The sequence below is a fragment of the Erpetoichthys calabaricus genome, chromosome 8, assembly GCF_900747795.2.
Source record: "Erpetoichthys calabaricus chromosome 8, fErpCal1.3, whole genome shotgun sequence".
In the NCBI taxonomy this organism is placed as follows: domain Eukaryota; kingdom Metazoa; phylum Chordata; class Cladistia; order Polypteriformes; family Polypteridae; genus Erpetoichthys; species Erpetoichthys calabaricus.
Window position 1 is genome coordinate 117513976 of NC_041401.2, and position 288358 is coordinate 117802333.

A 288358-nucleotide genomic window follows, 5' to 3' on the forward strand; every position below is an offset into this window, starting at 1 on the left:
ATCTATCTATCTATCTATCTATCTATCTATCTATCTATCTATCTATCTATCTATCTATCTATCTATCTATCATTCTATCTATCTATCTATCTATCTAATTTGGGTTCCTGAGGGGGTTCATCGTGTGGTGGGTGTGGCAACATGCTGTGTCAGTGCTCCTGACCTCTAAATCAGGAACCTGTATGCAATCCCAGGTAAGGTTCTTTGGCTTTAGGCTCTTTTTCAAACTGCATCTATTCCCTATATTTGTCCTAGACTCTCAATAATAACTTGCTTTTACATATAATGTAGCTTTACTAACTTCCCACATACAGCACAGTGTCCCGCTTAACCACCAGATGCAGTACTTTAATCACCAGCACAAGCGGCAAAGTTGAAAATGCACAGAGAGTATAAAGCTGTTATTATATTACAGAATGTTGAAGAATCACAGTTGTTTCTCCTGTGGGCACTCAATTTCTCTTCCTTTCAAGTGTTTCCATTCTTTTGAACTGTCTGCAATTAGTTGTTTCTGGTCTCATTTGTTTTATAATCCTGTCACATTGATGACAGTATTTCTGAAAATGTTTGCTCTCATTACAAACTGTCATAAGAAATCTGCAAATATTCACTACAAGAATCTTTAACATGCATAGACTGGGCTATGTAACTATAAGCTACTTTTTATATCTTTATTTAAACTTCTTCTTACCTTGGGGAAATTGAAACAAACTGGCACGCATACAGTGAAAATTAACAGTTTACTTAATGCAACATACATTCATGTCAAATGAAAGGGAATTATATAAACAATTTAAATAGATATTGATTATCATGTGACATTCAAAAAAGTGAAAAGATCAAACCAATATTAATTAACCAACCAGTGGTAAAAAGTGAAAAAAAGTGAAAAAGTGAAAGGACTTTGCAGATCTTTAAAATGTTGACACTAGAACATGTATAACACTACGACACTTCTGCACAATGATAAATTATATTACAGTGATCTACTTTGTGCCTAAGATTTGCATATTTAGAACCTTGTATATTTTCAAAGCCAAAGCCTTTAAATGTTAGATGTTGTGATAATGGTCGAGTGTCTCTAAACTCTATTATTGACTTCATAGTGATGCCACTTCAAAATGCATTTTCTTATGGACGCCTTGATTTTTGAATTGATCTTCACAGCTACGGTCATGCTTTTGCTTACAACAGAGTACATTATTGGCCATGTGCTCATCATGTCACTGCTACACAGTATAAGATGGTGGCACACTATCCAGCATAAACAAGCATTAGGTAATTTTAATAAAACCAGCAGTGTTTCTTAACATAAATAGAATTATTAGTTTTGTTAGGTCACCTTAGCTAGAATATTTGACCTTGATTATTGTGTTTTTATTTCAGAACTGACACTCGATTTTTTTATGATTTCTAAGCTTTCAACCCCAGTCACAATTACACTAGCCTTCATTGCCACTAAAAAGGAATTTCTTTTGACTTGGTCCACCAGGATAGACCACTTTTCACCTTGGCAACAACAATAGCAATGTTAAGGGTGGCACTTCCCCTACTCATATAGTCTTTGAAGATACCTTTAAACCTAGGTCTTTTATTGTCCACTTTGAGACGTTACTATGTAAGCTAGATGTGATGGCACTCCTCAGACACAAGCAAGAGATTATATTTGAAAATAACCACATTCATATTTTCCCTGATTTCTCTCCCGCAACAGCTGCTAAATGTGCAGCCTTCTACAACATTAAACAGCAGTTACGGCAAGCTGATATCAAATACAGCCTCTTGTATCCTGCCAAACTGATAATGGATGTGCAAGGCCAATACTACGTCTTCTCCAGCAAGGAGGAAGCAGAAAAGGAATTAAGAAAGCTGATCCCGACACTATTCTGAAACACAATAGTGAGTCACATCCTGTCATGGCATGGCAAGGAGTATATCACCTGCGGTCTGATCCACTTGTAATGATACGGGTATTTATACATCCTTTTCATTACTTGGATGCTTTCTGTTTATGTTTTATTTACAGTTATAGATGTGTGAGTGGAAGAAATTCATTTCCTTTTTTTTTACTTCCCTAAAGGAGACTGTTTAACATCATACCCTTGGTTTATTGTTATTGTTATTAGATAGATAGATAGATAGATAGATAGATAGATAGATAGATAGATAGATAGATAGATAGATAGATAGATAGATAGATAGATAGATAGATAGATACTTTATTAATCCCAAGGGGAAATTCACATACTCCAGCAGCAGCAGCATACTAATAAAAGCAATATTAAATTAAAGAGTGATAACAATGCAGGTATACAGACAGATAAATAACTTTGAATAATGTTAACGTTTACCCCTCCGGGTGGAATTGAAGAGTCGCATAGTATGGGAAAGGAACGATCTCCTCAGCCTGTTAGTGGAGCAGGAAAGTGACAGCAGTCTGTCGCTGAAGCTGCTCCTCTGTCTGGAGATGATACTGTTCAGTGGATGCAGTGGATTCTCCATTATTGACAGGAGCCTGCTCAGTGCCCGTCGCTCTGCCACGGATGTCAAACTGTCCAGCTCCATGCCTACAACAGAGCCTGCCTTCCTCACCAGTTTGTCCAGTCGTGAGGCGTCCTTCTTCTTTATGATGCCTCCCCAGCACATCATCGCGTAGAAGAGGGCACTCGCCACAACCGTCTGATAGAACATCTGCATCATCTTATTGCAGATGTTCAAGGATGCCAGCCTTCTAAGGAAGTATAGTTGGCTCTGTCGTTTCTTACACAGAGCATCAGTATTGGCAGTCCAGTCCAATTTATCATTAGGGACTTGAGCCTCCTAAAATCCACCACCAGCTCCTTGGTTTTGCTGGTGTTCAGGTGTAGGTAGTTTGAGTTGCACCATTTAACAAAGTCCTTGATTAGGTCCCTATACTCCTCCTCCTGCCCACTCCTTATGCAGCCCATGATAGCAGTGTCGTCAGCGAACTTTTGCACATGGCAGGACTCCGAGTTGTATTGGAAGTCCGATGTATATAGGCTGAACAGGACCGGAGACCTAATTATTGTATTAGGATTTACTATGCTTATCCAAGATCACTTTTTAACACCATTCCCTGGGTTTATTATCTTAACACTTTAAGATTGCTGAATATTATACTATATGCTTATAGTTTGTTAATGATTATATTTTAGGCATATAATATTTAGACTTTATTGGTAATAGATATCTCTATTTTTTAATCCTCAAACGCCGCTACGTGGGGGCTTGTTTTGTTTTGGATGTGCTCTATCTTTAGGTATGTTAGAGGACCGGGACTTTGTGAAGTGGGGTTCAGCCTCACATGGGGAGGAAAAAGGGTGGGTGGGGTTTTTAAGGGGGGGAGAGAAAGAGAGCAAGCTATATCTAATCTATACTTTTAATTCTTATAATTATAAGTACCAACATAACAATAGGCTGCATGGTAATAACTCTTGGGGAAATTGGAAATTAAGGTTAAAGCTGTCTCACTTCCAGTTAAGACTATAAAATGGCGTCAAAAATTCAGAATCAATGTCTCCATGATGGGAGAGTTAACTTTGTGAGCTGGAATGTTAAAGGCCTGAATCATGAATTAAAGGGAAAGAAAATATTCTCTCACCTAACAGGTTTAAGCGCTAAAATAGTATTTTTACAGGAGACCCACTTACTAAGCAAGGATCAGTTCTGGCTGCAAAAAGGCTGAACTGGCCAAATGTTCCATTCTAGTTTTACAAAGAATACTAGAGTTGTGGGAATTCTTATACATAGAACAGTCTCATTTCTAGTATCAGATGTAGTATCTGATCCTGAAGGGAGATATGTGATTGTCATGGGCAACTTATTTAACTGTAAGATGATTTTGATAAATGTTTATGCACCTAATGTCGATGATAAGGAATTCATGCAAAATGTATTTGCATCCATTCCCAATGTGAATACTCATAAAATTATAATGGCTGGGGTCTTTAATTGTGTTTTAAATCCACTCTTAGATAGGACTCCTGTCACAGTGGGGATGACATCTAAAGGTATGTTTACAAGCTTTAAGGTTTACCCAATTGGCCATGCTCTCTTTCACAGGGGTGGGGGTCGATCTGTTTTCAATCCTATTTTTTGTTAAAACTGATCCATTTGTATAGAATGATTAAAATTAATAAAATAAAAAAAAATGAATAAATAAATAAATAACATTAAATTGATTGTTTGGCCTTGTTTTTATTTCAGCCTTGTTCATATTGTGAATATTTGTGGTAGATGTATCAATTTGATTACATTTTTTATATTTATTTTAGTGTATTTATATATAGTTATTCTGACAATGCCATTTTGTTTTATAGTTTTTAAATGGTCATAGCCATTTTGTATCTATCTTTGCATTCCCAGAGTCATGTTTTTTATCATTGCTATGCCCTTTGCTTGTCATTTCATGCAGAAATCACGTCACATGCCATATCATCATGCTTTAGTGGTGTCCAGCAGCATGCATCCAAGTATTGGATGAAACATATACAAACAAACTTAAGGTGTAAAAGGCATTGAAGAAACTGAACTAGTGTTAAGATGTCTGCAATAATTAGTTTGACTATGATTACCGGTTTTTTTGTTTTAGTATGCGATTCTAATGGCATTTCTTGATTATTTGTTTGATACTGGTCTACTACCTGACTAAGATTTTATTTGCTCCAAAAACATTTTTTAATATGCTGGTTTTTCTGAGTTTGACCATGAGGACTTATTTCTACCTAAGTGCTCATTACATAATATTTACATAATTCTGCTGCTCCTATATTGAAGTAGAACATTCTAATTATGGAGGATTTTAGTTATTCAATCTATCATTCAAAAACAAGTTCAACATAAAATATATACCAGTAACGGTGCACTGCACAATAAAATGCAGTGAATACAGTTGACTTAAGCATTCATAGTTTTCATACTCTTTCTCTGTACGTTTAGCATTCATTTGCTCAGAGGTTGATGTGCTTGCTGCTTCCTGAGCTTCTCTTCTTTTCTCCACTGAAGTCAGTGTTTGTGTTGCAATTACTTAGTACATTTTCCTTAATTTTTCACTTAAGCTGGCACTTAAGTCTTCAATCTGCCTCAAGAATGATTTAAGATATGAAGAGGTAGGGGAAGTGACGGTGAAGGTGGTAGGAATGAGAACGGCGTCCGTACGCATGCGCCACATGGCTGCCCTGCTTTCTGCTGCTGAGAGATTGATTCTACATTAAAATAAAATAAAAATAAAAAGAGGAATAACCTTGGAGGTCAATCATCGCCCCGAAAGCGGATAGTAGACGTCACTTAGTATGTGTACGAAATTTCAGGTCAATAGGTCAAACGGTTTGTGAGCTGCAGGTGATTTAATATCCTGGACAGACAAACGAACAGCCACGGTATTGTAATATACAGTATATAAAGATATACTGTATAACATTATATGTTTTTAGAATGTGGTTATTATTTACATATATACATTTTGCCAGAGAATTGCAAAAATTAACAGGGGTTTGTATAATGTAAAACTGTAGTGTAAAAGAACACAAAAGATGCTTTTTAGTGGGGTTATGCTATTTTTGTGTTCTTCCTGGCCCTACAATTGCTGAATGACCCAAAATTTCAACTTAAAACAAATGCTTCATATAAAGATGTAGGAGACATCCAATTTCCAAAATAAACCATCCAAACCATCTCAAAAATACAAAATCAGGAAGCAGTAGTCAAAGTAACTATTGTAAAGTTTCAAATATTTTGTTTTAATAATAATACACAATTCAAATTATTGTTAATTTTACACTGCATTTTTTAATTTAACAGTCTGCTCAGTGGATTTTTATTCACTGAATAGATATTATACAAGTTGTGAAACAAAGGAAAGTTACAATCAAAAAATTCTGTCAATATTTATATTGGGATTAGCAATTCTAATGTAAAAATCACAGGCAGAAATGAAAGGTAGATATTTTATTTAAAGTACACAGGAAGTATATATATCAACAGTCATTAAATTTTAAAGTGCTTATTAAGATAAATACACACTCATAATCTGCACTAGATACTAGAAACTTCCCTACAATATGCATACACTTTGCATAATTAATTAACTGTTTACTTTGGCAAGAAAATGTCACCACATCCAGGAAACCTGAAATAAATTTACTTTTGATTTTTTTTTCAACAAATGCAAAATAAAGGCTTTGAAGTAATTGACTGTAACAGTATTTTAAGAAAATATCCATATTTTTATGACTTCATCATACCTGAAAGAGAAGTAACAATTAACTTTTACTGTATAGTCAGAAGCAAACCACTACTGGACTTTCTACTTTTGAAACTGGTTGGCCTAGAGAGAACACAGAACAATTCAAATAGTTATCTAGTGTGCTATTATTTTGCTGAAAGCTGAAATTCAGAAAATTACATTTTTGGGATTACTTGATATCCAGCAATTTTGAGTGGGTTTATAATAGCATTTAGAAGTGGAGTGATTAACTGTGTTTATATGATTGTTTGTGTTTGTAATAAAACTGGCAATTATTCTCCACCAGTGTTGTTTAATCAGCTCTTTAATATGTCTTTGAAATCACCAGAACTTAATTAACCAATAATGACCAAAAACACATGGAGTATTCCCCACTAACATTAAAATATTAGCAGCACTCTTGATAATGAAAATGCAATAATAATGTGAGGAAAAAGAGCAATTACTTCATTTAGTTCATGTAAGTTGCCTACACAGTATGGCACAAGCTGTCCCTTTTACCAAAGCCTGGCAGTCACCACCTCAAACAAGACATAAGTAGCTAGACAGAAAAAAAAATAAAAATAGATAAAAAAACTAGTTTACTTTAAACTGCAATTATTCCAGCTATACCCAAGAAGACAATTTGAAAATAAAAATCCCATTTTTAGAGCTGCAAAATAAACTGACTATTTTGGGTTTTGCTGTATTGCTGTGTTACATTTATTCTGCTGGAAATAAGCCATGGCTATGGGAGCCACATAAGATTTCTGTTTTTTGTTTTTTTTTTTTCTAAGTACCTTTTTAAAATATAGTTAGAGTTAAAACAAAGCTCAGTCTTAAACAACACCAAATTATACAAACTTATTATATTAAAAAAGATTTATATAAATAAATACACAAACATACTTTAAATAATTAACATTTCAATATATCATAAACAAACCACAAAAAAAAACAACCTTTATTTTTTTATGAAACCTTTTTATAGGAAACAAAGCACAAAACCCCCATGTCTGCGTGGGTTTCCTCTGGGTGCTCCGGTTTCCTCCCACAGTCCAAAGACATGCAGGTTAGGTGCGGTGGTGATCCTAAATTGTCCCTAGTGTGTGCTTGGTGTGTGTAAGTGTGCCCTGCGGTGGGCTGGCACCCTGCCTGGGATTTGTTCCTGCCTTGCGCCCTTGTGCTGGCTGGGACTGGCTCCAGCAGACCCCCGTGACCCTGTATTAGGATATAGCGGGTTGGACAATGACTGACTGACTGACTGACTGACAAAGCAAAAAACACCTGTTGAATAGGCAGTATGTGTGTTGTTAGGATTTTGCAAATTTGCACACAAACGAGTTAAGACATTTAAATCATGCTAACCTACACACCTTTTTCACACTAGAGATCTGTGTGATTCAGTTTCTATGAAGGGATTATTCTTAATTTCTTTTTTGTATGAAATTAATGGAAGAAGAAAACACACCCTGCAACCAATATGATTTCTGTTCATGAACCACATGAAAAGTTTTCTCTGTTAAGAGATAAACAAAATCTATTAAAGTAATTAAAGTTATGAGCTAATCAGGTGTTTTACAATAAGTCTGAAAAGTACAGTATACATTATGTATTTTTGTACTTCAAGCTACAGAGAAAGAAAATTTGAAATATATGCAGATGAACAAGAGCCACAGATGAGCAGTGCCTTTGGTGGAAATAATATGAGTGTGAAGGATAAGCGGTTCTGCACTTTCTGTTTTAAATGGTAGTCTCATTGTAGTAAACAGTCACTCTTAATTACAGTGCTTGAAATTTTATGAGAATGAATGCTTTTTAAAACATTTTCCAAATAGTATTTTCTTTTTGAATTTGTGATTAATTTGATATGCTTGCATAAGGATTGATTAAAAAGAATTGAAGACTGTTTTTGCAAATTATTGAGAACTGTTTGGTGTAGAAACAAAGGAACTTGGTTCTTGGTGTATTAGCTAGCCACTTAAGCTAAACTCAGTTAATTTTAGTTTATCTTTATAAAATACATTTCTACTTTAAGAAATTTGTCATAACATAAAAAAGTATATTTTTGGTGGAGGCAGAGCATATACTTCTGGTTCACTAGCCACTTGAAGACAAGGAATAAAGTATGACTTTATGTGTACTTTTAAGCACCACTTGACTGCTTCTATAAAGAAACAATATGAACAAGAGAGAAGATCTTTTTGAATTTCATTAGCCATAGCTCCAACATATGTTGGAAAATAAACAATAAGGTTATCTCAATTAAAGAATTTATTACTAAAATGTCTTTATAACAACTCTCAGCTTTGTCTTCATAAGCATTTTATTTTCCAATATTCTATCATATACTCTGTGTGATTACCTATATATAGTATGTTATGGCTAAGTGCTTCAAGACTGTTTCTGAATGAAGTGCTGGATCAATTGGCCCTGCATCGTTCTCCATACTAATGGGTGTATATGTACATATGCAACCTGAACATCCCAATTTAACAATGGGTCTTGAAGTTCATCACCCATATTAAATGTGTTGTTTATTTTAATTATGCATTTGCACTTCTAGTTGAGTTTGACACAGTTGAGACCGTGCAGCACACAGCAGAGAAAAGGTAAGAAAAGTCTAATACCATTTGAAACCCTTTGCAGGTAGTCACAGTAACTGGAAAAAAATAAAAGAGGAATCAGCAATGCAATGCAGCAATGTATTGTTTGCAAGACATTATGCCTTCAACTTGATTTTCATCCATCACTGAGGATCCACCCAGGAAGCTTACATGCTACTTCCACTTTGTGGAAAAGAAGCCAACAGTATGATCCTCCTATTTCAAAGAAGCACAGGTATATATGTAGAAAATTGCTTTTTTGATTCTTTGCTGGCTTATCTTTTACTGGGAAACACCTGGGCACACAGTAGTTAGTGCAGTTGCTAGACGTGCATTGTGCAGTTTAAATTGTGCAGTGTGTATAGTCTCCATACTCTTTCCATGTTTTTATGACTTTCCCATTTTGATCTGTAAGCCATTTGATTTTACATTTGAGGTGTTGCTGTTTCAATTTAGGCAGCTCATAGCATATATATTTTCCTGAGCACTGGGTGGTTGTGTGGCTCTCACTTTATTTAGTGTTGAACTCTATATTGCTGTGTATTGTCAGATAATGGTGATGTCTGGGGGTACTGCCGCAATCTAATGACAATTGAGACAGACCAGGCACCAGCATCCCATTCTCTGATTTATTTTTTTATGATACAGAAAGTGTGTGAACTTGCATTAACATATGCCTATCAAAGAAAGAAAGAAAGAAAGAGGCTATACTGACTGCACAGAGCATCAGTCACTTTCAATAGAGGTGGATCCAGAACATGGATGGGATAGTAAAAAAGGACAAAACTTGTTAGAAAAGTTTTAATAAAACAGTCTATGACATGAGACAAAAATGTCAGAACCCTAAAATAAGCCAAAATGTTAGAAGTAAATCTTTATCAAGAGGCAAAAAATAGTTCAAAACCAGATTTTTTTTAAATGCCCACAAAAAAACCTGTAGATATTAAGTTTAACCCACATGACTTCTGCATGACTTCTGGGAGATGTCACCTGGCAACCCATGAATGTGCCTCTAACTATGGTAGCTCAAAGTCCCAGTGACACTCTTCCAATTATTCAAAAAGAAAAAAAAAATGTTTACAAAACACAAATCCCTTTCTTCTTCCTTTCCTTCAAGTTTAAATCAAGAAAAAGAAAAGGCATTTAAACTATTTACAAAACATTATTGAATTACCACCCTTTTAATATTCTAGGGTTTTTCCGCACTCAAGTACAGCACATTTTCGCCTTGGGTGTTTCCAGGTAGCAGACCTAGGCAGAAAGACAACCCTAACACTAACCTTCATCAGCTCTAATTTATGTGGCTGTGAGACTGCTGTGGCCAATTCACCATCCCTCCAGTAAGGGTCCTTGAAGTGATGCTGGGCATTCATCATCTCACTTTCTCCCGGAACCCCTCTTCTATGAGTTTCATCTTATGTGTGTGTACACACACACTCATGTCCCAGATAGACATGAGGCTCTCTCTCTCTCATACAGATGTGTGGGGTGAAGTCTCATGAAGCAACAAAACATTTGAAGCAGCTGTGCTGGAAATCGTTTCAAGACTTCAAAGCATTTGATACTCCACTCTCTTGTGACATCTCCTAGTCATTTGTATTAATGTTATACACAAACTGAGATTAAAGTCAGTCAGTCAGTCAGTCATTTTCCAACCCTCTATATCCTAACACAGGGTCACGGGGGTCAGCTGGAGCCAATCCCAGCCAGCACAGGGCGCAAGGCAGGAACAAATCCCAGGCAGGGTGCCAGCCCACCACAGGAGATTAAAGTTCAATCATCTTATAAACTTTTACTTTTTGCTGCTAATGATTGGCAATGACTAGAAAGGTTCATCAGCAGCTTTCAATGTTTGATATCTAAAAAAATATAACTAATGCTGATAGGCGAAGTGACATGTGCATTGGGAATACACCTTGAAACAACTTTTCAAATTTCTAACTGGGGGATTGTGACATGCCTTTTAAATCATTCTGGTGTATATTTACAAAACGTTTGTCATAATTGAATGTTGTTTATTTCATTTATTTATTTATTGTTTATTTAAGAAAAGTTTGTCAAAATGTAATGTTATTTATTTCATTTATTTATTTATTTAATGAGCTTCTGTAAAAGAATAAATGTTCCCCTTGGGATCAAATAAAGTGCTGAATATCTATAAAATGAAAACAAGATAGGGATTCATAAGATCTGCCCTTCAAAAGGCCAACTGAGTATTAAACGAACCTTTGTGAAGCATCAATACATTCAAAGCCATTGTGCAGTAAATGTGCTGCCATGATAGTTAGTATATGCATATATGCATATATATACAGTATGCATATACATGCCATGGCTGCCAGACATTTGACACCTATCCCTCTAGTGATATTTTTGTAATTTGTATAACCATTACACACTCAGTTGATATACTTTAGTGACAAACTGAAAGAACATTCCATCTAGTTACTGATGACTTGTGATTGTTATTGTTGCTGTGATATGATTTCCTGGCACCCTGCCCGGGATTGGTTCCCTGCCTTGTGCCCTGTGTTGGCTGGGATTGGCTCCAGCAGACCCCCGTGACCCTGTGTTCGGATTCAGCGGGTTGGAAAATGGGTGGATGGATGGATGGATATGATTTCCTTTGTTTGATACATAGTGTTAAAAATAAAAGTAGAAAACACTATAATAAGAGTTTCACTGAAAAACATATCAAACTTTACATTCAATTTTTTTTGAGACACTGGCATAGAAAGATCTCAAATCTAAAGTCCAATATCATACTGAATATTTATTTTAGAAAAACATAACATAAACTGGTGTCCAGCATGGATAAATGTGTGTGTTCATAAATGCTGGTTGCTAAATTGTCATTTTCATAAAATAATTTGATTTCTATGACATAGACAAATATATACAAGTTTCAAAATCAAGGAAAATACGAATTTGTGTGGACTGTGCTGTAATTTTTTTTATCATGACCTCATCTCAGTACAGAGAGTGTGTACCATAAACAATGCATACTGTCCTAAATATCAGCGCATGAATTTTTGCAACATTTCCTAAAGGCAAGTGCTTCACAAATTATTTATTAATATATTTTGGCACTGTTTTAATTATCCATCCATCCATTTTCCAACCCGCTGAATCCGAACACAGGGTCACGGGGGTCTGCTGGAGCCAATCCCAGCCAACACAGGGCACAAGGCGGGGAACCAATCCCGGGCAGGGTGCCAACCCACCGCAGGACACACACAAACACACCCACACACCAAGCACACACTAGGGCCAATTTAGAATCACCAATCCACCTAACCTGCATGTCTTTGGACTGTGGGAGGAAACCGGAGCGCCCGGAGGAAACCCACGCAGACACAGGGAGAACATGCAAACTCCACGCAGGGTGGACCCGGGAAGCGAACCCGGGTCTCCTAACTGCGAGGCAACAGCGCTACCACTGCGCCACCGTGCCGCCCCTGTTTTAATTATATTTAATCTTAATTAATTTTAAACATATTAAACATGTTCATTGCTTGTGTAGATATGTAATGTTTGGTGAGAATAAACAAAAATGTACCAAAATGTGTAGTAGTTATGGTGCAATTTGTTGATGATCAACAAAAAATACTGTTTGTCTAAAATGTCATGCTTTGTAGAATTACGTTTAGCAATTGAATGTTTCAGTACACAGTAGATTCAATACATGTCTAAAGCTGTATATTGGCAGTATTCCGCATTGCATTTGGTCACGGTGTAGTGTATGTCAGTGTGGGTACAGTACACTGAGCGGTGTAAAACAAGATTTCAAGTAATGAGAGACAAGACAACTCCTCACCCTGATGTCCAGGCTCTTCAAATAAATATTCCCATCTTGTGTTTTTTTGTCATTATTGCCACTTTACTAACATTATTGATGAACATATATGTATAGAAATTTAAAATCTTGTTTTTTGTATATGACTAAAAGGACAATGAAATATTGAATAAAAATCACCAGCATTGACGATTGGTAACATTAGTGTCTCACATGAATCTTTTATTAAGTCTCTCAAAATATTTGTTAACTTATAAGTAAGTTTTACATAACTATTTTTTAATAACTATTTTTGCTTAGACAGCAATCCATGCACAAATCCCAGCTACAGGACCCACAGGGTTCGAACTCATTTAGGTGCTCCGCACAGACTTGCAGCTGAACAAATCAGCTTCTGAGTGTAGGAATGTCAGTGACATCATGGCGGAACTGTGACTGAAGATCATGTGCTGGACACATTTAAAACACATCTCGAAGCAGCACTTCGACCATCTGCGCTTTGAAAGCTTGACACCTTGTGATATTGCCTTCTATAGCTATTAACATAAAACCATAACAGGCTATAAATAGTTATGTGTATAATTTTGCTTGTGGCGTGACTCGTTACAGCAATTATTTCAAAACACCATTTCAAATGCATCAGATTGAAAAAGCAGCGTGATGACCAGATTCCGTGACCTCTAAAACCTCTGAAACAAAGTTTAAATTATTTTTAGAGGACAAGGGAAAGCTGTAAAAAATTAAAAATAAATTCCAGATAATGAGAGGGGATGGTGGGGTGGAGACAAGATGGAGCAGGTGAAGAAGGTCCTTGACAGTAGTTTGGTTTACGTGAGTAAACTAGGCATCTTAACTACTGGACAATGACGTGAACCCTTACAGATAGACCCAAAAAGTTATGGTTTTTATTTTCTGCACTTTGTCCCTGTGATGATTCCTCCCATATTGTTATTTGTTTAACAAATCCCTTACTTTTCGATATAATAATACAGTATTTATGATTCCTGGCAGGAGAATGAACATCCTCTTTTCATCATACTATTAAAGACTTAATATCTCCTTGGAAAAATAAAGTACTATCTATGAATCAATTTGTCTATATTATTTATACTGTATGTTTGTTTTTTAAAGTACTTTTAACTTTCTTAAGCATAAAAAATTCCTGCCCTAAATTACAAAAGGCTCTTGTTTGTCATATAAAAAATATGCCACCATGTAACATCTCACAGATCAGACAAGATTTACAGCCAGGAACTTTTTTAATCTCTGCCATCAATTCAGTATGATACATACTCCAGTATTGTCTGAACACCCAAAGATACTATTATCTCTCATTACTGAAAAGGCTGTTGATATAATTGAATGGGACTACTGTTCAACACACTACAGTATGTAGGTTTGGATTTGTTCCTAAAGGTACAGCAGGGATTAAACTATTGTATTCCAGTCCTGAACCCTGCATTCATACAAACAGGATGAACTCAAATATTTTTTAATCTTGGCAGTGACAGAATACATGATTGCTTTCTTTTTCTTCTATTTTGGCCATAGTTACTGATCCTCTCTCTGTTTCTTGGTGTAACAGCATAAGGGTTAGAGCAACAAATAATAATATTTTTACAGTTCAGTATTTCCCTCAGTAAATAACAACTCTGTTTTTCTAGTATTCAAAGACAAGTAGCTGTCATCCATCTAATGTTTTTACTGACACAATTAATTAATGACACAATAGGAGAAATATCAAACATCTGAAAGAAAGTATAGTTGAGCATCATTTGCATATAAGTGAAAGTGAATGGAATGTTTTCTTATAATAATTTCCAGCAGTACCTTGAAAAGTGACAACAGTAAAGGGCCGAGCACTGATCCATTCAGAGTACCATATTTAATTTCTGAAGATAATAATGGAGAACAGTCAACACATTTCTGTACATAATTAAACTGTTTTGTTATGAAGTAAATCATGAAAAGGCAGTGCATGTGTAACAGAAAAAAGTGGTCAAAACAAATGTATGTTTCTATTATATTGTAGAGATAATAATAATAATAATAGCAGCTCACTACTCAAAACGCAGAGCACCCAGTCTCAAACCCGGGACCTTTGGGTCATAAGGCAGCAGTTCATACCTCTGCACCATTCAAGAATACATGTAAACTCCCTGTCGATTGACATTTGAGCTTGAGTTTTTAACTTATTAACAGCCACATGTCAATCAAATGGAGAGGTGCGAAGGGATTTAAGGTGGGCCAGGATTACAAGTTTTTTCGTAGGCTTCAGGAATTCTGGTGTTAAATGATTCTGAAGATCAGTAAAACTAAGGAGCTGGTTATTGACTTTTGCCGCACCAAAGAGCCTCTATATCTGGTTCATTATCCAGGGAGTGGATGTAAATGTGATGTACTCCTACAAGTACTTAGGGTTCCATGTGTGATGTCAAATTAGACTGGTTTTGGGACACAGGAATTAGAAGACTGTGTTCCATTAATGTGGGAAGTAACAGTTATGGGATGTACTCTGGACCTCCTGGGAGTAGTAGCAAAGGAGAGAATTAAACAAAACTGAATGCCATTATGAATAATGCTGCACACCCTCTCTCTTTCACAATATCACTGAGTACTTTCAACAAAAAAATGTTCACCAGAATACTGGTGCTTCCTTATATCAACGGTAGTATGCCTGAATAATGTGTATTGAGAGTTTTCTTTATTTTTAATTTCTTCCCTTTAGGTCATTCTGGTGTGTGTTCAGATCACATCTATCTATCTATCTATCTATCTATCTATCTATCTATCTATCTATCTATCTATCTATCTATCTATCTATCTATCTATCTATCTATCTATCTGTGGTATCAAAGGCTGTGCTTAAAACTAAAGACAAAATTATCCTAATATTTCCTTCATGAGAAAATATTAAAATGTCATTCACAGCACAAGTTAGTGTAATTTATATAAACATTGTGAAAGCTAGAATGGATATATTTTCAAGTGCTGTGGGGTATTTGTTTTCAAGTAGTTTTGAAATAAATGGAAAATTTGAAGTAGGTCTATAGTTATTAAACATATTTGGGTCTAGCTCTGGTTTTTTTCAAAAATGGTCTTATAACTGATACTTAAGTCTATTAGAAGCTATGTGGGTGCTGCCAGAAGAGCCATTGAGCTTTTCACTAGCTTTGCTCGGACTGGGTCTAAGGAACAGTTATTAGGTTTTATTTTAGAAGTTAAAGTTATGATTTTGAATTTAAAATTACTAAGTTGGTGTGTGGAAGGAGAGATGGGATTTGACACGCCAATATTTAGCTAGCAAAATAACATTTATATTTGGGATCTAGTGTTATGAATTTTGTCCTGAAACACTTTCATCCCTGCCCTACTGCTGCATGTTTGTGGATTACTATTTCCACCACTGTTCTTTAATTTTGGATATCTTTGTTCCTTGTTCTTCACAGCTTTTTCATTCTCTAATAAGAAATTGATTTCAGTGAGTGCTTTAGCTGCTAAGATCCTCCTGGAGAAAGCAAGACCAATGTATAGCAGATTCCTGGAGGAACATATTTTATAACTTCTTTTAAAACTATCAGCAGCTCATATTAATTTGTTTTCACTATCCACTATATCATCTTTAGAAAAAGGAGTGGCACTTAATAAAACTTGCTTATTTTGTTGCAATCGGGATGGGATGTATAGGGCATCTTTTTTTAGCCATCTTTGAAAGGGTGGGTGGCACTGGTAGAATGGGGACTTTATTCTCTTTTTTAATATTGAACCTTTTCGTATTGGGTTGTCAAAATTCTCTCTTTTGACTTTAAAAATAATAAAATATTTTTAAAAGATTAAATAAGTTTGAAAAATCTATACTGATAATTTTTGTATTTGTAAGGCTATTTAGAATTCACATTTGTCGAATTTCAAGTCTTTGAAATTGTACAAGGATTATTTCTATTTTCTTCTATCAATCTGGAATAAGAGTCAAGATGGCAGCTTACACAAAGCTTACTTTTTAACACTGTCTGCCCATTTATGTTTGTGATGAGGCATCTCTGCATTTTTTTTTTATATAGTTTGGCAATAGTTAACTGTTTATAGCCTATACGCTTTGGTAAATATTTACAGGGTGCACATAACTTTTTCCTTGTAGCACAGAGTTGGTGCATGGGATGCATTGAATGTTTCATTTCGCATCCTTAACAGCATATGAAAGCTTCTGTGGTGGTCTGTTCCAGAGAGTGCTTATTGCCGGAAGCCTACACCAGGGACATCAGACACCCAGCTGTCACTCTGGTGAGCAAGCCTTTATGGAGTGGGAGCGCATGTAAAGGTTGCTAGTATACATGCCAAGGTAGAGATGGGCCCACAATAGGGAGCCATGGCAGCAGTGATAGGCCAGTGCAGTAGAGGACCTTACATGTGTGTGTGCACGTGTAGCTTAAAACTAATATAGTAAGTTTTCATTGGGTCAACTGAACATAGCGTGACTAGTGTAACTACATGCACAAGGACTGGCAAAACAAATGAAGCATCCTTTGGGACTGATCAGACAAAATCCTGTGGACAATATAAAATGGCTGCATGGATGCTAGACTCATCTTTGGGCCTATCTGATCTATAGAACATTTGAGGTATAGTGATAATGTTTGAGATGGTGCATTGGAGAGAACCTCTGATTTATTTATAGAGTGTAGGCAATTGCTGTATTAGGAGATGGGATGAGCTTAAGGAGTTTGGTGCTTATTTTTTCTTTTTTGCTGAAAATGCTTGATTGATTCTGTGAGTCCTTGAACTGTGCATAGTGACTTGCATTATAATTATTTTTGATTATTATTTTTACACATTATTTTTGTAATAAAGGATAGCTGTTTGCTACTTTTCAATTGTCTGTCTGTGACTCACTTACTTTTGCTTTTTTGTTCAGTTTACAAATATTAGATGTCCAGGGTCCCAGGGCATGCTAAGATTCCAGAAGCACTGGGCATCACAATGTAGTTTTGAAGACCTGTAACCATGTTTCTCTCCGTCTATGCTTTAGTTTTCAGTATTTTGATATAAGTGTATAAGTGTTTTCTTTAAACCAGAGTGAATTTCCAGAGTTTCTCAGAAATTTTGATGTAGAGCTGGAAATTTAGATAATTAACATTTTGTTTTCGTTTAATCTGTGATTGTATTCGTAGCCAATTTTATGGTCGGCTAGCAACCCAACTGCAACAAATGACAAGTTGATGGGAAAATGAGTAAAGCCAAGAGTAGAGGGACAAGTCTCTAATGTGGAAAGCTGATGAACTCAAAATTGCCAACCATGGGGTGCCATCACTCCAGGTGGAATCAAGAGATATGGTTACATTAATGTGGCTTTCCAAGAATGTGGAGATTTGGCCGGTAGACATTTTAGTCTGTGCCAACACAGAATATGTCTCAATATCTTATGGACATCTGCAGTTTCAATAAGGTGTGTTGGCCTAGGTGTGGAACAAACAGGTATCCTGCGCAAGTGACCGTAAATAAGAACCAGACAACAATAGAATAATGTGGATGTGATTCAATGCCAAAAATACACTGATGACAATTTTACAGTGCTGTGCCCCAAAAGATACATCCAAAGAACCCATTAAAGATGATTTCCACTGAAACCTTGAAGAGGTTCTCCAGAATGATCCTGCTAGGGGATTCCTAGTCATCATGGGTGGTAAAGAGGCTGATTCGAAACAGTTTAAGAAAAATGTTTGCATAAGCTTATTTTATACTTGCAAAATAGTAGAACTGGAAAATGTGGGGTAATAATACAGGTTTTAATTTGTGAAAGGAAGAAGTTGAACTGCGATGTGAAAGGAATAAACAGAAAGAGCAGTTAAAGAATACTAAAAAAAGGATGAACAGAACAATGTAGATGATTGTCGCAAAATTGCTTCAAACCACTTCCGGCCTGAATGCAGCTGAAGTGGCATATGTATCCCGCCAATGCCGGTTGATGCGTATTCGATACGTACCAAGAATCATATTGGAAGCACTGGTCGTGCCATCTAGCAGTCGTAGTGGAAACTACATCTGCCTGATGGAAGCGAAATGTTGGCGTGGCCGTGCACATGTATTTTGGCTGCTAATTTTGAGAAATTGTCCAAATTTTTGGTAAGTTGTGCTAAGATAAAAATATGTACCAGCTTATTGTTTGCTTCTACTGCTGACATATCAGAATAGACTACATGTGATGAAAATTTTGGAAGTCATTCGCAGATTTTGCTTTGTCACTTTTTTACTACATTAGGCAGTAATGGCTGCATATGAATAATATTGTATTTAGGTGCAATATCGTAGAAATTTGAATTCCTGTGCATAGATTTCAAATGTTTTGAAAAAAATATTTGCTCCTAATTAGTTTCTATAATTATTGTAATTATGCTGGGATATAAATGCAATTTCTGCCCTTTATTTTTAGGCAGAACTAAATGAACTTTCTATGGGAACTGGACTTCAAATCAGGGTTCCACCAGTCGAAAGTCATGACAGCTGTCTCAGTGACAGTGAGGATAGCGATGAAGATTACAGACTTACAGCATTATCACCAGGGGCCTCATGCATAACGCCGTGCGTAGAATTCACACTAAAACATGGTGTAAGGACAAAAGCGGAAATGTGCAACACACAAAAAAATCCAGATGCATAAATCTGTGCTTTCGCCAACTTCCACGTTCTTCCGTTTCATGAATCCCAGTCAGCGTGAAAAGTAATGCATGCGCCTGCTGTCCCGCCCCGTCTCCTCCCAGAATTACACCTTTTTGAATATGCAAATCAATATAAATAGCCCTTAACTCAGCGTTCTGTGAAAAGACAATGGAAAAAGCACGGGGGGAAAATAGAAGAATTTCAGCGAATACCAAGTGGAGGCAAGGAAAAACGTACTATTTGTTGGTTTAAATCAGTGTTTCCCAAACTCTGTCCTGAGGACCCCCTGTGGCTGCAGGTTTTTGTTCCAACCAGCTTGTTTTTAATTGGACTCCTGGGCTAATTAAGTGATGTGTTATTTCCCAAGTTCTGTGTTTTGGAAACAATATAGAAATTAGAAAACTCAGTTTGCTAAAAAATATATATTAAAATGTACCAAGCAGTTATATAGGAATAATGTATTTTTTTTTCTTTTTAACAGTATTTTCATCTTGATTTTCATTCTACTTTTCAAGGTGTTCTAATTGTTTAACTAATCCATTATTTACTAATTAGTGGGTCTGACGCTAAAGTAGTTGCAGCCTTTGATAATTCAGTGTTGTTTGCCTGGGTGTCTGCTCTGCTCATTTTATATTGTCATTAATAAGATAAAACGAAGCAGGAAAAACTGCACAGAGAAAAGGCAAAATATAATGAAATCAACAAAAGAGAGTTAAGCATTTAAATCTATAGCAAAAACAGAAATATTTATAAATGTCTTATAAATGTAAAAATCATGCTGCTATGTTTTACTGAATGTTGAATAAAGAAAAAAATAAGCAGCTAATTAAATGAGCTCAGTGTTATCAGGTGTTGTCACTGATTAGGAATCTGGTTGGAACAAAAACCTGCAGCCACAGGGGGTCCCCAGGACTGAGTTTGGGAAACACTGGTCTAAACAGTGATATAAACAACAAAAGGAAGTTGATCGAGTGACATAGCATGTCGGAGAAACTTGAAAGCTCAAGTTCGTAAAGTCGCACAGTGCCTGAAATAAAAAAGAAGTTGTCAGATATCAAAGTCGCCTTGTAAAGGCAAGTCATAGCCCAGTCTGAATGTCATATGAAAGCTTATTAAGGTACAGAGGAAAGAAAACAAATAGGCACACAGTGAGAATAAAACTTAAAATGTCAACTTTAATCTCGAATTTCCACTTTAATCATGTAGTTTATTTTGTCATTAAAGTAGAACATCATAAACTTCATCTTTAATTTAATAGATTCTCAAATACCATTGTAACTAATGTAGCACATTAAATGCTTTGTTTTGTATGTGTTCTTCTATGTGCTGTATGTGTGTGAATCGCTACATGCTTCTTAAACGGGCTTTCTCTTCCTCTGACAGGACACAGAATCCATCACAGTTGTGATATTACAGCTCTCTGAATAATTAAAATACTGAGATGTATACTTGATATCATTTTCGTGATGATAGGAGTTAAAGCATGTTATTAAACATGGGAACACAGTGACGCAGTGATAGTGACGAGCTGGCGCCCTGTCCAGAGACTGCCTCACGCAAGATACTTGCTGCGCTGTGCGCAACCTTCGATGAAATAATTTATTGCAGCAGTACTGTCTCTTTCAAACGTACTAACCCCCAATTCCTGTCCTTCCTTTTCTTTCCCTAAGTAACCAATTGCCACACAATCAGCTCTGTAATAGATGTTAAGCCATCTGTAAGCTTAGAACACAGATTCTTCAGAACTTTTAAGGAACATTGAAATATCTTCATAGTACATGTTTAATTGTTCCATCCTTCTGTCCATCCAGGGTCACGCCAGTCCTAGCAAGCATACAGCGCGAGGCAGGAATAATCTCTGAACAGGGCACCAGATCGTCGCTAGTGCCACTGTGTCCTCACATGTTTAATTATTAACAATATAGATTATTTAAATGATGTTAACATTTTATCTGTTGTGAAAAGGCACTATATAAGTGCCCAACACAGACTGGACACAGAGGCACACGTAAAATAAATAAACTATTTATTTTTTCTTTGCCTGTGGGCACACGTCTTCCCTGTGTCCCACAGGCAGTACACAGTCCCAAGCACAAAGCATCAAATAAAACACACAACAAAGCACTCTTTTCTTCCTCCACCACTCCTCCCAGGCAACCTCGTCCTCCTCCTCCTGATTCTGGCTCCTCGAGGGGTGGCTGCTGGCCCTTTTTATAGTTCACCCGGCAGTGCTCCAGATTCTTGATTGCCCAGTTCCAACTGCACTTCTGGGTGTGGTGAAAACACTGCCCACAAGGGCTCAGGAGTTCCAGCTGCAGCCCCCACCCCCAGTGGCGCCTGCGGGACCCAACAAAGCTGCCCCCAACTCCAATTCCCCATGGAGCCCTGCGGGAAACCATGGCTCTACTCCAACCCAGGGTTGGCGGCAGTCTAGCGTCCAGAGGGAGGTATTGTACCGTCCATGGCTGCTCCCCCAGAGCATATAACGAAGGGGCGTCCTGGCCGGTCATGGACCCTGGCCATCCACCACACTGTATAATGTAATAAACATATTTTGCTGCATTTCATCTTAAAAATGATATCATCATCATATGTAAATACACACTTTACAAAGTGGCTCAGGTTGTACAATATTATAGCTGTATCACAAGTTTACAGTGAGGTAATTGTACTAATAAGTACAAACAGTTCTACAAGGAGCACTTGATGGACTGATTGAGTGCGTTAATAGTTCTTGGGATGAAACTATTTCTGAACCGTGATGTCCCTACAGGAAAGGCTCTGAAGAATTTGCTATTTGAGAGTAGTTCAATAGACTGTGTGTATGGCTGAGGCAGCGTGTGCTAGATGCTGTATACCGATAATTCTCTTTCCGATCAGCTGCTGTAGAGCTGTGATTCCACACTCGGATACAGAGGGATAAATAGTCTGAGTATTACATTGAGAGGAACAACGCTAAAGCAGCTGTGATATTTGGAATAGTTTGGCCATTCTGTGGACCATTATATTGTTACAGGGTAATTACAATCAGATGCCTTAAACTAATAAACAATATGCGGTTAATTTCAGTGTATTTATAAAGCCGCATCGGGGATATGCATCTAAAAAAGAAAGGGAAACCACACTTGAACAAAAGCACTGCTTTGACGCTGGGTGCCACCAGTTTGCAAAACCGAACAGATAACTTGCGTACGCCAAGCATGTAGCTGGCGTGAAAATGTGCATGGCTTTATGCCAAGTTTAGGTTTTATACATTGCGATTTGAGCGTGGAAACAGGAGTACGCAACATTTTTGTGCGTATGCACCGCTTATACATGAGGTCCCAGGTGATTTTTCTGGAGATGAAAGCATCAGTAATGAGAATACTGACAACGAAAGCAGCAGTGATGAAGACACCGACAGCAATCGTGATACACATTCTAGCACCAGTACAAAAAAAAAGGGTGCAAGAAGGCGACCAACTGCTACAGCAAGGAGAACACGGCAAAACATAGTGTGGAAGACAGTTAAACAGCAGAACTCTGCAAAAGACATTCCAATTTGGCAGGCTGCTCTTCCTGATGCTGATGAAATCAGACTGCCCATTCAGTACTTCCGAGACTTTTTTGACGCTGATCTTTTGGATACTATTGTAGAACAAAGTAATCTGTATTGCACGCAAAAAAAATCCAAATGCTGCCCTCAAATTGGATTGAAATAAATTGGAGCAGTTTATTGGCACTGTAGTGTGATTTGGAGCAGTTTATTGGCACTGTAGTGTACATGAGTGTTGTACATTTACCAAGGTGAAGAATGTACTGGTCAATTGAATGTCTAGTAGCGAACGTGGCTGATGTGATGTCCCGAGACAGATGAAAACAAATTAAAAAATTCATTCATTTCAATGACAACAGCAACATGGAAGCCAACAACAATGGAAATTATGATAAGCTTTTCCATTATTGATTCACTTCTCCCTACATTTCAGGGTCTCCCTCAAGATCAAATGTTGTCTATTGATGAGCAAATGGTGCCATTCAAAGGTAGATCTAGTCTAAAGCAATTTATTCCCAAGAAGCTACACAAATGGGGATAAAAAATCTTTGTGCTTTGTGATACAAAAGGCCTGGTGCATTCATTCAACATATTTGCAGGGGAAATTGATCCTGTACCTGGTGAACCTGACATTGGTGGAATTGGAAACATTGTGGTAAAGCTTGCACAAGTTATTCATAGTGCTGTCAATCACTTACTGTATTTTGACAACTGTTTTTCTTCCTTGGATTTGTTTGTTGCCCTTGGGACTGTGCAGCAAAGTCGCCCGCAAGGGTGCAATTTCAGCGTAGACACCGATATGAAGAAAATGGGAAGAGGGACATTTGAAAAGAAAAAGGTTATTGTAGTCAATGTAGAAATAAGAGCAATCAAATGGTTTGACAATAGAGAGGTGATCATTGCCAGTGCTTTTGCCAGTGCCCAGCCTGTTTCCAACGTAGAAAGATGGAATAGAAAGTTGAAAAAGAAAGTGTCTGTAGAACGCCCAAGCATCATCAGCCTGTACAACAAGTTCACGGATGGCGAGGTCCAGCTAAGGCTATTCCAAAACTGGATGTCCGTTCAGATGCTGTGAGTCACTGGCCCGTGGTTGAAAGTGTACAGCAACACTGCAAATGCCCAAATTGTAAGGGTCAGACTGTAATCAAATGTGCAAAGTGCAATATCCACCTGTGCCTCAACAAGAACAAGAACTGCTTTCAAGAACTGCTTTCCACGAGTAAGACTGCTTCTCCTCATGTGACTTTTCGTTAATTTATTGACATTCTACTGATTTTTGGATCATTTTTGTAATTTGGATTGTTGACTGTAGGAACTGATTAATAGCAGCATCAATAAAATAATCTACATACCTGAGACTGGAAAATTTGTTTAATTACTATTATGCCCAATTATGCCTAATGTTGCTAATTTGCATCATAGCTAAATGTATATTTATTGTATGTGCTATATTCAAATTAACAATCTCCACTTAATTTAGCATCTGCTTGGCAGCAAAACAAAAATAATTTCTTTTTTTATATAATTGTAAATAAATTTAGGCAACAAGGGGTAGCAGGTAGCAGCCTTTGCCCAGTGTTCTATCATTGATGTAATTGCAGGAAGGGTCTGTAACCTTCTTTGTGTACTGTTTTTGATAGCAACAGTAAGTGTTCAAATCATGAGAGGGCTAACAGTGAAGTAGGAAGTATGGCGAGATACAAGAAACAATCAACACACTGTTATTGGGGATTGACTAGCTATACACTTAAAATAAGCAGATCTGAACACGCACCAAATTTGCTCAAGCAAGAAAAGAGTGCAGTGAGGGAGTGAGAGAGACTGAGACAATGAAAGAAAGTTTGAAAATAATGAAGGGTGAAAGTACTCCTGAAAGGTGTAAAAATTCTGCTTTAGTTGTTTTATAAGGTGACATGTTTGAGAAAAAATGTTGCAAGTGATTAAATGTGTTAAAGAATGTTAAGTGTGTCTGAAAATGTCATATTATGCCTAGGAAACAATGTGTAAATACGCTAGTGTGATAGTGAAAGAATTTGCTAAAAATATATTGTGCACACAAAACAAGAAATATCTAATATAAATTAAGAGAGCAATGAATTAATTTGGGTTAAAATATGAGTTTTAAAAATATATAATATTTGGTATAATGAACATGTCTCCACTTTTGCTAACAAAATTATTTATGAATGTGAAAAACATCTTTCCTTCAAACCCTAACCAAGTTTTAAGGAAAAACATTTTTTTGATAATTACTAAATACAAAGGAGATACTTTCTTTCAAGAATGAAAATGCTAAAGGTTGAGGTGTTTGTCAGAATTTTTTTTTAATTATAGATGTTCTTGTTTTATTTATGTACATATTACATGTAACAGATGTATAAGGATGATGTTTAATTGGCTAATATTTAGATAAAATATTTAGGATTATGGTATTAATATTACAGAATTTATCAAGGATGATGTCACTTCCGGTCCAGATGATGTCTCTTCCGGTTCTGGCACCACGTCATTTCTGGTCTCGGCCTTTAAAGCTGCTATCTTTGCACCTCTTAATCAATTCTGTTTTGGACTTGAACTTGAATACAACTCATAATATATGGGTGGCTGCCCCAAACTTTTTTGATGTCTTCTATCTATTCTTGTGACTATATATACTTCGCAGTGGAGAAGTTATGAAAAAGAAAAGGAAACATTTAAAAATAACGTAACATGACTGTCAATGTAATTGTCGCATTCTTATTTTAGTATTGTGAGTGAATTTGATGATTGTAAAGAGTTTAATTTATGATTATAAATGCTGTGTATGAGAAATGCACATTTTTAGGATGTAAGGATCTCATTGTAAATGATGTTTGCACTTCTGCCCTCGGGCTGTAACTTGATCAAGCTGTCTGCTGAGCTTACTCTTGAGCATGCAACGTACAGTTGGCGATGTGAGAAGCAATCATGTGTCAAGTCAATGCCGACCTTTTTTAGAGTCTGGCCCTGTGACTTATTTATTGTCATAGCGAAGCAGAACCTTACTGGAAATTGGAGGGGTTTGAATTGGAATGGGAAGTCAGAGGGTATGAGAGGGATGCAAGGAATAAATACAGTGTCCCCTGACCAAGTTCTAGTGAAGACAGTTGCCTCAATGAGGTTCTTGTGCAGAGATTTGATCTGAAGCCTTTTGGTGGTTGTAAGTTTCGTAGTTACATAATTGGTGCGCCGACCTTCAAAAGTAGAGTATGTGGAGGCGTGCCTGGAGGATTAAGAGTGTGAAGAAACTCTACTGGATAGTGCACCGCGTCCTCTAGTTCTACAACAGAGTCGACAGACTTATATGTTTTTGTTTTGGAAGTTAGTTGGTGAAGTAAAATGGTGTTTATATGTGAAGTCATGTCATTTTTTGGTGTTAAAATAGCTCTCTCCCTCAACCATGAGACGTCCTTTTCATGCAGATTTTGTAGGTTGGAATAAACATTTTCAATAAGGGTTTGTAAGGTATTCTCCAGGAGACAGAGATTGTTAGGGAACATTGATTTTACAGTTCTGTTCAATTAAATTGCCATTGCCTATTTTGATGAGGAGAGCAGCTAACTTTCCGGCTTTTCTGTCACAGTTCAAGTAAACCCTCATGGTTATTCTTTAGGTAAGAACATTGCTCCTAGGCCATAGGTATGAAGACTTCAGACATGCTGGCAGGCACAATCTTGGGGCATGGAAACCACTGGATACAGGTCGGTGAAATTGTGATCGACGGTGATCACTGGAATAAACATGTTATTCGGGGTAAACTTGCACCCCTTGAGAAAGAAAGCGGCGAGAAGCGGTGAAGCAGGGAATGAAAAGCAGAAGTCAGCACCAGGAAGACGTATGTGAGCAAGTAAGGAAGCCCAACAATGACAGCCTTGAAGTGGTGGAGTAAAAGAAAAGGCAACAGTCACAAGGAGGGAGACCTGAGATAGTAAGGAAACCCAACAATGTCAGCCTTGAAGCGGTGGAGTAAACGAAAAGGCAGGAGTCACCAGCAGGAAGATGTGAAGCAAGGCGAGCAATAACAGGCTTGAAGTGGTGGAGTAAAGAAGAATCTGGAACGACCACAACATAGCTGTCCATCACAAAATATGGCTCTATAATACACTTGTAATCTCAGTACTGACCTATGGCTGTGAATCAAGGGCACTGTGAATAATTTAAAGCCAGGAAAAACAAAGATTTGGGGATTTACCCCGTGTATTGTTTGGAGTAATCACTTCAGACTGATACTGGTCTTTTATCTGCAAAATAACAAAGACAAATGAAAATAGTACATGGGTTGCTTTTATATTAAGGTGGCAGGAAATGGGATGAGGTCATTGGCACAGGACAGAAGTGAAGTCATCTGTAAAGGAATGGAAGTGGCAAGGCTTTGGTTATTCTTCCGTGAATCTGTAAGAAGAAAGAGAAAAGGCATTACTGCTGATCACCAACTCTTCTTCTGATATTTTCATGCCCCGTGTTGGACCTTTTGGCTGTCCCCTAAGCGAACGTGTGTGACAGCACCAACAAAAGTCAAGGAATAACAAATAGCTGCATTTGATCAGCAATGTCTATGGCGCTTCCTCAGACTTAATTGAACAATGAAAATTACAAATACTAAGGAGTGCACAAGATCAGCTCAACCAGCAGCAAGCAACATAATAAGATAGAAGCGGTTACAGTGGCTGGACCACTTAATTCAGATGGATAACAACAGAATACCACAGCAACTATTGCAGCAGAAGCTGACACAAGGGAGGAAGAAACCAGGTAGACCACGAACTCACTGGGATGAAGACATACAAGCAGATTTGGCATTACTCTACTTTGGTGTTTTATCATGTAGGTAGTCAGTGCAGTAATACTTACAGCTCGATGATGATGATGATGAATAACAGCTTAAAGAAACATAAGTGGGATATGTATAAAGTAACTGTTTAAATAGGCGTCTTGAGCATGGGAAAGGTGCTTTATAAATAAATTATATTATTTGTAAATTATATTTATTACAGTAAATTGATGTTATGCTTAATTGATGTATTTCAATATAATTTCTGTTGATATAAATAACATTTTAAATAATTTAATGGTCTTTATTTATTAAAAGATATATTTTGTATACATTACATTTTACCCTTATACAGTAGACATAGTGAAATATCTATCACTCTAGTAAATGATTTTAAAACCCAAGACTGAAAAATAAAGAACAATGTGCACATACCTGAACGATATTCTGAAATTTGAAAAAATGGAAAAAGGTAATGTGAAGCCTAACTGTTTTAGCTTATTTTGATCTAGTTTCTAAAACTAATTATTAATCTACCAGTCTAGACTCAGGATTTCTTCCTTGACTTCTGCTTACTATGTTGATTGAGTGGTGTTCTCTGTAGGACACTGGTGCTACATTGCCATTCATTAACTCCTAGCTTCCTTGCTTGCATGTACTGACCATTCCTCATCTTCAAAGGTATAATGACAATGGACATAGAGACAAACAAATGTGTATTTTAGAATAATGGATTGGAAGTTTCTTAATTTCTACAGGAACCTCCATAGAACATTACTTTTTAACTATTAACCTCCACATCAATCCTTCCTTTTCTTTTTGTTTTATTTTTGCTATATTTATTTGTTATCTCCAGGAGAGTTATACTGTAACATTTGTCTCTTATCAATTGTTACATTAATGGGACTGGTTTCAGGGTCCTCCCTGCTCGATATCTTCTGGCTTCCCATTTCCTCTTAAAAGATATAGCAAAATTGACACAGGTGTTAAAAAGGGTGGAATGGTTAGCATTGCGTTATAGTAAATGAACTTTAGGTTACAAGGTTACATTCATAGCAGCAAATGTTTTGTGTCAGTAGTTTGAATATTGTGAGACCAACTGAGTACCCCTGAGTATTTGTTTAAATTGGCTTTACTTTATTTTATGTTTATTTATTGTTGTGATGGATATGATTTTCATTTGAGTGAAGGCCACAGCAACAGCCAAAACAGATACAACTATAGTGGTAAAGCTTTTATTAGAGGGTCTATACTGAAGATTATAAAAAGGAGACAAAATTAAGTGGTTTATATATTGTGCTTATTACCTGTAGAATTCACTTTGACCATTCACCAAGATACCATCAGAAATGGGATTAAAATAGCCATCTGTTTTACCACTAATCCTATTGTTAATAAGGGGTAAAAGCCTAAAAAAACAGGCCTAAAACTTCTTGAGATATTGATAGGATAACTAATACAACTGTCATCATATTCTCCTCCTTTATTGCATCTAGAAGTAATTTTCAGCAATTACAGATGAAGTATTGCAATACTGACTAATAATGAGCAAAACCATCAGGTCAGGCTCCCCAAATGAAGAGGTCATGAGCACGAGAGAGGGCATCAGTGTTGGCCTGAAGAGAACCCCCAAAGGTCAGTGAAGTGATATATGGCTGTAGATCCAAAAATCACCTTGTGACTTGTGGGTTCGATTCCTTATGTAGAGCCATCCACTGAAGAGCAGCTTGGTCAGTGACAAGGGTAAACTCACGTCCCAGAAGATAGTATCTCAACTGTGTCCCTGCTCACTTGATCACCAGATCTTCACTCTCGACCTCAGCATATCTGGTCTCCCGGTCCAACGCTTTGGCTCAGCATGGCTCCTAGTCCTGTTTCCAAATTGTCCATCTGGAGAATAAAAGGCAAAGAGAAATCTGGCACTTTTAGTATGGGTGTTGACATAAGGGCCTGCTTGAGGTCACTGAATGCAGCGTCTGTCTTATCATCCCATACCATTAGATTAGGAGCATGCGTCTTTGTGAGATTCATTAACGGCGTGGCCCTCTCTGAGAAACAAGGCAAGAACCGGTGGTAGTACCCCACTAAGCCTAGGAAGGCTTGAACCTGCCGTTTAGACTTTGGGACAGGGCCAGTTTAGTATGGTATGGACTTTGGAGCACTGTGCTTTGACAGTACCACTGCCGACTAGATAGCCCAAATATTTGGCTTCGGTCAACCCAAAGAAGCTTCTGCTAGTGTTCGGAGTACTGCTTTGACCTGCTGTACGTGTTCTTCCCATGTGCCAGAATACATGACTACGTCATCTAGGTTGGTGGCACTGTAGGCGTTGTGTGGCCAAAGCACTTTATCCACCAGACGCTGAAAGATCAAACCAAAAGGAAGGACACGGTACTTCCAGTGCCCACTAGGGATGCTAAACGCGGTTTTTACTTTCGTTGACTCTGTTAAAGGAATTTGCTAGTACTGCTTGTCATGTTAAGAGTGGTCAAGTACTGTGACTCTCCTAACCGCTTAAGGAGTTTGTCTACTATGGGGCATCAGATAAGCATCAAATTGTGAGACTTGATTATACAATTTAAAAAAATAAACAGGGTTAAAATAGAAAGTTACATTAAATTTGAGCCATAGTTAGGGAGATTAATGTCAACTTATGTTATTTTAACTGCATGGACAAACCACTGTTAAATTTTTATAAGCCCTCTCAAAACTACCCAAGCTTTAATGAGGACTATTTTCGCACTGGGCATAACCCTAGTTGCTCTTTAATGGTACTTAAATTGTATGTAGATTTGCACGAAGGGTGGTGTGGCACTTGCTATTTCAGCCTTACCTACCTGTTCACTTCAAACTGCAAAAGCTAGCCCATTACAGAAGGAAACGGACAAAAAGGATCCAAGCTCCAAATAAAGCCAATTCCAGACTAGGGTACAACCTTTGATATCAAACCACTGTTCTTTAACAATGATTACAATTTTATTTCTAGATGGTAACAGGACTTGCTGATAAAAACAATTTTTGATTCTTATTATGGTTGCCTTTATGTTAATAAGATTGAACTATATTTAATGAAATTTCTTTTTGCCCTAAGACTAACTTTTATGATGATGTTAAAAACGTGTTAAAAACTTTGAGTAGTTTGAACAAAAGGGAGGAATTGTAAGGGAAAAGAAAAAAAGTCCTTGAAACTGCCTTCCTGTTAAACTAGAACATCCAGATTTAAATTGTACAAGGAAACTTTGCATTAAAAAATTAGATCATGAATCACGAATTAAAGAGAAAGAAAGTATGCTCTCACCTAACAGGCTTAAACGCTAAAATAGTATTCTTACAGGAGACCCACTTACTAACCAAGGATCAGTTCAGACTACAAAAAGACTGGACTGGCCAAATGTTCCATTCTAGCTTTATAAAGAAAACTAGAGGGGTGGGAATTCTCATACATAGAACAGTTCCATTTGTAGCATCAGATGTAGTGTTGGACCCTGAAGGGAGATATGTGATGGTCATGGGCAACTTATATAACAGTAAAATGATTTTGATAAATGTTTATGCACCCAATGTTGATGATAAGGAATTCATGCAAAATCTATTTGCATCCATTTCCAATGTGAACACTCATAAAATTATAATGGCTGGGGGCTTTAATTGTGTTTTAAATCCACTCTTAGATAGGACTTCTGTGACAGGGGGGACGACATCTAATACTGCAAAGATAATTACACAGTTTTTATATGATCACAACTTATCAGACCCCTGGAGGTTTCTTAACCCAAACTCAAGAACATATTCGTTATACTCACCAGTGCATTATAGCTACTCAAGAATTGATTATTTTTTTATAGATAATAATTTCCTGCCTACAATTAAATCATGCAAATACGACACAATTGTTATCTCTGACCATGCCCCTCTAGTCTTGGAGCTAAAATCATTAAGCCCCTCACACTCACCTCACAGATGGCGCCTTAACCCTCTTTTATTGGCAGACGAGAACTGCACAGAATTTATATCCAAACAAATCAGCTTCTTCCTAGAGACAAACACGTCCACAGAGGTTTCTGCAGGAACACTCTGGGAAACTCTAAAGGCCTTCTTAAGAGGACAGATTATTTCATATCTTTCCCATAGAAATAAATTAGAAACCAAGAAAGTGTCAGAGCTAAGAAATGAAATTACTAGAATAGATGAAGAACAAGCCAGGCGTCCAAATGAAGTTCTCCACAGGAAAAGGCAGGCCCTGCATACAGAACTTAACATCTTAACAACTAAAGAAACTGAACAACTTATTTATAAGTCTAGACAGCATTACTATGAACACGGAGAAAAAGCGAATAAGCTTTTAGCTCAACAAATTCATAAACAAGAAGTTCACAATGCAATACCAGTAATCACCAACAAGAATGGAGAAGAAATCATCGACCATAATAAAATAATGCACACATTTAGAGATTACTATAAGTCTTTATATTCTACTGAGCCCAAAGAAGACAACACACAATCTAATGCATTCCTGGAAACATCACAGATACCACAAATAGATGCTTTAAGTGCTGAGGAACTGGATAAACCTCTAACGCTAACAGAATTACTAGACGCTATAAAGTCACTGCAAAGCGGGAACTCATCAGGCCCTGATGGTTACCCCGTAGAATTTTATAAGAAATTCTCCACTCAGCTAGCTCCCCTCTTATTGGCAACATTTACAGAAGCTAGAGACAACCAAATACTACCTCAAACATTTCGACAAGCATTAATCACCGTCTTTCCTAAACAAAATACGGACTTGTTACAATGTGCATCATACAGACCAATTTCACTCCTGAATAATGATGTTAAGATACTCTCAAAAATCCTAGCTAGAAGGATGGAGAAAGTGCTGCCCTCTGTAATATCACAAGATCAAACTGGATTTATTAAAGGCCGACACCTATCTTCAAATCTCCGACGCTTGTTTAATGTTATATATTCACCAGCAAAATCAAACACCCCAGAGATATTACTATCATTAGACGCAGAAAAAGCATTTGATATGATTGAATGGAATTACGTTTTCACTGCATTGGAGAAATTTGCGTTTGGCCCGAATATTTGTGCATGGATCAAACTACTGTATACCAATCCAGAAGCTTCAGTTTGTATTAATAACATTTGCTCAGACTATTTTAAACTAGAACGTGGTACCAGACAAGGATGTCCCTTGTCGCCACTGTTGTTTGCAATCGCTATTGAACCACTGGCGGTTCACTGCCGAAATTCTTATCAGATAAAGGGGATTGTCAGAGAAGGACTGGAACAGAAAATTTCTCTATATGCAGATGATATGGTCTTATATATATCAGACCCAGAAAACACTGTCCCTGCTGTTTTAACAGCACTAACAGAATTTCAAAAGATATCTGGTCTTAGAATTATTCTGAATAAAAGTATACTCTTTCCAGTGAATTCACACGCATATAATATTAGATTAGACACCCTACCTTTTACCATAGCAGATCAGTTTAAATACCTAGGGGTAAATATCACAAGTAAACATAAAGCTCTTTATCAACAAAATTTTGGCGTCTGTATGGAAAAAATTAAGCAAGACTTGCATAGATGGTCAACACTTCATCTCACTCTAGCCGGAAGAATTAACATTGTTAAGATGAATATCCTTCCTAAGCTTCTCTTTTTATTTCAAAACATTCCAATATATATCAATAAATCGTTTTTTAAACAGTTAGATTCAACAATAACCTCATCCATTTGGAACTCAAAACACCCACGTATCCGAAGAGCGACCCTACAAAGACCTCAGGCAGAAGGTGGCATGGCTTTACCTAATTTTCAGTTTTATTACTGGGCAGCAAACATACAAGCCATAATAACCTGGACACAAATAAATGAACATACACAGGCTTGGTCCGCAATAGAAGTAAAATCCTGTAGTACTTCTATATATTCCCTGCTCTGCTCTCCAATAAATGAAAGTTATCGCAAATATACTAATAACCCAATTGTGCTTTACTCACTCAGAATATGGAACCAAATTAGAAAGCATTTTAAGATGGAAAATCTTTTATCTGTGGCACCTCTGCAAGAGAACCACCTCTTTCAACCTTCGCAAGTATATCCAGTTTTTAATACCTGGAAAAATTTGGGGATTAAAATGCTCAGAGATCTTTATATAGACAACATATTTACATCTTTTGAACAATTACGTTCAAAATTCAACCTCCTAGCTACACATTTCTTTTACTATCTTCAAATTAGAAATTTTGTTAAACAGAAATTGCCCGATTTACCCCACCTTGCACCCTCCACAATGCTGGAAAAAATACTGCTCAATTTCAAGGAAATAAACACTATTTCCGCAATATATAAAATCCTATTAGAGTCTCTACCTTTCAAAGATCCAAGAGGACATTGGGAAGAAGATCTCTTAATCAATATATCAGAAAAGGAGTGGAAGGCATAGAATTATTCAACTAAAAATTATATATCGAGCCCATCTGTCTCACTTAAAACTGTCCAAAATGTTTCCAGGGCAGGATCCAACCTGCGAATGCTGCAACCAAGCTCCTGCCTCACTGGGTCACATGTTCTGGGCCTGCACCAAACTAACATCATTTTGGACAAAAATTTTTAAGTGCCTCTCAGACAGCCTTGGTATCACAATCCCTCCTAACCCATTAACAGCTGTGTTCGGTGTTCTTCCAGATGGACTTGAATTGGAGAAGGACAAGCAAACGGTGATTGCATGCACTACACTTTTGGCACGCAGACTTATTTTGTTAAATTGGAAGAATCCTAATTCTGCTCTTATAAGTCAGTGGGAAACCGATGTTTTATATTGTTTGAAATTGGAAAAAATCAAATTCTCAGTTAGAGGATCTGTACAAAATTTTTTCAAAACCTGGCAGGATTTAATTAATATTATTTTAGAATAAGAGAAATAACTATTACCACATTTAACTCCCTTCTCCATCTCTTATTTACATAGATATTTACTTCTCCCTTTCTTTTGTTTAATGTTGCCTTATTAAAAAGCCTTAAGCAATTTTCCTTTAGCTAAGCTCTCCTTCTCAGGGGTGGGGTTTGATTTGTCTTCAAATTTGTTGGGTTATAAATTGATCTGTTTGTATGGAATGATTACAATGAAAATTAATAAAATAAAAATATAAAAAAAAAAAAAATTTAGATCATATATAACATTTAACTTTGTGCTTTGTGATAATGGTTTACATATACAGTAAGAAGTCTTATTTCGTATACCTGGGACTTATAATATGTTTACCTAGTTTGGGACTTTGCATAATACTTAATTCAGAGCTGTGTTTCTGGAGTATCCCATTTATCAAAAGCTGATTGGTGAAAATTAAAATATATTCAAATATATTATGTAAACAAACCTAGCTGATTAAAGGAAGCTTTTCTGTTAGCATCTTCAGTCTGCCATGATACTCTGAAGAAGGTAGTGGGGTCTCATACCTATACATGCAAATAAAGGACTGCCATGTTTGAATCTCACATCACTTTACTGCATGAGCTGTTTGTCCACAGTTGGAGATGGCAACATCCTGGTGTGAGAGTAAAAGCAAGGCGAAAAGGTTTTAGAACTGGTCTACCATCCATTGTAATGGCCAGTTTCAATCACTATCAAATAAGATGGATGAACTGTTTGCAGGGTTATCTTATTTAAGCACACAGAGACCACTGTGGTGTGGATAAAAGACAGGAGGGGGACTTATCATCTATGTGAATGTGGGATGGTATAAAAGAGAGCATAATTACAATTAAAACTACAGTTTGTAAATCAGACATGGAAATTCTGGCTTTCTGAATTTGTCCAAATTATTTGCCCAGGGAGATAAATTACATCATGCTTATTAATATTTATATTCCTCCCTCTGCAAATGGGGACTTAGTGTTAGAGGGGTGGCAAGGCGAATTAAACCCCAAGGCTAGGAAGTATCCAATTATCAAAACCCAGACACTGCCACCTTGCCCCCTTCAGATATGGGGAACCCAAGTGGTATTCCACACTAATTCACTCCCACTGTTCAGGTACTTTTTATTCCAGAGTTGTGGGTGCACAATAGTTTCAGGATAACAATATAACATTTTTTTTTACTTGTTAAATAATCCTAAAGTATAAAGATAAAACTCAGAACTAAAATATTTAGAATTCCTAGTGTATCCCAATCAGCATCATAAAACATAAATGCTAACGTCAATTAATTTCATTGGATGTCATGTAAGTTTCTTCCTCAAAAAAGAGAACAGAAAAAAAAATTCCTCTGAGTGTTGTCTTAAGCGATCCCTAACCCAACACAATGCACGCACTCTCCATCCATGAGCCTGCAACATGGTGTCTTTACATACGCTCTCCGCCAGCACTTGATCTATAAAAAACACACTGAGCAGTGCTCCTTGTGTAGCATCCCACCATTATGCATCGATCCAATACACCACAAACAGACTTATTCACACTCTGTTTGGGCCGTGGACACCCGTCTCACACCCAGACCCCGTTGATGGTGTTAAGCTGAATGAGACACTATTTCTCCATCACCTTGGCCAGCTGTGATTACTCCTCCACCCTCAACAGACACCACCTCTTTCTCTCCTGTGTTCCTCCACAGTGTACCTCTGAAAATAGAAAGGGGATTCTGTTTCCACCGGCCAGGACGATAATCATCCATGCTCCAGTCACTCTTTAAAATGCCCTTATTTTGTTTCCGTGCTGTGTGTCGTTTCCTATATGCCTCTTTGGTTTTGACTCTTCCCACACCTTGGGGGCACAGTTGCACCACTTAAAAACTTACAGCCCCTCCCCCAGTCCACACAGCATTGGCCCAAGGTCCACATTATTCAGCCTCCATAGGTGTATCAAACAATCAATCAATAAAAGTTTTGATGCAAGTATCCACATGTAGAAGATTGGTGTGAAAAAAGGAAAAAACTAAAGCTCTCAAACAAAATAATGTTGCCACACAAATCCAATAAGCAAAATATTTATAAGATAGTACTCTACTCCCAATAAAATATACATATTAAAAAAGTGCTCAATTCACAAGTGCAAACAAAACAAAAAATGGTGCTTCAATCCAACAATGCCAATTCTACCCTGTAACATTAGCAATGGAACTGATTAATTTTGTCACCACCACTTTAATGATGACTCACTCTGACACTGCAGTTATTAAATATGGTGACTTTGGGAGGAATAATGACAAATTTATTTCAGTTTCACTCGCGGAAGTAACAGGTTAGACCAGAGATCTCCAACCCTTTTTCCACTGAGAGCTACTTTTACAAAATGAAAATGGCCGAGAGCTACTCATGTTTTCTAACGTTTATTCTCATAGATTACTTCAACCCTAACAAACTGAATACGCTTGTTATGCCTGAATATTTACAAAATGTTGGTGTCCACAACTCACATTTTGCATTAAAACATCACAAAAAATATTGAGTTCACCTGCAAGTGCATTTTGTATGTCTGTATGTACTTTCCGGTGTATCTCACACTATTGAATGCTGTCAAAACAAAACAATGCAATTACAAATACACAGATATTACTTACTCATTTGTTAATTTGTTCCATGTCACTGTTTCACTTCACAAGAGTATTCACATGTCCAGATGCATGTGTGATGTGTTTTTTAGTTAGTGAGATGACTGGCACTGCATGGAGTCAACAAGAGAGGTGTATGGTGGAGTGGAGCCACTTAGGTTCACTCTTATGGAGTCATTTAAATGTTCATCTGTCAGTCTTGTTCTGAACTTTGATTTCATGACATTCATGTCAGACGACGCAGACTCACAGAGGTATGTAGACCTAAACAAAGCAGACATTTTCAGAGCTTCTTGGTGAAGATTCTTATAGTTATCTGGCTCTATTAAGCTCCAGAAGTGCTGAGAATGCTCTTGAGACTTTAACTGCACATTATTTTGAAGGTTTACTAATAAATAATATATAAAATCCAATGTCTCTCTGTCTGTCCACTTTTCACGAGAGAACTACTTAGCGGATTTAGATTGGGTTTTTTATCTATAATTTGCTTGAACACTCCGGTTGATTTGCGGCTTCTCTCATTTTACTATGTTTCATAGTTTGCTTGCGGTACCGATTTATTTGCGCGAATCCGAGATCCATGCAATGGGCTGGGGGGAGGGGCCTTCCTTACTCACTTGCCAGCTTTGGGGCGTGTTCCTTAACTCCACTTAGCTAGTGAACGAGAGAACAATTGAAATCAACTTTGTTTGATATTTAAAATAAAGTGATACTTAGGTCTTGATTAGTTTGAATCCGGATATTCTTTTAAGTGTATGCCACATTGTAAAGATAGATTGCAATTCAGATTGTGGATTATGATTTTGTGTTAAAAAAGAAAGATTGCCCACCCCTAATTTGACTAATCAAGTTTTTAAATTTATGTAGGATTCATTAACCCTTTGGCGAGCTACTTGGAAAGGGGTTGCGAGCGAATAGCTCGCGAGCGAAGTGTTGGCAGAGCCGGCTCTAGACAATTTCGGGCCCGAAGCAAACTGATACCAAACCCTGTAGCTAGGGGGTCCGGGGCAGAGCTCCGGCCGCCAAGTGATTTCCTCCATTCTGAGCTGCAGAAATGCGTTTTCCCGGCATCTACAACCATCACTTTTGATGATTTCCATTTGACACTGACAACCGTAACTGTAACACACTGACAGGAGCCAAATTTGCAGGCTGTCAGCGCAGACTGTCGTACAAGGCCCTGAGTGAAGGGTATGAGTGATGGAGGTCGGAGTGGGCCCGCATAAATGTCTTTAGTGACGATACATTAACAGATAAAGCTACATTTAAGCCAGCTTTTGCTGTTTCCACCAGGCAGCACGTGGAGGTAAATAGCTAGGCCAAGCACTTTTTTTTTTTGCTTTTTATATTTTTTATATATTTTTTTTTATTTTATGAAGATAAGATCCACATTTTTTGTTTTTACATTTTTTTTCAGTTTTAAAGCTTGTTTTCATACTTTCGAGATATTCAGATTTCCGTATAAAATAACTTACCAGCAGATATTTCAAACTATAATAATATATAATAATATATAATTTCAATCTGTGGAAATTCGGCAAGGCCTAACTACTATCTACAAGACGTTCTTTCTAACAAAATGGAAATATATTGATATGAAGGAAAGTGATGGCTTTACGAAGAGAAGGGCCCCTATTATGCTCTGTCGAGAATGCAGTGCGGCGGAGCGGCCCTGATTGAAGCGTAAGTGGCCGCCTACTGTGGACAGAGGCACAGATGAGCCGTGGAGGTGGCAACAAGCGTGCGGGCCTGAGTGAAGCGTAATAAAGATTGGAGTGCCGAATGGAGATGTCCACGTGGAGTAATTAAGTGATGGAATATGTTGCCGTGAATTATATATATAAAAAATTAGTAATAGAGGTTGGAGTGAAGGATTCTTTTGCTCCATTGGGCCCTCCGCATCACAGGAAAAAAAAACCTTGGGTGCAGTGGGCCCCCTCCAGCTGTGGGCCCGAAGCAGTCGCTTCATTCGCTTCGCCCTAAGGCCGGCTCTGGTGTTGGAGACCCCTGGGTTAGACCTACTCTGTTCAAATGTTAAAGATGCCTTTAAGTGTAGACTACTGGCTCCTTTAGGCAGATTTGACCAAAACGTGATTCATCTTATTTCCAGCTATAACTCTGTTATTAGATAGAAATCTGTTACCACAAGGATAGTGAGGAAGTGGAGCCTGGAGTTTGAAATGGTTCTGAATGACTCCAAATGAAAAACTGGGAAATGATGTGCAAGCCACATGGGAATGATATTAAAGGACTAAATCAGTGCATCACAGTCTATATTAACTTGTATGTCGTCACTCTAGTACTTTGAAAGACAGTACATTGCTTTCCAGGATTTCCTGGATTACTAAGAAGCTAAAATGTCTACTGAAAGACAAAAAGAGAGCATTCAAATCTCTCAAAAAAGAGGCTCTGAAGGACATACAGCAAGAGCATAAGAAAAAGCTGAGTGAAGTAAAGGAAGCTTATGAAACTAAAATAGAAAACAAGCTTACTCAAAATGATGTAAAAGATGTCTGCAATGGACTTGGCATAATTACTAGATAAGCAATCCAGAGCTAAGGGGCTAGAAGGGCATGCGGACAAAGCCAACTCCCTGATCCAATTTTTTAATAGATTTCCCTCCCACTGCAATTTTCTTCTAATGACCAGTCTTCCCACAGCATCTCTACTACATCATCAACTATACCATATGAACTGGAATGGCCAGTGATGAGTCCACTGGGGACAATCAGTATGGGAGACAGCTGAGGATGCTACACACAGGAAAAGCTGCCAGACCAGATGGAGTCAGTCCTCAAGTTGTTAAGGCCTGTGCTGATCACATTTGTGGTGTCCTCTGTCACCTGTTCAATCTGTCTCTAAGGCTCCAGAAAGTGCCTCTGCTGTCAAAAATACCCTACATTCTTTGTGTTCCAAAGAAGGCTGACACCTCTTCACCTAATAACTACAGACCAGTGCCACTTAAAAAGACTGGTCCTGGACTATATGAGTCCTCAAAGACTGGAATGGAGGATGCAATTATCTGTTTAGTCCAAATAGCTTATTTTCACCTGGACACATCTGGCAGCACTATGAGGATTATGTTTTTGATTTCTCCAGTGCTTTCAATACCATCCAGCTATAGTTAAGGGGTAAGCTCAGAGATATGCAGGTGGATGAGCCTATGCTGTCCTGGATTATAGATTCTCAGGCAGATCATATAACTCAACGAGACTTGATGACTGTGTTTCTGAGACAAATGTGAGCAAAACTGCAGCACCACAAGGAACAGTCCTTTCTCCTTTTCACTTTGCGCTGTACAAGTCCGACTATAAATATAACACCAGGTCATGTCACTTGCAGAAATTCTTAGATGATTCTGCACGTATGGGGTGTATTGATAAGGGGGATGACACAGAGTATAAGTAAGGTGGAGAACTTTGTCAGCAAAACCAAGGAAAAGGTTATAGACTTTCACTGCACCAAAGAGCCTCTATGCCTGGTCACTGCTCAGGGAGTGGATGTAGAGGTGGTGTACTCCTAAAAATATTTTGGGGGGTTCACATTAATGACAGGTATTACTGGTCTCAGAACACAGAGGAACTATATTAGAAAGGGCAGAGCAGGCTCTTCTTCCATAGGAGATGGTGCTCCTTTAATGTGGGAAGTGACATCCTTCACATCTCAATGATGGCCAATGCAATTTTCTATGCTGTGGTGTGCTGCACTGGTAACATCACTTCAAGGCCCACCAAATCAACAAAGAAATTTAAAGGACAAGTTCAGTTATGGGTGACCACACTCTGGACCCCCTGGAGTTAGTAGGGGGAGAATTTAAACAAAACTGAATGCTATTATAAACAATGTTTTTCATCCTCTCTCTGACACACAAACACTGACTACTTTCAAGCCACGAATTATTCAGTAAAAGAGTGCCAAGAAATGCTACTGGGTCTCCTTTATACCAACGGCAAAATGCCTGAATAGTGCTTCTGTAACTGTAACTTTCAAGTCAGAAGGTTTTTGTTCTTACTTTTTAATTTTTTTCTTTCTTTTTAGTTGTTCTGGTGTGTATTCAGAACATAGTGAGTGTGTGTGCATATATACAGCATTCATACATCTATTTATGTATTTGTTTTTTAAATAGCGTCTGTGAAAAGTCAAATTTCCCCCCTGGGGACAGATAAAGTTCTGTTTAATGATGGCTCGAGATTCTTCTTTATTTAGTATTTTCTGTACTTGTTACCTAGTACCAAATGGCATAAACTTTAGGTGTCAGATCAACCATATCATAGTAAGGTACAGATGGCTCCTGGCAATCTATCACAAACACATCATGTAAGCAGGCACTTAATGTACTATGTACTAACTGTACAATTAATTAATTATAACATGTAAACACCTGTCATAAACATACATACAAAATGTATATTTTTTTAATACTTATACAAGGAAAAACAATATATATCCATGAAAGAATTACTTGAGGCAAAAATTAATTCTTCCTCAAAAGCTGACATATAAATTAGCTATGCTGAGGCTGAAGCCTGCACCCGTTGCAACTCCATTATGTTGATGGTAAAATTTGTTATTCAATGCAAAAAAATTCCAACCTAACGTTATTTTGGAAAGTTATCCAATATAATCAATCAAATTCTGATAAACTGAAAACCATAATAAAGTAGTCTGAATTGTATGCAGAGCAGCATCCTGCAGAATATTAGTATACAATGAAGTGATATTCATTGTAGCCATAATACAGCCATTCTCACATATATGGTCCTGTAAAAGAGGAATAAAATGAGCCAAATCTTTAATGTAAGAGTGTAACAATGACATGACAATGAAATGTAAAAGTCATTGAATTGAGTGAGTAGTCTATAACATTAGAGTCTGTCATGGGGTGGAATTTAATAATACTGACCATCGCATGCTCATATCTAAACCAAAAATCCATTAGTTAGTAATGAAGAAACCCAGAAAGATGATGATTAATGTCTCTCTACTGAACAATGTTGCAAGGACGATAGAGTATAAACGTGTTAAGAAATCGGTTTGAAGTTATAGAGAGTGTGGTGTGTAATATCAAAAATAAGTTGAATAAAGTTAAAAAAAATAAAATAAAATAATAAGTTGACGAAACTTGACTCAGGCACCGCCGAGAGTGGAAGCCTTTTCAGCAGCTCCGTGTACGACTTTATTTTTTTTTTCTCTTTTTTAATGATCACTCCTATCACTTTATTTTATGTGGATTCGTTCCCCGGACACACTTATTTTTAAAACGTGGGCATGGATTTTTACACGCCAAGACTCGTCTATTCAAGTACTCAACTTTGAGCTCTGAGAACAAATGCCAGTGCCGGTGTTGTTCCCTATTTACCCGACGAGGTAAGAAGGCGGTATCGTGGCAGCAGAGCCGGCACTAAGCTAAAAATGAAGCGGCTTGCAAGAAATTGTGAATTTCCCGTTGGGATTAATAAAGTATCTATCTATGTATCTAAACTAAAATTTTCAGTTTATGAAACAGTGCTTAAGGTATGTGATACCAGAAAAAGAGAAAGAGCCCGTGTGGGTAACACAGAACATCATGGACTTAACTGAAGGAAAGAAAAAGTTCTTCTCAGATTGGCAAGTGGCTCCAGAACACTCTAAAGTAATAAGCTGTGTCTCAGACCAGTGAAAGCTGCTAAAAAGGCACTGTGGGCTTAGAACCTGAGCTAGAAGCCAGGAAAGATAATGTGTTATTATACCAAAAACTGAAAAAGCCAAAATGCTCCAGTGTTTGTGCAATGTGTATGGTTAGGAAGGTAAATTGGAATCTCATTAAAATCAAGAAAGATAAAAAATATGGTGGAAAGAGCACTTTAATTAGCTTCTACAGGCAAAAAAAAAAAAAAAAACATCTGATGCTGATGATGTGGGAGGTTTCTGTCCTAAAGATAATGAGGATGACAAACCAGAACCCAGGGAAACAGAAGTGACTGAAGCTCTAAAGAGACTGAAGAACAACAAGACAACTGGAGTTGACAATATTCAGGCAGAAGCACTTCTTGAACGAATTGAGGGAGTCAGAGTTTCAAATGAAGGTGAGCAGCTCATTCTACCAGACAGGAGCTACACATTAAACCAGTCTGGATTGAGATTTGATACCCCACAGAGGTTGCATCACCAAACGCCATTCATCAACAGATCTGGGTGGTCAAGAAGGAGCTTAGGACCTGACAAGTGTCTCCATATACTGTATATGGGTGCTGACCCACTGTCTACTCTTTAGGCAAGCATTTGAACTTAATATACGCCACTGTGGGAGGTCAGCGTAGTGATCTGAAGAGAGGAGTAACATGTGTCCACCTAAGCTGGTTGAACACTGGACATGCCCCTGCATTTTGAATCATCTGCAGTGGCGGCCTGGTGACAAAGGCTGGTGTTCCTACAAGCAGAGAGTTCCAGTAGTCCAACCATGACAAGACAAGAGTCTGGACCAGGAGTTGTACTACACACTCTGTCAGATACGGTTGGATGTGGTGCATATTGAACACAGAGAATATATAAAACTGATAGAGCATAGCAACACAGCCCCTGAAAGACAGCTGGTCAGCAGTCACCACCCCAAGGTTTTACTGACTTAGGAGATGTTAGTGATAATGAATCTATAGATATGGGGACCTTAAAAGATGGATGAGCTGGGATAACAAGAAAGTCTATCTTTGTCAGGTTGAGCTGGGGATGGTGTTCTTTCATTGAGGTTGCAATATCACTGAGACATCCAGAAATTCTAAGTAATATCATGTGGCCCTATGGAGGAAATGACAAGTATTGCTGTGTATCATCAGCATAGCACAGCTAAGGAAAACCAAGGGACTGGCCGATAGGACCTAGTGAACAGGTATATTGTGAGATGAGGAGAGGGTCCAGCACCGTTACTTAGGGTACACCTGTGCTCACCTGATATACTCTTGACAACCCTCCACAACAGGATACATGGTAGGATCTACCCAAGAAGTAGGGCAGACGCTGTGATGCCAGGGTTAAAGAGGGTGGCAAGGAGGATCTGGTAGTTGATTGTGTTAGAGGCTGATCAGATCGGGTGTAAATTTATGGTACTTGTAATAGTTAGCTTTTTTTCAGTTTTATTCTATCAGTCGCGTTCACGCTCTCCCTCTCCCCTTTCTGATCTGACCTTAACTTACAGTGCCAGCATAAATTTACACCCAATCTCATGCTGTTCGTTTTCAAATAATATTGCATTAGTGCAATGATGCTTTCTGATTGGTACTATTCAGGCCATACAATGATTTCTTCAAAATGTCACATGTATTTGAAATGTATGCATTCCAAATCACGATCTATTGTTTCCCCTCTAAACCTCCAGAACTTCAAGATAATCATGGCTTGAACTGCGAGAACTTGTTGCAGGCTACTTGCTGCTTGTGTTGATCGACACATTTACAAGACAAAAGACGCTGACAAAGAGATGTGAAGGGATTTAAGGTGGGTCAGGTTTACGAGTTTTTTTGTAGCCTTTGGTAATTCTAGTGTTAGATAGCTTCACCAGTTGCTGCAAGTACTAAAGCAATTAAGAAGACAATGCACTTATAAAATTTTTGTCTATTGTATTTGTTGGCAAAGAATGCAGAGTGCAAGATGAATCTTGAGTCTTTCAGGTTTAACCAACTGAGAAAAAACACTGTGGAATCAAAATGGTGTGAGGCTTGAAACTAAACTAACAGGGTACATTGTAACAGAAATCTCAACAGTTACATACAGAATTGACCCTTGGACTTTCACTGTCCACAACTGATAAAGTTAGCTGCTTCTAAATGAAGAAACTGAGAAGAATACTTGGCAGGAAAACAACTGAAATAAAAAATACTACACTATACAAGAAAAACCTCTGGCCCCTTGATAATATGGTATGAAATTTATGGTCAATGCGGGTTAGACATATAAAGCAAATGGGCACTGATATAATACCAAAATTTACCTTTTGGAGCCTTTGTAGAATGCAAGTTGACCAGGGGATGACCCAAGATGAACTGAATAGACAATTTGAGAAGCAATTGTGTCACAGTCAATGTTGCCAGAGATCAATGGAAACAGAAGACCAAAAATCAAACCTAATGGCTTTGCACAATTTTTTCTCTAACTTCCAAAAGGATTATTATTATTATTATTATTATTATTATTATTACTACTACTACTACTAGTACTACTACTACTACTACTAGTAGTAGATGTAGTAGTAGTAGTAATAGTAGTAGAAGTAGTAGTAGTAAAGGCAAACAGTTTATTACTAGTGAGTGATAATTACATTTAGTGCAACAATACATTTTGAATTTCAGCTCTGTAAGTAATAATTAGAACCAATGTATGATTAGGACAATGATTTTGACCTATCATAATCTGGCAAAAACATGAGTTTAGCAGGCAAGTAAAACCTTTGCTATAAGTGTAAGTTTCAAAATCTATTTGAAGATTAAAATCACCTATTAACACTATATGATCATATAATATATAAGTAAATAAAATAAAAATGCCAAATTCAGTCATGAACATAAACCACAGAGTGCATCTGCAATGGATGAGAAAAGTACAAAGACATCAGTAAATTGATGAATCCCTGGGTCAAAAGAACATCTTGCTGAATTCACTGAGCTTGAAGAGAGAAACAGGCAAGCAATTTGTGTGCATCATTGAGATTAAGGAAGACTTTGAAGGTAGCACTGCAATTTCAGTTTTTGAAAAGGAAAAAGAAAAGAGTAAGAAAAGCAGCTGTGCAGGATGACTGACCTGAGGTATTTAATTATAAAGTTTGCTTTTCTAGAGTAGGAAGTGTTGTAGATGTTCTGAATAGAAGGCAGATGGGTGCCAGTGTTCTGTGTCACCTTTATCACCCTTTACAGTGCATTACATTTTTAACTCAAGCAAATATTGTACCAGAATGTGATGATGCCAGTGAGGACAGACTCTACTGTGTACCTGTAGAAGTTCATAAGAACAGATACAGACATTTAGGCTGCCTTTAAATATCTGGTAAAGTTGAAGCGCTGGTGAGCCTTCTTGAAAAGAGATGAAAGGTGTTGTTCCCACTTTAGTTTATCAGTTAAGGTCATTCCAAGAAATATAAAGCTGTGTATTATTTCAATAGCATCTCCTCCAATGTAGATTGCAATGTTTTCTGTTTTCTTAAGTCTACAACCAGCACTTTGGTTTTGCTAACCAGATGCCTTGTGGACATTAGCTTGTTTAAAAGTTCTGCTGATGTCATCTTTCATCTGGAGTTTTTCCTCTATTACATTATTTTTTATGTGTCCTGTTTTATTTATGCTTTCTGATTATCTCTCCATTTCATCTCTATGGCTAATACAATTTGTGGCCTTGGGTCCAATATTAAAACATCATACCTTATAGAAGTACTGTATATGGTGTGTGTTGATATTGTCATTCTTTAGGAAATTTATGGCATTGTTTACTTGCAGCCATGTCTTCTGCCCAGACAAAAAAGTGGAAGAGTCTATTCTTATAAATACCAACCATACAGTCAAAATTCCTGACTCTATCTCAGATGATAGGTTCCGCTTTTTATTGCGCAAACTCTGTGGCAGGAAATCTGTGATATGTGTTAATCATATTCCTACTCCATATCACATTTTCTTTTTTTATTCAATAACTAATCATTTCTTAAATTTGGATGGTGTGATGGACGGCTGAGGCCCATGCCTGGCCGGGGCACTCCTTTTGTGTATGTGCCAGGGGAGCAAGCATGGGCTGCACAGTACCTCCCCCAGACCACTAGGTGGCAGCCCCCCTGGGTGACTGTGGTGCATTAGATACCCGCAGGGCTCCATGAGAGATGGAGTGCTCCACAGCTCTGTTAGGATCCGGGGTAGCCACCAGGAGGCGCTGCAGGGGTTCCTGGGCCTGTCTGGGTCGTAGTTCAGCCACATCCAGAGGTGCAATTGGAGGCAGGTGGTCAAGCACTTGAAGCACTTCTGGGTGAACTATAAAAGGGGCCAGCAGGCACCACTCCAGGGGCCTCATGTATAAACGGTGCGTACGCACAGAAATGTTGCGTAAGAATGTTTCCACGTTCAAATCACGATGTATTAAACCTATACTTGGAGTAAAGCCACGCACTTTTCCACGGTACCTCATACCCTGTCGTACGCAAGTTCTCCGCTCGGTGTTGCAGACTGGCGGCACCCAGTGTCAAAGCAGTGCTACTGTTCCTGTGTGGTTAGATCCTTTCTTAGATCCACATCCACGACGGTGGCTTTATCAAATACACTGAAATTAACCGCATATCGTTCATAAATTTAATGCATCTGATTATAATTAACCTGTAACAATATAATGGTCCACAGAATGGTCAAACTATTCTAAATACCATAACTGCTTTAGCGTTGTTACTCTCATTGCACCTTCTTCTTCTTCTGTCAGCTGCTCCCGTTAGGGGTTGCCACAGCGGATCATCTTTTTCCATATTACTCGCACTGCACCACTCGGAGTATTTATATCACTGTATCTGAGTGTGAATCATAGATCTACAGCGATTGGAAAGAGAATTATCGGTATACAGCATCAAGCACTCTCTGCCTCAGCCATTCACTATTTGAACTGCTCTCATCCGACCAACGCTTCACAGCCTTTTCTGTTTGGACCTCGCAGTTCACAAACAGTTTCATCCCAAGAACTATAAACACACTCAATCAGTCCATCAAGTGCTCCTTGTAGAACTGTTTGTACTTGCAAGTTACCGTGAGGTAATTGTACTTAGGATACAGTTATAATATTGCACAACCTGAGCCACTTTATAAAGCGTGTACAGTATTTACCTATGATGACGATATAATTTTTAAGATGAATTGCAGCAAAATATGTTGATTATATTATACAGATAAAACTTTAACTACATGGTGCCGCAGTACTAGCAAGGAGCTGGCTCTCCGTTCACGGATTGTTCCTGCCTCGCGCTGTTTTCATGCTGTGGCTGGCGCGACACTGGAAGGATAGATGGATAGAATAATTAAACATTATGAAGATATTTTGATGTTCCTTAAAAGTTTTGAAAAATCGGCGTTCTAAGCTTACAGATGGCTTCACGTCTATTACAGAGCTGATTGTGTGGCGATTGGGTATTTGGAGAAAGAAAAGTAAGGACAGGAATTGGGGGTTAGTACGTTTGAAAAAGACAGTACTTCTGTAATAAAGCATTTCATTGAAGGTCGCGCATGGCGCAGCAAGCATCTTGTTGCTGTAAGACATGAACAATCACTGCGCCACCGTTTTCCATGTTTAATAACATGCTTTAACGCATATCATCATGAAAATGATATCACGTATACTTCTCAGTATTTGAATTACTCAGAGAGCTGTAATATTACGAACGTAATGGATTCTGTGTCCTGTCGGAGGAAGAGCATGTAGTGATTCAGGCACATAGAGCACATATAAGATCAAATACAGTACACAACAAAGCATTTAACATGCTACTTTAGTTACGATGGGATTTGAGAAACTAGTAAATTAAACGATTTTAAGCTGAAGTTTATGATGTTCTATTTTAATGACAAAATAAACAACGTGATTAAAGTGGAAATTTCGAGATTAAAGTTGACATTTCGTGCTTTTTCACACTGTGTGCCTTTTTTTCACTCTACCCTAATAAGCTTTCATATGACACTCAGACGGTGGGCTACGAGTCGCCTTTTCACGCCGACTTTGATATCTGACAACTTTTTTACTTCGGGCACTGTGTGACTTTGTGAACTTGAGCTTTCGAGTTTCTCCGACACACTATGTCACTCGATCACCTTCCTTTTGTTGCTTCTATAACTGTTTAAACCAACAAATAGTACGTTTTTCTTTGCCTCCATTTGGTATTCGCTGAATTTCTTCTATTTTTCCTCGTACTTTTGCCATTGCCTTTTCACAGAATGCTGGGCTTAAGGGCTATTTATATTGATTTGCATATTCAAAGAGGTGTAATTCTGGTAGGAGTTGGGGCAGGACAGCAAGCGCGTGCACGTGCATTTATTTCCACGCTGAGCGGGATTTATGTAGTTGAAGAATGCGGAAGTTGGCGAACGCACAGATTTCTGCATCTGGATTTTTCTGTGTGTAAGCACATTTCGGCTTTTGTGCTTACGTCATGTTATAGTGCAAATTCTATGCACAGAATTATGCATGAGGCCCCAGGAGCCTGAGTTGGGAGGAGGAGGACAACGCTTGCCAGGAGGAGTGGTGGTGCGAAAAGTAGTGTGTGTTTTGCTTTGGTTGGTGCTTTTGGGACTGTGTACTGCCTGTGGGACACGGAGAAGACGTGCCCCACAGGTGAAGAAAAATAAAAGTTTATTTACTTTTATATGTGCCTCCGGTGTCAGTCTGTGTCGGGTCAGTGCCTATATAGCGCCTTTGTTACAATGGTTATGAAAAAATTCTTAGCATTGATACAAATGCATATACTGTATGTAGCAGACACCATTCCCTTTCCATATTAGACTACATATTTGTGTCACTCTTCCTTGTTTCATCCCTTTCATTTTTCTGGCTTGCCTCAGCATCTTTTTTTTCTCATTCTCTTTCTCTAACCATACATGTTCTCCCTCTCCTAGTTTTTGTTTTTCTTATCAGCAACATCTTGTGCATGCCAAAAATGGTTTAAATGGTTTAAAACATTTTTCCAGAATCCAACACACTGTCAGAAATTATTAACCAAATTTAAAATTCAGCAATAAAAGGTGGAATTTGTGACTTCTCCATTAGTCATGCTTCTGGACCAGCATAGTCACAAAGAGGAGAGATATCTGATCTTGAACCAAAGGTCACTTGCTCTGAAGGCCACTTGCCTCAGTGTTTTTGATCCTGATAATGAGTCTGATTTCTACAATGGAACAGCTGTTTTTGATTGACACAGACACGCTGACAAAGTACATGTGCAATGCTACTTCAGTACACAAATGACTTTAGCTGCAGGTGGAAGCCCCAGTCGCACTTTACGCAACTGTTGTTATGGTTCTGCCTTTCTCCAGAAACGGTTTCTTAAGCTTTATGACTTTAGTCTCGTAAAGTCTTTCTCCCGTGGGACGACTGGGTTCTTTTCCTGAATAAGGAGTGGCATTGCACATGTACTTTGTGAGCATGCCTGTGTTGATCAAACACAGGAAGCTCTGCAGTCTATTTGTGACTTTACACTGTAGGAAGATAAGTAAATAAATATAGGTAAATATCATTCGATGTGGCCTTTATATAAGTAACATGTAAATGTTTTTCATATAAAGACCATCACAAAACATAATTACAAACAGAACACAAACAGAACTTTGCACGATACTTTGGTGAGCTCGGCATGCCCTGCTGTTTTGTTGAAGGACATGCGTGTGTCAGATTCACCGGCAGAATGATATCGGACCTCTTGCTGCATCCAAACGGTGCCATCTTTCGCCTTTATGCCTGGTGCAGCTGTGTTGTTCTTATGTGTGACTGAACGTTTCTTGCGGGGTGGGCTTCTGTTCTCTTTCTCCGATGTAGAACCCTCATCCTCATCTGAGTTCACCTCTGTTATAGCACGTCTTTATCTGAAAACAGCAGTGTCAGATTGGGGGGAGCTTGAACGTGACTGAGAGAATAAAACTGAATTAAAAAAATACTAACCTTTACAAGTACTATAAATTGATACTGGCTGTTACAGACTCAAATGAAATGTACGTTTTTATTCTATAATAGTAACAATAAGAGCAGCTCACTATTCAAAATGGTAATTCTAGGAAGTCCTCAGAATCAAACTGGCAACCTCTTTTTTATGAGTCAGCCGTTCTTACCACAGCGCCGCCCAAGCAGTCTTGTCAGCTTCATTCTCTAACCCAGCGTTTCTCAACCTTTAAGTATTTGCGACCCAAGTTTTCATAACAGTTTTAATTGTGCCCCCCTAATGTTTTTTTGAAACCCTAATAAAATTTATTCCTATATTTTTTGCTGCAGATACACCGCTACAAGTTTAAAATTTTCCTACGAATAGCGAAATTACTCCGCATATGGCAACATTCACGCCCCTTTTTTGTTACTTGTTAATAGGGGGCGCGCCCCACAGTTTGAGAACTGCTGCTCTAACCTAATTTCTTTTTCTTCGGTTATATTCTTGAATAAAAGCACACTTGTCTTGTTATACATGAACCTTTTGTGAAAGTGTTTATTTGATATTTGAACTTCAGTCTTCACACATTATACACTTCCAAGTCAAAATTTTGTCATAAGTACTATAACATGAAAAAAGTTTCTGTTTTAAGTATGTGTTCAACATTTCTTGCATTTTCTGTCATCCTACATTTACATAGATCATTGTAGACGCAGAACACACATGAAATGCATGTGTTCCAAATAATGATATATTATCTACCCTATACAATTCCAGGCACCTCACACCCAGATAACACGCATTGAGCTGGGAGAACTTTTGCTCAAGTTGAGCTACGGTGGTGGGGGATGGGATAGCAGGCTGCTCGCTGCTTGTGCTGATGGACACATTTACAAAACAAAAGATGCAAATGGAGAGGTGCAAAAGAATTTAAGGCGGAAATACTGCCATGGTAACACTAGATGGGATGCAACAATATAAGCATTAGATAGATAGATAGATAGATAGATAGATAGATAGATAGATAGATAGATAGATAGATAGATAGATAGATAGATAGATAGATACTTTATTAATCCCAATGGGAAATTCACAATTACTTCCTACGTTTAGCAGATCCATGATGTTGAGCCCATTAGCATCAGTGACATGATCAACTAGTGTTCTGTTTCTCTTGTATCCTGGTGCCCTTCATATTTCCTCCCAGCTTTGGACAGATGGTGATGGTATGGCATGTTTTATCACACCAGGAGCACTACAATAGCACTACAAATCATGGACTGCTTTTATAAAAGGCTTGTGCGACCATGGCTAACAATGCATTTTTAACACTCCTTGCTGTGTAATAGGCCTAGTTTCTAAAAGGGCTGTAGCCTCTGGGTGAAGAAGCCATGGCAACTAGGAATAATTCATTCATTACTTTTGGTTTATTGCTCTTTGCCAAGGGGACAATCTCTGATTTTTCAAAGGTCAGAGACAGCTTCAATATCTACTAATTACAGAAATACCACATGAAAAAACAGTGACTGAAGTGTAATTGTCCAAGAATTTCCTCTTCTTCAACCTCCTAGACTCTCTTAACACAACTTTAAACTGTACATAGATTTTATCTGTAAATGCCCAGCCCAAAATATATCTGATGCTAGACACAATCAGTGAGATGTATAGCCAGACTCTGTCCTGTCTTTGCTATATGTTTTGGCTTTGCCCCATCTTATATCTTATAATATTCTGGACCTGTATTTTATTGTAGTTTCACATACACTTACAATCTCAATAGATTGTTGTTCATTCAAAGACTTCTTGAGTTATCTGATGAAACAATTTCCTCATATATTTATTGTAATTTAGTGGCCTTTCCTATGTTGCTAGTTCACTGACTTTTTTGATTTAGTGGGATGAATCTTATATCATCATTCTAGGTTTAGTAAGAAATGCTCTCTAAAGTTGGACAATAGACATTATACTTAGTAAGAGTCTAAAGAAAAGAGCAGGACATGTTCAAACAGCTTGGGTTTCAAGGTTTATTTTATTGTTTATTCGGCTAACATGGTGCCTACTACTGTAGGTTGAAGAATGATAGGGACTGGAAATAGCACAGTTAGGCTTTTCCTTCTGGACTGAGGTCTTACTGCCTGAGGACAAAAACATATGCAGCTCTTAAATTCTTCCAGTGCACTCTGAAGACCCTTTCCCATAAAAGACAAATGTAATACATGCATATGATAGAGGTAAGCATTGCTGTTGTGCAGAACATAATAGCCTTTCTTTGAAAAAGCTTTTCACTTGTAGGTGGATGAAAAGTCTTAGACATTTTTCTTTCCGGCATTTCTTTTAAAATTTTTTTTTTATTGTTGTGGAGAGGTATTACTAAGTAAGACAGATAATTATAAATAAACACTGCATAAGTTGTATAATGTGAGTATATTTTATTTCACATGGTCTGCCAAAAATTTTGTCTGATAGATTATTTATAATAATAGTATTTTATTTGCTATGCAATAGTTGACAAATTGAAGACTACATGACATATCTATTCATAAACTACTGCAGGACAATCGTTGGCAGCATACTTTTATTGGTGTTGATGGATATATTCAATATGTAGCATTTCTCAAAATTTAATTTTTCATTCAATTTCAGTATTAAAGTGAATAATTCAATGTATGGATAGATATATTATAGCACTTTTTCCACAAGATGTTTTAGTCTCAATGATTGTTTTTTTTTCAGAAAAAGTGTTTGCTCTTATCAGTCACTTTTTGTCGTTCTGGCTTTATTTCCTAGAAAGCATTGAACATACTACAAAAGGAAATATATGCTTTTCCCATACCAGTAATGAGATACTAGCAGTTGTAAGAGGTCAAGGAAAGCAAAATATAACAAAATATGAGAATACAAAAAAAGTTAATGAAAAATGGGGAATTGTTATAGATGATTTTCCTCGAAGATAGCCTTGAAATGAGTATTCTCCAGCACAAAGAGATATACATGAATACATGCTGAAACAAAAAAGTACAATATGCTGACATAAAATAGGAAATAAAGCAAAGTAATGCAACTTTCAATCTAAATATGAAGCAATATTTACAAGTGACTTACTTACTAACATAGTTAACCAATTCAGCTTCCTGTGGACAGAAGCTGTACAAAAAAAAATTGTCTCTTCTACCAAAGTAACAGCTGCCTAGATTCTGTTTCATGTGTGCAGCTGCATGTCTGTCTTTTTTCAGGCAGCCAGCCAATCAACAATCTAGTTGTCTGTTTTCTTGTTTCAGTCCTTCGTCTGCACATCTGGCCCTTCTACCAAAGCAATGGCTATTTTGATTCTGTTTGACTGTACACCTGGCTGATTCTTCAACTTAGACAGCATCTGCCTCATGTCAGTTCTCTACTGGCTGCACACAAGTAAGCTAGTGGTAGCCCTCTGATTCTGTTTTGCAGTTAAACTACTCTCACAACAATATACTGATAAGCATAAAACGCCTGAATACAAAAGGAAGACAAAGAAGTAATTGAACACCATATGATTCAAGCCCATAACAGACCCTAAAATAAGCCTAGAAAAGGAAGCTGAAACAGCAGCTCTAAGATGAGTTCTAAAATGCTTGCTCCACTTTGTGCAGAGAGCACAGGCACTGGCCTTGAATACATAACCACTTGTGCATAAAAATACACATAATAAACTTAACATAAAACATTAAACTAACAAGTAAAATCACAAAAACAAAACTAAAGAAAGTAATTTGCAAAGTACAGTGATTATGATGAGAAAGGTTCATCAGCATTTCATAAAACTGAAAAAAGGATTCCGGGAACACCAATAGATCAGAAGTGCTGACCATGCTTTTATATTTATTTCAAGACCATTCCAAGACCTCATGACCACACCCTGTGATGTCTCAAGTCTCCCACATGACTGCATCACATTACAATTGGACGTTCATCTTGAACACCTAGACATTTTGAGAGAATTAGTGTAACAGTAAAGAAAATGAAAGATAAAAATGTAAAAAAAACCAAAATAAAATAGCTAAACTGACTGGTAAACCTAACATTAACCATTATAGCTTCAGACATTGCTTTGTGAAGCACTCAGCTCTGTTTAGATGCCTTCATATAAATACTTTGGATTTTTTGTTTTAATATTTGCTTTTTATGATACTGAACTGAAGCTGAACCTCTATTATAGATTATTTTATAAATAAAATGTTCGTGTGGGATTCCCAGTATATTACTTTGTTTTTTAACAAGAATGTTTGTGCCATGTAGGTCAAAACCTCATCCTTCCCTCTTCTTATCTGTCGGTCAACTCCTGAAATCTTTTCAAGATTCAATGCTCTCTGAAGTTTATATTGAGGACTTTTCTGGAACAACATCTGGAATTGCTTCCAGTGTCAAGAGTGTCCTATAAAACTCAAGAGGCTCAGGCAGGCCTGGAGTGGCTAATCGGGAGAAATGGGAAAATTCCCGGTGGGCCGGCTGGGTTTATGGGCCGGTGTTAAATCAGAATCAACATACATGTCACATACTATGCGGCACCTACTGCTTCTGCACTCACAGGTACAGCCAGCCAGCGCTCACTGTGTAACACTGCTTTAACATGTGCCATGTGACCACAACCAGCCAATCACACAGAGGCTGGTGTGTAGGGCTGATTGCCTGTTACTCAGAGACTTATAGTACAGAGGATCTGTTACCGAACCACGTTCCTCTGAGAGACGCCCGAGAGTAGATGGATGGTAAAAAAAAAAGCAAAGGTGGTACTGAAAAGGCAAGAATAAAAAAACGGAAGGCATTTGAAAATGACGTGGCCAAATGCGCCAAACTGAGTGGCTTTTTAATTAAAAACCCTCGGTTTGTGAGCAAAAGTCTAAGTGGAAACGGTGAAAATAGTAAGTAAGCTATGAATTTGCAAAGTATTTGTTCGTATCACACAGACTATGTTATATGCCATAACGCCACATGATTCATAAACTTGAATAGTAATTTGCAGGCAGTGCTATATTTTGTTTAGAGCACTGCTTATTATGCCACCTAAATGAGAGACACTTATGTGGTCCTTTAGCCCCTCAGCAGCAGCCACCATCCCAATTTGCTGCTGGTGATACTGAAGAGCCAGAACCAAGCAGGAGCCATAAAGCCTTCAATTCAAAGGGAGCAGGTAGGATTACTCTCTGAGTGAACATCGTGATAAAGTTTATTATGCATTATAGGCTGTAATATTTGCCTATATAAAAAGTGCCCAGAGATCATGAATGATTTGGCATCACAAATAAATCTGCTTTGACCTGATCAGAAAACTTTATAATTAGGGTCAATTTAGGCTACAAATGTACACCTAGTGTGTCCATAGAAAGTGCTGCTGTCACTGTGAAGGGTTTAGGTGAGGAGCTCATTCTAGGATGGATTAGTTCAGTTTCACTATAACCACCTTTTATGCCTCATATTACTACAGACTGATTATACGTTTTCTACATGTTAAGTTTGTAAATACATAAAATCCACTACTGAAAGTGAATAGAAGGAAAATAAGACTGTATTTTTCAGTGAGAAAAATCTTAATTGTTTTGTTAAATTCATGTCATTTCCATGTCAGTCTTGCTAAAGTCTTACAGAATGTTGTTTTTTATTGTAATGCAGGTGCAGATGAGTCTCATAGGGATAGGGATACTGAGGGTAGTGTGAATAAAAGAGAAGAGTCTACTCAGGAGCAGATTAAACAGGCCACAGCAACTCAGCAGCAGATCTTTGAAGATGAGACCTGTTGATCATAACTTTGATTACTTTGCTCGTCCTTAGTTACAGGACATAAATGCATTTTTTCATTTCATCCACAACAATCTCCAAGTTGTCCTATACCAAAAGTTTACAACAGAAAAGATGGAGCCAACCGTAAATGGTTGACTTTCTGTGAAAAAAATCAGTCTCTCTACTGTACTGTATGTCTGGCATTTGTTCCATTTTCTACAGATAGCCCTTTCATAAAGGGAGGCATGAAAACATGGAAACATGTCCACCAAAAAATACAGGAGCATGAAAAAAGTAAGATGTACAAAGATTTCAGATGCCTACTTTCTGAAAGCACAAATGGCAGATGTCAGAAGCCTATTGATCAGCAACCAAATGTCATTACATGTTGAACAAGTTAACAAGAAACGTCAGGTGATGGAGCGTGTAGTTGATGTTATAAAAGTTATTGGCAAATGTGGCCTTAGCTTCAGAGGTGATAAAGAAGAGGCTGCTTATAGCTTAGAAAACATTGCTGTTAACCATGGAAATGTCCTCAAACTGATTTTGCTATTAAGCAAATATGACATTTGCCTTCAGCAGCATGTAAATGCTTGCATAGAAAGTAGCAAAAAGCAGCACGAAACTGGCGCAAAGGGCAGAGGCTCTTTAGTTACCCTGCTGTCTAAGGACATGTTCAGCAAAGTTGTGGATGTAATCAGTGAACTCATAAAGAGAACAATAGCAGAGGATGTTAGACAGGTTGGCATGTTTTCTGTTCAGATAGACACAATGCAGCTCTAAAGACCAGTGCTCTATCATATTTAGATATGTAACGGATGTCATCCATGAAAGACTGATTGCCATAGTGGACTGTGAGTCATCTACAGGGCAGCATTTTGCAGAGATCCTGAAAAAAGTGCTAGAGAAGCTCAATATTGACATCAGCACATGTGTGGGCAACTCAACAGATGGTGTAGCTAATGTGCAGGGTCAGTATCAGGGGTTTTTTGCACTTATCTCTGAGTAGTCTCCCCCACAGATTCATGTATGGTGTTATGCACATCTTTGAAATCTTGTCCTTGCAGACACAACAGGCAGTGTTGTGGAAAGTGCCTCCCTATTCTCACTGCTTAATTAAATAGCAATTTTCTTGAGAGAGTCGTACAAGCGCATGCAGAAGTGGGAACAGAGGAGTCAGGACACACACAACAGAAGACTTTGCCCAATAGGGCACACAAGGTGGTGGGCTAAGGATCAGGCGCTAAGCAAAGTATTTGGGTGTTTTGGGAATCCTCAGGGAGCCTTGTTTTTTGAAAAGCTTTTGACTTAGAAGGCTTTCTGCTAATGCAAAACTTTGTTCAGATTTTACCCATCTGGATCCTAGAAACTTTGCTCATGTGAGAGAAAATGAGCTTCTGAGTTCAGCTCTGGAAGAATTAAGCAAATGTCTGCTTAAGTTTGACAGTAGAGCTACAGTTGGCACATTATGTGGTGAACTGTGCAGCCTTGCATTCCAGTGGGAATGCTCAGGAGAGACAGTGAAATGTCACAAGGAAGTCAGGAGGATCTTTCCACAGAACAGCAAGATGCTGAATTAGAGAAAAAATATGTTCCTCCTGTAAAAACTGTGCCATTTGTGTGTATCTCATTCTCTCCCAGTACAATCTTCTAACTGATGCATACCATGTGATTGGACTGGCCTACAAGGTGTTATTAACACTGTCCATCACACAAGTAGCCTGTGAGAGAAGCTTCTCAACAGTAAAAAACAGGCTCAGAAGCACTTTAGCCCAAAAGAACCTGGAAGCATACATGCTCATGTGCACTGAGAAAGAAATCCTCAAGTCTTTGGACAATGATGTGATTATAAACAAGGTTGCAGAAACCAGTTCGCTGCTCAGGCATTCATTAATCCTTTAAAGTTAGCCATGTGTTCATGAAGATACAGAGGAAAAACATTTTACAAGAAAGTTACACTGTATAACACACAAGCACAGAACAGTGGAAATATTTTTGTTTTATTTGATCTATTTGTAGTTAAGGGTTAGATATTTAGAAATGTAAAGGACAGAAGGAAGAAATTTATGTTGTCATAAAAGACATTGTTTTTAACAATGTGTCATGGCGTCATTGTGTGACTCATTTGCTTACTTGTGAAAATAAATCAGAATTTGTAAAGTATTATTTCCTTTAATCGGTAAGTGATATTTAAGAAAAAACATTGCTGGAGAGGATAATGTAGTGTTTTTATATATATTATATATAATATATATAGGAACAACATCAGACATCTCAGTCCAGAAATGTGCAGTCCTAGGCACAGCTAAGATACTGCGCAGAACCCTCAAGCTCCCAGGCCTCTGGTAGAGGACTGGAGCTTGAAGTGAATATGCAACCACCCATGTGAAAGAAAGGGTGAGCTGAGAGTATTAAAAATAATATGTGGGTATATACTGTATATAGTGGGACGGTCTTAGGCATGAACTCCCAGGCTGAAAATGAGTCCCACTCCGGCCCTGGGCTCAGGGTCATCAAAAAGTCTCTGGGAGAACTTAATTCCTGAGTAGCATTGTCAAAGGCCAGATGTGTAAAGCTGCCATTGGGCTACCTTCACATTCTATTCAATCCCACGCTCTATCTTATATATAAACATCTACATGTGGAAGTGTGTGTCTGTCTGGCCCAGAAGTGAGAGGTGGGGTCGAGGTAAAGGCTCTGCCTCTGAGGAAACAGAAAACTCTAGAGGTGAGGCCAGCACATCTGCAAAACAAAACCTCTGAAGAAAGACAAAGTCGCTTAGCCGCTAACATTGCCAAAATGGTATCCCGTTTACTTTTCCTCCCACCGCTAATGCACAAGCAATGCGAGCACGTCAGCAAAATGAATCCTTCTAGGAGAGTAATGCCCAGAGTAGTTCCTTTCAATTACCTGACATCTCTACATTTCAATTGTTTTTCTGACGATTTCAATAGTTTGTAGGACCCTGTGAGCTAGTTTATATATAATAGATTAGAACTTATGGGAGTTTCATTGCCTCAGATATTTTTATACTCTTCAGTTACTGATACTTTTCAATAATCATAAGAAGGACCTGCTTTTTAAGTTTAATGTATTCATCATGTTCTTTTCTTTAGTAACTATACTAATTAATTATGATGCTTCCTAATGATTTCTTGATTTGCCTAATGTGAACTGTTTGGAAAAACTTTCATTGCATACACGTGACTTCCATTCAATTATGAGATTCTATTAACAACTGTTTGAAAAAGAGAAAATTTATGTGTACCACTGAAAAGGCATTAATACTCTTTAAATCAGGCATTTTATATCTTAATTTTAATAATTAACTTTAAAAGGGAGATGGAGAATTTTCTTTTCACTCTGATATTATAGACAATGCACATTATATATGAAATTCATGTTTAAGATCAGATTGAATGGCTTTAGGCCCAGCTTGACCTTTCCTGCTATATTATTTCCAGTCTCATTCCTCTTTATTCATTCTCTTTAATGCCATTCTCTTTTAAAAGGTTTTATCTTCTGTTTTTATTTAAAAGTCGAGCATCAGCTGTATGGAAAGAATAGTGTACACTGCATGTTAGAGGCAGTAATGCATATGAATTAATTAGAATTTTGTTTGATATTGAATTATTGTTTTTTCATTAATTATTGAGAAAAATCATCAGATAAAGATTGTGTTTAAAATTAATTTTTCATAACAGACCATGTTCATAAGTCTTCACTTTGGCTGATAGAACCCATTAAGTCCAGATGCTTTTATATGGTTGGGTTCAGTGTTAATTAGCCCTTTAATCGTATAGCTGTGGAGATTTGGCTGGCATGCTGGGACCACTGACAAGATGCCAAATTCACAAATAGCCTCTGTCAAATACTCTGAATTGAAGTAGATTGTTTTTTCAGGGCACTGTCTAATTGATTCATCATTCTCTCATCTTTGGAGCTATCAAAAACAAATTATGACATTTCCTTCAATGCCTTGCATTCCACATTTAATACACCAATATTAGATGGAAATACAACAATTAGGAACAGAGGTGTATCCAAAAATAAGAGGCTTTATAGGTTCTGGTGCTGCAAGGCAAAAATAATTAAAAAATTAGCTTCCCAATGACACAAAGATGAAAAATTAAAATAATTTGAACAGCTGAAAAAAGAATTGTTTCAGTTCAGAAAATTAACAGATAAATTGCTCTGTAAATCTTATGCAGGTACCTGAACAGCAGCAGGGGCAAATCCTGTAAGGTCCCTTGGCAGGACATATCAGATACATGATGTAAGTCATTTCTTCTATATATTACAATTTATTCCATGAACTTTCAACATGGAGGTATTCTGCTTATGAGATGCTTAATACTATGATTACACCACTGTTATAGCAATTGCAGGTTCAAGGAGTTAAGTCCACATACTACACATCTATACATCCACATCTATACATCTATACCACAGTCTCATTTTTGTTTAGTGTTCATTCTTCCATTTTCTAATTTACTTATCCAACAGAGAGCAGTGGGTAGCTGGTATATCTACCTCCACACTCTTGGATTAAAAGCAGGTATCATCTATGGTCAGGGTGCCTCTCTATAACTGGACATACCTACACTTATTAGTATTTGCACAGTTTAGAGTTACCAATAAACCAAGATTGCATGTTTTTAGGATATGAGAAAAAACCCAAGGAGATGTGTGGATAGCATGCAGATTGAGCTAGAACTTAGTATGTTGATGTGATTGGTGAACCTAATTGTTATATTTGTGAAATTTATGTGTAATATTTACTTAGCTTTAGCTTTTAATATACTTTAATGTAAGAATATTAGTTAAAGGCTGAACACTATGTTAAAAAAAAGCATATAGGAATATACTTACAGTATATAAAACTGTGTGATAGTCACATGGCCAGGTGCATAATAGACATTTCAAGCAATATGGGTGGAATTCTAACAGGCTGGAGTGGCTTTTAATTACATGAGAAAATGAAATAGATAATATTATCATTAGGAAAAATACATGAGTATGTTAATTAATTTTTTTTATCTAATTGATTGATTCTGAAGGAAAGGCTTCCAAAAATTACAAAGCAGGCGGTACACAGATGAAGAGAATGACCTCTAACTCTAATCCAACTAAAGGGAAAAGGTGACTACAATCACTACCATTATTCATTCTTCTCCTTTCTGATGTTTAATAAGTATTTGCTATCTGCACTAAAAACAAGCTCCAATGGGGGAGAGGTGGGTATTTTGATTTGTATTTTTTCCATGACTACTATGCTTAAAAAACTGAATTACCAAGGATTAAGTGCCTTCTGCTAAACTCTTTCCAGTGATGAGCATTGAAGCCTTTTCTCAATAATGAAATAAATGTGTAATCTCTTTCTCCTTTTTGTCACTGAGCCAGAGCTCAAATTGAAGCGATGAATAATTGTGTCACCAGCAAACAATTCACTGCATTGAAAAATAAATACATTTAACAACTTAATTATATAATGCTGAAAAATAAAATCTGTGCTGAAAAGAATGGCCAAAACATACCCCTAATAAAGGTTACTTCTATGTTATATGGTCCAAAGTATATTACATATGGTAATCTCTCTGAAAAAATTGTGATGTATTCACAATGGCTGCTCTTTAGTTCTTCCCGAAAACAGGTTCAAATCCACACAGCATCACTCATTAAAAATATTAAGTGTATTCATTAGTTTTATTTGTTTGTTTGTGTATATTACTGGTTAAACAGATATAAAACTTGCAATCTTCAATTATATACTCTCCTTCAAAAGTTGAAAGAAATACATGAAAGACAGGTCCAAATCGAATGATATTTAGAAATGTATGTAAAAATTAGATGACAGCATTTTTCAGATTATTCACTGTTTATCAGTTTTAAAATGAAATCGGTAAAAGGAGTTTTACATATGTTTGAAAAATTAGGACTTTGGTGTGTAACAAGTTATAATGTTGCTGCTGAATATTTATGAAAAGTAGTAGAGAAGAAATTACTAGAGGAAAGTAGTCTGCTTATAAAACATGAAGTAAGTAATTTCTTATTGTATACAAAGATTAATTGACTGATTGAAAAATGCACAAAGGAAACACAGTCAGGCAAACAGATAAAATATAAAAACAAATATAAAGTGAAATAGATGTATAATCTAATGTACAAGTTAAAAGGGTTTGAAGATAGCAAGCAGGAAAAGTTATAGAGGGGATGGGAAAGAAGTGCAGATGAGATTGGGCCCTGTTTGTTTTAAAAACCTGACCTGATTTGAAGATATAAAAAGAAGGAAAAAGGAAGAACACAAAAACCTGGAACATTACAAGTTCACAGTCATTACATATGAGACTAAATGTCTTAATGCCTCAACAAGCACATGTCTGAAAAGATATTGACTTTCCACTAGTGCAAATGGTAAAATTCTGGAAGATGTAAGTATGTTTGTGCCAAACTGGAAACATGCCAAGGTGTTTCTCAACTTCTTGCCAAATCTGGAGAGCATATAACATTAACTGACTTAAAATTAGGTTTGTGATTTTAATTTCAATGAGAGTTTCAAAGTGTAGGAAAAAAAGGCATAGTTCAAAATTGACATATATAGAGGTGCTAGTTAAACTCCTTTTTAACATTAATGATGTTAAAAAGGAGCTTGGGAAGCAAACCTTTAGCTCTGGTCCTTTTCCAGGACTCAAGGAGTCTAAAGTCACCTTAAGCTCTGATGGTGTAGTTATGGAATCTAACAAAGGGCATCATCCACTGAAAGCCAGGGAAGGGACAAATGATCTAAAATGGAATTAATTTCTGAGGTAGAAGACTTAGAGCATTTCATAAATAGTTCTGAATAAAATTTCAGAATATCCAGAGAGTTACGAGTGAGTTGTCCAGATGACATTGATGCTTCAGATTTCTGTAATCCCAAAACCAGTAACTTACTAGGTTTAGCTCCAGACATCATAAGCTTTCTGCTACAGCAAAGAGTTTAATTTAAATAGTGTGTTTGAGATCAGTAGCTCATGCTTCATACTCACCACAACAGGGCCAGCTTCTTTCAAAGATGACAGGCAAAATTCAAGTTCAAAGATTTTTTGCCTGCATGTGTGAGGAAGACTAGCCTGCTTGAAACGTTGAGAAACTTTAACATTAATGGCCACAGATGGGGTAAATTGTGATTAGGTGAATAGATTGTGTGAGACTTTTCCACAACAGTTACATAATTTCAGAAGGCTGGAAACAAAGTTGGCCAGTGTTTATTCAAAAACTCAATGACATTTCCATTTTCAGTATTCTCTTTAATTTTCATGAGGCATTGCCTGTCTTTCGGTTCAATGAGCTTAGACACTTAATGACACCATCCAACTTTCCAGCACTGTATTCTACATCTCATTGTGGTATTTGCTTGAAGTGATAGTAAAGGGTCTCTATGAAGTATTGAATAGTTGCTAAGGACCACTTTCGAGGAAGCACTACAATTCAAGTCTCAAAGACCAGTGAAATACCAATCTTTGTCTGAGGTTAAAGATTAGCACTCTAAACAAGTATTAACTTAGTGCTTTATGTTTGATGCCCTGGTAAGGACTTACCACTTCCCTGTTTGATTCTCAATCTTAGAATTTAGGCTACAATTGAACTATCATGCTCTTGTTAATAGCACCCAACTACAATAACATTTAAGCCGTCTGGTTTTTAACCGCAATCCACAGCCTATTTAGAATCCTTTTTTTTTCTAGTTTGTGTCTTAAAAGCCACATACATCTTCTTGTCTTTTACTAATAATATCTAGCATTTGCTCTCTTTAATTTTGTCAACAACCTATTCAGAGAGGCAGGCTCTAAATTAATGGGCAGGTGGACAATGTCTGTGCTGTGGTCTAGCCAAACCACTTTGCATTCTCATGATTTCCATAACAACATCCTCAAGACAAGTCTCTGGATTCTCTCTTAAATGCTTTGTGGCTTTTTGAAGATTTAAGGATTTCAAAGGTTGACTTTCTTTAACGTTGATTTCCTTGATTAATGTACTTTGACCATAGCTTCTTCTCTTGGTCCATTTTCAGCTGTCCTGTTTAGGACACATCCTCTCTGAAATCAATTGTTTCAAAATGATTCACAGAACCATCCTCTTACAAAGCAATAATCATCTGTCATTTTTTACTTCAAACTGGCTCACAGTAACTGTCTTTCTCCAGCTTGACTATAGTTTTTGATTGTGATTCACAGTTTCTGCTAAATTCCACCTTAAGAACAATCTGTGAATTACCTCAAAACAATGCATTACAGTTACAAGTTCAGGAAAGCATTTAAAGTTGGGGGGGGGGGGGGGGGGGGGGGGGTGGAGGGGAGAGACAAGCTATTTCTAATCTATCCTTTTAATCCTTACAATTGTAAGTGCCAACGTAACAATAAACTACAAGGCAATAAACTCCTGGAAAAATTGGAAATTAAGGTTAAAGCCATCTTATGTAATAATATACTATCTTAAGACTACAAAATGTCAACAAAAGTTCAGAAGCACTGTCTCTATGACCAAACAGTTATCGTTGTGAGCCGGAATGTTAAAGGTCTCAATCAAGAATTAAAGAGAAAGAAAGTATTATCTCACCTAACAGGTCTAAATCCTAAAATAGTATTTTTACAGGAGATCCACTTATTAAGCAAGGATCAGTTTCAGTTCCATAGAGATTGGACTGACTAAATATTCTTACATAGAACAATTTCTTTTGTAGTATCAGATGTAGTATCCGATTCTGAAGGGTAATATGTGATCGTCATGGGTAATTTATTAAATTGGACTTTAAATTGGAACTTTCCGGTTCCGGATGAGAGTACATTGTGCGCGATCTGGCTGCCGCTTCTCACCGGTGTCTTTTTGCTTTGTTGCTGGTACTACTTCCTTTGCCTTGCTCATGCTTATATGTTTTATGGAAGGATTCTCACTAGATTCATACTGGAGCTTTTGTAAAGTTTTATTCTGTTCGCTGCTTATATTGAGCCCTCTCCCCTGTACCCTCCCTGAGCCAGCATGGTTGGTGAGTAAGTCTTTACTTTCTTAATTGACTAGGATTAAGACTTTGTTTTCTGCTCTTGTAGAAATGTGGCAAAATCCAGGAGCTTCATGCATAACGCCGTGCGTAGAATTTGCACTATAACATGACGTAAGCACAAAAGCCGAAATGTGCTTACGCACAGAAAAATCCAGATGCAGGAATCTGTGCGTTCGCCAACTTCCGCTTTCTTCCGCTACATAAATCCCGCTCAGCGTGGAAATAAACGCACGTGCACGCTCCTGCTGTCCCGCCTCAGCTCCTCCCAGAATTACGCCTCTTTGAATATGCAAATCAATATAAATAGCCCTTAAGCCCAGCGTTCTGTGAAAAGGCAAATGGCAAAAGAACAAGGAAAAATAGAAGAATTTCAGTGAATACCAAATGGAGGCAAAGAAAAACGTACTATTTGTTGGTTTAAACAGTTATATAAGCAACAAAAGGAAGCTGATCGAGTGACATAGCGTGTCAGAGAAACTCGAAAGCTCAAGTTCACAAAGTCGCACAGTGCCCGAAATAAAAAAGAAGTTATCACATATCAAAGTCAGCATGAAAAGGCGACTCGTAGCCCACCGTCTGAGTGTCATATGAAAGCTTATTAGGATACAGTGAAAAAAAAAGGCACACAGTGTGAAAAAAGCAAGAAATGTCAACTTTAATCTCGAAATTTCCACTTTAATCACGTAGTTTATTTTGTCATTAAAGTAGAACATCATAAACTTCATCTTAAAATCGTTTAATTCACTAGTTTCTCAAATCCCATCGTAACTAAAGTAGCACGTTAAATGCTTTGTTGTGTATTTGATCTTATATGTGCTCTATGTGCCTGAATCACTACGTGCTCTTCCTCCGACAGGACACAGAATCCATTACGTTCATAATATTACAGCTCTCTGAATAATTAAAATACTGAGAAGTATACGTGATATTATTTTCATGGTGATATGACTTAAAGCATGTTATTAAACATGGGAACACGGTGGTGCAGTGATTGTTCATGTCTTACAGCAAGATGTTTGCTGCGCCATGCGCGACCTTCTTTCAAACGTACTAACCCCCAATTCCTGTCTTTACTTTTCTTTCTCCAAATACCCAATCGCCACACAATCAGCTCTGTAATAGACGTGAAGCCATCTGTAAGCTTAGAACGCCGATTTTTCAAAACTTTTAAGGAACATCGAAATATCTTCGTAATGTTTAATTATTCTATCCATCTATCCATCCAGTGTCATGCCAGCCACAGCATGAATACAGCGCGAGGCAGGAAGAATCGGTGAACGAAGCTCAAGTTTTTCGCTAGTGCTGCGGCACCATGTAATTAAAGTTAAAGTTTTATCTGTATAATATAATCAACATATTTTGCTGCATTTCATCTTAAAAATGATATCGTCATCATATGTAAATACGTGCTTTATAAAGTGGCTCAGGTTGTGCAATATTATAACTGTATCATAAGTACAATTACCTCACAGTAACTTGCAAGGGTGCAGTGAGAGAAACAACGCTAAAGCAGTTATGGTATTTAGAATAGTTTGACCATTCTGTGGACCATTATATTGTTACAGGTTAATTACAATCAGATGCATTAAATTTATGAACGATATGCGGTTAATTTCAGTGTGTTTGATAAAGCCGCCATCGTGGATGTGGATCTAAGAAAGGGTAACCACACAGGAACAGTAGCACTGCTTTGACGCTGGGTGCCGCCAGTCTGCAAAACCGAGCAGAGAACTTGCATACAACAGGGTAGAGGTACCGTGGAAAAGTGCGTGGCTTTATGCCAAGTGTAGGTTTTATACATCGCGATTTGAACGCGGAAACGTTCTTATGCAACATTTCTGTGCGTACGCACCGTTTATACATGAGGCCCCTGGTGATTACTTACAACTAAATCTGCTTACCCCCACTGGTTACAGTTACCTGTCTAAACCCCGTCCGACGGGCCGAGGAGGTGGATTGGTGGTGGTTCAGCGTGATTGTCTTAAAACAACCACTGTTACTTTTCACAACATTAGGTCTTTTGAATACCTTGTTGTTAAAATCACTGGAAAGGCTTCGCTGCACATTATATTAATCTACAGACCTCCTAAACTTCACCTGGATTTTTTCTCTTAATTTTATGAAATACTCAGTCTTGTCTGTGGCATGTCTACTGCTGTTATTTTACTTGGTGACTTGCTGTAACCCCTGTTTTAAAAAAAACCTGGCTCAGATCCCTTACAGCTAAAATTTTATCGCCCAATTTCTAATCTTCCATTTATGACTAAGATCTTAGAAAAGGTTGTTGCTGCTCAACTCAATGATTATTTAAATTTGCATAACATGCTTGAGCCTTTTCAATTGGGATTCAGAGCCCTACATAGCACTAAAACTGCTTTACTTAAGGTAGCCAATGACTTACTTCTGGGATGGCCGCTATTCTAGTTCTTCTTGACTTAAGCACAGTGCTTGATACAGTTAACCATAACATTTTACTGTCCCAACTTTCAGCTATTAGTATCTCTGGTGCTGCTCTTTCTTGGTTCACATCATACCTCAGTGATCTCCAGTACTATGTCTTCATTAGGGAATACAAATCTGCCACTACTTCACTCACACAAGGTATCCCTCAAGGGTCAGTTCTTGGTCCAATCCTCTTTATCATCTATATGCTCCCATTAGGTGAGATTATTCATCGGTATGGTATAAGCATCCACTGCTATGCTGATGACACACAATTTTATGTAAGTATTGATGCAACTGCAACATCTTCACTTGTTGCACTGACTGACTGCATTCAGGAAATCAATCATTGGATGACAGATATTTTTTTAGAACTCAATCCTGATAAAACAGAAATCTTATTAGTTGGTACCAAATCTGTCCTCTCTACCCTTTGTGGGCTAAAAATTGACATTGATGGGATCCTGGTTGAATCCTCAGCATCAGTCTGTAATTTGGGTGTCATCTTTGATCAGCTTCTTACTTTTCAATCACACATTAGCTCAATAGTACAGACAGCCTTTTTTCATCTTCGCAACATTGCTCATCTGCATTCTTTACTTAGTGTGAAAGATACTGAAACACTCATTCATGTTTTCATCACTACCCATCTGAACTATTGCAATGCTTTGTTTTATGGCTCCTGACTAAATATATCAATAGATTACAGTATGTTCAGAATTCTGCTGGTTGTTTACTTACACACACTAAAAAATCTGCTCACATCACTCCTGTCCTTTATGATTTACATTGGTTACCAGTTTCTTCAAGAATCAAACATAAAATTATTCTTCTCACCTTTAAAGCCCTTCATGGGTTAGCCCCTCATTATGTGTCTGAGCTGTTGCTTCCTTACACTCCTGCCCGTGTATTACGATCATCGGACGCTAACTTACTGCACTGTACCTAAACACAGGTTAGTAACTATGGGGGGCAGAGCTTTCAGTGTGATAGCCCCTAAAATTTGGAATTTTCTTTGCAAGGAAAAATCTATTATTGATTTCATACTTCTGTTAAAAACACATCTTTTCAATGAGTATTATTCTTCTTCTTATGTGTAATTTCTACTGTCTTGTTAATGTGTTTATTGAATTGTAAAGTGTCCTTGAGTGTATGAATGGCGCTACATAAATAAAACTTACTTACTTAATTGTAAACTGATTTTGATAAATATCTATGCACCCAATGTGGATGATAGGGACTTCATCTAAAATGTATTTGAATGCATTCCTAATGTGAACCCTCATAAAATTATATGGCTGGAGACTTTGTGTTTTAAAACCAAACCCGGATACGTCTCCTGCCACAGGGGCGATGACATCTAACACTGGAGATTCCTAAACCCAAACTGTGGTAGTCTTGTTATATTATATTCTAGTTCTTCTTATACCTTTGAGTTCTGCCACCACCCTTGAAACTTACTGTATGTGCATTTAACAATTGTTCATTCTCATTTATAGGACATCTGCTGATTTCTTAGTCATCTTTTAGTCATCCTTCAGTACATTTTGTATATTACATCAACCCTTCTTCTGGTACATTATTTACTTGACAATCTCAGTATTTTTCCTAAACCAATTCTTATATTTCAGTGTACATTTTGTTGTGCACTTGACCTTTATCTGGTTTCCTGGTGTGCCTGAACAGGTTTCTGACATTTATTAACCCTTTATGCTATTTACTTAAGATGAATGCTATGTTACCCTAAAATTATTCTTCCACAAAACTCAAGAGCATATTTTTTTTTCTCACTAGTACATCACTGATACTGAAGAATTTATTATTTCTTTATAGATAACAATTTCTTGCCCATGATTAAATATTGCAAGTACAATGCTATTGTTATCTCCGACCACGCCCCTTTGATCAAGGAGCTCATGCCTCACATACTCATCTTGCAGCTGGCGTTTTAACCCACTTTTATTAGCAGACAAAAACTGTACAGAGTTTATATCCAAGCAAATTGAGACAAATACACCCTCAGAGGTCTCTGCAGGAATACTTTGGGAAACTCTGGAGGCTTTCTTAAGAGGGCAGATTATTTCATATCTCTAACAGAAAAATAAATTGGAAACCAAGAAGGTATCAGTATTAATCATTGAAATTACCAGAATATATCAAGAACACGCCAGGTTTCCAAATGAGGGATTTTGTAGGAAAAGACAGGCTTTGCATTCAGAACTCAACCTCTTGACAACAAAAGAGATGGAACAATTCATTTTTAAATCACATCATTACTATGAACACAGAGAGAAGGCTAATAAGATCATAGCTCAACAAATCCACAAGCAGGAAGTTCGCAATGCTATACCAGTAATTACCAACACAGATGGAGACAAAATCATTGACCATAAAAATATAATGCACACATTTAGAAACCTTATATTCTACTCAGTTTAAAGAAGCCAAGACACAACCTAATGCGTTTCTGGATGCATTACAGATACCACAACTAGATTCTTTCAGTGCAGAGGAATTGGATAAACCTCTGGCACTCTCAAAATTACTTTAAACTCACTTCTGAGTGGGAAAGCAGCAGGTCCTGATGGCTACCCTGCCAAATAAAAAAATTTCAATTAAGTTAGCTCCATTTTTTATTAGCAACATTTACAGAAGCCAGAGACAATAAAATTCTCCATGAAACTTGCTGCTAAGCATTAATTACCGTCTTTCCTAAGAACAATAAGGACTTATTACAGACCAGTCTCACTTCTCAATAATGATGTTAAGCTCTCCAAAGTTCTAGCTAGGAGGACCAAAAAAGTACTTCCTTTGGTAATATCACAAGACCAAACTGGATTTATTAAAGGTAGACATTTAGCTTCCAATCTTCAATGCCTGTTTAATGTAATATATTCACCAACAAAGTTCAACACCCTGGAGATATTATTATTGTTGGATGCAGAAAAACCATTTGATATGGTTGAATGGGACTACCTTTTCATTGCATTGGAGAAATTTAGGTTTGGTCCAAACATACAGTATGTGCATGGATCAAACTACTGTATACCAGACCAGAAACCTCAGTTTGTATTAACATTATTTCATACTACTTCAAACTAGAATGTGGTACTAGACAAGGATGCCCCCTGTCACCACTGCTATTTGCAATCGCCATTGAGCCACTGGCAGTCCACTTTCGAAATGCTTATGAGATAAAGTGGATTATCAGAGAAGAACAGAAAACATCACTATATGCAGATGATATGGTCATCAGTGGGCAACTGATGTGATATACTATTTGAAATTGGAAAAAAATTAATTCTCACTTAGAGGATCTGTTGAAAACTTTTTTAAAACCTGGCAGGATCTGATCAATAACATATTAGAATAAGCACTTAAATTAAACTGCAGAGCTTCCTCTGTTTGATCAACACGGGCATGTTCACAAAGTGCATGTGTACTGAAGTGTGTTCCACCTGCAGCTAAAGTCACTTCCGTACACATGCACTTTGTCAGCATGCCTGTGTCGATCAAACAGAGGAAGCTCTACATCTACTTGTGACTTTACGCTTTAGGAACATAAGTAAATTAATCAAGGTAAATACCATTCGATCTAGCTTTGATATAAGTAACATATAAATGTTTTTTTTATATAAAGACCATCACAAAAACATAATCACAAACAGGACTTTGCATGAGCCATGTTTTTATTCTATAATAGTAAGAATAACAGCAGCTCACTACTCAAAACGGAGGCGTCCTGGAATCGAACCCCAAATATCTTGATTATGAGTCAGCAGTTCTAATCTCTGCACCACCAAAGCGGTCGTATTAAGTGTGTGTCAATGTCGCATCCTAACGCGAGTTCTTTTTCTGCAGTTATATTCTTGAATAAAAGTGCACTTATTTTGTTATACTTGTTCCTTTTGTGAAAGTGTTTATTTGATATTTGGACTTCAGGCTTCACACATTATACACTTTGTGTCTACATTTGGTCAGTTATTACTAAAACATGGAAAACATTTCTTTTCTAACGATGTGTTTACATAGATTGTTGTAGACACGGAACACATATGAAATGCATGTATTCAAAATAACAATATGTTATTTACCCTACAGAACTCCCGGCAACTCACATGCAGGTAAACAGACTTGAGCTGACAGAACTTTCTGCGTTGGTGGGGGGAAGAGATAGCAGGCTGCTTGCTGCTTGTGTTGATTGACACATTTACAACACAAAAGACGCTGATGGAGAGGTGCGAATGGATTTAGGTGGGCCGGGATTACGAGTTTTTTTGTAGGCTTTGGTAATTCTAGTGTTAATTGCATAAATAAACTTTTTTCATGATATTGCCAGCACTATGACCTGACTCATCCTTATGTGTTTCTGATGTAAGGGGGATTTTTAAATGAGCGAATGTCCATCAAGAATCTGGTCCAGATGGAACTTTAGGTTGCACTTTATAACTCTGTAGAAATCCCTTTAATATCTCACTGGGAAAATCTGTGGTCCCCAACCCAAATAGGCAATAATTATTCACAGCAAAATCACCAGTTTTGAATTTCCAATGTTACTAACTCTAGATTTATCTAGAGTTGATTCCAGTGTTGATTATAGTTAAAACTTCTCCAGGGGATACGTTGTTTTATAGTGTTTGAGTCTGAGTGTTCATTAGGAGTTTTTTTTTTTTTGGTTCCTCTCCACTTCTACTTCCTGCTGGATAACAGACGCCATGACAGAAGTCAAGAGATTTTTAGAAGGTAAGGTAACGAATGAACCCATATGTACTCATTGAATTGTTGGTATCTGTAATGTTTTGTAAAATATATTATAAATAAACTTGTACTCTAACATATTCACCCAGTAAAATTTTATGAAAGGTGTCCTAAATTAATTTATGTAAACAGCATTAACTAACTTAGTCAGCTTGCTAGTTTATTTGTCTTAGGCTCCATTTTTTCTTTTTTAACAAAAGCTGTCTGAAGTTAAATGCATTTATACGCCATGATAAATGAACAAACAAATTACCTAAATTGATCAATGTTAACTTTCAAAACAGTGTCGTTATTGATATTATGCATAATTATTTTCATTTGTCCCTTTCTGGTGCTCGAATAGTTTGTTTTAGGAGCCATTTTGCCATAACTTAAATGTAGCTGGTAAACTAACATAAATTAAACAGCTTTGAAGCCAAATAAAAATTTTAATTCAACTACTCGTTTTTGTGTTTAGCACCTCTTTTTCAGGTCTCTCTTCAATACATGCAACGGATTAAAATTAGGAAGCTTTTTACCCTGAGCATGGTAGGGCTCATTGAGATTACTGGCCAAATGGACTATCCTATTCACAAGGTCTATAGGCTTTGAACACAGGCAGGTTTGTTAACATACTTCAACATAACAATGGTGTATTCAGTTAAGAGGCATTACTGCGCTGAACAAGAAGAGGAAATAATTAATGGGCAAAATGTATCACCTCTTCAACTGTTAAGGCTGATTTATACTTGTGCTTTGAACCTACAGTGTAGCTTGATGTGCACCACTCCGAAAATGTAACTGCACCGCAACAGTTCAGGCCACAACAACCATCAATGGTCCACTTTGTGTTGTTGCCAGTAGACTCCGAAGAAAACATAGAGAAAATTGATGAGAAAGTTTCTAACAAAATTTGTGAGCATGTGCATTTATTTATATGATATGTCTTCACCACATTACAACAGTCAAATTTGTGTTAAAGGTTAGGCTCTTATGCCACGAATACCTTAATTTGAAAAACGTGAGGAGCAAATATATTTGACTATAAAGAAACTTGACATCAACTGAAGTGGCACAAACTGTCAGCATTTTATGTTTTTCTCTAAATATACAAATATCTACACTAAAACGTAACTCCACCAATGGTATACCCATGATGCAAGTATAAATCAATCTTTAACATAATGCCAAAGCAGTAAGCATGAGCAGCAAACAAATAGTTAAGAAAGAAAAGAAAAAGGATAAGGCAGCTAATCTTTTATCAAAGTCAAGACCGGCCTCAAGGTCACAGTACGGCCTACCAGAAACAGTCCATTGCTTAGTGTATCATGGCCACTTTACTGAAGGAAGTCATCTTCAGCATCCTCCAACATAACCTTTTCAGAGGCAGTTCATTCCCATAATCCCCCAGGCCACTCACCAGACATGTGACACTGACAGGTAATTTGTTCCGCAAGGGTTTTGTGTTATTTCTTTTCCCATTCTTGGATTTGAAAGTCACAGTTTTGGATAGCATTTGTAATTGTGTCTGGGCTTGTCTGCTTCAACAAAATGGAAGGCCGGGAAAATCCTGATGACTCTGCCATTTGTGACCTGTAGGAGCATCTCAAAACACCAAAATCTTGACACAACTACCAATACACAGTCCCAGGTTTAAATGAATATGTTTATATTAAAGAAAACATTTAGATAGGTTTATTTTTCCAGATTTCACAATATAATACAATACACCTCTTTCTCTTATCTATTTCCCCCTTTCCACCCCACAGCTCCCAGGTAAGGTTTGTCCTTCCTCCACAATCAATTCCAACTCACCTGGGGAAGGCAGGGCAGCTTCTCTTATGTTGCACCTGGGAGTACTTACAGTGTGAGAACGTTGCTCTTAGGAAGCACTTTTGGTTCTTCCTGGGTGCAATGGTGATGAGGTGGACTGCAATCTAATATGGGAATCCTTTCCCTACATGCAGCGCTCCTAGTGGCCCTCAAGGAACACAACAGGACTAGCCTCCCAAACCACAAGTCCCATATAGCCTTGTAGGTGTACAAGCTGGAGCCAGACCAGAGGTGCATTGCCATCTATTTATACTGAGGGAATAACTGTTTCTAATAGGCAGCCTCCCCAGTCCTTCCACTTCTCTGTTTCCCTGACTTGGAAAAGGAACAGGACCCATCTTGGCTGGGTTGCATATCCGCTTGCATCTTCCTTCCTTAAAAGCCTACTAGCCAGATAAGGGACCCCCCCCCCTCCCCTCCCATCACATATCACAATATGTATCTGTTGCATTCAATATGTGATTTTGTATTCATTGTCTTTTTTTTTGTTGGTTTGTGGTATAGTATTACTGCCTTTAGAACAAGACATGCAGGCAAGAATTGCTCTGTTCTATGCAGTCATGGCAATATACTTGAAGCAGAAGCCTAAATCAACTTAGACTGGATAAGGTAATAAAACCAGTCTAAGTCATAACCCCTTTTTAACTTTAAAGGCAATTTCAAACCACACCCATGATCATGGCTGATGACCATTGAAAAATAATAGGTAGCCTTTAGAACTAATAACATAAGTGAAAAAGATTATACATTTTGAAATGTATTTTAACCTTTAAATTGCACTTGACTAAAAAATAATTTTGACAAGCTTCCTTGACTTAATTATGTGGAAATTCAATTTACTATTCACTTGATGGAATCTGATCCAAAAGAAAGAGTGCCAGGAAATTCAGGACAATTACAAGAGAAACAAGCTGCATTGTTTAAGTATCTGTGCATAACAGTACCAAATAATCACTTCACCAACTAGTTTAAAGAATCAAAGAAAGCTGCAGATGCAAAGCTTTGCATATCAGCAATATATCATTATGGGCTAGATTTTATTCTTCAGAGGCCTATGCAGACAAAAGAACAAATAGACATTTTAAGGATTTTTATCTCACTAAAGAGTTGAAATGATGTACACAGTGGCACTAGACACAAAATTCAGAACAGAGAATTAAGTATAATTTAGCAAGGAGGGATAATTCCTTTTCCTTAGTGTTGAAATAATTTTCCTCCACTCCCTAGTTACCTTCTTTATAGCAAGTGAAATAAGCTGCTGCTGCCTTCTCCTCCTCCTCCTCCTCTGTTATTGTTGTATGTGTTTCAAGGTTAGGATTGTGTATTGAACATCCATATTTTATACATTCCAAAAGCTTTCAATTCTCTTTTTGTATAGTACAAGAATTCTCATCCACCCACGAGTAGGTACATAATTACAGACGAATCCAAACAGATAAGCTGTCAGTAAAAACAAAAAATTAAATAAATAAATTCACAATGCTAATAACATACAAAACAAACAAGAAAATTACTCATGTTTTCCTAGATTGATTGATACCTTTAAATTGTCACAAGGATGCATACTGTATGTGTCTGCAAGTAGTTTATAAATGCTAATACTAAGAGTTTACACTTGCCAGAAGAAAGCACACTAAAACACTAGCAAGAAATGATTATAGGGAGATCGAAAAATATCAAATAAACAAAACAAAACCCAATATTGCTACTGGATTTTACTAAATAGGTCTGTTTGGCACCTCGATTGCTCTCCTGTATTTCCCCTTCTATGTCTTTCTCAAACTATGGCTGTCCTTCCTTACTTCTATTTGGGACCTTGACCTTTGCTCACTTTCTAACTCTATGTTTAGAAACTCTGCAGTGAGGGTACTTCAGGACCAAGTCCTGTGATCACTTCAGGGGTCTGTAACTTCAATGAAGCCTTCCTCAGATTACAACAATGTGTATTTCTTATTTTTTTCTGAACCAATTATGAACATTGACTTTAGAAATAAGGATAATCTAATAGAAAGAACAATTACTGTTTTTTTTTACTCCAGGTGACTATTTCTGGCCAGTGTCCACTTACTGTATGAAATGTGTTATACGAGAAGGGAGAAAATATAGAGGAGCCACAGTTTCCTCCCTTTTTAATTTGCCAAAACATTTCTTTTCTACACCATTAGACACCTCTTCCATGCCTCTGATCTAAACAAACAAAACATTTAATGATGAATTTACTTTCCTATTGCTTTTTAAAAATGACTAAAACTTAAGTAAAATTCCATTAACACTAGAATTACCAGAGCCTACGAAAAAACTCGTAAATCCGTCCCACCTTAAATCGCGTCTTAAATCCGTTTGCACCTCTCCGCCAGAATCCTTTGTCATCTAAATGTGCTGATAAAGCTACTAGCAGCCAGCTATTCCATCCCCCCACCGACTTAGAATGAACTTCTCTCCTAGCTCAAGCCTTGCCTTGATTTGATTATCTGGGATTGAAGTGGAGTTTTACAGTGGAAATAATTCTAGCGTTATTTGGAATGCACGCATTTCATGTGTGTTCCATTTCTATAGTTGGCTGTGCAAACACATTTTTAAAACAGAAACGTTTTTCATATTCTAATAGTAAATGACAAAATGTAGGCATAAACTATATAACGTATGAAGCCTGAAGTCCATATATCAAAGAAACACTTTCACAAAAGGTACAAATAAAAGAACACGTGCGCCTTCATGCAAAAAAAAAAAAAAAAAAAAGCCGCGTTAGCATGCCACATTGACTTCCTTACTACAACCGCCGTGGTGGCGTAATGGTATCAGCCCCTGACTGGGAATCAGAGGGTGGCGAGTTCGATTCCGCACGGCTCCACTTCGAAAAATTAACTGCTCTTATTCTTACAATTTTAGAATAACAATATAAATTTGATTTCAGTCTGTAACAGGCGGTGTAACTTATGATACTGGTAAAGGTTAGCTTTTTTTTTTTTTTTTTTAATTCACTTTTCATTCTCGCAGTCACATTCAGAATCAATCCATACAACCCCATCTGACACAGCTGGTTTCACATAAATAAAAGTGCACTTTTATTCAAGACTATAACCGAAGAATAAAGAAAGCAAGTTACAGTTGGTGGTTGATACAACAGCTTGCGTGGTGCAATGTTAAGAACTGCTGATTTCCGATCCGTGCTATATAAAATCATCACATTCAAATATTAACAGTTCCCACACACCCAAGGTCCGCCATTCCTACATTTACAACATGTGTACTTGTTGCAGTGTACACACCTCTCTGTGCTATGGTTCCTATTACAGTGAATGAGCACCTGACACTGTACTTTCTTCCCTGGGGGAAGCTGAGGTCTTAGAACGGAAGTTTGTTGACGCTGTATCATCTTTTCTTTTTCCATCGCCTTTTCCTGTAAGAAGCGACGACGAAGTTCCTCTGCAAGGTGAGCCATGAACACTCTTCTTTTCTCAGCGGACCCCGTGCATGCCTTATACAATACGTGTGCGTTCATCGCTGCTAGGTCAAGGATGTTGTACAACACAGCAACCAGCCACCTGCGTGTTCCTGTGCGCACTGAACAAGCACGCGCCTTCTGGTCCATGATGTCAACGCCACGCTGGGGAAAAAAGAAAGACAAATATATGTGACATTTTGAAGAAATCATTTTATCACCATTAGAGCACCAGAGTACTTCGTCACACTAATATTTTTTTCATTAGCATACCTTCATGTGGTTGTAGTCTGTGACCGTGTTTGTTTTTTTTTTTTTTTTATCTTGCCCAATCTCCACATCATGGTGCATTGTGCTGAGAATGCAGACAGACTTCATCTTTTTGGGCACATACACTGTCAGCATGGCACTGGGAGATCTAAACACCAGCATGGAGAATTGTTTGTGTACTGAACTGACTTTAGCTGCAGGTGGAAGTTCCCGTCGCACTTTATTCATGGTGCCAAGCAGAGCTGTATTGCGGTGCAGCAGTCTATTAGCCAGCGAAAGTGACGTGAAGAAGTTGTCTGTTGTTACGGTTCTGCCTTTGTCCAGAAATGGCTCCATAAGCTTTATGACCACAGACTCGGAAAGTCTTTCTCCCGTGGGACGACTGGGATCTTTTCCTAAATAAGGAGTGGCATTGCACATGTACTTTGTCTCCAAATCTGCCGCAATCCAAAAAGGCAGAACCGTAACAACAGACAACTTCTTCACGTCACTTTCGCTGGCTAATAGACTGCTGCACCGCAATACAGCTCTGCTTGGCACCATGAATAAAGTGCGACGGGAACTTCCACCTGCAGCTAAAGTCAGTTCAGTACACGAACAATTCTCCACGCTGGTGTTTAGATCTCCCAGTGCCATGCTGACAGTGTATGTGCCCAAAAAGATGAAGTCTGTCTGCATTCTCAGCACAATGCACCATGATGTGGAGATTGGGCAAGATTAAAAAAAAAAAAAACAAACACGGTCACAGACTACAACCACATGAAGGTATGCTAATGAAAAAAATATTAGTGTGACGAAGTACTCTGGTGCTCTAATGGTGATAAAATGATTTCTTCAAAATGTCACATATATTTGTCTTTCTTTTTTCCCCAGCGTGGCGTTGACATCATGGACCAGAAGGCGCGTGCTTGTTCAGTGCGCACAGGAACACGCAGGTGGCCGGTTGCTGTGTTGTACAACATCCTTGACCTAGCAGCGATGAACGCACACGTATTGTATAAGGCATGCACGGGGTCCGCTGAGAAAAGAAGAGTGTTCATGGCTCACCTTGCAGAGGAACTTCGTCGTCGCTTCTTACAGGAAAAGGCGATGGAAAAAGAAAAGATGATACAGCGTCAACAAACTTCCGTTCTAAGACCTCAGCTTCCCCCAGGGAAGAAAGTACAGTGTCAGGTGCTCATTCACTGTAATAGGAACCATAGCACAGAGAGGTGTGTACACTGCAACAAGTACACATGTTGTAAATGTAGGAATGGCGGACCTTGGGTGTGTGGGAACTGTTAATATTTGAATGTGATGATTTTATATAGCACGGATCGGAAATCAGCAGTTCTTAACATTGCACCACGCAAGCTGTTGTATCAACCACCAACTGTAACTTGCTTTCTTTATTCTTCGGTTATAGTCTTGAATAAAAGTGCACTTTTATTTATGTGAAACCACCTGTGTCAGATGGGGTTGTATGGATTGATTCTGAATGTGACTGCGAGAATGAAAAGTGAATTAAAAAAAAAAAAAAAAAAAGCTAACCTTTACCAGTATCATAAGTTACACCGCCTGTTACAGACTGAAATCAAATTTATATTGTTATTCTAAAATTGTAAGAATAAGAGCAGTTAATTTTTCGAAGTGGAGCCGTGCGGAATCGAACTCGCCACCCTCTGATTCCCAGTCAGGGGCTGATACCATTACGCCACCACGGCGGTTGTAGTAAGAAAGTCAATGTGGCATGCTAACGCGGCTTTTTTTTTTTTTTTTTTTTGCATGAAGGCGCACGTGTTCTTTTATTTGTACCTTTTGTGAAAGTGTTTCTTTGATATATGGACTTCAGGCTTCATACGTTATATAGTTTATGCCTACATTTTGTCATTTACTATTAGAATATGAAAAACGTTTCTGTTTTAAAAATGTGTTTGCACAGCCAACTATAGAAATGGAACACACATGAAATGCGTGTATTCCAAATAACGCTAGAATTATTTCCACTGTAAAACTCCACTTCAATCCCAGGTAATCAAATCAAGGCAAGGCTTGAGCTAGGAGAGAAGTTCATTCTAAGTCGGTGGGGGGATGGAATAGCTGGCTGCTAGTAGCTTTATCAGCACATTTAGATGACAAAGGATTCTGGCGGAGAGGTGCAAACGGATTTAAGACGCGATTTAAGGTGGGACGGATTTACGAGTTTTTTCGTAGGCTCTGGTAATTCTAGTGTTAAGTAATAACATTTTTCAGTTTCTTCTCCTTGCTTAGTTCCTATAACTTTCCTATTGGATCTCTTCAGGGCACATCTGTTTTGTTGCAGTACATGAGAAGGGTGCTTCTCTTCCTTGTCTTGAGCTAGTTAAATTCTTTGGGAGAGGCAGTAATCTATATAATGAAAATATACAGCCACAGCTGCTACAAATCACTAGCATCTTCAGCTCCATCCATCACCGGATGTTTCGAGCCATTGTGATCAAGACATCATAAAGGGGTACATAGTTGTGATCATCCATATGCTGGTGATTTGACATCCAGGCTGGCTCCTCACACTGGTTCCATAATCAGTTTGATGCTTTTGCAGTTGCCTTAAAAAAGATTCACATCACATTCGTTTTCCTTCACCGGTAAAACTGAAAATCTTTCCAACAAACATAGATACAAAGTCCTTGCTGTAATGAACAGGACATAATATCTTTTTGTAACATTGATAAACATTTATTAGACTGTATATACCAGCATTCTCTTGAAGCTTTTTTTAGCTATGGTTAGTTAGCAAGCTTCAGTTAGAGGATTATTCCGTATGTAGTTTGTGTGGCGGACATGTCTTCCTTACATTCATCTTCTATGCTATATTATAACCCCCCCTCTAACCCATTCCCCATAAATTATGTGATGGACGGCCAGCAGCTCAACCCGGCCAGGACACCCAAGAAGTAAAGGATGGGAGAAGGCGGCTACTGTTGGACACTGCCTCCCCCAAGACGCCAGATGGCAAGTTCCCTGCAGCATAGCGGTGCCCCGGATTCCCGCAGGGGATCGTGGAATCTGTAGTTTGGCATCACAGCCCTGCTGCGTACTGTGGGTGCCGCCAGGAGATGTTGCAGGAAGATCTTGGTATTTGTATTTCCCATATAGCCCGGAAGTACTCCCAAGTCACAGGGTCAGAAGCCCCTAAGTACTTCCAGGCTGAAGAAAACCTCAAGTCCTCAATCTGACCCGGAAGTGCTGGCAAGTCATGGGGACGGAAGCACTTCCGGGTCAAGGACTGTATACAGGACTACTGAAGACCCGGCAAGCGAGCCGGAGTGGGGAGGAGTGTGACCGAGCTTGCTGGGAGGTGTGGAGGAGAATATTGTATTGTTGGTTTATTTGTGTATGGTGGCTATAGTGCTTATAGGGCACTTTGAAGAGGAAAAAATAAGTAAAAGATCTTTGTGCTTTTACCCTGTGTCTGCGTATCTGTCTGTTGGGTTTAACGGGGCAACAGCGACCCCTAGTGTTCTTACACTTGTTTAAAAGAGACTACCACAGTTTTAACCATTAATGGAAATCATCATAAATACTGGCCTTCAGACTAATAAGATAGCTTCTTTTAATTAATTCATTATTTTGTTTGTTTATTTATGAAATTAATAAAGGATTTTTCAAAATCCTAAGTGGAACTGAAGCCAAAGAAAAAACAAATGGCAGTAGCTCAATCCAGCAGAGGATATGAAGAAGGTTTCTGCACATGGGAACTTAAAGGAGCTTTTGTCAAGTGGAATATTATTACTTGTTTTGAGTTAATGTTTACCTGGTAGAACCAGCTTCAGATGAGAACTGGTGGGCCATACAATGTTCTAACTTTGGGGATTCTGGCATTTAATCTAAGTTGACAAATTAATTTCTATTAAGATTGCAGAATAAGTTTTGTTGACTACTTTCCATTCCCATAAAGACAGTAACAGACTAAGATCAATTTATTGTTCTGTTTATAAACATCTTATATTTGCAATGTATTTGTGTATGTAAGTGTTTATTAGTGTAATGTCTATACTAATTTGTTATCCTGTATGCTCACTGTTACTGTTTTCATATTATCGTGACACTAGAGGGCGCTGTTGCTCCTCTAACCTGACAGACAAATGTCACCAGGAAGGACACCAGGAAAAGTACAAAAAGGTGTTTTAATTCTGTCCTTTTCTGTAATAGTGCCTCTAAGCACCCCAATCACCATAAACAGGCAATTATTAATAATAATCATAATCATAATAATAAATACAGTGGACCCTTGACTTACGAACTCAATTCGTTCGCGAGGGCTGGTTGTAACTCAAGTTGGTTGTAAGTCAAGACTATTTTTCCCATAAGAAATAATGGAAATACCCATAATGCGTTCCGAACCTCCCACTGCAACACTTACTTAACCTTTTCATAATAAAAAAAAGGGTTGTATAATGTGCATAATTTACCAAAACACCAATAATTTTTCTAATGTACTAACCAAAAAGTAATAAAAAGTGCCTAGCCTACCAGAAACAACAATTTCATACTGTACTCACCATTTAATTTGACATCTTTGGGCTACAGGAAGGGAGGAGGATGATAATGAAACTGAAGGCTTTTTAAAGGCTTTCTTTAACTTGCGCTCAGGCATTTGCAATCATTTCAATAGCTTCTTTTGCGTTAATTTTAATCTCCTCCTGCCTACAAGTTATTCTGACGAGAATTTTTTCTCAGCATTTCCTTGCGATGATACAAGGAACTGTTTCTGAACTCTTCTGAGACCCCCCCCACTCCCCACTCAATGGGAACGACATGTTGAAGCGCGATTGCCGCGACTGTGGAAGCTTGCTTGTCCATTGCAGGGCAGGGATATCGCATGCATATCACCCATCGATATCTTTTCTGTTTGCTTTGGCTGAGAGACTCAGCACAGCTTTAAGCCGGCTTTTGCCCCAGCAACAGATAAACAGTCTTCCATACGGAGTTTGGACTTTGGCATGTCTTCTAGTTGGGGGAGGTCCCAAGAGAGTTTACAAACCTGACATTTTATTGAATGAGTGCCGCATTAATAGGAATGTTTCTGTTTGTTTACAATCGCGCAAGCGGATACACGTGACCGCATTCAGGTCGTAACGCAAGATGTTGGTCGTAAATCAAAATAAAAATTTTGGTCGTAAATCAAGTTGTTCGCATGTCAAGCCGGTCGTATGTCAAGGGTCGACTGTATAATAATTATTCACAATTCTCTCTTCACACCTCCCAGCAAGCTCTATCATCTACCTCCCAACTCCGGCTGGCTTGTTGGGATCCCAACAGTCCTTTATATAGTCTTTGACCCGGAAGTGCTTCCGTTCTTCCTCCCACATGACTTGCCAGCACTTCCAGGTCAGATGGAGGGCTTGAGATTTATTTCTTCGGCCCGGAAGTACTTCAGGGTTTCCATCCCCATGACTTCTGGGCTATACGGAAAATAAAAATCCCCAGGTCTTCCTTCAGTGTCTCCTGGCACCCACAATACTCAGCAGGGCTATGAAGCCAAACTCCAGATCTCATGGTACCCTGTGGGAATACGGGGCACCACTATGCTGCAGGGAACTCATCATCTGGTGTCTTAGAGGAGGCAGTGTCCCAAAGTAGCTTCCTTCCACCATCCTGCCACCCTTTGGGCATTCCGGCCAGATTGAGCTGCCAGCCGTCTATCACATCATTTATGGGGAATGTAGTAGAGTAGGTTATAATATAGCATAGAAGATGAACGTAAGGAAGACATTTCTAGAGCAACAGAGATATTAATAATTTTAAAGAAACTGTTGTACTGCATCTGACTTATACTAGAAAGACCCAGGTTGTCCAGTCTTTCGTCCTTCATTCCTACTGAATTTCCCAGAACTTGGGCCTTATCCTCTTGTAAGTGTCTTCACACTATGTCTACAAAGTCATGGTTAGCTCAACAATGACTATTTTCTTTATTCTGCCCAAACCACTGGAGTATATTGGGCATGAGTTGTGACAAATATATCCAGGAACATAAGGATCCCAAGCCACCTGTACAGATATCTGTTTATAGTGTATTACATGATCTCTATCACTGAAAACAGAATCTTATATATCATCAACAACCACAATATTCTTAATAGAATTGTGAGATGGTGAATCCAAATCTTACATTTGGTTACCCCAATAAATCAGTAAATTTCAGTTCTATCAGAATTTGACTCTCAAGGCTTGCTTTATCATTCAGACCTGCATCTAAATTTTCCCACGTATTTAATAGATTTGTCAACTATAAATGGGATATTTTCCCCTTTTAATCTTTAGGTGGAACTTTTGAATCACCATTTGTCTGAATCTCCTAGGCTTGAATTTCATGTGGAAAAACATTGCCAACTCCTCTAGGGTTGCCAATATCCTCTGTGCTTGAACATGTATTTTGGCAGTGACTGTAATGATATCAATGAATAATCTTAATGCTAGAAAATGGATATTTAGGTTTAACCAAAGTCCTTGTTTAATTTGCTGTAGCACTGTTCACAAGATTGATAGTCATTAGAAAGAAGACTACTGAGATCATGGATTATGTTACAATATACTTTTCCTACTTCTTCCATGGTATCCTACTGGGAACTGGAAACTTTGTAGGTTCAAGGTAATTTTTTATGATCCTTCAAGTTGAATTTGGGAGTGATAAACCTCAGGTGCATTTTTCAGTAGGTTAGGAGGTATTGAACAATATAAATTTTTAAAGCTTAAACAAATTTCTATTATTTCTTTGACCATTCAGATAATTCAGACTATCCCCTAAGGCAGTGCACTCAATTCTATATAAACTAAGTTTCCTGTCCCAAAAGGTGGCTGTAGTACATGTGCTCACTGTCACTAGGCTGCTTTCTTCTTCTGTGCTACCAGCTTAACTTGTTTTTCAAAGACACTGCGTATAAATGATTATCACAAATATTGAATACTACAACTATACAATGACAGTTCAAAGCAGCCTTGAAGAATATTAATAACGTCCATTATGTCTTTGATAAACATCAGCCAACAAAATTAAATTCTGTTGTTTTCATTCCTTGGTTTAGTTAGCTTTAGCTTAATTCTTCAGTTTATGAAGACCACATATAGGGTCATATTTCTTTTTCTTTTACTCCATAGTTTGTGTTAGATAGTAATGAAACATTTCAGTCTCTCAATGTGCTCTTTGCGACAGTATTCAGAATATTTACTACACATTAAGTAGCATTCCAACACCAGTCACTACACACCTGTTTTCTTCCACTGAATTCAAGATTTAGCTACATTCAATTAATTCATATAAAGCACATTTTGATATATAACTTCAAAACACAATACAACATTAAACATATTATATGGTTGAAATAAACCTAAATGATATGAAATTACAGTTGTTTACTGTAATGTTATTCACAAAAGATACACTGGTTTGTATTTTGAGATAACTTAACACCTTAATTGTAATAGAAACAGCTGTTTTTTTCTTTTTTTATAACAAATCAGTTTATATTAGGAACCAGTTACCTAGCATTCTGTTTCCAGTTATAGTAACACCATAGGAATCTTTAAGTGAAATTCTGATACCTTCTGACATTTGCAAGTAAAGTGGCAAACTGTCTCATCAGACTTGGCTAAATAAACTTAGATTTTACAGAACGTCACTTAATCCTAGTACAAATCCAGTATTTCCAAAATAAATGTATTCAGACTTTGAGAAAAGATATTCCATGCAAGCCATGCCAGTTACACAAAACAACACAAGGAATCTTGATTTAACTTTAAACAATCGTGTGCATTATTTACATTCAAGACTCACAATATACTAATTAGGAACTGGAAGAAAGGAAATGTCAAAGAAGGGTAGTTTTATTTAGTAAAAGTTCAGCTGACATTGATTTTGTTTGTTTTAATGTATCAAACGGTTTATATATTTAATTCTATCAGACATAAGATGGATAAGAACATATTTAATTAAAGACATCTCAGAAAGTGATCCATGACTTTTATTGAAGTAAATAAATCAATCTCTTGAAATGGAGCATGCTTTCCAAATATTAATCAGCACCTGATAGTCTTTCAAGGATACAAAATGATACATATGCCTTCATTCTCTGCTCAGGCTCTGTATGCCTATGTATTTTACAAAACTGTAATAGCAGCAAAACAGAACAAGAAGATTAAAACTCTAGATATAAATATTCTTCTAGTTTCCAAGTTCACAAAATAAATTTAGAATTAGTATTCCGCAATCAATATTCTTATTTAAATTCCATCTTTAAGAGCCAGAAGGTGCATTACAAAGAGAAAATAATTAGAGTGCATCATTGTAACAATTAGCTTAAATTAGTAAATTTCTCCCTTTACCCTGAAACATGATTTTGAAAAGTAATGGGTAGGTGAGGTAGTTAAAGAACAATTTAATAAAACCTGAATAGTGCCCTAAGGGGTCCTCTGCTGTAAACTGCTCTACTGAAAAAAATCTCTCTGATTAATGTTGGGGTGGTTATGGGGAGGTTAGTGGTATAGCCTTTGCAATGTTTACTTTTCATATAGGTAGATTGAGTAGTTAAAACTGAAGCTTTATAGCTCTAGGAGACATGGTTTTAGATGCTGGTATAATTATTGTGTTTACATGATATTACTGCATCTTCACAGTTTCCCTGGTATTCTAGATTTTCACCAACATCCTTAAATGTGCACATTAGGTTTTAGTTGTTCATTGACACTAAACTGGTTGCGCCCTGTGATGGATGGATAGTCAACCACCTATCACTGCACTGTAAAGACAATTACTCAATTACTTTGCTGATGCTGCTTCCTCAGCCTCTGCTGGGCTTGGTAATCTTAAGAAGCTGATTAATAATTATTCAAAGGCGATATACATCTAGTGCAAACTGATGTGGGGGGTGAATCTTGTTTTTTTTTTTGGTTTTCTATTTTTTCTTTCATTTACATGGAACTCAGTTTAAGAAATTGTAACATCTGCTATGCTATTTTTATATTTTTGATTAGTGAAATACAACTATAATGTTCTGGTTTTAAGAAATAAAACATTAAAAGCAAAACAAAAGCATTAACACTCAAATCTGATTGATGAAAACTCAAGCATAGATGGAGAGCTACACAACTACAGGTCATCCAAACTGCATGGACACTAATAAAAAGCTGAAAAAATTCTCATTTTGGCCAACTCTGACTATTATTCTGGATTAAAGAGATGGTAGCAGAAATAATTCTTGTGCAATCTTTAGAACAATCTGTAATCTAATAAATGTAATTTTGAACTGCAACATGCCTACAAACATTAGCAGTGCAGAATTTATGAACGTTTTTAACCCCTTATGTCCTAGTGGAATTTTGGCACTACTGCACTCAAATTACATTCCCAAAAATAAGAGGCTATTATTCTGCTTATGTAATAAAATAGCTTAAAATTACTGAAGATTAGTGAGTATAACACTTCAGATTTTAAAAGAAAGTCTTTATACTATATAAATAAAAACTTTCGTTTCATACCATAATCAACTCAATAAAACACAGACAAATTAGGCATTTTAGGAATTTCTCTCCAAAAAACTGGATTTTACAGTACATAACTAAGACACTTTATGATGCACAACCCTGGAATCAATTTTCTGCTGTGTCCCAATCTGCCAGCTAACATTGTGCCAAGTTTAAATTTCATACCCCACAGTATTACAAAGTTATTCTATTTGGCATAAGGTGTTCCCGTTTTTGGAAACACTTGGTATCCCTTTTTTGGAAACATTTAGTGCCTTGCATGTAAGCAGTGTCTCAAAATAACTGCTGCAGTTATATTTTTATTGACTGACTGACAAAGAAGATATATATATAGACACATTTTACATACACTGCGGTGGGTTGGCACCCTGCCCAGGATTGTTTCCTGCCTTGTGCCCTGTGTTGGCTGGGATTGGCTCCAGCAGACCCCCGTGACCCTGTGTTCGGATTCAGCGGGTTGGAAAATGGATGGATGGATTTTACATACAGTATCACTTGGAAGAAACAAGTAAACAATTTGTAACTGTATACATATAATTATGTACTTATCCAAACATTTACTTTCAAAATTATATTTCATGCCAGTCCTTGAAATAATTTCTGTTTCTGGACACAAAGAAACCTTACATTTTGTACAATTGATTGGGGTTTTTGTGCTGCGGTTCACACATCTTCTCCTGCCCTCTGTTGCAGTTGCCACAGAAAGTTTTACTGTATTTTTATACATTTACCTATTTTAATTTTGTTGTTCTTTTTTCTTGCATTTCACATCCAGAATAAACTAAGTACATACATAAAATTTCATACCAGCTTCTTCCAGTGTTGAGAGCAATCGCCTTTAATGGCAGCCCTGGGCACAGACCAGGAAACAAATGCTCTGGACAGAGCAAACACACACACCTAAATGACTGACACAGAGGCCAGTCAACATAAACAGCACATTTTTGGCATGCAAGTGTCAAACAGGAATGTTCAGGGTGGAGCAGAACAATGGTGTGGGGGGGGGTTTGGGTGTACATCCATGAAATAATAAGGTGTGGCGTGGCGTAATATAAGTACATTTGATTGAAGAGCAATCCCTTAAAAAAGTTTGTACGATGTGATTCAATGACATTTGATCGAGGTAGAGGGGTCTTCACATGAAACTACGAGTGTCAGCATGGTACGGCACAATACAAATATATTCAATCGAAGAATGGTACTCCGTGAAAGTTTGCACTCCATAATTTAGTGACTTTGATCAAAAGGGCAGTCCTCATGTCAAACCTAGAGTGGAGACAATATAATGGTACTTCAACGCTGAAACTAGAAGGGCACTGCCTCACCACTGAACCTGGAAGAGCATTGTCCAGAAAACAAATTTAGGGGGTGTGAAATGAATAGCCTTGACACATGAAAAAGGTTTGGGGGAGCCACCCATATACTTGAATCCAGGCTGCAAAAAGGCAAATTTTAAATACAGATGTGTACAGAGTTGAGTCCAGAACAGAACTGAGTAAAAACAGGATGTGGTCTGGTTTTTATGGCTGGTTGGCAGGAGCGTGACACGGCTCCCCCTCAGCCCAGACCCACTGGGTTGGGTGTACCTGGCCAAGAGGTCATGACTCTGAAATGACATTGGCCTGCAGAACACCCCGGCAATAAAAGTTTATAAGTTTTTAGGTCTAAGAACCACCTTGTGACTTGCGGATTTGAATCCCTGTGTAAGGCCACCCACTGTAAAGGTGCATAGTCTATTACGAGGGTGAACTTGCAACCCAAGAGGTATTACCTCAGCTAAGTAATCACCCACTTAATCACTAAGGCCTCCTGCTATACGGCTGCATACCTGGTCTCCTGGTCCAACAGTTTCCGAATCAGGAACATAATGGGGTGTTCAATGCCATCGACACTTTGGACACAGGTCTTGGAGCCATGCTGAGCCAAAGCTTTCATCTGGAGAATGATAGGCAAAGAAAAATTTAGGAGCCTTCAAAACTGGAGCTCATGTAAGGGCCTGCTTTAAGTCATGGTTTTTATAGCTGGTTGGTGGAAGTGATGTCAATGTGGCTAGAACCGGAAGTGGTGTCTTTGGCCCCGGAACCGGAAGTGACATCTTGTTATATTTCGGATTGGAAATTATGTGTTCTTTTTGGGGTTGGGGGGGAGCTGTTTGGTGGTTGGCATAACTGGAAGTGACTTCTTCTTTGGCGGGAGCCTGTAGGGATAGCAGAGAAAAGTTTCACACACCCCACCACCCCCTGGCCTCGTGTGGAATTACCTTCTTATGGTGCTTTTAGCTGCCTCCCATGCGCATGTGACAGGAGAATGTGCAACAGACAGCGTCTGGATATGGTAACTAAACCCATGACACTTGAATTATAAAACTGCATGCCATGATGGGTAACGTTTTACTATAAGCAGCACTTTTAAATCAAGCATAGTTCTTCAGCAAATGCTTCATTCTCAATCGAGTCAAAACTTTTACTCAAAGTCTTCATATTTAATTTCACTACAATTCAGTAACTTTTCAAGGACTTCCTCAACCTTATGTTTTCCTTTTTTGAAGAAGACATTTCTCTAGTATAAACCTAAAGTCTTAATCAACCAAACTATCTGCATGCACTCTCACAGAAACTTTCTTTGTAAAAGTGCAGAAAGATGAGCTATTTGCAGATGTAATTTATTTCCTATACACAGCTGTAAGATATAGCATGAATTGCCAATCACAGACAGCTATATATCATTGGAATGAATGTTCTGAAATTCAGCTATCCAATGGTAATGAGCCTTATGATCCATGTGGAACTCATGACCATTGCATTGACTATAATCTTCACTGTGACTTTGTTTATTTATTTCTCTATTTATGCTTACATGTTTACCTTTAGTTTTACTACATATTTACTACATATCTACCTTTACTTTTACTCTGTATATTTTTAAATTGTTAATAGTAGTTGTTCTTCTCATAGTTTAATGTTTACTTAGTTCATTATCGGGTGGCATGGTGGCACAGTGGGTAGTGCAGGTGCCTCGCAGTTAGGAGACCCGGGTTTGCTTCCCGGGTCCTCCCTGTGTGGAGTTTGCATGTTCTCCCCGTTTCTGCGTGGGTTTCCTCTGGGTACTCCGGTTTCCTCCCACAGTCCAAAGACATGCAGGTTAGGTGCATTGGCAATTCTAAATTGTCCCTGGTCTGTGCTTGATGTGTGTGTGTGGTGGGCTGGCACCCTGCCTGGGCTTGTTTCCTGCCTTGTGCCCTGTGTTGGCTGGGATTGGCTCCAGCAGACCCACGTGACCCTACAGTTCAGATATAGCGGGTTGGATGATGGATGGATAGTTCATTATCTACTCTTAAATACTTTTATATAAGGCATATATAGGCTTGCTTCAAACCATATTTCATTGTACTGTACAGTGACAATAAAGTTATCTTGCTTTTGCTTGCTTGTACGTGGCTTGACATAGTTGGGATCTTACAGAAGAGCAGATTCACTCAGTTGTGATGCACTGTACATGTCTAAATCAAATATTTTACTAATGAAAGAGAGCAGACAACATGGAAACTTATGATTTATTTGAAAGAAGCCACCCTTGGATATCTAAAATACCATTACTGCTTTTGATTGACTTGTGGGTTTACATACATAAACAACTTTAAAATATGGCAGTGTTTCTATATTAGTGACTACTAATAAAATTGACGATATAAGATCCAAAATTTCAGCATTAAGTCACAAACTAATTACTACAGTGTATACCCCCCTGCACACACTAATTTACAAATTTTTACTTGAAAACAGAAAAGGAAGTCATAACCTTGTTTTTTCTAAAATAAATCCAACTATCTGCCCTAGTTCCAACCAAAATACTAAAAAGTTCCATGGTTGTTCATGCAGCACTTATTGTTAACATTATCAAAAGTTAATTACTGACTGGCACAGTTCCTAATGCACTAATAGTGTCAGGACTTGACCCAGTCAGGACTTGACCCACATGCTCTTAACAATTATAGATCTGTTTGAAATTGACCCTTACTTTCTGACATACTTGAAAAAGTCATTGCCACACATCTTCTGTCTCACCTTATATATCACAATTTATTTCACAAATTCCAGTTTGGTGTTCACACCAGTCACAGTACAGAAACAACACTAACTAATGTTGAAATGGGTAAATGTTATTCTAATATTCCCAAAAGAAAGAAATTCAACTTTAATTATTTAATTAGATTTAAGTGCAGCCTTTGGCACCTTTGACCACTTAGCAGCCATACCACCTGCATTTCAGAACAAGCAATACACCTGAACCTAAGTACGTTCGGGCCTGGCTAGTACTTGGATGGGAGACCATCTAGTAAAACCTTGGGTTGCTTCTGGAAGAGGTGTTGGTGAGTCCAGCAGGGAGCACTTACCCTGTGATCTGTTTGTGGATCCCAATGCTTAGTACAGTGATGGGAACACCGTTCTGTAAAATATGGAGTTGTCCTTCCATTGAGACGTAAAACTGAGGTCGTCACTCACTGTTGCACATTGGTGGAGACTGAAGTGGTTCCCCTCTGTCTAAGTGCTTTGAGTATTGAGAAAAGTGCCATATAAATGTAATTAATTATTATTATTCTAGATGAGAAAATTACGTCGGACTCTCAGGTCTCATCTTTGTGTGGTTTTAGTTCAGCTTCCTTCTATAATATCACAAGACCAAAAATGGATTTATTAAAGACACTTCGCTCCAAGCCTTCAGAGTCTGTTTAATGTAATATATTCATACATAAAAACTAACATACCTGAGAGGCTATTTTTTATCTTTGGCTGCAGAAAAATCCTTTGACAGAGTCGCATTGCACAAATTTGAGTTTGGCCAAAATATACGTGCATGGATAAAATAATTTTATATTAATCCAGAAGCCTCAGTCTGTATTAACAACATGAACTCAAAACTACTTCAAACTAGAACATGGTACCTGACAAGGGTGCCTTCTATCACCATTGCTTTTTGCAATCGCCATTGAGCCTATGGCCAATCGAAAATACATTAGCGATAAATGGTATTATCAGGACTCAAATAGGAAATATCACTACACAAATGACAGGGTAATGTACATATCAGACCCACAAACATCTTTACTATATGTCCTTAATGCACTAGCAGAATTTCAAAAGACATTTCTACTCAGAATCAATTTGAATAAAAGTGCGCTTTTTCCAGTCCTTTCTCTAACACCCTAAGCTGGACATTCATTATATAAGAGAAACAATACTGTCAAGATTAACATTCTTCCTAAACTTCTATTTCTATTTCAGAATATCCTTATATACATTAACACATCGTTCTTTAAGAAACTATACTTAATTATAACCTGATTTATTTGGAATTCTACAGTAGATATCCACACATTCAAAATGCAACTCTACAAACACCTAATGGAGATGGTCGCATGGCCCTACCTAACTTTCAGTCTTATTACTGGGCACCAAATATACAAGATATAAAGATCTGGATATTGACACAAACTGATAAATTTACACTAACCTGATCAGTAATGGCAATAAACTCTTGCTATACTTCTTTATATGCCTTACTTTGTGCACTAGTAAATATTAATTTTCTTCAATATATCAATAATACAATTGTCCACTGTCACACACATGCGCATGGGAAGCAGCCAAAGGGCTCAATTAAGGGTAATTCCGCACCAGACCAGGAGGTGGCGGAGTGCACTAATCCTTTCTCTCTTTTCACTGCAGACCAGTTTCAGGATATTCTGCCTGGCCCTGATGACATCTCTTCCGGTCACGACCCTGATGACGTCACTTCTGATCCTGAAAACGTCACTTCCAGTTCTGGTCCCGACCCGATGACATCACTTCCTTTACCTTACTTTAAAACCACCATCTTTACCTCACCCAGTCAGTTCTGTTTTAGATTCCAATCTATACATTACAGTTCAATTTATTTACCAATATTGCAGCTGGGTTCAAGTACACGGGAGGCTACCCCAAACCTTTTTGTGGCTCTTTTGTCATTCTTTTGACACTATCAGTGACTCAGAATACGGAACTAATGCAGGATGCAGTTCAAGGCAGAGACCAATTTTTATCTGTTCCTCCTCTACACAATAGTCATCTTTTTCAACAGTCTCAAACTTACATAGTGTAAAATCTTCAAATTTAACTTCCCAGCAATGCAATTTTTCCATTAAGTTCAACGGGAAGAATACCAACCCACCTTTTATAAGTCCATGGATAATTGATGTTTTACAGTATACTATTTAAAATTGGAAAAAATGCAGAATCAAACTAGGCGTACTGGTGTAGACGATCCTTTGATCCAAACCTTCTGAAGTAAATCCTTCTGTTCAGTGGGCTTGGTCGGACCTTTTAGACGCAACTTTCTCTTCAAGGTTTTACACAAATTGTCCTCTTCTGCTAGCATAAAGTTTACATCAGCCAACATGTCGCATTTACATAGGTCTCTGTCTAACTTGTGCAACTTGCTTTACTTTATCAAGTTTTGAAGAAGTTTTCTACTCTTCTAATCCAGCAGTTCAGAGTAAAAGGGATCAGCTTTTGTTACAGCCAAACCCTAAGAAATGGGCTACCTGCTATAGAATAGAAATGACAGCCAGGTTGAGAGCATGTAGCATGTACATAGAGCATAGATCGGGCGCTTGTAATGATTTTGAAAGGAAGGAGCAGACATTTTGCCATTGGTTTCTTGTGGTACATAAGCCCTGCCTTTTTCGTTGACAATTGATGCAAAGTTTTGTCCATCAAGGTTGCTAATATCTTGTGGAGTTATGGCTTTTGTCTCCTCTGTACTTCACAACTTTAAACTTATTATTAATCCACCCTTTTAAATTTAATTCTAGTAAAAGCAATTTTTTCAGCAGTTAAATTAATATTTAAACAAACACTCTATTATTAATAAGTTTCAGTCAGGTTTTAGAACAAATCATAGTACAGAATCTGCACTGGTTAAACAAGTAAATGTCTTCTGGGTTAATGCTCACAGATGCCAGGAAAATATTAGGGAAAGAGGTCTTATTTTAGGAGTGTGTTATAGACCACCCAATTCAGACAGTAATTTCAACACACATCTTTTTAGTAATATCAAAAAGGCAAGTTTACAGGGAGATAATATAGTCATGGGGGACTTTAATTATCCAAATATTAATTGGGATAACCTTACAGATGGCGGAGTACAAGAGCAGGAGTTTTTAGAAGTAATCAATGACTGTTTTTTAATATAGCATGTTAAAGCACCAACACGGGGTGAAGCCTGTCTGGATTTAGTATTTTGTAATAATCAGGATAGAATTGAGGGTGTAGAGGTGATTGAACCACTAGGGTCAAGTTACCATAATGTAATACAATTCTCAGTATTTTGTAAGAGTGCAGATGCAAAGACTAAAATTGTTAAGTTGAACTTTGGTAGGGCTAATTTTGAGCAGATGCGACAAAGTCTAAGTAGGATACACTGGGATAAGCTTTTAAGTGTGGAGACAGTCGAGGAGCAGTGGAACAGTTTTAAAAATGTTTTACATGTAATGCACGACATGATACATACCTAAATTCGGAATTAATAGGAAACTAAAAAAAACTGCTTTATAAGGCATATAAGACTAATGACTGCAAAGTGAATTGTAGAGCATATGAGAACATGAGGGCAACCATTAAGAAGGATATCAGGAAGGCTAAAAGACAGTTGGAGAGGAATATAGCAGATAAGGTGAAAGAAGACCCTAAGAGATTCTTTCAGTATTTTAGTAGTAAAAGAACAGTCAAGGAGGAGGTCAAGTGCATCAGGAATAGTAAAGGGGAATTAAAAGATACAGACAGTAAAATAGCGGATGCCTTAAACTTACATTTTTCTGAGGTGTTTACAAGTGAGCAAGTGGATAACCTCCCAGAGGTAAACGCGACTACTAAGGAGGTACTGAGGGATTTGGAAATTGCAGAGGGAGAAGTACTGCTCAGATTAAATAAGCTGAAATTGAACAAATCACCAGGACCAGATAATATTTATCCTCGTGTTCTTAAGGAGGCTAGTGAGTACATATATAAACCCTTGACGCATATTTTTAGGAAGTCGCTGCGCACTGGAGAGATTCCCGAAGGACTGGAAAATGGCAAATATCAACCCATTATATAAAAAGGGTGACAGGGCAGATCCAAGCAACTATAGGCCAGTAAGCTTAACATGCATCACAGGAAAATTAATGGAAGGAATTATTAAGGATAAGATCGAGCAACACCTGGCAAGGACAGGAGTTATTCTAAGCAGTCAGCATGGGTTCAGAAGGAGGGAGGTTGTGTTTTACTAACATGCTGGAATTCTCTGAGGAGGCAACAAAAGGATATGATCAAAGTGGAGCTTATGATATTATTTATCTGGACTTTCAGAAAGCATTTGATAAGGTGCCACATGAGAGGTTGGGCATCAAATTAAAAGAGGTGGGAGTTCAGGGTGATGTTTGTAGATGGGTGCAGAATTGGCTCAGACAAAGGAAACAGAGGGTGATGGTGCGAGGAACCTCATCAGAACTGGCCGATGTTAAGAGAGGTGTTCCACAGGGGTCAGTGCTAGGGCCGCTGCTATTTTTAATATATATAAATGATTTAGATAGGAATATAAGTAACAAGCTGGTTAAGTTTGCAGATGATACCAAGATAGGTGGATTAGCAGATAATTTGGAATCCGTTATATCATTACAGAAGGACTTGGATAGCATACAGGCTTGGGCAGATTTGTGGCAGATGAAATTTAATGTCAGTAAATGTAAAGTATTACACATTGGAAGTAAAAATGTTAGGTTTGAATACACAATGGGCGGTCGGAAAATCGAGAGTACACCTTATGAGAAAGCTTAGAGTCCACTATGACTCCTAAATCCATCGACTTCCCGACAGTGTTCAGAAGCCATTAAGAAGGCGAATGTTAGGATATATAGCACAATGTGTGGAGTACAAGTCCAAGAATGTTATGCTCAACCTTTATAATGCACTGGTGAGGCCTCATCTTGAGTACTGTGTGCAGTTTTGGTCTCCAGGCTACAAAAAGGACATAGCAGCACTAGAAAAGGTCCAGAGAAGAGCGACTAGGCTGATTCCAGGGCTACAGGGGTTGAATTATGAGGAAAGATTAAAAGAGCTGAGCCTTTACAGTTTAAGCAAAAGAAGATTAAGAGGTGACATGATTGAAGTGTTTAAAATTATGAAGGGAATTAGTGCAGTGGATTGAGACTGTTATTTTAAAATGAGTTCATCAAGAACACGGGGACACAGTTGGAAACTTGTTAAGGGTAAATTTCGCACAAACATTAGGAAGTTTTTCTTTACACAAAGAACGATAGAAACTTGGAATAAGCTACCAAGTAGTGTGGTAGACAGTAAGACGTTAGGGTCTTTCAAAACTCGACTTGATGTTTTCTTGGAAGAAATAAGTGGATAGTACTGGCGAGCTTTGTTGGGCTGAATGGCCTGTTCTCATCTAGAGAGAGTGTTCTAATATCTCTTCTTGTTCTGTTAGACCTAATTTCAACATTTGACACCATAGATTACAGTATTTATATAAATCATCTTAACCAATAGGTACGCCACTTTATGAAAACTACTTTCAGTTTTATTTAACAGGTAGAGAATTCTTTATTAGTTGTGGTGATTGTAGTCTGGAGGTCCCTGAAATTGTATATGACTTACCACAAGGATTTATAATGGGGGTCCCATTAGACAAGATTATCTCAAAATACAAAGAGACTTACCACATCTGTGCAGACGACACATAACTTTATTTATCTATACCACCAGATGACCCTCACACTTTGGACTCTGATCCAATGCCTGTCTTGTATCTCGGAATGGATTAGTAGTAATTTCCTGAACATTAGAGCATTAGAACAATCTAGACGAGAACAGGCCATTCAGCCCAACAAAGCTCGCCAGTCCTATCCACATATTTCTTCCAAAAAACAGTTGAGTTTTGAAAGTCCCTAAAGTCTTACTGTCTACCGCACTATTTGATAGCTTATTCCAAGTGTCCATCGTTCTTTGTGTAAAGAAAAACTACCTGATGTTTGTGCGAAATTAACCCTTAAAAAGTTTCCAACTGTGTCCACGTGTTCTTGATGAACTCATTTTAAAATAACAGTCTTGATCCACTGTACTAATTCCCTTCATAATAATAAAAACTTCATAATTCCTTATGAAGTCAGTAGACAGATATTGAGAGCATTGGGGATCATGAGGTTGCTGGAAAGGGGTGTGTGGCACTCCCGATATCTATGCAAAAGGACAAAGGTCCAAGTCTTTAGAGTCCTGGTGCTTCCTGTCTTGCTATATGCTTGCAAGACATGGACGCTATCCAGTGACCTGAGACGGAGACTGGACATCTTTTGGTAATGTGTCTTTCCGGAAAATCCTTGGGTACCGTTGGTTTGACTTTGTGTCAATTGAGCTGTTGCTCATGGATTCCTGAATGAGGTACATTACCTGCATTGTGAGGGAGCGTCAGTTACGGCACTATGGCCATGTGCCGCGTTTCCCTGAGAGTGATCCAGCTCGTAAGATCCTCATTGTTGGGGACCCAAGTGGCTGGACCAGGCCACGTAACACCTGGCTGCGGCAGATAGTGGGTCATTTCCGGAGGGTGGGAATGGACCACGTGTCTGCCTGGGGGGTTGCCAACCTGGATCCCGAGTTGTTTCGTCGTGTAGTGGGTGCGGCAATGCACTGTACCAGTGCATGCTCCCCAACTTAACTTGACTTGAATCATGTCACCTCTTAATCTTCTTTTGCTTAAACTGTATAGACTCAGCTGTTTTAATCTTTCCTCATAATTCAACCCATGTAGCCCTGGAATCAGCCTAGTTACTCTTCCATGGAACTTTTCTAGTGCTGCTATGTGCTTTTTGTACCCTGGAGACCAAAACTGCGCATAGTACTCCAGATAAGGTCTCACTAGTGCATTATAAAAGTTGAGCATAACCTCCTTGGACTTGTACTCCACACATTATGCTGTATAACCCAACATTCTGTTTGCCTTTTTAACACTAGAATTACCAGAGCCTACGAAAAAACTCGTAGATCCGGCCCACCTTAAATCCCATCGCACCTCTCTGTCAGCGTCTTTTGTCCTGTAAATGTGCTGATAAAGACAAGCAGCAAGCAGCCTACTATTCCATCCCTCCACCGCCGCAGAACGTGCACAAAGTTCTCCCAGCTCATGCCTTGATTATCTGGGAGTGAAGTGCTGGAGTTTTAGAGTGGAAATAATAGATCGTTATTTGGAACACATGGATTTCATGTCTGTTCCGTTTCTACAATAATCTGTGTAAACACATTGTTAAAACAGAAACGTTTTTCATATTTTAGTAATAAATGACAAAATTTTGGCATAAACTATATAATGTGTGAGGCCTGAAGTCCAAAGATCAAATAAACACTTTCACAATAGGTTCAAGGATAAGACAACAGTTTCCGTGGCGTAGTGGTAAGATTTGCTGACTTGTAATCAAGAGTCCCTGGTTCGATCCCGACTTCCTCCTATGTTTGCCATTTTCAGTAGTGAGCAGCTCTTATTGTTAATATTATACAGTACACACATACATTTGGTTTGCGACTGTAACAGATGGTGTACATTTATAGTACTTGTAAATGTTACCTTTTTTCAACTTTTATTCTCTCAGTCATACTACCGCCCTAGAGATCTGATGCTGTTAGTTTTTATTTGAAACTGGGAATAACTGTAGATGTGAGTGGTGTTTTGAGGCAATGGAACTGGACATTCTCTGATCTGGAGGGATAAAAGCTGAAACACAAACGCTGGTGAATCTGCCTTATTCCTTTATCACATTTGATTTTTTTTTATTCAGTTTTATTGAGTGTTCCTGCTCACACTGAATTAGTATGCACCTTATGGTGTTTGATGTCATAAAAAAAAAAACCAGAGACATAGGTATATATAATATTTGGAATTATTCATTTTATGACCTGTATAGTACGTTTCGGACAACACTGTGGCACGGATGCAACATTATTCATATTATTCATATTCATTCGCATAACATCTTGTGGATGTAATCAGTGACTGCATGTTTTTTTTTCCCCCGACCTTGCCAGTCTCCATGTTGCTGTATGGTGTTGTTTCTTTTGTACTCCAGGACATGCAGAGGAAAGAATAGTACAGAGAGGTCAGTTCAGCGCTATATGCAATCATCAAATTCAAATGTTAACAGTTCACACACATGCAAGGACCGTCCTTCCTACATTTACGACATGTGTACCTGTTGTAATGCGCACACTTCTTTCTATGCTTTGGTTCCTATTACACTGAAAGGGCCCCTGACTCTGACTCAGTTTACTTTCCTGGTGAAAGCGGCTGTCTGGACCTCCCTCTTCTGAAACCATGCTGACTGTTCAGAATAACTCCTGTCCTTGCCAGGTGTTGCTCAATCTTATCCTTAAAAATTTCTTCCATTAATTTTCCCGTGATGCATGTTAAGCTTACTGGCCTATAATTTCTGGGATCTGCCCTGTCACCCTTTTTATATAATGGGATGATATTTGCCATTTTCCAGCCCTTTGGAATCTTTCCAGTGTGCAGTGACTTCCTACAAATATGCGTCAAGGGTTTATATATGTACTCACAAGCCTCCTTAAAAACTTGAGGGTACATTCAGTATTACCTGATCCTAGTGATTTGTTTGATTTCAGCCTATTTAGTCTGAGCAGTACTTCTCCCTCTACAATTTCCATATCCCTCAGTACCTCCTTAGTAGTCCCGTTTATCTCTGGCAGGTTATCCACTTCCTCACTTGTGAACAGCTCAGAAAATTCTAAGTTTAGGGCAATTGCTATTTCATTGTCTGTATCTTTTAATTCCCCTTTACTATTTCTGATGCGCTTGACCTCCTCCTAGACTGTTCTTTTACTACTAAAATGCTGAAAGAATCTCTTAGGGTCTTCTTTTGCCTTATCTGCTATATTCCTCTCCAACTGTCTTTTAGCCTCCCTGATATTCTTCTTAATGGTTCCCTCATGTTCTCATATGCTCTATGATTCACTTTGCAGTCATTAGTCTTATATGCCTTATAAAGCAGTTTTTTCCTGTTCTGCTTCTTTTTTAAATCTTTATTAAACCACGGTGGAGTTGTTTTTTTTTTATTTCCTATTCCAATTTTCGGTATGTATCTGTCCTGCATTACATGTAAAACATTTTTAAACTTCTTCCACTGCTCCTTGACTGTCTCCACACTTAAAAGCTTATCCCAGTCTATCATACTTAAACTTTGTCGCATCTGGTCAAAATTTGCCATACCAAAGTTCAACTTAACAATTTTAATCTTTGCATCTGCATTCTTACAAAATACTGAGAAATGTGTTGGTGCTTTAACATACTGTGTTAAAAAACAGTCACTGATTACTTCCAAAAACACCTGCACTTGTGCTCCTCCATCTGCAAGGTTATCCCTGTTAATATTTGGATAATTAAAGTCCCCCATGACTATAATATCTCCCTGTAAACTTGTCTTTTTGATATTACTAAAAAGATGTGTGTTGAAATTACTGTCTGAATTGGGAAGTCTATAACACACTCCTAAAGTAAGACCTCTTTCCCTAATATTTTCCAGGGCGAAGCCACATGTCCTCACTAAGATGGAGCTCATCGTCCAACTGAAGAGGAATTACATTTAAATTCAGCTTAACTGAATTTTTTATTTTTTCTGTCCACCCTGACCTAATCATTGGTCTGTCATTTAGAAACTTAAAAAACAATTCTATAGAAAGGACCCTTGTAGTTGCATTTTCCCCAAATTACCAAACTTCTGCAGCTTTAGTTTGCTTCATGGGATTTTGGCAATAGCTTGACATGTTGAAATGATTCCACAAATACAATATCTTTGTTTTTTCAAACTATAAATGGGTCTTTCAGCCCATGCTAGCTATGAGCCTATTCCAAAGACACACTGACGTAATTAGCGCACTGTATTACAGATATAGCTAAGAAAGTTCAAATTAAGCAAACACTAATATGAACTTAAAGCATTAACTTTCTAAGATTGGCTCTTACAACTCTGCTTCTCTTAATTATCCTCTTAATTATATATCTTTCTTATGTAAGTGTGTATTATTTATTTATCTTTTTTATACTATTTATTCATTATTATACTTATCTAAATGTTTTTTTGTTTTTTTTTCATGTTACTACTTGTTGTAAAGCACTTTGAGATACATCCTTTATGTGAAATGTGTTATAGAAATAAATGTAGTTGTATAAAGTATCTATCTATCTATCTATCTATCTATCTATCTATCTATCTATCTATCTGGGTGTCACACTGTCTGTGACTGAATAGCCTGATCAGATAAGTCCAGAAACTGCACTTCTAAAATGCTCAGTGGAGAAGAAACTGACACTTGCGCTGAAATGAAGTGTGTCTGGCAGCTGATTTTTAAGCAAAGGTCTTGTGTGCCAAAGAAGAGCAATACGGGAATGCCAGTCCTAATGGAACCACTCTAGCTGGACCACATTAACTAATGAATTGCTCCATCCCATGCAACTTTGAACGTTTTTTAAATGTGTAGCAGCACCACAGCAAAAAGCACAAGTTTTCATTTGCCCTTGTCCCACACCACTCTATCCCATATCCGTCCTTATCCAGATAGGTGCAAGCAAAACTAATCTAGTCTATTCTGCCAAGTCTAGTCTGCCTAGTCCTATGCAAGTTTGCCAGGCTTACCTCACCTGGGCACAAATTCACATTGTAAGATCCACAGACCCCCATATTTTAAAACATAACTCACCCTCCAACCTGTCTCGTACTACACCCACAGGACAAGTCCAACCTATCTTAATCTGCCTTTACGATCAGGATACTTATATTTCCGTGAACAAAAATTTTGCCCTCCTTTCCTTCAGGCCTGAAAATTCCTCAATTACTTTCTGATTAAATTGAGTAATTTTACTAAGCATGGCAAAAAATTTGCCTCGTACTATTATCTAGATAAGTGTCTCCAACCTTTTTTCTGTAGTGGCACACTTATTGTAACCAAAATCCTCCCAAGGCATGCTGCTATCTTACTAACCACAAACACATATATATCGCATACACTTGCTCAACTGCACTAAGGGGCAAGACTGCCAGAGAAGCCAATAAAAAACAGCTCAAAGATCAGCATTCACAGACACAGCACTTAGAGAGCACTTTGGTGGCATCTCTAAGCTGCTCGCCCTTTTGCCTGGCCCTCGCTGCCTCAGAGGCAACTCATATGCCCACTATCCAGCACTGTGAGGCTTTATGTCTGCAACATACCAATAAAGAAGCTGGTTTCATGCCAGCTTCCCCAGGTAGACCTATCCTCCTCAGACAGGTCTTAACCACTTGCGGGGCTTGTCTTTCTCATGTTCAGACACAAGTGCATTAGACTATTCTTTCCACTGCACACCTGGGTAGCTCTTATGGCACAGCACTGTGCCATGACACACTGGTTGAAAAACACTGCTCTAGATGACTGAGGCTACTTTCATTCCACTAGTTTTTTCAGAAAGATGTTTTAGGTCGTGTACACCTATTGTTATTCATAACTCTTTGACACTTTGAAACAGCAAACAGGGAAAGCAAAAAAGGCATTACTTACACCACATCCAGTTAGCCAACTCGATTTGTCATAATAAGAGTATAAAATGTCCAAGTGTAAGCTCATCCTCAATCACTTGCCCACTGCTGAATTTTTAACTCAGGTAGGTCTGTTCCAAGCCCCTTTATCTTCTTTTTTTCTTCAAGTGAACAATTTATGCAGGGGTATTTCATTGAAGAAATTAACACATTTTCTTTGACTTCTGAAGTTCCACTTGAAGTTGCCATCTCCGTAAAGTCGCGCTTGCTCATCTGTAGTTACGTTAATGGCGGGCGTGAACTGTGAATCATCCATACATCCATCCATTGTCCAACCCGCTGAATCCGAACACAGGGTCACAGGGGTCTGCTGGAGCCAATCCTAGCCAACACAGGGCACAAGGCAGGAATCAATCCCGGGCAGGGTGCCAACCCACCGCAGGACACACACAAACACACCCACACACCAAGCACACACTAGGGCCAATTTAGTATCGCCAATCCACCCAACCTGCATGTCTTTGGACTGTGGGAGAAAACTGGAGCGCCTGGAGGAAACCATGCAGACATGGGGAGAACTAGCAAACTCCACGCAGGGAAGTCCCGGGAAGCGAACCCAGGTCCCCAGGTCTCCCAACTGCGAGGCAGCAGCGCTACCCATTGCGCCACCGTGCCGCCCAACTGTGAATCGTTGATGTGAAAATGAAATAGTCTGTTGGTAATTGTCCAACCACATTAGATTAAAAAACCCAGAGAGGGGAGAATAAGTGCATGTGTATGTGTGTGTGTGGAGGTGGCGGGGGGTGGTGGTGGTGGTGGTTTGGGATTGATGTGGGGGGGGGGGTTCAGAGGGTGTCAGTTAATAAGGTCTTATTTATTATGTGCATTATGTTCTTCTTTTCAAAACTGCATATGCTGGGTTCATTTCCAAATGTCTCTTAATATCATTTTCAGTTCTCTGGCACATTTAGTTTTAGCCTTGAATTTGCACTGAGTCCCATTTAAATGTATGTCTGGTTGAACTTGTTGTATTTGTGTAAATCAGAGAAGTGGGCCCTTTCTTATGACCACATTGTGATGATCCTGTATACATGTGGCGAGTGTTGGTGATGTTTGCCACACGTATACAGCCGGGCATGAATGACATGGTATGCTGTAAACCGCTTTCTGTGTCTCTATTGCCAATTTCTTGCTTTTAGCATTAAAAAGGACTGTGTGCAGAGTGTTTGGAGGCTTGTGCGCTATTTTGATACCTGATCTGGACAGGATATGTTCTGTACTTTCTGATACTCCGTGATGGTTGGGTTGTGGTCTATAGCCTGCTTAGGGTATGGCTCATTTATCCGGAAATTCATATATTCCATATTAGTTCAGAGAAAGATAAAAATTCTGATTGGTGGTTCTACACTGTATATGCAGAAAGATTGACCACTAAAAAAGTTGTTTGCAGAACTGGCATATGAATCTCTCACAAATGCACATTCCGTAGTATCAAAAGACCAGAGTAGTGCTGTCAACGTTGGTTCCAACTGAAACCAGACAACTGAAAAAAATAAAGCCAGCTGATGGTAGCTAAGCAAAAGGTCAGCTAATAGGTTAAATGAGTTGATAACAGGTGCAGTTTTGTATTGCTTACTATTACAGGAAATTGTTTTAAACATAAACACTTTATTACAGTGATTGATCAATTCAGGTGAAACAATAAACAGTTTCCTTGTTTTATTAGAACAGATGCTGATTCAATGTGAACACTGCAAATTGAAATATTTAAAGCTTTAATCCTTTGGGTTCACAGAATATTCTCAGGCAATGACAGTAGAGCTGGCATTGCAGTTTTCTTTCTCCCTCCTGGCCAATAACCTAAAGCAATTAACATTATTTTTCTTCCTCCAAAGAGTTTTGAAGCATTTTTTTAATTTGAAAAGAACAACTGGTAATATACAGCATTAGAATTGTTCCAATTTACTTTAGACACTATGTGCAGAAATTTTGCCATGTACTAGAGGTGCCAAAAAATGTGAATGTGCAGTATGATATTATCCAAGTACATCTTCTATTATCATTTAACATGGCAAAAATATTTAACAGGTTTCTCAATATAAGATAAATATTTGTTAAAAGTCATGGATATAATTGACTTTATTTATGCAACATGGAGAAAAGGAAAGAAAAAATTAATCATTTTACAATTTGCCACAGTGATGTATTCAAGGTTTACAAACAGCACTATATTCAAACTGTTTTCTTGGAAAGAAAGCATAAAAAATGGTTAAGGTAACTGCATAGCAGATACCCCAGTGGGTGATATAGTAATTTTTGAAGTACATTCTCCTTAGCCAGACAGGACACAAGAAGCATTTTCACATGGAAGTCTCTAAATATACATCAGTGTCACTTTCAGTGAGACGCCAAGAATACATACAGTGCACAGGTATCTCTCAATATCTAACCTTTATGTCTTCTAGGAGGCTTACATTTACTATACTTTAGCTTGGGTGGAAGTGCACAAGTAAGGAAAACTGATGCCAGCCCTAAGACATAAGACATTCTTTAGCTAAAAATTCAAGGTCAAAACAAATAAGAAATACATTTTGAGAAAGAATATATGCAAAATATTACAAAAGGCAAAAACATTTTAGAGTAGTAAGCATAATTAATGACTCCCATATCACTTAAAAGAATCTGCTTACAGAAACTATTAATTATACTCAAAAGGATTCAGCTGACAGAAAAGGATTATTGTGATTGAAAACAGGAAGCAAGGGATGATTACAGAGTAACACAATCTGTTTAGTTACATAAATATCACATTTACAAACCTGTCATAAACTGTTTGGACAGCCCTAGAGTATGGTGGATAAAAAGCCAGATTCCCACAAAAAGTAGTGGAGCCAGTGACTAAGTTTAAAAAATGGGAGTTTGATTTGACTTTTAGCATGGCACTGAATCATGTGATAATGTTTTAAGGAGGATTTCTGTGCAACATAAGCACATTTGTGACTAAATTCCATTCTTTAATAAAATTATATTTTGAAAAAATAAGCTAAATTAGCTAAATTAACTAAATGAATTTTGTACCACACAGCATACACAAAAATTGTGAACATATGAAGGGTTTACAGTATAATATTTTACAAAACTTATCTGAAAGAACATTCATTGAAAGCTACAACTATACTAAGTATATTGTCCTTTGTTTTTATGTTAGTTCAACATGAACTCTGTGATATTCTTCCCAAAAAGAATATTGGAACAAATGTATAGTGGTTGCTTTGAAGGTATAAATATTGGATACAATTTGTATCATCATCATTAATGGTTTAATGACCATTTTCTGGGGTTACTGAGGTTTGTTGAATGCAACCCAAATTTTTTTTCTCCACTCACTGCAGTCCTGAACATCCTTTGGAATGACGCACAATCTTTTCATATAATCAAACACCACTTACAACCATATCTTTCCTGACTTCCCCCTTTGCCTCAACATCATGGATCACTTTTTCACTCAAACATCCACTGCCTTTAGCTCCACATGCTCAAACAACCTTGTCATCATAAACAGTGTTTTGATTAACACTAGAATCTCTGAAGCCTATGAAAAAACTTGTAATCCTGGACCACCTTAAATTCCTTTGCGGCTTTCCATTAGCCTGCTATCCCATCTCCTCCAGCACTGCAGTCAACTCGGACAAAAAGTCTCACAGCTCAAGTCTTGTTCATCTGGGTGTGAGGTGCCTGGAGTTGTATAGGGTAAATACTATATCGTTATTTGGAACACATGCATTTCATGTGTGTTCCGTGTCTACAACTATCTATGTAAATGTAGGATGACAGGAAATATGAGAAATGCAAGAAATGTTGAACACATACCTAAAACAAACTTTTTTTCATGTTACAGTACTAACAACAAAATTTTGACATGAAGTGTATATAATGTGTGAAGACTGAAGTCCAAATATCAAATAAACACTTTCACAAAAGGTACACACATAACAAAACAAGTGCGCTTTTATTCAAAAATACAACCAAAGAAAACGAACACTTTATTGTTTACCCTATACAACTCCAGGCACCTCACACCGAGATAAACAAGACTTGTTTGGACCGATGCCTCTGACAGGGCCTTCTTTGACCTGAAAGCCTCTTTAACCTCATTCCCGGCTCTGAGCAATCCATACTTTTCAAAAGACTTTCTGTTTGGGGGTGGTGCTCTCGTGGTGTTTTGAGGGGGAAGAGCACCCCATCACTTTTCTCTGCAGGAAACTGCTACCCAGGGAACGTAATTACTTGACCATTTAGAAGGAGTATTTGGTAATTAAATGGGCAGTGGAGGCCCTCCGTTACTACCTCTGGGGAAGGCGTTTTTCCCTGGTGACTGATCACGCCCCACTTCAGTGACAGTATAAACAAATGGATATGAATGCGTAGCTCACCCGGTGGTCTATTTGCTTGCAGGATTTCGCTTTTGATGTTCGCCACCATCCCGGGGCTGCACACACCAATGCTGAAATTCTCTCCCGCCTTGCCAAGCCTGGCTTGGATGGTTGCTTTCCCCACACTGGTGTAGACGAAACTAAGGGGGGATGTGAGGTTTCTGAACTCTTTTAGTACCCCCCCTCCCAGCCCACCAAAGGGACAACATGCTGAAGCATGCCTGCCGAGTCTGTGGAGGACTGTTTGTCTGTTACAGTGGCAACCACAGGTTCGCAGCACAGCAACAGAGCTCCGCGGAGTCAACTACGAGCCAATTGAGATCGTTCTATAAGCGCCTTTAGCCGATGTGTGATGCATGGGACATCATGAATGTAGGGAACAGTATAACTTGGCCACTGACCTGGCCCCAAGTATGCTCGTTTGCTGTGTCTGTGTACAGGTGAGTGGCAGCTCCCGTTGCAATAAATAACCCTGCTATTCCCATTTCAAGTTGAATAAAGCTGGTTTTGCGAAAGTACTGACACTCAGTCTTGTGTTTTGGGGTGCAAGATGGTGACTCATGCATTACAATATATTAAATATAGCAGCAGCCCTAGCACTGACCCCTGTGGAACACCATGCTTAATGTCAGTCAATTCTGATAAGGTTCCTTTCACCATTACCCTCTGCTTCCTAAGTCTGAGCCAATTCTGCATCCATCTAAAAACATCACCCTGAACTCCAACTTCTTTTAGTTTGATACCCAACCTCTCATGTGGCACCTTATCAAATGTTTTCTGAAAGTCAAGATAAATAATATCATATGCTCCACTTTGATCATATGCTTTTGTTGCTTCCTCACAGAATTCCAGCATGTTAGTAAAAAACACCTGTACTTGCCATGTGCTGCTCAATCTTATCCTTAATAATTCCTTCCATTAATTTTCCTGTGATGCATGTTAAGCTTACTAGCCTGTACTGTAGTTGCTTGGATTTGCCCAGTCACCCTTTTTATATAATGGGATTATATTTGCCATTTCAGTAACAGTGACTTCCTAAAAATATGTGTCAAGGATTTATATACAGTATGTACTCACTAGTCTCTTTAAGAACACAAGGGTAAATACTGTATAATCTGGTCCTGGTGATTTATTTAATGTCAGCCTTTTTAATCTGAGCAGTACTTCTCCCTCTGCAATTTCCAAATCCCTCAGTACCTCCTTAGTAGTCCCATTTACCTCTGGGAGGTTATCCATTTCCTCACTTATGAAGACCTCAGAAAAATGCAAGTTTAGAGCGTATGCTATTTCATTGTCTGTATCTTTTAATTCCCCTTTACTATTTCTGATGCACTTCACCTCCTCCTTGACTGTTCTTTTAATACTAAAATACTGAAAGAATCTTTTAGGATCATCTTTCGCCTTATCTGCTATATTCCTCTCCAACTGTCTTTTAGCCTTCATGTTCTCATACACCATATGATTCATTTTGATGTTATTAGTCTTATATGCCTTATAAAGATGTTTCTTTTCCTTTGCAGCTTCTTTTTAACTCTTAATTAACCCACTGTGAACTTTTTCAAATTTCCTACTAATTCCAAATTTAGGTATGTACCTGTCTTGCATTACATGTAAAACATTTTTAAACCTGTTCCACTGCTCCTTAACTTTCTCCACACTTAACAGCTTATCCCAGTGTAAACTCCTTAGACTATTTGAACTACTCTCATACGACAAACGCTTCAGAGCCTTTCCTGTACGGACCTTGCGGTTCAGAAACAGTTTCATCCCAAGAAGTATGAACGCACTCAATCAGTCCATCAAGTGCTCCTTGTAAAAATGTTTGTATTTGTAAGTACAATTACCTCACTGTAAACTTGTGATACAGTTATAATATTGCACAACCTGAGCCACTTTATAAAGCGCGTTATTTACATATGATGACGATATCATTTTTAAGATGAAATGCAGAAAAATGTTTATTACATTATACAGATAAAATGTCAACATCATTTAAATAATCTATATTGTTAATAATTAAACATATGAGGACACGGTGTCACAGCGCTAGCTAGTTCAGGAATTGTTCCTGCCTTGCGCTGTATTCTTGCTGGGGCTGGCGCGACACTGGAAGGATAGATGGACAGGATAATTAAACATGTACTACCAAGATATTTCAGTGTTCCTTAAAAGTTTTGAAGAATCAACGTTCTAAGGTTACAGATGGCTTAACATCTATTACAGAGCTGATTCTGTGGCGATTGGTTACTTGGAGAATGAAAAGGAAGGACGGGAATTGGGGGGTTAGTACATTTGAAAGAGACAGTACTGCTGCAATAAATTATTTCATCGAAGGTCATGAACAGCACAGCAAGCATCTTGCAGGAGGCAGGAACAATCTCTGGACAGGGTGCCAGCTCATCACTATCACTGTGCCACCGTGTTCCCATGTTTAATAACATGCTTTAACTCCTATTATCATGAAAATGATATCAAGTATACATCTCAGTATTTTAATTATTCAGAGAGCTGTAATATCACGAATGTAATGTATTCTGTGTCCTGTCTGAGGAAGAGAAAGCCCTTTTAAGAAGCATGTAGTGATTCATACGCATAGAGCACATAGAAGAACACATACAAAACAAAGCATTTAATGTGCTACTTTAGTTACACTGGTATTTGAGAAACTAGTAAATTAAATGATTTAAAGATGAAGTTTATGATGTTCTACTTTAAAGATTAAAGTGTAAATTTCGAGATTAAAGTTGAAATTTTGAGCTTTTTTCTCACTGTGTCCCTATTTTTTTTTTACTTTTCTCTGTACCCTAATAAGCTTTCATATGACATTCAAACGGTGGGCTACGACTCACCTTTTCACGGCGACTTTGATATCTGACAACTTTTTTATTTCAGGCACTGTGCGACTTTGTGAACTTGAGCTTTCGAGTTTCTCCCACATTCTTTGTCACTCGATCAACTTCCTTTTGTTGTTTATACCACTGTTTAAACCAACAAATAGTACGCTTTCCCTTGCCTCCACTTGGTATTTGCTGAAATTCTTCTATTTTCCCCCGTGCTTTTGCCATTATCTTTTCACAGAACGCTGAGCTTAAGGGCTATTTGTATTGATTTGCATATTCAATGAGGCATAATTCTGGGAGGAGTTGAGTGGCAGCAGGCGCGTGCACGTGCATTACTTTTCACGCTGACCAGGATTTATGGAGTGGAAGAACGTGGAAGTTGGTGAATGCACAGATTTATGCATCTGGATTTTTTTGTGCGTAGTCACATTTTCGCTGTTGTCCATACGCAATGTTTTAGTGTGAATTCTACGCACGGCCCCTGCTCTTGTGCTCCGCCACTTGCAAAGTTATCCCAGTTAATATTCAGATAATTTCAGTCCCCCATGACTATAATATCCCTCTGTAAACTTGCCTTTTTAATATTACTATAAAGATGTGTTGAAATTACTGTCTGTGTTGGGTGGTCTATAACACACTCCTAAAGTAAGACTTTTTTCTTTAATGGTTTCCAAGCGAAGCCACATGCCCTCACTAAGGTGGGGCTCATCATTCAACTGAAAAGGACTTGCATTTAAATTCTGTTTGACATAAACAGCAACTACACCTCTTTTTTTTTGTTTTGCCTCTCCTTCCTAAAAATTGTGTATCCCACTGTATTATACTCATCCCCATCATTGTTATTTAGCCAGGCTTCTGTTATTGCTATAATATCACAATTATGTTCTGCTACATATAGCTTCAACTCACTTGCCTTATTTTTGATACTTCTAGCATTAAGGCAAGCTACTTTTAATGTGCTACTACTTCTACATGTAAATGTTGGGTTAGAATTGACAACACTATACATTTTTATTTCTATACTGTTGTTTGTTCCTCCATGTATAGTTCTAAACCTGGCCTGTCCTAAACTCCCTGCCTCCCCATCCCCTAGTTTAAACAATCCTCGACTAGCCTACTCATATGTCTCCCCAATACATTGGTGCCCCTCCGGTTCAGATGTAACCCGTCGTATCGGAAAAGATACTCCAAAAGGAGTCCCAATGCCCAATAAACTTATACCCTTCTACCCTGCACCAAGATTTGAGCCATGTGTTAAGCCTTCTACTCTCTCCAGTCTTACTTATACTGGCGTGTGGCACAGGCATTACAACAAGGCAAGTTCGTTTTACCATGTGAATGTCACTGAGAGAATAAAACTGAATAATAAAAAAGCACTAACTTTTACAAGTAGCCAAAATTAACACCGGGTGTTACAGATTCAAATGAAATGTATGCTTTCTATTATATTATAGTAATAATAATAATAGCAGCTCACTACTCAAAACACAGTGCACCGGGACTCGAACCTGCAACCTTTCAATTATAAGGCAGCAACTTATACCTTTGCACTATCCAGGAACACATATTAGCTTTCTATTGATTGACATTTGTGCTTGGGTTTGTAACTCGCTGACAACAACATGTAAATTGAACAATTTTTTTTTTTTACTTTAGTTATATTCTTGAATAAAAGCGCACGTTTATTTGATATTTGGACTAAAGTCTTCACACATTATACACTTAACATCATTATTAGTATAACATGGAAAAAGTTTCTACTTTAGGTATGTATTCAGCGTTTCTTGCCTCGCATTTCCTTTCATCCTACACTTACCCAGATCTTTGTAGACATGGAACACACATGAAATGCATGTATTCCAAATAACAACATACTGTATTATTTTCCCTATACAACTCCAGGCACCTTACATGCAGATAAGGAGCCTTGGCTTGAGCTGGGAGAATTTTTTGCCTGAGTTGAGCTCCATCATGTGGGGGGATGGGACAGCAGGCTGCTTGCTGCTTGTGCTGATTGACACATTTACAAAACAAAAGACACTGATGGAGAGGTGCGAAGGAATTTAGGGTGGGCCAGAATTACAAGTTTTTTCATAGACTTTAAGGATTCTAGTGTTAATGAACCCTTACGCTGTGGCCCACTTAACTGTTTTACCTCCAGACCGCTAAGAAGTGTTCAATCTAAAATAAATAAATAAATAAATAAATAAAACTTGCTTAGTCAATATCTGCTGCTAATTAATTTCTTACTGTCTTATCTATTCCTACAGCCCCTTGTGCCTGTCTGGGCGTTTTAACACTGGCCACTTACCTACACACTGCTGAACCTTCCTTTGAAGTCAGCCACAGCCTTTTTTTTAAACTAAAGAACTGCTGTTTCATTTACTTATTAACTATTTATCACTATGACACAGTTTCTTATTTACAGATGCTGATATCTGTTACTGCTGCTTTCTACCCTGCCTCCCCAATGCTAGTTCAAATACAGATAACCAGAACAAGTATACATACAAGTTATTTTTTCCAAGCACATATCCAAACACCCAGCTGCTTTTGCTCCTGTGTGGGCAAAAAAACCTTCTAAAGGGAAAAAAGAGGCAAACAAATTTATAGGAGCAAAATGCATTTTTAATTAACCCACAGAAAACACCAAAAACTCTCAGCAGCCTCTCTCATTTGTAAAGCTGAGGTCAGCACATCCTCTCAGCCTCAACACAAGAGACATTGTGCAGCAGGGAATCCAGTGAATATGCAGAATTGAGATTCTGAGTTGATATGACAGTGAGCAGAGGAGGACGGGAGGAATGCCATGGCCTAATTGTTTACAGTTTGTTTCTTTCATCAATGGATTATTCCAGCAAAAGATTAGTACGTGTCTATGAGAAGCCATAATAGTCAAAAGACACAATAACCAAATCCCTTAATTTGCCTTTTTCTTCTGGAACCAGTAGGAAGTTCTCTTTATTTCTGGAGGCTATCCATTCCATAACAGTGTTTGATCAAATAAAACTGTGCATTTGGTTGGCATCCATTCAAAAGCAATCAATACCCATCATAGAATAGCATTTACTCTCATAGGCATTTGATTCAGACTTATTGTATATTTTGTAACTGTGTTATTGGGTATTGGGGTATGGGGTATTGTTGTCATTGTATGCAATCTTTGCATTTTAATGCTTTAGTTTAAATGTATATTTCTCATTGCTGTTGTTGCTTGTTTTTGTGGCTTAATGATGTCTTTTCTGTTCCCGTATACCTCAGTATAGTATTTAATAATAAAATTTCACCAATTGTGGTATGCTTGGAAAAAAAAACCCTAAAGTACCCCGGTAACAAGTGATTTAACAAAAAATGTGCTTAGGCATATTTATCAGGCTGTACTGCTATAGAAGACTCTTTAGAATAACATGGTAAATGCATACATTTTGCAGGGTGGATAAATTCTGTCATGAAATCTAGTCCTGCTTTTCTCTGACATAAGCTTTTTAACATACAGATAAAAAGTAAACAGAAGATGCACAGTGTCCCCATATGTCCAATAAAATCTTAATGGTTTTATGTTTCATTTTCCAAAAATAGAGTGAATCCACATTGGGTAAAGGCAAGCTGATTTTATAACCAATGTGCACCACTCTTTCTAGCTGCTTGCTTCCCTTGGTTAGGAGATTGGTAAAACAAAGTGTGATACAGGGGTTCAATCATTTTCAATAAAAGACATGTAGGAAATTGTTTCCTGTGAAACTTAGAATGTCTTTAACTGTCTCAGAAAGATCAATGTCTACTGAGATATCTTGACCACAACAGATATATTGATCTGCCATGCTAGATTACTAGAAATAGTGGTGCCCAAATTCTCCATCATTTCCACGGATATGTAAAAGTGAGTATAATCTTTTTTTCCCTTGTTTTAAATCCACAACCAACTCTTTTGATCACTTAATATTTAATTCCACATTATTTAGGGTACATCATTTGACCAATTCTGTTACCTCATTACTTTTGACATTTTTGTTCTGTATTGTTCAAAAAAGTTACTTTTATTTTCAACATATTCAAAATATATAATATCTCAATTAGCTGACATCTTGGGAACAACTGAAGTGGCCATGTTGCCATTCCCTGACTGATTTGCCACTGTGTAAGGTCATAACGGTGCCATCTGGCATTAACAGATATCCAATTATAAATAATAGACTTTCTTTAGATAGTCAAAAAGAGAATATAAAATCAGTGTTCATTAAAGCTTTAACTCTTTCTTTACCTTTAGACTTAAATTTTAGACTTTGCCTTTAGACTTAAATTTAATATAGTCATTAATCAGCACCTGACTGCAGAGCTTAGCCTCCTGGGCCTGAACACCCCTCTCTGCAATTGGATCCTAGATTTCCTGACTAAGAGATCTCAGTCAGTCAGGATTGGAAACAGCATCTCCATCACCACCACATTGAGCACTGAAGTTCCATAGGGTTATGTGCTTAGTCCAATGCTGTTCACTTTACTGATTCATGACTGTGCAACAATGCACAGCTCAAACCACATCACCAAGCTCACTGATGACTCAACTGTGTTGGGTCTCTTAAGCAAGAATAATGATTCAGCATACTGAGACGCGGTACATCGGTTAACAACCTGTCTCTGAACATAAATAAAACAAAGCAGATGGTTGTTTACATGAGAAGAACTAGAAGTGACCATTCTCTGCTGTATATCGATGGCTCAAGCATGGGGATCATTTAGAGCACAAAATTCCATGGTGTTCACCTGGCGGAGAACCTTACTTGATCCCTCAACACTCCCTCCATAGCTAAGAAAGTCCAGTGGCATCTTGACTTCCTCAGAAGGCTGAGGAAGGTTCATCTCCCACCACCCATCCTTATCACCTTCTATAGAGGGACTACTGAGAGTATTCTGAGCAGCTGCATCACTGTCTGGTTTGGGAAATGTACTGTCATAGACCACAAGACCCTGCAGTGGATAGTGAGGACAGCTAAAAAGATCATCGAAGTCTCTTCCCTTCTTCATGGATATAGTTTAAAAAAGAGAAATATTTTTTACCTATCTAATACATATACATTCCTACCTCAGTAAAAATATAACATAACCAGTTTTTAACTTCAAATTGGTTGTAAAAAAACTTAGAAACTGGGAATTAATGGCTTGCTTAATTATGGTAGAATCCATGGGGACCCACAGTGCTAGACTAAAGAAATTAAACTTTAGCCTGGATTTAAAAAAGTGATTCTGAAGGGTAATCTCTTTGAGCAAGCAGGTCATTTCATAGCCTTGGGGCCCTGTAACTAAAAGCTCTACCTTCTACTGTTATTTTATTAATCCTTGGGATGTTTAGTAGGTTAGCTTCTTTAGATCTTATTGCACAATCTGTTTTTTAAGTAACATAAACGGGGCTTTAGGCATTAAAGGCTTTATATGTAAGAAGATGGATTTTCAAATCAATCCTAATATTAAACAGAAGTCAATGTGAAGACTTATTAACAGGACTTATGTAGTCAAACTCTCTGGTTCTTGTAATAATTTTTGCAACAGTATTTTGAAATAACTGAAAGCTGCATGGAGAATGGTTTGAAAAGACTGTGAATAATGCATTGCAATACTCAATCCTACTAAAGATAAAGGCATGAGTTAATTTCCCAGTATCCTCAATATGTAGTAACTGCCTCAATTTTCCAATATTTTTAAGATGAAAAAAACAGATTTGTGAAAGTTTTATAATGTGTGCTTTAAAAGACATACTGTCATGGAAATTGCCTGAGTGGCATGGTGTTTCAGTAAAACTAATGGTTAGTCCAGCCAAGTTAAAAAGTGACACAATATTGTTGTGGATGGAATAATTTTCCCCAACAAATAAATATAACTGGGTCCGTATATCAGTTAAAATGAATGTTACACTTTTTAATGTTAGTGAAACTAGAAAAACAGGTGTTGTAAAACTTTTGACTGATTATTCTATTAAATACACTAAGTTCAATATAGTAACTGAAAAAGTGACCAAAAAAGAAAATAGAACGTATAGTTGCTGTAAAAGTGTTATATTAAAGATAGACCAAGTTGCAAGCAGATTCTTTTTTGCATTGCTTTTTTTTTTTTTTTTTAATATTTTTATTTTATTAATTTTCATTGTAATCATTCCATACAAACAGATCAATTTATAACCCAACAAATTTGAAGACTAATCAAACCCCACCCCTGAGAAGGAGAGCTTAGCTAAAGGAAAATTGCTTTAGGCTTTTTAATAAGGCAACATTAAACAAAAGAAAGGGAGAAGTAAATATCTATGTAAATAAGAGATGGAGAAGGGAGTTAAATGCAATAATAGTTATTTCTCTTATTCTAAAATAATATTGATTAAATCCTGCCATGTTTTGAAAAAATGCTGTACAGATCCTCTAACTGAAAATTTGATTTTTTCCAATTTCAAATAATATAAAACATCGGTTTCCCACTGACTTATAAGAGGAGAATTAGGATTCTTCCAATTTAACAAAATAAGTCTGCGTGCTAAAAGTGTAGTGAATGCAATCACCGTTTGCTTGTCCTTCTCCAATTCAAGTCCATCTGGAAGAACACCGAACACAGCTGTTAATGGGTTAGGAGGGATTGTGATACCAAGGCTGTCTGAGAGGCACTTAAAAATTTTTGTCCAAAATGATGTTAGTTTGGTGCAGGCCCAAAATATGTGACCCAGTGAGGCAGGAGCTTGGTTGCAGCGCTCGCAGGTTGGATCCTGGCCTGGAAACATTTTGGACAGTTTTAAGCGAGACACATGAGCTCGATATATAATTTTTAGTTGAATAATTCTATGCTTTGCGCATATAGAACTCGAGTGAATTCTCTGCTTTGCTACCTTCCACTCCTTTTCTGATATATTGATTAAGAGATCTTCTTCCCAATGTCCTCTTGGATCTTTGAAAGGTAGGGACTCTAATAAGATTTTATATATTGCGGAAATAGTGTTTGTTTCCTCGGAATTGAGCAGTATTTTTTCCAGCATTGTGGAGGGTGCAAGGTGGGGGAAATCGGGCAATTTCTGTTTAACAAAATTTCTAATTTGATGATAGTAAAAGAAATGTGTAGCTGGGAGGTTAAATTTTGAACGTAATTGTTTAAAAGATGTAAATATGTTGTCTATATAAAGATCTCTGAGCATTTTAATCCCAAAACTTTTCCAGGTATTAAAAACTGGATATACTTGCGAAGGTTGAAAGAGGTGGTTCTCTTACAGAGGTGCCACTGATAAAAGATTTTCCATCTTAAAATGCTTCCTAATTTGGTTCCATATTCTGAGTGAGTAAAGCACAATTGGGTTATTAGTATATTTGCAATAACTTTCATTTATTGGAGAGCAGAGCAGGGAGTATAAAGAAGTACTACAGGATTTTACTTCTATTGCGGACCAAGCCTGTGTATGTTCATTTATTTGTGTCCAGGTTTTTATGGCTTGTATGTTTGCTGCCCAGTAATAAAACTGAAAATTAGGTAAAGCCATGCCACCTTCTGCCTGAGGTCTTTGTAGGGTCGCTCTTCGGATACGTGGGTGTTTTGAGTTCCAAATGAATGAGGTTATTATTGAATCTAACTGTTTAAAAAACGATTTATTGATATATATTGAAATGTTTTGAAATAAAAAGAGAAGTTTAGGAAGGATATTCATCTTAATAATGTTAATTCTTCCGGCTAGAGTGAGATGAAGGGTTGACCATCTATGCAAGTCTTGCTTAATTTTTTCCATACAGACACCAAAGTTTTGTTGATAAAGAGCTTTATGTTTACTTGTGATATTTACCCCTAGGTATTTAAACTGATCTGCTGCGGTAAAAGGTAGGGTGTCTAATCTAATATTATATGCTTGTGAATTCACTGGAAAGAGTATACTTTTATTCAGATTAATTCTAAGACCAGATATCTTTTGAAATTCTGTTAGTGCTGTTAAAACAGCAGGGACAGTGTTTTCTGGGTCTGATATATATAAGACCATATCATCTGCATATAGAGAAATTTTCTGTTCCAGTCCTTCTCTGACAATCCCCTTTATCTGATAAGAATTTCGGCAGTGAACCGCCAGTGGTTCAATAGCGATTGCAAACAACAGTGGCGACAAGGGACATCCTTGTCTGGTACCACGTTCTAGTTTAAAGTAGTCTGAGCAAATGTTATTAATACAAACTGAAGCTTCTGGATTGGTATACAGTAGTTTGATCTAAGCACAAATATTCGGGCCAAACCCAAATTTCTCCAATGCAGTGAAAAGGTAATTCCATTCGATCATGTCAAATGCCTTTTCTGCGTCTAATGATAGTAATATCTCTGGGGTGTTTGATTTTGCTGGTGAATATATAATATTAAACAAGCGTCAGAGATTTGAAGATAGGTGTCGGCCTTTAATAAATCCAGTTTGATCTTGTGATATTACCGAGGGCAGCACTTTCTCCATCCTTCTAGCTAGGATTTTTGAGAGTATCTTAACATCATTATTCAGGAGTGAAATTGGTCTATATGATGCACATTGTAACAAGTCCTTATTTTGTTTAGGAAAGACGGTGATTAATGCTTGTCGAAATGTTTGAGGTAGTATTCGGTTGTCTCTAGCGTCTGTAAATGTTGCCAATAAGAGTGGAGCTAGCTGAGTGGAGAATTTCTTATAAAACTCTACGGGGTAACCATCAGGGCCTGATGATTTCCCGCTTTGTAGTGACTTTACAGCGTCTAGTAATTCTGTTAGCGTTAGAGGTTTATCCAGTTCCTCAGCACTTAAAGCATCTATTTGTGGTATTTGTGAATTATCCAGAAGTGCATTAGATTGTGTGTTGTCTTCTTTGGGCTCAGTGGAATATAAAGACTTATAGTAATCTCTATATGTGTGCATTATTTTATTATGGTCGATGATTTCTTCTCCATTCTTGTTGGTGATTACTGGTATTGCATTGTGAACTTCTTGTTTATGAATTTGTTGAGCTAAAAGCTTATTAGCTTTTTCTCCGTGTTCATAGTAATGCTGTCTAGACTTATAAATAAGTTGTTCAGTTTCTTTAGTTGTTAAGATGTTAAGTTCTGTATGTAGGGCCTGCCTTTTCCTGTGAAGAGCTTCACTTGGACGCCTGGCTTGTTCTTCATCTATTCTAGTAATTTCATTTCTTAGCTCTGACACTTTCTTGGTTTCTAATTTATTTCTGTGGGAAAGATATGAAATAATCTGTCCTCTTAAGAAGGCCTTTAGAGTTTCCCAGAGTGTTCCTGCAGAAACCTCTGTGGACGTGTTTGTCTCTAGGAAGAAGCTGATTTGTTTGGATATAAATTCTGTGCAGTTCTCGTCTGCCAATAAAAGAGGGTTAAGACGCCATCTACGAGGTGAGTGTGAGGGGCTTAATGATTTTAGCTCCAAGACTAGAGGGGCATGGTCAGAGATAACAATTGTGTCATATTTACATGATTTAATTGTAGGCAGGAAATTATTATCTATAAAAAAATAATCAATTCTTGAGTAGCTATAATGCACTGGTGAGTAGAACGAATATGTTCTTGAGTTTGGGTTAAGAAACCTCCAGGGGTCTGACAAGTTGTGATCATTCAAAAACTGTGCAATTATCTTTGCAGTATTAGATGTCGTCCCCCCTGTCACAGGAGTCCTATCTAAGAGTGGATTTAAAACACAATTAAAATCCCCAGCCATTATAATTTTATGAGTGTTCACATTGGGAATGGATGCAAGTAGATTTTGCATGAATTCCTTATCATCAGCATTGGGTGCATAAACATTTATCAAAATCATTTTACTGTTATATAAGTTGCCCATGACCATCACATATCTCCCTTCAGGGTCCGACACTACATCTGATGCTACAAATGGAACTGTTCTATGTATGAGAATTCCCACCCCTCTCGTTTTCTTTATAAAGCTAGAATGGAACATTTGGCCAGTCCAGTCTTTTTGTAATCTGAACTGATCCTTGGTTAGTAAGTGGGTCTCCTGTAGAAATACTATTTTAGCGTTTAAGCCTGTTAGGTGAGAGCATACTTTCTTTCTCTTTAATTCGTGATTCAGGCCTTTAACATTCCAGCTCACAAAGTTAACTGTCCCATCATGGAGACATTGATTCTGAGTTTTTAATGTCATTATAGTTTTAATTGGTAATATGGCAGTTTTAATCTTAGTTTCAAGATTCCCCATGAGTTGTTGCATTTTAGCCTGTTGTTGCATTGATATTTATAATTATAAGGATTACAAGAATAGATTAGATATAACCTGCTCTCCTTCTCTGCCCCCTTTATCCCCCCACCCCCCCATTTTGCCTCCCCACATGAGGCTAGATCCCACTTCGCGATGTTCCAGTCCTCTGACATAAGAAGAGACAGAGCACGTCCAAAACAAAACAAACCCCATCCTGCAGCGGCGTTACAGAATTAAAACAGAGATATCTTTTGCAGTTAAATTCTTAATACTATCTGCCGAAAATGTTCTCATTAACAATATTTAAGCTTGAAATAATCTTCAGCGCTTTTAAGTTAAAATATTAAGATTAAAAAAAAAAAAAAGAAAGAAAAGAAACAACCCTGGGAATGATTTTAAAAACTAGTCTAGAATAAACCTGGTAATTCCTACTGTAATAGTATAATCGTAATAGTATAAATAGTAGAAAAAGCAGTAAACCAAGGGTATGAAGTTAAACAGTCTACTTTAAGGTATAGTAAAATAAAAAAAAAAATTTAAAAAAAAGGAAGAAGAAAAAAAAAAAAAAACGAATCCTACTTTAATTACTTCCACATTTTCACACTCATGTCTATAACTCTATAACTCTGATTAAAACATAAACTTATAAAGTCCAGATAGAAAAAAAAAAAAAAAAAAAGGATGTATAATTATAATACCAGTCTCTTTAAACATGGATCCAGAGAGCAGATCATAGGTCCTTCCTGTGCCTTGATAGAATATGGCTCCTTATTAACTTTCAAAAAAGTGTCGGAAACAGCTTCTTTAGTTCTTTTTCAGCTTCTTCTTTGCTGAAGAAAATATAATGTCGATCTTGAACTTCCACTTTCAGTTTGGCGGGATACAAGAGGCTGTATTTGATATCGGCTTTCCGTAGCAACTTTTTAATGTCGATGTAGGATCTGCGTTTTGCAGCTGTTGATGGTGAGAAGTCGGGAAAAATACGAATAAGATTATTTTCGAATATAATCTCTTGCTTGTGTCTGAGAAGTGCCATCACATCAAGCTTACATCGTAGTCGCTCGAAGCGGACAATAAAAGACCTAGGTTTGAAGGCGCTTGGTATCTTTGTGCGATAAGCCGTGGCTATCTCAATGTCGAGTTTAAAGTCATCTCCAATTATTTTAGACAGTAATTCTACTGCAAATTTCACTGGGCTTGAGCTTTCTCGTTTCTCAGGTATACCCTCAATTCTTATATTATTTCTTCTGCACCCATCCTCCAGGGCTGCAAGTCTGTCTCCAAGTTTTTTGCATTCCGAGTTCGCAGCTGTGGCTTTATCATCGTCGTTAGATGCCAGTTGTTCCGCTGTTTCCACTCGAGCCGTGAGGCCCTGCTTAACGTCTTCCAGCTGATCTGAAACGTCATTAATATGGTCATCAAGCATTTTCAGTTTTGAATTAGTTTGTTCAATGTGTTCCACTAATTTCTCCAACATGCCTTTAAAGTTCACATCAAAACGTTTAAATAGACGCGTTTCCTTATCTTTGTTATCCTTCTTGAGCTCAATGGTCACCTTCTTAAGATCATTCGTGTTATCTTTCTTAAGCTCATTCTTAAGCTCATTCATGGCCGTAACCATGGTAGTGGCCAGTGTAGCGATCATCTCTTTCAGTTCGGACAGTTCGCTTCGACTTTCGTGCTCCGCGAGTGGAAATGCAGCCCCTGTTACAGTAGGCACTGCGGGCTCGCGATGAGTAGATGAGAGCACGTCCTGCAGAGCCCTTTCTAGTCTCGAATGATCCTCAGAAATCGGCGATCCATCAGGACCTGTATCTTTTTTGCATTGCTAATATACAATTTGACTCATGTTCATGTTTTAAAGGATGCTGGAATCATTCTTATTAACTTTTTCTGCTTCTTTGGGAGAACTAAACATATAGAATTAGCCATTGACTATTACTTTCAGTTTAGCTGGTAACAAGAGGCTATATCTGATTTCAGCTTCACATAAGCACTCTTTGATGCAGTATAAGTGTTGCTTGTTTTGCAGCTGTTGAAGGAGAGAAATCTGGGTAAATATGAATAAGGATGTTTTCAAATGTAATCTCCTCTTTGTACCTGAAAATCAACATCACATTTTCTTTATCCTGTACTTTGTCAAATGTAACAATTAGGCTTCTAGGCTTTGAGGCAATCGATCCACATATGTGATGCACAGCTGAAATCTGAGCATCAAATTTAAGATCTTCTATTATTTTGGAACATAATTCAGTTAAGATTTTCACTGGGTTTGAACTTTCACGGTTTTTGGGAATTCCTTCGGTATTGATGTTGTTCTTTCTATATCTATTTTCAAACACTGATAATTTATCACAAAGCACATTTGCATTCTACAGCAGTTACTTTTTTTGTTGGCAGAAGATGTCTATTGTTCTACCTCTTCAATACAAATTTCTTAACTTTTTCCAGGCAAGCCTGAAGTACTCTGACTTTATCTTCAATTTTGCTCATATTTACTGTACATGTATTTTTCCACCTGTTTTTGCTAGATTTTCTTTTAGCTTTACATCAAAGTTATAGCTTATGTGTACCTCCTGATTTTTTATGTCCTGGTTCAGCTTATCTATTCTCCTGTATGTTACCACTATATCCTTCTTTATGTCCTTTTTATCATTCTTTACATTATGTTTACCCCAAATGTGGTAATCAGTATCTTCAACTTATACAGCACAACACTATTTCAGTCTTATCTGTGCATAAAAGTAGGAATTTCGTATCAAGCTCACAGGGGGTGTTGGTAGTAGTTGACAGCAGGGATAAAAAGCCCTGCTCAATTCAGATATGCCACTCGAAATCTGCAAATTGTCATTGCCCGTCTCACTCCCCATTTCCTTCCCACATTTGCTGTTGACCAGAGCAGTTGCTGCATCGTGGGTTCTAACTAATCCATTCCTTCTTCTGTCTCTTCCAGCTCAGCCTGTGGCACACCATATTTGATGAAACTTTAGCTACTTTTTCCTTCTCTTTCTGACCCCTTCGTTTTCCTCTCAACTAGATAAAAAAAGAGTTAAATAACACTTCTGCCGATAGAGCACCATTTCAGATGTCGATCCATCACAAAGGACAAGACCAACCAACTTTAAACCAGGGCAAGACTTACTTAATAAAATTTTGAATAAGCATTCATATTGGAAGAAAATGACATTTTCCTTTTTTTCTTTTCTTACTATTTTGCACATGCCCTTGGCTCTTCTCTCTTTCTCTTGGTTGAATTCCATTTTTTTAGGTTTTGTCTTATTTTTTCCTGATTTCTTTTTTTAACTGTTTTTTATTCTGCTTTGATGATGAAGTAGTATAACCACTGTGGACTAGTTGTGAGCAAATGAACACCATGTTGTAGATACTACTTAATAACTAACTAAAGAATTTATCCATCTTTACTACATGAATTGAAACATCAGAATTTTTAAGTTATGTGTTTTTTTTCATAGGAGAGAAAAGGTTCAATTAAACTAGTGTAACTTTATGTTTTCCATTGTTTGTTATTGTCCTTTCTCCATATATCTATATACATATCTCTTTAAATACTTGCATATACCCATCTTGTATTATCCTTATGCTATGAATACATTGTATTATATGGTTTATTAGAGCAAGCATGTCTAGATTATTTGTTGAAAAACAGTCTATCACCATTTCCAAACCATAAGAGAGAAAGTGAAAGTTATTTAATGTTGACATTCGCCAACTATTGTTCATAGATTATATAGGCCTCTTCACAGTTCTGGAGTCCCAGCTGCAATGTGAAACAGAGATCACACACAATACACTATTAAGAGTGGAAATGTATTGTAATGCATGCAATAGTTGTGGTTGCTCTACTTGTCAAACAAAATTATTTCCTTATGCTACTCACCTTCAGTTTCATGTTAGCCATTTACTTGAAGTACATCAGAGACTGACAAACAACAGTTTGCTTGGCGAAGTACAAAAATCTGAGCTTCACAATTACTCTACGCTATTCACTTACTAAAAACTTTGTAGCAGAATATTTATGATGCACTAAGCCAATGGTTATTCTGTAGCAACCTGGTCTGATGTATTGCTTTTGCTAACTACTACAGTGCTATCATTTGATGCTTTAGCTTACTCATACCTGAATTTACCAAAAAGGCAAATGAGATGTTTCCTTTTACCACAGAGACTTAACGAGGGCTTTGATCAAATTTAAAGGGTGATCATCTCCTGCATATGCAGTAAAGGAAATGCACAGCTTGTTGACACATGCCAACTTCTTTCTTAGAGTTGAAGAAGACACATTGCTTCCCGGAAGTAATTCCTCGAAGGTTTGAATTTTGCTGCTAGAAGGTGTCTATAATAAAATACTGTAAAAGAATACACAAAACAATGTGAAAGGTTTGGGGATCCACCCCATATATTTGAAATAATGTTGGTTAAAGTTGGCCTTTACAGGCATAAGCCCAAAACAAAACTGAGGAAAAAACAAAAATGGCTACCATATATATTCGGTAGGTGGGAAGTTTTGTAATGGGAGAATGGTATCAGAAGGAAGTTGGATCTTAAGGACCAGAGGAGGACGTGATGTTGGCTGTTTTCTGAGGACCGGAAGTGGCTTTAGGCTGAGGGTTCGTCGAATGGTCTTCAGGGAAAGCGGAGAAACAGTCAGAGTACAGTGCTAACCTCTGGTCTGGTGGGAACACACACTTATTTGAGCCCATAAACTTTCTCCCAAGCACACATGTGTGACAATATGTTTCTGGGCCCATGATTCTCTAAAATCTCCTTTCTGGATATTTCTTGGCCTACAATAAACCAGGACATTCAGAAGTACATAGAAGCATCTGTAATGTTCAGTAGTGCTAAAGCAGTTCATTGTTGCCCGTTGAGCTTTCTCTGTCTTCTGCCAGTGCATCATTGTACATGGATGCATTTATACATGGAAACTGTTAAAGACTATAGCTGAGTTTACCCAAAATTACCAAAGTTTTGTAGGTTTAGTTTGCTTCATGGGATTCTGGCAATAGCTTGATGCGTTGAAATGATTCCACAGACAAAATATCTTCCTTTTTAAAAAACTTTAGTAAACATTCAAAGTAAAACATTTCACACAAAAATAGAGAAAAAATTCACATAACAAAGAAAAGTTCTTGTTTAAGAAAAGTTCTGTTTAAAGTTACATTTTCTAATTCAGTTGAACCATTTCCAGTCACTGTACGCCTATCCCATTTACAAACTCTGTTGTACACAGAGTGGTGCAGTGGTTAGCGTTGTCTCCTCTTTGCTCCAAGAATCTGAGTTGTACTCTCAGTCCTGCCTCTATCTGTGTGTATGGCGTCCATTTTAGGACATCCTCCTCCCTCCAACAAAACTCCATCCTTCCTACTATTTCCAACCCCCAAACCAAGGAAATGACGTAATATTCCAGGTCCACCTTGTTTAAGGTGAAGGTGATGGCAATGGAGTGGAGACATAGAAGAAAAAAAACCCCAGGAAAATACCATAATACTGAAAGAAGGGCCTCCTAAATTTTTAATGAAACCATCGGATGGTTATGATGATGTAATAGAGAAAGCCAAAGAAATGTTTTGGAAAGATGACAAAAAAATTAAGCTTAGTGCACACTGATGGATCAGGATGACCCAAATCAGATTTTGAGAAGAAGCATTTCTCAATAAATGACATTCCAGATATATTGAAGAAAACGTTATATGTTGGTCATAGAGATTTAGGTACTTCTATTAATAGTTTGAACTGTGTTACATACTGAACATATTACAATTTAACAGAAAAAGTAGTAAATTAACACTTTAAACATCTATATTGGTGGATGGTTTCTATATATACACATTTTTAAGTGTTGCTTTAACACTATAAGAGTTATTGTAACACTGGTGATTTTGCTGTGTAAATAAATATTGCTTTATGATGAGTGGTGTATGTTGCTGTGAATAAAATAACCACAGAGAAGAAAATGTCTTATTTTGCAATTAACAAGTTGTTTCTATTGTTTTTTTTGTGATCAGGATTCTTGACAAGTGAAACATACTGTGAAATAATATTAAGATAGAAATTGAATATGGCATTTTTAATGTTTTTGTTTTCTCCTCAGATGATGTGATATGTGTTGAACAGCTTTCTTTGGCATCCAGAAGTGAAAACTTGACACAAACAAAATCCATATTGGTGTACAATGCAGCAACAGTACAGACAAATTCTTACAGAAGTATTATTATAAAATAGTTCTAGAAATTGTTTTTCAATAGAGAGGTATGAAATCAACACGTTGATAAAAATAAAAACATTACTTTTTAACAGGATAATCCAATTTTGTAGGAAACCTCAGGTTTGTGTAATTTAAAAAAGTATACGTGTATTTTCTTAGACTTATTCATCAGTGTGACAAGTTCTTAATACTTTACAGGCTGTTTGAAGAAAAAATCCACCAGTTGTAAGGTTAGTGTTTAAAAAAGATTATTGAATATTCTTTAAGAACATAAAAATTGGCAAACAAGAAGAGTTCTTCTAGTCCATCATGCTTGTTTGTTTCGCTAAAGGCTAAGCTGTTGTATTTCAAGATTTTTAATTCGTTAACTATTGATTTCTGCTTCTACTACATGAGTTGGTATATTCCAGATTACAAAGATTATTTTTTTTATTCTAAGGAAACACGGTGTTAGTGATTTTAACATTTACTACAGTTACATTGCTGCTAAAGTACACATACCCTCTTTTTCACTTCTTTAAACCTTAATTATAACAGAGCAGTGCTTGAACCTTACCAAAACTGAGAAATCAGAATCTGCAGAACATTATACACATTTAAGTGATGATTGTGTTTTGCTTTTCTATAGACAGAACCCACAACGGACAACTTATAAGGTATTAAAATATTGTTACAATTAATTTAATTTAAACCTATATTATTATTAATTTGTTTTTCTTTGTCTAGAGTTCTATGTGATTTTTTTAAAATTTTGCTTAATAGTCACAACTTTCAGGAAGCTTTTCCTTTAAGGTAAGACTGAAATACAATTTTAATCAAATAAAAATAATGTGTTTTTTATTTTTTATGCCATTGTGTTACTGCATTAGACAAATCATTGTTAACTGAAAGTAAATTTATGTTGTTCATAACTTTCTTCAGCAAAGGGTGTCATCTAGTAAAAAAAAAATGTTCACTGCCAATTTCTGAAAATATGAAAGATGGTTCATTAAAGTGTGGTGTTCACACACCTCCTCATTATGCAATTCCTCCAGGTATGTTCTAATGCAGACATAGTGAAAAGCAATACTTTTGTATTTTGAAAAAAAAGATGATCTATTCTTCTAAATTCACAAGTGCGACATTAAAGTGTTTGGTGTTTTCTGCTGCATCATTTAACTCGATTAACTGTTTCAGTTGTCTGTATGTTTGTTATTTTTTACCTCAACCACATTATTTTTGTTTTGTTTCACTTCCTTCATAAGTGTATATGCCACAAGTTCCATATGTTGATGATGGACAAATCTAATTTAATCCTGATTTAGCTGTGGGGTCAGGGTCGTTTGGAACTGTGTACTATGGTTCATATCAGGGAACACCAGCAGCAGTAAAAAAGATTCCTGTTGGTGACAGTAATCTCTTTTTGCATGAGACCTTTCTTTGTTTGTAAGTTCTGTTTTCCCTTTATATTTTTGTACTGAAACTTGATTGTTTAATTTGTTTAGTTTATTGTTGACTTCTGAAAACTCTGAACATCAGACAATTGAACGTAAAAGAAAAAACGAACATGTTATGTATAGTTATGTTTAATGTTGGTATTTGTTTATCTGTAGAAGACTTTCTCATCCAAACTTTGTTAGATTCTTGGCTGCTACCAAAAAACATCAGTATATACTCATAGCAAACGAGTATATTCATGGAGCAAGTTTACACATTGTACTTCATAGTGAAGACAGTCCAATGAAGGTATGGAATGTTCTGTTGTCTTTAACGATATAACACAGTTTTTGTCATTTGAACCTTTTAAATTAAGACTTCAAAAATTAGCAATGTTTCTACATGAAAATGTGAATTGTAAAAAAAGGATAGTGTTAGTTAAATATTTTTTTCTGAGCCATTCTAATTTTTTTTTATGTTACCACTGTGTGTAGTGAAAAAATTGCTTTCTGTTGATGAAAGTTAATATTAATGCAGTAGTACTCAATTAAAAAGGAAAAACAAAACATTGATTATTAAAGGATAAATATGTTTATTATTTCTAACAAATTCTTCCTATAGACTATTCAAGATACCTTTATAAACAGTTCCATTTTGCATCCTCAGTAAAAAGCTTGGCATTTAAGATTTAATAAACATTCCACTTTCTCAGGTAGTTTTAAATTGCTTCATTTTCCTATTTGTGTAGTTTTCACATTATGTGCTTATAACGTAGCTCCATGATAACCTAACAAATTAAAGAATTGTTTAATGCTAAAGCTGGAAAGTTCTATCTGTAGTTTTTGTTAAATGTTACTAAAGGCACGGTAAAAGGGTATAGTGTTAAGGTAACATTTTGAATGGTACATGTGGAAAGTGTGGACCATCTATGCAGTGTCACACACGTGCGACTAGGAGGACGTTGTATGGACCAAGCAAAGGTAATTCCACACCAAGCCAGGGGGTGGCAGGGTGCACTAAACCTTCTTCTGTTATATCTACAGACCAGCTGTAGGAAAACCTATCTGATTCAGTGCAGATGACGTCACTTCCACTTCCGGCGCCCAGAAGAATATCACTTCCAGCACCCAATCTGACATCTGAAGAACATCACTTCCGGTTCCCTTACTTCACTTCCTGTCTGTTCCCTTAAAGCCGCCATCTTTACAAACCCTCGACAGTTCTGTTTTGGACTCCGTACTGATAACGTCTCTGTACCATTTAAAAACCTTTTGCAGCCAGGAATAATATACGGGTGGCTGCCCCAAACCTTTTTAAGTGTGTTGAGTCTATTCATTTTTACAGCAGTTATAGTGTTAATTTAACAGTGGTGATTAGTACTATTTATAATAATATAGATATCAGAGTTATAAATAAAAATATACCTGGAAATTAGAAGTTCACATCAACTTTTTTAGGATAACTTCCTGACCTTGATGCATTGAATATTACTTGGGATATTTCAGTTCATTTTTATAAATTATTTCTCATTTTGTAGTTAGAAGCAGAAGAAAAAATTATGCTGCACTTGATGTGGCAATGGCTGTGGAATACATCCATTCTAAGAATATAATACACCAGGACCTGAAGCCTGCAAACATCCTGGTAGATTAACATTATTTAAACAGATATTGAAAATTCAAGGGAAACAAAAGAGTTACCGTGTTAGTATGGTTTCACTTTGATATCTCTTTTGTAAATTAAACATGGCCTATTAAAACCTATTTAGATATTTTTTATGTGATTCAGGGCCATATAAAAATAAATTGTTGCTTTGGAATGTTTTTCTGTATCAATCACAAGGGGCAATTCTAACATTTTGAAGACTAAGCTTGTTTACTTTTGTGCAAAACACAGGGTAAACATGTATTCTGTTTTGGTAACAAACATATTCTTTTTTGATCATTTGTGTTTCATTAAGTAAATTCATTTTCATTTCTGTAATTTTTGTCTTCTAGATTGAAGGCAGCAGCAAAAAGGCCTATTTTACCGACTGGGATTTAGCCAATGTTCGTGACTCAGTTTCGGTATGGCAAGGGAGCAAATATTCTAGCCTTTTAAGTGGACCTCTTTGTGGTACTGCTATTTCTACCACTCCTGAATGTCTGCTAATCTATCAACCTTGCTCAGTACATTCAAACATATGGTTAAACGGAATGACATTTTTAGAGCCGTACACAAGCACTGTACTGTGATCTGTAAAGACCTATAAAGAGCTGGGTCAGTTAATGTTAAAACAGGCAGCTCCAAATGCTTTAACCCAATTGGTTTCATTGTATACACAATTAATATGCACATGTTTAAAATATACACCATCTGGAAGAATTTCAGCATCAAACCTAGTTCTTCTGTTAAAGTCATTAGACAACACTGATTTAAAAAAACATTACGGATACCATTGGTAATTGCAATATGAAAGATTTTAGTTGATGGCCTTTGTTTTATTCATTCCCAACAGTAAATTAAAATGTTCAGTTTTTCCTGTCATTAAAATGTTATGTTAAATTATACTGTATAATGTATACAGGAAAAAGTCCATACAATTATTTTGATTATGGTGTTCTTCTTGATGTTATGACTATAAAATTCTGATGCAAATACATAATCTCTCCCAGAAAAGCAAAAGCAGTCATCTAAGTTGCACTCAACAAATTCATAAATGGTGCTTGCTTCTTGCCACAAGGAACTCTAATATCAGTGAAAGTTCATAAAATCACTGGATTGATAATGGTTAAACCTAGGTTATGGAATGATACCAAAGGCTCTATATAAATATCCTCTGGGTTGTTTTAAATTGTTATAATGGACCTTTCTATATGTAAAGGCTCAAAAAAGTATGATTAAACCAAATTATTTTCACAACAACAAAATTTATTTATTATGAGAAAGAATTGATTATTTTTCATATATTTCAAAGGCCTGTACAAAGTTATCTGGCTCAATCAGATTCATTCTGGCCATAAGGGTTTTTATGTGATTTACAGTCGTTAGAAAGGAAGCCACAGCATCATCAACCGAATAACCATCCATTGATCTAGGCAGAGTAAACACAGTGGAGCACAACTGCCTGAAAGCAGCATTGGCCACAGTCAGGGTTGCTCCCTTTTCTGCATGCTGCTGAAGATCATTATCAAATTTTGCACAGCATATTTGGAATACCTCTTAATGACAAAAGATAAATGAGTGGAATGAGTAAACAGTAAATGAGCATTCTCCATAATACCATATATACAAACTGTTATACCAGTCCATAGTAGCCAGTGTGTTGTTCTGTGCTGCAGTCTCCTGGGGAAGCAACCTGAGCACAAAAGAAGCACAATGCCTGAACAAACTTTTTAGGACAGCCTGCTCCATCATGGGGCAAACCCTGGACACACTGGAAGCTTATGTAAAAAAAGAGGATTGTGGAAAAATTGGATGCCATCATGAAAATTCCCCTCCAGTGGGCACTGTCTTAGAGTACTTTTAGCTACAGGCTCATTCCACCATGGTGTGATAAGAAGAGCTTCTGGGGGTCTTTTTTGCCCACTGCTATCAGGCAATTCAATGCTTCCACCAGGAGCACTCGTTAAGTTCTTTTTGAAATATCTGCACAATATGCATTTATTTTATTTATATTTTTGTATCGACTGATTGATAGATAGACTACATTATTTATCTTGTGAGTCTGCTGCTGTATGTGTTTGAATTTTCCCATGGGATTAATAAAGTTTATCTAATCTAATATTATTTAGTTCTCGTGCATCCTGTTCTTTAAACAAGAATTCAGTCTTCATTATATAGTATATAGTTTTTAAATTGAAAAATATCAACCAATGATAAATAGATAAGCATTTACCTATACTGTAAACTTTGTAAATGAATCAACATATATATATATATATATATATATATATATATATATATATATATATATACACACACACATGATCTCTTCTCGCAACTGAGAGGGCACCGTGTCGGATGTTTGCCGACTTGCAGACCAGCCACAAACGTTACCTGGTAGGTAACCACCCATACAATCAGATTGTGATTCAGACTATGAATGCTATGAATATTATATATATATATATATATATATATATATATATATATAATTATTATAAATGTACAATAACATACATATGTATGGGATTGGATAGTTTCAAAATTTCAGCTTCCTCCATTGCCTGTCAAAAAGGCAAAATTTCTTAGAAGGTGTAGGGAAAGAAATGCTAACAATACAAGTAATCAATAGTTAATCAAAGAGACACATATTGCATCTATATTACACACCTCAAAATGTTTTTGCCAGAAAGATATCCTTGATTTTTTTAGGTATCCATTAAAGTACTCTGCTCACTATTAGGAATACAAACAGAATGTAATAATAATGGTGATTTTTTCACAGCATATTAATTCAGTCATTTAAAATCCTGTCAGCAAACACTCACAAGGGATGTAGTCACACATCATATTACTTGTGATAGGCTTTATGATGCAGTAATTGTTGAAAGCATTTGCATTTTCCTATTGTACATAGCTTTTTCATCTTTAGAGATAAAGCCACAATAATGAAATACAGTAATCCCTCACTTATCGAGGTAGATAGGTTCCAAGGCCGACCGCGATAACTGAATTTCCGCGAAGTAGGGACACCATATTTATTTAATTATTTGATGTGTATTTGGACGTTGTTAAACCCTCCCTGTATTGTTTACAACCCACCCTTTACTCTGTTAATAACAGGGACAACTGGTAAGCAATATGAAATTAGTAGATAAGTTTACACTTACTGTATAGCGAAGTACACGTAGCAGCTTGTAGGAGGTCATGACGTCGTCGACCTTGTTGCAAAGATTCCTAAAGCAGATTCCATCCAGACTACTGCCTTATCACGTCCACTTGCAACTCGTTTTGCGCCCTGGTTAAAGGACACTGGGGCCGTAGATCTTATATGCTTTTCCTCCTTTTTAAATAAAAAGAATCGTGGACTCATTGATGCTGTGATGGTGTCCTGCAGTGGTGTAGCTGTTCCCTTCCTTCAACATATCCAAAACTTTTACCTTTTCTGCAATCATTTGCATCTTCTGTTGGCGCTTGGACACTGCCCCTGAAGCAGTAGCACGTTAATGCTGAATGAGTGAGATGAGACTTCCTGGTTAATGCAGCACTCCGTCGCTGAGCCAATCAGCAGCACACAGGAACTTAACTGCGTGCTCTGATTGGGTAGCTTCTCAACCATCCGCCAATAGCATCTCTTGTATGAAATCAACTGGGCAAAACCAACTTAGGAAGCAAGTACCAGAAGTAAAAAGACCCATTGTCTGCAGAAACCTGCAAAGCAGCGAAAAATCTGCTTTATATTTAGATATGCTTACATATAAAATCCGCGAAGTCGTGAATCTGCGAAAACTGAACAGCGAAGTAGCGAGGGATTACTGTATAAAACAAACTCTGGTATTTTTTTTAATACTTACTTGATTATTTATAGACTTCCCATATCTGAAACTGTTAACTCCTGCTAAGCTGTCATGGTGACGGTATCAAAAAGACATCTGTATAATGGCAACTAAAGAATTTTCACAACCCCTATCTGCTCTCACAAGGCGTGGACAACCTACAGTCATAGCAATTCAAAACTAAATAAATAAAACACAGTAATTTAAAGCACACAGCCAGAAAAGTACTCTTTAAAATATTAAGAAAATGTTCTAACAGTATAAAGCTAAAGAAACTCATTTATCATAGGAATTAGCTGGAAAAGAAAGTAAAGAAAATGTTATACCATTTTCTGTCTCCACAGCATCGAGAAAATATCTAACAATTAAACTTGGATTCCAATTGGAGGTCCCTGCATGTAGCCATATAACACATCTTGAGTATCTACATAAAGAATATAAATACTCATAAAAACATACATACAGAATATAAATATTTATATTTATAAATATAAATATAAAAAGTATTGATCACAATAATACCGATTCAGCTTGTCTCTACATACCCATCAATACACAGATGAATCAGATTCCATAAAAACGCAAATTATCATTTCCTGTAACAAACAAAATACAATAAATGAACCCTGCAAACACAGTAATCACATTGTCCATCCATCCATCCATCCATTTTCCAACCTGCTGAATCCAAACACAGGGTCACGGGGGTCTGCTGGAGCCAATCCCAGCCAACAAAATACCTTGCAAGAAGATTTCAGATTTCACAGTTTTGTACTTTCTATTCCTATCATATGGATCCTGTACATTAGAAAAAAAAACAGACAACAAAACCAATATAAGACATGCCATCAATGTGCCAAGTGTGATTGGGGCCCTTTGTTGAATACTGGTATCTCAGAAGTTTGCAATTTCCTGGCTGTCGTCTGTGCAGCCCCCTTGCATCCAATTGACGCATTACTTCATGTAATTTCTACAGAAAAAATTTTAAAAATAATTTTAGAACTCACAAATTTAAGAAAGGAAATGAGTATTTACTGTTAACCAAGTAGTCAAAGAAACAACATAAATAACATAAGAATAAAAACATGAAACATACTGTACAGACACAGGATACCGATAGCATGGTCAAATTCCTCTGAAGTCCCTTATACATCTATACATAGCTTGAACACCTTTTATTGGGGGCCACTCAGTAGCGTAGTGTGGGTGTCAGCCGCCCGGGGCGGAGGAAAATTCCGCTGCCCCCTTATTTAGGTATGGTTCAAATTTTTGCAAGATATTATTATTTCTTGTGAAATTTTGCCGCCCCCTAAAAGTGCCACCCGGGGCGGGCCGCCCCCACTATGCTACGCCACTGGGGCCACTTTTTTCATTCTCTCTAAGATACAAAAATAATTTGTAATTAATTAATTCACTTAATGATCACCTTCATAATCAAGGAGTCAGTAATACTGGTGCCTCAACTGCAGCAAAAATGTCATTTTTGGGGCGGTCATTACTCTTTTGGAACAGTTTCATTTTGATTACTCAGTTGGTGATCCCTGAAAATGTTACAGAAATTATTTACCATGTCCTTCCATTCTTTAAATCTTAAAACATTGCATAACATTTGTAACTGGTGGAACAAATTTTTATGTTGTAGTCATCTGTTGCATTAACTCACAACAAAATATATCTGAGATGAAATTTGATAAAAATTAATTTGCATAATGTTTGTTCTACCAGAAATTAATTTATAGACTAAGAAAAATATTAATGCTTAATACTGAACTACATTTTTACACAATACACAGAGTGAACCAATTAAAACAGCAAATAGTACAATTAAATTTGAAATTAAAAATCGTTATGAATGACCTTCCCCACAGTATAAAGATATAATCCAACAGTTTATGAAAAATTAATGAAAATATTTAACTTACAATAACTTTAACCATCTCCTTCTGAGTATACCCTTGCTCAAATAGGTTTCTGATAATACTCAAATCTATGGCATGAAACATTTTGATACCAGCATTTTACAGACTAATTACAGACTTTTAACAATAATTTATTCTAACAGTGTGAAAAACATATTAACATCCTTATAAGATAATCCATTATGAGGTGTGTTTATAAATTAAATTAAATTTAAATTACATTACAATTGTATTATTAAGGCTAGTTACTTACAATCATGTTTCTTTATTCCAATGACATGTGAATCTGTGATACAAAACAAGATATGCACAATAAACTAACACATAAAATACACTCTGAACAATGCATCTTATTGAAAAATAACATCTCCGTAGAAGGCCATGCATTTTGTTAACAGGACTTTCATAAGTATGCGACTTTTTAAATATTTTCAACAACTGGCAAGTGGTTATACTACTGATAGTCAAGTGTCTACATTGTGTTTCTAAAATGACATCTAAAATATCAATGTTGTTTATCTTTAGAGAAGTGAAATATTATTGAAGAAAGAAAAAAAACTAATACTGCCATTTGGGACTATGCAAATGAGCTTTGAATTAAACAGAAATATATACCTTTATTGTTACTTCCTTAGCTTGTAGAGTGCGTGTCCTGTAGCAAATCTCTTAACTTTTTACAAAAGCCCCTCTCAGTCAATAAACCTTAAAAACACGTGTAAAGATATTGACAAAAAGCTATTTAAACCCACAAAGACATGTAATCGTTTAAATCAAGGTGCTACCTTCTTCCAGATCGGCCCTAAGGCGTTCATATTTTTCCAAGGCAGTTCTTGTCTCCATCTACATCTGTAGCTGCTTTGAAAAATGCTGTACTATACTATTAGTTAATAATGAACATATGTCTATTTGTATTGTAAGCATAGAATACAACTTATAATATTTTGTGCTTATTTATCTGGTGTACCAAAGTTTTCGCACGTTTAACGGCTGAAATCATAAGTGGTTTGTGCCCTTTTTAATAAAAGGTGAGCTTTTAAGCCTGATAAATCGCCCCATAAATGCACACATTTTAATATACACGTGTTAATGTGTATGCTTACACAGTATTAAAAGACACTCAACAATTAACGACATTTACCTTCGTTCCCGCATTTGAGTCTCACTGTAAATTCTTACAGAGAAATATAATTGACAAATAATGTGGCGAATCAACTGCCGTGGTTTGGGGGTTGGGAGGGGGGAGTGTGGGGGTTGACTGAATGTGGGCGACGGATATAGGAGGGCGGATGATAGAAAATGGACGTCAGAGGACTGAGAGCAGACGATGGTGGAAGGAGGGAGGAAAGAGGAGGGCAGAGGTAGGAGGGGTGATGGGGGTTTCCTCTCAGGGAGGAGGAATATTTTGTTGAAGATAGTAGGAAGGATGGAGTTTTGTTGGAGGGAGGAGGATGTCCTAAAATAGACACCATATGTGTGGTGTTTTTTCATTTCTCTGTTATTTTCTCCAGGTACTCCAGTTTATTCCTAGATGCTACAGATGCTATTGCTATTTAAATTAATGACTACAAATTAGCCATGTATGAATGAGAGAAAGTGTATGTGTTTACATTAGTCCACCCTGAGATGTACTGGCAGTCTGTTCAGGATTAATTAAGGCCCACTGCAACTCTAAATTTGATAATACAGATATAGACAATGGAATAATGATATAGTTAGTGTCATCATTTTTTTTCATCAGTCAAGAAGACTGAGCTAATCTGGTAAATCTTCTGTCATTTTCCATGATGCAGGGATTTTTTGTATTAATTTAATCTGTAGTTGAAAAATCCCTATGTTCATTATGCAGTAACATTAAAGGAAGGGGGAGGGGCCAATGTAATTTTTTTCAGTCAGCCATGACATGTAAGATGCATGTCAAACAGCCTTAACAGTTTTGATACCTTTTGTGTTTGTTTCCATGCTAAAATTAAAACCTCATCCCAGTTATCTATGTGAGTTTCTTTACTGATAACTCTGTTATATTTGGGAAGTGTGACTTAGAAACAATAGATCAAAAGCAGCGAATCATTATAGAACTGCTCCTCTTCTGCACAGAGAGTTAAGTCTGTTAGAGCTGAGTGTAGCATTGGTCATGAGTATGAGCTATTTCAGAAGTGGCAGTAACGTCACAATTCTCATAGTCAAAAGTGTCAATAATCACTTGGACTCAAAAAATGTCCCCTTCACTTTTTTTGGCTGACAGGCTTGAATTTTATGGTCAGAAGCTCAGACAAAGCTTGTATATAAATCCTGTACAAACAACAACAAACTATTATGATAATATAGCGATAACAAAAAATATTCAAAATCAACACTAGTGCAATATGTTTAAAATAAATGGATTTTCATTATCTTGAAAAAATAAATGTAGATCCTTTCCTAAAAGTGATGAAGTAGTAGCACAAAGGTCCCTAAATGCAAACAGTGACAGCAATAAACAATTTAACATGAATATCAGGCCAGAGACTATACTGTAAATGGGCACCTCACAGTAATCAGTGATTTTAGTTACCATATTGAGAGAATATGATAACTAATGAAATACAGAGAAAGAGATGGAATCATGAAGTTACACCTTTTCTTACCAGTTTAGTGTATCAAAATACATATAAAAGGGATACCTACTCTTACCATGGTATTTAATATAACATGTATTCAGAATTTTGAATAGAGAGATTGTTGAACCATCTGGATTCAGTGACCAGAATTGAATTATTTTCACAGATAATGGCATTGTGAATCAGTTAAAAGAAAAAAGTATTTAAAAATATCATCTTTTCCACAGGTGCAGAAAAACCATCAGGAAATAATTTGGGTGATTTAAAGAAATTGTACATAAAATGTAAAATGCAAAAAGAGTTAGAAGCAATCAGAGGACCACAATAATATGGTGTAACAGTTGTTGAAGGTGGATCTAGAACACTTACCTGAAAACAATAAATATGATAACTCTAAGGCAGCGGTGACAAAATCAATTTTTATCAAGGGTGAAAAGCAACCCTTTTATACTCAATCTGGAATATATCAACAAACACCTACCAACACATTTCTTTACAAATCAGAAACACATAGTTCTCCCTGCTTATCAAAATCATGAATTTTGCCTTTCTTCTTTCCTGATATAGTCTTTCATCTTAATCAGCTTTTCTGTTCTTGGAAACTGCAGCGGGTTTTGAAAGTACAGAATGGCCATGGGATGGGTAGTCTTGCAGAGGCAGACGTATAACATAATATATATTTCTGTAAACAACTATGAGTAAATCTGACTTAAAGGTGAGTGGGAACAATTAGATGGTTCACAGAGTGTGACATGTCGTATTAACCAGTCCAATGCCTTGTGAAGGCAGAGCTCAGAGTAGGGACAGTGATATAAACAGCAAAAAAAAAAATGGTGCTCTTGTTAACCTGGTCTGACAGACAGGAAGAATTAGTTATGACCGATAAATCTATGAGTCAAAGGTTGCTTAAAAAGTTACCTGCTAAACACATTAATGTTTATAGTGTGTGTTGAGAACACATTATATATGTTAAAATAAATATAATCTATTGCAAGGGGAAAATCATTCAGCTAAACTAACTTATACTTTCAATACCAAAGACATCACTAGGCTAGTGGTCATATGCGCTCTCTGTCTTTCACAGTTACAATGATACTGTCAGAGTCATTCTGAAGTTCAAAAAATTAACAGCTACATTTACAAAAACATGAACAGTAAAATATTCATTCAAATTAAATGGTGTGCTGTCATAACTAGTAAAAAAGAGGTAAAAAAGAATTTCCAATAAACATGATAATGAAGAGCCACCGGAGATGCAGATTTCTACATTCAGTACACCTAAAACAGTAATGTGTCTGGCAATGACACTTACTCTGACATCACCAGTTGGACCACTGATGAGGCTATGCAACGTCCATTTCCTGTTAGCACGTCCTAAAATAACTAAAGTAAGTTAATATTACTGTCTAATTGAAAATGTCATATGTGCCATATTTGCATTTTATTGTACTGTTTAAACACATAATATAAATAGAACGCAAGAATGCATTTCTTCACACTATTTGCTGTTTTTATGCCATGTAGTGATGCAATAGTCAAAATGACAGGAAGATATGTAAATTAATCAGTAAGCTTCAGTTAACTTGTGTTACTGAGCTTTGGAAGTGTTAAATGAAATTGCAGCTTTCTATTTTTTCTCTGTGTCATCTTTTCCCCCTTTTCTTGTTCTCTGTCTCAGTCTTTAAATAGTTATTTTACATATTTATTCAACACATGAGGAGAATTGGGACAATGCATCCTGCATGTTTAAAGTGAATGGACTGAACATTATTGGCAGTTTTTAAAAACAAATCCTGTGGCGTGGATTTCAGTGCTGTTCAATACTTATTTAGCTAGTTTTCGCAGACATTTATTCTTGCCTCATGAATCACATCTGGCACTGCAACTACAGGACCAAAATCAGCAATGAGAAAAAAATGATGTCCATCCCTAAAGTTGGGGAAGAACTGCAGACAGAACACATGCAAGAATGTGTTGCTAAAGCAAAGTATATCCTCTTATGTCTTCATTAACATAGTCACAATCAGATGGCACTTGACCACACTTACCTGGTATAATGGACTAGCTGTCTGGTAAACCACATTTTGTAAGGCTGAAAAGACTATCTCTGATAAGGATATGAGCAACACTGGAGCACCTCAAGTAACAGTCATGTCTACTTCCCTCATTAACGTGTACACCTCAGACTAAAACAGTAAACATAATACCAGGGCATGTCAGAACAGGTCAGGTTGGGAAGCATGCACTGGTACAGCACATTGCTACATCCACCACACGACGAAACAGCTCAGGATCCCAGTTGCCACCCACCCAGGCTGACATGCGGTCCTGTTCCACCCTCCTGCTGCAGTCAGGTGTTACGTGGGTGTCCCTCAGACTGGTCCAACTGCTCAGATCCTCAACAATGAGGATCCTGGAAGCCGGATCACCCTCAGGGAATTGCGCCACATGGCCATATGCTTTAACAGATGCGCCCTCACAATGCAGGTAATGTGTCTCATTCGGGATTCCATGAGCAACTGCTTGTATGATACAAAGTCAAACCAGCAGTAACCAAGGATTCATAGAATCCTTGGCACAGTACTGAAAGAGTCCAGTCTGTGTCTCAAGGCAACTGGATAGCGTCCATTGTCTTGCAACCATACATCAAAACAGGAAACACCAGAAGCTTCATGTATAAACAGTGCATACGAACAAAAATGTTACTTATGCCTGTTTCCACACTCATTGCAAAGCATAAAAATTAAACTTGGTGTAAAGCTATGCCTTTCTCACAGCAGCATCTGACCGGGTGTATGCACATTTCTGCTCAGTTTTGCAAACTGGCAGCACCCAGTGTCAAAGCAGTGCTGCTGTTTCTGTGTGGTCTCAATTTCTTTTTTGGATTCACATCCCAGGACGCCGACTCTACTAAATACACCAAAATTATTCCCCCTATTGTTTATAAATTAAGGCACCTGACTGTAAAAATATAATACACATAATGGCCAAACTATTAAGATTACCATGGCTACTTTAGCATTGTTAGAAGACATTGCAAATGGAAGAATTAAAAGAGAATGCGTATTTAGAGATCATACTGATTTCTTGGCACATGTTGATGACTGGCTTGTAAGTCGGTTTAGACTTCCAAGAACTATCCTGTTGGAACTGTGTGCTGAAATGGGGCCAGCTTTACAAAGGCAGAGTGTGAGGAATGATGCTCTACTGGTTCCTTTGCAAGTTCTGTCCACTCTTGGGTTTTTAGCCACAGGAGCTTTTCAGCGTGAACTGGCTGATCGATCAGGTATTTCTCAGTCACTACTGACTCGCCATGCCATCTGTATGGGATGGTATTATCCGCATGTCATTCAGATATATAAGATTTCTTTACACTGTGGTTGAACAGGCAAACATCAATGTGCAATTCATAGCAATGTCTGGTTTTCTATGTAAATAGAAAGCATTTCCACTCTATTAACCCCCTTAGTGTTAGATCCAAGCGTCACTCTCACTGTAAAAGCAGTGCTAAAGGCATAGTGTTATAAACTGAATAGAGGAGTCTTGTGTAAGACCCAACGTTTACTCGGGCTGTAAAAGTGCCAAAAGCGTTAGTGCTGAGTGTTACTCAGGCAACAGTATAGGCATGTCTTGCATAAGCGTGATAATGGCATCTTGTAAAAAATGCCTTTCATCAGCAGTGATGCCGAAATGAATCTGTCTTTAGGCAGTGAAATTGAAACAGTCAGTGAAACCGAAAATGATTCTGGGAATCCGAAAGTGACACTTGTGTCACTTGCACATATGTAGTGTGATGTTCATATAATTATTATTATTATTTGTATTATTAATATACTTTGATTTTGCCCTTTTAATGTTTTGAACATTTTACAGTAGAAAGATGAGATTTAATAAAAGTGTCATTTTTCAAGCCAAAAAGGCAACACTCTTTTTGTTTTTTTCAGAAACAAATGTAATGTTAAGGTGCAAATAATCAGTGATACAAAAATTCATCTCATTAATGTTGTAGTTAGATGGCCTGACTCAATTCCTGATTCATTTATTCTGAGAAATAGTTGCGCTGTGAACAAACTTGAAAATGGTATTATGTGTGATGGCTGGCTTTTTGGTAAGATAAGAGATTTAATGTTACTTATTTGTTATTAATATGATGTAACCATATAACACAATTACTTAGGTGAAAGCAGGTACACTCTGAAAAAATGGCTTCTCACCCCATCCCCAACCCACTGATTGAGCAACATTAAAATGCCAATTATAAGTGACTAACCAATACAGGCAGCAGCATGCTGCTCAAACAGTGTGAGTCACAGAATTCCTGTACCTCCTCCAGTGGGCTGACGGTGGGCTGCAACTCACCTTTTCACGTTGACCTTAATATCTGACCACTTCTTTTTTATTTTGGGCACTGCACAACTTTCCGAACTCTACCACGCTGTGCTACTCCATCAATTTCCTTTTGTTGCTTATACCACTGCTTAAGCCACCAAATAGTATGTTTTGCTTTGCCTCCACTTCACTGAGCATTCACTGAAATTCTTCTTTTTTACTCATGCTTTTGCCAGTGTCTTTTATCAAAACACTAAACAGAAGGGGCTATTTATATTAATTTGCATGTTCAAATAGGTGAAATTCTGGGAGGAGTCAGGGTGGGGCTATAGGCTCGTGCATGTGCGTTAAAATTCACATTGAATGGAATTTATAAAAGGAAGTGTGTAGAACTTTACTTAAGCTCAGTTTTATGCCTCTGAATTTTTTGTGAATATGCACATTTCTAGTTTTGTCCGTATGCCATGTTTTAATGTGAACTCAACGCAGGGTATTATACATGAGGCACCTAGTTTCAATCATCCATAGTAGCCTTGATCTTGAAACTTTAAGAGAGATTGTCACTTTCAATTTGGAAACTCCGCTCAAAAATATTAAGTTTAAGAAATCTGAGATACAATTAGTCACAAATCCTCCACAACTGTTAACTAACATTAGTATATCGATCAATCCCATTTTTACACCACTTGAATTGGAATCTGCTGTCTATGAAAGCTGTTAAGTCTTTTTGGGCTGCATTTTTAAGTACATGCTCTTGTAAACTTCTATTAAAAATAATGTATTTAATATAGTCAACTAATGATTTAATTGCATTCTAATATCACTGTTATTTTTGAATATGGCTCACTTCCACAAAATTGTTTAATTAAAAAAACTATGATAACTGAGTGTTTGGTGAAGTAAATAAAACGTACTTTAAACAATGTATTATTTTCCTCTTTTCTCACTTTGAGTCATATTCATTTTGTGAATTATTTTTCTTCATATTTTGATCTGAATTCATATGTATGTGTATAATTATGGTAAATAAAATATGAAATTTTAGACTTTTTAGTTTGTATTCCATATTAAAACATACTATTGTTCTTACATGACCAGAAAAAAGGTGCAGTATCTGTATTGCCTTGTTAAAATCACTAAATGCAGTATTTGGGTGGTACAGGAATATCACCTTTAGTTTTGCATTAAAGTTTAATACTTAACACTTTAAGATAAAAACAAACAGTGTACTTTGAAACACTTCAATTTTTGAAGGTTATATGCAAAGAAGAAAGGTTGAGAACTCTTACACTACGTAATTGAACACACTAAGGATTATTACTTGGGGTAGTGCTTCAGCAAAGTAGACTTATTCCATATTTCCTTTTTAGATATGAGTTAACGATACATCATGAAAAAATCTTACGATCACCATGCAGAAAAGTATAATCAATATTTAATTTGGGATTGCATCTTAAGATACTTCCTACTTTGGTTCCATATTTTGAGTGAGTGAAGTACAGTTGGGTTGTTAGTATGTTGGCGATGACTTATATTTATTGGGGTACAAAGCAAGGAATATCTATCTATCTATCTATCTATCTATCTATCTATCTATCTATCTATCTATCTATCTATCTATCTATCTATAAAGAAGTACTGCAGGATTTTATTTCAATTGCAGACCAAGCCTGTGTATGTTCATGTCCAGGTTTTTATAGTTTGTATATTTGCTGCCCAGTAATAAAATTGAAAGTTAGGTAGAGCCATGCCACCTTCTGCCTTAGGTCTTTGTAGGGTCACCCTTTGGATACGTGGATGTTTTGAATTCCAAATAAATGAGGTTATGGTTGAATCTGATTTCTTAAAAAAATATTTACTGATGTATTTTGGAATGTTTTGAAATTAAAAAAAAAAGCTTAGGAAGGATGTTCATCTTAACAATGTTAATTCTTCCAGCTAAAGTGAGATGAAGGATAGACCATCTATGCAAGTCTTGCTCAAGTTTTTCCTTACAGACGGCAAAATATTGTTGATAAAGAGTTTTATGTTTACTTGTGATGTTTATCCCTAAGTATTTAAACTGATTTGTGATGATAAAAGGGAAGGTGTCCAATCTAATATTGTGTGCTTGAGAATTCACTGGAAAGAGCACACTTTTATTCAAAATAATTCTGAGACCAGAAATCTTTTAAAATTCTGTTAGTGCTATTAGGACTGCGGGCACAGTATTTTGTCGATTTGATATATACAGTTCCATATCATCTGCATATAGAGAAATTTTCTGTTCAAGTCCTTCTCTGATAATCCCCTTTATCTCATAAGCATTTCGACAGTGAACTGCCAGTGGTTCAATGGCAATTGCAAAAAGCAGTGGTGACGAGGGAAATCCTTGTCTGGTACCCCGTTCTATTTTAAAGTAATCTGAATTAATGTTGTTAAGACAAACTGAAGCTTCTGCAGTGGTATACAGTAGTTTGATCCATGCACAACTGTTCAGGCCAAACCCAAATTTCTCCAATGTAGTGAAAAGGTAGTTCATTTCAACCATATCAAATGCTTTTTCTGTATCCAACAATAATAATATCTCTGGGGTGTTAGACTTTGTGGGTGAATATATTACATTAAACAGGCATTGAAGATTGGAAGCTAAATGTCTGCCTTTAATAAATCCAGTCTGGTCTTGTGATATTACCGAAGGGAGCACTTTTTCAGTCCTCCTAGCTAGAACTTTGGAGATCTATAACATCATTATTCAGAAGTGAGACTGGTCTGTAATAAGTCTTTATTGTTCTTGGGAAAGACGGTAATTAATGCTTGGTGAAAAGTCTGAGGTAGAATTTTATTGTCTCTAGCTTCTGTAAATGTTGCTAATGAAAGGGGAGCTAGCTGTGTTGAGAATTTTTTCATAAAAATCGGCAGGGTAACCATCAGGGCCTGTTGCTTTCCCACTCTGAAGTGAGTTTATAACATCTAGTAATTCTGAGAGTGCCAGAGTCCCCAGCCATTATAATTTTATGAGTGTTCACATTGGGAATGGATGCAAATACATTTTGGATGAAATCCCTATCATCGACCTTGGGTGCATAAATATTTATCAAAATCACTTTATAGTTAAATAAATTACCCGTGACAATCACATGTCTCCCTTCAGGATCAGATATTACATCTGATACTGCAAATGAGACTGTTCTATGTATAAGAATTCCTACATCTCAAGTTTTCTTTGTAAAGCTGGAATGGAATATTTGGGCAGTCCAGTCTCTGTGCAACCAAAACTGATCCTTGTTCAATAAGTGGGTCTCCTGTAAAAAACATAGGTGAGAGAATACTTTCTTTTTCTTTAATTTGTGATTCAGGCCTTTAACTTCCCAGCTCACAAAGTTAACTGTCTAGTCATGGAGACATTGCTTCTGAACTTTTGTTGTCATTTTATAGTCTTAACCTTAACCTGACCTTAATTTCCAATCTTCCCAGGAGTTATGGCCATGAAGCCTATTGTTACATTGGCACTGATACTGATAAGGATTAAAAGGATAGTGTAGAGATAGCTTGCTCTCTTGCCCCCCACCACCTTTCCCCTGCCCCCCCCTTTTGCCTCCCCACGTGAAGCTGGACCACACTTCACAAAGTCCCAGTCCTCTGAAATACCTACAGACAGAGCACGTCCAAATCAAAGCAAGCCCCCCAGCAGTGGCACATGAGGATTAAAATTGAGATATCTATTGACAATATAGTCCAAATACTATAAACATAAGCCCAGAAATTTTAAAGTAAACATAATTTCCTATATTGTGCCATTTTTATAGCAGAAACATTAAAATAAATCTAGTCGAAATATATTAGTTTTTTTGTCTAGGTCAAGGTCTTTTTTATTGTCCCCTATACAATGTACAGTGAACTTTTTAATTACGTAATGTTTCTTACAAACAACATAACATAAAACATCACAAAGAGTAAGCTTGAACGCAAATGTAATATTATTAATAATCACAGTAACTAATACTAAACATAACATTACATACACAAGAATCACAGAGGATGTTGCACTTAATTTGCTCATTTGATTACAGACCATTTTTCCTATTTGACATTTGAACAGCCTTATTACCTGTGGGTAGAAACTGTTCTTAAATCTCAAAGTTCTTGTCTTTATAGTTCTATAGTGCCTGCCTGATTGATGAAAGGAGGAAAAAAATGTCCATGCATGTTGACTGGGGTCCTTTATGATTTGTTTTGTTTTTCCTAGACAGTTCTTGGCAAATATGTCCTGCAGAAATGATGTCTGTGTGCCAAAAATGATCAACTGTGTTGTTTTGTTTATTGTCTTGTGTGTTTATATAAGAAATCCATATATAATTATTCTTGTAGTATCAATGAATGGTATTTTTTCATTTATTAATGTTCGTGTGTTTGGGTTAGAAATAAGTATCTAGCAACCAGCTTGTCTCTAACACAAGCGACAAAGTAAAATGGATGTGTGACCTTTTGCATTATGATAGCAAACATAATATATCAAAGCTCATCTCTTTCCCTAGAGCATATTACCAGAAGGTGCTTCATATAATCACAAAATCATGAATGCATTAAATTAACAAGGTTACATAAACTTGACACTCATGTTGTATAAATAAACCAATTCAAAAAGAACAGTGTATTCATTTACTACACACCACTATAATTTACAGTAGTGCTGTATTATCACCCTATCCTCTCAGCCCTCTTGAATTCTATTGGAAATACAGTATATCCTTACAGAAATGGATACAATACAGGATGTAGTCATCAATGACAATTTATTACAGCACATGCCAATTTATTAAAATTCTGTTAATAATTATAGTATGCATTTTTTACCTCTGGCCAACAAAACACTATAGGGGCAGTTTCCCAGACAGAGATTAAGCCTAGTCCATGACTAAAAAGGCATTTTAAAACAGACTAACCAAAATCTGCTTCCTCAGTCATGGTTAGAAATTGTTCTAGTTATTTTTCGAAACAAGAATAGAGCCCCTCCAGGAGTAAATGAGAGCCACTGAGGCAGGTTTAACTTCAGATTAGCATTTATTGTCAACAAAGACAAATGAATTACCTGGACTATGTTAATGAAGATCAAAGAGTACCACCAGCTAGACAAGTTCTGGCCGATAGAACCATTGCAAAATTTTGATGAAATTAGATGTCAAATGCAAGTATATCGCATGGAGATTATTTCAGATTTGGAACCCAGGCTTTCATCTGTGATCCAAGCAGAATGGCCTGTACTGGTTTGTCTTCAGGTGCTCATAACTTTACGGTTTCTGGCATGTGGCACCTTTCATTGAAATTTCGCGGATTTATGTTATGTCAGTGAACCAACAGTATGTAAAGTCATTCACAGAGTATGCAGGGCCATTTGTGAATTAACAGGGCAATATATAAACTTCTCTGATGCTACAAACCTGGCTAACAACAAGGTACAATTCCATGAATGAGGGAATTTCCCAGGAGTCATAAACTGCACCTAATCCAGATGCTGAGGAATACAGGAACGGCAAAAAACTGGTTTTCCATAAATATCCAAATGTATGAACTCCCCAGGTACAGTTTTCAAACACTGTTACATATTGGAAACATGCATTTCATGATCTGTGGATTTTCCTTAACTTATCTCTTTATAGTCAGTTTGTAACAGGAGATCATAGTGGAATATTGCTTGGTATACTCAGAACATTTTTTTTGTTCACACCATACTTGCACCCAACCATAACTCAGCAATGGCACTACAACCAAGCTCATATACACACTAGGGGTCTAGTAAAGCTCATGTTTGGAAGTGTTGTTTTCAGTGACTTCGGAAAACACTGGTATCATTGCAACAGCTGTTCATCACAGTTATTTGAAATAGCATGATCCTGCAATAGAAAAGGATTGGAAGTCAGATGTACCACTATTTACAATAGACCACAGAGAAAGACTTTTTGCATTGAACCAGTTTAAGGAATTTTTTTTTTTTTTTTAATTTTTATTGAATTTATTATAAGCATATAGAATTCTTTACAATCAAGACAAACTTAACAAAACTAAAATCAATTTGACTCCCACCCATGAGAAAGAGAGGAAGGCCAACAACCAGAGCAAAACTGTTAAGAGTAGTAAAAAGAGAAAGGAGTCTTTTCCCCGAATATAAATTCTTATTCTGAAATGTTATTGATTAGGTCCTGACAGGTTTTAAATAAGTTTTGAACAGATCCTCAAACTGAGAGTTTGATTTTTTCCAATTTCAAATAGTATATAACATTAGTTACCCACTGACGCAACAGAGATGGATTAGGATTCTTCCAGTTGAGCAAGACAAGTCTACGTTTTAGTAGTAAAGTAAAGGCAATTACAGTTTATTTGTCCTTCTCCACTTTAAGCCCATCTGGGAGTACACCAAACACAGCTGTTAATGTATTAGGAGGGATTGTGACACCAAGGTTGTCTAAAAGGCATTTAAAAATATTTGTTCAAAATTATGCTAATTTGGTAGACACCCAAAACATATGGGCCAGTGTAGCTGGACTCAATTGCAGCTTTCGCAGATTGGATCTTTCCCTGGAAACATTTTGGACAATTTCAAATGAGATAGATGTACTTGATAAAATATTTCAAGTTGAATAATTGAATGTTTTGCATATATGGAGCTAGAGTGAATTCTATGTGTGGCTACCTTTCACTCTGTTTCTGAAATGTTGAGTAAGAGATCCTTTTCCCATGGTACTCAAGGATCTTTGAAAGGAAGGGACTTAAAGATGTTTTTTGATATTACAGAAATGCTGTTTGAGTTCTCAAGACTGATCAATATCTCTTCTGGAATAGAAATAGGTGGGAGGTGAGGAAAACTGGGCAGATTTCATTTAGCAAAGTTTCTGATTTAGAGATAAAGTGGAAGTGCAGTGGAAAAATTGTGTTGATGGGAAATTAAATTTGGAATATAATTAGTCATAGGATGCAAAGACATTATTTATACACAAATATCTAAATGATTTAATCCCATATGTTTTCCAAACATTAAAAACTGTGTAAGTTTGAGAGGGTAGAATAAGGTGTAGAGGTGCCATGGATAAGATATTCTCTAACTTATAGTTCTTCCTACATTGGTTCCATATACTAAGTGAATGAAGGACAAATGGGTTGTTAGTATATTGGTGATACCTTGTATTTACTGGAGTACAAAGCAAGGAATATAAAGAAGTGCTGCAGGATTTCATTTCTATTGCAGACAAGCAATAAAGTGTATTCATCTATTTGTGTCAATGTCCATGTTTTTATAGCTTGTATGTTTGCCGCCCAGTAATAAAATTGAAAATTAGGTAGAACCATGCCACCTTCTGATTTAGATTATTGTAGGTTGCCTTTTGAATGTATGGATTTTTCAAATTCCAAATGAATGAGGTTATGATTGAATCTAATTTCTTAAAAAAAGATTTGTTAATGTACAGTATATGGGAATGTTTTGAATTAGGAACAGAAGCTTAGGGAAGACATTCATCTTCACAGTGTTCATTCTTCATGCTAAAGTAAGATGGAGGGTAGACCATCTATGAACGTCTTATTTAATTTTATCCATGCAAACAGCTACATTTTGTTGAAAAAGAGCTTGATATTTACTTGTGATGTTTACCCGTAGGTATTTAAACTGATCTGCAATGATAAAAGAGAAGGTGTCCAATCTAATGTTGTTTGCTAGAGAATTCACTGAAAAGAGCACACTTTTGTTCAAATTAATTTTAAGTCCAGATATCTTTTGAAATTCTACTAGTGCTTTTAGGGCTGTAGGCATAGAATTTTGTGGGTCTGATATATACAGTACCATATCATCTGCATATAGTGATATTTTCTGTTCAAGTTCTTCTCTGAAATCCCCTTTATTTCTGATGCAAATAGCAGTGGTGACAAGGAGCCTCCTTATCTAGTACTGTGTCCTAGTTTGAATTTGACTGAAATAATGTTAATACAAACTGAAGCTTCTGAACTGGCATACAGTAGTTTGATCCATGCACATATGTTCAGGTCAAACCCAAATGTATGCAAAGTGGTCAACAGATATTTTGTGACATTATTTTCGTTCTTCTGCTCAGATCAGATGCATACAGTGACTAAAAATATATGATAACAGTAGAGTGTTGTAGCGTGTTAGCCATAGATTGATACAGGAGAAAATAGGGTGAAATGACACTTTTTATTTGCTAACTAAATAGATTACAAATGCAAGCTTTTGAGGCAGCTAAGGTCCCTTCATCAGGCAAGGTGTAACAAAGAAACTGAAAAATACTCTAGCTTATATTGGGACAGTACTCAGTACTCTCAGAGGGCCTCTCATTCTGTCCGGCTAAACCTATCAACAAAATCAGACTCTGCAGTGATATGGAAGAATTTTTCAGAAAGCTTAGACTTAAAGAATTCTTCAATAATAAGGAGGACAGTAATACACAGGAAGCAAGCATGAGCTGATACAATAATTCCACCAAAAAATCCACATGGACACCAAAACCCGGAAGAAACCCCACTCTGGACAGATACATAGACAGCTTCCGACAGAGGGTCAAAACTGGGATCCTGGACCGAGAGCATAAACCAGGTATATAATATCAGCTTACAAGAAAAGCAAGCCATACATTCACTAAGGGAAAACACAGAGATCATTGTCAAACCAGCCAATAAAGGGGGGTGCCTTAGTAATCAAGAACACATCTGATTATATAAAGGAGGCACAAAGGCAGCTTTCTAATACCACTTGTTACTGCAAACTACAGGAGGACCCCACTGATGTTTACATGAAAGAACTGAAGAAATTGTTTAGCAACTTACCTGTTAACATCAAGGACCACATTATGTAGTCGGATCCCTGAGGATCCAAAAGTGGGATACTTCTACATGCTCCCCAAAATCCATAAAGATGGGAACCCAGGAAGGCCAATAATCTCAGGAATTGGAAAACTGACAGAAAATATTTCAGGATGGGGTGAAAGCATTCTCAAACACCTTGCCAGAAACACACCCAGCTATGTACAGGACACCACCCACCTCCTTAAAAAACTTGCTGCCCTAGACACCATTTCTGAGGGAGCCTTCCTTGTTACAATGGATGTGGAGCCATTGTTATACATGCTGGCGTAAACGACATAAGGCACCGACAGTCGGAGATCCTCAAGGCAGACTTCACTGCATTAATTAAAGACACAAAGGAGAGGACCCCATCGGCAAAGATATTCATCTCGGGTCCACTCCCTCTCGTCAGACGATCAAACGAGTATTACAGTCGTCTGCTTGGTTTAAACAACTGGCTGCAGGGCTTCTGCAAGAATCAAGACATCGGATTCATTAACAACTGGGATCTCTTTTGGGAAAGACCGCGTTTCTTCAAGCGAGATGGCCTGCATCCGAACAGCTTCGGCGCCCGGGTCCTCTCCGAAAACATAGCGAAGGTAATTCGTTTATCTTGACTATCTATCTCTGCTTTTAACCCCTTCCGAAATGCCACTCCTGTGTTTGGTCATGATAATTGTTTAAAAAAATCTTCCATAAAAGTGCGCAACATAAATACTGTAATAACCAATCTTAATGCACATAGAAAATCTAGGCAATACGGCATAAACGCCAATAATTTAATTAAAGTTACTACTTTAGATGAACAATGTATTAAAACTGTAAAAACAGATCATAGATTAAATAAAAAATACACGCAGAGCGGCGCTAATAAAAATAACTTAATTCCTGTTCCCTATATCAATAACGCACATAGTATTCATCTCTGCTCCTCCGAAACATTGAATATGGCACTATTAAATATTAGAGCTTTAACTAACAAGACGTTTTTTATCAACGACATTATTAGTGAAAAAAAAATAGATTTTATTGCACTAAGTGAAACGTGGCTTAGCTCAGATGGCGCAGCTGTTTTAATCGAATCTGCGCCTCCGGATTACAGTTTTACTCGTGCTGATCGCCAAGGAAAGAGAGGTGGAGGGCTAGCAAACATTTACTCTAGCAGGTTAAAATGTAAAAATATCAGTTTTGGTAAGTTCAAGTCTTTTGAGTATCTCGCCATTGTTATTCAGGGAGATTCTCACGTTCTAGTATTATCCGTGTATAGACCTCCTAAATTCAACGCGTCTTTCTTTGAGGAATTCTCTGACTTGATGTCAATCTTAATTACGAACTATGACGCACTCTTAATAGTCGGCAACTTTAATTTTCATGTAGATAATCAATGTGACCAAAAAGTAAAAGAATTTATGAACATCCTGGACTCTTTTGATTTGAGACAGCTCGTTAATCAGCATACACATAAAGCAGGTCATACGTTAGACTTAGTAATTACTAAAGGACTAAAAGTTGATATAAAGCAGGTCATTGATACGGGTCTATCAGACCATTTTCTTCTACTTTTTAATATAGAAATAATGATAGAAAACACTCATGAGAAGCATATTGTTAAAAAACGCTTCTTTGACTCATCAGCAACTTTAAAACTTACAAACATTCTAACCAATCAGTCCGTTTATAGTGCCAACTATAATAGCGAGGAGAATGTAAATAGTAAGGTGGAAAGATTTAATACTAAAGTGAGGGCTGCTGTTGACATAGTTGCACCTGAAAAGACAGTTAAAAAATCTTATAGCATTGTTATACCTTGGAAGACCCAAAGAGTGTCTGATTTAAAGAGAACATGCCGTAGAGCTGAGCGTAAATGGAGGAAGACTAAACTAACTATTGACTATGAGATATTAAAAGTTAAAATAACAGAATACAATAACACAGTCCGTCTTGAGAGGCGCTGCTATTTCTCTAAGATTATAAATAACAATGCTAGTAATCCCAGAGTGTTATTTTCGACAATTGATCATCTGTTAAACCCAGGTAACTCAAAGGAATGCCTTCTAAGTACTTCCAGTAAAACCTGTGAGGCTATCGCTGTATTTTTCAATCAAAAAATTAATGATATTAGAAATAACATAGTATATCTCCCCAACACTAAGGATCCCCCGAAACCCCAGTACTCCATAATAAATAAATTAGAGTCTTTCACTAGGATAGATTTACCTGATTTACATAAAATAATTTCTCAAATGAAACCATCCACCTGTGCCCTTGACCCAATACCAACAAATTTTTTCAAAGAAGTATCGGGTGTGCTTATTGATAATGTTCTTGACATAGTAAATTCGTCATTAGATACGGGGGTCTTCCCAGACTGTCTTAAGACTGCGGTAGTTAAACCCCTACTTAAGAAAAATAATCTCGACCCCTCTTCTCTTGAAAATTATAGACCCATCTCTAACCTGCCTTTCTTAAGTAAAATTCTAGAGAAGGCAGTCATTATGCAGTTAAATGAGCACCTCAATAAACATGCTATTCTTGATAAATTTCAGTCAGGTTTTAGAACAAATCACAGCACAGAAACTGCACTCGTTAAAGTAGTAAATGACTTGCGGGTAAATGCAGACAGAGGCCATTTATCTGTTCTCATCCTCTTAGATTTGAGTGCCGCATTTGACACTATTGATCATAATATTCTTAAGAATCGCCTTAGTCAATGGGTGGGCCTCTCTGGCAGTGTCTTAAACTGGTTTGAATATTACCTGGCAGGGAGAAAATTCTTTGTTAGTTGTGGTAATTATAACTCAAAGACACATGATATTCTATATGGTGTTCCACAAGGCTCTATCCTGGGTCCGCTGCTCTTCTCAATCTACATGCTTCCATTAGGTCAGATTATCTCGGGACATAACGTGAGCTACCACAGCTATGCTGATGACACACAGCTGTATTTATCAATAGCACCTGATGACCCCAAATCTCTTGATTCGCTAACACAATGTCTAACCTGTATCTCAGAATGGATGAATAGTAACTTTCTCAAATTAAATAAAGAAAAAACCGAAATCTTAGTGATTGGCAATAATGGATACAATGAGGCTATTAGAAATAAACTGGATGCATTAGGATTAAAAGTCAAATCGGAGGTAAAAAGCTTAGGGGTAACCGTTGATTGTAATCTGAATTTTAAATCGCATATTAATAAAATCACTAGGACAGCATTTTTTCACCTAAGGAACATAGCAAAAGTTAGACCTCTTATATCATCGAAAGATGCAGAGAAATTAGTTCATGCGTTTGTCTTTAGTCGGCTAGATTACTGTAATGCACTCCTCTCAGGACTACCCAAAAAAGACATCAATCGTTTGCAGTTAGTGCAGAATGCAGCTGCTAGAATCCTTACCAGGAAAAGAAAATCCGAACACATTTCTCCAGTTTTGATGTCACTACACTGGTTACCTGTGTCATTCAGAATTGACTTTAAAATTCTGCTTATGGTTTATAAAGCTTTAAATAATCTCGCCCCGTCTTATATATCGGAATGTCTGACACCTTATATTCCAAATCGCAACCTCAGATCCTCAACTGAGTGTCTCCTTAGAATTCCAAGAGCAAAACTTAAAAGAAGTGGTGAGGCGGCCTTCTGCTGTTATGCACCTAAAATCTGGAATAGCCTGCCAGTAGGAATTCGCCAGGCTAATACAGTGGAGCACTTTAAAAAACTACTGAAAACACATTACTTTAACATGGCCTTCTCATAACTTCACTGTAATTTAATCCTGACACTCTGTATATCCAATTCATTATAATAACTATTCATTCAAAATTTGTACTAACCCCTACTCTCTCTTCTGTTTTCTTTTCCGGTGTCCTATTGGTGGTGGCTTGTGCCACCACCATCTACCCAAAGCACCATGATGTTCCAACAATGATGGATGGATTAAAAGCCAGAAGTCTGTATAACCATCAGCATCAAGTGACTCCGTGAGAACCCTAACTACAAAGAGGACTATTTCATTTATGTTAGGTAGAATGCCCAAAGGGGACTGGGCGGTCTCGTGGCCTGGAACCCCTACAGATTTTTTTTTTTTCTCCAGCCTTCTGGAGTTTTTTTTTGTTTTTTCTGTCCACCCTGGCCATCGGACCTTACTCCTTTCTATGTTAACTAATGTTGTCTTATTTTAATTTCTTATTTGTCTTTTATTCTTCTTTTCTTCATTATGTAAAGCACTTTGAGCTACTTTTTGTATGAAAATGTGCTATATAAATAAATGTTGTTGTTGTTATTATACACAAACATCCCCCATGATGATGGAACTATGGCCTGTCAGACGTACCCGCAATAACATTGCTTACAAACAGAGCCAGTGATACAATTGATAAAATTCATATTAACTCACAATGTGTTTTCTTTTAGACAGGACATTTACTTACAACTAATGGGAACTGCAATGGGATGTCGTTTCACACCCCATTATGCAAACTTATTCATTTTAAGATTAGAACAGGACTTCTTGTCAACATGTGCAATAAAACCAATGCTTTACCTTCGCTACATATATGACATTCTTATAATCTGGACTGCAAGTGAAAAAGACCTTCTTTGCTTTCATAGGAATTACAACTCATTACACCCCAACATAAAACTTAAATTAAGTTATTCACAAACAGAAATCAGCTTTCTGGACACTACCATTCGCATAAAGGATGGTACCCTTATGACCTCTATTTTTCACAAACCAACAGACAGACGGACATATCTAAGAAATGACAGTTTCCACCAAAAGCATATACGGAACTCCATCATCTACAGCCAGGCAATACGTTACAATCGTATTTGCTCAGACCCAGTGGATTGGGACACACAACTGCAGAAACTAAGGACAGCATCAAACAAGGATACACTCCCAAATCAACAGACCTACAAATCAGGAGAGTTACGGTTATACCCAGAGAAAACTTTCTGGAATACAAAGGTGCAGAAACCAAGAACTGGGTCCCACTAGTTGTAACTTATCATCCACATCTGGAAACACTTCACAAAATTATGAAAGAGCTTCAACCCATGGTACAGAAAGACAATAAACTGAAGGATATATTCCCAGAACCTCCCCTCCTGGCATACAGACAACCACCAAACCTCAAACAACTGATTGTCCGAAACTCTATGTGTGGCTCGGCAGCAAGTGGCACATCTCCCTGCCTACAGAACAGGTGTGGCACCTGTGCACATATCTACACAACAGATTAGGTAGTAATACCACATTGCCAGCAGGAGCATAAAATAAAGGGTCCATTCACATGCAAATCTGCTAATGTGGTCTACCTAATCATGTGCATAAGGTGCCCCAACACTGGACTGTATGTAGGGGAAACTGGTCAGACACTGCGCCAGCGAATGAACTCACTTAGATTTCATATTAATCAGAACAGTATTGATCTTCTGGTGGCAGCACACTTTAACAGTAATGGCCACAGCATAAAGGATCTGAGGGTCACTGTGCTTATGGGTAATTTCAAGACCCAACAGGAGCGGAGAGAATGGGAATACAAACTTATGCTTAAATTCAACACTCTATAAAATGGTCTACATAGAGACAAGAGTTTTATGACCAGATATGTGGACTAACAGACTGATTGACCAGCTGACTACATCAGTGGCCTATCTTACAGACAATGCACCTCAAAAAACTTTACAGGACTTTTTCTAGTGATGGTTATCTTATCTCTACATTTTATTAGTTCATTGTTCTCTTCTTTCAGGGTTAAGTCATCTAAGGTTTATTAATTTTGCTAACATTTGAACAAAAAGGTTGTTAAGATGAAAGAAAAACAATATAAGCTAGAGTGTTTTTCAGTTTCTTTGTCACACCTTGCCTGATGAAGGGGTCTTAGCTGCCTCAAAAGCTTGCATTTGTAATCTATTTAGTTAGCCAATAAAAGCTGTCATTTCACCCTATTTTGTTCTGTAAAAATACAGTGGAACCTCGGTTCATGACCATAATTCTTTCCAAACCTCTGGTCGTCAACCAATTTGCTCGTGAACCGAAGCAATTTCCCCCATAGGATTGTATGTAAATACAATTAATCCGTTCCAGACCGTATGAACTGTATGTAAATATATTTTTTTAAAGATTTTTTAAGCACAAATATAGTTAATTACTCCATAGAATGCACAGTGTAATAGTAAACTAATGTAAAAACATTGAATAACACTGACACAAACACCCAGGCTCCCTGCTCAGCTGCACGAGCAGGCTCGCTCGCTCTCAGCTGCACATGCTCTCTCCCTCTCGCTCTATCTGTCTCTCTCTCAGCAGCACGAGAGCCCGCTCTCTCTCTGTAACATTGCAGCAGTTCGCACTATAGCCTTGCAACTGATTGCTGTATAAACACTTTTTTTAATGAGTTTTAAGCACAGGGGGAAAAAGGAACATTTGAACAAATCCGAACTTTATTTAAAAACCAACCACAAGCAACCAAGAAAGTAACATTTACAGGAGTTCGCACTATAGCCTTGCAACCGATTGTTGTATAAACACTTTTTTTTAACGGGTTTTAAGCACAGGGGGAAAATGGAACATTTGAACAAATCCAAATTTTATTTAAAAACCAACCACAAGCAACCAAGAAAGTAACATTTACAGGAGTTCATGCTATAGCCTTGCAACCGATTGCTGTATAAACACTTTTTTTTAATGAGTTTTAAGCACAGGGGAAAAAAGGGAACATTTGAAAAATCTGTAATACAAAAACTAACCATAAACCACCAAGAAAACTAACCTTGCAGGAGTCGAGGTCTGGCATGAAGTGAGGAGAAAATGGGTGGACAGGAGGTTACAGTTTTGAGGGAGAGTTTGGCTCCGCGATGGAGGGATGATTTCCTTCAGGTGTTTCCTCTCTTGTGATTTCTTGGGTTTCTGGTGTTTTTAGCTGTTTAGCTGGTGGGAGTGAAAGCCCCGTGCAGCCATTCCAAAAACAAAGTCCTTGTGACCCAACCCTTCGTGTTTGCCCTCCACATCACTGGCAGTCTGGCTTTGTTTACATTGTGCTGCTTGAAAGCACGAGTGTTCTGAAATTGGTAAATGAGTAAACTGGTACAGTTTTTCCACCTCTTCCAGCACTTGAGGCCTCTGCCTGGTTAACGCTGTAACTCCTTTTGCAACATCAGCTGCTTTAATAGATTCTTTCTGCTTTAGAATAGTCGAAATCGTAGGTTTTGACTTCTTGTACTCGGCGGCAAGATCAGTAACATGAACGCCACGCTCATACTTTTCAATAATTTCTTTACTTCGATTTCAATTTTCTGCAAAATGTTCTTCTCACCACTCTTCACTTGCTTAGAAGCCATGGTTAACTGCAAAAGCACACGAAATACTGTAGAGCACAAAGAGTTCAAAGGTAAAGCACGCACGTCTGACTGAGAACAATGAACAGGGAGAGGCTGAACACGTGCTTAAATACAGTAATCGGCGCGTACGAACCGGAAGGGAAATGAAATAGAGCAAAAAGAGTTCACAGCGAAAGCTCGTCTGACCGAGAGCAATGCAACACGTGCGGAAATCATCAGCGTGCACAAACCGAAAGGGAAACTGGCTTGTTCGTATACCGAGTGTGTGGTCGTGAACCGAGGCAAAAGTTTGGCGAACTTTTTGGTTGTAAACCGAGTTGTACGTGTACCGAGACGTTCGTGAACCGAGGTTCCACTGTATATGAGTCGCTACAGGTTTTTTAATTACTAATTTAAAAGGAATACTGGTCAGCTAATCTTTTTTCTTTATTGTCACCAAATTTCAATGAAATCAGTTAAAAGCGTTTTTGAGATTTTGGGTTATTTATTTTTTTATTGAAATGCTCTTTCTTAGCGGATACTTACTGATCTAGGTGTACCATCCTGCCAAATTTCAGATTTTTCACTAAATGGAAAATAGTGTTTTTGTTGATGACTGAATGACTAAGTGAGTGAGCCAGTTAGTCAGTAAGTCAACTTGCCTGGTGCTTATTGCCTACTATCCTACTTTACTGAAAGAAAAAGGTGGGTATAAAGAAAACAGAACCAAATATAATTATAATAATAACAGCATACATGACCGTTTCTGTGCACTGGTTATGTACATAGGCTCTACTAGACAGGATATACTACTGCAGCCCTCTGTAGAGATTTCTATCATTATTTGGTTTAGAAAAATTTGTCTGTACCAGACCAAAGCACAAAGAAATGTTTATGTTGTGCACCTGCACTGTCTGCACTATGCACAGCATAATCTGTGTGCTGTTCCTTACACTAATGCAGACAACATGCCAGGCATCCCTTGTGACATGCGGCCTCCTTGTTACCTATGTGGTATATGTGTGACAGTTGAGGAAGACCCGCTTCAACTTTGGCAGTTAGCCACTGCCAGGACCAGGAGTCAATACTCACCCCCTGATATTCTCATGTGACGTGCAGCCTGCCTGACGGACACACAGCTGGATCCAAGTTCCTCACTGCTCCTCTTCAAGAGCAAAGCGGCAGAGTGAGTGACTGCCAACCAGGATGCAGTCCAGACCCCAGTGAGTGACTGAGTCCAGGCAGCTTCCTCCTGTCATCGCCCCTGTTCCCTTGGCTTGTTCCTAGGTTTGGGTGAGATACTAAGGTGAGAGTGTGAGCCTGAGAAGAGGAGGGCTTGGAGGCAGGAGCACTGGCACTGCAGCAGAGACACTGTGGCCACTACACCACCAGGGATATTTAAACAAGACATATACTCCAGGGGGACATTATGCAGTGACACATTTAGCACTACCATTGCCAGCTGATATACGAGGAAGTCAGGATCGAGCCGGGGACTTAGCAATTCTTACCACTGTGCCACAGAAGCTGTTGTATCATTGTTGAACCATTTGTGAAAGTGTTTATTTGACCTTTGGACTTCAGGCTTTACACATTACATAGTTTACATCTACATTTTGTCATTTATTACTAAAATATGAAAAATGTTTCTGTTTTAATGATGTGTTTACACAGATTATTGTAGAAACGGAACACACATCAGATGCATGTGTTTCAAATAACAATCTTTCAGTTCTAAAACTCCAGCATTTCATTCCCAGATAATCAATCAAGGCTGGAACTGGGAGAACTTTGTGCCCGTTCTGCAGTGGTGGGGGGATGAACTAGTAGGCTGCTTGCTGCTTGTCTTGATCGGCACATTTACAAGACAAAAGACGCTGGAGGAGAGGTGCAAAGGGATTTAAGGTGGGCTGGATTTACAAGTTTTTTCCTAGGCTTTGGTAATTCTAGTGTTAAGAAAAGTTCTGTCTAAAGCTTAAAATTCTTATTTAATTTCTTTACGTTTGCTTACATTTGAACCATTTCTAAATGGTCAGAAAATTGTATGCTTATCCCATTTTCATGCTGTAAATGGGTTGTAACAACTGTAGGGGGCATGCCAGCTACCCAACCCGACACAGACAGACGCTAGAGGCACACTGATAAAAACAAAGATGTTTTTTTTATTTTTTCTTCACCAAGTGGGAAATGCCTTCCCTGTTTCCCACAGGCACAACTCAGTCCCACCAACACAAAAGCACACAATACAATAAATTCTCTTCTCTTTCTCCTCCACTCCTCCTTGGCAAGCTTCATCCACCTTCCACCCGACTCTGGCTCACCGAGTACTGTCCACTGGTCCCTTATATAAGGCATCCGGAAGTGCTTCAGATGCTTGTTACCCTACTTCTGGCAGCACTTCCGGTGTGGCGGAAGAACCGCCCATACGGGGTCAGGAACAGCTGAAGTGCCCCCTGGCGGCACCCCTAGATCCCAACAGTGTGCTATCGGACTCCATCTCCCATGAAGCTCTGGGGGAGTCTGAGGTATGGCTGCCACCCAGGGGGGGCGCCATCTAGTGTTTCGGGGGAAGTAGTGTACTGTCCACATTGGCTCCCCTGGTCACTCCATAGCAGAGGGCTGTACAAGGGCCCCAGTCATCTATGACAGGGTCTTTCAGTCCCTGCTAGCACTGGGACCTATTCTAAACAACAACTAACTCAATTAACACACTATATCTTAGCTACAGCAAGAAAGTTCTATCTCATATTAACTTATAGAGGATAAAAGGCTATACCATTGTCTATGACTAAGCAAACACTAATATGAATTTAACTTAAAGCATTAACTTTCTAAGATTGGCTCTTACACTGTATATTTAGTATATAATCCCTTATTAATGCGTACAGTGTTTTTTATAGTTAAATTCAGGATAAAAATGTTTTTATTGCTATTTGTGAAAAATATATAACTATCCAGAATGGTATAACATAAGTATGTTTTGTCAGAAATTGCAGACTGTAACATATTTGGGCATGTTGAGACAAAAACCTGCTGTGGCACAGTGCCATGCCAATTTATTGGATTCTCATCTAGAATTTTTCCATGAAAATCTCTAAGCGGTTAGTGAAGAGCATGACAAATAGGTTTCATCAAGACATTTCTGAAATGGAAAAGCGATAAAAGGGAAAGTGAACTCCCAGTATGCTTGCTGGCTACTTTTGGACCTTTATGGGGGATATTCCTGAGGCCAAGGAAGCCAAGTTATAGCAGAAAATTGTACACTTCTTCCTTTTATATGAGATACTTTTGGCATGTACAGTATATAGAGTGTAAATATAAGATTTTTGTAAATTTTAATTGTGTGATTGGGAAAGTCTGATTATATACAGTATTTGTTGTAAAATTCACCCATATTGATTCATGTAAGAAATAGTTAAATTTTGTTACCCAGTGTAATCAGACTACAGTATCTATTGTATTCTGTTTCTTCACTAGAGCCACACATGCAAGATAAGGGAATTGATGCCAGTCCATTAAAGGACATTATTAGACACATACACATGCATTAGAGCATTTCTAGCGTCACCTGAAAATGATAGTATTCATGTTTTTGCATTATATTAAGAAACTGTAGTCTCAAGTCGAAAACAGTCAAATACATGGGAAATATGCAGTCAGGTTACCGTAAATAAACATAAAAGTCACAAATTTCAAAACATTTTATTAAATTGTGCAACATAACATGTGTTTGCATACTTAGCATATATCTAAAATAAGCTTTCACATGTAAGCTTTGTTCCAAAGTGTTTGAATACATAGGTGATATCACTCTTCAACATTAATGTTAAAAGCCAAATTACTATGAAAGCTTGAATTTTCCAACACCACATGGGGTGTACAGCGATCATTACTTTCAGAATTCACAGCCACAAAGGCAAATGCATACGTGACTGTGAAAAAACATTCCTGTTAGAAAAATCTTCTCTTACTAGTACCATGATCTGGATTCAATGGATCTATGCTGAATTGTCACCACTGAGCTATTTGCCGCTGAGGATGTGTATAAAGTCCAATGGTGACCCTATTTTCCCCCTTTATACTCTTTTTTTTGTGTAGACCTTAATAAAATGTCTTAAATCCCATACACTTGTCACTCTGTGATCAGGTGATTCAGCACTTCCTCCCCCCTTTTCTTCTACATCTGTAACTTCAGGCAGTTAGACAGAGTAAAGGAACAGGCAGGAATTAAACTACATATTTAATTATGTATTATTGATAAAATGCCCAAAATATTAGCAAACCATACACTTAAAACCTAAGAAACAGCGCCTCTTGTGTCCATAGGTGGATCTCGGCTTATCTTCAGTCTAGCTTGCTTTGCTACCACATGGCCATCGAATGGAGTATTGAAACAGGCCACATGCCTGCCGCAAAATGGCTGCCAAGATAAAATTGTCTTTATCATTAGATTTGGTCTCGTCCGCTATAGGAGATGGACGTCTGAAGCAGAGCTCCGCTAGCAGCGGCTTTATTTTCCCACGTATTTCATATTATTTAGAGGTATCCTGTATTTAACCCAACCAAGGAACTTCCGCTACAATATACAAGCATGAGTAACAAGAAGAAAAGTCAGAAAGAACCGGAAAAGAAACTTAAAGCTGCTTCAAACTCTGGACAGATATCCGGCCCGAGTGCGAGGTATGGCCTCTCGGAGACTGACCTGGAACAGGCAGATAAATGCGCAGATTTCCTAGGACCCCGCTCCATTGTATCGTCTCCAGTCGAGAGTGAAAATGGGAGCGAAGGTGCAAGTGATACAGGTCGCGATGGATCGCCGATTTCTGAGGATCATCAGAGACTAGAAAAGGCCCTGCAGGATGTGCTCTCATCTACTCATCTCGAGCCCGCAGCACCTGCCGAAGCGAACTGTCCGAACTGAAAGAGATGATTGCTACACTGGCTGCTGCCATGGCTACGGCCATAAATGAGCTTAAGAAGGATAACAAGAATGAGCTTAAGAAGGCTAACATTGAGCTTAAGAAGGATATCATCGAGAATTAAAAAGGATAACAAAGACCGGGAAACGCGTCTATTTAAACGTTTTGACGTGAACTTTAAAGGCATGTTGGAGAAATTAGAGGAACACATCGAAGAAAATAGATCCAAACTGAAAATGCTTGCCGACCAGATTAATGATGTTACAGATCAGCTGGATGACGTTAAGCAGGCATTCACGGCTCGAGTTGAAACAGCGGAACAATTGGCGTCTAACGCCGATGATAAAGCTACAGCTGCGAATTCCGAATGCAAAAAACTTGGAGACAGACTTGCTGCCCTGGAAGATGGGTACAGAAGAAACAATTTAAGAATTGAGGGTATACCTGAGAAACGAGAAGGCTCAAATCCAGTGAAATTTGCAGTAGAAGTACTCTCTAAAATAATTGGAGATGACTTTAAACTTGACATTGAGATAGCAGCTGCTTATCGCACATACAAATCAAGCACCTTTAAACCTAGGTCTTTTATTGTCCGCTTCGAGCAACTATGATGTAAGCTTGATGTGATGGCACTTCTCAGACACAGGCAAGAGATTATATTTGAAAATAATCTTATTCGTATTTTCCCTGACTTCTCACCATTAACAGCTGCAAAATGCGCAACCTACTTTAACATTAAAAAGTTGCTACAGAAAGCCGATATCAAATACAGTCTCTTGTATCCCGCCAAACTGAAAGTGGTAGTTCAAGATCAATATTATAATTTTTTCAAGCAAGGAAGAAGCTGAAAAGAAACTAAAGAAGCTGTTTCCGACACTCTTTTGAAAGTTAATAAATAGCCGTATTCTGTCAAGGCATGGGAAGGACCTATCATCTGCTCTCAGATCCACTTTTAAAGAGATTGGTATTAGTATTATAATTATACATACTTTTCTTTACTTGGACATTATATGTTTATGTCTTAATTATAGTTATAGACATGAGTGTGGAAGTGTGGAAGTAATTAAAGTAGAATTTTTTTTTTTTTTTTTTTTTTTTTACTACCTTAAAGTAGACTGTTTAATGTCATACTCTTGGTTTATTGCTATTTCTACTATCACATTACTATTACATTTATACTATCATATTATACTATTATTACATTAGGAATTACTATGTTTATCCTAGACTACTTTTTAAAATCATTCCCAGGGTTCATTCTTTTTTTATCTTAATATCTTAAAATTGCTGAAGATTATTTTAAGCTTAAAGACTGTTAATGATTATATTTTCGGCAGATAGTATTAAGAATTCAGCTGCAATAGATATCTCTTTGTTTTAATTCTCTAACGCCGCTGCGGGGTGGGGTTTGTTTTGTTTTGGATGTGCTCTGTCTCTTTGTATGTCAGAGGACCGGGATATCAAGCCTCATGTGGGAGGCAAAATGGGGGGGGGGGGGGGGGGGGGGGGATAAAGGAGGGAGAGAAGGAGAGCAGGCTATATCTAATCTATTCTTCTAATCCTAATAACTATAAATATCAATGCAACAATAGGTTAAAAATGCAATAACTCATGGGGAATTTTGAAATTAAGATTAAAACTGCCTCACTACCAGTTAAGACTATAAAATGACATTAAAAACTCAGAATCAATGTCTCCATGATGCGACAGTTAACTTTGTGAGCTGGAATGTTAAAGGCCTGAATCACGAATTAAAGAGAAAGAAAGTATGCTCTCACCTAACAGGCTTAAACGTTAAAATAATATTTTTACAGGAGACCCACTTACTAAGCAAGGATCAGTTCAGACTACAAAAAGACTGGACTGGCCAAATGTTCCATTCTAGCTTTATAAAGAAAACTAGAGGGGTGGGAATTCTCATACACAGAACAGTTCCATTTGTAGCATCAGATGTAGTATCGGACCCTGAAGGGAGATATGTGATGGTCATGGGCAACTTATTTAACAGTAAAATGGATTTTGATAAATGTTTATGCACCCAATGTCGATGATAAGGAATTCATGCAAAATCTATTTGCATCCATTCCCAATGTGAACACTCATAAAATTATAAAGGCTGGGGACTTTAATTGATTATTATTGACTACGAGCACGTTACCGGAACGAATTATGCTCGCAAACCAAGGTTCCACTGTATACTCTTTCCAGTGAATTCACAAGCATATAATATTAGATTGGACACCCTACCTTTTACCATAGCAGATCAGTTTAAATACCTAGGGGTAAATATCACAAGTAAACATAAAGCTCTTTATCAACAAAATGTTGCCATCTGTATGGAAAAAATTAAGCAAGACTTGCATAGATGGTCAACCCTTCATCTCACTCTAGCCGGAAGAATTAACATTGTTAAGATGAATATCCTTCCTAAACTTCTTTTTTTTATTTCAAAACATTCCAATATATATCAATAAATAATTTTTTAAACAATTAGATTCAACAATAACTTCATTCATTTGGAACTCAAAACTCCCACGTATCCGAAGAGCGACCCTACAAAGACCTCAGGCAGAAGGTGGCATGGCTTTACCTAATTTTCAGTTTTATTACTGGGCGGCAAACATACAAGCCATAAAAACCTGGACACAAATATATGAACATACACAGGCTTGGTCCACAATAGAAGTAAAATCGTGTAGTACTTCTTTATACTCCCTGCTCTGCTCTCCAATAAATGCAAGTTATCACAAATATACTAATAACCCAATTATGCTTTACTCACTCAGAATATGGAACCAACTTAGAAAGCATTTTAAGATGGAAAATCTTTTATCCGCGGCACCTCTGCAAGAGAACCACCTTTTTCAACCCTCGCAAACATATCCAGTTTTTAATACTTGGAAAAGTTTTGGGATTAAAATGCTCAGAGACCTTTATATAGACAACATATTTGCATCTTCTGAACAATTACGTTCAAAATTCAACCTCCCAGCTACACATTTCTTTCACTATCTTCAAATTAGAAATTTTGTTAAGCAGAAACTGCCCGATTTTCCTCACCTCGTACCCTCCACAATGCTGGAAAAATACTGCTCAATTTCAAGGAATTAAACACCATTTCCGCATTATATAAAATCCTATTACAGTCCCTACCTTTCAAAGATCCAAGAGGACATTGGGAAGATCTCTTAATCAATATATCAGAAAAGGAGTGGAAGGTAGCAAAGCAGAGAATTCACTCGAGCTCCATATGCGCAAAGCATAGTATTATTCAACTAAAAATTATATATCGAGCTCATCTGTCTTGCTTAAAACTGTCCAAAATGTTTCCAGGGCAAGATCCAACCTGCAAACACTGCAACCAAGCTCCTGCCTCACTGGGTCACATGTTCTGGGCCTGCACCAAATTAACATCAAAATTTTTAAGTGCCTCTCAGACAGCCTTGGTATCACAATTCCTCCTAACCCTTTAACAGCTGTGTTCGGTGTTCTTCCAGACGGACTTGAAGTGGAGAAGGACAAGCAAACGGTGATTGCATTCACTACACTTTTGGCACGCAGACTTATTCTGTTAAATTGGAAGAATCCTAACTCTCCTCTGATAAGTCAGTGGGAAACCGATGTTTTATATTATTTGAAATTGGAAAAAATCAAATTCTCAGTTAGAGGATCTGTACAAAATTTTTTCAAAACCTAGCAGGATCTAATCAATATTACTTTAGAATAAGAGAAATAACTATTACCACATTTAATTCCCTTCTCCATTTCTTATTTACTTATATATATTTCTCCCTTTCTTTTGTTTATTGTTGCCTTATTAAAAAGCCCTAAGCAATTCTCCTTTGGCTAAGCTGTCCTTCTCAGGGGTGGGGTTTGATTTGTCATCCAATTTTGTTTTGTTATAAATTGATTTATTTGTATGGAATGATTACAATAAAAATTAATAAATAAAAAAAAAAATTGTCTTTATCATGGTCTTCTTTTCATCGCCAGATGGTGAGACATAGGTAAAGGCAAGGTGACCAACTTTATACCATTCATACCACAAAATACAAACTAATGGGGTGTCTTAGTACAGAATGGCTTCTGATGCAAAACCAACCATAAACAGCCATGCTTTAGACCAACAGATTTAATTTATGTGACCCTTCCTGACCAGCTACCAATGAAAGTGCTCAGGTACAACTCATCCCCTTGTTGCTTTGTTTAGTCAGTATATGAAATTCTTGCAATGGATGGCTTATAAGTTTAAAGTCCAAACACAGTCACCCCTTACAAGCTTGTCTGATGATCCATCCCCATCACCATCTATTTCACATTATACGTCAGTTTTAAAGACAGGGGAGTTGGTTAGGTAAACATCAAAGCACCGCTGTTCTCATAAATGAAGTAAAATATGTCTCTTGAAACACTAATATGACATTTGCTTACAAATAAGGACATACAAAAAATTTGTCAATATACTAGACATTTTGCAATACAAAGTGCAAAACAGGAAAAACTCAAATAAGTAAAACTTGCTAATGCAATATACATATCCATCCATTCATTTTCCAACCCGCTGAATCCAAACACAGGGTCACGGGGGTCTGCTGGAGCTAATCCCAGCCAACACAGGGCACAAGGCAGGAACCAATCCCAGGCAGGGTGCCAACCCACCGCAGGCAATATACATATGTCATTCTCAATTCGCAGTCAATGTTTCTACCAGGAGGAAATTTTACTTTAGTACCTGTTTTCGTGCTCTGATAGAAGTACATGCATGCAGTTGCCACACAGCAATTAAAATAAAGAATAAATAATATAATGGAAATAGTAAAAATATTGCTACAGTTGAGATTAAATAATACGCTTTAATCTGTATTCTACCGTTCCACAATTTAACTGCTATTATACAAACACATATTATCTTGTCTTGTGACAGATTAGATAACTGAGTACATTATAGCATGTTTTCATTTAAAAATGCATAAAGATTTCAATTTCTGTCTCAAAAGTTTGTTAATTTTTCCACCTTTATATCCTCAGGTGTAAGGCAACTTTTCAACCCACACACACGTGTACCCTACTGATTTGTACTGTCACCCATGCAAAACTCTATCCTGGAAGACTAGCACTTAAAAAGAAGGATCGTTCCTGCAGAGGAAAAAACTCTTCCAGTTTAGCAGAGGTGTATTTAATGATATTTGACAGGATATCGTAGCTGGCTGGCATTATCACCTCCCTATTTGAAATGGAAGAAGCACTACTGACATATCAAGACCTTGAGGTAAAGGTGACAGATTAATATTAATATTAATAATAGACGTAATCCCAAAGGTTTGGTCCGAAATTTGTTGCTCATTCAGTACAACAAGGAAGAGACATTTCACTTTCAAACCTTTTAGGTGCCTGTGAGCTCCCTCATACTTCCCCCTCTCCCAGCCTTTTAAAACTGCACACCAATTATTACTAATCTAGCAGTGTTAAATGTGTGTGCAGCACAGCTGTGAATGTGCAAGACGTTTTCTAGCATATTTCCAACCTGAACTTGAGTCTGGATATGGTTTAAGTATTGTAAAAAAAAACAATGTAGACTGGATTCCCAAGAAAAGACAGCATAAGTTTTAAAATGACTATAAACCAGTGGTTCTGACATCACCTGTCTCGATCCATGAGGAGCTAATTTTGGCTTCTCTTAAACCTCTAGTCATTAGAGTGTTGCACGGCAGTCATGGTGATATGCAATATAGGGCCCCTGTAGGAGACAATACTAATTCCCTTCCTGTTCATCCTGCACACCTGAGGCATTAGATGCTTAATCATATAATCTACACAAATTGTCTTCTTATTAAAATAATAGCAAGGTGTATCTAGGAAGGCAGGAGCATGAGTACAAGAATTTAGTGGAGAACATTGTTGAGTGGTGCAAAAAGAACTAGCAGCACCTCAACATTGGCAAGATAAAGGAGATGGTGCTGAACTTTCAGAGTCTTAGGACCCTTTTGTCTTCTTTCACAATTGATAGTAAGTTTGTGAAAGTGGTGAGTACCTGGAGGTGCATCAAGACAATATTCTGGAGTGGATCACCAACACTGAAGCTCTGTAAAGGAAGGATCAGAGTCGCCTCTCTCTTTATGGAGGGTTAGGTCCTTTGCAATATGCAGGACTCAGCTACAGATATTCTATTCAGTCTGTTTTAGCGTGTTATTCTTTTATGTGACAGTCTGCAGGGACAACAAGTGAAGTCCAAAATTTTAATAAACTGACAAAGAATGCTAGCACTGTCTTGAGAGTCACGGAAACATTTTTTCCTCATATTGGATGGCTTAGCACAGACTCTACGACAGAACTCCCAGGAGGGGGTTGACAGCTAGTTGACCAAGGGTTCCAGGATTCTGACTGCATCTGACTTTCTCTTCGATTTTCTCTCTTACAATTGACCATGAATCCCCAGAGGTTGTTTTTCTCCAGTGATGCTGTTGATTTGAGTTTTTGGTTTCTCTCCTCATTGTTAACTGGCCATAGTTTAGCAATTAATTAATGGACAGATATTGTTAGTTTCCATTTATGTTAATCAGTTTCTACTTTGTTTTCTATATGTGCATTTTACCTGAAAAATTGTAGCAGCACTCTGTGCCAGCACTCATTGAAAAGTGCTATCAATCAAAAACTGAATTGAATTGAATTTTAAAGAATCTGAAGAGTACTTTAGAAAAAGACATTCAATAAACTGCTGGTCATTGTGTATAAATAATCTCAACCTCTATATGTTATTTGGCTAAATGGGGAGCACCATCTGCAAAAGACTGATCAAAGTACACTGATACAAAGGACATTATACAGTATGAGGCACTCTCAGCCATCAGCCAGTACTGTTTGTAATGAACCCCCCCCCCCCCCTCTCAAAAAGTGTAAATTTTTCAAAAAACATTTGGAATACAATGTCCTGGGTTTTTTGATTGAAAAAATTTTTTTTTCAATTTAAAATTTCCTTTGAGAAAGTTTCTATCTATTCATCTATCTAACTAAATAACCATTTCATTTCACAGATGATGCGGTTGCATCTAATTTGCTAGTCATGGATTATAAATTGGCAAAAATTCTAGGTCACTTCATTTGTCTCAACATATTATTTAAGAGTTTAGTTGGGAATATCCATTTATATTTCTTCCTAACCCTCTTAGTTAGGGCAGAGTTGTTGGGCTGCTGGAGCCTATTCCAGCAGTCATCAGCCACAAGGCAGGAATAATACAATGCAATACAATACAATTTATTTTTGTATAGCCCAAAATCACACAATAAGTTCCACAATGGGCTTTAACAGGCCCTGCCTTTTGACAGCCCCCCAGCCTTGACTTTCTAAGAAGACAACGATAAACTCCCTAAAAAAAACCCTAGTAGGATGGAAAAAATGGAAAAAACCTTGGGAAAGGCAGTTCAAAGAGAGACCACTTTCCAGATAGGAAGGGCGTGCAGTGGGTGTCAAAAAGAAGGGGGTCCATACAATACAATAAACAGAACAAAACACAAGTAATCCTCAATACAGTATATTAGTAAAATAAAAATATTAAAAGTACAGAGCAGACTGTAATAGTAGATAATATCACATAATATGATTTGGCTTTGTTTAGAGTCCTGGAGACCTCAGCCATCAATCTGCCTCCCCCAATTGGCCATTCTACAGCTGAGACAGCACTGGGCCAGCCAATCCGATGAAAGGACCCTTCTACCCGACGATTCCCATGATCCTCCATCAGAGATACCTTTACCTTATGCAGGTAAAACAACTTGGCAGGTGGGCAGTAGCACAAAGTGCCACATTTGAGTACAGAGAAGAGAAACAGAATAAGTGAGGGTTTGCAACAAATTATAACTATCATATTCCTTATATTTTAGTGCTAATGACCAACAACAGAGATGCAGTCAGTACAGTTAATCAGCAGCTCTAGTCAGGATATGAAAGCTGAGACCAAAGGGACATCTCTTATAGAAGCAAGCAGACCATTCCACAATTTATGGGCCCTGTAACTAAAAGCTCAACCTCCCACTGTTATTTTATTAATCCTTGGAATCATAAGCAGACCAGCATCTTGAGTTCTTAATGTGCACCCAGGTTTGTAAGTCATGATAAGTTCAGACAAGTAAGCCGGACTTATATGTTAATAGGAGGATTTTGAAATCTGCCCTAAACTTAACTGGATGCCAGTGTAAGGATTTAAGAACTGGAGTTACAGTATGTGTTCATATTTTCTTGTTCTTGTAATAATTCTTGGCAGCAGCATTTTGGATTAACTGGAGGCTGAACATCCAGTGAACACAGCACCGCAGAAGTCAATCCTACTAGAAATAAATGCATAAATTAATTTCTTATAATCCTGATAATTTAAAGAGCACCTTAATTTCCCAACATTTTTAAGATGGAAGAAACATGATTTGGACAACTTTGTAGCGTGCGCTTTAAATGACATGCTAGCGTCAAAGATAACTGCTAGATTGCGGGGTGATTCAGTAAAATTAATAGTGATTACAACTGAGTTAAATGATGACAAAATATTGTTGCGATCAGCATCATTCCCTCCAATAATTAACATCCCTGTTTTATCGGTGTTTAAAGATAGGCAGTTCTCATCCATCCACTGTGGATCAACTTCTTTAGTCTACTAACACAACTAATTAAAGACAACATTGGAGAAACTTCATTTGATCTAAAAGAAAGGTATAACTGGGTATCATCTGCATTAGAGTGAAAATTAACATTATGTTTTCTAATGATATATCCCAGTGAAACCATATAAAGTGAAAACAGTAAAGGTCCCAGTACTGAGCCCTGCGGGACACCATATTTCACTTCTGTGTATAATGATGGAGTACTGTCAGCACATTTCTGTACGTATTGGAATCGATTTGATAAATAAGAACTAAACCAGGCAAGCACAATGCCTGTGAGCCCAACATCATTTTCTAGCCTGTGCAGTAAAATAGAATGGTCAATAGTGTTGAATTCTGCGCTTCAGTCTAACAACATAATTACAATGGAGTTTCCTTCATCAGAAGATATCAGAATGTCATTTACAGCACAAATTAGTTCTGTTTCTGTACTATGACCAGTGCGGAAACCAGACTGGAATTTCTTAAATAAATGGTAATGTATAAGGTGTGACTGAAGCTGATTGGCGACTACTTTTTCTAGTATTTTAGAGAGAAACAGTAAATTTGAAATGGTCTATAGTTACTAAGAATATCTGGGTCTAGGTCTGACTTTTTAAGTAATGGTTTAATGACTGACACTTTTAGTGCATCAGGTACTGTGCCATGCAATAATAAAGTATTGATAATCTTAAGAATAGGTTCTGCAAGAACATCCATTGCACTTTGTACTAATTTTGTTGGCAAGTAGTAGGTTTCATTTTAGAGATTAAAGTTAAGACTTCCTGCTCAGTTACAGGATTAAAATTTCTAAAGTGTTGATTGCAATGTGAGACAGGGTCTACCAGACTAATATGTGGTTTGCACTGTGATGCTGAGATCTGGGATCTTATATTTTTAATTTTCTCATTAAAGAAGTTCATAAAGTCTGTACTGCTAATATTTGTTGGTATTTTGCACTGTAGATCTGAATTCCAATTTGTTAATTTAGCCACTGTTCTAAACAGTACCCGAGGATTTTTATTATTGCTATCTATTAGTGTAGAATAGTATTCTGAGCAAGCTTTAAAGAGAGCTTTTTTATATTTTTTAACACTCTCTGTCCATGCAATTTGAAAGACATGCAGCTTTGTTGTTCTCCATCTGTGCTTCAGTTTTCGACACTCTGTAATTTAAGAGCTCGAGTTTTTTCATTAAACCAGGGAGAGTTTCTATGTGCTTTGATCACTTTTGTTTTAAGGGGATCCACTGCGTCCAGAGCATCTCTCAAAGTCACTATTATAATGTGATGTTAGTTGATCTAAATTATTTTCCATGTTTACATTTGATGTTAACTCATCTAAATGGTTTTCCACAATTACACTTGACTTACTCAAAGTATCTATAAATTTTGAATCTGAATTACAATCTAGATGTTGCACTGTCGTTGTTTTAATCTGTGAGTGTATTGGTAAGGGCAGGATTAAATCAAACGTAATTAAGTAATGATCAGAAATAACTTCATTTAATGGAGTAATATTTAAATTTTAAATGTCAGCTTTGTAAGTTATAATTAAATCTAATGTGTGGTTATGATTATGAGTTGGATCTTTGACAATCTGTCAGAATTCTACTGAATTTAACAAATAAGTGAAACATTTGCTAAAAGTGTCAGTTTCCACATCAATGTGTACTTTAAAATCTCCCATCAATACTACGTCAACATAATTTATAGCCAAATCAGATGAAAGGTTGCTAAATTCTGTCATGAACAATGAATATGGCCCTGGTGGTCTGTAGACTAGCACTATAATTGTGATGGAATCTGTTTTAATATTTAAAATGAATGCCTCAAAGGATGCGAAGTCACCTCCATTTTTAGAAGTGATTTGCATTTTCTTACAATGAATTATTCCAAGGCCTCCTCCTCAACCAAAATCTCTAGACTTATGAAGGAATGTGTATCCATCTGGTGAAGCCTCAGCTAGGGGAACAGTATCAGATTTACTAAGCCAGTTTTCAGTGAGAAGACACAGATCAGATTTTGAACTTATTATTTTGTACTTAATCATTTACCAAAACAGCTTTACTTCCAAGAGAGTGAATGTTCAATAAGTAGCATTTAAAACTGCATGCTTCTTTCTGAACTGCTGATATATTTTTTGATTTAATTTGAAGTAAATTTCTATTACAGGTGCCCCTGGTGGAAGGTCTGGTTTTATCTCTTGGTCTAATTATACACCTTATTTTTTTGGTTGTCAAGTAATTTAAGGTCTTATGGAATATGACCCAGACACAGACAGGCAGACACGTTAGATTTACCCCACACATGTTTATTTAGGGTCTCCATTACACAAATTCACTACTCACAAGCCCCAATACCCCACAGTCCAGCCCAGTCAACAATGCCTTCTCTCTGTATCTTCAGACCGCCTCCTTCTCTCCTCCAGAAACCTTGTCCACTCTTCCACCCGACTCAAGTCCATCTCTGAAGGGAGGCGGCCCCTTTAAATATGCACCCGGATGTGCTCCAGGTGTGTTCTCGGCAATCTCCCACCGACATGCCCCAGTGTGGCAGAAGTGCCGTCTGTCTCCCCGGAAGCACTCCGGGTGTCTCTGTTCCTCTTCCCCCCCAGCACTTCCTGGTGTCCTCCAGGCATGGGGACGCCCCCTGGCGGTGACCACGGGCCCCTACAGGGTTGAGCTTCCAAGCCCTGTACCCGTGGCCCCCAATATAACCAGGGCGGTCGCCCCCTCGTGGTCTGGAGGAGGCATGAGCCCTCCTCCGATCTTCTCGGGCGTCCCAGCTGGGTACCACCCCCATCCGGGTACCACAGTCTGCATCATGAGTTAATTTACTGGATGCCTCATAACAGGGATTATGGGTAACAGCTTCAGGAAAGTAACAGGTGGGATAAACAACAGCCTGTGATTTAAGATCACATGACTGCGGCCTCTAGTTTTCACAAATTAATCGAATTGTTAATCTAGTGGGATCCTCGTTACTGACTAGCAATGTCTCCACACTTCTCTTCATATGATTGGTTGGTATTAATGTCTTACCATTTGAGTATTAATATTCTGTGTAAAGTTATGGTACTTGTAAAAGTCAGCGTTTTTCTTATTCAGTTTTATTCTCTCAGTCACATTCATGGTCCCCCCGATCTGACACTGTTAGTTTTCAAATAAAGACGTCATATAAAGGTGTGCTTTTTTGTCCCTTTTTTTATTCAGTTTTTATTCAGCTTTATTCTTGAACAAAAGCACACTTGTTTCATTGATTTGTTAGAGATTCAAATCAAATGTATGTTTTTATTATATAATAGTAAAAATAAAGATAGCTTGCTACTCAATGCACTAAATGCAGGGGAGAAACGGGATCAGACCTGCAATGTCCTGATTATGAAGCAGCAGTTCTTACCCCAGCACCAGCCAAGCAGATATCTATGAGACCACCACATTTCCACTGTGCACTGTGCACATGCATGCAAACATCTTTTCTTTGTTGCTATTGACATTTGGGGTTCAATTTTTACACATTGAAAGCAACATGTTAATTGAACAATTTATTTTTTGTAGGTTTTATTCTTGAATTAAAGCACACTTGTTTTATTATATATTTTGTGAAAGTGTTTATTTGATATTTGGACTTCAGTCTTCACACATTATACACTTCACATCAACATTTTGTTGTTATTACGATAACATATGAAAACATTTTCTATTTTAGTTAAGTGTTTAGTTATGTGTCTCGCATTGCCTGTCTTCCTACATTTACACAGATTGTTGTAAATACAGAACACACATGAAATGTATGTATTTCAAATAACAATATATTATTTTCCTATACAATTTCAGACACTCCCATATACACAGACTTCAGCTGTGAGAATTTTGCGTCTGACTGGGGAAGGGATAGCAGACTGCCTGCAAAACAAAGGCGCTTCATCGGCTCAGTGATAAGGAAGTGCAAGTAAAATTAAGGTGGCCCTGCAGTATGAATAATTTTGCAGGCTTCAGGGATTCTAGTGTTAATGCTGTGCCCCGAATTACATTGGGATCTGCTGAAGCTGTGCGACAGACTAAATAACTTAAAGGGCTTATTGGCCACAAATGCAGCACAAATGTCACTGTCTCTGGTGTGAGTTGTAATTGCTTGCTTGATACAGGCTCTCCGGTGACTACTATGGTCATTCTAGAAAGATAATCTGTCCCACTTGCCCATCAGATCAGTTCCTTATCTGGGGTATGTTGAAGTTGATGCAACATTTTCAAAGGATTTTATTGAATCTGAACCTGAAGTAGCCACATTAACTTTGGTAGTTCCTGATATTCGAAACAGTAGTATGTTTCCCATTTTGATTGGCACTAGTACTCTTGATGTGCTCTATGATATCCATTGTTGAATGAATATCACGAAAACAAAGACACTTGTCTATGGTTACAGTCAACTACTGGAAATTCTTGCACTATGTAAGAAGCAAAATATTAGTGGCTATGCTGATGTTGTGTCCATAAGAGGAAAGGGCAATGAAGTAATTACAATACAATAGAATACAATTTATTTTTGTATAGTCCAAAATCACACAAGAAGAGCCGCAATGGGCTTTAACAGGCCCTGCCTCTTGGCAGCCCCCCAGCCTTAACTCTCTAAGAAGACAAGGAAAAACTCCCAAGAAAACCCTTGTTGGGAAAACACATGGATGAATCCTTGGGAAAGGCAGTTCAAAGAGAGACCCCTTTCCACGTAGGTTGAAAAAACAGTAGGTAAATATAATACAATACGCAGAACAGAACACAAGTAATCCTCAATAAAATATAATAGTGGAATAGAAATATTACAAGTACAGAGTAGAATAATAATTATTCCCAAGGACTGCAGAGTTCCTGTTTAAGGTTATGCGAGTACCAGTGCTATCGATGCTGGAAGGTGTGTGATAATTGAGCAGCCCAGGATATCTTGCCTATTCAGCATCCTTATAAATTAACAGTGCGGATAAGGAATGAAACTGATCATGATGTAGTCATTCCCAAGAACAGTGTTATTGCTCAGTTGACTGTACCTCATGATAAACTTTCCAGTTCTTCCTCAGACTACAAACAGCTTGGCAGAGTGGAGTGTTACTGCTTATCCCCTCAGCTACAGAATGCAGCTGAAAGCTTGAGTTTAAGTTTCAACTTTAATTCTTTGCATTTATATAGCGCTTTTCTCACTACTCAAAGCACTCAGCAATTGCAGGTTAAGGGCCATGCTCAAGGGACCAACAGAGCAGAGTCCCTATTGGCATTTACGGGATTCGAACTGGCAACCTTCTGATTGGCAGTGCAGATCCCTAGCCTCAGAGCCACCACTCCACCTATAACTTTGGTGATTCACCATTGTCAGAAGCATGGAAGTTCAGGATCACTGATAAATTCCATCAGTTTTTAGATGTTTTTGCATGTAATGACCTGGATTATGGTCATGCAACTAAGGTCAGGCATCACATCAAATTTAAGGATGAAAAACCCCTTAACCGTTCTTCTTCCAAAGAATGACAATGGGGGAGGAGTATGGGGACTCTGATTCATGTATTATTCCAGGTTCCAAGAGAGATTTAAGATGCTTGCATACTTCTTCATAATCATTGGTGTGTCTCCCCCCGTATCAAACCAAAACGACAGATCTATTTCAGAAATCTGAAGAATATCAATGTGGATGCCTTGGCCTTGGACCTTACATTTCTCTCCTCTGACTTTATCAGCTCCCTCTCTGTTGCTGACCTCGTGGATTTTTACAACCAGTCCCTGAGCAGTCTCCTGGACTTCCACGCCCCTTTAACATCCAGGTCCGTCTCATTCTCGTGCTCAGCACCTTGGTATACCTGCGAGCTGCGAAAAATGAAGGCGGCTGGGCATGTCCTTGAGCGGCGGCTCAAGGCCTCTGGGCTGACTGTCCATAAACAGGCTTACAGAGAACACATGAGAGCGTATGCAGAAGCTCTGAAGGTTGCACGGTCCAAGTTTTATTCCACCATGATCAGAAATGGCTTCAGGAACCCTAAAAAACTTTTTTCAACCATAAATCATCTTCTCAAACCTCCTTTACCTGCCCATTCTGAGACCACCGATGAGAGGTGCAACATGTATATCAACTTTTTTAAACAAAAAGTTGATAATATCCGTTTACACCTCTCTACCAAGGATATCTTGCCCTTACCAACTGTTGACTCATTGTCTGAGACTGTCCAGCCTCTTTGCTCTTTCTCTGTTGCCACACGGGAAGGGGTGGAGGATGTCATCAGGAAAATGAAACTGTCTACTAGTTCCCTGGACCCTTTCCCCTCACCCTTGTTGAGGGCCAACATTTCTGCCGTCTCTCCACTTATGACCAGGAAAATAAATTAGTCCCTCCTGGCTGGCCATATTCCTTCTGCACTAAAAACTGCTGTCATCAGACCTCTACTGAAAAAATCCACCTTGGATCCTGAAGTTCTCTCTAACTATAGGCCCATCTCCAATCTTCGATTTCTCTCCAAAGTTCTGGAAAAAATAGTTGCAGCACAACTTCATGATCATCTCAAACTGAATAACCTGTTTGAAAAGTTTCAGTCTGGTTTTCGCCCTGGCCATAGCACCGAAACAGCCCTGGTCAGGGTCACCAATGATCTTCTGATGACAGCAGATACTGGTTCACCTTCACTACTTATCCTCCTTGACCTGACAGCTGCTTTTGACACAATAGATCATAACATCCTTCTTCACCACCTGCAATACACTATTGGACTCTCAGGAAATGTTCTAAATTGGTTTACATCATACCTGACTGGCAGAACTGAGCATGTCGCCCTTGGCAGCGCAAAGTCCCACACCCACAACGTCACCTGTGGTGTTCCACAGGGCTCTGTGCTGGGCCCTATCCTTTTTACCATCTACATGCTCCCCCTTGGAATTGTCATTGGCAGACATGGTTTATCTTTCCATTGCTATGCCGATGACACTCAGCTTTACCTCAGGACTACTCCCACCTCCTCTACTGCTCCTCTGCCAACATCTACATGACTACCTGCCTGGAGGAGATAGAGGCATGGATGAGGCTCAATTTTCTTCAGTTGAATAGATCCAAAACAGAAGCCATCTTATTTGGTACATCACATCACCTCCGCTCTTCTACCATCACCAGTATTACTTTTTCTGGCCAAAATATTCCTCTTTCCACATCTGTTACTAATTTGGGTGCTAGAATGGACTCCCTACTTACTTTTGACACCCACATCAAATATCTCTGTAAGTCATCTTTTTACCATCTCAAGAACATCGCCAAACTCCGCCCATTACTCACCCTGGCAGATGCAGAGAAGCTCGTCCATGCCTTTGTCTCTTCCAGGCTGGATTACTGTAATGCGCTCCTCATTGGGCTTCCTGGCAAGAGTATCCAGAGACTCCAGTATATTCAGAACAGCGCTGCCAGGATCCTGATGAGGGTGCGAAAGCATGATCACATCACCCCAATCCTGAAAACCCTTCACTGGCTCCCTGTTTCATTCAGAATAGAGTATAAGGTGTCCCTTCTTACCCATCAGTGCATTTATGGACATGTCCCTCTTTATCTAGAGGAACTCCTTACGCTCCCTCCGCTCTGTACACACTAACACCCTTCAAGTCCCCAGAACTAAGCTCAGCAGCATGGGTGACGGCGTTTTCATCTGTGGCGCTGAGGCTGTGGAATGCCCTCCCTGATTACCTGAGAGCCCCACAGTCGACTGAGGCCTTTAAGCGAAACCTAAAAACTCATCTTCTTAGAAAGACATTTTGTTAAAGTATTTTATAGATTCTTCTGTTTTTTTTTTATTATTCTATTTTTACTCTGTAGCACTTTGGGATTGCTAAAATATAAAGTGCAATATAAATAAAATTTATTATTATTATTATTATTATTATTATTATTATTATTATTATTATTATTATTATGGGCCTCAACCTCTGTTTAACACTCGAATTACCAAAGCCTATGAAAAAACTCGTAATCCTGGCCCACCTTAAATCCTTTCACACCTCTCCATGAGTGTCTTTTGTGTTGTAAATGTATCGATAAACACAAGCAGCCTGCTATCCCATCCCTCTACCAACGCAGAAAGGGCATATCTGAGACATGTAGTTTTGAGGGAGGGAGTTCACACTGGCCCTGACAAAATTAGTGCTTTAACCACCTGGCCTGTACCTAAGAACCTTAAAGAACATCTGTCCATTTTGGGATTTTCTGGTTATTATTGCCATTTTATTCAAGATTGTTAAACCTCAAAATGACCTCACAGCTGTATACCCTACATTGAAGAAAAGAGCTAACAACAGAATAGCTGGTGGCTAGAAGTATTTTATTCCCAGAGAACCTTTTGGAGATTATTGGACATCTTCATGTCAAACTGCTTTTGAACTGATTATTATCAAGTTAACAACAGCACCAGTCCTGAGTTTTGCCAAACCCAAATTGCCTTATGTGCTCCACACTGACACTAGCACTACAGGACTGGGAGCAGTTCTGTGCCAAGAGTAAGATGGACAAGCATGTTTCATAGCATATGCTAGTAGAGGATTGTCACCTAGCGAGAATGAAATACCCTGCACATAAGCTAGAATTTCTGACCTTAAAATAGGCAGTTGTAGAAAAATTCCAAGACTACCTGTATGACAATCATTTCACTGTGATCACAAACACCAATTATTTAACTTATGTGATTACTTCTACAAAGTTGGATGCAGCAAGCTATCGTTGGTTGGCTGCACTATCAGCATTTAATTTTAACATCAAATATCATGCCAGGAAACAAAATAGATAGATAGATAGATAGATAGATAGATAGATAGATAGATAGATAGATAGATAGATAGATAGATAGATAGATAGACAAGGCCAAGTTGGTGATGATCCAGTGTCATGAGAAGAAAGGAAACGAATAAACCATTTTCCATCCCATCATTTATCATCTTCTGCAGAATATTTAGTTCTTCCTATTGATGCAGTTGTGGCCATCTGTGACAAACATTTTCTTAATGACTGTAGTGATGACTTAATTCCCACCACGTTAGTTGAATCACTTACACTCTATCCTCACGCCATACCTAATGGTCTTCAAGATGACTGTGAAACTGTAACAATGCCTTCCTTTAGTCAGAATGAACTTATTAAACATAAGAATGCTGTCCCTGTCATTGCAGGGATCATTCCTATAATGAAAAAAAGTGAGCAAGTTTCAACTTGTTCCAAAATTGATTCTCCTGATCTTAAGGTAATGATGAAAGAATATAATCATCTGGAGCTAAAGAATGGTATTCTATGTGGGAACTGCCAGTGTGACTCCCAAGCTGCCTATCAACTTGCATTGCTAGAAGCACTACGAGCAATTGTTCTTAAGAATCTCCATGATGATATGGGACATTTGGGAATCAAACACACTCTTTAATTGGTGACATCTCAATTCTATTGGCCTAAAGTGGCTTATGATGTTGAGAAGAAGATCAAAACTTGTGGCAGATGTGTTAGGTGGAAATCTCAGCCTGAGAAGGGCTGCTCGCATGGTCAACATCCAAACCACTAGACCGATGAAATTCATCTGCACAGATTTCTTTTCTTTAGAACCTGACAGCAAAAATACTAAAGATATACTTGTCATCACATATTAGTAGCCATAAAAAAAGGGACCAGAAGGCTAGCACTGTTGCTAAATGCCCATGGGAGCAGTTCCAAGTACATTATGGGTTTCCAGAAAAACTTCATAGTGGTCAATGTAGAAACTTTGAATCACAGACAATTAAAGAACTCTGTGCTCTACTAGGAACCATGAAGGTGAGAACTAGTCCCTATCACCATAATGGAAATCCTGTTGAATAATACAACAGGACACTTCTCAATATGCTAGGTATCTTCAAAAACAAAGAAAAGAATCGGTGAAGTGACTTTGTCACATGAGTCATGTTTGTATGTTTGCATGACTCATTCATGGTTATAACTGCATGAAAAATGAAGTTACGGGCTTCTCTCAATATGAACTGATGTTTGGGAGACCTCAATTACCTGTTGACACTGCATTTGTTCTACCAAGACTTGATGCCCAGACTACATCACATTCGCAGAATGTGAGAACCTTGAAGTCTAACCTTCAGGAAAGTTATCAGCTTGTTATCAGAAACTCAAAAAGTTGCTGACCAGAACAAAAGACAGTTTAATGGAAGGACTAGTGAATATTTTTTCTGTCTGGATTTGAATTGGATGACGGGTCAGCCCACTAGAGTGGAATGCTTCTTTCATTGCGCACATTAACTTCACATCTTTGCATCTGAATTCTAGAACTTTGATGGCAACGAGTTACTCATCTCATCTGAGAACAGATAAGCAAGAATGTTGAACTCCTTAGCTGGTTTAGTCATTGTTACAGTTTTTTACAATTGCTAAAGCACAATTTTGACAACAAGGCTCATTGTTGCAAATCATTTAGCACAATTCATAAAACACCTCACCCAAAGAGCAAAACACCTCACATATCCTGCAAAATGAAACACGGCAACCAAAACTACATATATAATGATCATAATCAAACTACTGCACTAAATGGCACACATGTCAGTTATATCACCAGATTTTTGTCTAACCAACTACACACTGTTGGGCAAAATGAAAAGCACTCTCATCTTTAGTATGCTCTGCCACAATCCTAAAATAGTCCAAATTGTAGAAAATTAGAGTGTTCACATGCACAGAAATATTTGCAGATACACACACATGCATTTATTTTTTTATTTTTCACCAAACAAGTCAGTGCAACATATGCACAGCAGATATATTTACATTGGAGCGAACAAAAATATGCTCAGAAAAAACAGTAAACTGAAAAAAAAAATGTGCAGAAGAAATATATAGAAAAAAAAGAGGCAAGAAAAATAATTAGGCAGCATCTTGCCTCTCAGCTGGGTCTGGCCACAATGCCTCGTCCACATCACAGGCAGTATCTTCCCTTGCCAGACATCGAGGGAAGAAGCGCCTTGAGTGCCTTATCCATCCCTGAATCACACCCACATCAATTTCATCCCATGCCTCTTCCATAGCCTGCACAAGAGGCATGCGCACATAGGGCTGCCGGTCGTATACCTTCCACCGCCATGCCGAAAAGAACTCTTCTATGGGGTTCAGAAATGGTGAGAATGGTGGGAGGTATTGCACGAGAAACAGTGGGTGGTCAGCAAACCAATTTTGGACTGGGGCTGCATGATGAAAGCTCACGTTGTCCCATACTACAACATACCGGGTTCTTGCATGGTCTGCATCATTCATACGCTCTGGTGGAATGAGAATGTTATGGAGTCTGTCCAGAAATGTTAGAATATGGCCTGTGTTGTATGGTCCAAGGTTGGCATGACAGTGGAGGACACCATGCATATTGGAGATGGCAGCGCACATTGTGATGTTCCCACCACGTTGGCCAGGAACATCTATAATGGCTCTGTGGCCAATGACGTTTCTTCCCCTTCTTCTGGTCTTTGCTAGGTTGAAACCAGCCTCATCTATGAAGATGAACTCATGTGGGATTGCATGAGCATCCATTTCCAGTACTCCCTGAAAACAATGAACTAAAATCAGTCAATATGGTGTTATCCAGTACACTGGGAAACAATGTTGCGTGTAATGTGCTGCAGTCAATATTGTACTTACATCCACATATACTCGTTTGAGCTCTTTGTTTCTTTGAGAGTTTCTCTCAAAAGGCCCCTTATACAATTGTTTCAGGCTGATTTGGTTTCGCTTGAGAATGCGAGCCAATGTGGACAGACTGACTCGTTGAATGTTGGTGAATATGGTGTTGTCTTGGATGATGTTGCTTTGAATTTCTCTTAATCTGATTTCATTATTCTCCAAGACTAAGTTTACAATGCAGCTTCCTGTACCCCTGTGAACATTTCGCCCCTTCCTCCACCATGGTTGCGTCTCTCAAAAATAAAATAAAAACAAAAATATAGGGCTTGGACAATGCAGCCTAAAGATTCCCCCACAGTAGAGTAAATTGGACAGGAAACTTTTACAGTTAGTGTATGACATTAGCCATTCATGAAGTACACAGGTGTCACCCAACTGATACACTGTGACATGGGGTGTACTACACAGTGTGAAAGACATTTTGGTTGCATACCTGTGCTCCAGTCTAAATGTCTGGATGACAGAGGCGACAGTAAAATGGCTCAAGTTGGGCTGCACTCTACGTCCAGCCTCTTGCATTGTCAGCCCATGGTTGATGACATGATCAACTAAGGTTGCTCTGATTTCATTTGACAGTTGCTGTCTTCTTCACCCATGACCTCCTATACCAGCTCTACCCCTACCTCTCACTCTTTCCTACCCCTCTCATCCTCACCCTCCCTCTTCCTCTTCCTCTCTCTGCAATGTCTTCCATTGTTCTTGAAAAAAAGGTGCTCACCTGTGGTCTTTTTATAGTGCTTACTTCCTGATTGAAGTGGTAACAATTAACCATTGCGGTGTTTGGCCAGGTGGCAATATATTGGCCAATTAGCTCATGTTTTGTCCTTTTGAATGGCAGTGTGTTGTAATGGCAAACATGTGACTTTATGTCAGATAGTTGTGTCTTACGCAGAGAACCGTGTTCAGTGCATTTAGAAAGTGCCATTTTGAATTGCAAAATGTGTGTAAAGCAGGAAATGTGTTTAGAGTTTTAGAGACTTGAGAAGAGGTTTTGCTCTCTGTGTGTCAGTTTGAATAATTGTGCTATGCATGTCATTTTTGTGTGTTAGCAATTGTGAAAAACTGTAAGTAGTTTGGGACACTTGTTTAACTGATGTAATATACATACATGTATTGTGGTAGAAATGTAATATCTTATTAAAGAAGGAAACATCCTCTAACATGACAAATCAGTTATTAGGCAGGAGAAAAGCTGTTCATGGGATCGTTTAACCCATTTATGTCTTGTGTTCCATTATTGGAACGACAGTCACGTTGGAGTAACATATGTTATGTATAATGTAAGAAGTGGATTTGCCTAGTGTTCCAATTTTGGAACGCCACATAACTCAACAATGGAATGTAATAAAAAAAATTTTCTCTTCAAATTCTTGTTCCTTATATTTTTCTACGCAACATATGTGAATTTCATGCACAAACTCAAAAATTTCAACCTTCGGCATAAATGGGTTAATTACTCCTCTGCAAAATGCCTTAGAGTGAGCATTCTTCAAAAGGAGTCTGTTACAGCATGGTCGGAGTGATCAGAGAAATAAAGAATAGAGGTTCATTTTTTTATGTACAGTGTCAATCAATGCATACATTTTACTCTGGTTGGTTCATTGGTTTATACCCAAATGATTTATATAAAATAAAAATCTGTTATGTTATATCCTGATTCTTCTTATACCTTTGAGCATAAATGGAATGTATGTGTACCACAACCATTTTGTTTTAAAAAAAGGCACTGATAATCACACTTGCAGTGATTTAAAATGAAGCTATGTTCTCTCAGTGTGCAGCAGACGTTGTATTCATGTGTGTTAGTTACTTTTTATGGGTTTGTGCACTTTTTTATTCTGTTAAATGCACTTTGTGATCTGCCTGGATCGTATATGACCAAACTATTTGTTGTATTTCAAAAGGGAAACAAATGTTATTACTAGTACTGTGCACTATTTTGTTTTTATGCCATTTGAAATGTGCCTAGGTCAGATATGATCAAAATGTTTGTTTTCTATTTAAAAAGTGGAAAGAAATATTGCTATTACCTCAGATTCTGTTGATTCTGTTCAGTTATAGCTTTTGTATTGTTTTTTTTTATGTACTTTTTGAAATGCCCGTGTCAAATGTGACAAAGTTGAAAAGGGAAACAATGAATAAACAGCACTTGTTTTTCAATACATTCATTTGTGTTGGTTTAATATTTGTCATTATGTGCTGCTTATTGGCCACTGAAAATGGCTGGCCCAGCTAAATTTCTTGGTTTGAAAATCTGGCCCAACTAAATTTGTAATTGAATAGCCCTGGAGTTTATTATTCAGTGAACAGATATTAGCAAGTAGAACTGACAATATCACTGGTCTGATAGGATCAGTCAGCCAACGGCTGCACATTTTCCTTGATTCTGCTTCTGCTCACGCTGCTTTCGTCTTAGCCACATCTATTTTCCTCCTTGTCATAGCAAACCAAGGCTACCAAGTGACTCTACTGGCAGCTCTGGAGAGCATTCCTAATTCTGAGAAAAATATGCCACTTGTATACATAAATCTGTGCATTGCTAATGAATGACGCTCAAATTGAATTGACTTATTAGACACAAAAAGACTAACATTTAGCATTGTGTTCTCCTTGTCTATATAAACCACTGCCTAAGTGGAGGTCACCTTTTCCATATCAAATTTTTTATATGATATGTTTGGTAAGGTTATCCATATGTCATGGATATTGGGTTTTTTATTATGAACTTGCTCAGGAGTAAATAAGCTAGTTTTTAAGGAAACTTTACCAAGAGATAAAAGCAACAAAATGGGTCAGGCAAACTCTTAGCCAGGGGAGAGAAGGGTGATCAGTACACACAGAGAGAGAAAATTAATCATCAAAATGCAAAGAGAAACAGAGTTGAGAACAAAGTGCTTGTAGTGAATAATGAAGAGATGGACAGGTAGGTAGACATGAATTGACACAACTGCTAAAACAGATTCAAGGAGGTAACTGGGCTTTGTTTTATTGATTTATTTTTTGTGCATTCTACTTAGTATTTGTTTTTCCTTGTGTGGTTTTATAATATACACAATATTTTGTTATGCTTTGGGTCTTATTTTATTATTATTAATGTGGACAAATTCCAGAAGGGTGTCATCTATTCTCTAATAGCAAATACATTTACAAAGTTCAGGTGAATACAACAGAAATGTAGAAGAACATATTCTTTTTTCAAAACAACAATAAATTATTTGTAACCTTGGCTATTGTAATTAGTAGCACTTCACATTAAACTGCTTTAGAGATACTTGATCTCTTCCCAGGGCTAAATTAAGTTTGCATGGCAGACCTCATCAATTCTTTACTCCCTGGGCATTTATTTTTGCTGAAATGATGAGAAGAAAATTTGTATAAAGAAAAAACAAGCTCATCTGTGTAGCTCTGCTCCCTTTCTTACTAACTAGATCCAGGCTGCTGAAAAAAAAATATGCTCTTCATTTACTACAGATTGACAATTAATGAATATTCTTTCTGTAATACTCATAATTTCAGCTGCAAGCAAACTTAAATATTGTTTGCATTAGTACTTAAAATGTTAAACTGCGTCCGGCCCTGCAAGCGGTCCTCCAACTTGCAGGGAAATCATGGGGGTTGATGGCAAGATTGGCACTCCAGCCACTGTAGAAAACTTCACACAGCTGTGAGACGACAGAAAGGACTCCTTTTTGCTCTCTGTTGGAGTAGCTCTGCTGCAGCCGCCCATAGAAAGGCTGCTCGCATCTTGAAGAGGATGGGAGAAAGCCCTCAGGAGCCCCATCCCTGGAAGAGTCAATGAGGTCAGGCCTGTTGGTGATCAGAACTGGTGTGGTGCTGAGGCGTCACCCGCTGCACAGCAATACTCGAGTCCCAATTTGATGTGGTCCATCCGGGTAGGTGCGTGGAACGTCTTGTCTCTTCAGCATGATTATCATCTTCCTCTGCTGTCAGAGGAGCCGCATTTCAGTGGCGACACTCCCTGAGGTGCACAGACCTGGGACTGGCCGGATGTCTGTAGGCGGATACACCTTTTATTGGTCTGGTTGCTCTGATGGCTGTCATACTCGGGGAGTAGCTGTTGCTGTAGCGGATTGGCTTCTTCTTGGTGTCCGATGTCACTCCTTTCAACGAGTGTATTATGAGACTCAGATTTCAGCACTCCCTGGGTGCCTTGTCTGTTGTCTTGGTGTATGCTCCGACTGCGGTGAGTGATGTCTAGGTGAGGGAGACATTTTATTCGCAACTTCGCTCTGTGGTTGATGGGTGCCCATTAGGTGACACTCCTCTGGTCATGGGTGACTTCAATGCAACCACTGGTACTGACAGTCTGGCTATGAGGATTGCCTCGGTCCCAATAATGAAAAAGGCTTCATGTTCCTTGACTTTGCAAAAGATCAGGGGCTGTGAATTGCTGGATCCTGGTTCCAGCACCCTGAGCCGTATTGTTGGACTTGATACTTCAATACTGGTGGTGTGGTGAAGGAGATCGATCACATCCTCATGGGCAGACGCTGGAGGCTCTTGCAAAACTGCAGGGTCTACAGAAGTGCCCAGTTCGTGAATTCTGACCACAGACTTGTAGTTGCTACTCTGAAGATCCAGCTCAGGTCCAGTAGGTTGCCACCTACTAAGAAAATGAGCCTGGACTTGGCCAGACTCCAAGACCAGGCTGTTTCTAATGAGTTTGCATGCAGTTTATGTGAGGAACTTGCGGATTTGGGTGTGACTGCCAATCCTAAATGTGACACCCCGTGTAGTGGGAATTAGGATCACCAGCCTACACTCTAGGTGTCTAGTATGTGAGACCGAGCGTGACCAGGATGATGGTGTAAGACAGGGAGACACGGACACAAAAAGGGTTGGGTCTTTTTTGAAAAATAAAATGAGGTTTTATTTACAGGTGCACTTAAAGAAAACAAAAAATAATGTCATGTGGAATTTATATATTAATACACAGTCCAATACCACAAAGGACACACAAAAACAGTAATTAAATGGAGCCCAAAAATAGTGACTATATACAGTATTTATAGTGTTGACTGAAAGTCCCAAATAAAAAAGAATACTGCATACAAACTGGTGGAAATATGAAGCTGTCTTCCTCCACAATGCTCCAAGTCAGGAAGCTGCTCCTTCAAACAGTGTATACAGGATTCACCAAAACAAAAATATTCAAAATACAGAAAAAGTGTATATACAAAAATAAACAGTGCACCAATAACCACAACCCAATAAATACCTCCACCAAAGTTAATCCAGAGATATTTATATATACAAAAAAAAAATATTTACAATAAGCAAGGCACAAGCCGTAATGCTTGGTAAATTCAAAACGCTGTTCTACCAAGTACCTTTCTCTAAGAAGATCTAGTCAGAAAGAACCAGCCTCTAGAGGCCATGATTCCCTTTTGTATTAGGCGCCCTCTCACCGACCAATTAAACTGTCCTACGTCATCCCTCTGCAAGCACACAATGACGAGAACGCGTCTGTGAGAAGTAATGTCTCCTGCCCTGCAAAAATACTATAAGAGTCCAAGCAGCCGGCACATGCGCGCATAGCTGTGCCGGCTTTTGAGAGCAAACTGCGCTTCTGCCTTCTGCCTTAAGTGAAAGCAAGCACTTTCCATTTTTACATCCTTTCCCTGAGGTACTGCCCAGACAACTACAAACATGGGATCCCTTTTCTAAACCATGGTAAACTAATATTAAGGCACTTCACACTTTCTTTTACTCCTTTAGTTATGAGGTTGCGGGAGGCACAGGCAGGAGTGGAGGACCGACAATACCATCCCGGCCGGTTAATGGCAGGGCCGTCTCTCCAGTCTACACAAGACCCTCCGCGACGCTCCCCAAAAAGTGCTAATATGGTCAGTGAAGACGTCTGTCTGAATTATATAAAAAGGAAAAAGGCAAGTTTCCTTTCTTTATATTTTTTTAACCTTTTTGTTTCTCAAACAAATGCCTCTCTCAACACCATGCAGAGGTCACTTAACTAATTTTATTTAATTACAGGTAAAGGCACATTACCACACTAATGTGATGTGGGAGACCTTCCGTGACAAGATCCTGAAGGTTGCTAAGGGTTTTGTTGATGTTACCGGTGTTCACAGATGGAGGGCACCCTGGATATCATTGAGAGGAGTTGCAGTGCACGGCTCAAAGGCAACTCTGGTCTGTACCGGGAACTAAGAAAGACAACTGTGAGGGCTCTAAGGGCAGATAAAGAGGTGTTTGTTAGAGGAATCTGTGAGCAAGTGACACACCATCTGTGGTCTAGTGACCCAAGTCCTGCTTGCAGATTAATGTAAGCATTACGCACATCTGAATGTGTTCCTCGGAGGCAGTCAGGGTGACTGATGGAACGGTCATTACGGATGACACTGCAGTTGTGACCCGATGGGCTGGTTACTTTGAGCAGCTGTTCAAAGCTGATCCTCCGACTAGGACGTTAGATATGTCTGGGTCTACGGTTCTTGAGGCTGATTCTCCAATTAGAGATTGCACAGGTGGTGAACCATTTGAGGGGAGGCAAGGCCGCAGGGATCTGTGGTATCTGGGGTGAACTTCTCCAGGTGTCCTCCTGGCATTGCAGGCAATCTTTGCTTCCATTTGGAAAACTGGCATCATCCCAACTGACTGTAAAACAGGACTTGTCATACCTATCTGGAAAGGGAAGGGTGATCGCTTGGATTGTGGCAACTACAGGGGGATAACACTACTCTTGGTGCCAAGTAAGATCCTTGCTAGGGTCGTCCTCAATAGGATCTGTGATCACTTGCTCACCTACCAGCGACCGGAGCAGTCTGGTTTTATGCCTAAGAAGTCTACCATTGACTGCATCCTGGCACTGAGGGTTCTCATGAAGCACATACACAAATATCGGTAGTATTTCTTTGCAGCCTTTGTCGATTTTCGTAAAGCTTTCAGTTCAGTTGATCGAGCCGCCCTGTGCGACATACTGAGGGTTCGCAGGATCCCCTCAAGGTTGCTGGATATCATGACCAGCCTGTACACTGGTACTGTGAGTGCTGTGCAGAGTGGAGGCAGAATGTCTGTGTTTTACCCAGTTGATTCTGGGGTTCTCCACAGGTGTGTTCTTGCTCCTACTCTGTTCAGTGCTTGTATGGACTTGGTGTTGGGCAAGGTCGTGGGGTCCAGCGGCTGTGGGGCATCTGTTGGTGAAGAAAGATTCAGTGATCTTGACTTTGCTGATGATGCTGTGATCTTCACGGAGTCAATGGAGGCTCTGATCGGGGCTGTCGAGAGACTGAGCAAGGAGTCTGAGTGTCTGTGCTTGCGCGTGTCTTGGATAAAAACCAATGATCCAGGCCTTTAATGACCTCTTAGGCACAGCCATCAGCAGTGTGTCTGTCTACGGAGAGAGTGTCATCCTTGTCATGAGGTTTACTTACCTTGGCAGTGACATTCATGTCTCTGGTGACTCATCCTATGAAGTCAGTAGATGGCTTGAGAGAGCATGTGGGGGTCATGAGGTCGCTTGAAAGGGGTATGTGGTGCTTGCAATATCTATGCAAAAGTACAAAGGTCCAAGTCTTTAGAGTCCTGGTGCTTCTTGTCTTGTTATATGGTTACAAGACATAGACGCTATCCCGTGACCTGAGATGAAGACTGGACTACTTTGGTACTGCTCATGGAGTCCCGAATGAGACACATTACCTGCATTGTGTGGGAGCGTCACTTACACCCCTGCGGCCATGTGGCGCAATTCCCAGAGGGTGCTCCAGATCGCAGGATCCTCATTGTTAGGGATCTAAGTGGCTGGACCAGGCCAAGGGGTCACCCGTGTAACACTTGACTGCGGTAGATAGAAGGTCATTTCTGGAGTGTGGGACTGGACTATGTGTCTGCTTGGGGGGTTGCCAACCCGGGATCCTGGGCTGTTTTGTCGTGTGGTGGGTGCGGCAAAGCACTGTACCAGTGCATGCCCCCCAACTTGACTTGACTTTACTTGTATTTAAAAGAAAACAGTGCAACTGATGTTGCCACTTTTAAAACTAAAATAAGAAACTACTGTATTACAGAACACTTTTCCTGGAGCCTTTCATACCACCCCCCACTTAGCAAAGAAGTCATCTAAAGTAACAAAATAACCGCAAACATTTGCATTACCTTTTTTTATTTTATCTTATTTACATTACCTTATTTATAATAATAGTAATAATGAATTTTATTGATAACGCTTTTTTTCTCAAACCCAAAGCACTAAAAGGCATCAACAAAAAATGGAATAAAAAATAAAGAAAAACTGAGCCACCTATAATAAAATAAAAACAATTTATAACAAACAGTATTAAACATACAACAAATCAAAACAACAGTAACAAAATAAAACATAGAACATGGAATGAAACACATATAATCAAAATATTTAAACGGAAAAGACCTCAATTCATGTTAGAATCCTTAACAGTTTGTTTGAAAATGTGAGTTTTAAGCAGTTTAAACCACTCAAGAGTGAGGATGTTTCTAATGACTATTGACAGGACATTCTAAAGCTCTCTCTCCAGTGTAGTTCTTTTTACAATGGGGCTGCTGCAGGGTGAAGTTGCCAGCAGAACAAAGAGAACTTAAGGTAATATAGGGTTTGAGTAGGTATACTCAGGGTGTGCTGTGTCATGGACTACTTTCTATGGAATATAATGCATGCATGGACACCAATAGATTTTGCAGTTAGTTTGAAAGGACATTCATTACAATAGTCTAATCTAAAAATAATGAAGGCATGAATAAATTTTTCAGCAACGGACTGTAAGAGAAATAGCCAAAGCCTTGCAGTATTGCAAATGTAAAAGAATGAAATTTCAGTAATGTCTTTAATGTGTGCTACCATCATAAAAAACTGAAATGCTTAACTTTGTGTATAGATGAAGAATTGTCAATTAAAATAAGCACAGTTTTTGAACAGGTATAGTTTACTAAAATTGTATTGCATCCATAATTTTATTTTTTAGAAACAACTGGTAACGGCAGTAGTGGTAGAAAGACATTTAGGTTTTACACCAATGTAGATCTGTGTGTCATTTGCATGGCAGTTATACTTCAAACCATATTTCCTTATAATATTCCCTATTGGCAATATGTAAATGCTAAACAGAATAAGACCCACAAGTAAACCTTGAGGAACACCATAGCATACAGGACCAAAGTGAGATTTACTATTACCTATCACAACAAATTGAGAGTGATCTGAAAAATAAGACTGAAACATTCAAGCACAGTACCAAGATAACCCAAGCCACTTTTCAATATAGTCCATTAAATTGACATGGCATTCTGAGTAAAAGGCAGCACTAAGGTTAAAGAGTACTAAGATGTTAATAGCCCATGAGTCAGTAGAAATAAAGAGATCATTCATAACAAGGTCCAGTCCTCACTATATTAGAATGAGTCAAATAAAATAGGTAGAGGTAGATGCTTATGTAATTGGAAAGACAGGATGGAAGAATTTTATCAGGAAATGAATAGTTAGAGATTGGCTTAGTGTTGGCTACTCAGTGGCAACTAGTCCAGTGGTCAGAGAACTGTTACAAATCTTAAATGATATATGGTCAGATAGAAGAGAAACATTTTTAAATAAAGATGTGTGGAGAAAGAAGATCTCATTTTTGAAAACAGATTAAAATATATACTCCACATTTACGTTAGTAAAATTCAATCAAACAATATATTGAGGACTGATAGGACAGATTTCAACAAGGTCCGAGAATAAAACACTAGAGATAAAATAGTTTAAAAAATGGATTACAAGTCTTGATAGAAGAACAGGCTTGGCTCTTAGTCAGTTTATGTAATTTGTTAATTGTATTAAATAAAGTTTTTTTTTTAAGTTATTTTTTATAGTTGTGACTGATTCTATTCAAACATGTCTATGCACAGTAAGACATACTCAGGTTGCCTTTCTCTAGCTGTGTATGCATAATTCCTTTGGAGAAGACTTTGCAAAATGTCTTTCAAAGGAGCAAACTGATCTAAAAGAAATATGAACATCCAGAAGTAAAATGATCCACAGAGTTAATAACTGTATACTCAGAAGCAAAATTAAAGAAGAAATCATGAGGAGTGAGTTCATGGAACACTTGAACCAAAAGTAAGTTTTTGATCTGAATTAATCGATTCAGTGCCTTTGAGATTATTTCTATCAACATGGGTAGTACAAACCAAATCCAGAATATGACTTGTCTTGTGTGTAGAACATTTATCCTGCTATGAGAGGTTGAAACACTCAAGAATGTCAGAAAAAGGCAAAGCATAGTTGCAAACAGATTTATTAACAAGGATATTAAAATCACCATACAAAATTATAGTTGGAGGAATGGATTTAGCATGGGAGGCCAAAAGATAAGTGAAATTAAGACTATGGAAACACAGGTGATTTTAAGCACACAACATTCAAAATATATTGCAAATATAACAGTCTTAGAACATATGAGCAATAAGAATTTCAGAGTGACATAGGTCAGCTGTCTTGATTACTCTGAGAGTATTTTTGTGCCTGCCTGTGAATCTATAAAATCAAATTAATGGTGTTGCAGGAGCAGAACAATAATACACATGCCAATAATATCAAGTGGAATGATGAGTTTAATTAACGGGTTGAACAATTCCAAGTGCTTAATAGATGTAATGTGTTATAGAGTTTAGCCAGGGATAATCTTTCATACCTCAAAGCTTTGATGGTGAACGTCTGATCACCATGGCACTGATTTCACCACCAAAGTGAAAGTGAAAAATCATGGACCAGACATTTGATGTCAATGAAACACTTAAATGTTTACTGGTACAAAATCCCAAGGAATACCATAGAAAATATGCAGAACAACAACAAGAACAATTTTTATTTCTGTTGCAGATTTTCATATACTGTAAATAGTGTAGCTCAAAGTGCTTTACAAGATGTAAAAGAAGCAACAACATGCAAAGAAAAACAAATTAAATTAAATAAGCAAAATAATGCATACACAGTAAACAAAAATAAATAATACACACTTACATAAGACAGATATATAATTAAGAGAATTGAGTCCTTAAATATAGAATTTTTTTTTTATTTTAAGTCTCTAAGACCGATGATAAGGTCAGCTGTCTAATGTGGACAGTAAAAAAAAACAAAAAGCTACATAACTATAATAAAAAGTCACCACCAACACCAAGTTAGCCAAGGCACAAAAGAGTAACACTAACCAGTCTGTTGGAGGAGGGCAGCAAACCCACCAGGCAAATAAACTTCAGACACAACTAAATGAGAAAGTGGAGACTGAATCATTAGCTTTGGTGAAAGAGCAAATCACACTGGAAGAGGGCTTGCAGAGGACAGGTGAAGTGTAGTAGTTTAGCAGTGTAGCAAAGTAGTATCAAAATCTGACTTCAGGGTAAAAAGTTTCATTACACAAGTGGAGATTAAAAGTAAAGTAAAAAGAAAAAAAGGCATCCACAAGGCCAAGTAAATTAATATTTTTATGAGTAGTAAGAAAAATTTTAAATAACTTAAAAGTAGGGCTGTAGACAAAAAATTGTATTACATTGTCAATAACTCCAGTAACAGAATATAGTATATGGGTTTAAGAAGATTGCATATGAACCTGCTATACAACCTAAAAGTCACAACAACATTCTTTACCCACTTTTTAAATCAAAGGGTCATTAAGAGCCATAATCTCTTCTGGCAGCATCATATACAATGCAGGAACCAAACCATTTCAGAGCTTGCTCAAGCTTATGCACAAGCCAGGGTCATAATCCTCCATATTTAATAACTGCAAAAAATAAGAGAAATACAATGGCCTTTTTTTTTTCTTATTTTATTTTTTCCTAAAAAGTAAATCTGGTCTCGAAAATTTTAATGAGGATGCCTTATTATAAAAATTTGTTTCTAGTAATTAAATTACCAAATTATCATTTCTTTTTAAAAAGCTTATTAAACTTAACTACTCTATCTAAATATTTTATTCAACTTTTTAACATTCAGTTATTCAATCCTCTGCTCTACTGTGGGGTCATGACTGTATAATTGCTGAACATTGAGTCATCTAATGTGAGCAAGATTTTATTCAGCTTTTTGTACCTGGCCAGTCAGGGAATGGCAAGACATTGCTGAATATTGCATGTGAAGGCTTTTGAAATATGCAAGAGATCTAAACTTCCTAACAGCTTGTCTGCTGGTCTTTTGTCATATATTTCAGTACTAATTAAACATTTTGTAGTAGCATTTGTATGGATTTCATTATTGATTATCCCTCTCAAATATTTACTGTAAATTGCTCATTGATTTCCTTAATGAAACTACCTTCTGCCTCAAACGTTTTGAATATATTATTTTATCATCAGAGTTTACAGAGATCCACAATTTAAAATACTTTTTGCTTTAAATTAGGTGTTCGGTTTAATCTTGAATTTAGTGATCATTCTACAATATGTCTAATGGCCAAACAGAATGACTGAAACTGATTTAGAGAAATATTCATACAGTAAATCCATATACCTTCTTGCTAATTATGAATTGTGAATTAGAACAAATATTGCAAATAATACCAATTTAACACCTTTATAAAGATTTAAACTTGTGAATGTGTTAATGATTAGAACATTTTTTTTGCAATAATTGACTCTGTATTCAGAAATCCATTTTAAAAATTTTGACTACCCATTGTGAGTGTCATGAAGGACAGAAGGGAATCCCAGCTGGACGAAGGCATGACCTTCTACCAAAATGAGCAGAAGCCGGAGACAAGGAGTAGTTCCATCTTCATAACATAAGGAGGTAGTGGTCCGTTGGAGTTGTCCCAGCTTTGACACTAGCAGGGGTTCATGGGAACTGAAGTCTGGAAATGCAGCCCTGTCGGGATCTCTGGGTGCTGCAAGGGAGCGCTATCAGGATAGGAATACCCTGATTCCCAAACAAGCTGGAACTGCCCCCCACAAGTCATGCTGGGTCACCCTAAACCTAACTCTAACCCAAATCTTGAGGAGTCAGAGTCGGGAGGCAACACTCAACTGGAGGCGGAAGGAGAGGAAAGAATTTCATTATTCATATGGTTTATAAACCTTTGTTCTTTAATTCTTGGCTTCTTTGTTCAAAAACATATTAATTCTCAAAAGCTACAGTAAATGGACAATGTCGTAGGTAGGGACCTAAGGAACTCTTTTAGTTTTTGGTCAGTCACATTCACGGTCCTGTCAATGAAGGCATCAATGAAGGCAAAGAGCACTATTGTTCTTGATTTCCTTTTAAAATAAGGGACAGGTCTGCTCCTCATCTTTCTCCTGATTTGTCTTTGTACTTCCAACAAATCTTGTACTGTATTACCTACCACATTTTCATATACTCCTTTCTTTTAGATGCTGTACTTTTAAATCAGAAGCCTAGAACATTTGTAATGCTTCAGTTTTAGCGCTTTTACTGAATGCTCATTTAGATACATTCCTTATTTGTCCCTTTGTTATTTTCAAACTGTGTTTTGTTTTTTTTTTCTCAATAGACTCTGATTTGATGTGAGATTTTTGTTTGCTGATGACCTTTCCCGTAAAGGTTCCCTTTCTAACAGCACTCAAGTCATTAGGATGTGTCTACTTACTAATAGATATCTACTTGCATAAGTTCAAAAGTAATTTATTTGTGTGAGGGGTGGTTTAACGCTGATGCAAATAATTAGTCATACTGATGACGATTATAGGTTTTTGTATAAGCTGGCTTTCAGCTCTCACACATTAGTGTCAACAAATTGCACCTCACTTAACACTTAACTTTCACTGCTCCTTTTTAAGAGAAGACCTTTACAAATTCAAATTGGGAGAAAGAGAGGTAAGTAAGTAACATACCCCTACCTTGAAACTCAGAAAAAATGTAGGGAAAGTAATTTCTGACAGTAACTTAAAAAAATGCATTATTCAGAAAAGATTAAAAGGGACAGATAGAAATACTGAAGAATGTTTAAATGCAGTATTATTCACATTAAAAAACAGTTTCTGAACACTGTTTATTATGTATGTTAATAAACATTCACTTTTAAATGTTAATTTTGAATCTGTTTCTCATGTACAGTCACAAACTGAAAAGTATTAATATTATGGACTCATTTATTTAATATGTCATTTTTAATTAGCTTCAACTCAGTATTCCCAAAAAGTGAATACTTCTTGATTATTGTAAAATGGATATTAAATACATCTAAAGAGTTAAGATCAAATGAGTCATACTAAGTACCAAGTAGTGTCACTATTCATGGCGGCACGGTGGCGCAGTGGGTAGTGCTGCTGCCTTGAAGTAAGGAGGCCTGGGTTCGCTTCCAGGGTCCTCCCTGCATGGAGTTTGCATGTTCTCCCCGTGTCTGCGTGGGTTTCCTCCCAAAGACATGCAGGTTAGGTGCATTGGTGATTCTAAATTGTCCCTAGTGTGTGCTTGGTGTGTGGGAGTGTGTGTGTGTGTGTGTGTGTGCCCTGCGGTGGGCTGGCGCCCTGCCCGAGGTTTGTTTCCTGCCTTGTTGGCTGGGATTGGCTCCAGCAGACCCCCATGACCCTGTAGTTAGGATATAGCGGGTTGGAAAATGGATGGATGGATGGATAATGGATGGATGGATAGTGTCACTATTCTTCTTTCACATCATCACGAAATACTTAATTCTACAAGTGAGTAAATTAACTTAATGCTGATTTGTAAAATAAGCAGATTTTGGCATCTGCTAATCTTCTGAGCAAGTGACTCTACTGTGTAAAAGTAACATTCAGATAATCAATTGAGTGTGTAAATGTATATCAAATGAAGGATCAGCTCATCTTCCCTTAGGTAAAAATAAATAAATAAATACAATTCAAAGGTTTATTTATTTATTTTTGCTAAATTAAACAATATGTGATTGTTGTTCTTGTGGTGTCTGTGGCACTTTTCAGTGCATTAAGGAGTCTAAACAGTAACACTTTAAAAGACCAAGCAAATTGATTCTTTCTAGCAGAATAATTATACACATCACCACTGTCTTGTCAAATAATGAATTTTGATGGTGTTTTCTGGCATGGCCTGAAAAGCTGCTGCTTGCATCAATAAACCTGTTTAAAAATTTTAATTATATTACATAAGCTCCAAGATCAAAGAGCAAACAAAAATTCTGTGATTGTTTGCCAGATATATAATGTGCTGTACACAAAACTAATAAAAATCCTCTGCCTTTGTGCTTTATCCACATCCACTTTAATTAATTTTTGATATAGCACCTTTCACTGTGAGATATTATTGTTGGAATTTAATATAACACAGTGAGTAAGTGAATATATCTGTCTTTTATTTATTGCTTTTAATCAGGAGGTATTTTTATATGACAGATTATCTTCATGAAATAGCATGCAGCTGGATTTAGATCATATCCAAGACATTACTTAGCTCACCAGTAAGGGTTCAAAAGAATTCCTTTTATCCAAATTCTGTTATATATACATTGATTATCCTTCCCACCTAATGGGAATTTGTATATTTTCACTGTGGTTATCTGTGTTTCCTAAACATATTATAGTTTCATATCAATTCTTGAAAAAATGTTGCATAAATAAATTGGAGTTGGCTATTGACACTGTGTGTCTCACTTTCAGGCAAGACATGATTAGAAGTGTCTTTTAAACACTCGGGTCAACCTTTTCTGGTGAGATTAATGCTATGCTCCTGAAAAATGCTGAAAACTCTGAGACAGGCCTTTATGTAATTTTTACTTGTTTCTATTAAGTGATCAACCATAGTAAAGCACATGTTGAATATTTGCCTAATTATGTAATCAATTAAGTAAACCAACTTAAATAATGTGATTGCTTCTCTGGTTAGTCACCAGCAAATGCCTTTCATATCTTTGTGGGTGTCTTTGGAAAGGACAAAGAGAATCACTAGTCATGCACTCTTTTTGCCTGTTACCACAAAATTAACATAGAAAGATATTTATTTTAAAGAGACCAATACAGAATTGCAGAGAAAAGGAGCATTGAAAAAGAAAAAGGAAATATAGAAAGATTATGAAAGATACTTTGCTATAAAGAAAGCTTAGAGTTTCATTCTGTTACATTTCTAATTCCCTATGGTCTTAATAATAATGTTCTCTTTGGCCAATAAATATATGATTTATAAAACTGTGCATACACACAATTGTACACACTTTACCTTTATGAATCACAATCATCTTGTAACTGTTCACATGTGAATGTGACTCAAACCCTGCCTGATTATCACTCTGAAAAGACCATATATGAACCATACTAAAGTACATGAATATACAAATATTTACATTAACGCTCCCTTGCCCCTAAACAATAAACAAAAACATGTAACACAAATACAAACATGGATTAGATAAACACCACAATTGAAAATGTGGTGAAAAATGAGTCCAAAATAACGTCTGGCAGTACTGATACTGGCTGTAGTGTACTGTGCTCCTTCCCGAAAACAAAACAACTTCACTGTGAAAAGTTCTGGCAATGGCTGGTATGAATCCGAACCTTGGGGTTTTTCGGCTCTGGTTGTCGTGATGAAAAAGCAAGCTGTGGAATGATGCAATAAACAGCAGTTATGAGTTTGAAAATGATTGGGTAAATTGTCTCCTTTCTCCTCACGATTTGCCTCCTCTCTCTCTCCTCGCCTCTCTCTTTTGCCTTCAGTCCTCTTTTTTAAATGCAAAATGTCCCGGATGTATCTGGTGAGTTAACAGGTGATTTCCGTCTTGGGGCTGCAGTCTCTCTCCATCATTCTTCCCCTCTGCACTTACAGGGACAACATTTACTGATGCACATATAACAGACAGTAAACGGGATGATGAAAACAAAACACAATCAGCACGAAACATGTAACATACTATTATTATGTAGCCCTACTACACCATGCTGACGGTATATACACCCATAAAGATATCTGGATGCTTCTTCAGTACCATGCACCATAACGCGGAGTACAGGCAAGATCGAAAAAAAAAAAACACGTTCAAATGACAACTCATGTTCAAATGGCATAGTGTTTTCAAATACAGTAATCCCTCCTCCATCGCGGGGGTTGCGTTCCAGAGCCACCCGCGAAATAAGAAAATCCGCGAAGTAGAAACCATATGTTTATATGGTTATTTTTATATTGCCATGCTTGGGTCACAGATTTGCGCAGAAACACAGGAGGTTGTAGAGAGACAGGAACTTTATTCAAACACTGCAAACAAACATTTGTCTCTTTTTCAAAAGTTTAAACTGTGCTCCATGACAAGACAGAGATGACAGTTCCGTCTCACAATTAAAAGAATGCAAACATATCTTCCTCTTCAAAGGAGTGCGTGTCAGGAGCAGATGTCACAGAGATAGAGAGAAAAGCAAACAAATCAATAGGGCTGTTTGGCTTTTAAGTATGCGAAGCACCGCGGCACAAAGCTGTTGAAGGCGGCAGCTCACACCCCCTCCGTCAGGAGCAGGGAGAGAGAGAGAGAGAGAGACAGAGAAAAACAAAACAGTGAAAAATCAATACGTGCCCTTCGAGCTTTTAAGTATGCGACGCACCGTGCAGCATGTCGTTTCAGGAATCAGCTGCACAAAAGATAGCAACGTGAAGATAATCTTTCAGCATTTTTAGACGAGCGTCCGTATCGTCTAGGTGTGCGAACAGCCCCCCTGCTCAATCCCCCTACGTCAGGATCAGAGAAAGTCAGCGCAAGAGAAAAGTAAGCTGGGTAGCTTCTCAGCCATCTGCCAATAGTGTCCCTTGTATGAAATCAACTGGGCAAACCAACTGAGGAAGCATGTACCAGAAATTAAAAGACCCATTGTCCGCAGAAACCCGCGAAGCAGCGAAAAATCCGTGATATATATTTAAATATGCTTACATATAAAATCCGCGATGGAGTGAAGCCGCGAAAGGCGAAGCGCGATATAGCGAGGGATTACTGTAGTGACGTTTTCATGCATGAATGTGTGTATGCATGCGCAAGAGAGGTAGAGACAGATTTAATCTCATTCATTTACTGGAATATAAAATAAACACTTTCACAAAGTATAATGAAACAAGTGTGCCTTTATTCAAGAATAAGACTGAATAACAAAAAATTCAAGTGACAACAAGATACCAAGAAGACATGATTCAGCAGTGTTTGTGTGTCTGTTTATATCCCTTCTGCAATATCTTTTACAGGTATCAAAACTTTACACCGGCTGTTACAGACTGAAATCAAAGGCTTCTTCTTTTGGGTGCATACACTGTCAGCATGGCACTGCCAGAACTAAACACTAGCGTGGAGAGTTGGTCACATACTGAAGTGACTTTAGCTGCAGGTGGAAGTCTCATTTTACATATGGTGCCAAGCAGAGTTGTGTTGCAGTGCAGCAGTCTATTAGCCAGCAAAGCACTGTGAAGAAGCTGTCTGTTGTTACGATTCTGCCTTTGTCCAGAAACAGCTCCATAAGCTTATTGACAAACAGACTCGAATAAGTCTTTGCCCTGAGTTGTAACTCAAAACACAGCTCTCAACAAAACATTTCCAGATGTCTGAAATCGCAGCAAACCTGTCGTTTTTCACAAGTTCTTCACAGTTGTCTTTGTTGTCAAAGCACAAATACCACATGATAGTCTGATAGTGATATCTTTGATTGCCAGTACAACAAATAGTTCTGAGCAGGCATCAACCACAGCAACACCTGTGGTCATCGCTGCTCTTGTGAAAAGAATGGAGATAAACGTCATCAACTCAGAGAGGGAGAGGCAAGTTCATTGTGCCATGTGAACGTCGCTGACAGAATAAAACTAAATAATAAAAAAATAGCCAAAATTTACACCAGGTGTTACAGACTCAAATGAAATGTAAGTTTTTATTATATTATAGTAATAATAATAGCAGCTCATTATTCAAAACGCGGAGCGCCCAGACTCGAACACGGAACCTTTTAAGTTTTAAGGCAGCAGTTCTTATTGCTGCACCATCTAAGAAGACATATGAACTTTCTGTCGATTGACATTTAAGCTTGGGTTTGTAACTCATTGACAGCAACATGTATTATATGTTATATTCTTGAATAAAAGCGCACATTTATTTGATATTTGGACTAAAGTCTTCACACATTATACAGTTCACATCATTATTAGTATAACATGGAAAAAGTTTCTGCTTTAGGTATGTGTTCAACATTTCTCATCTTGCATTTCTTTTCATCCTACACATACACAGATCTTTGTAGACACAGAACACACGTGAAATGTATGTATTCCAAATAATGATATATTATTTACCTTATACTTTAGCTTCTATACTACTCCAGGCACCTCACACCATGATAAAGATACTTGAGCTGGGAGAAGTTTGCGACTGACTTCAGCTCCATTGGGGTGAGGGGATCGACATATTTGCAAAACAAAAGACGCTGATGAGGCCTGGGATTGCGAGTTTTTTAGTAAGCTTCAGGGATTCTAGTGTTAACAACACTACTAGTGAATTACTGCTTCTAACTAAAGAGCTCCTTGAAAGGTGGTGAAAGACCAGACAATTTCCCAAATTAACACTAGAATTACCAGAGCCTATGAAAAAACTTGTAGATCCGGCCCACCTTAAATCTGTTCGCACCTCACTGCCAGCGTCTTTTGTCCTGTAAATGAGTCGATAAAGACAAGCATCAAGCAGCCTGCTATTCCATGCCCCCACCGACTTAGAACGTGCACAAACTTCTCCCAGCTCATGCCTTTATTGATTATCTGGGAAGTGCTGGAGTTTTAGAGTGGAAATAATAGATCATTATTTGGAACACATGCATTTAATGTGTGTTCCGTTTCTACAATAATCTGCGTAAACACATTTTTAAAACAAACATTTTTCATATTTTAGTAGTAAATGACAAAATGTAGGCATAAACTATATAATGTATGAAGCCTGAAGTCCAAAGATCAAATAAACACTTTCACAAAAGGTTCAAGGAAAAGACAACAGCTTCCATGGCGTAGTGGTAAGACTTGCTGACTTGTTGTTTGCATAACATCTTGCGCTTGTAATCAGTGACCACGTGTTTTTTTTGTGTTTTTTTTTCCCCCAATCTTGCCAGTCTCCACGTTGCTGTATGGTGGTGTTTCTTCTGTACTCCTTGACATGTAGAGGAAAGAATAGTACAGAGAGGTCAGTTCAGTGCTATATGCAATCATCAGATTCAAATGTTAACAGTTCACACACACGCAAGGGCCGTCCTTCCTACATTTACGACAAGTGTACCTGTTACAATGTACACACTTCTCTCTATGCTGTGGTTTCTATTACACACCTGAGAGACAATATATGTGAAAACATCATCGCACTAATGCAATATTTTTTGAAAACGAACAGCGTCAGATTGGGTGTGAATTTGTGCTGGCACTGTTACGAGTCAGATCAGGAGGGGCGAGGTTGGGGGGGTACAGCGTGATCGTGACTGAGAGAATAAAACTGAAAAAAGCTAACTTTTACAAGTACAATAAATTTATACCCAATGTCCCATATATTTGTCTCTTTCTTTTTTTCTCCGTGCTGCGTTGACATCATGCACCAGAAGGCGTGAGCTTATGTATATAGGCTGAACAGGACCGGAGAAAGTACAGTCCCCTGTGGCGCTTCTGTGTTGCTGACCACAATGTCAGATGTGCAGTTCTCAACACGCACATACTGAGGTCTGTCTGTAAGATAGTCCACGATCCATGCCACCAGGTATGAATCTACTCCCATCTATGTCAGCTTGTTCCTAAGGAGCAGAGGTTGGATTGTGTTGAAGGCGCTAGAGAAGTCTAGAAACATGATTCTTACAGCACCACTGCCTCTGTCCAAGTGGGAGAGGGATCAGTGTAGCATATAGATGATGGCATCCTCCGCTCCCACCTTCTCCTGATATGCAAACTGCAGAGGGTCGAGGGCGTGTTGAACCTGTGGCTTCAGGTGGTGAAGCAGCAGCCTCTCCATGGTCTTCATCACATGTGATGTCAGAGCAACAGGCCGGAAGTCATTCAGCTCACTAGGACGTGATACCTTTGGGACTGGGGTGATGCAAGATGTTTTCCAAAGACTCGGGACTCTCCCCTGTTCCAGGCTCAGGTTGAAGATGCGCTTTAGAGGACCCCCCAACTCCGATGCACAGACCTTCAGCAGTCGTGGCGATACTCCATCTGGACCCGCTGCTTTGCTGGCATGAAGTCTCCTCAGCTCTTTGCTCACCTGAGCTGTTGTAATTATGGGTGGGGATGTCTCTCCTATGCTGGTATCAGCAGAAGGATGTGTGGAGGGTGCAGTACTCCGAGGTGAGAGTGAGAGTGGGTTAGGGTGGTCAAACCTGTTAAAGAAGTTGTTCATTTGGTTTGCTCTCTTCACGTCTCTCTCGATGGTGGCACCCCGCTTCAAGCTGCAGCCAGTGATGATCTTCATCCCATCCCACACTTCCTTCATGCTGTTATTCTGCAACTTCTGCTCCAGCTTTCTCCTGTACTGCTCCTTCACCGCCCTGAGCTGGACTCGGAGTTCCTTCTGCACGCGCTTGATCTCATGCTGATCACCGCTTTTAAAAGCCCTTTTCTTCTGGTTCAAAAGGCCCTTGATGTCACTTGTAATCCATGGCTTGTTGTTAGCATAGCAGCGTACAGTTCTTACTGGAACTACAATGTCCATACAGAAGTTAATGTAATCGGTAGTGCAGTCAACAACCTCCTCAATGTTCTCACTATGTGATCCCTGCAGGATATCCCAGTCTGTAGTTCCAAAGCATTCTCTCAGAGCCTTCTCTGCCTCCGGGGACCACTGTAGTGAAACAGTTTCTTAACATTGAGAACAGAAAATAGACTTGCTCTTTCCTCAACACAAAAAGCACTAAAATGATCATCAAAAGACACAGAGACCACTTCAGAAAGTAAAAGATATGCCTGGGCTTCTTTTATAATGACAGTGACTATTTTCTTAAACAACGGCATTTCAGACTCATTTCCACAGCACACAAACATGTCAACATGATACTCAGTACCAAACATTTTCACCCAATTTGTTGTACAAATATCACAGCAAGGAGTTAAATGAGGTTCTTCTATTATCATCTCACACCCTTCCAGATTACATACCATGTCAGTTTTAATCGGCCCATGCTGAAATCTCTCAAATTTTACATTTTCCCAATGAAAGGCCATATGTGATTGATGTGTACTGGCTAGAGTTTTGGTGATATTTTTAAAGTTTTTATTTGATCTTTTAAAAACGCTGTGTTTTGCATCAAATCTCATACACCACATGTGTAAGACAGGTCCTATTTTTCTCATACAACGGGGATAATGAACTAAAAAGTGGTGTTTGGGTAGCAACTTTTTATGAGGAAACATTGTTTTAAAAAGTCTATGATGATCTGAAATTAAGTGCTTAAGATAATATGTCATGCCTTCTGTTACTCGAGGAGAAAAAATAATATTCACTATCTGTATCAAAAGTAAAATCAAGTGCCATAAAGGATTGGTCCTTTCAAAAAGATACCCAAAAATAAGTGGGGTGTTACGCAACAGGCACCAAGCTTGACTTGCATTTAATCCAAGATCTTTGCTGTCATCCAATTTTAAGACACTTGGATGATTTTTTCTTTCAAGGTATCCGTAATTGAAACACTGAATTCGTTCACAAAAATCAGTCAAAGAAATTACCTTCTCATTCACCAAATGTTGATAAACAAGTTTCAACTTGTACTGTGCCACGCCTTCCAAAATGTCATGCATTATATCAACAGCAAAATTTTCACAAGTATTATAAAACTTCAGTGTATTCAACAAATAAGCTTTCTTCACCCCAAAAGTGGAAGATACATTTGAATTTTCTTCCTGAGCACTGCAGTGCACCAAATGTGCTTCTTTAGTGCGAAAAAGAACATCAGGGTGGTCTTCAGTAAAGATCCACTGAAAGGCATCTTTTTCAGCCAAACAAAAACGACAACAGTAGGTTGCACTGAACGATTCTACAAAACCAAATAAACTATGCAGAGCCAAGTTGTCTCCTGTGACTTGAACAACAGTTCCTTTCAATGGAGTGTGAGACAAAGGAGTAAGGACTTCATGGGTTTCTAAAGTTTTCAAATCCTCCACAAAAGGCTTAAGAATTGCATCAAAGCCATATTTCTTCACATCATCAAAGTGAAAAAGTAAAACAAGGTGAATATTCATTAAAACTGAATTGAATTTTGGTGGGAGATTTCGCAAAATGAAATACATACAACCAAGTTTGTGGATTCCCTTTTTAGAACCCAAAGGGTTTGCTGTCTCAAAGTCATCATAATAAAGTTAAAGCTGCAATTAGTTGTTCTCATATCTAAAAAGACTATTGTTTTGGACATATTCCCCATCACAAATGTCATTATAAAGACGTTCAGTGTGGTGTTTTGGCTGTTGGAAGGCCTCAAGTATTTCTTTGTTTCTAAACAATGATTGAATTGTTTTTAAAACAGGGACATAAACAAACTTTTCTGGTACAGGAATTTGGCAGTATATCCCCGATGTTCTATCCTGTCTCACATCAAATCTGACACCAAGAACATATTCTACTGGCTCGACAATTTCCTACTTGCTCTTACAATATTTATGATGCTTTGCTTCTGTATTAAAATTTGTAAAAGGGTTTTCTATTGAACTTAAGCAGCCTTCAACTTTCTCCCAATGTACAGGTGGAATATTTTTAAGAACAGCCTTCTTTGTTCTAGTTTGTATTTCACTGACTAAATTCTCCATTGAAAGAACAACAGACTGTACTGTGCTATGAGCAACTCCAGAAGATTGTAAATGTGCAACTAGAGCACCACACATCATTAAAATCAATTTCAGTCACAGGAGACTGGGTTTTTGGTTCTGCACTTCTAGAAGGGCCTTCATCTCCTTCAGCAAATGTCACATCCGTTTCACACATAGAAAGAACACTACAATTATATCCATGGGACTCAGAGATTTTCTTACCCTGTGGTACAAATGTACTACTTTGGCAATTAAAAGGAACACTAGTGCTATGAACTTGAACTAAAAAAGTTCCAAACACAGATAAGCATCCAGTCTCAGCACAATGTAAATGTAAAGTCTTTCCTGGGTAAAGGCCATGGTGAAATTTCAAATGGCGGCAAATAAATGAAGTGTTCTCATGAAGAGATTTACAAATGAAACACGTAAACATTTCTGGCAATTAGTCCATGTCAGTCCATACATTTACTTATTTGCATTCAGAAATCTAGCTCTAAGTTCCTTCACTCTTGGTCTTTCCTTAGATGCACCTATATCGATGTTGTACACTGCAGTTTGGATAAACACATAAAAACTGTCAAGTTCCTGGCTATATGATGTGCTGAAAACAAAATGTGCCTTGAACAGCTCATCAAATGCTGCTACAGATGTTTGTGCCTTACATGGTATTGCCTTATTGTCCACAATAATGTAGAAATTCTGGATCCTCTTTTTGTGTTCTCCAATGCAGAGCAAAAAAGGTTGAGATGGTTCAACATTTGACAAGAAAGTCTGGATACTTGTACCAACCTGTAAAAAAAAATCAATTTCAAAATAAACATTGAGTAGGAATTTCACAGACTTGGGCATGGATCACTAACACCAAACAGCAACACGTCGCAGTTTACTTTCTCCTTGTATTAAACATTAAAAGGCAAACCTGCTGTGGTTCACTAATGGGTAAGTTGTTGCTGTCCAGCATTCTAAATGAGTAAAAGCAAACATTTACCCTTGTTCAATGTTTAATTTAAAGAAAAAGCCACTAGACAGACCGGATATGTTAAACATACCTTCAGAAACTGCAGCAAGTAGTCCTCTGCCTGAAGAGCGCTGATTTTAGCCGTCTTCTTATGACGTCTTGATGTAGGAGGAAGAAGATGCAGCAGAAGACACAAAGAGGCAAGGTCATGGTCCCAACCTAAACATTTCAGAAGATGAAGAAATCCAAAGGCTCAGCAAAATTTAACTAAAGACCAATTCTATTCAACATTAGTGTGCACTTACCGGCATCACTTTCTCCTTGTGCAGACTTGATTAGATCATTCACATGTGCATTTAGAACCAGACCTTTACTATCTTCAATTACTCGTGGCCTGAAGAATGTTGGCCACTTAGCAAGAAATTTCCCAGCTGTCTCCTCTCCAAACAGCATGACAAACTCTTGTTCAATCTGAAATTAGATAATAAGTGCATCAACACAAAGTCCTCCTTCTTGTCAACTTCCTACAAATTTTAGACCTGATCTTATACTTAAACAAGACCTTAGGAAACTTTGGAATATATTTAGCAAAGAAAAGTGTATATAAAAAACGAACACTTACAAGACCAACTGTATCAAGAAACCTAGGGAAGGTATCTAGGATGTCTGTGGACTTATCAGCATCATGAACTAGAGTTTGTCGGTATTCAAAAGTGGCCTTCATTTTCTCCCTCACAACAATCTCATCTGATGAGTGGTTTAGGATTGATATTGCCTCACAACACTCATCACCAGTGAGTTGCCGTCCAGAAGTAACAGGCCTCCGCTCAACCTGTGGACCACCACTTGATTCTGGAGCTTGTTTGCCACTTTTTGAGTTTATGGTTGTGTTGCGTTGAACAGTTTTCAAACGCCAAGCAAGATAGCCACTTCCACTTGCTGGATCATAGAAATGTTCCTGCAAAAATAAACGACATATTGTATATATCATGATATAGCTTCATAGATTATAGTGCAAACCATAAATGACAGTTTAAGGTAGTTGCACCAATGATATTCTGATCATATGTGCTGTCACAAGCATGCTTCACTAACCATTATGTTTCCAGTATACCAGGTTGTAAAACTTACATATCCATTTTTTGAGAAAGGATCCGCTAGATATGGAAACAAAGCCACAGTTCCTTGAGCATATTTGATGCGCACACTCAGATGAGGGGGTACTCATCTAAAAAATAATAAATAAAACACATGAATGACATGAAAAGAGACAAGCACCATTTCCACTGTTAAGCTTTTGACACATACCCATGCACCTCAACCATGTCAGCAACAAGAATATTCACTAGCTGTCTCCTGGTGCTATCTGACAAGCTTTTCTCATATTCATGAAAAATCATGTCACCACCTGGTTTACAGTTCAGGGTAGCACACACCATCTGTGTAACATACAGAACATCAGAATAAGGTCAACTAATCAGCTATATGCTATATGTTATTCAACTATATTTTAATTTCAAAACAATATCCAAAAAATAACTGTTGTAACAAGGTTACCAAATTACTAACCATGTATTATACAAAAGTCAATATCAGTTAATTAGATTAGTTTGCATATCCTGAAAGATTTAACACCTCAATGAACTCTTACACTTTTTGCTGCTTTCTTATCATCACATCTCATTTTCTTGCTTGGGAAATCTTCCACAATCTGACAAGGACTTTCAGTAAGGATCACAATTGAAGCAGAGGAGAATGATGCCTCTGAGCAACATAAATCTGAAGGATCTGAAAAAATTAAGAAGACAACAATAGGAACACATTTAAGGGCAATATCATTAAAGGCAGCATTTTATCTTATGGAATTACAATTGAAAGATCCTTTTCATTCAATTAAATGAAAAACTGAAGTAAATAAAAAATTTATGAAAAATGCCAAAACAGTTTGATGCAGATGACTAATTACCATCCTTCAAACAAGCTCTCAACAAAATCTCATCTCCTTTCTGCAGAAAATCACCAAAAATATCCTCATCAACTTCTGTCCCTGATGAATCCTTGTAAACTATTTCAGCATCAGGTGGCAAGCCAAATTTATCTATGACTGTAAAAAGAATGACATAGTAAAGATTGGTGACAAAACATAAATCTGTTAAAAGACAGCATCTAGTTGGTGTTTCATTTTTGTAAATATAAAAAATATTTCAAGAACCACCTTAGCCACAATACCTTAAATACCTGGTTCCTGGTGACATATCTAAAAGCTGCACATTAGCCTATTGATTTTAATTGTCCAAAAACTTTTTTAAAAAAGAGAAATATTGATATTAATATCTATTAGATATTAGAATATTTAAACACCCCATGTTACATAATGTCTGAAAGGTTTTTTTACATTACATTTTTTTCACATTTAATTTTACTATATCAAAGACCAAAAAGGAGGATGAACCTGCTTGGTTGAACTGCTGATAGTCATAAGTCCCGTCAGTCTCAGTCACCTTCACATACTTCTGGCTTTCTTGGTATCGCACTTTCAAAAGCATTTCTGCTGAAACCAATATTAGTTTTGTTTATTACAATAAAATACATCAGTAGGACTTAATCTTAGACAAATATATAAAAAATAAATAGATAAAAACCTTACCACCGATTTGCTGCAGTACCACCATACAAACGCTGCAATAACCAACACCACTAAGATCAGCAGAACGAGTGCTAGAATCTTCCAGTCACAATACATTCCAAAACACATAAATAAGATTTGTAAGCGTTTATATAAAAATTAATAATCATGTACATTATGAGACAACCTTTCATATAAATAGAGAACACATCTGAGTTTCAAAACATTCAACAACATATGAGAAACGATTGTGAACCGATTTCATGTTGCAGTCTTGCACTAAAATTCTGGCAACTAACGCAATTGAACAAACACACAACAAAAATATATTAAACAGCAGCTAGTTTGATCGGTGTCTGGCAATTGATACCTTGTTAACTATACTGGATTTTTCAGTCGCTGACTCAAAGCCTTCAATCGTTGATCAACAATCGCTATGTGTGAACACTATGAACATATGCCAACTCTGACCAAAGGGCCAGTCGCCAACGAGCTACAGATAATTAGACCGCAAGACACGAGTGGAAGGTTGGGGACCTCACAGAGGCAAACAATCAATAATTAAATAGATAATGACGGGGTGAATGGCTGTGTAGTGATGGACTCGGCAAACTGAGTTTTTACTAGAACTCTGGAGTACACAAGTGCTCAGTACCACAACCACCTGGAGTTACCTAGGTTTTCATTGCAAAGTAAATTTTACATTTCTTGCCCCCATATTCGTTTCTTTTCGAATGTTTTTTGGAACTAATCATAGCGCAAACGAGTCGTTGCGCTTTTTTTGTTGAAGGTACATTTCATACTCTCTTTCTCCCGCATAAAATGTCGGAGACAGAGGTGACCCAGCAAGACTTCAGTTAAGTTTTCTGATGCACTTCACTCGCTATTTATAAATAGAAATACTGTAGTAACATATCGGCCATTCCCTCGTGTGCTACGAACACTAACTGTTAAGTACATTTTATGGGTGATGAATACATACGTACCTAATGGTTAGATAACTTACATGTGTTTTGCTTTCAATCCACCAAACTGTAGGATGCTAAAAAAGAAAAATCGTATTCATTTAAAACATGTAAAATTAATGTTATTTAATATGCTGTTGCTTTGCTACAGCTCTTATCAAAGCCAAATCATTAAAATAATTTGTGAAGCTAATTCGTTCAACTAACAAACAATAGCTTGCTAAATAAGTGTACTGTTTGTGTAAATTACAAACACTTCGGCCTACATTGTCTCTTGTACTCACCATGTGTTGTCAAAAATAAGTTTAAAATGGCGCCGGCGCAAGTTTTTTCTGTCCTTAACGAACTGACAAAAATGGGGGCGTTGCTAATTTAGCTCTTGTATAGAGTTTATATCTTAACACTACAAAAATGCACCAGCTCTTTCATAAACCTGAAACTGACAGTGTAAAATCAAGTATACTTATTGTTGATTAAACACTAAATATCAACACTTTCATCTAACTCTGAAAAATTAACACTGCTGATTTTGCTGTGTATGTTTCTGTTTTTTTGGGGTTTTTTTTGTCAGTGCGTCTTTGACATCATGGACCATAAGATGCATACTAATTCAGCGTGAGCAGGAACACTCAATAAAACTGAATAAAAAAAAATCAAGTGACGGTGAGATACGAAGTAGGCAGATTTGCCAGCGTTTGTGTGTCAGCTTTTATCCCTCCAGATCAGAGAATGTCCAGTTCCATTGCCTCAAAACACCACTCACATCTGCAGTTATTCCCAGTTTCAAAAATAAAAACTAACAGCGTCAGATCCCTGAGTGGGGGGGGCGGTAGTATGTATCGTGATTGTGACTGAGAGAATAAAAGTGAAAAAAAAACGATAACTTTTACAAGTACTATAAATGTACACCGTTTGTTACAGATGCAAACCAAATGTGGTGTGTGCACTGTATAATATTAACAATAAGAGCAGCTCACAAATGAAAACAGCAAATACAGGAGGCAGTCGGGATCGAACCGGGGACTCTTGACTACAAATCAGCAAGTCTTACCGCTACACCACAGAAGCTGTTGTATCGTCCTTGAACCTTTTGTGAAAGTATTTATTTTATCTTTGGACTTCAGGCTTCATACATTATATAGTTTATGCCTACATTTTGTCATTTACTACTAAAATATGAAAAATGTTTCTGGTTTAAAAATGTGTTTACACAGATTATTGTAGAATCGGAACACACATGAAATGCATGTGTTCCAAATAACGATCTATTATTTCCACTCCAGCACTTCCCAGATAATCAATCAAGGCATGAGCTGGGAGAAGTTTGTGCACGTTCTAAGTCGGTGGGAGGATGGAATATCAGGCTGCTTGCTGCTTGTCTTTATCGACACATTTACAGGACAAAAGACGCTGGCAGTGAGGTGCGAACGGATTTAATGTGGGCCGCATTTACGAGTTTTTTCATAGGCTCTGGTAATTCTAGTGTTAAAGAACAATTTAGTATGTTTTTGATGTTTAATGTTTTTGAGGTATTAACAACAGTTGACAGTTGTAGTTAGGTTTAGGAAGTGAGCATAATGTAATGTTAAAATCCTTGCCTTTGTGACATCAACTTCAAACTTGCGGTGCAGAAAAATTAATTAACTGATTTTCTAAACCTATTCAAGTTAGTTCATAATCACATGATCTAGTTTCTATCTAGAGTCACACTAATATTTGCATCCACAGTCACTCATGAAGGAACAATTTAGAGTCATTAATTAACCTGTCGTGCACAACCATTTATTCCAACTTTAGAACTAGGGATGTGGAGCCCAGAAACACTGGATCAAGGCAAGAAAAGCTCCAGCTTTGAATTTGGTGACAGTAAATTAATAAGTACACTTGTTCATACAAGGACAATTCCTATGGAAAAATGTTTCAAATCTGTACACAGATGTCCAATCAACAAAATGGTCACTAACTCATCAGTCTTTAAGGAATCAATGTCTTAATTTTTATATTTAAGTTCAGTTCTGTCTCTTTCATGGTGTAGATTCGGAAAAAGCTCCTTGGTGCCAGTTTATTGTATGACTCAGCTGCAAATTCTCATCTCTTCTGAGGGGGTTTTTGCTCAAGATTAGACATTTATCTTAATATGAGGTAAAGCAGGGGGTGGCACAGTGACACAGCAAGTACTACTTCTAAAGAATTGGTGCTCAATGATTCTTAGCTACAGAATCCTCTTGAAGATCATTACATGTTGTGTTACTTTCTTTGGTTTATTTTTAAGAATTACAGTATCAGCTATGTGGAAATTTAACTCAAAAGATATAAAATTGTTTCATACAGCAAGTAGGGTAGATGAGCAGAGTCTGAACGGCAGAAATTGCAGATTGTTTAAGAATAAAACACATACACTTTATATTTCCCTTTTACCACATGTAAAGCCTTTTCACTAAAGGAAATACATTGATCCCAGCTTTAACAAATACAGAACCAATTTTAGAGGACTGGCACCTGAATAAAATTACATAAATGTCAGACATGTAACAGAGATTATCTAAATTGATACATTGCTGGGGTGTGCATTGCACACATGCAACAACACGCAACCAATAAATACGCTTCAGTTCTTTAAAATAGGTCAGCCTGCTTGAACACTTACAACAAACCTCTAAAAAAACAAAGTACCTGTTTTCGACATTTATGCAGCCTGCTCCTACTGAGCAGCACATTTTGAGTTGAAGTATGATGTAGTGGCTCTGTGCCTCCTGTTAATAATAAGAAAATATAGAGAATGCACTGTGAACTTCATTTATATTTTTCATTTGTGACTCTTAAAGTGGTATTGGCAACCTGAAATTAATTCAGCAGACGGCCAGTGGTATGTTATTTCTGTGTATTATGAGTTTAGAAATTAAGAACTGCTAGACAGCTACACTTTTCAGTATTTCAGTTATGTCAGCTTCATGTCTCAGCTTAGGCTGAGCTCTGAAAATGAGCTACCTATCTTAAGTGCACTACTTTAATAAACTCAGAACACACAGGGAGCAGTTAACATTAAATCTTTGACTGGGATTAAGTATGATTAAGAAGTCAGGCACCTTGCCGATATAACACAATAACATCTAGGGCCTAAACCCAACAGCTTGGAGTTTCCCCAGGGTGTAATAGTTTGTCTGTCAGCTCTGCAGATCCATAGAGGTTGCTTCCATCTCATTTATTCTTTTTTGCCAGCAGGCTTAAAGAAAAGACGTGGGCTGCTTGTACACTCTGAAACAGTTGCTTCTCCAACTGTGGAGGAGGCTGAGTGGGAGTTCACAATATCAAAAGATCACTTGAGAGTTATGCTGGGGTGTACAAAGAAATAATAAACAATGGCTTTTCTGCACTCATCATCCATCCCCCCACTTTAAATGCCAGTAATGAAGCATGAGGAAACACTTGTAGAACACCAAAGAATGGTATGCTGCCTGTCGACCTTACCTATGCTAATTTGTGCTGTTCTAAAAGCAGTGGCTAATATGTGTGCAGTAAAGTGAAAAAAGGATAACACTTCCCCCACAAACAGCTGTAAATAATCATTCATTTTCTAAACTATAGACGATTTTGCAGAATTGTATTATTACAGAGAAAATAGGAGGGATTCCATTTACAGTCATATGAAAAAGTTTGGGAACCCCTCTCAGCCTGCATAATAATTTACTTTCAACAAAAAAGATAACAGTGGTATGTCTTTCATTTCCTAGGAACATCTGAGTATTGGGGTGTTTTCCAAACAAAGATTTTTAGTGAAGCAGTATTTAGTTATATGAAATTAAATCAAATGTGAAAAACTAGCTGTGCAAAAATTTGGGTCCCCTTGTAATTCTGCTGATTTGAATGCATGTAACTGCTCAGTACTGATTACTTGCAACACCAAATTGGTTGAATTAGCTCGTTAAGCCTTGAACTTCATAGACAGGTGTGTCCAATCATGAGAAAAGGTATTTAAGGTGGTCAATTGCAAGTTGTGCTTCCCTTTGACTCTCCTCTGAAGAGTGACAGCATGGGATCTTCAAAGCAACTCTCAAAAGGTCTGAACAAAGATTGTTCAGTATCATGGTTTAGAGGAAGGCTACAAAAAGCTATCTCAGAGGTTTAAACTGTCAGTTTCAACTGTAAGGAATGTAATCAGGAAATGGAAGGCCACAGGCACAGCTGCTGTTAAACCCAGGTCTGGCAGGCCAAGAAAAATACAGGAGCGGCATATGTGCAAGATTGTGAGAATGGTTACAGATAACTCACAGCCCTTTCTGCACTCACGCCACAAAGAGAGTCGTTTGTTGTATGCAAATGCTCATTTAGACAAGCCAGATTCATTTTGGAACAAAGTGCTTTGGACTGATGAGACAAAAATTGAGTTATTTGGTCATAACAAAAAGCGCCTTGCATGGCGGAAGAAGAACACCGCATTCCAAGAAAAATACCTGCTACCTACTGTCAAATTTGGTTTAATGTCCATCATGCTGTGGGGCTGTGTGGCTAGTTCAGGGACTGGGGCTCTTGTTAAAGCTGGGGGTCGGATAAATTCAACCCAATATCAACAAATTCTTCAGGATAATGTTCAAGTATCAGTCACAAAGTTGAAGTTACGCAGGGGTTGGAAATTCCTACAAGACAATGATCCAAAACACAGTTCGAAATCTACAAAGGCATTCATGCAGAAGGAGAAGTACAATGTTCTGAAATGGCCGTCACAGTTCCCCTGACTTGAATATCATCGAAAATCTATGGGATGATTTGAGGCAAGCTGTCTGTACTCGGCAGCCATCAAATTTAACTGAACTGGAGAGATTTTGTATGGAAGAATGGTCAAAAATACCTCCATCCAGAATCCAGACACTCATTAAAGACTATAGGAGGCGTCTAGAGGCTGTTATATTTGCAAAAGGAGGCTCAACTAAGTATTGAGGTAATATCTCTGTTGGGGTGCCCAAATTTATCCACCTGTCTAATTTTGCTATAATGCAAATTGCATATTTTCTATTAAACCAATAAACTTAATGTCACTGCTGAAATACTACTGTTTCCATAAGGCATGTCATATATTAAAAGGAAGTTGCTACTTTGAAAGCTCAGCCAATGATAAACAAAAATCCAAAGAATTAAGAGGGGTTCCCAAACTTTTCATATGACTGTATGAACTTAGATTTTAGTGGCTTTTAAAAAGATTGCCTGAAGTTGCATTCAATTTGGACACACACTGGATTATTTTCAGTTTGGACCACTGGACTCTTTCTTTTTCTCTTTAGTACCTTAATTAGACTGTTTTTCATTAGAAAGCCCACACATTTCTTGTAAGATCTGAGTGGATCTCTCATATGGAGAGAAATGGAAATGATCTTTTAAACATCTCAGCAAAGTGCAATTTTTATTAGCTATGTCAACTAAATATTGAACAACCACTTTATTATGCACACTTTTTTAATATCAAGTTGGTCAATTTTTTTTTTTTTAGAACTGCACGAATTTATCAAGCCATGGACTCAACACAATGCAGAAAGTGCAGCAGAAGAATGCTGGCCCAGGTCAACTTCAATGTGTTCCAGTTGATGGACCTATACTTGGAACAGATTGTCCCGTTTTTTTTTTTTGTTTTTTTTTCAAAAGTTAAATTGAACTATAAACTGGTAACTGAGGATGTCACTGCTTTAAGCTCAATAAACCTTGGGCTATTCTACAACTTTCCATACCTAGTGATCAGAAGCATTACTGCCATTAAATTTGATTGCCCATGGTTTACATGGAACAATGAGTTACAGTATGCATTCTGAAGTGCCCATTTTAGTTTAACTCTTTTACTGAGCCATTAGGTAACAAACTATAGCCAGTCAATGATATGCACAAGACAATGATGTCTGCATAAGACATGTCAGACTTTGTCAACCCTTTTAAAATACCCAGTCAGATTTATAGCTGCTTAAATCTTCAGCTTTGTCGATTTTTTAAGCAGGATTTCCTGTGTATGCAATGCTGTCAGTGATTAAAATCATTTATATATCAATGAACCTAATAATAACCTGACTGCTTGGAATATTTTGACCTGAGGAACAGCCATTGTTACTTTGAAATACAGACCTTCAGTGAATTACTTTTAACCAGAGAACTATTGCAATTCAGAATTGTGGATTTATCCATGGTCTGCATCATTTAAGCAATCTTATCACAATTGTTTACAACACTGGAGGTTCTTAAATAATATTGTGAAATTTCATATTTTCAGATAATCTGTTGTGGTACTCAGGTAAACTTAAACAATTTATCTAGAGCAAATTGTTTCCCAGACCATGTTCATATTGCAGTTTAGAGGGGGTAAGGAATAACAGTTTAATGTGCCTTCCATGCAGACTGTGTTGCAGTAGGCTTAAATGATGACCTAAACTGCTTCGGAGTGGAGAAGAAATTCCTATACTGGCATAGATTTTTTCCCTAAAGTAGTCAGCTATGAATAAGTAGGAAATGGATATACCAGTGAGGTTTAAATCCTATTAAAAACTGCTCCAGTCTTAGCTATTATGGAGAAGCCATCCAGAATGAATATCAATAGGTGCTCTGAGATTTAGTAGCATCCACCACCTGTTCAATGTGCTGTCATCCAGGACAGGTCTATATTTTCATTGGTGAGTGGCTGTCAAAACAAGCTTCCCTTGGAATTAAATTACATGAGAGTTATAGATAAATAAAGAAATCCTTTAATTAACACCTTTCATTTTGAAATAAGTGTAAGTAGACAGTAGTGTGAACTGCATGTCAGCAGCTGCTCCAGAGTCACTTTCAATTAAAAAGTTTGTTTGCACGCCCCGCCTGAAGGACATAAAGAAATATTTTGTTTCAGGGATACTGATTGTCACTAGTTGAGTAATGACCACTCATTAACCTAGTGTGAGGCACACAAGCTCCTCAGAGAATTTTGCAGAGGTGATTTACTTTTTTAATTCTTTTAAATTATTTACTATTGATGTTTAAAATGGCATGAACCACAGTAGTCTAAAAGGAAATAAACTTAACGTATCACCAGCAGCTGTGAATGTTAATTTTTCTTTTTATCTTCCATCTACTAGCATAGTAAAAGTATATATGCATTGCTTCTATAACTTACAGAAGAGAGAACAATGACTTATGTAAATGCACTCGCTGCTCTGAGCAGTATTGATTAGGATGATGCTTTTGTAGTTCAGAAGTGTGCCAGTGAATGAGAGGAAGTTTAGCACCTGCCTCTTCTGTGGAGATAACAGTTTTTATAAATTAGAACATAAGAATAGAATAATAGAACTTTTTGGCATCTCCAGTCTTCCTCAGCACTCTGTGTGAAAATGTTGCAAAAGCCAGAATGAACATGAAATGACCTCCAGATAATTACTGTTATTCTGACAATGATCTAGATCTGTGACCATTAACTTATAAAGATGAATTCTGAAACTACTAGGACCTTTGGAGTACAGAAGGATAAAAGCAGCATTGGCCTATAGGTATGCCATATATAGTAAGATGTGTTAGTGTATGCAGGTGTAGGTGCATCAGTGCTTAAATGCACAAAGGCGTATGTGTAGAAATGTGTACAGAGGTGTGGCTGTGACTTCATACAGATCTGGATGTGTGGTGTATGAGTTTCTATGTGTTGCAACCACTGTACTTTAAAAAAGTCAATGAACACAAGTGGTTGTTTCTGTATTTTAAAGTGTCTTCTTTATGTGCAGCAAAACGAATGTGAATGCTGAGGATACTCCATATGACAGCAAGCAGTGATGAGCACACATAGAATGTGCATTTTTATGGTGTGCAGTATGACCAGGGGATGTGACTTTGCACCCTGTAAGTGGGTTTGTGAGATTAGAAAAATTTCCTCAGAACTGGTTTTATCACAGTAAATTGCTGGATGCTGAAATCTGTTTATTCTGCCACAACCTGTCTATTTACAGTGTGTGAAATTGCTTTATAAATACTTTATTGAAACTGGAATTTCTTTTTTCATCTGAGTCCCAAAGCACAAAGAATCGCTTATGATTATGGTACAGGCAGAAGATGCATTAAACTGCAAAGTAAAATAAACCTGCTTGCAGAGCATGTTCATTTTAAGAATAATGCTTAAATTTACTGGGCTGCAATGTTTTGCTTGCACAGTACCTAGACTAGTAAAAGCAATGATTAAAAAGATATTACCTTTGTAATATATTTCAGGTTTAGAACAATGAGTAAAGGTAATCTGTCCCCGAAATAGTTTTTGCCTTTAGATATGCTTGACCTTTGCAGATCAGTCTGAAGCAGATGACAGTTGACTCTTTTGCTGCTATCAGGTGTAACAATGTTTCTTCCTTATAATACACCATGGGTATCTGTGCATTTCCTTTGGCAATTCTAAGGCCGTGACCATCAGTAACATCTTATATTTGTTACATCTGTTGATTAATTCTCCATTCATTATCCAAAGAAAACCAAAATTCCTTCCCATCTTGTAGCATAGTTACATTCTATGTAAGCTAGTTTTCTTCCTTCTAACTGCTGTTTTAACATTGTAGATAGATAGATAGATAGATAGATAGATAGATAGATAGATAGATAGATAGATAGATAGATAGATAGATAGATAGATAGATAGATAGATAGATAGATAGATAGATAGATACTTTATTAATCCTTTAGTAAAGCAGTCTCTTCCGGGTGAAAAACATTGTTTCCACAAAAATAGTGGAGGAGCAGAAGCAGCAGGTTTTCAACAGGAAACTTATTTGAATGACTACACCTAACAAAAAACGTAGGTAACCTGAAGTGTTCAAGGAAGAATGACAAACTGAAAACATTACTGACATTTCTAAAGAGAACATTCATTTATGGAGGTTGACACCTCAAAGTGGATCTCTAAACAGATAGACACCCAATGACAAAGGAGACTTGATCTGTGAGTCATGATACTCCTGGTTTGGAAGTCAAACTTGTTTTTTGTTTGGTATCCATTTGGTAATAAAATATATTTTCCCTTACCTACTGTATAACTGTATCCACTTGAATGGTGTTTGTTCGGGTAAATTCATTTTTTATCAATATCAGTAAAACAAGATTGCTTCTTTTGTAGGGCTCCCATTCCGCTCACAAGCTTTGACTCTTATTTTCCATGTGCAACAAATTACATCAGTCCTTTATAACATGTTTAATCTAAACTCTCATGTCTGATCTGCATTTTAAACCTTTTACACCTTTTTATCCATGCATGAAAATTCTTCAGAGATAGATACTGGCACTCTTTAGATAAATCCATATTACTAACAGAGAATGATAAACCGGATATGGACGCAGGTACATGGCATGCCCATGGACGCAGGAGACATAGTGCGCAGGCGCCGACAGCGAGCAAAGTCTGATCCACCGAGAACGAAGGAGTCACAGCTCAATAATGAAGGAGCTCAACTGAGCACAGACAATACGGAACCCTAACCGTCCACACTACACAGCATAGTTAAACCCGACATAGTACGGAAGGTGCGTGCGCCTACAACGCACGTCTAACACACCTCAGGCAGACCCCCGAGATGTTACAGATGCCCCAGAGATACGGACTCCACAGCATATGTGAATCACATTACAGTAATACAATAATATGAGTACTCACAGACGGAAGGTGCGTGCGCCTACAACGCGCGTCTAACACACCGCAGGCAGACCCCCGAGATGTTACAGACGCCCCAGAGATACGGACTCCACAGCATATGTGAATCACATTACAGTAATACAATAATATGAGTACTCACAGACAAAACAAACACAACAGGGGCACAGGCAGACCCCCGAGATGTTACAGACGCCCCAGAGATACGGACTCCACAGCATATGTGAATCACATTACAGTAATCCCTCGCTACTTCGCGGTTCACTTTTCGCGGATTCACGATTTTGCGGATTTTATATGTAAGCATATCTAAATTCATAACACGGATTTTTCGCTATTTCGCGGGTTTCTGCGGACAATGGGTCTTTTTACTTGCTTCCTCAGTTGGTTTGCCCAGTTGATTTCATACAAGAGATGCTATTGGCGGATGGCTGAGAAGCTACCTAATCAGAGCACGCAGTTAAGTTCCTGTGTGCTGCTGATTGGCTTAGCGACGGAGTGTTGCATTAACCAGGAAGTCTCATCTCACTCATTCATCATTAACGTGCTAATGCTTCAGGGGCCGTGTCCAAGCACCAACAGAAGATGCAAATGATTGCAGAAAAGGTAAAAGTTTTGGATATGTTGAAGGAAGGGAATAGCTACACCGCTGCAGGAAATCGATTCTTTTTATTTAAAAAGGAGGATAAAGCATATAAGATCTATGGCCGCAGTGTCCTTTAACCAGGGTGCAAAACGAGTTGCAAGTGGACGTGATAAGGCAGTAGTCTGGATGGAATCTGCTTTAGGAATCTTTGCAACAAGGTCGACGATGTCATGACCGCCTACAAGCTGCTACATGTACTTCGCTATACAGTAAGTGTAAACTTATCTACCGATTTCATATTGCTTAGCAGTTGTCCCTGTTTTTAATAGAGTAAATGGTGGGTTGTAAACAATACAGGGAGGGTTTAAAAATGTCCAAATACACGTTAAACAATTAAATAAATATAGTGTCCCTACTTCGCGGAAATTCAGTTATCGCGGTCGGCCTTGGAACCTATCTCCCGCGATAAGTGAGGGATTACTGTACAGTAATACAATAATATGAGTACTCACAGACAAAAGAAACACAACAGGCTTCGGCGTCCCGCCCCACAATCAAACCGGAGAGAGTAAGGCGTCCCCAAACGTCCACAAAACACAGCATAGTCAAACCCAAGATAGTATGGAGAGCGCATGCGCCTACAACGACTACCACATGAAACACACACACAGCACCGGATGGTATAATATTAGCTCAACTAACGTAAATAAGCACCTACAACGCATCACGGCTCAAAAACAAAGGAGCTCAACTAACGTAAATAAGAAATGAAGCAACGCGCCCATAGGTGACAACACAGCCACACAAAAAAGAGGATTCAGCCCCCCGCCCCAGAGTGAAACGGGAAAAAGTACGGAGTCCACAAAGGTCCACCATACACAGCATAATAGTACGGAAGGCGCGAGTTAGTACGAAAGCCGAAGGCGCCTACAACGCATAATAAGAATAAACAAACGCTCCGTTTTAAACGTACGTCATCCTCACACGTCCAAACTGTAATAAGAATAAACGAACACTCCGTATTGAATCTACGTCATCCTCACACGTCCAAACTATACAGCATAAATGAATCACATTACAGTGATGCATTATTAACAGTACAACCACAGAAAACGCTCCGTATTAACAGTAAGTGCAATTATTCATATTACTAACGGTAAACAACGGAGAACTAATGGAGTCAAACTCATTCAAGGACAACACACCATCTTTACTACAAATGTTGTTCATGAAGACATATTCCAATAAATCTTTGTAATGTGCCATGCTATGGGTTCTTTACTTCCTATGTGCGTCATCTACACCTTTACACTCCGATCTATCTCATACATACATCAATGTATTTCAGGATACCCAACGCCAGGGGTTGGCGAGCGAAGCGAGCAGGGGGCGGAGCCCCTTAGTAAGTAAATAAATAGAAAGTACTCAGTGTTAGTGTGGTACTTAATTTTATTTTTATTCTCCCCTTTGCTACTACATCTAGGGGGACCACAGTGTGTCCCATAACTGAGTCTGCCCTTTTGATTGATTTGTTAATTTGCTGAGCCTCTCCTGAAGTGAAATTACCAGCCTAACACACTACAACCTAGATAATCACACTGGCCGCAGAGTTGTAGATGTGAAGGATGTAACTACTGACATTAAAGGAATGCAGTCTCCTAAGAAAAAGACCCTGCTTTGCTGTTTCTTAGATAGTTCCTCTGTGTTACAAAATCAATCCAACCTGTCATTGAGGTTGACCACCAAGTACTTGCAGGAGTGCACTACTTCTACATCCACTCCCAGAATAGTGACCAAACACAGGGATTCTGTGGTGCAGCAAAAGTCAATAACCAGTTCCTTGGTTTTGCTGATATAAAGTTGCAGACATTCCTTTTACACCAAGAAACAGAGTTCTCCACCTGATTCTTATACTCTGTCTCATCTCCCTAATCAATACACCCCATAAGTGCAGAAAATCATTTCAGAATTTCTGCAAGTGATATGACCTGGTGTTCTATTTGTAGTTGGAGGTGTACAGAGTAAAGAGACAAGAAGACAGGACTATTTTCATTGTGGTGTTGCAATGTTGATCACAAATGTATCAGAAACAGTCCTTGAGTCTCACAAACTACGGTCTGCCTGACAGACAGTTCATTTTCCAGGACACCATAGGCTTATCCACCTGCATATCTCTGAGCTTACCCTTTAACAGATATGGTTGGATGGCACTGAAGATACTGGAGAAATAAAAATAATCCTCACGGTGCTAACAGCTTTGTCAGGTGAGAATAAGCCTCGTGGAGCGGATGGATAATTGCATCCTCCATTCTAATCATTGTCTGATAGACAAACTGCAGATGATCCAGGTGGTCTACCACAAGAGAACTCATATATTCAATGTTAAGTCTCAAAGTTCTTCATGATGTGAGATGTGTCATTGGTCTGTAGTCATTAGGTGATGAGGCACCTGCCTTCTTTGGAACTGGAACAATACAGGATGTTTTCCACAGCAGTGACTCATTCTGGAATCAGGTGACAGAGGATACAACAAAGTTGGTCAGCACAGGCATTAAGAACTCAAGGTCTGACTCCATCTGTCGTTGCAGCTTTTCCTGTGTGTAGCTAACCCCTACTGATGGTCAGAGGTGGACTTGTCACTGGCCATTCCAGTTGACATGATAGTAGTTGCTGATGTAATAGGAATGGTGTGGGGGGACTACTCATCAGAAGAAAGAGGTTCACATCACCTTATGGCACCTGAGCCCTGTATTACTTGAGTTTAGTAATTATGCCCAGTGGTTTCCATACATCCTTCATTGTTATACTGAGTGAGTTTGTTTTCTATTTTAGCTTTGTAAGTTTCCTTTCTCTCACTCAACCTTTTCATTAGCACTCACTGCGTGTACTTCAGCCTCATTGTCACTCTTTGAATGCTCTCTTTTTCTTATTCAGGAAACCTTTTTGACCCCTTAGTAATCCAGGGCTTGTTGCTTGGAAAGCAATATACTGTCTTTGAGGGTACCACAGCACAGTATCGACACACAAATTAACTTAGTCTGGGATGCAGTAATTGAGTCCCCCAATATCATCCCCATGTGACTTGTACATCATTTTCTAGTTTGTCATTTGGAAGCTGCCATTCAGAGATCATGTTCTGTTTAAACAAGATTGTTGTTTTTCAACACCATGAAGCTATGACAGAACTGCACCCTCATTTAATTTAAAATTTAGTATGCATATTTAGAACCCTCTCTCATAATCTGTCTTTGTAATACACAGTATATTTGCTTATATATTAGTTAAAGGGGATGAGCATCCTAAAAAGACAGACGGGTTAACGCAATGTCACCTATCTGTATATGAAATTAACTCTTGAATAGGAGAGTTCAGCTTTCAACACACAAGAAGACAAAAGTGTCAGAAAGTGATTTAGCCCTTCAGAAATTCACCAGTCAGGGTCAGATCTATGTAGTAAATATTGTGCCATTGTGCCTTTCAAAGTAATTTATTCATTAATTCCTTACAAGTTTGTCACCAAGTTGTACAGATTGCACTATGCTCTTCATAGTAGTGGATTCTCTGTCCCTTTGTCAATTTTGCTGCCTAAGATGAATCTAATCAGTTAATTTTCAGTGGCAAACAACAGGCCATGCTTGAAACAAGTGGCCTGTAAGAATAAGGAACTGAAAAATCTGCCTGAGATGAAAAATACTAACTCGTATGGTTATAAGGGAAGATAAATCAGAAATCTTTAAAAATGTCTGGAACCTTTGATGTAGGAGTGACTTACCCACTTGTATTAGTTTGTTAGCAATGTAGGATTAAAAATGCATGGAAACATGGCCTAATGTGCAATTGGCATGTTCAGTGCAATAAAACTAAGAATAATGTGCATTCACCTTATATTTCTGAATAAAGAGAAGAAAATCCTAAACTGATTTGATCCTCGAAAATTGTATGTTCTGCCTTGCAGGCTCATCACTCAAAGAATATGGTACATATTGTCAGTCACAATGGTGGAAGCATTACGCAATATGGCTCAAGATAATATGGACCAAAACCTTCTGTCCTCTGGAAGAAACTTCAAGTTAAAGAATTGTTTCATTTTTGAACATGACGATGATCTGAAAAACACAGAACTGCTTAAAAAGGATACATTTGTGGGAATGGCCTAGACAGAGCCTGGACCTAAATCCTGTGGTCTAGTCCTATTGATGTTGTGCACAGAAGATCTTCTGGCAAATTGCTTCTGTCAAGAAAAAGGGATACAATTTAAAATTACAACTTGTAGTCAAGTGAGGTAAATGTGACACCAACCCAGGCATCACTGTTTACTTCAAACAAAAAAGCAAGAAAAGTACAATGGCATGGAGGCAATGAAAAATAACTGAAAACAAAAGGTAGCCAGATGCAGACTTCACAATTTATATCTTTCTGTGCCCTGTGCCATGCTCTGCTTGCAAAGTGATACATCCTTCCTTTGACCCCATGACTTATAGGTGAGAGACCTGAAGGGAAGAGTCAGGTGCCCTCACCAAGTGTCTTCTCAGTGCTGTGGAGGGAATTGGAGAGGACACGATTAGCATCAGCACCTCATCTTGGGCAGTGGTGGCATCATATACAGTACCTTAGAGGAGCTCAGACGGTGATTCACAGTTGTACTAAGATGATAGCAACCATCCAAACAGACTTAAAATACTATACAGTTTTCTTCCAATGTATGAGGATATTTTGTATAGGATTTACATTTTATAATTAGAGATGAGACAGAATTACAGCTTTTGAGTGTCCACTCCAAAGAACTTTAAAAAAATCTTATAACTCCAAAGCATATTAAGCATGAGATTTTACTGGAAAAGGATTGCACTTCCAAGGATCACCTTGTGCCATTTTAAAATTTTAAAGAAAGCCCCCTAATGTAAAGCATGTGCACACCATTGTCTGGGGACTTTCCCCCTTACAGTGAGCCTCTTCTGGGCAGACTTGTGCAGCTCCTGGCCTGCTTTATTATCATTTTCAAGGCCTTGCACAAATTCTGACTCCTTTTTACAAGAATTACTCTGGTTTAATGTAACTGCAGAACAAGTAAAGTAATTCCCTAGGAAAGAAACCCATTTACACATTCTGTGATCCCAGGTATTCCATTTCAGGTTTATGAGTAGCTACTGACTATTTCAGCAGCCCTGGATAGGGCCCTAGACCAATACATGGTTCATCCATGTGCGCAGCTCCACTCACTGTAATTTAAAAAATGTAAATTCAGCAGTTAATTTCACTGCTTGTCTTTAGAATATTAGTGGAACCCACTTTACCTAAGGAAAGCCAATGCAGACATGGGGAGAACAGGGAATATAAATGTAAAATAAATCAGTAATAAACTTAAATAATCATGTTACTGACGTATTGCATAGTAAAACTGTAAAGCCTAGTTCTGTCCAACTGTTCTCTTCTCATAACGCTTAAAATAACATATGAGCTGTTTTTACAACTGCTAGAAGAGAAAATGCAATAAGACTGTCGTCTTTAACTAAACAATAAATACCATATAGTGCTGGTTCATTTCCCTATCTGCTAAAATAAACAAACAAAAAAAAGAATATGTCAGTGTGCTTAGCATTTCATCTCAGGAGTAAACAAAACCCTAACAATTGGCTGTGAGCTTTTCAGTGCCTGCTGAGGTAGTGTTTAGGCTACCATCTGAGAGATCAAGTATTAGCACATTAGGCTCATCTAGATCCCTGCTGCCTTCCCAGGAGGAAAATTTCACTTGGATTATGAACATTCACAGTTATATTTGTGCTCTGATCAAATGCAGGTGTGAACACATCAACAATTATGCTGTACATCCTACAATTTAATTTTTATGCTTTCTGATATCATATCCTGTACTTTGTGAAACATTAATTCACAGTGTTATCTCTCCCTATTGCCCTTTAATTCTCACTATAGAAAAGTATCCTTTTTTATTTACAGTACATATGTTAAGCAAGTATATGTTAAACTATAGCTTTGCTATGTAGATAAAACATTCTGTTTACATCATGATAATATTTTAAATTACATAAATCACTTTAAGTATAGATGTAAATCTTAACGAGTGCCCATCTAATTAAAGGTTTGTTTGCTTGTATTAGTATAGAGTTACTGATTTTAGTGTTTCCCTCTAAAGCATCTGTTCATTTAAGCTATGTGCTATTTACTACAATATACAGAGTCAAGTAAAACTTCTTTTTTAGAAAAATTAAGTGGATAGGACTGGCAAGCTTTGTTTGGCTGATTGGCCTTTTCTTGTCTAGGTTGTTCTAATGTTCTAATGATTCATAATGGAGCATAGTACCAGACATTTTACACAATCTAAAAGACAAAAATGGCCAAAATGAAAAATATGCTAAACTGTAATAATAAGTTGATGATAACATTAATTATGCTTGGATGACACAATTTCATAAAGAAATGGATCTTACATTTCCAGAAAGACAGCAGCTTTAGCAGTTACTCTTTATATTTATGACTGACTGTGTAAGATTCAAAATCAACTATGAAACAGAAATAAGTAAATATTTTTTTCAACTAATATTTTGAGGAAAGGAGTAGAGTATGTGGAACTCTCACAGCTGTCAGTAGTAAACAGTGGTAGAATTTCACCATTTCCATGGTAGTTTGGGACCTAACAAACTGATTGAACACAACCACTGAAATGGAAGTTGTTGTGGCGAAGAAGCAAGAAGAATGCCATCTTAATTAAAGAACCACGTCCTTCACCTACAGCAAACACTTTTTACCTTGATACAGTTACTATGATGACTTAGAAAATTAATTTCAAAATCTATATAAGGTACTTTTTGCAAACAAAGTGAGAATGTTTGAGAACTGAGACAATAGCACTCATGTCTAACATAGCTTTTGATTACTGACACAATAGATCCACTTACCAGCAAAACAGTTCAATGTTCATTCACTCATGAAATATAACTTAAGAATCCACAATGGTGCAAAAGGTTACTGCAGTAGCTACACACAGCTCCAGATTTTTAAGTTTGAATTGCTGCATATTCTCATGTTGTCCATGTAGGATCTTTCTGTACTATGGTTTCTTCCCAAGGCCAATTGAAGTCGGTTGAGTTGAATTGGAAGTACAGTTTTGGCCTTGTCTGAATGTGTTTGTGTGTGAGAGTATGTATGACCTGTAATGGAATGGTGCTGTATCCAATGTAATTTCTGCCTTACAACTCAATGCTACCAAGGTAGGCTTTGGTCTCCTAAAACATCTGTATTGGTACATGTGGATTTACAAAATGCAAGAGTGAATAAATATCATTCAGATCTAGTCAGTGACAGGGACGTCCACCTTTCAAATGACAAATGTCATTGCAAAAGAAGCAGAATCCATGACCCTTGATGCATATTCCACAGCCCAAATCAAAAGCTACTTTATTTCCAGTTCTGGAGCCTCATGTATAAACTGTGCGTACGCACAAAAATGTTGCATATGCCCATTTCTACGCTCACATCACGATGTGTAAAAATTAAACTTGGAGTAAAGCCATGCACATTTTCACTCCAGCTCAATCTGTGGTGTATGCAAGTTCTCCACTCGGTTTTGCAAACTGCCAGCACCCAGCATCAAAGCAGTGCTACTGTTCCTGTGTGGTTTCCCTTTATTTATTTGATTCACACCCCTGACGTGGCTAACCGCATATCATTTTTTAGTTTAAGGCATCTGATTGTAATCAACCTGTAACAATATAATGATGCATGGAATGGCCAAACTATTCCAAATACCATAGCTGCTTTACAGCTCTAAACAGACTCAATCAGTCCATCAAGTGCTCCCAGTAGAACTGTTTGTATTTTTAAGTACAATTTATTGTTATTGTTGTTATTTTACCGTTTTACAGGAAAATAAGTTTATGGAGGATTTGCATATTGAATCTCATTGTACCATACAATAACAATAAAGGAATTCAATTTAATTCAACAGAAGAGAGTGCGTATTTACAGATGATGACGAATGGCTTTAATACATGCTTTAATACATTTCATCATGAAAATGATATCAAGCATACATCTTAGTATTTAAATTGTTAAGACAGCTGTAATATCATGAATGTAATGTATTCTGTGTCCTGTCGGTGTAACAGAAAGCCCGTTTAATAACAAGCAAGTAGTGATTCACGCACATAGAGTACATATGTAGAAGAACACATAGAATACAAAGCATTATTCGTGCTACTGTAGTTATGATTGAATTTGAGATACTAGTAAATCAAAAGATTTTAAGATGAAGTTTATGATGTTCTACTTTAATGACAAAATAAACTATGTGATTAAAGTGGAAATTTTGAGATTAAAGTTGACCTTTCAAGCTTTCTTTCCACTATGTCCCTATTTTTTTTCTTTTCTCTGTACCCTAATAAGCTTCCATATGACACTCAGGCGATGGGCTATGACTCGCCTTTGATATCTGAAAACTTTTTTTTTATTTTGAGCACTGTGCGACTTTCTGGTCTTGACCTTTCGATCAGCTTCCTTTTGTTGTTTATACAACTGTTCATACCAACATATAGTGCATTTTTCATTACCTCCACTTGGCATACGCTGAAATTATTCTTTATTCCCGTGCTTTTGCCATTGTCTTTTCACAGAATGGGGTACTTAAGGGAAAATTTATATTGATTTGCATATTCAAAGAGGCATCATTCTGGGAGGAAACAGGGCGGGGCAGCAGGCATGTGCATGAGCATTACATTTCACGCTGACCAGGATTTATGTAGCGGAAGTGTGTGATAGTTGGCTTACTCACGGTTTTCTGCATCTGAATTTTTTTTGTGCATACGCACATTTCGGCTTTTGTCCGTACGCCATGTTTTAGTGTGAATTCTACACATGATGTTATGCATGAGGCCCATGGTGATTATAGATAGCTGACAGTCACATTCTCTGATATTACCACTGGGTATAATTAGCTGCTGTAGTAATATCCAAAGTAGATGAAACATGCTAAATAAAGAGACACATTCTGATCAGTCACATTCACACTAGTGGCATGTTTATTGTCACTTACCCACCTGATGATATGTCATGGGTTTGGACTAAAGAAGAAATGAACAAAGACCAAGAGATGACACAAACTTAACGCAGAAGACGCACTTGGTCAAAAGCAAATATTGTTAGCTGTCAGTGCTATCAATTCATATATCTTCATGGGAATTACCAGCCATGTTCAGTGAAGTTCCAAGTACCTTCAGAGTATGAGGACTAAAGGGGCTCTATAGGTATGTAAGCTGTCACACTGTCATATTTCTCCTTGTAAGGATCACCTTGTTGTTAATCTTGACATTTAAGTGTTGTAGGTCTGGTGAAAAACCCTTTGATACACATATACAGTCTGATCAACAGATGTAGGAAAGAAAAAGTGAGTGATAAGGGTGAGATGGTAAATACAAATGAGACAGAAAATGGTTAACAGATGAGAAAGAGAAATGTTTTGACATGAAAATGTAGAAGAAAAATAGAGAAATAAAAATTGAAACATGTTGACAAAATTTAAATAAAGAGAAACAGAATGGTTTCAGGCATCAGAGCCACTGTAGAATAGATAATAATAATTAAACTAGGGAAAGTTCTTTACAAAATTAAAATCTAAAATGCAACCCATCAACCATACAACCCTTATGTTGTCAAGTGCCTTTCAGAGTAACTGTGCAATGTGACAAAGATACATAACAAAACTGAAAAAGGTAAGTACAGTATTTAGAATTGATCTGGGCGGGCAGCATCTGCCCTCAGATTTACTGACTTGAAGACTGTTTTGTCTGGTAAACTTTTATGCTTTAAAGCTTTAAGATCAAGTCAATACCTGACTGCTGATCTGACAAACCATAAAATCAATTGCGATTCCAGCTGTGCCACTCAAAGAAATACTCACTGTTATGTGCAATTAAATTTTATGTGCAATCTGCAGCTGAATGGAACATATATATATCAAGCAGTGAATGAATGTCAGCTGTTAAATTGTTTTAAGTGGATGTAGAACGTACAATTAATGGTGTTTATCCGCATCCCTGGCTTAGCCTGCTGTGGAAAGCACATTGGAAGTTATTTTGTGTGTTCTGTCAGTGTGGCACTTGTTCAAGGAAGTAGAGGCAGCAAAGCAATCTCTCAAGTGTGAATTATTACCCTATGTTATCTACCTCGTTGGTTTCACAAGCTGTGGACTCTGATGCTTATGAGCTGCTCACATCTGTAGGCAGGGATGAAATACACATTAGCAGGAAAATAGCAATCTAGATAAATCTTGCTTGTGGCAAACCTCCCTTTTAATTTTTTCAGTTATTTTATATATTACACATTTTTTAGTAATATAATATTAATTTAATGAGAGTTGCATATAATATTGTAAACTTCAGTTCAGCAAATAATGGATATGCAGAAAAATGTTTCTGTTCTTTTATTCATGATAGTACATATGGAGCTCAAAATCATAAATAACTAAAATATATAATCATAAGAAACAAAATAATTGTTAATTAAACTGTCAGAATTTGCTGTTATATTGCCATCATCCATGTTTAAACATAGTGAAAAACCATCGAATGTAACCCTTATGAAATTGTTATTTATTTCTCTAACAATTAATTGCACCTTATTTTCAGCATTGACATTATGTAAAATTAATTTGAATTACATACTTCTCAAGTTTTAGCCAAGTACATTGTGTAAGCAGTCACAAAACCACAACAGAAGCTTCTGGTATAAAGAAGTGTGATCAAAAATCAAGCAAGAAAGTGTTATTCACAGTTGCAACCATCCATCCATTTTCCAACCCGCTGAATCCGAACACAGGGTCACGGGGGCACAGTTGCAACCTAGTAGTTGAAAGGCTAGCACACTGCTAAATGCCAAAAAATTCACTTTAAACAGCTTCATAATCTCCACCTCATTATCTTTAGCTAAGACAAAATAGACAGGTTTATGTTAAATGCATTGCAGTTACTCATAAAAATGAATATGAAACTGTGACAATATAAAAACACACTTTTTACAGTTCCACACAAAACAGTAACCAGTTTATGTTTTTAAAAAAGGCTTATTACTTATAATTTATAAGTAGGGACTTTGATGATGATGATAACTGCAGTACCCATATATTGTTAGATTTCTAAGAATCTATGTAATCCTTTGAAATCGTTCAGACCAGAATAGTTTATAAGGAAGCCAGCTTTCTTCTTATCCATCACTGCTTTATATAACCCAGCATGCTAATAACAGATAATTGGAATTGTAAGGAGTAACATTTCATTATAGTTAAAGACATTTCAACTTGATACAAAGCTGAAAGGAGCTTTTAGGATCATTAAGGCAATGATAACCTATAAAATAAATGTATATTCCCTCAAGCTCTAGCATAAAGACCACTGGAAATGCCCATTCAGATGATAAACCTTAAATAAGCTCTAATAAGCCATCCTTGATCGTCTTCATGTTTATGCTATGGACATGATGTAACATGATATCTGTTTGTCTGAGTCTAACTGACCAGGCTAATTTCCAACTCCTCAATATGGAATGTAATTCTTCAGATTATGATATGATACCAGAGTTCCTGTACTCCATTGTCAATTGGCCATAGCGCAATGATGATGTTCACTGACAGATATTGTTTATACCATTTATGTTAATCAGTTTGTCATTGTTCTTTACAGTGTTTTTAAACTAATGTGTATCTTTTTGTGTATGCATTATGTTATTAGTAACTTGTGAAGTCTGTAATTTTATTTTACCTGTGAATTTACAGTGCTTTTAGTCTACACTCAGAGAAGAGCATTATACAAAAATAAACAGGATTGAATTTAATTGATTACTATGTTCTAAGAGGCCAAGTACCACATTTCTAAGTATTGAATATTCTCTCAGATGAGGTATACAGTTATACATGGTACTGTTATCATGGAGTTAATTTCCAGAGGCATAGATACAGTGGTGTGAAAAACTATTTGCCCCCTTCCTGATTTCTTATTCTTTTGCATGTTTGTCACACAAAATGTTTTTGATCATCAAACACATTTAACCATTAGTCAAATATAACACAAGTAAACACAAAATGCAGTTTTTTAAATGATGATGTTTATTATTTAGGGAGAAAAAAAATCCAAACCTACATGGCCCTGTGTGAAAAAGTAATTGCCCCCTTGTTAAAAAATAACCTAACTGTGGTGTATCACACCTGAGTTCAATTTCCGTAGCCACCCCCAGGCCTGATTACTGCCACACCTGTTTCAATCAAGAAATCACTTAAATAGGAGCTGCCTGACACAGAGAAGTAGACCAAAAGCACCTCAAAAGCTAGACATCATGCCAAGATCCAAAGAAATTCAGGAACAAATGAGAACAGAAGTACTTGAGATCTATCAGTCTGGTAAAGGTTATAAAGCCATTTCTAAAGCTTTGGGACTCCAGCGAACCACAGTGAGAGCCATTATCCACAAATGGCAAAAACATGGAACAGTGGTGAACCTTCCCAGGAGTGGCCGGCAGACCAAAATTACCCCTAGAGCGCAGAGATGACTCATCCGAGAGGTCACAAAAGACCCCAGGACAACGTCTAAAGAACTGCAGGCCTCACTTGCCTCAATTAAGGTCAGTGTTCACAACTCCACCATAAGAAAGAGACTGGGCAAAAACGGCCTGCATGGCAGATTTCCAAGACGCAAACCACTGTTAAGCAAAAAGAACATTAGGGCTCGTCTCAATTTTGCTAAGAAACATCTCAATGATTGCCAAGACTTTTGGGAAAATACCTTGTGGACTGATGAGACAAAAGTTGAACTTTTTGGAAGGCAAATGTCCCGTTACATCTGGCGTAAAAGGAACACAGCATTTCAGAAAAAGAACATCATACTAACAGTAAAATATGGTGGTGGTAGTGTGATGGTCTGGGGTTGTTTTGCTGCTTCAGGACCTGGAAGGCTTGCTGTGATAGATGGAACCATGAATTCTACTGTCTACCAAAAAATCCTGAAGGAGAATGTCCGGCCATCTGTTCGTCAACTCAAGCTGAAGCGATCTTGGGTGCTGCAACAGGACAATGACCCAAAACACACCAGCAAATCCACCTCTGAATGGCTGAAGAAAAACAAAATGAAGACTTTGGAGTGGCCTAGTCAAAGTCCTGAACTGAATCCAATTGAAATGCTATGGCATGACCTTAAAAAGGCGGTTCATGCTAGAAAACCCTCAAATAAAGCTGAATTACAACAATTTTGCAAAGATGAGTGGGCCAAAATTCCTCCAGAGCACTGTAAAAGACTCATTGCAAGTTATCGCAAATGCCTGATTGCAGTTATTGCTGCTAAGGGTGGCCCAACCAGTTATTAGGTTCAGGGGGCAATTACTTTTTCACACAGGGCCATGTAGGTTTGGATTTTTTTTTTCTCCCTAATAATAAAAACCACCATTTACAAACTGCATTTTGTGTTTACTTGTGTTATGTTTGACTAATGGTTAAATGTGTTTGATGATCAGAAACATTTTGTGTGACAAACATGCAAAAGAATAAGAAATCAGGAAGGGGGCAAATAGTTTTTCACACCACTGTATATACAGGTACTTATCCACCAAAATAAACCATACATCTTACATACTATGTCATACAAACGGACCTTGATAGAGATACAGCCAACAGATTCATACTCCCTGTCATCAGCAAGAAAAATCTTAGCCATGGTATCCAACAGCTGTTCCCCAGGAGTTTTGTTTATTCTCATATAAAGGGTTTTCTTTATAAGTGCATGAGTGCTACCCTTGTCTGTCACCATATCACATTTAATGTCCTGATCTTAAACAGTGCCACGATACAGAGGTAAGTTACATTAAAGGTATGTGAGTTCAGTTTTGGGTAAGTTACTCATCTCCATTTTGGGACTGATGTTTTCCTACCACTGCAGTCATTTATGTTGTTCCAGCAGTTAACCTCACTGTGCTCATAGGCTTCATCTTAAACACAAAAAGCTCTCACAATCTAGTCTAATTACAAAGGTGGAGGGAAAGGGATAGGCTCTTCTCACATCATCAGTGTTTAAAGAAGAATTTGTATTTTGCAGGGTGCATGCACATTTACCTTTATTTGAACTAAGGAATAACAAATAGGTTGTTCCAGCTGAATCATTAAACGTTTGACTTTGCAGATTCATTTACACATATAATTACACAAAGGTGCTTGATATATCACTGTCCACTGCTAATGTGTGGAATCAATTAAAAATGTAGGATCATGCAGAATTAAAATAGCATGTTGGCAACACAGTACTGCTTCTGTTTCCATTTGCCTGCTAAATATCTCTAAGTTACAAAATTAGAGAATTAGCAATTAGAGACACCAGTTTTTGTAGGCAAATTTAAAGATGCAATAAACAAAATGGAAGCACAATGCTAAGTTTATCACTCAGATTTTATTTTATACAATGTTTTGTAGCATGCACTAAATTGATCATGATTTTGTTTATCTCTCTGACTCACACGTTGTAAACCTTTAACTTTCCTAAGTTTATTGCCAACTTAACATGCTTTTTAAAGGTCGAATAAACTATCAAAGGCTTGTTAATGCAGTAAAATTTCATAATAGGCAATTCAGGTCCTGTGAAACGTGATTAAGCTGCTGTTTTTTTACTCACAGTTTTCATGTAATTGCATTCAAATTTAAATACACACAGAGATTTTTGTTAGAAGACATAGACTACATTTTTTCAGCTGAATGATTCCATTTTACTGTAAACATTACAAAAAAAAACAAAAAAGATGACTGTTAATTCAGAATTAAACATAAAATAACATAAAGCACTTGTGTAAGCATGCATGTGTCCACCTCCCATAAAGTTAAGGTCTTCTTATCTAAGACTTATCTGTTATAATATGAGGTGCCCTTTAGGGGAAAAATCACTGTCAACTCTGAATACCCTCTATCCTAAAACACTTACAGTGCTGAAATGCATATACTATATACTGAAATGCATATGCTAAAACACACCGTATATGCATACACTTCATACTGAAATGTTTACATTATATACTGAAATGCACACACTGTATACTGAAATTTATACACTGCATACTGAAACATATACACTCTACATTAAAATATTTATATGCTGGAATGCATACACTCTGTACTGAAATACATACACTATAAACTGACATGCATACACTGTATTCTAAGATAAATACACTCTATATTAAAATGTATAAACTTCATTGAAACATGTACATTCCATACTGAAATGCATATACTATGCACGGAAACACATACACTACATACTGAAATGCATACACTGTACACTGAAACACTAATACTATGTGCCACAACAAATACACTCTATACTGAAATACCTGCACTATATACTGGAATGTATACACAGTATACTGAGAATACTACATTCTATACTGAAATGCATACACTATATACTGACATGCCTATACTGCATACTGAAATGCTTATACTGTGTACTAAAATGCATGCACTATGTGTTGAAATGAATATGTTCTACCCTGAAATATACACTTTACAGTGTACAGTGAAAACTAAAACTCTTACAGTTTTATATTAAAACGCATACACTTTATACTTAAACGCTTACTATGCTTTGAAACACACACACACTGTATAGTGAAACGCATACACTCTATACTGAAATATGTCACATGGTTTTATTGCTAATTGGTTGTGTATGACAGCTTAATTTTTTTGGTTTTGATTTATTAAATGCATTAGAAAAAGGCGGCACGGTGGCACAATGGGTAGCGCTGCTGCCTCGCAGTTGGGAGACCTGGGGACCTGGGTTCGCTTCCCGGGTCCTCCCTGCGTGGAGTTTGCATGTTCTCCCCGTGTCTGCGTGGGTTTCCTCCGGGCACTCCGGTTTCCTCCCACAGTCCAAAGACATGCAGGGAAGGTGGATTGGCGATTCTAAATTGGCCCTAGTGTGTGCTTGGTGTGTGGGTGTGTTTGTGTGTGTCCTGCAGTGGGTTGGCTCCCTGCGCGGGATTGGTTCCTGCCTTGTGCCCTGTGTTGGCTGGGATTGGCTCCAGCAGACCCCTGTGACCCTGTGTTCAGATTCAGCGTGTTGGATAATGGATGGATGGATGGATGGCATTAGAAAAATATATAAAAAATTATTTTCAAGTAAAACGATTTGATTTACTTTAGTTATAAATGCACTAAAAAACAAAAAATACATTTTCCTTTAACCACAATTTCCGTGGTTATATGTGACTAAATAAAATCATGGGGCGCACATAAATTCATTGGTTCAAACAATTTTTGAAACTTGTTTAGCATGGTGGGGAATTACAATGTTGTTGTTTTTTTATATTTTATGATGAAAGTAGCTATTCTGTTAATTGATTGTAATGACTTGATGTATGAAGTGTTTCACCAGAAATATATTTACATTAGATCATTGAAGGCATTGACTGTGAGTAAAAAGTTATGTTTTCTTCTTAGTTGTCAATGTTCTATCATAAAGAAGTTGTATGGTACTTTACTGTAGTTTCATATTATGATAGCAACAGACCATGTATTCATTAAGAACAAAATGTGCCATATGCACAATGCTATAAAGATAATCTACAGACCTCCTTCAGCCTGAAATAGTAAACGAATGGATAATGTAACTAGTATTATTAATTCAATTGGGTTCCTTTAATTTTAATTATTTATTTTGCAGGAATTATTTATTTCGCACGGGGCACCATCCACCTTCCACAGTCTGGTGAATAAAGTGCAATTCCTATAGTGCTGCCTACTTGGATGATGTGGAAGAAACACCTATAGCAGGTTCAGGCTGTGCTCCAGACACTTGGTAAAGCTGGACTTTGTATCAGTCCTAAGAAATGTTTCTTTGGATTGCATGAGGCCAAGGCCACCTGGTGGGTGGTGGTACCATTAAACCATAGTGTTCCAAAGTAGATTCCATATTGAAGTGGCCCTGTCTGGAAACCAAGTGGCAGGTCCAAGCCTTTCTTGGTTTGGCTAGCTATTACCGCTGGTTTGTACTACAGTTCTCTGAGAGCAGCACCCTTGACAGATTTCACAAAAAAAACAGGCCCCTAACAAAAAGGTATGGGAAAGTAAAGCTGACGCTGCATTTCGTGACCTAAAGCAGGCCCTTATGTTGGCACCTGTTCTAATGGCTCCTAGATTTTCTCTGCCCTTCATCCTCCAGACCAACGCGTCGGACATAGGACTTGGTGCTGTACTGAGCCAAAGCGTTAGCAGTGTTGAACACCCTATCATGTTCCTGAGCCAGAAACTACTGGACCAGGAAGCCAGGTATGTGGTTGGCGGTGGAACAGGAGGCCTTGGCGATCAAATGGGCAGTAACGCAACTGAGGTACTACCTCTCGGGCTGTGAGTTTACCCTTATAGTTGATTATGTCATTCTGCAGTCGATGGCGGTGCACAAGGAGTCTAACCTGCATGTCACTCATTGTTTTTTTTCTGTCCTTTATCGTCAGTATTCTCTCCACACCAACGCTGATGCTCTTTCTCGGGTTCACGACCTCTCGGTTCAGGATGCTTAACCCGACAGATCTGGGCTGAGGGGAGGGGGGGGGACAGCATGTCACACATGTGTGCATGGGGGACAGTTTAAAGGCTAAAATAGTATTATTTTTCACCTGGGGCCTCATGCATAACGCCGTGCGTAGAATTCATACTATAACATGGCGTACAGACAAAAGCGGAAATGTTCGTACGCACAAAAAAATCCAGATGCATTAATCTGTGCGTTCGCCAACTTCCATGTTCTTCCGCTACATAAATCCTGGTCAGCGTGAAAAGTAACGCACGTGCATGCGCCTGCTGTCCCGCCCCAACTCGTCCCAGAAATAATCCTCATTGTATATGCAAATCAATACAAATAGCCCTTAAGTTCAGCCTTCTGTGAAAAGACAATGGCAAAAGCATAGGGGAAAATACAAGAATTTCAGCGAATACCAAGTGAAGGCAAGGAAAAACTTACAATTTGTTGGTTTAAACAACAAATAGGGACAAAAAAAAGCTCGAAATGCCAACTTTAATCTCGAAATTTCCACTTTAATCGCATAGTTTATTTTGTCATTAAAGTAGATCATCATAAACTTCATCTTTAAATCGTTTAATTTACTAGTTTCTCAAATACCATCGTAACTAAAGTAGCACGTTAAATGCTTTGTTTTGTATGTGTTCTTCTATGTGCTCTATGTGTGTGAATCACTATGTGCTTCTTAAATGGGTTTTCTCTTCCTCCGACAGGACACAGAATCCATTACATTCGTGATATTACAGCTCTCTGAATAATTAAAATACTGAGATGTATACTTGATATCATTTTCATGATGATAGGAATTAAAGCATATTAAACATGGGAACACAGTGACGCAGTAATAGTGACGAGCATGCACATTGTCCACAGATTTTTCCTGCCTCCCGCCAGATGCTTGTTGTGCCGTGCGCAACCTTCGATGAAATAATTTATTGCAGCAGTACTGTCTCTCTCAAACATACTAACCCCCAATTCCTGTCCTTACTTTTCTTTCTCCAAGTAACCAATCGCCACACAATCAGCTCTGTAATAGATGTTAAGCCATCTGTAAGCTTAGAACACTGATTCTTCAAAACGTTTAAGGAACATTGAAATATCTTCGTAATACATGTTTAATTATTCTATCCATCTGTCTTTCCAGTGTCGTGCCAGCCCCAGGAAGAAAACAGCGCGAGGCAGGAATAATCGGGGCGCCAGTTCGTCGTTAGCGTTGCGACACCGTGTCCTCACATGTTTAACTATTAACAATATAGATTATTTAAATGATGTTAACATTTTATCTGTATAATGTAATAAACATATTTTTCTGCATTTCATCTTAAAAATTATATTGTCATCATATGTAAATACGCAATTTATAAAGTGCCGCAGGTTGTGCAATATTATAAATGTATCGCAAGTTTACAGTGAGGTAATTGTACTTGTAAGTACAGTACAAACAGTTCTATAAGGAGCACTTGATGGATTGATTGAGTGCGTTTATAGTTCTTGGGATGAAACTGTTTCTGAACCGCGAGGTTCGTACAGGAAAGGCTTTGAAGCGTTTGCCGTGTGAGAGCAGTTCAATAGACAGCATGGCTGAGGCAGCATGTGCTTGATGCTGTATACTGATAATTCTCCTTCCGATCAGCTGCTCCGAGTGGTGCAGTGAGAGTAATATGGAAAAAGATGATCCGCTGTGGCAACCCCTAACAGGAGCAGCTGAAAGTAGAAGAAGGTGCAGTGAGAGTAACAACGCTAAAGCAGCTATGGTATTTGGAATAGTTTGGCCATTCCGTGGACCATTATATCGTCACAAGTTAATTACAATCAGATGCCTTAAACTAATGAACAATATGTGGTTAATTTCAGTGTATATGATAAAGCCGCGTCAGGGATGTAGATCTAAAAAGAAAGGGAAACCACACTGGAGCAAAAGCACTGCTTTGACACTGAGTAACGCCTATTTGCAAAACTGAGCAGAGAACTTGCGTACACCAGGGTTTGAGCTACCGTGAAAATGTGCGTGGCTTTACTCCAAGTTTAAGTTTTATACATCATGATTTGAGCATTGAAACGGGAGTATGCAACATTTTTGTGCATACGCACCATTTATACATGAGACCCCTGATCCTCGCTCCTCTTATCCCTATGCAGCACAGCTGAAGACCCTGACTTTTAATGAAATCACCATTGATCCACCCACTGTTGACATCACTTCTGGCCAACCCTGATGACATCATTTTTGCTACCTTCCTGCCATATCAGTTACTGTTCCGGCTGTCCTCACTCCACCTTTTCCTCCTACCCACCATATTTATAGAGCAGTCTCAATCTGTTAATCCATTCAATTGTGAACTCCACTTTGTAAAAGGTGTTTTCTTTGCTCTGCTGTTTTTCAGTATACAAGGTGACTATCCCCAACCCATTTTTGGTCTGCCGCCTGATATTTTATCACAACTGGTACATGGATCCGAATGAATGACACCAAAACCAGAAGATGTAGCTGACTCTGAAGTGGCTAATAAAATGTAAAAGGTATCTCATTTTTATTTGGATAATTGTGCATCATGGCTTATGTAGCTTATGAGAGAATAACAGGTTATCAACACCCATGAAACAGAATATTTAAACCTTGATAGAGCACTTAGATTTTTAAAGGTGTACACATATCCTTTAGGGAAATTTTCAGTTTTATGAGATACTTTGACAACTGTGGTAGTGCTGTTGTTAAATCCTTTCAGGGAAGGCCTGTTTTTCAGACTTATTGTTAACTTATTAAATCAACCCACTGCAACAAACTGGTCATTTTTCACATATAATCATGTTGAAGAGCTCAGAACTGCAATAAAAGAGAACAAGGACTTGTATTTTGCTGTCTGTTTAAGGACAGTGATTTCATTGAATGAAAACAAATTACTTCTCAAAGATATTCTGCATTATTATGTTGTTAATCAAGCCAGAAGACCATTTGAAAGGTTATTTTCATGCCCATGTGTTAACTAGCATGTTAACTAGCCATGCCTTCTTCCTAAATGGCATACTACTTCTCACACACCTTTCATAAACTTTATCCTTCACACTATCCTTCCATGCCAAAGAGACTCCTTTAGAAGGTAGAATGGAAGACATCTCATGAAATCTCTTTCATGCACCTCTCACCCTTCACTCAACATGTCACCTACTGTAAGTAACAAACCCTTCATTCTTCTTGCAAAATAACTCTGTTGCTGATATCTAAATTTACTTTCTTTATCAGTGTTCTGCACCACTCTCACACACTTTCTACAAACAAAAGTTGCACTTCCCACCTTTCATGCCACTTCATCTTTTATAAACCTTCTTTAAACTACCCATGAATTGGACTCAGTTTCTCCTAATGTCTCTGCTGCTCTTGCCACATGGCCATTCACCCAGCTGTTCCACACTTCCTTCCTCTTCACCACCAATCATAACCTGCATTAACCTTGTGGAGTGGTCTTTCACTTCCAAACTAGCGTTTGGTTTCAGTGCCTTTTTTCAGTTTCCCTTCACTTTTTGGATTCAATTCATGTATATGATGGTCACATTATAGAAAGCTTAATGAAATGTAGTGGAAGAGAAAAGAAAACAAAATAATGTAGAAGTAGTTACATCTTACGGTGTTTCCACACCTAATAAAAATAACAACAACAATAACATTTAATTAAATAGCACATTTTCATACAAATAATGTAGCTCAAAGTGTTTTTTACATGATGAAGAAAAGAGAAAAAAAAATAGCACTTGCACAGATGACACCCTGTTATTCCTTTCTTTTAGACCAAATGATGTTTCTCCAATGCAGTCCTTAACAAATGTGTTACTGAGTTAAAAAAGTGGATGGATGAGAAGTACTTGTCTTTGAACACAGATAAAAAATGAGAAGCAAACACACTTCTAAAAATCCCTGTGTGGGATCAGCGGCAACCTTTACCGCATAATGTGTTGATTGCATGATGTTTAGAACATTTAAAGCTACGTAAGCACTTACTGTATGCTTTTGCTCTCTCTCCTACGATCTCTTCTTCGTACTACATCTGACCTTGCCGATGCTCCCCAGGTGCTTAACCTGCTTGATGAGAAAGGCTTTGTGTTCTTTTAACCTGAAGAAGCAAGCTAAAGCAGGACGATTGCCGTGATGTTTCGTGTGCTTGTGTGCTGAAGTAAAAAACTTGTGTTTTGAATAAAGCCTTGGGACTGCCTTCGACTTTTCAACAATAAAGTTTTTTTTTGTGACTTGCCTTCCTGTCTCTGGTGCAACTCTGTGACCCAAGCTGGACAAAACACACACACACACACATATAATATATATATACACACAAATATATACAGTATATGCATTTACAGTATACTGATGCATTAGTCCTTCGTGCATATGTTTACAAAACCACCCAAACACATTTGGCAGCACAAAAGAGTTAGGTGCAGCCTGTGATCACCTGAAATATTTATTCACTCATTATTGACACCTTTTAGATTAAGCTAGAGAAAAATCTCTCATTTAGCTGTGAAACACTACTGTCAAGTTGACTCATTTGCATTTAAATGGAAAACACAGCCTAAAAAATAGAAAAGGACTAGGTTGTGTAAAAATATAACATCAGCATTGTATTAATGTCTGATTTGACATGATGTTTGCTGAATGTAGGAAGGAATCAATTTAATTGTAGAAATCTGTTTGCATAACCCTGACAGTGCAGCTAAAATCAACCACCAAACATACCCCCCACCTCCACAGGAAGAACCTACAAAACAATAAATCTCCTGTTACTCTGTGAAGAAACAAACCGTCTGTTCATAATAAGCTAGGTATGGTAAATAATTGAAGTCCAAAAGAGATTCTGAGATTTACTATGTTACATAGAAGAGGGTTTAAAGCTTTCCAACACCAAAACAAAATTTGTTACTACAAAGAAAACAATTGGGCTTTAAATGATTTTTGCATATTTTAACCTCAAACACCTTCTTAACACCTTCTTATTGTGCAAAATTACAAAGATCTTTATTACTGTATTGTTGAGGAAATGTACTGAGTGCTATAAGTGAATGATGGACTGGAACTTTGGGTGGCGCGATGGTAGCACTACTGTGTCCAAGTATGGAGACTGGAGTTTGTGTCCCAGGTGTTTCTTGCATGAAGTTTGCATGTTCTCCCTGTATCCGCATTGGGGACAACAGTGTGAGCTAGTTATGAGTCCACTGCTTTTTTGTTACATTGAAGGGGGATTATCCATCCATCCATCCATTGTCTCCCGCTTATCCAAGGTCGGGTCACGGGGGCAGCAGCTTCAGCAGAGATGCCCAGACTTCCCTCTCCCCGGCCACTTCTTCTAGCTCTTCCGGGAGAATCCCAAGGCGTTCCCAGGCCAGTCGAGAGACATAGTCCCTCCAACGTGTCCTGGGTCTTCCCCGGGGCCTCCTCCCGGTTAGACGTGCCCGGAACACCTCACCAGGGAGGCGTCCAGGAGGCATCCTGATCAGATGCCCGAGCCACCTCATCTGACTCCTCTCGATGCGGAGGAGCAGCGGCTCTACTCTGAGCCCCTCCCAGATGACTGAGCTTCTCACCCTATCTTTAAGGGAAAGCCCAGACACCCTGCGGAGGAAACTCATTTCAGCCGCTTGTATTCGCGATCTCGTTCTTTCGGTCACTACCCATAGCTCATGACCATAGGTGAGGGTAGGAACATAGATCGACTGGTAAATTGAGAGCTTCGCCTTGCGGCTCAGCTCCTTTTTCACCACGACAGACCGATGCAGCGCCCGCATTACTGCGGATGCCGCACCGATCCGCCTGTCGATCTCACGCTCCATTCTTCCTTCACTCGTGAGCAAGACCCCGAGATACTTGAACTCCTCCACTTGGGGCAGGATCTCGCTACCAACCCTGAGAGGGCACTCCACCCTTTTCCGGCTGAGGACCATGGTCTCGGATTTGGAGGTGCTGATTCTCATCCCAGCCGCTTCACACTCGGCTGCGAACCGATCCAGACAGAGCTGAAGATCACAGCCTGATGAAGCAAACAGGACAACATCATCTGCAAAAAGCAGTGACCCAATCCTGAGCCCACCAAACCGGACCCCCTCAACGCCCTGGCTGCGCCTAGAAATTCTGTCCATAAAAGTTATGAACAGAATCGGTGACAAAGGGCGGCCCTGGCGGAGTCCAACTCTCACTGGAAACGGGTTCGACTTACTGCCGGCAATGCGGACCAGGCTCTGGCACCGATCGTACAGGGACCGAACAGCCCTTATCAGGGGGGCCGGTACCCCATACTCTCGGAGTACCCCCCACAGGATTCCCCGAGGGACACGGTCGAATGCCTTTTCCAAGTCCACAAAACACATGTAGACTCGTTGGGCAAACTCCCATGCACCCTCCAGGACCCTGCTAAGAGTATAGAGCTGGTCCACTGTTCCGCGACCAGGACGAAAACCACACTGTTCCTCCTGAATCCGAGGCTCGACTATCCGACGGACCCTCCTCTCCAGGACCCCTGAATAGACTTTTCCAGGGAGGCTGAGGAGTGTGATCCCTCTGTAGTTGGAACACACCCTCCGATCCCCCTTCTTAAAGAGGGGGACCACCACCCCGGTCTGCCAATCCAGAGGCACTGTCCCTGATGTCCATGCGATGTTGCAGAGGCGTGTCAACCAAGACAGTCCTACAACATCCAGAGCCTTGAGGAACTCCGGGCGTATCTCATCCTCCCCCGGGGCCCTGCCACCAAGGAGTTTTTTGACCACCTCGGTGACCTCAGTCCCAGAGATGGGGGAGCCCACCTCTGAGTCCCCAGGCTCTGCTTCCTCATTGGAAGGCATGTTAATGGGATTGAGGAGGTCTTCGAAGTACTCCCCCCACCGACCCACAACGTCCCGAGTCGAGGTCAGCAGTGCACCATCCCCACCATATACAGTGTTGACACTGCACTGCTTCCCCTTCCTGAGACGCCGGATGGTGGACCAGAATCTCCTCGAAGCCATCCGAAAGTCGTTCTCCATGGCCTCCCCAAACTCCTCCCACGCCCGAGTTTTTGCCTCAGCAACCACCAAAGCCGCATTTCACTTGGCCTGCCGGTACCTATCAGCTGCCTCCAGGGTCCCACAGGACAAAAGGGTCCTGTAGGACTCCTTCTTCAGCTTGACAGCATCCTTCACCGCCGGTGTCCACCAATGGGTTCGGGGATTGTCGCTATGACAGGCACCGACCACCTTACGGCCACAGCTCCGGTCAGCTGCCTCAACAATAGAGGCACGGAACATGGCCCATTCGGACTAAATGTCCCCCACCTCCCTCGGGATGTGGTCGAAGTTCTGCCGGAGGTGGGAGTTGAAGCTACTTCTGACAGGGGGCTCTGCCAGACGTTCCCAGCAGACCCTCACAACACGTTTGGGCCTACCACGCCTGACCGGCATCCTCCCCCACCATTGAAGCCAACTCACCACCAGGTGGTGATCAGTTGACAGCTCCACCCCTCTCTTCACCCAAGTGTCCAAGACATGTGGCCGCAAGTCTGACGACACGACCACAAAGTCGATCATCGAACTGAGGCCTAGGGTGTCCTGGTGCCAAGTGCACATATGAACACCCCTATGCTTGAACATGGTGTTCGTTATGGACAATCCGTGACGAGCACAGAAGTCCAATAACAAAACACCACTCGGGTTCAGATCGTGGGGGCCATTCCTCCCAATCACGCCCTTCCAGGTCTCACTGTCATTGCCCACGTGAGCATTGAAGTCTCCCAGCAGAACGAGGGAGTCCCCAGAAGGTATGCCCTCTAGCACCCCCTCCAGGGACTCCAAAAAGGGTGGGTACTCTGAACTGCTGTTCGGTGCATACGCACAAACAACAGTTAGGACCCCCACCCGAAGGCGAAGGGAGGGTACCCTCTCGTCCACCGGGGTAAAACCCAATGTACAGGCTCCAAGTCGGGGGGCAATAAGTATACCCACACCCGCTCGGCGCCTCTCACCGGGGGCAACTCCAGAGTGGTACAGAGTCAGGCCCCTCTCAAGGAGATTGGTTCCAGAGTCCAAGCTGTGCATCGAGGTGAGTCCGACTATATCTAGCCGGAACCTCTCAACTTCGCACACTAGCTCAGGCTCCTTTCCCTTCAGAGAGGTGACATTCCACGTCCCAAGAGTCAGCTTCTGTAGCCGAGGATCGGACCGCCAAGGTCCCCGCCTTCGGCCACCACCCAACTCACACTGCACCCGACCTCCTTGGCCCCTCCCATAGGTGGTGAGCCCATGGGAAGGGGGGACCCACGTTGCCTCTTCGGGCTGTGCCCGGCCGAGCCCCATGGGTGCAGGCCCGGCCACCAGGCGCTCGCCATCGAGCCCCACCTCCAGGCCTGGCTGCAGAGTGGGGCCACGGTGACCTGCGTCCGGGCAAGGGAAAACGCCGTCCAAAATTGTTTTTCATCATAGGAGGTTTGTTTAACCGCTCTTTGTCTCATCCCTCACCTAGGACCAGTTTGCCTTGGGTGGCCCTACCAGGGGCATAAAGCCCCGGACAACAGAGCTCCTAGGATCATTGGGACACGCAAACCCCTCCACCACGATAAGGTGGCGGTTAAAGGAGGGGTGAAGGGGGATTATGACTATAAATTTTGAAATATACCACATTATTCATTCAAAAGTTTCAAGGACCTACTTTATAGCGTATAATGCATTAAAGCTTGTTAGAACAGAATATAGTTCTGTAGAGCTCCATGAATTGTGTATTGTGGGGAACAGCCCAGACACAGACAGGTAGACATGATTTTAAGCACCACAACACACGTTTATTTACACTATTTACAAATGAAACACACACACAACCCAGTGCCGCAGCACCAATCACCCCAAAGTCCAGGCCTCACAATGCCTCTTCTCTCTCTGGTCTGCCTCCACTCCTCTCCTCCGAGCTCTGTCCTCTTCCACCCGACTCCAGCCATCAAATGAAGGGAGGCAGCCCCTTTTATACACACCCAGATGTGCTCCAGGTGCCTCCCGATTAGCCTCTGCCGGTACTCCTCAGTGTGGCGGAAGTACCGGCTGCGCACCCAGAAGCACTCTGGGTGTCCCTGGTCTTCTTCCCCCCAGCACTTCCGGGTGTGGCGGAATTGCTAAGGGCCAGGGCTCCATAGGCATTGGGGCACCCCCTGGCGGTGACCACAGGCCCCTATAGGTTGAGCTTCTAAGCTCTGTTCCCGTGGTCCCCAAAGCCACCAGGGCGGTCACCCCCACATGGTCTGGGGGACGCGTAAGCCCTCCTCCGGTCCTCCTGGGCGTCCCGGCTGGGTACCACCCCCAGCCTCCTGTGACAGTATGTAATACAAATTAACAGGAACTGCATGAGAGACTTAATGAATGTGAATCAAAGTTAGTATGTGTATTAATTTAAAGCTGGATCAAACAAAGAAAGTGAAGAGTTAAGGAGTTAGGAACTTTTCCAAATCAAGTACTGTTAAAAATACCCAGGGATAAACATTGGGATTGATGCTCTAGGAATGTAACTACAAGCTTATTACACTCGCAAATAACAGTAAATAGGTGTAACAACAGATGGATCTAGAGCAAATGCAGACTTGAGTAAATGCTGTAAATTACAAAAAAAAATCAGTTTAAATAATTGTAATGTTTTACACATGGATTGTCAAAATAATAGATTTAATTACATAAACTATAAACTTCCTTATAGGAAGGAACTTGGGAATCAGAATGGACTCATCATGAGTTATGCTGGTATAATGGCCTGATTATGTAAAAATTACTATGTTCATCATATTTGTTTCATTCACCATCAAATGCACGCCAGATTAACCAAGCTCAAATCAATCAAATTTACAAACATATAGCAGTATACAGATTTCATTATCATTGATTTTCTAATCATTCTAAGTAGTTTGAAGAGTGTTATTTGGTTCACAAAAGGTGGTATTAAGTGCACATTCTGCAGCAAATTTTGTCATTGCACTAATAAAACAACAACAACAATTGCAATTGAATTGAACAACTGAAGTAGTGAGTCTTCTACAACAACTTAGAACAAACTAGCAATACTTACATAAAGGTGGAGCGACTAGGGATCTGCTGCAGTATTCGAAGGTTTGGTAGTTTGAATTCTGTAAATGCCAGAAGTGATTCCATTCTGTTGGCCCCTTGAGCAAGATCCTTAACCTGCAATTCCTCCATCCTATGTATGATGTTAACCTGCATTCAGCCCTGCAAGCATGTCATCCAACTTTTAGGGAAAATTTACTGTGTGCATTGTGCCAAAAAATAACCATATGCACACTATCTCATATCCTTATTTTTGGCACTGTATATACAGTAAATAATTATAGTAAAGCTCTGATATTGTAAAATACAGAGAAAGGCAAAATTGTTTGTTTTAAAGACACACACTGAACATCATTTTTGTGACTCATACACTCAATAACAAAACAACTGTTGTTCTTTTGTCATCTATAAACACTAATCCTTCAATTAATTGCATTTAGCTTAATAAATGGAGAGCAGTTGACTCTGTTTTTTCTTGTTTTGAAAGATTACATGACTAGGGCTGCTAACTCTCTTTCTCTGGAAATGAGGACATTTGGGTACAAAAATGAGAACTTTTGAGGATGCCTTTATGAGGACTTTTGAGGATGCTTTTATACTGTCTAATGGTTTTTTAAAATGTTATAAACCTTTAGTAGAAGTTTATCACTATAATTATGATACAATGGCCACAATCACAGTCACTGCCAAACTAATAACTCATTAAATATATTGAATATGTGAAGCCTCTTAAATTAACAGACTTCATTCCTTCCATTCTTATTTGGATAGCTTAACTGTCGTAAACCTGTAAAAAATTATTCACATGGTAAATTCGCTTCTAGTAAAATAAAAATAATTTTACTCTTTTCAATTTAGCTTATTTGCATTTATCTACATTCTTTTATTTTTTTCCACTGAAGCTATTTTTTCAGTAAATCTGGGTCCTTGGATAAATATAAATATAAATCTTTACATAGCATGCTACTGAAATTGAATCTTGTGAGCATTAGCCCCTTAATTGAATCTATTCTGCCCTTTTGAAAACAAGGATATTTGTTGTTCAAGTAGTCTTTGAACTTGAACCGTTTTTCAGCATTATGGGTATTCCTGAATGTATGTACATGAAAGAATTATGAAAATATTATTAAAATTACTTGAAGAAGTGACTTACTACTTGATCAACTAATAACTAATAAGATATTGCATTTATATGACAGAATAAATGTGTGATTTATTTTTTTAACATTTTTTTGAATTTATTAAAATCAAACATCATTCCATACAAGCAAGTCAAATTTTACAAAACGTCAACCCCCACCCATGAGAAAGAGAGCTAGAGCAACATAGTGAAACTTTAATTGGAGAAAAGATAAGTAAGTAAATAAACAAAATAAAAAGAGAAGAGAATCTGCTTTCTCAATTTAAATGCTTATTCCAAAATATTATTAATTAGATCCTGCCAGGTTTTATAAAAGTTCTGCACAGATCCGCTAAGTGAGTATTTAATTTTTTCCAATTTCAAGTAGTATATAATATCGGTTACCCAATGACTGAAAAGATGTGAGTTAGGATTCTTACAGTTGAGCAATAGTGCAATATGTGCCAATAGTGAAGTAAAGACAATTACAGTTTGTCCTTCTCCACTTTAAGCCCATCTGGAAGTACACCAAACAGCTGTTAGTGGATTAGGAGGGATTGTGACACCCAGGCTGTCTGAAATACATTTAAAGATTTTGGTCCAAAATGATGTTAATTTGGTGCACGCCCAAACCATATGACCCAATGAGGCTGGAGCTTGATTGCAATGTTCACAGGTTGGATCTTGCCCTGGAAACATTTTGGACAATTTAAAACGAGACAGATGTGCTTGATAGATGATTTTGAGTTGAATGACTGTATTCTTTGCACATATGGAGCTCGAGTGAATTCTGTGCATTGCTGCCTTCCATTCCTTTTCCGAAATGTTGAGTGAGAGATCCTTTTCCCAATGTACTTTGGGATCTTTAAAAGGGAGGGACTTTAAAATGTTTTATATGTTAGAGAAATGCTGTCTGAGTTCTTAAGACTGATCAATATTTTTTCCAGAGTAAAAGTATGTAGTAGGTGAGGAAAGTTGGACAGGTTTTGTTTAACAAAGTTTCTAATTTGGAGGTAGTGAAAGAAATGTGTTGCTGGAAGGTTAAATTTGAAGTATAATTGTTCATAGGATGCAAAGACATTGTCTATGTACAGATCTCTAAGTGATTTAATCCCAAATGTTTCCCAGACATTGAAAGCTGCGTACGTTTGAGAGGGAGGAAAAAGGTGGTTATCATGCAAATGTGCCACAGATAAAAGCTTCTCTATCTTAAAGTACTTCCTGCATTGGTTCCATATTTTGAGTGAAGAAGTACAATTGGGTTATTAGTATATTGGTGATACTTTTATTTACTGGGGTACAAAGCAAGGGATATAAAGAAGTACTGCAAGATTTTCTATTGCAGATCAGGCCGGTGTATTTTCATCCATTTGTGTCAAAGTCCAGATTTTTATAGCTTGTATATTTGCCACCCAGTAATAAAAGTGAAAGTTAGGTAGAGCCATGCCACCTTCTGCCTTTGGTCTTTGTAGGGTCGCCCTTTGGATACGTGGATGTTTTGAATTCCAAATAAATGAGATTATGACTGAATCAAACTTCTTAAAAAATTATTTATTGATGTATGTTGGAATGCTTCGAAATAGAAAAAGAAGCTTAGGAAGGATATTCATCTTGACAATGTTAATTCTTCCAGCTAAAGTGAGATGAAAGGATAGACCATCTGTGCAAGTCTTGCTTAAGTTTTTCCAAGCAGATAGCAAAATCTTGTTGATAAAGAGCTTTATGTTTACTTGTGATGTTTACCTATAGGTATATGAACTGATCTGCGATGATAAATGGAAGGTGTCCAATCTAAAATTGTGTGCTGGAAAGTTCACTGGAAAGAACACATTTTTACTCAAAATGATTCTGAGGCCGTAAATCTTTTGAAATTCTGTGCTGTTAGGACTGCAGACACAGTATTTTGTATATCTGATATATACAGTACCATATCATCTGCATATAGTGAAATTTTCTGTTCAACTCCTTCTCTGATAATACCCTTTATCTCATAAGCATTTCAACAGTGAACTGCCAGTGGATCTATGGCGATTGCAAAAAGCAGTGGTGACAAGGGGCATCCTTGTCTAGTACCACATTCTAGTTTGAAGTAGTCTGAAATAATATTGTTAATACAAACCGAAGCTTCTGGACATGTACAGTATACAGCAGTTTAATCCATTCACATATGTTCGGGCCAAACATAAATGTTTCCGGTATGATGAAAAGGTTTTTCTATTCAACCATATCAAATGCTTTTTCCGCATCCAATGATAATAATATCTCGAGGGTGTTAGACTTTGTGAGTGAATATATTACATTAAACAGGCATTGAAGATTGGAAGCTAAGTGTCTGCCTTTAATAAATCCAGTTTGGTCTTGTGATATTATCGAAGGAAGAACTTTCTCAGTCCTACTGGCAAGGACTTTGGAGAGTATCTTAACATCATTATTCAGAAGTGAGATTGGTCTGTATGATGCACATTGTAGTAAGTCCTTATTTTGCTTAGGAAACATGGTTATTAATGCTTGGTGAAAAGTTTGAGGTAGGATTTTATTGTCTCTAGCTTCTGTAAATGTTGAGAACTTAATTCAGAATTTTTTTATAAAATTCAGCAGGGTAGCTATCAAGGCTTGTTGATTTCCCGCTCTGAACTGAGTTCTTAGCATCTAGTAATTCTGATAGTGCTAGAGGTTTGACCAATTCTTTTGCACTGAGAGTATCTAGTTGTGGCATCTGTAATGCATCTAAAAACGTGTTATGTTGTGTCTTGTCTTCTTTAGTCTGAGTAGAATATAAGGCCTTATATTAGTCTCTAAATGTGTGCATTATATTTTTATGGTCAATGATTTTGTCTTAGTCTGTATTGGTAATTGCTGGAATTGCATTGCGAACTTCCTGCTTGTGGATTTGTTGAGCTAAGATCTTGTTAGCTTTCTCTCTGTGTTCATAGTAATGATGTCATAATTTAAAAATACATTGTTCTATTTCTTTTGTTGTCAAGAGGTTGAGTTTTGAATGCAAAGCCTGTCTTTAACTATTAAGTGTGTCATTCGGACAAATGGCATGTTCTTGATCTATTGTGGTAATTTCACTGATTAGCCCTGATATCTTCTTGGCTTCCAATTTATTTTTGTGGGACAGATAAGAAATAATCTGTCCTCTTAAGAAAACCTTCACAGTTTCCCAGAGGATTCCTGCAGAGATCTCTGAGGATGTATTTGTCTCTAAAAAAAAAATCAATTTGCTTGGATATAAACTCTGTACACTTCTCATCTATGGGGTGCCGTTTAGGACATAAATCATTGTCATCTCTGTATACACTCTATACTGAAACGCTTACACTGCATAGTGAAAGGCATACACTGCATACTGAAAGGCATACACTGCATACTGAAGCACTTAAACTTTATACTAAAAAGCATACATTTCATACTGAAACACACCGTATACTGAATCGCATACACTACATACTGAAATGCTTACACAATACACTGAAATGCTTACACAATATACTGAATCGCATACACTACATACTGAAATGCTTACACAATATACTGAATCGCATACACTGCATAATGAAATGCTTACACCATATAATGAAACACATACACTGTTCCTTGAAGCTCGTACATTATATAGTGAAACACATACATAGTGTACTAAAACGCATACACTGCCTACTGAATTGCATACACTGTACACTGAAACGCCTATACTCTATACTGAAATCCGTACACCATATAGTAAAACACATATACTATACTAAAATTCCTGCACTGCATACTGAAACAATACACAATGTATTGAAATGAATACGCTATAAACTGAAATGCACACACCTTACAATGAAACCCATACACTGTAAACTAAAACTGTTACACTTTATATTAAAACGCATACACTTTATACTTAAACGCTTACTATATACTGAAACACGTACACTGTATAATGAAATGCGTACACTCCATAGTGAAATGTATACACTCTATACTGAAATTTGTCACATGGTTTAGTTACTCCATCCACTGAGATCGAGCGAAACACAATCTTTTTTGAAGAAGGGTGCCATTCTGGAATGTGCTGGCCAAGAGGTAAATTGGTTGTGCCTAGATAGCTTTGGCTTTGGTTTTTTGGCTTTGATTTATTAAATGTATTAAAAAAGAAAGAAAAGACAACATTCCTTATTGGCAGCAAGAAACTAGAGACAACTCAGCAAATTAAAATATTTTAATTGATAATTTACGTCTATGGAGCATTACTTAGACTGTCACAGAAGTTAGGTTTATCTTCTTGTAAAATAATGTAGCATGAACCCAGGGGCAGTTAAATGAACACAGGAAACAAAGGGTTTGTTCTTGTTTTTCCCTTTTCAATTCAAGTTTTTAACTTTCACCATCCCTATATTTTCATCTAGCCGTTAAGCAGTGCCGACGAACGGATCGCACTTTGACAGTACTAGTGACCTGTGGTTGATGCGAGGCAGCCTAATCAGCGCACCTCGCGCAAAGTTTTGATGGAATGACCACAGGTAAATGCTGTCAACAGCCCATGAAAGTGACTTAGAAACACAATTTTCTAGAATTTGTGAATTGCGCTTTCAGCGCTTCACAAATATGAATATAGTACATTTTTAACTGGTGTAAACTAAACCGTCGTACCATGTCAGTCTCGATTCTTGTTAGTGGATTAGTATCTTTTCTAACATTACTACTATCCATCCATCCATTTTCCAACCCGCTGAATCCGAACACAGGGTCACGGGGGTCTGCCGGAGCCAATCCCAGCCAACACAGGGCACAAGGCAGGGAACCAATCCTGGGCAGGGTGCCAACCCACCGCAGACATTACTACTAACGCACATTAATGTATTTAAACAAAAAAAAGTAAAAATATTGCAGTGCATGTCCTCTTTTTAATGTACTAACTGTATATTTTTCAATAGGTTTACTTTTTACATTTTAGGAGTAATGGGAGGAAATGCAGAACATTTAGTAGAGCAGATACTGGAGAGAGAATATCTATGCAGAGCTCTCAGTGATGCTTTATCAGGAGGTAGGACAAGCAGCTCTACACAAGCAGAAAACATAAGACCAGTAAACTGGAGTGTTAGGGATGAAATGAGATATCTTTTTCCTCGGAGTCCACTACCCTCACCTGGAAATACAGAAAGCAGTTCGATGAATTCTTCACAATCTCCTCGCTATTCTGTAAGAAAACACTTCAAGCAAACAACAAGAAAACCTCCAAGGTAATCTCACAAATTGTAATTTATAAATATTATAGCTTTTGAACTATACCCAATTCCACGACTGTCAGCAGAGGGACATTGTAGAAAAATGTTGAGAATTTTTTATTTCTGTGCAAAGTAAAATGACATATGGTTGCATGGTTTGTAAGTCATTATGAGACCTGGTTTGCTTCTTAACAGAGAGTCTAAAAATTACTTTAAGAAGACAAAGGGAAACGATGTAGTGCAAAAGCCAAATGAGAATTAACAAATAAGGAATTCAGTGCCTAAAATTATGATCTCATACAGAAGCAATGTATTATTTTTAGTTTCTAATGAGTGGATGTATGGACATCAAAATAAATGCTGAATGCATTCCCAACTGTTTGACAGACCTGAGTAAACAACCTTTACCAAAATATTCTTTCAGAACTGTTAAAGTATTCTATGTGTTTGAAAATTGTAATCTGCATACAGGTGAAATGTCTAGAGTCATGTTAATGCTTATTTTTTAGTGAAATAAGCATATACTGTAACCCTTTGTGAGAGGTTGATAATATCCAATATTGTTTCACATCTATCTTTAGAAGAATTATACAAAACAAATTGGGCAGGCTATTAATTTTGTGTATGTATTCCTCAAAATAAATTGCTTTATATGATTCTTAATGGGAACTTCAACACAGGTTGTTTAATCTGGCTTCTGAATTATTTAAATTAATTATGTAGTATTTTAAAATATGTTAAACAATAAACTTGTTTTAAAAATGCAATGTTATATTTTTTGATATGCTCAAAGGAAGGACTGCCATATCTACAGTATATAAGCTGTGTAATAATGCAAGTATTTTCATTTACAGGGCATATATGCTGCATGGTTTGTTATATTTGTGTAAAGAAAATGATCAGAATACTACATTAAAGTATAATTAATGTATGTTTGTATGTATATATAGGTCAAGAACACCAAATATTTCACACCCAGCTTTTCACCAAGATATACTGCTTCCAAATCCAATGCATGATAAAGTGTTAAAACAGAGCAGCAAACAGATACTGAATGAAAGTGGGCACATGTTGAGTGCATTCAAGTTTTATAAACATTGGGATTCTACAACTGTAAAGGAAAAAAATTTGTGAAGCTTTCTGTGGAAAAATACCATCAGATGTCAAGTATGTGTTTTATAAAGTTTGCTCAGTAAAATGCAGTAACTGAGTTGTCTTTCAAAATCACAACTTTTAACTTAGTATCACATTTTTCCTGTATACTGTAAAGTGAGTTTGGGGCACAGTGCTACAGGAGTTAAAAGGTTTTCTTTACTGGTCCTGATCTCATCACTGTGGTGTTCCTTTCCTCAGACCTTGCCTTAGTGGTCATTTTCAACTTTAAAATTAATTGTTATTTTATGTTCAAAGGACAAAACAGTAAGTAATTTATGGAGTTCTACTGCTTTTGAAATTTGTTCCACATTAGCACACATGGAATAGTTTACACATAAAAGTGTATATATAATTTGGCAGATGTATTAATTTTAACAAACAGGCATATAAATGTTAACTTTGTAAATATTTCTATGGTCTACAGTATATTACAGTTAAAAATTGTGTTTTTGTTACTGTCTAGTTTTCAGATTTTAATGGGATGTGGAAACAAACTAGTTGAGCCCACATTGTCTGAAACACAGCAACTTAATGGATTGATGATACATAAAGTGTTCCACCAGAAAGCTGTTTACATCAGACCATCAAAGGCATTGATTGTGAGTAAAAATTTGCTTTCTCTTTAGCTGTCAATGTTCTATCATATAGGAGTTGTGTGATATTTTAGTTTTGTTATTATGATGACAAAAGATCTTGTAATAGTTAAGAATAAAATATGCCTTTGGCACAGTGCTGTAAAGTCTACAGGCCTCTTTTCTGAACTAGTGAATAAATGGATACTGTATACAGTGCATCCGGAAAGTATTCACAGCGCATCACTTTTTCCACATTTTGTTATGTTACAACCTTATTCCAAAATGGATTAAATTCATTTTTTTCCTCAGAATTCTACACACAACACCCCATAATGACAACGTGAAAAAAGTTTACTTGAGGTTTTTGCAAATTTATTAAAAATAAAAAAACTGAGAAATCACATGTACATAAGTATTCACAGCCTTTGCTCAATATTTTGTCGATGCACCTTTGGCAGCAATTACAGCCTCAAGTCTTTTTGAATATGATGCCACAAGCTTGGCACACCTACCCTTGGCCAGTTTCACCCATTTGTAGCACCTCTCAAGCTCCATCAGGTTGGATGGGAAGCGTCGGTGCACAGCCATTTTTAGATCTCTCCAGAGATGTTCAATCAGATTCAAGTCTGGGCTCTGGCTGGGCCACTCAAGGACATTCACAGAGTTGTCCTGAAGCCACTCCTTTGATATCTTGGCTGTGTCGTTGGTCGTTGTCTTGCTGAAAGATGAACAGTCGCCCCAGTCGGAGGTCAAGAGCACTCTGGAGCAGGTTTTCTTCCAGGATGTCTCTGTACATTGCTGCAGTCATCTTTCCCTTTATCCTGATTAGTCTCCCAGTCCCTGCCGCTGAAAAACATCCCCACAGCATGATGCTGCTACCACCATGCTTCACTGTAGGGATGGTATTGGCCTGGTGATGAGCGGTGCCTGGTTTCCTACAAACGTGATGCCTGGCATTCACACCAAAGAATTCAATCTTTGTCTCATCAGACCAGAGAATTTTCTTTCTCATGGTCTGAGAGGTGCCTTCTGGCAAACTCCAGGCGGGCTGCCATGTGCCTTTTACTAAGGAGTGGCTTCCGTCTGGCCACTTTACCATACAGGCCTGATTGCTGGATTGCTGCAGAGATGGTTGTCCTTCTGGAAGATTCTCCTCTCTCCACAGAGGACCTCTGGAGCTCTGACAGAGTGACCATCGGGTTCTTGGTCACCCTCCCTGACTAAGGCCCTTCTCCCCCGATCGCTCAGTTTAGATGGCCGGCCAGCTCTAGGAAGAGTCCTGGTTGTTTCGAACTTCTTCCACTTACGGATGATGGAGGCCACTGTGCTCATTGGGACCTTCAAAGCAGCAGAAATTTTTCTGTAACCTTCCCCAGATTTGTGCCTCGAGACAATCCTGTCTCAGAGGTCTGCAGACAATTCCTTTGACTTCATGCTTGGTTTGTGCTCTGACATGAACTGTCAACTGAGGAACCTTATATAGACAGGTGTGTGCCTTTCCAAATCATGTCCAATCAACTGAATTTACCACAGGTGGACTCCAATTAAGCTGCAGAAACATCTCAAGGATGATCAGGGGAAACAGGATGCACCTGAGCTCAATTTTGAGCTTCATGGCAAAGGCTGTGAATACTTATGTACATGTGCTTTCTCAATTTTTTTATCTATATATATATATATAAAGGAGAGTTGGGATCCGAGAGACTGTGTTTGTGTGTTTGTGGAGGGATGGAGAGTTAAGGCGGGTGTTGGAGTCACGTGATCATCTCCCCTCCCATTCATCCATCCATCCATTTTCCAACCCGCTGAATCCGAACACAGGGTCACGGGGGTCTGCTGGAGCCAATCCCAGCCAACACAGGGCACAAGGCAGGAACCAATCCCAGGCAGGGTGCCAACCCACCGCAGGACACACACAAACACACCCACACACCAAGCACACACTAGGGCCAATTTAGAATCACCAATCCACCTAACCTGCATGTCTTTGGACTGTGGGAGGAAACCGGAGCACCCGGAGGAAACCCACGCAGACACGGGGAGAACATGCAAACTCCACACAGGGAGGACCCGGGAAGTGAACCCAGGTCCCCAGGTCTCCCACCTGCAAGGCAGCAGCGCTACCCACTGCGCCACCGTGCCGCCCCCCCCTCCCATTCACCTCATTTCATTCACTTCATTTTGCTCCGAGCTGAGCTCCGCAGCTGACGCGGTCTTGCCGTTCTTTTTCCTTAGTGTTTAATCGTTTCTCCTTTACTGATTTACTGTTTAGTAGACACACTACTTACTGAATAGTATTTTTTCCTTTAGTGTTTCTACTTAGTGTTTCTTAGTGTTTAGTAGACGCGGTGTGCGAAAGGAGAGTTGGGATCTGAGAGACTGTCTTTGTGTGTTTGTGAAGGTATGGAGAGTTAAGGGGGGGGTGGGAGAGTCACGTGATCATCTCCCCTCCCATTCACCTCATTTCATTCATTTCATTTCACCCCGAGCTGAACTCCGGTGAGCTACGCAGCTGACGCGGCCTTGCCGTTCTTGATTTGCTTTTCACATGGCCAACTATATGTTGCATGCTCAAGAGTAAGCTCAGCGCACAGCTTGGTCATATTACAACCGGAGGGGCGAACTGACAACATGGTATACAAAGACATCCTTAACAAATAATTATTGGTATATTTTCCCTCAGTTTATTATTTTAAATTTTAAAGCAGTACTTCGCTGCTGCGAAGCGCGGGTATTTTGCTAGTTTTTAATAAATTTGCAAAAATCTCAAGTAAACTTTTTTCACGTTGTCATTATGGGGTGTTGTGTATAGAATTCTGAGGAAAAAAATGAATTTAATCCATTTTGGAATAAGGCTGTAACATAACAAAATGTGGAAAAAGTGATGCGCTGTGAATACTTTCCGGATGCACTGTAATAACTAATATTAATAATTCAATTGGGCAACTTGAATTTCATTATTATTATTATTATTGTTTTCTAGGAATGTACTACAGACAGCGAAAATGAGGATATCATGGTAGACTCAGAAAACTGCATAACCAGTGCACTACAGTCTAAACCAGAAACAGAAACACATTCTGGGCAAAGAGTTATAAATGAAGTTGTTTATATTTCTGATGCCCAAAGCCCTCACAGTATAAACATTCAAGACAGTGATGAAATAACCTTAACAATCAGTGATGCTGCATTGCTTGAACCAACAATTTTGCATCAAAAATCTTCAGCTGCATCAGACATCAATTGTAGTATTGCAGTTTGTTCAGAAATAAGTGGAGGCCATTCAACAAATATTGGTCATGATCCATTTTTTATCTTATCCTCCTGCACTACATCCTGTACTGAAAATGTGCACACTTTGATGATTGAAAATGCTTATGCAAACTATGTCCAGTGGTTACCAGATGATGATGATGACAGCTCTGTGAATTCAGATGACATCAATGTAGCTATAAATGCCAGCTTGGAAGACCAAATGATGTATGTCATTTGAAATAAAAAAGTCATTGCAAATAATGTGTATTTTATGAATTTTAAAATGTATGCATTTACAATGTACTGGAAGTTAATAAATTACTGTAAGTTTATGATAACATTTTATGTGAAATTAGTAACTTTCTGGGAATAAAATTCCATCCATCAATTTATTAACCTGATTTATCCAGCTTAGGGTTGCTTGAGCCAACGTGTGTTTTAGTAGCATTGTTCACAAAGCAGGTGGATAGATAGGGTGTCGCACACATACCCAGGGCTGATTCAGAGTCACCAGTCAACTCAAGATTTTGGGCATATTCTTTGCATGTGCTAGGAAAACCAGAGAAAAGCAATAAGCCGCATTATCCATCCATCCATTATCCAACCTGCTATATCCTAACTATAGGGTCACGGGGGTCTGCTGGAGCGAATCCCAGCCAACACAGGGAGCAAGGCAGGAAACAAACCCCGGGCAGGGTGCCAGCCCACCCCAGGGTGCAGCTGCATTATCTTGTAGTGTAGTATTTATTTATTTGTGGAAAAAGTGCTATGTTTGTTTACAGAATATATTACCATTACTTTCTAAATTTGTATTTTTATTTTTATTTTCTTAAGGAGCAGTAAAGTAGAAAAGACAGCTTGTGATAGTCTGCAAGAATTGGCTCAAAAGATTACTACATCCTCAACATCAAAGCTACATATAAATCATCATAATGTATGGGATGGGGCCATAAGAGGGTTTAGAAGAAAAGCATTTAGTCCATACAACAGCCTTTCTGTAAAATTCTGTGATGATTTTGGAAAATCGGAGGAGGCCATTGACCTTGGTGGACCAAGAAGAGAATTTCTACGACTACTTATGCATCATCTAAAACAATCATCTCTTTTTGAAGGCCCATCAACTTCCAAAACCTTGTCACTGAATTCCGCTGGTATGTGAAATTTTAAGTATTCTTATTAGTTTAATGCTACTTTTTATATTGCTTGATTAGATATGCTGTAGTGTCTTATTGAGAATGCTATATGTTTGAATTATAACAATTGTGTTACTTTTAAATTAAAATACTTACAAAGAACTGCATATTTCAGATTAAACTTTTCTCTGCTGATTACTTGACAGCACTCAGAGAAGATTATTATTATGAAGCAGGCAGAATGATTGCTGTGTCAATGATTCATGGTGGGCCGAGCCCTGTTTTTTTTTCAAAAATACTTTTTTATTCATTGATACATGGACCAGAATCAGTGACACCAAAACTGGAAGATGTAGCTGACTTTGAAGTGGCTAATACTATCCAAAAGGTATCTAGTTTTTATTTTATTTTCATTTTTTATCATGACATATGCAGCTTATGTGTGAAAAAGAGGTATCAACACCCATGAAACAGAATATTTAAACCTTGATAGAATGCTTACATTTTTAAAGGTGTACATGTGTCCTTCAGGTGAAGTTACACTTTTATGAGATGGTGGTACTGTTGTTAAATCCTGTCAGGGAAGGCCTGTTTTTCCAGACAAATGATTAATTTACCAAATCAAGGCACTAAACCTGACACGTAATTCTGTATTTTTTCACATAGATTGCAAGTTCATCAACAGTTGAAGAACTCAGAACTGCAATAAAAGAAAACGAGGACTACTTGCATTTTGCTGGCTATTTAAGGCCAGTAAATTCATTGAATGAAAATGAATTACTTTTGAAAGATATTCTGCATTACCAAGTTAGTAATCGAGTAAGAGGACCATTTGAAAGGTAAATTTCATGTCTATGTATTAACTAACATGTTACCTAGCCATATCACTATACAACTCCTCACACACCTTTCGTAAACTGTACCCTTCACTTTACCCTTCCATTCCAGAGCAACCCCTTTAGAAGATCATAATGGGGGACAGCTCAAGAAATTTCTTTCACACACCTCTCACCCACCACCTTCACTCAACATGTCACCTAAGAAGCAAGAAAACTCTGTTGCTGGTATCTAAATGGACATTTTCTTTCCGTTGCCACCTGCACAGTACCTTTAATGCCACTTGATATTTTATAAACCTTCTTTCTTCAAACCTTGAGTTAGATTTGGTTTCTAATAACCCCCCTGCTACTCATGCCATGTGGACATGCTTCCACCTCCTTCTCCTTTACTATCAGCAATCTCCTGCATTTAGCTTGTGGGGAGTCCATTTGCTTCCAGACTAGCTTTCCATTTCAATATCTTTCTCAGTTTTGCTTCACTTTTTGGATTCAATTCATGTATGTCAAAGTTTAGGAAGCTTGATGAAATCTAGTGGAAGAAAAATTAAAGCATAAAAAGTGAAAGCAGAAAAATCTTATGGTGCTTGCACACCTAATTAAAAATGACACTTGTAAAAAATAATAAATGTAGTCTTTGTGGCAGATTCTTGGCAGGTTCACCAATAATTCAGTGCCTTTATTTTAAGAGTAGCGTTTTGTTTTTTTTTTCTTTTTTCATTTTAGACTCCGTGAGGGACTAAAAACACTTGGTCTCCTGTAGCAAATTCAGACATATCCCACAATCTTTGCTCCTTTATTTTGTCACAAACCTGAAAAACTAACCACAGAAAAAATGGATGATCTCTTTAAAGTTCGCTTTTCTCCTGATGGATGCAATAAGAAGACAGTGGAACTTTCCATTGTTGCTTTTTGGAGGAATTTTGTACTGGTTGTGGAAGGTAAGAATGTATATCTCTGTCTTTACAATAGACAATGTCTAGAGAAATAAGTTAGTAGAATATTACATCCACTGGTATAATGTTGATTTAATGATCAAAGCAAATGAAGTTTATGTAATAATTAGCCCTAAACACCATAATAAGAAATAAGGAGGTATAATTTTTTGGACCTTTACAAGTGTGACACATGATTTAAATATGTATTCTATTAATCAAAACTTGAATTTTTGGCTAGAAGTCTTAAAAGGCATCCCTATAATTATTATTTCAACCTTTTGACACTTAAAAATTCCTTTTTTGTATAGGGAAAGAATTCAAAATAAATTGAATGGTGTTACAAAATAATGGTATGTCTGTTTCTGTTCTAAACAATTGCTGCAGTCAACAATGTTAAAATTGCTGTTAATTTAGTTAAGGAGATTTGATGTAGACCCTACTGTCTGTTGGCAGCACAGTCATGGCTGCAAAGGTGCACCGGAAAAGCTCATGTGATTTTGAACTACACTTACGGTGAAGAGATGCACTTTGTGCATGTTTGGTGATGATTGCCCTGACAATGTTTCATTTTCTTTTTACCTTTTTTGTTTCTTTTTCAGAAAAGGAGACATCAACCACATTGGAAGGAATACTCATATTTGCTACAGGTGCTGACTGTATCCCACCATGTGGCTTCTTCCCGGAACCATCCATTGAATTTCTGCATCATTATGGTGCTGCACATCCAGGGTTGCTTCCAGTGTTGAACACATGCATAAACTGTCTTAGGCTGCCTATTTACCCAACGTATAAAAAAGGCAAGCAAAATGACACCTTTTATTGGCTAACTAAAAAGATTACAATATGCAAGCTTTCGAGGCAACTCAGGCCCCTTCTTCAGGCAAGATGTAAGAAGGGGCCTGAGTTCCCTCGAAAGCTTGCATATTGTAATCTTTTTAGTTAGCCAATAAAAGGTGTCATTTTGCTTGGCTTTTCTCTACATTCATAATGGCTAACACGGTACAACACCCTAGCACTCCCAATGTATAAGGAATTTAAAGCAAAAATGGACTTTGCATTTTGCAATACTCAGGGATTTGGAAAAGAATAGTTATTTTTTTAAACCAGTTCTCAATTCTGCTACTGTTGTTAATTGTTGTATAATACAGTATATTTAACATGTGTTAGTGAAAGACCAATGTTTGATTCTAAGTGGATTGGTCTTATACCTAGTCTTCTGTATTGCAATATTTTTACAAGTAAATAAAAAAGAAACAAGACAGGAATATATATTTTGCTAAATTTAGGCATGTTTGCTTTTGACTAAACAAATTATGTATCGTTTGCTTGGAAATTGATCTTAAACTTTATTTTGAGAGAATCAAAACAAGATTAAATATTTTTCACATGAAAGTTCTAAGATTGTTTTCTGAACTTGGAGATAAATGTTGTTTACTGAAACATGGCAAAATAACAGTTGTTACATGATTATTAGTGTAGCTTTCTTTAATGCTAACTGATATTAATAACAATGTTCAATACAGTAAATAAATATCAAGCTAATAAATTTAAAAGTTATTTCTGAATTTATTTTTGACTTCACAGTTTTGATGTCTGGTGCATTATCTAACAACTAAGCCACTTTTGTCCATTAAGAAATGTAAGAGCTTTTACTTTTTGTGACACAAACTGATTTATTCTTTATTTAATCATTTTCCAACATGTGTCTACAGGTCTTTTACAGTTGATTATTTAACATGTTCCCTTTAGTTGACACACATAAAATGTTTAACACTGTGACTATCCGAAAGCCCATAAACTTGAAAAGAAACATTCAATATCTTTGAACAAGAATTAAACTCTTTAAGTCTTATTAAATAATCAAAAGAAACCATTAAATAACTTTTACATTTGTATGTGAAATTATGGTCTTGTATGTGTTGAAACAGCATTGCAGACATTTATATAAATATCAATGCCAAAATTTCTGCCATTTTCCAATGGATCTATATTATTACTTAACCACATTTGTATTTCTTGATCAGCAATATCAGGTGGGACTATTGTACCCATACTGTACTATACTGTACTGTTTGAAATACTGATAGCGTAGGATGAATTTCACTTTCACTGTATATACTATCCAGAACAGAACTATTCCAAGAAATAGGATTTAATATTCCTAAATACCAGAGCTGTAGTGGAGAATACCCATTTTGTGTTGAGAGCCCATGGTTGTTCCATTGATTAATAAACTCTGTCACTGATCTATGAATCCGGGGAATGTACACAGTGCAGACTGAGAATGTGCAGTCCATTAATAGTATTTATAATGCCTTGTTGCTTCCGGTGTAAAATTTTACCAAATCAATATGTGGACAACAATACAAATTTCCATGCTGGATCGGTCGAGCCCCGGGTTAACAATGACCATCACCAGTACTGTTAGCCAACAGGGTGCTGGCGGAAATTGGGCTACTGTTGGCCGAAGAAGAAGAAGAAGAGGGGGGGAAACGTGTTTGAAGGCAGGAGGAGAGGAGGAAGGTAAAGAGAGTGGAACTGACAGTATGCCAAGAGTGTTTTGGAGGTGAGAAGAGTGTCAGACAGAGTAATGATTATGAAGCTGGAAATTGGAGGTGTGATGATGAATGTTGTTAGTGCATATGCACCGCAAGTTGGCTGTGCAGTGGGTGAGAAAGAAGATTTTTGGAGTGAGTTGGATGAAGTGATGAACAGTGTACCCAAGGGACAGAAAGTGGTGATTGGAGTGGATTTCAATGGACATGTTGGTGAAGGGAACAGAGGAGATGAGGAGGTGATGTGTAGGTATGGTGTCAAGGAAAGGAATGAAAAGGATGGACATGGCTGTGGTGAATACATATTTTAAGAAGAGGGAGGAACATAGGGTGATGTACAAGAGTGGAGGAAGATGCACACAGGTGGATTACATACTAAACAGAAGAGTCAATCTGAAGGAGATTGAAGACTGCAAAGTAGTAGCAGGGGAAAGTGTAGTTAAGCAGCATAGGATGGTGGTCTGTAGGATAAAGTTGGAGATCAAGAAGAGGAAGAGAGTGAGGGCAGAGCCAAGGATCAAATGGTGGAAGTTGAAAAAGTAAGACTGCAAGGTTGAGTTTAGGGAGGAAGTGAGACAGGCACTGGGCGGCAGTGAAGAGTTACCAGAAAGTTGGGAAACTACAGCAGATGTAGTAAGGGTGACAGCAAGGATGCTTGGCGTGACATCTGGACAGAGGAAGGAGGAAAAGGAAACCTGGTGGTGGAATGGGGAAGTACAGGAGAGTATACAGAGGAAGAGGATGGTAAAGAAGAAGTGGGATAGTCAGAGAGATGCATAAAGTAGACAAGAGTACAAGGAGATAAGGCGCAAGGTGAAGAGAGAGATGGCGAAGGCTAAAGAAAAGGCGTATGATGAGTTGTATGAGAGGCTGGACACTAAGGAGGGAGAAAAGGACCTGTACTGATTGGCTAGACACAGGGACAGAGCTGGGAAAGATGTGCAGCAGCTTAGGATGATAAAGGATAAAGATGGAAACGTACTCACAAGCAAGGAGAGTGTGTTGAGCAGATGGAAAGAGTACTTTGAGAGGCTGATGAATGAAGAGAACGAGAGAGAGAGAAAAGGTTGGATGATGTGGAGATAGTGAATCAGGAAGTGCAACGGATTAGCAAGGAGGAAGTGAGGACAGCTATGAAGAGGATGAAAAATGGAAAAGTCATTGGTCCGGATGACATACCTATGGAAGCATGGAGGTGTTTAGGAGAGATGGCAGTGGAGGTTTTTTTTTTTATATTTTTATTTTATTAATTTTCATTGTAATCATTCCATACAAATAGATCAATTTATAACCCAACAAAATTGAAGACAAATCAAACCCCACCCCTGAGAAGGAGAGCTTAGCTAAAGGAAAATTGCTTAGGGCTTTTTAATAAGGCAACATTAAACTAAAGAAAGGGAGAAGTAAATATATATGTAAATAAGAGATGGAGAAGGGAATTAAATGCGGTAATAGTTATTTCTCTTATTCTAAAATAATATTGATTAAATCCTGCCAGGTTTTGAAAAAATTTTGTACAGATCCTCTAACTGAGAATTTGATTTTTTCCAATTTCAAATAATATAAAACATCGATTTCCCACTGACTTATCAGAGGAGAATTAGGATTCTTCCAATTTACCAAAATAAGTCTGCGTGCCAAAAGTGTAGTGAATGCAATCACCGTTTGCTTGTCCTTCTCCAATTCAAGACCATCTGGAAGAACACCGAACACAGCTGTTAATGGGTTAGGAGGGATTGTGACCCCAAGGCTGTCTGAAAGGCACTTAAAAATTTTTGTCCAAAATGATGTTAGTTTGGTGCAGGCCCAGAACATGTGACCCAGTGAGGCAGGAGCTTGGTTGCAGCGTTCGCAGGTTGGATCCTGCCCTGGAAACATTTTGGACAGTTTTAAGCGAGACAGATGAACTCGATATATAATTTTTAGTTGAATAATTCTATGCTTTGCGCATATAGAACTCAAGTGAATTCTCTGCTTTGCTACCTTCCACTCCTTTTCTGATATATTGATTAAGAGATCTTCTTCCCAATGTCCTCTTGGATCTTTGAAAGGTAGGGACTCTAATAAGATTTTATATAATGCGGAAATAGTGTTTAATTCCTCGAAATTGAGCAGTATTTTTTCCAGCATTGTGGAGGGTGCGAGGTGGAAATCGGGCAATTTCTGTTTAACGAAATTTCTAATTTGAAGACAGTGAAAGAAATGTGTAGCTGGGAGGTTGAATTTTGAACGTAATTGTTCAAAAGATGTAAATATGTTGTCTATATAAAGATCTCTGAGCATTTTAATCCCAAAACTTTTCCAGGTATTAAAAACTGGATATACTTGCGAAGGTTGAAAGAGGTGGTTCTCTTGCAGAGGTGCCACTGATAAAAGATTTTCCATCTTAAAATGCTTTCTAATTTGGTTCCATATTCTGAGTGAATAAAGCACAATTGGGTTATTAGTATATTTGCGATAACTTGCATTTATTGGAGAGCAGAGCAAGGAGTATAAAGAAGTACTACAGGATTTAACTTCTATTGCGGACCAAGCCTGTGTATGTTCATTTATTTGTGTCCAGGTTTTTATGGCTTGTATGTTTGCGGCCCAGTAATAAAACTGAAAATTAGGTAAAGCCATGCCACCTTCTGCCTGAGGTCTTTGTAGGGTCGCTCTTCAGATACGTGAATGTTTTGAGTTCCAAATGAATGAGGTTATTGTGGAATCTAACTGTTTAAAAAACGACTTATTGATATATATTGGAATGTTTTGAAATAAAAAGAGAAGTTTAGGAAGGATATTCCTGTGGAAGTATGGAGGTGTTCAGGAGAGATGGCAGTGGAGGTTTTAACCAGATTGTTTAATGGAATCTTGGAAAGTAAGACGATGCCTGAGGAGTGGAGAAGAAGTGTACTGGTACCAATATTTAAGAATAAGGGGGATATGCAGGACTGTAGTAACTACAGGGGGATAAAATTGACGAGCCACAGCATGAAGTTATGGGAAAGAATAGTGGAAGCTCAGTTAAGAAGTGAGGTGATGATTAGTGAGCAGCAGTATGGTTTCATGCCAAGAAAGAGCACCACAGATGCTATGTTTGCTCTGAGGGTGTTGATGGAGAAGTATAGAGAAGACCAGAAGGAGTCGCATTGCGTCTTTGTGGACCTGGAGAAAGCATATGACAGGGTGCCTTGAGAGGAGTTGTGGTATTGTATGAGGAAGTCGGGAGTAGCAGAGAAGTATGTAAGAGTTGTCCAGGATATGTACGAGGGAAGTGTGACAGTGATGAGGTCTGCGGTAGGAGTGACAGAGGTGGGATTACATCAGGGATTGGCTCTGAGCCCTTTCTTATTTGCAATGGTGATGGACAGGCTGACAGACGAGATTAGACAGGAGTCCCCGTGGACTGTGTTGTTTGCTGATGAAATTGTGATCTGTAGCGATAGTAGGGAGCAGGTTGAGGAGACCCTGGAGAGGTGGAGATATGCTCTAGAGAGGAGAGGAATGAAGGTCAGTAGGAACAAGACAGAAAACATGTGTGTGAATGAGAGGGAGGTCAGTGGAATGGTGAGGATGCAAGGAGTAGAGTTGGAGAAGGTGGATGAGTTTAAATACTTGGGATCAACAGTACAGAGTAATGGGGATTGTGGAAGAGAGGTGAAAAAGAGAGTGCAGGTGGGGTGGAATGGATGGAGAAGAGTGTCAGAAGAGATTTGTGACAGACGGATATCAGCAAGAGTGAAAGGGAAGGTCTACAGGACTGTAGTGAGACCAGCTATGTTATATGGGTTGAAGACGGTGGCACTGACCAGAAAGCAGGAGACAGAGCTGGAGGTAGCAGAGTTAAAGATGTTAAGATTTGCATTGGGTGTGACGAGGATGGCCAGGATTAGAAATGAGGATATTAGAGGGTTGGCTCAGGTTGTGGGAGACAAAGTCACAGTGGCAAGATTGCGTTGGTTTGGACATGTGCAGAGGAGAGATGATGGGTATATTGGGAGAAGGATGTTAAAGATTGAGTTGCCAGGCAAGAGAAAAGGAGGAAAGCCTAAGAGAAGGATTATGGATGTGGTGTGAGAGAACATGCAGGTGATGGGTGTAAGAGAACAAGATACAGAGGACAGGAAGAGATGGAAGAAGATGATCTGCTGTGGCAACACCTAATAGGAGCAGCCGAAAGAAGAAGAAGAAGAAGAAGTGAAACTGATTAGCCAAAGGGTGTTGGGTCTGTGCATTTCTGGAAGAGATGTTTTGCAAAAATGTTAAAATGTATTACATATTTACCATACTTAACACAATGCATTTGGGCATAACATGCTGTAAGCTCTTCTTCTAATTGCTTGCCTTCTGCGAAAAGCTCTCCTAACTGGATCAATATGCTGAAGACACTGACGAATGTGCCAACGTTGCACATGAAATCCATGAGATCTTAGGCTACCTGTTACATAAGTTTCACCTGCATTTGGGGTTCGAGTCAGGATTTCTCTAATATTACATAAATGGATATCAGAAACTTCGGAAAACTGCTGAGAATGTACACCAGTTTGTATTCTATGACGATAAAGTGTCCTTCTGTTATCACAAAAAATCCTTGAAATTCTTTGCCAACTCAGTCCTAATGACAAAAAATAATGGATTTGCTCAGCTGTTATTGCAAATCTAGGTCTTCCACGCATTCCAGATTGTATTAACTTCAGAACACTTGAGTTACAATTACAAATATCTTCATTTGCAAGAAAGTGGCAACTAGTAAGCAACTGAAAAATTGAACTATAGAGATTTTGTAAAAATATAACCAACTCTTGCCTTCTACATACATCATGTTCAGAGCATATGTACATAAATGCATCAATGACTTGTAAATGATCTCTAAGATTCCTGTATGCATGTTGTCTTAGGCAAACATCACCTGAAAACTGATATTGACATATTGTCTCTAGGCATCTTCTTAATTCAGTAAAATATTCAATAATATCTTCATTATTAGACTGAAGAAAACTGATGCACATAGTAAAAATAAAAATAAGTATCATTAAAGCCTTCATTTTTTAAATGAATGTTTTCCTTTTGGATTTTTATTTATACCACTCAGAATGTGGTCTGTTTTAATCTATTGCACACTGCATAAATTTGAATTGGAGTTTAAATATTCTCATGTAAATCAAAGGGCTTTTTTATGGAATGTATGTGACTCAGGGTTTAAAGTGTGCAGTGTATTTCATTATACTGTGTATGCATTTCAATATAATGTATGTGTCTGAATATGCAGTATATACATTTCATCATATAGCTTATGCATTTCAGTATATAGTATATGCATACTATGCAGTGTATGTGTTTTATTTGACAATGTACATATTTCACTATACAATTTAAGTGTTTCAATATGCAGTGTATACATTTCACTATGGGACATATGGGTTTCAGTATACAGTGTATTTGTTTCACTATGTAGTCTATGCATTTCACCATACAGTGTATATGATTCACTACAAGACATATGTGTTTAATTGCACAGTGTAACTATTTCAGTATACAGTGTGTTCATTTTACTATACAGTGTCACTGTTTCACCACACAGTGTATACATTTCACTATAGAATGTATGTGTTTCAGCATACAGTGTATTTGTTTCACTATACAGTGTATATGTTTCACTATAGAGTATATGAAATTCACTACACAGTGTATATATTTCACTATAGACTGTAGGTGTTTCAATAAACACTGTATTCGTTTTACTGTATAGTGTATGCATTTCACTGTGCAATGTATACATTTCAGTATACAGTGTATGAATTTCATTATAGAGAGTATGCATTTCAGTATAGAGTGTATAGACTGCTAAGAATGATTTATGTTCTAAACGGCACCCCATACTCGTCTGCCAATAACAGTGGGTTAAGGCGCAATCTGCGAGATGAATACAGTAATCCCTCGCTATATCGCGCTTCGCCTTTCGCGGCTTCACTCCATCGCGGATTTTATATGTAAGCAAATTTAAATATATATCGCGGATTTTTCGCTGTTTCGCGGGTTTCTGCGGACAATGGGTCTTTTAATTTCTGGTACATGCTTCCTCAGTTGGTTTGCCCAGTTGATTTCATACAAGGGACGCTATTGGCAGGTGGCTGAGAAGCTACCCAGCTTACATTTCTCTTTCTCTTGCGCTGACTTTCTCTGATCCTGACGTAGAGGGATTGAGCAGGGGTGCTGTTCGCACACCTAGACGATACGGACGCTAGTCTAAAAATGCTGAAAGATTATCTTCACGTTGCTATCTTTTGTGCAGCTGCTTCCTGAAACGACAAGCTGCACGGTGCTTCGCATACTTAAAAGCTCGAAGGGCACATATTGATTTTTGCTTGCTTGTTTTTCTCTGTCTCTCTTTCTCTTTCTGTGCTCTTGACGGAGGGGGTGTGAGCTGCCGCCTTCAACAGCTTTGTGCCGCGGTGCTTCGCATACTTAAAAGCCAAACAGCCCTATTGATTTTCCTCTGCCTTTATGACAGTCTCTGCTCCTGACTCCTTTGAAGAGGAAGATATGTTTGCATTCTTTTAATTGTGAGACGGAACTGTCATCTCTGTCTTGTCATGGAGCACAGTTTAAACTTTTGAAAAAGAGACAAATGTTTGTTTGCAGTGTTTGAATAACGTTCCTGTCTCTCTACAACCTCCTGTGTTTCTGCGCAAATCTGTGACCCAAGCATGACAATATAAAAATAACCATATAAACATATGGTTTCTACTTCGCGGATTTTCTTATTTCGCGGGTGGCTCTGGAACGCAACCCCCGCGATGGAGGAGGGATTACTGTATATGAGGCAAAGTGATTTTCACTCCATGATCAAAGGGGCGTGGTTGGAGATAACAATAGCCTTGTACCTACAAGTTTTAATCGTGGGACAACAAATTGTTATCTATGAAGAAATAATCAATTCTTGAGTAACAGTGATGCACATGTGAGTAGAAGGAATATGCACTTGAATTTGGGTTTAGGAATCTCCAGGGGTCTGATAAGTTATGATCAGTTACAAACTGTGTGACTGTTTTTGCAGTGTTAGATATTATCACCCCTGTGGCAGAGGACCTATCAAGGTCTGGATTTAAAACACAAAAAAGTCACCAGCCATTATAATTATATGAGTGTTCATATTGGGAATGGATGCAAATACATTTTGGATGAAGTCCCTATCATCGACATTGGGTGCGTAGATAGTTATCAAAATTACTTTACAGTTCAATAACTTACCCATGACGATCACATATCACTCTTCAGGATCAGATACTACAAATGAGATAGTTCTTGGCATAAAACTGCCCAAACCTCTAGTTTTCTTTGTAAAGCTGGAATGGAATATTTGGCTACTATTACTAGTAGCTACTAGATACTATTTTAGCGTTTAGACCAGTTAGGTGAGAGAATACTTTCTTTCTCTTTAATTCATGATTGAGACCTTTAACATTCCAGCTCACAAAGTTAACTGTTTGGTGATCTTTTGTTGACATTCTATAATCTTAATTTAAGATTGAAGTACATTATTACATAAGACAGCTTTGACCTTAATTTCCAATTTTTCCAGGTGTTATTGCCATGAAGCCTTTATTATGTTGGCTCTTACCATTATATGGATTAATAGGATAGATAAGAAATAGCTTGCTCTCTTTCTTTCTCCCCCCGCCTGCCCCCCCCCCCTTTGCATCCCCAAGTGAGGGTAAACCTCACTTCACAAAGTCCCAGTCCTCTGACATACCTAGAGAGACAGAGCATGTCCAAAACAAAACAAGCCCCCCAGCAGCGCATGAGGATTAAAATACAGATGTCTATTGACAGTACAGTCCAAATACTATAAACATAACATGTAATCTTAAACAGTTTAAGAAAGTAAACCCAGGTGATTATTTTTTAATTAACTGAAACCTTAATAGTTGACTCATTCATTTTCAATTATAAACCAATTTTGGAACAACGGGTGGTAATAATTTTTTCCATTAAAATATTACAAAGAAGTACTTACTCACACTTAAATACGACAGACTGTACCTGGAAGTATGAAATTTCTTGTTTAGCCAAGCTGCTGAAAGAAGAATCTAAAATAAGATCTCACATAGACTATTCTCGTCAATATCTGCGTTGTTTGCTACCGTAATGGAAGTGAAGATTTGGGGGAAAAAAGTGTGCACACTACTGCAAATGCTGATTGGTGTACGGCTTTCAATTTTTACCAATGATAAGGATATGGAGATTTTCAAATTTTAGGAGCCAAAATTCCAGACATTTTCAAAATTCTATAAATTTTTCCTGGACAGTCCATGCCTCGTTAAAAATGAGGACATGTATGGGTAAATAAGGACGTTTGGCAGCCCTATACATGACCATATTCTCTGCAAAAATGGAGATAGTTGTTTCTACTTTGATCAAAGCTACAATTATAGATGTCTGACAAATAATGTAACAATTGCATGTTTTTAGTATAATTTAGAACAAAAATATTTCCATTTCATTGCTTAGTTGAACTTTAATGCTGAAAATTAAGTTGAACAGAATATGTCTGACACTCAGTACTGTCTCTGTTTTCTCACTGTTGGCTTTCATTTTATTATTATTTTTAAAATTTTCTTCAGTATTGTTCACAATTTTGTATATTTAATGCCTTGATAATGGAAAATGTAATGTTCTTGTTCCTTTCTTTTTTGCCCAATTTAGTAATTATTAGGACTGCAATACAAAACATACTTATAAATCAATATTTTATTAATTGTCTGACCCTGCTTTTTAAGTCATCTGGAATAAAGATGTCTACTAAATAAAGTAATATCACAAGACATAATGTTCTTCAACCCTTCTATTCCAATTCAGACTCATAGGGTCTAGGACTTATCCTCAGCAACATTAGATACAAAGCAGGAAACAACCCTGGATATGGGGCCAGTTTATTGTGGGGTCCACTTACATACCAACCCCTAGTACCAATTTGAAATTGGCAATTGCCAGGGGCCTCATGTATAAATGGTGCGTACACACAAAAATGTTGCGTATGCACATTTCCACGCTCACATCACGATGTATAAAAATTAAAATTGTCGTAAAGCCAGGCACATTTTCATGCCAGCTCAATCCCTGCCTTATGTCAGTTCTCTGCTTGGTTTTGCAAACTGCTGACACCCAGCGTCAAAGCAGTGCTTTTGTTCCAGTGTGGTTTCCCTTTCTTTTTTAGATCCACATCCCTGATGCGGCTTTACAGTGAGGTAATTGTACTTGGAAGTATAAACAGTTCTACAAGGAGCACTTGATGGACTAATTGATTGCATTTATAGTTCTTAGGATGAAACTGTTTCTGAGTCGCGAGGTCAGTACAGGAAAGACTCTGAAGTGTTTGCCATATGAGAGCAGTTCAAATAGGCAGCATGGCTGAGGCAGTGTGTGCTAGATGCTGTATACCAATAATTCTAGAGCTGTGATTCCACACTCAGATACAGTGATATAAATACTCAGAGTGGTGCAGTGAGAGTAATATGGAAAAAGATGATCTGCTGTGGCAACCCCCTGCAGGACCAGCTGAAAGAAGAAGAAGAAGGTGCAGTGAGAGTAAGAACGCTAAAGCAGCTATGGTATTTGGAATAGTTTGGCTATTCCGTGGACCATTATATTGTTACAGGTTAATTAAAATCAGATGCCTTAAACTAATAAACAATATGCGGTTAATTTCAGTGTATATGATAAAGCCGCGTCAGGAATGTGGACCTAAAAAAGAAAGGGAAACCACACAGGAACAGTAGCACTGCTTTGACGCTGTGTGCCGCCAGTTTGCAAAACCTAGTGGAGAACTTGCATACGCCAGGGTTTGAGCTACCATGAAAATGTGTATGGCTTTCCGCCAAGTTTAGGTTTTATATATTGCGATTTGAACGTGGAAACAGGAGTATGCAACATTTTTGTACATACACACCGTTTATACATGAGGCTCCTGGACATCGACCCAAATTGATGAATATCCACAAGCCTGGCCTACAATAGAAATAAAATCTTGCAGTACTTGTCTATATTCACTGCTCTGTGCTCCAGTTAGTTCAAACTACTATCATTACACTAAAAATCCAATTACCCATCATTCTCTTAGAATATGGCACCAATTAACAAAGCACTTTAAGGCAGAAGAGCTTTCATCTGTTGCACCTGTATGTAATAACCATCTTTTTCCACCTTCTTAAACATATACACTATTCAATGTCTGGAAAATGTCCAGGATTAAAATACTTATGAGACTATAATGTCTTTGTATCCAATGAACAACTATGCTTCAAATACAACTTTTCATTAACACAATTCCTCCACTACTTTCAATTTATAAAAATATTTTAAAGTCTCTTCATTTCAAAAACCCCAGAGTACATTGGGGAAAGGATCTTTCACTCAGTATTTTAGAGATGGAGTGGAAGGCAGCCATGCACAAAATACACTTGAGCTCTTTTATCTTTTATCGAGCATATCTATCTCGTTTAAAATTGTCCAAAATTTTTCCAGGGCAAGATTCAACCTGAGAACGTTGCAATCAACCTCCAGCCTGACTGGGCCACGTGTTCTGGTTGTGCACCAAATTAACAACATTGTGGACAAAAATCTTTGCATGCCTATCAGACAGTCTTGATGACACAATCACTCCTAAACCATTAACAGCTGTGTTTGGTGAATTCCCAGATGGCCTTAAATTGGAGAAGGACAACCAAACTGTAATTTCCTTTACTTCACTACTAGCACCTAGATTTATCTTGCTCATCCGGAAGAATCCCACCTCACCACTCTTAAATTAGTGTTCTATACTACTTGTAATTGGAAAAAAATCAAATTCTCAATTTGAGGATCTGATCAAAACTTTTTAAAATATGGCAGGATCAAATCAATAACATTTTAGAATAAGCTTCCATTTTGGGGAAAAGAATACCCTTCTTTTCTTGCTCCTTTTATAGAGTAGCTGCTGTTGCTGGGTCTTCTCTCTTTCTCTTGGGTGGGGGTTGACTTTTGCTTTGATTTGTTAAATTCGACTTGACTGTATGAAATATCGGTTTCTAATTAAAATCAATAAAAATATTAAAAGAAAGAAAAAGAAATTGTCAATCACACTAACCTGTACGTCTTTAAGTATATTTAAAAAAAAAAAAAGAGCACCCAAAGGAAAACCCAGGCAGATAATGGGATAATGTGTACGCTTGCAGGCTTAAAGCCCAAAAGGCTCGATCTATAAAGTGCTGCTACCTAAACAAAATATATTTTTCTTCTTCCTCTTCTTATTATTATTATTACTATTTAAACACATGGATTTAAGAGGCAACATATTTGCAGATTGAACTGGGAATACAGAGAGATCTAGAGAGGCCGGTCATTAATTTAATGTCATAGATTAAATTTTTATTAGACTCTGGAGCTTTTACTGCTTATTTCTGTCAATTTAAAAGCAATTGCGACAGCTTTTAAAATTCTAAAATAAAATTTCAATTGCTCATTTACTGTCATTTTATTCCATACCCACAATCAGGTATTTGATATCCTTTGTTTCTGCTGAGATATCTTATGAAAAATGTTTTATTGATGCTCCATAAAGCAAGAATGCAGGTCTAGTTTGTTTTATTACTGAATTAGCTAGAAACTGAAAGCATTTTTATTTATTTGTAGTCATTTCCATTTTTTGATTTATCTTCTATGATTGCAGCCTGAATTTAAAAAAACACTTGGTCCTATAAACCTGGGCAGGAATTCTATTCAGGGATTTAAACCAAATGTACATCCATATTCTCTGGCTTATTTCACCTTTTTTTAAAAAACATGGATTCAAAGGACTAAGGTCACAATATCAGTCCATTATAAGATAATGTCATATATGTTTTTGAACTGTAAGAGAAAATGCACATGAACACAATAAGACCATGCAAATGTTACATTTTTGCAAATAAATAGTAATACAAAATAACTAACTACTCCATGGCACTAAATACCAAGTTAAGTCATAGTGCCACTCCAAAAAAAATTAAATAAATCCATCAAATGTTCTCAAACTTTTTATAATTTAGATATTTAGAAAAATGATATGTTTCTCTGTTTACCAGTTAGATTTGGCATGATGTTCCCTTTTCAGATTCCCAGACAGACTTATCTCGTATTCTACAATAAATGCTTTAAGAAACAGGAATTCATTATTTGAATACCAATTTATTAAATAATGAAATCAAATATCAATTCACTTTCAAGTCAATAAGTTAAGATGAATGATCCATCATATAAAGTTTTGTCCAGTTACGATATAGGAGTACAAAACAATAAAAAAACTATTTCATTGGTCATAGCTAGAATGTGCTGAATGGTGAAAGACATTAGCTTTCTTAGTTTCACTATGAGTGGTCCTTTGAATGTCTTGTGCACATTTTTATCTTGTTGTCGGTTTTCTAATTTTTTTCTAGCTAGAGTATATTCAGCCTTACTAGCTGATGATAGGAAGTTGACTGTAGTTTAATGGCGGACCATGTACCTGTATTATAAAAACCTTGCTAGACAGAAAATTGTATTTCTTACCATATAGCAAATACAAAAGAATGTCATCTGTAAAGCCCTTGCCCGGACGCGGGTCACCGGGGCCCCACTCTGGAGCCAGGCCTGGAGGTGGGGCTCGATGGCGAGCGCCTGGTGGCCGGGCCTGCACCCATGGGGCTCGGCCGGGCACAGCCCGAAGAGGCAACGTGGGTCCCCCTTCCCATGGGCTCACCACCTATGGGAGGGACCAAGGAGGTCGGGTGCAGTGTGAGTTGGGTGGTGGCCGAAGGCGGGGACCTTGGCGGTCCGATCCTCGGCTACAGAAACTGGCTCTTGGGACGTGGAATGTCACCTCTCTGAAGGGGAAGGAGCCTGAGCTAGTGCGCGAAGTTGAGAGGTTCCGGCTAGATATAGTTGGACTCACCTCGACGCACAGCTTGGACTCTGGAACCAATCTCCTTGAGAGGGGCTGGACTCTCTACCACTCTGGAGTTGCCCCCGGTGAGAGGCGCCGAGCAGGTGTGGGTATACTTATTGCCCCCCAACTTGGAGCCTGTACATTGGGGTTTACCCCGGTGGACGAGAGGGTAGCCTCCCTTCGCCTTCGGGTGGGGGGACGGGTCCTAACTGTTGTTTGTGCGTATGCACCAAACAGCAGTTCGGAGTACCCACCCTTTTTGGAGTCCCTGGAGGGGGTGCTAGAGGGCATACCTTCTGGGGACTCCCTCGTTCTGCTGGGAGACTTCAATGCTCACGTGGGCAATGACAGTGAGACCTGGAAGGGCGTGATTGGGAGGAATGGCCCCCCTGATCTGAACCCGAGCGGTGTTTTGTTATTGGACTTCTGTGCTCGTCACGGATTGTCCATAACGAACACCATGTTCAAGCATAGGGGTGTTCATATGTGCACTTGGCACCAGGACACCCTAGGCCTCAGTTCGATGATCGACTTTGTGGTCGTGTCGTCGGACTTGCGGCCACATGTCTTGGACACTCGGGTGAAGAGAGGGGCGGAGCTGTCAACTGATCACCACCTGGTGGTGAGTTGGCTTCGATGGTGGGGGAGGATGCCGGTCAGGCGTGGTAGGCCCAAACGTGTTGTGAGGGTCTGCTGGGAACGTCTGGCAGAGCCCCCTGTCAGAAGTAGCTTCAACTCCCACCTCCGGCAGAACTTCGACCACATCCCGAGGGAGGTGGGGGACATTGAGTCCGAATGGGCCATGTTCCATGCCTCTATTGTTGAGGCAGCTGACCGGAGCTGTGGCCGTAAGGTGGTCGGTGCCTGTCGTGGCGGCAATCCCCGAACCCGCTGGTGGACACCGGCGGTGAAGGATGCCGTCAAGCTGAAGAAGGAGTCCTATGGGACCCTTTTGTCCTGTGGGACCCCGGAGGCAGCTGATAGGTACCGGCAGGCCAAGCGGAATGCGGCTTTGGTGGTTGCTGAGGCAAAAACTCGGGCGTGGGAGGAGTTTGGGGAGGCCATGGAGAATGACTTTCGGACGGCTTCGAGGAGATTCTGGTCCACCATCCGGCGTCTCAGGAAGGGGAAGCAGTGCAGTGTCAACACTGTATATGGTGGGGATGGTGCGCTGCTGACCTCGACTCGGGATGTTGTGGGTCGGTGGGGGGAATACTTCGAAGACCTCCTCAATCCCATTAACATGCCTTCCAATGAGGAAGCAGAGCCTGGGGACTCAGAGGTGGGCTCCCCCATCTCTGGGACTGAGGTCACCGAGGTGGTCAAAAAACTCCTTGGTGGTAGGGCCCCGGGGGTGGATGAGATACGCCCGGAGTTCCTCAAGGCTCTGGATGTTGTAGGACTGTCTTGGCTGACACGCCTCTGCAACATCGCATGGACATCAGGGACAGTGCCTCTGGATTGGCAGACCGGGGTGGTGGTCCCCCTCTTTAAGAAGGGGGATCGGAGGGTGTGTTCCAACTACAGAGGGATCACACTCCTCAGCCTCCCTGGAAAAGTCTATTCAGGGGTCCTGGAGAGGAGGGTCCGTCGGATAGTCGAGCCTCGGATTCAGGAGGAACAGTGTGGTTTTCGTCCTGGTCACGGAACAGTGGACCAGCTCTATACCCTTAGCAGGGTCCTGGAGGGTGCATGGGAGTTTGCCCAACCAGTCTACATGTGTTTTGTGGACTTAGAAAAGGCATTCGACCGTGTCCCTCGGGGAATCCTGTGGGGGGTACTCCGAGAGTATGGGGTACCGGCCCCCCTGATAAGGGCTGTTCAGTCCCTGTACGATCGGTGCCAGAGCTTGGTCCGCATTGACGGCAGTAAGTCGAACCCGTTTTCAGTGAGAGTTGGACTCCGCCAGGGCTGCCCTTTGTCACCGATTCTGTTCATATCTTTTATGGACAGAATTTCTAGGCGCAGCCAGGGTGTTGAGAGGGTCCAGTTTGGTGGGCTCAGGATTGGGTCACTGCTTTTTGCAGATGATGTTGTCCTGTTTGCTTCATCAGGCCGTGATCTTCAGCTCTCTCTGGATCGGTTCGCAGCCGAGTGTGAAGCGGCTGGGATGAGAATCAGCACCTCCAAATCCGAGACCATGGTCCTCAGCCGGAAAAGGGTGGAGTGCCCTCTCAGGGTTGGTAGCGAGATCCTGCCCCAAGTGGAGGAGTTCAAGTATCTCGGGGTCTTGTTCACGAGTGAGGGAAGAATGGAGTGTGAGATTGACAGGCGGATCGGTGCGGCATCCAAAGTAATGCGGGCATTGCATCGGTCTGTCGTGGTGAAAAAGGAGCTGAGCCGCAAGGCGAAGCTCTCAATTTACCAGTCGATCTATGTTCCTACCCTCACCTATGGTCATGAGCTATGGGTAGTGACCGAAAGAACGAGATCGCGAATACAAGCGGCTGAAATGAGTTTCCTCCGCAGGGTGTCTGGGCTTTCCCTTAAAGATAGGGTGAGAAGCTCAGTCATCCGGGAGGGGCTCAGAGTAGAGCCGCTGCTCCTCCGCATCGAGAGGAGTCAGATGAGGTGGCTTGGGCATCTGATCAGGATGCCTCCTGGACGCCTCCCTGGTAAGGTGTTCCGGGCACGTCCAACCGGGAGGAGGCCCCGGGGAAGACCCAGGACACGCTGGAGGGACTATGTCTCTCGACTGGCCTGGGAACGCTTTGGGATTCTCCCGGAAGAGCTAGAAGAAGTGGCCGGGGAGAGGGAAGTCTGGGCATCTCTGCTCAAGCTGCTGCCCCCGCGACCCGACCTCGGATAAGCGGGAGACAATGGATGGATGGATGGATGTCATCTGTAAAGACTTTGATTCTGTTGAAAGAAGAGCTATAACACAGGCAAGAATTGTATTTAGACTAGATGAATGAACAGAAGGTGAGGCACTCATTTTCATTGAAGACAGAGTTGACACAAATCAGGCATGAAGGCAGTCATAAAATTATTTCAGAACTAACACAAATTGTATGTGCAATTGTATATGAAGAGAATTTTAGTCTTGGATGAAGGATAATATGGCCAAATTATTAGCCAGCTAAAACTAACACAGATTCTTCGTTTCTTTTTTTTTCACAACATTTACAGGTCCAGGCAACTTATTTCTAACATCCATGAACCATTCTCACATGCATAGATTAAGTTTGTTTTTTTTTAAAACTTAAAGTGATTTTAAAATAGACAGAACTATGAGTTCTGTTCTGGGCCATGCAGAGCTCATTTGCATTTTAAAGAAAACAGTTTAGCCCAACAGATTGAATAGAAAGCTTTCTCAATGAGATTTGGTCTTTTAAAAGGCCACATTAGATGGATTTATTTTGTGCTGTAATGAAAATATAAGTATGTCCTTACTTTCTCCATTGTGTGAATATGTAACTAACTTAAATGAAATAACTGCTTATCAAGAGATAATATAGCCTCAACCCACCCATTTAAAAATTATTCACCACTTATTGCCTTTTTTGTTTGGGAATTGAACAACATGACTCAGGAGCTGCGAGGCAGCATTGCCAAACACTTTACCACTCCAACAACCTGCCTTCCTTCCAGATCCAAGGCTCTAGCTTTGATTTCCTGCCTAATTACTGTCTCAGTAGAGTTTTATTTTTTTCCTTATTTCCACTTTATCCATGTACTGTCTCAAATAAAATTACTTGGTGAAAGACAAACTCACAACTGCAAACTTATAAAATAAAATAATGTAAAAGTGAATCTGAGACCTGCACCGTTTATTACTTTGCATTCAATCACCCTGCAATGAATTAAGCAAATGATTGAATTTCTAATGAATCCTAATACACAAACATTTTTTTTTTCTATAGTGAACACTATCTCAAGACATTAAAAATTCATAGGTATAGTACATCCTTCAATTTCCCTGAACCATATGATGGTCTTGGGAAGTTTTCATGTATGTAGCAGTCAAGCAACTTTTGAAATTTACTGGCGTGCCCACATCACAGACACACACCCAAAATAGGCTATATAAGAAGACCATCAATAAAAAAGAGCCTACTGTAATTTCTTGCTTTTGAAGCTTCATTAATAATAATAATAATAGCAACATTTTGACTTAATTTTTACTTTCTGCCTTATTATTTAGGTCTATCTGAGTTGTACTAATGAAAATGCACTTTAGTATCACGACAGACATATCCATGTTTTCATTTTCTGTAGCTGCATTTACCCAAAATTACTAAAGTTCTGCAGCCTCAGAATGCTTAATGGGATTCTGGCTTGACGCATTGAAATGATTCCACAGACAAAATATCTTCGTTTTAAAAACTTTAGTAAAAATTCAAAGTAAAACAGTTCACACAAAAATAGAGAAAAAATTGTTTAAAGCTTATAAATCTTGTTTAATTTCTTTATGTTTGCTTATAGAGCTGGACCATTTGTAAATGGTCAGAAAACTGTATACTTATCCTATTTTCATATTGTAAATGAGTCTTTCAGTCCCTGCTAGCTATGGGACCTATTCTAACCAACAACTATAACTGACTTAATTAACACACTGTATCTCAGATATAGCAATAAAGTTCTATCTCATATTAATTTACAGGGTGAAAAAGACTACCATATTCTAATTGCTAGTCAAGCAAACACTATATGAATTTAACTTTAAGCATTAACTTTCTAAGATTGACTCTTACAGTTTTCTTTGCCCTGCTATTCTTTGTCACATTTGAAGTAATAAGCTCTCATTAAACGTCACAACTTAATTATGCTTGTATCACAGTGTGCGAGCTATGGGTAGTACAGAATAGGGTGGCATATGCAGGAAACTGTATGATTCAATAAAATTATAAAGTGAATCTCAATGCATCTTGATGCATGTTGAATTTTCACTTGCATAGATATTTTTTTTTTCTTACTTTGAACACTTGCTACTTTAAAAAATCACTTTGAAAGATAAGGAATTAAAACCAGTATACTCTTTTATTATTACAATTTAATAACAAACAGAAATACCTGCAATCCCATCATGTGTCAACATATTTTACAGCATTTCGTACAGTCAACAAGAAAAACAAATGTGTGTCTATGTGGTAGTGCTTTATGACTAAATTACAATGAATTTCAGAATACCCTTAATCACATAACATAACATACAGATGCACCTGTTACTCATGCATTTTGCTACACATGTCTCACAGATTTTGAGCAATTTGGTTAAAAAATCACTTTGAAAGATAAGGAATTAAAACCAGTATACTCTTTTATTATTACAATTTAATAACAAACAGAAATACCTGCAATCCCATCATGTGTCAACATATTTTACAGCATTTCGTACAGTCAACAAGAAAAACAAATGTATGTCTATGTGGTAGTGCTTTATGACTAAATTACAATGAATTTCAGAATACCCTTAATCACATAACATAACATACAGATGCACCTGTTACTCATGCATTTTGCTACACATTTCTCACAGATTTTGAGCAATTTGGGAGACATTGTTAATCCAAAAAAAGTGCACCAGAAAACAGGTGCAAATGTGAGATCACTTTTCAAACTTCAAAGCTACATTGCAAACATTGCACTATAAAACATTTCCTATATGCAGTGAATTTGGAAGTAATTTAGTCTCAGTAATTATATCCACACATTCAAGAGCATCATAACCGAAGAGAGTTCACAATAAAGATCTTATTAAGTATCATGGAGCGCCTCTGTTCACTTCCTGCAAACTTGGTATGTAATTTGATTAACTCGATCACAAGTGAATATATATATGTATGCATGTAATTAATCATGATTAATCACATCTAATATTAAAACGTAATTATAAAATTAATTTATAAATCATAAAGTAAATACACACTCTATTTACTCACAAATTAATGTACATTCATCACAAAGCATATGAGACACAGATGTGTCAAAATAAAAATTAAACGATCAAAATGACTGTTGACTTTGAATGCACTACTGAATACTGATTTAATTGAAAGAATAAACATCTCTTAAATGGTAAAATATTAAAACTTGTGTTAAAACTCCATAAATGTTATCCTCGGTTGTTCCTCACCATCAGTGACTTGATAATTATACTCTACACAAGTGTTTTTCAACTGGTGCACCGTAGAAATAACAGTGTAGTGCCCCTGGGTCCTGACCTGAGAGAGATATACACCTCAGGTAATCAAGACCTGTCTGAGGAGAACTGGACTACCCGTGGATGCTGAAATAAAAGCAGCTTCGTGATCGCTGTTTTGCAGACAGTTCAGCACACGAATAGATTTAATGCTCTTGTTGTTGGTAGAATCATGGTATGTCTTGGAATTTTTTGTGTTACAAAAGTGTACCGTCACAGAAAAACAGCTGGAAAACACTGCTCTACTTACACCTTTGCTCCTGGCACACTAAAACAAGATTTCCGTAGCTGCTATATTGCTTATAACTGACATTACTTAGGTGGTTATTTGCATAAATTAGTGAAAATACTGCATACTTGAATCATGGCTAGGGATAATCATTATGCTTCAATTTCATAGAATTTTATCATTATATTAGGGCGGTTAGCACTGTAAGCTGACTGGCAGACTAGTGAATTAAATATAGAAGTGCTAGAGACTTATTTAGGTTTTAATGCCTCTCAAAGATAACTTACTTATGTGATATGACATTGATTTGATCTTCTTATAGAGACATAAAATGACAAAAAAGAGAGAACGTAAGTTTTACCTTCACAACTTTTCCCTATTGCACCTCCTTCCCTCCACCTTTCCTCTCACTCCTCTGCACCTATGTCAGTATGTGTAAATCAAGAAAATGAACACCAGTGCTACATATTGACATGTGGAAAATCATTCTAAACTGCTTAATATGAAATGTTAAACATTTATAAAGGTACTATCTAAATATAGTACTAGATGTTGTGAAAGAATCAGTCTCACAACACGAAAAAGGTTTGGGGCAGCCACCGGTATTTTGTCCCTGTCTGCAAAAGGGTACAGAAACAGGATGAGATGTGTGCTCATTGAGTTCCAAACTGAACTGATGAGGTTAAGAAAAGATCATGGTTTATAAGCCGAAAAGCGGAAGTGATGTCAGTCTGGGCACTGAAACTGGAAGTGACATCAGTGTGGGCGCCGGAAGTGATGTTGAATCAAGCAGGTTTCCTCATATTTGGCCTGCAGATATAACAGAGGTAGGTTTAGTACACCCCATCACACCCTGGCCTGGTGGGTAATTACCTCCACGTGGTCCACTCAGCTCCCTCCTAGTTGCACGTGTGTGACAATGTGAATTTAATTATTTAGGTAGACAATTTATTTGTATTATTGTTTTGTAATGTTAAAAAAAAAAAATGAAAATATCACCCTAACCAAAGCACTGCCTGAGGTGTTTACCTTGTTGCTGGCCCCGGATATGACAATATGTTTTAACGTGTTAAACAGGTCACATTAATTGCAAAAATGTATTTGTTAACTTTACCAGGCCTAATAAGTATATATATATATATTTATCAGGGGTGGGCAAAGTTCTTCCTGGAGGACCACAGTGGCTGCAGGTTTTTGTTCCAACCCAATGGGCTAATAAGGAACCATTATTGCTCAAAGTAACACTTCTGCTTCATTTTAGTTGTCTTGCTTGTTAAGATTTTGAACCCTTATTGCTTATTTTAGTCCTAAACAGCTGTATTCTCGGTTTTTAATTGCTTCTTATTAGCAATAAGATGCAAAAGACAAAGAAAAGCAGCAGTTCTCTATTTAGCTTATTACCATTTACACCTGTGTGTATTTATCATGCACTATTTGGTTTAATTAAATATTTGGAAGGAAAGAGAAGAGAAAAAAGTGAAGGACTAAGAATTACTCCTCCGTTTTAGGCTTCAAATTGTTTTTATGATATCCTTAGAAAGGAAAATAAAATCTAGGATATGAGAATGACCTAACATGGCAGAGTTAAAGCATTAACAAGCCATAAAATGTAATTATTGGAAAGCATTGTTTTCCAATTAAGCAACTGGGTTGGATCAAAAACCTGCAGCCACTGTGCCCTCCAGGACTGACTTTGCCCACCCCTGATATATATATATATATATATATATATATATATATATACACAAAGAGAGAGAGAGAGAGAGATATGGAGAAATTTGTTAGCATCCTTGCAGCTCACTGAAAAAGTGCTTTATGCCTCCTGCAAAATTATTACATGAAAAGTAATTGTCCCATTGATATGTCATTGAGATCAAATATTGCTTATTCTACAAAGATATTCTAAAATGGCTTAGAATCATTTGTTGGTACCTCCAGAAAAGATCATAAATAATTGGATTAGA